This window comes from Chroicocephalus ridibundus, chromosome Z (genome assembly GCF_963924245.1).
Source record: "Chroicocephalus ridibundus chromosome Z, bChrRid1.1, whole genome shotgun sequence".
Taxonomy (NCBI): Eukaryota; Metazoa; Chordata; class Aves; order Charadriiformes; family Laridae; genus Chroicocephalus; species Chroicocephalus ridibundus.
Genome location: NC_086316.1, coordinates 73,028,792 through 73,317,149, shown reverse-complemented (window position 1 = coordinate 73,317,149; position 288,358 = coordinate 73,028,792). Strand labels below are relative to the sequence as shown.

The 288,358-nt window shown below is 40.7% G+C and overlaps 6 protein-coding genes and 1 long non-coding RNA gene across 15 annotated transcripts; 3 read left to right on the top strand and 4 right to left on the bottom strand.

Moving 5' to 3' along the window:
- The first annotated feature begins 25,216 nt into the window (after positions 1-25,216).
- Positions 25,217-43,595, top strand: IL7R (interleukin 7 receptor). Its single transcript, XM_063320264.1, has 8 exons — positions 25,217-25,389; positions 30,996-31,134; positions 32,466-32,620; positions 35,307-35,461; positions 36,535-36,712; positions 37,551-37,641; positions 39,217-39,292; positions 40,702-43,595. The coding sequence occupies exons 1-8, from the start codon at positions 25,290-25,292 to the stop codon at positions 41,203-41,205; spliced, it is 1,398 nt and encodes a 465-aa protein (XP_063176334.1). The 5' UTR covers positions 25,217-25,289; the 3' UTR covers positions 41,206-43,595.
- A 2,513-nt stretch (positions 43,596-46,108) lies between these two features.
- Positions 46,109-60,356, bottom strand: CAPSL (calcyphosine like). Of its 5 annotated transcripts, XR_010069079.1 has the most exons (6): positions 60,044-60,356; positions 56,160-56,296; positions 55,122-55,299; positions 54,005-54,214; positions 46,355-46,522; positions 46,109-46,227 (listed from the first exon to the last, which is right to left on the bottom strand). XR_010069079.1 is itself a non-coding variant. In XM_063320267.1 (5 exons), the coding sequence occupies exons 2-5, from the start codon at positions 56,294-56,296 to the stop codon at positions 46,421-46,423; spliced, it is 627 nt and encodes a 208-aa protein (XP_063176337.1). In that variant the 5' UTR covers positions 60,044-60,356; the 3' UTR covers positions 46,241-46,420. The 5 variants fall into 5 exon arrangements, 4 of the variants coding, with proteins under 4 accessions (XP_063176337.1, XP_063176338.1, XP_063176336.1 ...); XM_063320267.1 differs by lacking the exon at positions 46,109-46,227 and having other exon boundaries at positions 46,241-46,522; XM_063320268.1 differs by lacking the exons at positions 46,109-46,227; positions 46,355-46,522 and adding an exon at positions 47,102-50,138.
- A 12,642-nt stretch (positions 60,357-72,998) lies between these two features.
- Positions 72,999-76,830, top strand: LOC134509051 (uncharacterized). The gene is made up of 3 exons (XR_010069229.1): positions 72,999-73,032; positions 76,367-76,451; positions 76,687-76,830. It is a non-coding gene; the product is annotated as an uncharacterized LOC134509051 (long non-coding RNA).
- A 5,464-nt stretch (positions 76,831-82,294) lies between these two features.
- LMBRD2 (LMBR1 domain containing 2) lies at positions 82,295-116,339 on the bottom strand. Of its 2 annotated transcripts, none has more exons than XM_063319808.1 (18): positions 116,030-116,339; positions 108,176-108,405; positions 107,643-107,722; positions 105,706-105,801; positions 104,785-104,952; positions 103,810-104,020; positions 100,717-100,791; positions 100,258-100,371; positions 99,480-99,663; positions 98,441-98,622; positions 97,537-97,670; positions 97,231-97,336; positions 96,382-96,479; positions 94,522-94,625; positions 92,901-92,947; positions 91,024-91,126; positions 89,637-89,766; positions 82,295-87,725 (listed from the first exon to the last, which is right to left on the bottom strand). In XM_063319808.1, the coding sequence occupies exons 2-18, from the start codon at positions 108,347-108,349 to the stop codon at positions 87,665-87,667; spliced, it is 2,067 nt and encodes a 688-aa protein (XP_063175878.1). In that variant the 5' UTR covers positions 108,350-108,405; positions 116,030-116,339; the 3' UTR covers positions 82,295-87,664. The 2 variants fall into 2 exon arrangements, with proteins under 2 accessions (XP_063175878.1, XP_063175876.1); XM_063319806.1 differs by having other exon boundaries at positions 116,106-116,339.
- Positions 116,340-116,420: 81 nt separating this feature from the next.
- On the top strand, positions 116,421-129,791 carry SKP2 (S-phase kinase associated protein 2). Its single transcript, XM_063321026.1, has 10 exons — positions 116,421-116,482; positions 116,984-117,246; positions 118,836-118,947; positions 119,225-119,368; positions 120,646-120,780; positions 122,094-122,192; positions 123,684-123,811; positions 125,425-125,476; positions 126,433-126,540; positions 127,738-129,791. Exons 1-10 carry the CDS (start codon positions 116,475-116,477, stop codon positions 127,949-127,951), a joined length of 1,263 nt encoding a protein of 420 aa, XP_063177096.1. The 5' UTR covers positions 116,421-116,474; the 3' UTR covers positions 127,952-129,791.
- A 412-nt stretch (positions 129,792-130,203) lies between these two features.
- On the bottom strand, positions 130,204-161,380 carry NADK2 (NAD kinase 2, mitochondrial). Of its 2 annotated transcripts, none has more exons than XM_063320224.1 (12): positions 160,861-161,380; positions 146,328-146,416; positions 145,878-145,966; positions 144,287-144,368; positions 142,858-142,941; positions 140,239-140,375; positions 139,148-139,226; positions 136,787-136,930; positions 134,542-134,597; positions 134,405-134,458; positions 133,818-133,941; positions 130,204-133,055 (listed from the first exon to the last, which is right to left on the bottom strand). In XM_063320224.1, exons 1-12 carry the CDS (start codon positions 161,224-161,226, stop codon positions 132,917-132,919), a joined length of 1,443 nt encoding a protein of 480 aa, XP_063176294.1. In that variant the 5' UTR covers positions 161,227-161,380; the 3' UTR covers positions 130,204-132,916. The 2 variants fall into 2 exon arrangements, with proteins under 2 accessions (XP_063176294.1, XP_063176295.1); XM_063320225.1 differs by having other exon boundaries at positions 136,787-136,882.
- A 4,766-nt stretch (positions 161,381-166,146) lies between these two features.
- On the bottom strand, positions 166,147-206,307 carry RANBP3L (RAN binding protein 3 like). 3 transcript variants are annotated; one of them, XM_063320990.1, is made up of 15 exons: positions 205,750-206,307; positions 197,793-197,851; positions 197,444-197,480; positions 196,766-196,843; positions 195,626-195,694; positions 194,425-194,499; positions 193,605-193,729; positions 193,007-193,110; positions 187,722-187,842; positions 186,594-186,693; positions 185,316-185,446; positions 184,267-184,387; positions 177,381-177,523; positions 174,550-174,742; positions 166,147-168,612 (listed from the first exon to the last, which is right to left on the bottom strand). In XM_063320990.1, the coding sequence occupies exons 1-15, from the start codon at positions 206,036-206,038 to the stop codon at positions 168,569-168,571; spliced, it is 1,689 nt and encodes a 562-aa protein (XP_063177060.1). In that variant the 5' UTR covers positions 206,039-206,307; the 3' UTR covers positions 166,147-168,568. The 3 variants fall into 3 exon arrangements, with proteins under 3 accessions (XP_063177060.1, XP_063177061.1, XP_063177062.1); XM_063320991.1 differs by having other exon boundaries at positions 187,758-187,842; XM_063320992.1 differs by lacking the exon at positions 194,425-194,499.
- Positions 206,308-288,358: the final 82,051 nt, after the last annotated feature.

Genomic DNA, 288,358 nt, shown 5'->3' with positions numbered 1-288,358 from the left:
TGACACCCACCCTTTAAGTATTTATAAGCGTTGATAAGATGCTCCCTCAGTCGTCTTTTTTCCAGACTGAAGAGACCCAAATCCCTCAGCCTTTCTTCATAAGAGAAGTTATGAAGAAGGCAGTTCTCTGCCTTTTGCATGTTTAGGAATCTTTAAATTTATGCTTTTGTTCCATATTTAGTTTCTTTAATAAAAGCCAGCTTTCATTACTAAGTATTACATTCTGACTTTGCATACTGGAGTTCTCCATGCAAAAATAAAAAGGTATTATTTTCTGAAATGCTTGCTTACAGTCCACAAACCTGAATGAGGTAAAAGGGAACTTCAGCTACTGAAATTCACAAATTGCTATTTAGGTAAGGTTCTTCAGGTGTTACTCCTTTGTCATGCACTGTGTATATACTTTACCTACGGCCTACAATGGAACATAAAATCATTGCTGATAAAGTTTGAAAATAAGTGCAAATTGTGGAACAATTTCAAATAACAGAAAGTGAACTGGATTGCATGGTGAAGTGTTAAACAGTACATATTTATCTCTGGCAAAAGAAAACGCATAATCTAAAAAGCAAAGAATGTATGCCCTGACAACAGCAACTTGCTTTTTGTTAACAGTTGCTATTTGAGTGTGACTGAGTATCACAGTACTTATTCAATAGACTTGGAGTTCCCAGCATTAACGCTGGGGCCCAGACGTAATAAAAGAGGACCTTGTATTATGAAGGGGGAATGCTGACTAGATTTGCATTCAGATTTGGCAGTGGATTTGCAGTCATATCATGTTCAGTTTTCATACCTACGCTTCAAGCAGGATGTTGAAAACTGGAAAGTGTTCAGAGAAGAACCACAAGGATGATGGGAAATCATGTCTTACACCAGAAAATTCAAGGAAGCCGGTCTTCTTACTTCATTAAAGGAAAACTTAGTGGGGCTTCAGATACCGGTTTACAAGAATCCATGTAGGGCGTCTTCATTCTTGTAGACAAAGTCAAGCAAGATTCGACGGCTGGAATCGGAGGTTTCAAAGTAACATGCAGATTTTTAACTGGGAAGTAGATCAACTCTTGGAACAGTTTACTAGATGTTGCGGCTATTTCCTCATCACAGAGTTATAAAATCAAGATAATTCTTTTCAATCTAATTTATGATGAGAACTGAAACAAGAAATAACTGCACTTTTGATATTAAAATACATAATTCAAAACAAAACCTGAAAAATAAGTTTGGCTTTCAGTTAATGGCATGCGACATGTTTGATCCTGTTTTCACAGTGTGCTATCTTTTAATGTTATATTTCCTCTACTCCTTAACTTCACTTATTTCAGGTATTCTTGTCTATGCTGCATAGAAAATGCCTTGGATAGTTTGCCATAGAAAAGGTGCAAGGAGTTTATATTAACAATATTCTTATAATAACTAAAATTGCTTGTATTCCATCCCTGCAAAAATGTTCTTTTTAAAAACCCAACCAACAAAAAAGTACTGTTGAGTTTGGATGTTTCCCACTACTTTTATTGACTCGTATAAAATCTCTCTGCATAAATCAAGCTCAACATTTCTTTCTGTAACGAATTCAGGATCCATACTAATTTGTTTCAGGGGTGTGATCCATTCCTTTACATAAGTAGAATCCCTCCTGGCACACCCCTCAGGAAGCAGAATCTGGTACAGGAAGATTCAAAAATTTACAAGTAACAAGAACACTTTTAAAGACAGTATTTTTTTTTTTTTCTTTAAAATGTGGCTATGTGATGTCACGTTGTCGCCATAATAGCAAGAGAAGTTCCTCAATCTGCTCTGTGGTCCATACCTCAGAATTTCCACTGAGCATGAGGTTCAGCCATGGTTTCTTTTTGTACTCTTCGTAAGTGAAGCAAGCTGTTTTGTGAAAAGCCTCTTAGCTATGCTGAATTTTCATAATGCATGAAGACTGCTACAGAGAAGTTCTCCAAACCATTGAAAGAAGCATAGAATGATAGATACAATCTGAAAATCAAGCATGCTGCACAAACTTATTTGCACTATTATAGTTATGAAATTAAAACAACAGCAATCAGAAAATTTCAAAAGATGTAATATTTTTTGCTTTATCAGTACGAAGTACTTGCTTTGGTACTGCTTTTGTTACCTCTGACAGATTCTATAATAAATATGGTCATTTGTAAGTAGAAAAGCAATTTTATTTCATTCCCAGTTTTACAAAATTTCCTTGACAGTGGGAAAATTTTTTTTTTTTATTTTAAGTATTGTGTGCAATGAAGATTCTGCAGTTTGACATCTCATCATCAGACATCCCTGCAAATTCAAGAAGGACAGGTGCAAAAGGCTGCCCCTTTGAAAGGAGTAACCTCTTGCAATGATAAACACTGGGCGAGCTGGGGAGCACCTCTGCTGAAAAAGACCTGGGGCCTTTGGTGGACAACAAGCTGAACGTGAGCCAGCAGTGTGCCCTGGCAGCAAAGACCAACAACATGTTGGCATGTATTAACAGGAACATAGCTAGTAGATTGAGAAAAGTCATTATCCTCCAGCAATGAGCACTTACTATGTCTAGGTGTGTCCAGTTTTGGGCCTTACAATACCAGAAAGACCTCGAGAAACGGCAGTGGGTTCAGTGAAGGGCCACCACGAGGGCTGGGGGCGTGAGCACTTACCAGGAGATGAAACAGTGAAGGAACTGGGTTTGTTCAGCGTGGAGGACAGCAGGCTTTGGAGGAATCTAACAGTAGTTTTACAACACTTGTGACACAATTATCAAGAAGACGGAGTCAGATTCTTTACTGTGGTGCACGGCAGGATGACAAGAGACAATGGGCGCCATTTGAAACACGGCTGGTTCTGAGCAGATGTAAGAGAAACTTTTTTCCCCATGAGAACAATCCAGCAGTGGAACAGGTTACCCAGAGGGGCTGCGCAGTCTGTGTCCTTGGTGGTTTTCAAGATCTGACTGTGTAAAGCCCTGAGCAAACTGCTCTGACCTCACGTTGATGCTACTCGAGCAAGAGGTTGAAATAGATGACCTCTGGATATTCCTTCATGAATTATTCTATGATCTTAAATTTATTATTTTTGGTTGTACCATGCAAAATCATTGACTTCATTGATGTCACACAAGCATAACTAAATGGCTCCTAATAACCAGTTCTCCTGAAGATGAAAATGGGTGAGAATGCTATCCAGTGTCTTTGCTTATTTTATGAGCACCATGATGACAGGAATGAAAAACTGAACACCCTTTCATTACTGAGATCAAAAGGTATGACTTTGGCTATCTCCAGGCAGCACCGTTGTTAAGCAGAAATTACATCTTCCACTGTCACTTTTAAATGTGTGCTAGATTTCACCCTTAGGTTTGCCCTATATTCATTATGCACTTTATCATTAATTTATATACAGAAATTGATTCAATAGTTATAATAAGGAAAATAGAAATAAAACATCACTATCTTCATTTAGTTTGGAAGCATTCATATAGTAAAGTAAATGTAGGGGGAATTTCCTGACCTTTGAATAGTCTATTCTTCATTTAAAGATTCTCTGAAACGTTTTGAATTTCATTTCCTTTATCTTTTGTAGTCACTTTACATTCAAGATTTCTCACTGTCGTGGCTTCAGTAGCAATGTCTGTAGATGTCCTTACACTCTAGAATAGCAGAGCTGTGGCTTAATAGCACAGGGCTTGACAAGCTTCTAGCTCATGGCCTTGCTACATTAACATAACGCAAGTGGTTGTCTGCACTTTGAGAAAAAAACTGTACTTATCTCACACTGTGAATATCATACCTGTTAATTAAAAAGTAGTAACAGTACCTGCCCATAACAAAGAATGTGCCCATGCCCACTTCGTAGTTCAACTTAGGCAAAGACTTCATTTTTCCTCTCTTATTTTTCTCATAACAGTGGTTCATCTTTTCTTTGTTTCCACTATGTGTATATATATGTGTATACAGGGAAAGCTAGAACTTTTCTTGCCTAATTATAGATAGGATATTTTCATCTTCATATTTTCATATGAAGAATTTTAATTACATCCTGGTTAACCGTGATATTTTTTTTCTATTACTTACAGCATTATAACTGTTGAACTCATAATCTGATCCACCGCAGAACTTCACAGATATCACAGATATCATAAGGTAGGTTCAGGAGCAGGTCTCAATCCTCGTTGGTCCTGTGGAAATGTTGCCACTTCTAAAGAAATAACATTTAATTACGTCAATGTAGGATTTTTGTTGGGAATTTTTAATTTTTTAACAGAAAAAAACAGTACATACAAAAATAAAATAATTGTTGCTAATATTTTAAAAATTAGATGTGCTGAAGTCACCTGGAATTCAAGTGCCTGTGTACTCAGGGCTAGACTAAACACAAAACAAAAATTTGTGGTACCATGAGAGCTGAAGTTCAGATAGTATATGTTGCAATTGATTTAGCAGCATGTTTTCCTTTTTAGCCTCAAAATGATTAATAGTCACACAATGAAACCAGTGGTTTTTTAAACTGGGCATGCCATTCACATTATTTCTGGGAGGAAGCCTAAAAGGGAAGAAGGATGGTCTTGTGGTTAGGGTTCTGCAATAGGATATGTCTCTTTGTCAAGTGAAATGTAATATAGAAGCTGGCTGCAAGTAAGTTAATTAGCTAGTTCAGGCACTGGAGTCGTGTTAAAACAGAGGCTGATAGTTGTAGTGCTATGGCTAAACTCAGAGCACCTGAACTTCATACTACATTCTGCAGCACGCATGCATGCATTCTTAGGAGACAAAAACCAGTTTTCTGAAAAATGCCTCTTATGTTCTCCGTTCTTCCATTGACAAAGGGAGCAGGAAATCAAAGGTTTCATCTTTGTTATGTGTCAGTGGGATCTCGAAGAAACCATAGAAGCTATTTTTCCTTATTTTTTGAGATGATCATTAATCTTTTCAGGTTTTTTGCTTAATGCTTTTCGCAACAATTAACTTGTACTTTAAAATAAATATGTTTTCAGTACCTCAGCGTATTTGGCTTTTTTTTCTCCCTCACCACTTCCTTTAAAATTTGTTGAATTAGATGAGCCCTCTGAAGCTTAGCCCATGGCATATTTTCACCTCTCATTACTGAAATACATAGGCTAGTCGATAATCAGCACAGCTTGATCTTTCCCCCAAGCAAACTATCCTAGTTTGAATCGATCTTTCTTCAAGCTGGTGGTAAAGACAAAGAGAAAAATCTCTCTCTTGCTTTGTTCTTCTCATGCTCGATTGTAAGCCTGAGTAGTTAAAATGCGAGACTCCTTAAAAGATCCAAACCTGAGCAAAGGAAGGGCTAGGGTGGCTTCTCAGAAACAGATGAATTAGAAGTAAGAAACAGATTTCCTTTTCTCTACCACTACCCACATCTGAACATACAAACAACAAAAACAATGGTAAGGTAAGGAACAAAATGAGGACAAACTCAAAAAAAAAAAAAAAGAAAAAAAGAGCTGGTACTCAGATAAAATCAAAGATTGTTTCCTACCATCAGTTTGTTTTGGAGCATTTATATTCATAGGGTGAATTTTTGTCTCTACCAAAATCAGTGGACTCTTTGTTACTGATTTCAAACTAAACCAAGATTTCACCTGGAGATTTTACATTTGATCGCAAGAAACTTCATCCTAAAGTTCCCATCAAAAAGCCTAGTAATTCTTCTTGATGGTTTTTAGAAAAGTGTCCAGTTATGAATGCAAAATATCAGGTGAAAGAGAGTTCAGAATGTCGGACACCAATTTATTCTAACCATTATTCTCATTTCTAAAAATGTGCACCTCTTGTTCAGATTGAATTCTAACCTCACGGTCCAGGACTTTTTTATGCTTTGTGTTCTAAGCTGAAAAGCCTTCTTTCTTTTGGAAGCTAGACAAAATGACCAAAAGTTTTCTTAATCTTTCTTTTATAGGGAAAAAATAAAGTTGAGTTCTGATGTCTTTCCCTGTATGTCTGGATGGATTTTCCTCTATATTACTGAGTTCACGTTCTGGAATCAAGCATCCCAGGTATTTGGTCAGATTTTACAGTTTAATTTATGTTAAGCCTATCTAGAAATCAGGTGTTATTTTAATATTCACTATTCTCCCACCTTGTATCTCCTCAATAAATCGCTAACAAAGATTTCTGACCTGTTTTTAAAGTAGAAGAGGCCAGATATAAACAAATATGTTACAAAGGTTTAAAACTTAACACCCTCTCAGAAAATTAGTGAGCCCCATATTACTGCGGACTATGGATGCACTTTTCTTTAAAATGTGCTTTTCACAGCAGCTATGCTCTTCTTGGGCTTGGGGGGCATTTGGGGATGTGCTATTTTGGGTATTCATGTTATGCCGTATGTTCCTTTATGCAGCTTAATTCCACTGATTCCCTATACAGATTTTTGATGCTGACACACACATGAAGGCACACTATCTAATGAGCAAAAGCATTTAATTCATTGCCAGTGGGTATTACAGCTGATCTTGATCACATCAGGGCTTTTGGAGGCTTAGTGATGAAACACTGAGCTCACCTCTGGGTTAGTTTTATATATGCATTTAAGTGGTCTAAGCATTCCCAGAGTTAGAGAGAGGCTAAGCTGATAAATGGACTGAGGCGTTGTAAATCATGTTTTCAGATCTGCATTATTCATTTGTCTTTTTTAATCTGCAGACAAGTGTTGATACCAGAAGTGAACACTCATTCACCTGCTCTATATTTACAAATGCAAACTCAATCTCACATAACAAGGGTTTGCAAATTTTTGCATTAGATGAAGTCAAAATAGATTTGTTTGACGTGAGTTGCACAATATTTTGAAAAATATTATACCAGAGATTTTCAAGGTAACATTGTTATGATGTTCTGTTAATGGAGCTGACTGTGTTAAACCATTGCTCTTGAAAAGGCTTTTAGCTCAGAGGAGCGTAGCATACACAAAACTGAAGCCAAGACAGGTTTTCGGTAAGGCTGGCTAAAACTTTTGTTAGTTTATATTACAGGCATAAAAGCTTTTGCAAATAAATAATGTGCCTCAGCGCAAGGAATGCCTCATGTTTTCTGTAGAGAAGTGCCAAGACCTCATCATGCACTTGTGTATTTATAAGCTAAAAGCCTTGTATGTGTCAGCATCAAAAGTCTGCATAGGGAATTACTGGAGTTAAGCTGCAGCTGCAAGATACTAAATCAATCTTATTCTAGTAGTATTGTATTATTAGAGAGATGTCAATCAATAAAGGAACATAGGGTATAACATAAATACCCAATAAGCATAGCTTAAACACAGATGGTTTAGGGAAACAAAAGCATCCTGTTTAAGGGCTTAGTAAGCGAAGAAGCTGTTTACCTAAAAGGAAGGTACCAATGTATGTTATCATATTGCTTCTCCTTACCCAAAGAATGCATGAGCATGAAAAATCAATGCTTAGAAAGACTGGAATACTTTTGTAAAATTAAAGATGAAGACAGTGCCAGTTTCATATCGCTGTTTCCCCTGTGCAAGCAGAGAATATATTGTAGAATTCTCTTGATGATTTTCATCTGGCTGATTAATCAATTATATTCACCAGGCATACAACGGAAATAAGCAGGTAAATGGTATTGGAGGAGGATATACATAATTACAGCGCCTAAGGAAAGGTATGTTGCCGGTATGTTTTCTCACTGCCATTTATAAGTGTCAAACGTCGGTACGCTGGTCTGAAACAGACGATGGTGTACTCCCAAGTTCTCCTGTCTTGCTCAGTTCTTGTTTCAACAGATTTTGCGTGTCCTGTTCAAGAGGCATATTTCAATAAGCAGGACACTGCGAGCTGACCTAATTTGATCTGAGTAGGATACACTTCTAGCACACTCACAAATACAAGCTGACCTAATTTAGATCATCATGCGTTACTGTGGTTAATAGGTCTTTGCATTAAATTGATTGTCATGCTTATAGAAAAGTGAAGGGCTCTGGAAACTTTTCAGACAGCCAAAACAAATGAAACTAATGTCTTAGTAATTGCTGTAGCAGCAGCGACTCAGACATAATCATTTACATATTTGAGTTTAACCTATGTTTTAAACATTCGAAACATCCTCAGGAAATTCCATATCAGGTCAGGGGTTTTTTCCTACTATCTGAGAAGATGGCAAAGACATCTTTGTCAGACTGCTGCAGTTGTGGGGACATCTTCAGCCTCTTTTACATAAAGTTGTGTGGTTTTCAAACGCAGAGTCAATAACATTAATTAAGGACTTATTTTTTTCTGCATACATTCTTGCCTTCATGCAGTCAGAAAGGACAAGTATGTATTTCTTCAGAGGGTCTGTAAACGACTCTGGAGGACTATAATGGACATGAAGTTAGGTCCAGTAACCTCTTCTGTTAAAAAGGTTATTTTAGATGGTGGTGGTGGCATTGTAGTAGGAAGCTCTGGTTTATTCCCTCCTCATCTGTGCTGTTCAGTTCTTTTATGGCTCAACTACCATTTTGGACAAAACTAATGAGTAGTGATCCGGAGGGGCATCACTGAGAGAGGAAGGAGGGAAAGGACAGAAGCAGAAGCTGAGAGATCCCAGAGACTGCACTGAAGGAGGTGGAAGGGAAAGGGAGGAGCGGCAGAAAGATGGAAGGAGATGATTAAGGATGTCACTCAAGGTATTTAGCGAACACCGGGACCTACTCTCGGGCAGCAGAAAGGTACCCAGGCTATGTCTACATTACTAAATAAAAAATGGTAAAAGTCTATCCTGCCCTGATGCTAAACCCAGGCTGGCTGGCATCCAAACTGCGTAGGATTAACCTCTCCAGAGCATAATGGTTGCACCAACACTATGAGGGAAGGGGAGGGAAGGGGAGGGGAGGGGAGGGGAGGGGAGGGGAGGGGAGGGGAGGGGAGGGGAGGGAAGAGAAGAGAAAGTGGGACTTTGCATCTTGACAGCCATTAGATTTTTCCATTTTCACCTGTGAGCAGTGAAACTTCTTCAAAGGACAGAGATTTGTCTTATGCAATTAAGTAAGTGTAGAGTGCTGATCTATGAGAAACGTGCAGACCACAATCATTCATTCCCAATGCACACAACCAGCAGCAGGTTGCCTGCGTGCTAGTGGCTCACTAGATAAAACTGTTCTAGCACATAAACCACAGGCAAAAGTGTCACGTCGCACCCACACCTAAATGAACCACTTGTACATCTTCAGGGTAAATTAAAAATCCACATTTGTCAATGTTTTTTCATAAGTACCTTTGTTTACTTTTACAAAACAAAACAGCCTATTTGGTAATGAGCTTAAAAGAAGACACGAAAGAAAACTTGCTAGCAGGAATTTCTGTATCTCTTTGAAGACAGAAAACCAGGTGTAAGAGCTGAGTTTTAATAAAAATAATCAACTAGAGCTTGTCATCTCAAATAACTGTCGCAGACTCTTTCAGATGTAGTAAATTCTTGCAGCTGATTTGAAGGCATGAGATTTTTGTTGTTTTAAAGCAGATAAAAGGCTTTCAGAGTAAATTGCATCATTAACAGAGCTGCCAAATCCATCACTATATGTAGTTACTGAAATTATCGTTATAAAATAATTTTTAAAACTAATTTTGCCTCTTTCATCTTTGCCAGACATTCACAAACTGATCCAAAGATGTGGCAAGGTATTTGTGATTCATAAACTTCATTTTGATTTTGGATTAAGAATTTTCAGTTTGTACCTATCAGTCCTATGCATTTTTAGTAATTTGCATGAATAATGCAAATTACTATGGCATTCCCCTTTATACGAGGTGATAAAATGGGAAGGAAATGAGCAACAGGTATTCTGGTTCACACTTTAATGATAATTGTCCCTTTCACATCCAAGTACAGATGTTTGTGGCAACTAAACTAAAAAGCAATTTTCAAATGATTATATAAAACTAATATTACTCCTGCAGCTATTTGTTAGCAACATATGAAGAGAGGTAGAAAACTAAATGGAACAGCTTCTGGGAGCTACCTTTGCCTCACTGATGTCTATGACAAAATCCCGCTGGCGCGGGAAGCCCCTCTCTTGCTGCCCTGTTCCCCTGAGCATAGGAAGCAACACTTATGGACCTTGGTCACCACCAACAAATCAGTTATCAAATCTGCTTCTTTCCAAAATCTCTGTTCTGAGGCTTTCTAGCCCAGCTAAATAACCAGTTCAAAACAGCTAAAGTGGTTTAAGTCTCCACAGTCACTAATGCTGGTATCTTCTCTGTTGTGAGCTGTCGTTGAACCCCCTGTTTCGTCAGCTTCGTACTCTTACCTTGGAACAGAAAATTTCAGGTGTTCAGTGCACATGAAGTGTTGGTAATTTTTGTATTAGTAAGAACATTTTAATAATATTGAGGACTATAATAAACTTTTCAAGCTATAAGTATTGGCTCCGCTACGTAAACAGGAAAACAAAGTTTTTTGATAGCTTCCTATCTGAACACCATTTTCTCGTTTGTACGTGCATATGAGGCAATTGTCAGGAAACTTCAAGATTCTGCAAGTGTTTGTTAAAATATCACTTCTGTGACAGCGTAAACCACTGTTAGATAGCAAAGGTGCCTGGGACAGATTCAGCATACCTGTAGGACCCAAAGCTGCATATTTGTGGCAGAGACAGAACATGCCTGCGTGCTGTTCTGATTCACAGTGCATTTCCCACCCTGCATCCCTTGCTGCTGTTCTCAGCTACTTCGTTAAACCCACAGTTCACATTATGGCTTTACACGAGTGGACACTTTTAGAGAAAATAAAGCAAAGATGACATAAAAGTGCAAATCATAATTTCTCAGGATTAAGAAGCCGCCTTTTTTTTTTGGTACAGCCTTTCTGTGGTTTCAATAGGGAGCAGAAATGAAATGTTTTGTTACTGTTATTGTTATTACTTTCTATGTAATGTTAAATCATGGTTCATGATGTAGCATTGTGGTTGGTTAAAATCCTGACTTTCCCAAACTTAGTTTGGCAGCTACCATGGCTCCACTAGAAATGCATAGTCATTCATTTAGTGCCTTCAGCTACTAATTACTGCTAATAAGGCTGCTTTCATTAAGTCTCCAGTAGGGCAGAAGTACAAAGTACTCCGAACCATGCAGCCCTGTTAAAATGTTGTTGCTCTTTCCAATCTGCTTTCCTCTTCCAACAGTGTTCAATTCCACTTCCAAATTTCTGATCCTCTTCAGGTATTTGAATTTGATGGACAAGTGAACAAAAAAGGCTGCTAAAGGATCAGGATGCTGCCGGGATTCATAGTTCACATTGCAGAGTGGGTTTCCTCTCTGTGAAATGAAGCTAATATTTACTTATCTTAAAAATTAAGGTTTTGTGGCTTTTGTTATCAATAGCCCCAAATCAGTGTGCTGTAAATAGCTTGATTCCACTTTGCTTTTACAAAGCGTGTTTGTGATGTTGTCTACATCCTCTTTGCCGTGGGGCTGAAGGTAACTGCAACAGACACAGGACCTGTGCAGCCAACCTGCCCTGGGAAGGGGGGATGACTGCAACCCCTGCACGCCTTTAAAACTGTACTTAGCAATGCTACCACTTCAAATGAACGTCCCTTTCTATCTATTGCAAATCCTTTCCTGAATTCTTCGTAGAAGGAAATCAGTACTCCTTGTACATAGTCTAAATGCTGAATTAGTCAACATAAAACCACTCCCAGTTCTGGGCATTTCTGCAAAATGTTATACATACATTTTCCCATAACTGCTGAATGACAATACACAGTAATCAATAAAACTGCCCTATGTAGCCCTATAGTTAGACAAAGGGGCTGCAAAGTGGAATGAAAATTGTCTGGAGCAAGTGCCTTGGAAATACTATTCTGCAGAAGAAACTATGAACAGTACTTTCCCAAATAGTTCAGTAAAGTCAGCGATCCATTTTAACTTACTCAAACACATAGTCAAATATTTAGAGGTAATGACCAACTTCTAACAGATCAATCTAGGGTGTTGAGCAGCTGTGAAAGTCAGGACAAATATTAGGTAACTAAAGGCTTATCATGGTATTTTCAAAAGCTTTCCAGTGACTGAGAAGCACAAATCCCACTGAAAATATTTTTTCCCTCTCTTTCACTTTATTACTTTGAAAATCTTTTCCTAGAATGGGAGGTAAACTGGAAATTTATTTGAAATCTATTTTCTCTGCAATAATCAGAATGCTGAGAAATTTAAATATCACAGCCGAGGAAGTGCAACGCTATGATTTCAGTACCATTTGCAACGCAACTCCCTTGTCCCTGCAAAGTTCACTTCACATAAGCATACCCAAACACCAAGTGCTTTAGCACGCTAAAGAAGTTGTTAGTGGGAGAAGCAAATAAGCAAAGGATCACCAAGCACTAAAAAAATCTTCACTGCTGTTATAAGGGTGATAAAATTCGCATAAGGAATTATAACATTACACTGTACACATTAACATAATGATCTCGAACCACTAAGTGGTGTATCTGCCTATCTGTGGTTGTGGAGGATCTCACCATACACTCCTGTTTCTCAGTAGGTACACCATCCAGCAGCTAAAACTTCTCCTGGCTTTCCTTCAAGTGTAGCTGAGTGTGTGGAGGAAATGTTAGTAATATCTACTGGGTCTGAGACTGGAAGGGAAGCTAAACATTCAGGGACTGGAAACATTCAAGGAAGGAAATGCAAATGCTGAGGATGAAGGTGTGGCCACACAGCACGGTTTCTGGGAACAAGGGATAGCATATGTCATGACGTGGGAATGTTTGAACACTGATGTTGCACTTCAGTGAGTTTATCCTACTGTTTAGAGCATAGTAATAACCTTACTGGAGCAGCTTGCAGGCAAGGGATCGGACGCGCATGACTTCTGGCTAGCCTTGTGCCAGGCAGCAACGCCAGCTGGGCAGAAGGCCTGTTGTCTCAGTGTTCCTGTGTCCACTTCAGCCCGTGGCCTTTCCCGCTCTCCTTCGATGCCCCAATGGGGGTGGTTTCCCTCACTGCGCCAGCGTGGCTCCTCCAGCCAGCTGTGCTGTGGCAAGTGGAAAGCAGAGATCCCAGACCATCAGCTCTCCCCTGGTTTTCACCACTGTCTGCTTGCGAAAAGAAGTAGGCACTTCTGAATTCCCTTCCTACTTCATGGCAGGGAGAATTAGCGGACACTAACAGCACCACTGCCCCATCCAGAAGTCCATGGCCAGAGCCATCCTTTTGTTTTCTGTTGTACTTAGTACCTTACTGATCCACTTTCCTAGCTCAATCTCAGGTTGTAACAAATGTGCATTTCAGCAGCTGGTGTCTGTTGTGGTTTGTTTTTTCTCTTCAGCTGCTCGATATTCAAATTTTTGTTTCCCTCCCTGTTTTTTCTTCCCTTTCTTCTTTTTTCTTTTCCAAGGCGAGGCGATTTGGTGCAGGCTTACGGAACGTTCTGGTTGTGAACACCAACACCTTGTCGCTGGTGGCTGCCCTGGCAGTTGCACTCGGGCTGCGCCGAGGCTGGGCTTGCAGCGTTTGCCTTTAAAAGTGAAACTAGGGGAGGTTATGCCTGTTTTCATGTTTTGTTACAAACTCCACCTCGGGCCAAGGTCACTGAAAGGTTGGGCAGCCTTTAAGCAATAAGGCCTTTACAGCCTTAAGCTTAACCTGCCAGCGATCCGTGTTTACTGTTTTTCACCAGCGTTGCTTCACCTTCACTTTCGTATAAGGCCTTGGCACAGGTTCATACGGCTGGGAGCAATTTCTGACTCGGCTTTGACGCTTTCCTTGACTCTTAAGGCAACACTCCTTGCATATAACCCACCGTGGGGTGAAAGCTAAGTTAAAAATGGTATCTTATGTACAAAACTCAGGGCCATCCCCACAAGTGCAGACAGCAGTATGTGATGTTAATCCATACACATGGTGTACAGTAAGAGCCAGCACATACTGACCTTTCCCACTTGCATTTTAGTGGAGAGAAATCAGCTTTGTGTGGTGGTAGAAAAGGATGGCTGATGCTGTGCGAGACAGTGTGCACGAAGGGAGGTGCTGCGGGAGCCGGGGAGGAAAGGGAACCCCCTGACCTCTGGACTCCTCTGGCAGCGCATGGACCTCTGCCGACTGCGAAGAGCTCTTGCCAGTGGAGCTTAAATTGTTCAGTGAGGTGAATAGAGAACAGAAAGCTCCTTCTTGGTCTATGCTGCACCCACAGCAAGGGAAAAGCCCTGTAATACCATAGGTGCTGTCAGCCCTGAAATTACAAGGAGGCATAACCTCAGGGTGGTATGTTCTGCACCATGCCTGTGTGCAGAGACCCAAAACCCAGTCAGGCTTTTGCCTTCATAGAATCATAGATTCATCATAGAGTCATAGAATGGCTCAGGTTGGAAGGGACCTAAAGATCACCTAGTTCCAACCCCCCTGCCACAGGCAGGGACACCTCCTACTAGACCAGGCTGCTCAAAGCCCCATCCAGCCTGGCCTTGAACACCTCCAGGGATGGCTCCTGTTCTTGTGATGTTGACATTGCACAGATCCTGGCAAACTTCTCCACAAGCACCACGCTGGTCATTCAGGAGAGCATAAAAAGGGTGAGCCCTCTCACTGCAGGTCACCTTGTCCCGCTTGCGCTGCCCCTGCGGGCACCGAGACCTGCCTTTCCACCGCTCCCCGTGCACTATGATTTCCGCCCCTCCTTTTATTTTGGTTCTTCCACTCCCTCCTTGTAGGCAACATCTCTCTTAAGCCGTAGTGCTGAAATTGGGAAGAATAATGACCCTTGCTTTGTTCATCGGAACCACTTTGGGTAACGTATTCCCTAATAAGACTTATCTCTTTTTAACTGAGATGACGGCCCTTCAGCCTATGGTGGGCCGCCCAGTGAGGCTGACCAAGCAGCTGCAAGGTTTGACTGCAGCTTGTAGGGAAGGCATGTGAGCAAGGCATGTAATAACCCCACGAAGTTAAGCAATTAGAGTCCCAAGTGGACCTGACTGAAGCAGGTGCCCTCAACGGCAGCGTCACATTCCCAGAGGTCAACTTTTGTATATCATATGGTCAGTGTTTGCACTCTCTCATCGCTTTTATTGGATAAAGATCTGAGTTCAGGGAAGTAATGGTTCCAAAATGAAGTCAGACAAGCCTGTGTCCATGTGACTTAGCAGGCGATACCAGTAGACGCAGCAGTTAAAACAACCTTTGTGATCCAGAATGTGCGAGCACCGGGATGTGGCGAACTGCAATGATGATGATATCCCTCCCCGCACACAGGGATTAGTGAGGCTGTTATGAGAGTATTGTGCGTGGCTCTGAGCGCTTCAGGAAAAAGCTGAAGGAAAATTTGGTGTCAGGAAGACCTGCCTTACTGAGTGAGAAGTTTAAAGCCCTAGATTTAGTTTACTTGTTCAAAAACATGACAAAGTTATAATTTCATGGTTGACTACAATTATCTGCATGGGAAAGGATTTCTGATAATTCACGTTTGTAAACAAAAGCAGACAAGATCTGCTCACTGGCAGTGGGATTTAGACAAGCTTACATGTACAACTTGAACGATAACGACAGCTAATTTTCGGGGGCAGAGTTGTTCCTCCACTTCAAGCCAAACGTAATTAACTCAGGCATCACAAATAAAAGTGATAAAGGGTTGAGAAAGTGATATTCTTTGGACAGTGTTGTGCTGCAGAGCAGATCACATCATCATGACAGTCTGTTCTGCCTTATAAAACCTCAGGTTATGTCCACGGTGCCCCGTGCAGCATGGCCTGGAGACACCTCGTCTGGACCTAAGAGTGAACTGCAGTGGTGATATGGTTGTGCTGATTCAGAATCCATCTAATCTCACTTCCCATTACAGTAAATTAGGTGAATCAGAACTGTACGCTAATAATGCTATATAGCATCCAGCTTTTGTATCTACAGCTTTATGGCATTTGAGGCTGTGCCTGAACCTCTAATCTTCGTTGGACTGTAAACTGAGAGTATTGCTGGGCCAGAGGGTTCAGTTTCCACATTACACTGAAAGGTCGGCATATTTGGGAGCAATTTTTTTGGCTGTACCCTGCAGTCAGTCGCCCACTTCAGCTAGGATGAAATTCTCACTGAATCAGATTGTTTTCTTTCTTTCATTTCCTCCGTATTGCTATGATGAAATTCCCTTTTTCTTTGGTCTTTTTGCTGATGTGCCTTGGTGTAAAGTGAAGGAGAGATGGAAACGCTTGTTATTCCCATGCCGCTACACATTAGACACTACAGTGACACAGCAATCCCTCGAAAAGAATTGCCATTTACAAAATAATGATAATGATAAATAATAATAATGATAACAACAACAACAACAATAATCATCATCATCATCATCTGTCAAACAGTATTCTGCTGCACCCTGTAGACCTGCTGGACTCCACTCCTGAATCATTCAATTGAGCAGACACCATGCTTTAGATTTCAGTCCTATGTCACCTTTCTTATTTTTACATTGTTGATGAAGACCAATTTAATCCTCTAGAGGAAGAATGGCAAATCGTATTCAGTTTGGGTTTTTAGTCTGCTTTGATCATCATGGATAAGGAGCCTTTTAAAAACGAAACAAAAAATACGAAGCAGATAAGAAACTTTCCCTTGGGGTGACGGAGGTGGCCAGCAGGTCTGAATTATTTCGGTAGCTCATCTCTTATATTTTGGTGGCTGAAGAGCATTCTTTGTGCTCTGCCCTGGCAGGAGCAGGGCGAAGCATTGGCTGTTTGACTTGCGGTGATGGCTGTGGCACCCTGCCTGGGGCAGCCGGCGGGGAAGAGCAGCTCTGCCTCCGAGCTACTCCTGGCCAAAGGGAAAGGTGGAGCATGAGGAGCAGGGAGAGATGGCAGGAATGGGAGCAAGCCAGCGAATGGGGACTTTGGAGCAGGAATGTAGGAAGTGAAAGCAGACAGCAGCAGGCCTTTGCAGAGACGGAAAGAAAGAGACTTTCTGAAGGACTTGGAGGGAAGAGTGGAGCCTGTTGCCCGTAGCTGGGCTGAGAGAAAGTCTGGAGAATGGGTCCTGTGGTACGCTGAGCAGCGTTTGAAATGTGGCGGAGTTTCTCCATTTCCAAGTGTGAAAAATGTGAAACCATCCCTGGGTGGCTTTTAAATGCTTACTAATGACCGGATGATCACAAACCCGCATGCCAGCTCTGCCACAATCACAGCTCGCATATGTCCCTTTGCAATTAGTGTCTTATCCTCACATTTATTTTCCTCCTGCCTAATCAGGCACAATGAACAGGGAGAAAATGTGTAATTATTTTTCCCCACCCCTACATTCATATTTAAAATGGAGGATAATCTTTCAGGTTGATCACATATATTTTCCTGTGTTTTTTCTGGCATGAAGTGTCTCAATTTAGTATCTTGAACATTACTCCTATTTAATTCATGTGACATAAAAGTAATCAATTTTAACCAGGTAAACATCTCTGTGCACAAAATTTGTGCCAAACCAAATCACGTGAATTATATATCTCCTTGTTACCTTTAATAATAGCTAATTACAATACGTTTTTTTCAGTTGCAATTTCATTTTCTTGTGTGTTTTTCTCAGTTCCTCTACCTCTAGGTAGGTTTCATACCAGGAAAGAGATTTTAAAATATATTTAAATGTAAATACATTTAAATTACTCTCTTTTGTGACCTTTTGTGATCTCATGTTTATCTAGTCCTCATTCACTTAAGCATTCTAAATGTTTTTTAAAAAACAGTCTTTAAGAGTATTTTAATGAGTTCAGCCTTACTGATGAAGCTACAGTCAACCATGCTAATTTTAAATTCCATTATCCCTGTGGCTAACAGTAGGTATGTCTGTGGCTGGCCTTTCAATGCTACTGGTTAAGCCACTGGAAGACCGATACATACTGAGATGTGCAAGAAGAAGAAAAGGGAATCTATGCTGATATTCAAGGTTTCCTTCAGCAGACCCATCAACCCAAGCTGCCACCCAAGTCCACTTTGCATCCACCCAAATAGCACAAATCCTGGTTTAGAAACCCAAAACCTTGGTTTAGAAACCTAAAAGCCCATCTCTTGAGGAGAGGACTTGCGTCTCCCCAAGGGCTCGTCCCTCTCTCTGAGTGCAGGACTGATGGACCCAGCCACGGTGGGGTCAGCGTTCAAGGGCTGCAGCACAAAACCCATGGACATGGCATGAGGCGACAAACATTGGCAGGGACAGCCCACCAGCAGGACACTCAGCATGGCAGCTATGGTCCTTTCCAACCCACCTTACCCCAGCTCCTTTGGGACCACATTCATCCCAGCTTTGACCCACCACCTGTGCTCAACACCGGCTTTTTTCCCTGAAGTTTCAGCTTCCACTTTTGTCCACCTTCATAAGAAGCCCTTACCAAAGGTTCTGGCAGTACTTGCCTACTGCAGTGTGCCCAGGCAGATGTGGATCCTGTGCCTGCCCAAGTGGGAGGGAAGGGGAGAAGTAAGGGCATGCTTGACACCCTGACGCCAGCACTGCCTGCTGGGTGCACACCTTCCTTCCCTCCCTCCCTCCCTTCCTGACACTTGGCTGGTGGTGGCGAAGCCCCACATCCAGAGAACATTAAATGTAAACATTACAAATGCTATTTCAGGTTCCTCATCCTCTTTTGCACATGCTACCAGCCTCAACTCCCTCAAGATGGTTTCTGTCCATCTGTTCAATTTTACAGGGACATGTCATCATGTTGCCTCTGTTCACTCCTTCCCTTTGTCCTGTTTGCTGAGGTATCTGCTTGCTTTTCATCTGGGGCTTACAAAAGAGTCCAGGTCTTTGTCATGGACCAGTCATACATTGAAATGGAGCCTCCTACCTCCCTTTGGCTTTAGTTTCTGCAATGGGGTTTGCATGCAGGAACACAATGGCTAAATATTAAATATGCAAAAGCAGCTGTTGTGAACGGATTCTTAAAGAATGTATTCAGCTGAAACCAAATCAGTTTTTACAATTCAGGTTTTTAAACTAAAGGAAACTCTAAAACCAAATTCATTACAAAGAAAGAAAATTCAAACATGTTTAATTTTGAAAGTTGCTGGAGTCAGATTAAAATACATTCACAAAATGCTTCATTGTCACCAAAATGTCAGGGTTTTGGCCCAGCATTGTGCTTGAAAAACATTGTTCCGCAAGTACAGTGGTCTTACGGCAAGTGCTCTCCTGCCAGATCTCGTAAGTGAGTCTTGCAGTTTATATGTTTCTTTAAGAAAGACCTAAAAAAAGTAATGTGAAGACAATCTAAGCTTTCATTTCTTTAATTATGCTTCAACTAAAGTGATTGCAGAGAATAGCTGAAAATGTTATCGTGAGCACTCTAAAGGCTTAGAAATTAGCAAGCAAACAAAAGAAATCCAGAATTATTAATATTAATATGACTGTTCTTGTTACTGCTTTTGCTGTATTTATTACTTAGGGGGAAAAAAAAAATCACCTTTTTTAGCCTCTCCTGTAGTTTTGGAGTCTGAGCTCATAATATTTGAATGCCCAACAAAAGCGCACACCAGTCCCTCCTGCTTCATTCTTTACCCAGTAATGTTTTTCCAACTTTTCTATGTTCTTCCCTCAGTATAATGGGTCTTATTGTTAATATGGTGCCAATTAGTGAGTCCTGGAGGAGGAATTTCAAAGCAGTAATTTTAAGTGTCAAAACCTCAAAGTAAGTTCAAATCAACAGCCAAAAACTTCTGCTCTCTGTTACACACAGCTTTCCTTTCTTCAGGACAATGTGGTGACAAACTATGCACCTTCCACCCTGCACTGCTCTCATACTCTGCCGACCAATGTGATTTGGTGATAAGGGAAGCACAATAACTTCCACAGTAAATCCATTTAATCTCAGGGTTTCAGTCTTTCCAACACTCTTACCAGAGTTGGTTTCTCAGCTGAGTAGCAGCAGAGTCTACGCTCTGTCTCCCTCCCTCTCTCTCTCCACCCAACGCTTCTAGTTTTGTCCATGGCAATGTTGCCTTAAGCAACACTGACTCCCACATGATCCTGCTCTTGGGACAGCAAAACACTTCTTAAAGCAGCCTGAGGCTAACAGGAAGTCCTTCAGCTGAGGAGATGGGGTCTCCAAAAGGGAAAAGATACATGGAACCAAGTTTTCAAAGCAGGTCAGAGCAAGAAATGTCAGAAAGTAACAAAAAAGAAGATTCTGAACCCCTTTTTTATGTAGAAGTCCTCCTCCTCACAGATGAAGCTGGCCAGGAGATTTCTGCTTCCTGGCATATCTGGTTAAAAAAAATAATCTAAGTATGAAGTCTTTTTGTGTATATTTTTATACATGTTCTAATGAGATTCTGGTTTATTACTTGCCTTAACTTTACCAAACTCTTTGCTAACAACAACAATAAAAAGTAATAATGACCGTGGTAATAATCACATTTTTTAGTCTTAGGCACCAAACTGTAACTTACCAATATGGGTATTAACATCTTGATCTCAAGGGTTTCCTGAATTTCATAAATTCTGTTTCAGAGTTGCATGAATGCCCCAGTTTGTCTTTCTGGCAATAATCTAAAGAAATCCTATGGCAGATTTTTTTAAAATGGTGTTTAGGATATTTTTTTCTTGAAGCTTTAATTTAATGAGATTCAGAAGCATGTTAAAGTTATACACAAATAAAATATTGTATTGAAGGAGGACTGACCTAAACAGGTGTTAAAAAGCCATCTTGAATCAGCAACCATGGCCCATAGAAGGGAAGGGAACTGTGCCTCTCCTCCAGCTCCTCACATCTTTGAGGAGCAGTGCAGAGCAGGTCAGGTCAGATCAGGCAGAGGGATCAGCACCTTTGTTCTGCGATGCAATGAGATAATTTATTAACAGCTCAAGGAAGAGAAAAACACCCATGCCATAGAGAGGGCCAAGAAGTCCAACAGCTCTTGCCAAATTTTCTCAGCATGAGAAAAGTTCCCTCCCAGTCCCAAGCTGGGCCATGTGTTTACCCATGGAGATCTGACTAGGGCGCACCAACCGAGCTCCTCAAACACAAGGATGCCTATATCTTTCAACCATCGGTGTCTGCATGACCTGTTTCCAGTGCTGCACACCGGGATGTGTCTGCAGGACCTCCTTCACTCAGCTCCCACAGATGCTCTGGGATCTCCCAGAACTGGAATGTCTGAAAAGTGGAGCTGGTAGAAGGATGGGATCTACTAACTTCATCTTTCTAAGCAGACTTAAATCTAGCACGTATGCAGAATCCTTTTGCATTTTTTGGAGCCAAATTAGAATCAAAACAGACTTTTGTGTCCTCAGGAGAATAAAAAAGAAGTGAACAAACAGTATAAGAAGCAAACAGAAACGCTAACTTGTAGGTGATTTGCTTGGTTAGTTATTTTCAATAGATGCAACACAAGTGATAACCCAAGAAGGCACTGGATTGTATGGAGTGGTCAGCAGGAAGTGCTGAGGAGCTGATACAACACACGGACAGCACATATTTGGGAACCATAGAGCACTGAAAAAATTGCTTTCCCCAGTCATAGGGGTTCTAACCTGGACTTTGTTAATGGCCAAAAATGTAAGAAGGTCTAGGGTGACTCAGAAGTTCTAAAGCAGAGTGTTGGGACCCAAAGAAAGCTGGCAGACCAATGAAATACCGGTACATTTTTGCTGGACCATCAAAAGTCTTTCCTGTTTAAACAGTTTTTTCATTTGTGTGTGTGTGTAACCCTGAATTAGGAGGCAGAAGCAGTGTGAGGCAAATGAAAAGTAATCCAGTATTCTTTCAGCCTCTCCTGGTTACTAACACTTCAGCTGCCCTAAGATTTAGACTCACAGATTTGATTTCCTATCTCCAGGGCATTAGAGGAAGGCAACAAGGTGAGACTGATGGACTCAAATCAAGCAACTTTTGAAGCAGAAACCCAGAAGTAAAACAAAATGTACTTTTCGTTCAGGGTTTTTCTCTATACTAGTTTTTTTTCTTTTCATTGTGGTCCCTCGTTTCCCCACCCAGACAAAATGCAGCTATGACAACATGGAAATCCCCTGAGCGGCACAGCTCTGATAATAAGATTGTTCAGATTCAACCAAAATATTATGTCTGAAAAGTCTTTTTCTTTTAGTTTGCTACAGCTGAAACAGGAAAAAAGAAAAAAAAAAAAAGATCAAAGTGATAGCCCACTCAATTATAAACAAGACAAATTTAAAGTGAGAAGGTGTCATTTCCGGGTAGCAATCAGTTTGCACAGGAGAGCCCTCCTTTATTGATATTTCTGGCTGAAAATGAGGTAGAAATTAGCCTGAGCGTTTCTAGAATAATATGATACTGAATATTATTAAACCAGGTCCTAAAATACTTAAATAAACTCTTCTAAAGCAAGCTAGGAGTAGGCCTTAGGGATGTGAAGTCACCAGGACCCAGTCTCATTGATTCAAGCTTGGCTTCAATGAATTTGTGTTGATGATAGGAAACTCAGGAGGGAGCAATGATGACTCATAAAGTCCCACCAGCTGACTCCAGCCTCTGAAAGAGTGTATTTTTGAAGGGATATCATGTGAATGGGGCAGTGACCCCCTTCTTGGGGGTGTTGGTTGATGAGAAGCTCAACATGAGCCAACCATATCCTGGGCTGCATCAATAGAAGTGTGGTCAGCAGGTCGAGGGAAGTGATTCTGCCCCTCTACTCCGCTCTGGTGAGACCCCACCTTGAGTATCGCATTCAGCTCTGGAGTCCTCAGCACAAGAAGGACGTGGACTGTTGGAGCAAATCCAGAGGAGGGCCATGAAGATGATCAGAGGGCTGGAGCACCTCACCTGTGAAGACAGGCTGAGAGAGTTGGGGTGGTTCAGCCTGGAGAAGAGAAGGCTCTGGGGAAACCTTACTGTGGCCTTTCAGTATCTGAAGGGGGCCTACAAGAAAGTTGGAGAGGGACTTTTTACAAGGGCATGTAGTGATAGGACGAGGGGTAATGGCTTCAAACTGGAAGAGAGTAGATTTAGATTAGATATTAGGAAGCAATTTTTCACTGCGGGGTGGTGAGACACTGGCACAGGTTGTCCAGCGAAGTCCATCCCCATCCCTGAAGGTGTTCAAGACCAGGCTGGATGGGGCTTTGAGCAACATGATCTAGTGGGAGATGTCTCTGCCAACGGCAGGGGGGTTGGAACTAGATGATCTTTAAGGTCCCTTCCGACCTAAACCATTCTGTGATTCTATGATGAAATAATTCTGTAAGTGGACTCATGCTCTTGAACGAGGGTCGGTCAGGCCATGGTGCTGCCGTCTTCAGTGGTTCCTTGGCCCTGCTGCCATGTCCAGCTCCTGCCCTCCTTTGTATGGGTGGTTGCTGTGGCCTGGCAGGTCCCCCTTCTGTTTGTAAGTGAGAGGCATTGTAGAGTTCTGCCAAGCAGACATCTACCCCCACCTCACCTTGGTCTCTCTTTGAATTCAATAGAGAGAAATAAATGTAATTAGGAGTTTAGATTTCATCTTTTGAATGTATATGTTAGGATGACATGAATCATGCTCTTCACTGGCTAAGTGGGAGCAAGGCGTGAAATGCTCTGACATAGGAGTACATACTATAAATACCTACGTATTGACCAATGAATCCAAATCCATTTTTCTGTATCTACATAGGCTTTGTGCACCTTCAGGGAATGTTTTGATGGGGACCCTCAGGGTCCTACCACAACAAGGGACTCGACACAGGTATGGGAGATATTCATCTTCCTGGCAGCCTTGCTGACCTTTTGTAGAAAGGGAGGCATGTCTTCACATTAAAACAGAGCAGGGAAACCCAGAAACACCCCCTTGTCTACCCTGCTCAGGGCAACAAGTGACACTGGAGGAGAGTCCCTGACGTCCTGGCAAGCAGGACACTTTTCTAGATATGAGGGCTGAAATTTCATGATTTTGGTGAGTGGTTTAAATTATTTCCTTGCAAATGTAAAAGCTTCTGTGGCTTCCATATTGAGTTTCCTTATTATAGTGTCATCATTTTTCTGTTTACTTGGGCATTTTTACCAACTTTGCCCTCGGCTTCCTTTACGCCTCTGGCATGAAGCTTTTTTGGTGCAGCCAGGGCTGTGCCAAGCTTGCTCTTCTCTTTCAGGTCTTCAGCTCACTTGTAGTTAGCCACATCAGTCAGCCGTGTACCTGGCCCTGCATTACGCTCTAGGGTGCGTTGGTGTATACAGCCACAGAAAGTGTGTAAAGGAAACATTTAACACCTCTTTATCTTCTGCTTTCTGACTCTGCTTTGTCCAAAGCCTGAAAAAATGAGAGAGGTACCACTTTGTTCTCAGGATCTAGATTTTGCAGGATTAGTATTTTAAATCACAGCTTTTCTGGGGCAGCATTGCCTTATTTGGGACTTCATAGAATCACAAACTGGTTTGGGTTGGAAGGGACCTTTAAAGATCGTCTAGTTCCAACCCCCCTGTTGTGGCCAGGGACACCTCCCACTAGACCAGGCTGCTCAAAGCCCCATCCGGCCTGGCCTTGAACACCTCCAGGGATGGGGCAGCCACAACTTCCCTGGGCAGCCTGTTCTAGTGTCTCACCACCCACACAGAAAAAATTTCTTGCCTATGTCCAATTTATATCTACCCTCCTTTAGTGTAAAACTGTTGGCACTTGTCCTGTCACTACAGGCCACAGTAAAATGTGTCTCTATATCTTTCTTGTAAGCCCCCTTTATATATTGAAAGGCCACAATAAGGTCTATTCTCCAGGCTGAACAACCCCAACTCTCTCAGCCTGTCTTCCTAGGACAGGTGCTCCAGCCCTCTGACCATCTTCGTGAACCTCCTCTCAACTCAATCCAACAGGTCCATGATCTTCTTATGTTGGGGGCTCCAGAGCTGGATGCAGTACTCCAGGTGGGGTCCCACCAGAGTGGAGTAGAAGGGCAGAATCACCTCCCTTGACCTGCTGGCCATGCTTCTTTTGATGCCAACACTTAAAGAATAAATAACAGCAATCATGCTTCATGTTTCATAGCTGGAAGATTTTTCTCCCTTGGACCTGTGTACCTCCATAGAGAGAGAGGACTAAATCGTGCTCTCAGAGATATCAGCAGCAAAAAATCCCACTGGCCAAGCCACGACCGCTGTCCGTGAAGTGTCCTCCCAACCCACTGGACTTGATCAGATTTGGCCCAATGGGCCTGATCCAGGAGGTCCTTAGTTTTGAAGTGGGAAGCATGTTTCAAAGTAAAAGCTCTGCAAATATCTTCACGCTGGCTTCCTGCTCTCTGCCACTAGTCATCCTTGTCGGCATGTTTACATTTCCCCTTGCCTGCGGTCTCTTTATCAGGCAATGGGTTTGTTCTGCGTCTGGTATAAAGGAAGTGAGCGCGGGTTTCGCACACACACGTACTGCACACATGCAGCATGCTCAGGATGACACAGACGAGTACAGTATTGAGCATTTTCGCCTTGTTTCTTCATACCACTTTTGGGGAAAGTGGTTGCACCTCAGCAGATGGTGATGGTGAGTCATTTCATCTTCATCTTTCCACTCATGTATGATCTTGAAAAACCTGAGTTAAGAGCTCCAAAATGCAACTGCTGGGTTAAATGTGTTAGCGTTTTAGCCTCCACTGTCTTTCTTTTAGTGTCAGTACTTGAGGCAGATGCAGACCTTGAGGATACTTGTTTAATTTAATTCCCAAGTCTGCTGTCCTTGTAACATCCAAATTCGTATGAAATGAGGGGGACCATAGCTGTATGCACAGGGCACGCGAGAACAGACCTGTTAATCCTCTCTCATTGTACCTGGTGTTCATGTGAGGAGTTACGCCTGGGAGCAGGGAACCACTTCACTCTTCTGCAGTCCACGGTCACTCTGAGCTGCCATCCGAAAGGCATGAAGTTCTGGCTTCTCTTGCTCTTGGCAGTTTCCTCCAAAAAAAATGTTTCAATGTACCTCAAACTTAGCCCAAACTGTTCCACCTCAAAAGCCAAGCTTTTTTCTCTTTTTCTTGAAGCTATTGCATCAGGTATATCTGGGGGATAGTCCTGATCTCCCTCGTAGTACGGCTGAAGCAGTAGCTCAGCCAGGGCGTTCTCACAGCCCATAACTAAAAGCATTCATCCCTTACGCAGCAAAAAGTTATAAATTAATTCAACAGTTTAAATTTCAGCTTATTGCAGATTTCATTGTCTTATTTAGAGAAGTGAAAATTGTTTAGCATCATCAAAATCAAAAATCAAAACAAGAGCAGCAATAAAACCACTGTTTAAGTCTGCTGTCCCTTTTCTCAAAAGGGAGCTGAAAAATTGGATTTACACATCCAGTCCCAGATCTCTTAAACTCTTACTTGCCTAATACTAAACAAACGGCAGCGACAGAGCTTGTTGCACTGTCCCTGAAGGACATGGGGACTCGGTTACTGGTAGTTTTAAGGCTCCGTTCTGTGGGAGCAAAAGAGGTTTTGGTTTTTAGGAAGACAACGTCTGTGTTCCTATGCTATCTCACAGATAGTGAATCTCACTTTTCCCTGGGTGTCATGTATTATAACATGTATGTATGTACACATATGTACATACATACATATATACATAGATAGGATATGCATGTTAAGCTTTTTAATTAGAAGAAAATAGGGAGTGACTCAGAACTCTGTCTAACAATCTTGGTTTTATTTTTTTCTATTTGCCTTTTATTTATACAATCTGCAGCTGTTTAGAACCAGCTTTGGCCAGCAGCTACACGGTGAATGGTCAATCCTAGTGATTTATCACTGGTGTTACTGGGGCTTCCCAAAAGTAGATATGACGGGGCCTTTCCTTGCTTTGTCACTAATCTCCAGTAAAGCATAATTTGCTTAGAATTAAAAACAAACAGATTCAGAAAATCCCCACTGAGCAATTAGCAGCTTTTATGATTTCTTTATGGGTCTCATGGGTTTGGCCAACAAATTAAACAATCCAGGGTAAAATCACCTGTGATGGATGTTTGCCTTTCACTTCGCATCTCCAACTCGCCCTGCTTCCTGGCAAAGTGCCACCAGCCAACGCAGGCATAAGCTCACCCTTTCTTATGGGCAGAAGAGGGAAAAGCTCATGGCTGCGCTTGCCTTCATCTCCTCCTCCCTTCTAAGAGGTAGACCGCTTCCCAAGAGCTGTCCTCCAGCCTGGCAGGGGTGGTGGAGATCCCCAAAAGCCCTAAGAGAGCTACAAGTAGAGCTCAAAAGGGGCATGGGTCGGGGGAGCAGGAGGCAGTAGGCTGTGGGGTTTCATCGGCAGGACGGCTGGCTTCAGTGGTCCTCCTACCCAGACTCGTATGGTTTGTCCAACCCACATCAAAACTGTTGTGATTAAAACAAGCTCTGCCTGAAACAGACCATCACTAGAGATTTCACGTTACTCTGTCCAGGGAGATAGTCACTTATCTCACTTTGGAAATTCTGTCACTGATCCTGCAGGTGCTTAGCAGTGCCTTTGGTTTCACACATTGGTACTCCTTCTGGTGGCTTCAGAGCTTAAAGCTGAAGCATGTCCGTAGCTTTGATATCACTCTTCTCTTGGTAAAGGCTCATGAGATTCCTGCTGTGATCTGAACCATCCAGCCAGGTGTTGTCCAAACCCAAGAGACAACCATCCCTGTGAAGTACCTGCCATGGCTATAGCTATGAGAGCAGTTTTTCTCCCAGTAGAATTCCCCTATCAGGCCCTGCCTTGATTTCAGCAGAGCCAGACTCAAGGGTCTCCCTGGTCCGGGCTTCTCAAGGAAAAAAATTATAATCTTGTAAACTTTTAATTGTGTAAAGAGTCCTTAGCAGTGTGAGTCATGTTGGAGTCATCAAAACCATTTACGTAGGGGACATTTGTGTGTGGTGTTTCTGAGGTTTAGGGAAGAAGTGTAACTGAGGCACATTTACATCAGACAGAAAAATTACTGTCAGCCCGTTGAGGAACCATACCAGATAAAGCATTTCAAATTGCTTGCTTAACAACATTCATGGGGTTTAATTACCATATATTCAATGGTTAGGATGTTATTTCCATGAACAAGGAACCACTTAATCACAATGTGAAAGTTCAATGTCAAAGGGGTAAAGTCAACTTTCCTTCCAGTGTGGCACCAAAAGTGCACTACGCTGGTTAAATATTAAATGGTTGTTTGAGCTGCAAGACAAAACCTTTTACTCTCTTTTCATTTTGCAGTTAGCCTGCTGGAGAATGAAGTAAAATTTCTGTCACTTTTCATTATGCAAAGCATTAATGGACAGCTGAATAACTTTTTCTGATAAGCTATTTATTAATATGGTGATTATCTGTTCTGTGCATTTATGCAAAATCTGGTATGTGTAGTTTGCATATACAGAGAGCACCAAGCGGTCTCTCTGTTATATAAAGGAAGACTAGTCATCCTAATTCATAAGTTTTAATGTTGTCTTGAGGTAGCTATGCGTATAAATAAGGCAGTCTCCTGGTAGTTGCAAGTAAAGTCATAGAGAGGCATCAAATGTGACATATCTGCGCCTGTGGCCTTTGGGTGTATCTATATAAAATATGTGGGGTTTCCATTTTATGTAGATTCATTTCATCTTACTTGTTATCCCCTGAATTTCGAATAGACTTATATCTATATGCATACACTTTTACCCACCAACATGTAACTTCGTGTAATATACATTTCTGTACATGCATGTATGCCCCGATGGCTCAGGGCTGCGTCGGTCAAGACTCTCACCTGTGTGAAACTGCTGCGGGGCTTGTTCTAGGGCTGCTCTGATCTCTGCATCTCTCTCTTGAACGTCGTGGTCAAGTAGAGCAGCTTGTACGGCACCTGCTTTGTCCATGTCTGCGCTGCACAGGTTATCCCCTCACAGCATTTCATTGTCCCTGCCAGAGCCGTGGTGAGAAGGTAGGGCCAGTAATCACTTAGCACCAGTTGCTCGTGGTGGCAAATGGCCACTGTATCTCAGCTCGGGGGATAGGTCTGCCCCTGTGTTCTGGATTGATGCAACATCAGATGGTCTCCCATCCCTCCTACTGCCCACTATGGGTGCTGGTGGCAGTAGTCCCCTTCCTACCCCTGCCCGCACAGCTTTTGCATTTTTCTCTGCATTCCTGATTGACTTATTTCTAATTTAATTTCTTCTCTTATTCGAAACCTGACTCCAGATGCACCTCAGCTCTGAGGCCAGGAGAAAGTACTGCTGACAGTGACCCTGTGGGGTCATGCTCTTGTATTTTAAAGCAATCGAAAAACTCTCCCCTTCTTTCTCACTGCTGTCAAACCAAGACCATTTTAGATCTTTGATGTGCTCCCATGTCAGACAAGTTCTGGGTCTCCCTGTATGCTGGCAGGATTGGTCAGGGATCATAGGACATCACCGGCAGAACTATGCATCACGGTATCCAAGCAGCTGGTCACCCCTCTGTGATCCAATTCACCTCGGTGACAGCAGACAAGACCATTATTTTTTCTGGGAGACATTTTCCATTTGAAATCTTTGCTCAGGCATTTCCCCACACCATTTGTGAGTGTGAATCACTGATACCCCCCAAGCAGCAGAGGTCTCATTCTCCCTGCGGCAGGTGTCCCGTGTGGCAATGGCACATCTGAGGAGTGGGTAGGAGAGGACCAAGAAGGGGACCAGGAATAGTCCCTGGACACAGGGAAGAGGGTTACATATCGCCACAGCTACCCTTAACCACCAGTAAAAGGAGACAGGGGCATTCCTGCCCCGAGGATCTGCTGAAGGGGTCATGGCAATGACCCTTTCGCTCTCCGCTCGGCTACTGTGGGTGAGGTTCATGAAATGAGGCTGAATTGGCAGTTTCCGCTGGAGAGGACTCCTCTCAGACGCATCGGTTTTTGCTTCACTGACCTCATACCTGCTAAGTGTAGGACTTGAGATATATGCTTTTACTCAAATCGCAATTGTTTTATTAGTCATCGAAGCAAATTTGCAGGAAGCCACACATTCTGTCAGAAAGTCAGAGCTTTCCCTCCTGAGCCCAAATTTGTGACATGTCAGAAAACTTCGCAAGTACAACCAAAATGGGGCTTAATTGCTCCATGACACCAAAATACTCTTGGTTTCCTAAAACCATCCATACCATTTTCCAGTATTCACAGGAACCTGGTGGTAGGCCAGACATTCCCAGCACGGGCAGAGGCCAGGCAGGGACAGGGGGACGCTGCCCAGCTGCTCTCAGCTGTCTGCAATGCGGCTGGTCCTCACGCAGGGGCAGCAACGGCAACAGCCGAGCCTGCATCCTTGGCTGTGGGTCTGCCTCTTGGGAGCTACAAGGCGTTTGATGTACTTACAGGCTGTCCTGAGCTGAAATTCCTGTACAAATAACTCCTATTGAAACTAACCCTTGCTCTTGAGTAGGTGTGAGCCTCGAGCACCAGCCCCAGATACCTCTGTCAGTGAACATGCGGATATATCCCCCAGTGCATATTTCTGTTCCCTTTATTGTCAAGAGTGTTTTGGTTCTGGACTTGAATATCCTGCCTTCAATAGGCATCAGGAACACAGGTAGCTCACAAGGGTACCAGCATTTTGTGGTTCCTAATAGGAAAACCTGTTTCAGAAAGTTCTGAGATAATTTTCACATGGAGTAGGTCCTGCTTTTATCCTGGTATAATGTTTATGCGTAACTTTTAAAAAAGAATACCCTGTCCCTGTCTCAAACTTAGGAGGAATTAAACTGCAGAGCGGACAATATATTTTCTCTGTTTTACGCTTGACACTGGGACTTTTTCACAGAGGTTTCCAGGTTGACATCAGCACTCCTCTTTGCCCGTGTTTAGTAGAAAAAGAACAGACATAGGGTGTCTCATCTGACCAAGCCATCTGCAACACAGTGTCTTTTTATAGTTCACAGGTCGATGATGCAGAATGTACCTTTATGCGTGGTAAGTGTGTGGGCTTCACTGGCGTGCAGGGAGAGCAACCTTGAAAGGTGCAAGTGGCTTTTAATTTCATTTTGAACAAGCTTTCTTTGCTTCTTACAAAACAGGTGGGTTGATCCTTTCAGGCAACTACGTAAAGAAACAGCCTCCTATGCAGTGGAGCTGCAAATCGAATGCACTTACAGGTTTGCTTCAGTAACATCCTGCGAATCTCTCCTTAGGGACTTTTGGAGATGACGAGCCAGACAACTTTGACATCAACTGCTTCAGCCAGCTGGAGTTTAAGGATTCCTACAGCAGCCTGACCTGCAATTTTACCGAGCTGCCTCCTCACAACACTAACTATACCTTGGCCCTGTGGTAAGCACTGTCACTCCGTCCTTTGGTAAACTTCTGGGAAGAGAAATGCTAAGCACCAGTGCGTCGTGTTACCGTATGCTGGGAAAAAGGAGCAGGCAAAATTCTGTTTCAGAGTGTTTACCAAGTTTGAATACTATATTCAGCAAAGAAGAAGGGTTTACGGAAACAGAACATAACTCCCTAATAAGGAGCTGGGAGGGTCTGTAAAGGGCATTGTAACGTCTCCAATAGTCCTGATTTTGCCTCTGTTGCACTCAAATACCTGTAATTATGGAAGTAGCCCAGCATGAACCGAGAGCATTTTATCTTTAAATTAAATGTTTTTAAAAGGCCGAACTTAAGCCTTTATCAAGTGAAAAGTAAAAATGTTTTTGAAGAGGCAGATCCTTTCCACAGAACATTCTTTGGCAAGATGGCTGATTTTCCACTGCGGGGAAAATGCCTTTATCTAGGTCAAGACAAAAATTAAGCAATTGTCTTTGCACACACAGACATGTAAAAAACATGCTAGAATGAGCATACAAAACCCCAACAGTTACCAAACACATCAGTCATCTCCACTTCTTGTCGAGGCCTTGAAACTCTTTTCCACCTTTTTTTAACTGATGCAGCTAGCTGAGGAAGCTCGGATTTTATTTCTTTAGCATACTTCTGCTTTTCCTTTTGCCTGTTTTTCCTGAAACTGAAAGTTCTGTGGCAGCCAGCAGAAGTGGATTTTTAATTTTTTTTAATCTTGCTATTCTAATCACTACTTAATTTTTTTCCATCTAGTTTATTAGAATTTTTCTATTTTCGCGGGATTTATTCTGGATTTTGATTGAAATTTTATGGCAGACCTCAAACATGGGAGTCACACAGATTGAGGAACACCCAGATATATTTCCATGTCTGAAACAGTGCCATATGACTCCTTTCATGGCTTGGCTGACTATTTACCCTCTATTTGCCACACTTCAGCCAATAAGAAATTTCTCTTTATCTTCAGTGAGCATCCAAATCTATTGCCCTATACATAAAAATGGCAGAAGTAAGATAATTTTTAAAGATACAAAGGTTTTTAAGACATACATCTCCAATTTAATAATTGCATTTTTTTTCATTTGAGAGCTCAAGGGCTCTAACTGTGATTCGTGTCACTGGATTATTGTGCTAAAAGACCATGAGGGAAAACACTATCAATCTTTTAAACTCCTTATTTGCATGGCATTATTTCTTATTTCACATGGAGTGTCACTTCACTCAATGCTAAATGAACAACAGGGATTTGTCCCTTACTATATAGTTATAGTAACACTGATATGAAATTAACGTTGTGTCACTTCGGTCAACAGTACCAAGGAAGACAGCAATTATGTGTGCTTCAACATGGAGAAACAGGAAGATGTGTATTTCTTACAATTCACTGATATACTCTCAAATAAAGACATTTGTATGAGCTCTGAGATGAAGAGAATGGCCTGCAGGAGTCTGGTTGTAACTGACATTGGTAAGACACTTAACATTTTGGGCATTTTTAAGATATAGGTGTTACTGGGGAAAAAAATAGCCAGGCGCAAAGTCTAGTCATCAATCTGGATGACACAGAGGCACAGTAAAACAGTGCCCTAGCAGGACACATAGCCTCAGATTGGGGTGTTCCCTTTGCTTCAAAGCCAAACATGATTAACCTCCATTCAAAATGCACAGCAGAATTCTGCCTTATTATAACACTCTGCCCAGACCTGGACATAGACCAAATCATGCACATGGGCGAAGCAGCTGTTCCTGAGCGTGGATGAACTCTCAAGCAGAGGTGTTATGTTCATCTCTTGCTAGTGATTGTGCAGTTTCAGGACTGATCACCCCAAGTCTAGCATGAGCACGGTAGCACAGGGACTGCAAGGTTGCAAGATCTCACTTTTTCACACCTAGCTCCTTGGTGGAGCCTGTTGTATGAATGAGGTGCTCAGGCATCCTGCAATGTGGAAGGACCACCAAGAACCTGTGAATGGGCTCATCAAAGCCACATTAGGGACCTGCCTGAGCAAAGAAACATGGAACTAGGGAGAAGAGGAGCTCCTTAGGACTTATTTCTCTTGGGAACAGGTCTCATTTGAGGGTTGCAGAGAAGCCCGTGTAGAGCAGCTCCATTCTGCTCTGGTGCCACATTGCTTTGCCTTCCTTTGGCAATAGGTACTGCGTCATCCCTCTCTTATGAAACATTTCTGCCCCAGTCCAATAGTTTTGTAATAATCTTACAATGCAGCTTATGGTCCTGCCTGGACCATCTCTGGTGGTCACAGAATCACAGAATGGTTCGGGTTGGAAGGGACCTTAAAGATCATCTAGTTCCAACCCCCCTGCCATGGGCAGGGACACCTCCCACTAGACCAGGCTGCTCAAAGCCTCATCCAGCCTGGCCTTGAACACTTCCAGGGATGGGGCATCCGCAACTTCCCTGGGCAACCTGTGCCAGTGCCTCACCAACCTTACTGTAAAGAATTTTTTCCTGATATCCAATCTAAATCTACCCTCTTTCAGCTTGAGACCATTACCCCATGTCCTATCATTACAATCCCTGATAAAGAGTCCCTCCACATCCTTTCTGTAGGCCCCCTTTAGGTACTAGAAGGCTGCTATAAGGTCCCCTCGGAGCCTTCTCTTCTCCAGGCTGAACAACCCCAACTGTCTCAGCCTGTCTTCATAGGCGAGGTGCTCCAGCCCTCTGATCATCTTCATGGCCCTCCTCTGGACCTGTTCCAACAGGTCCATGTCCTTCTTGTGCTGAGGGCTCCAGAGCCGGCTGCAGTACTCCAGGTGGGGTCTCACCAGAGCGGAGCAGAGGGGCAGAATCACCTCCCTCAACCTGCTGACCACGCTGCTTTTGATGCAGCCCAGGATGTGGGTGGCTGCCTGGGCTGCAAGCACACATTGCTGGCTCATGTCCAGCTTTTCATCCACCAGTACCCCCAAGTCCTTTTCCGCAGGGCTGCTCTCTATCACATCATCCCCCAGCCTGTACTGATAATGAGGATTGTCCCGACCCAAGCGTAGGACCTTGCACTTGGCCTGGTTGAACTTCATGAGTTTCGCACAGGCCCACCCTCTATTTCATCCAGGTCCCTCTGGATGGCATCCCTTCCCTCCATCGTGTCGACCGTGCCACACAGCTTGGTGTCGTCGACAGACTTGCTGAGGGTGCACTCAGTCTCACCGTCCATGTCACCAACAAAGATGTTAAACAGCACTGACCCCTGAGGAATGCCACTCATCATCGGTTTCCATGTAGACATTGAGCCATTGACTGCAACCCTTTGAGTGTGGCCATCTAGCCAGTTGCTTATCCACTGAGTGGTCCATCCATCAAATCCATGTTTTTCCAATTTAGAGACCAGGTCTCTCATCTGGAAACTGCAGGCTTTGCATGGAAGAATTAAGTATTTAGGGGTTGCCAAAGGAGTGGGCATAATTTCTGGCTATATGCATTTTCCTGAGAGGAAAGAGGTGTGGGGTCTCTGTTCCTGTGAGAGCTGATGTACCTTACGTGGTGCATTCAGGAAGCCCTCAGTGGCACAGACACAGGTCCCTGCAGGTCTCAGGCACAGACTCCAGCATTTTGGACTTGAGATACTTGCCCGGGTGGTCATTTGACACAGTCTCCTGCAGACCAGGTCAGGTGTGTGTTCATAGTGAGGGCCTGGAGACACAGCCCCCTCTGCTATATCTAACACTGTTATATATTGTCCCTTCTCTGTCCCTTTGCCCTGATGGCCACCAACACTTGTACCCATACGCTCCTCATAGCAGCAGTTTTGCCATGGGGTCTCTGTCTCAGAGCACTAGTTAGAAGGACTGAATTTCAAGTCTTCAAGCAACGCTACCACAGGGGTGGGCATGCTCAGGAATTGCTTTCAAAGGCTAACTGTCACATTCCTAGGAAGTGCCATCCCTGCTGGTCACACTGCTGCTCCAGCAGGTCAAACCCAAGCCCCTCTCAGGACCATGGTGTAAGGACGAGCTGGGGCTCAGCACGAGGCTCACCCAGCTCAGGCCAGCCCTCGCTCAAGATAGGTCACCCTGCAGGGCCTCCAACTTGAAGTGGACTTTTTTCTTTTTTTACTTTTCAAAACCTGTTCATTTTGTAGTAACATTATTCTACTCCTGATATGTTCCTGGTTTGTTATCATTTGCAGTTAAACCTGAAGTACCATTCGATATAAACATCACATACCAAAAGGAGGCAAATGAGTATCTTATTCATTATAGCACACCACACTCATGGAAGAAGTACTTAAAGGACAAATTAATACACCAAATAGCCTATCGGCAGGAAGAAAGTACTTGGAAGGTAAGTGATGATGGATTGGTGATCTTACACTAATATCCAAAATTAAACATTATCAGAAATACCAGTATGAGGTTAAAACCTTAAAGTCTGCATTTCTACTGTTCTCCATCTGAAAGCTTGGAAAGGTGCAATATTTGGCACCTCGAAATTTCATCAGTCAAAATGATTCCAGACCAACAGCACCCATGTCTATTAGACACTTCTCTGGGCTAACGAAGTTTCATTCATTTGTACTTTGCAGTGGGAAGAGAAGACATAATGTAATGAACCATTCTAAGTGTTTGGATGTCTTGCCCTTTGCTGCAGTGGTTTTGCTCTTATTTTCTGTGCTCATGAGTCAGTAAATCATACGACCCCTTTTCTTATTTAGCAACAGCTTATTTGTGTCCCTTTTTCACTGAGCCTCTCCAGGCTTTGGGTGCAGCCCTGCAGCTCTCCCACCCTCTGACCATCTTTCGGGCTGTAGCTGCCTGTGAATTGGATCTGGTTTGGGCTGAGGAGCTGCTGGTGCCTCTGTGTCCCCTGTCACAAGAGCAGCTGTGCAAACACCCATCCAGATGGGAGGTGGTTGAAAGAGTGGACTATACCAGGTTTTTACAGAGGGAACACAGGAGAAGCATAACTAGAAAAAGAAAAGGATTCAGGCAACCAAATACATTCAAATGAAGTGCACTAGAGCAGCACTGCAGAATTTCATCTTCTTTTCTGCAGCTGCTCTTTCAGGATTGTCTTTTTATGCCGCACGAAAGTAGTTTTTCCCCTCTCTCTTCTGAGCCTTCCCAGGGAAGTGTATTTTTCCCACTGCAATGTTGGCAGTAGCAAAGCACAGTTAATACCTCCAGCTGTTTTCCAGAGAGCTTTTACATTAGTCTCTCTTCTCAAAACTGCCTGGACTACCTTGCTATTAAGCTAGACTGATGCTGTGATGACCACCGGTATAATAACCAAAGACACGGAGCAAAGGGCACAGTACTGCAGGGATGCACCTGATCTTGCACATTTTGCTGAAGCTCAAATATACTTCTCCTGTGTCTTCTAGAAAAATAATTGGCATTTTTTTTGTGTGTGTTTAGACAATCAAATCACCATACCTTCAGGTGAAGTTACTGGGGAAAAACCTCAAAAATGACGCATCGTATGAGGTGAAAGTACGTTCGCAGCCCAATGGAGATTATTTTAAGGGCATGTGGAGCGAATGGAGCACTTCCAAAAGCTTCAGGACCGCAAAGGAGCAGCACTCCACAAAGAGCAGTAAGGGCAGAAACCACTTTGGTCCACCTGGAAGAAAGCAGAGCTAGGGGTCCCCGGCTCCCTGGCCAGCCCTGGTGGCAGCAGTGACGAGAGCATGGGGAGGGAAGAGCTCACGGCCACAGCAGGGTCAGCCCTCACAGCACCCCAAGGAAAGGCGACTGTATCGCTCTGGTCTGGGACTGACTCTTCACGTGAAGCTAAATCCTAAATCTCCCCACAAGATCAGATGAAGTGCTGCTGTAAGGGCACGAGGGGGGCAAAGGGAGGTGAAGCCTGACTCACTGCTGCTTGCTGACTGCTGGTGTGCAGGGAGAAGGACCAGCTTGCACTGAGCGTTTTAGAGCACAAAGAGTGGTGGAACATGACCCATTTCAGGGCCCTGGATTTGTGTGTGAACATGGCACGTTAATAACCAATACGATACGGCATAAAACCTCATCATTGCACTTGTAAACATGAATAATCCTTCTGGTCTTTGAGGTCCCTTCAGTCCCCAGGGGCACCTCAGCATTACGTGTGTTTGGAGTTGTGTCAGTGCTGCTGTAAGGATGTGGTGAGCGGTGGGCTTCAACACGCTGGAGGTGACAGCAGACTTTGAGCTGCTTTAATCCAGCCTGAGAACCAGTTTAGAGCTCGGTGAAGTGCTGATGCTCTGAGAGTCTACCTCTGCCCTCCTTCAGCGAGGCAGGAGAAACGCACCACTGAACCAGTCTAATGATAGACAAGTGCAATGATTGGCATTAATTCCTAATTTGTTGCCTGAAGAGACAGTACAGTTACGTTGGCTTAACAGTGAGACATTTACATGCATTGGCCGGTGTTCTTTGTTTTTCTTTAGATAGCAGTGTGGTCGTGGTTATACTCTCCATCCTGGGATTCATGCTGTCCATTGTCATGATTTTCCTGGTCATAACTTTCTGGGAAAATAGGTAAGCTAAGTCTCTTTGTATCAGAAAAAGTGTTGGACGCCAATCCTGTTCTGAAAGTCTTATTGCTTTCCCTGTTATACTTGTGAACTATTCTCTTTCCATCTCTGGACCTGTATATCAAGCCGAAAGCAGGCAAAGAGTAGAAGTGGGCATTACAAGGGAGAGCGTTGGCAGGCAGAAGATGACCTGCCACTTTGAGCAGACTTCAGTCTTGGGCTTGAAACACTGGGACTTTTGGGGAGCTAAAGTCACCACAGAACACTTACAGAGTCAGTGTCTCACTGGAGGCAAATTTGACTCAAAAGCTTCAAAAAAGATCCAGAAAAGAAAGCGACCTGCGGGTTTTAGTAAAGTCCCAAGAGGTGTGGAAACGGTATATGGGGGAGATTGCCTCTTTCCCTTTCACAGGCTGAGTCAGTGGGGTGTTCGCTCTGCAGCGCTTTCAGAAGCAGCTGGGCAGAGCTCTCTGCGACAAGGGCTTGATGGCATCTGCCACAACCACAGCTGGGTCCACATCCAGCCATGTGGTGAAACCAGGCTCCACGTCCCCCACCGAAGCGGTCACAGCAGAAGTGGGACTGGATATACATTCAATATGTGGGCAGTCCTTTGTCTGCATTGGTGGGTTTTTTTCATATATTGACTACACAGCAGTAGATAGATAGATAGATAGATAGATAGATAGATAGATAGATAGATAGATAGATAGATTTTTGAATATAGAATATGTAGGTGACAAATATAAGAAAATTAACAGATACATAGATAATCTGCTGAAACCAGAATGTGAAGTGAAAATGTCCCACGTTTAACCTTAGGAGATGAACTGCTGAAAAAACAGGCTTTTAGACTTTTTGAACACAGACTTTTCCCTTTTAAAAAGAGGAAGCTTTACGACATGTGTGTATATATTCCCACATATACAGACACATATATGAAAAAAAATATATTCATATACATCTATAGCTACATTTACATCACTGCAACTTTGAATGTCGGTTGGGCTATATTCTCTAGATGCATCAGAGCTGAGGGTTTCCAGCAGCACAACACGAGAACTTTGCTAATCAAGGCAGTAAAAATTAGACCTGTGGGACCTTGTGGGACAAGGCTACAATACAGATATCCGAAGCACAGATAGCTGGCCAAAGAGTGGGACAATATGTGGTTCTTTGACTTATGTAAACATGCAAAGGCAAATATCAGCAAATTTGTGCTTTAACCACAGACTTTTTTTCACTTGCAGCAATTGGTTTCACCATGCAAAACCCTGTTAACACAGCTAGATGCAAATGAGCTCTTTGCCAGCATAATTGGCTGCTTTTCCAGTACTTGGTGAAGTGTCTTCCTTGAACTGTGACAATTTGCGCACACAAAAGAATAATGACTATTCAGTGACCTTTATAACTCCTCTTCTCCTGTCTTTGTTTTATTCTGAGGCCTCTCTGTCATTTTTCTGGGTAATGCAAGCCAGCCCGAAGGCTTTGTGAGAATTAGTACAAATGTGAACCTCTGATTCTCAACATGTCCCTCTTTTGCTGCTGTTGAACTCCTTTTTGTCTACTGTTGTTCCAGGATCAAGCCTGCTGTGTGGCCAAACCTTCCTGATCATAAAAAAACTCTGGAGCAACTATGCAAGAAGCCAAAAAATGTATGTACATGCACTGTTGTTTTCACCTAAGTATAGACTAATGGTTACAAAACTAACACTCATGAGAGACAGAACATGCATTTGCTGCATGAACTGAGACATCTTTCAGAAATTACTTCTCCATTTCACTGAAGAGAGACCACATTTGCACAGGCAGATGCTAGTCATGGGTATGGAAACAACAGAAAATTCAATTAGTGCCTGAGCTTTGGCTTGTGCAAAGTAACTACATAGGGATAGAGAACTTTCTATATGAAGAAAGGTTGAAGGAATTGAGCTTGTTTATAGAAAAGAGGAAGCTCTTTTCTATAAATAGAATTGTGATTAGTAGTCACAAACTAATCACAAACTTCCAATATCTAAAGTTTAGGCAGAGAGATGGTGGAGCTGCTCTTGCCACAAGGCTGCATGGTGACAGGACTAGAGGCGACATGCACATGTTGCTTCAGGGCAAACTTCATCTGGGTATAAGAACAAAATTCTTTCTCTCTGGGAACAATTAAACATTGTGTAGGTTGCCCAGAGAAGAGGTAGGTTCTCCTTTGCTGGAAATGTTCAAGGCTTGGCTTGATAGGGCTTTGGATAACCCAATCCAGGTCCTGCTTCTGGCAGAAGGTTGGACCAGTTGGACTCCAGAGGTCCTTTCCAACCAAGATGCTTCGGTGATTCTATGAAACTGTGATCATGGGGCTGGATGAGGACCCTTTGCAAACATCTCTGGTGATGCCCATGTACCCTTACACAGCCAGCAGAATTGCTCATACGCCATGCAGTACATGAACTGCTTTGCCAGATAAAAGCCAGATGGACAAATGATACAAACCGTAAAGTGTGGGATTAACCCATTGCTTTAAAACTATAGTGCGTTATTTTACTATGGAACTCATCGCCTCTATTCTCTCCACTTGGTACATTATTAGCATGTTCTTAATTTAATAAGAGGTCTAAGATGGCTCTCCCACCCGCTGTGCTCCGCAGCACAGGGATTCATAATGTGTGTCAGGAAGCTGTGGCAAACTTTTGCTTCCCTCACTGCTAAATTAGGAAGGTAAAACTGAAAGGAACTGCCTTGGTCGGCAGACTTATTCCTGTGAAACGGCAGGCATGCAACAGATGCGTGGCTCGGGAAAGTCTCTGAAACACCAGTTCCCACCATGTTGCATAGAGCATAAAACGCTCTCCAGTGGTGAAGCCTGCAGGAGGCCACTCAATAGATTCAGATTAAAATGGAAAAGGATTTTAATCCATGTGATAGTTTATTCTCTGCTAATGTATTGTTCAGCTCAGGGTTACTTTCAGAGTTAAAGAAATAATAAATACCCTCTAAAGTCAAATGAATTATCTAAGTATCTTTTCTCTTAAGCTAGTAGCCACTGTTAACTGACCGTGCTGTTCCCTTTGCCATGCAGAATTTTGATATAAGCTTTAATGCAGAGAGTTTTGGTTACGTTCATATCCATAAAGTGGATGGCATTCGAGCAAAAGCTGAACTGGAAAATTTCCTGCAGCCATCAACTGCCCCAGAGACAAACCTTCCAGAAAAATTTAGGAGCGGATCAGACCTGAAGCTGATCCCCGCGATGACAGACAAAAGCAACCTGAACCTGTCTGTGACTTATGGAGGAATCTGGCCAGCTGACGCCCTGCACAGACTCCTGGGCACCAGCCAGCCTGCGGTCACCGAAGGAAACGAAGGCTCCAGCACATACGAGGTGTGCCGCAGCAACAGGGTGCCCCTGTGCGATGATGGTTTCAACCCTTCCTCTGCTCCTCTCCCAGATCCCTCTGGCCAGTCTGGACCAGAGCCCCTCAATGGTGACACTGTGTCCCAGATGCTGCCTACCAGTGAAACGAGGTCACCAAACAACGAGGAAGCCTATGTCACAATGTCTAGCTTCTACAAAATTCAGTAAAACCTTACAGGAATGACAGTGTACCGTTTTTTCCCTAACAAGCAGGACAGTGAAGATTTCTGGTTTGTTTTCATGCACGCTGTAAATTCCCACCTCCGCCACGCAGCCTACTCGCAGTGCAATGGTATACCTGCAAGGAAGTGGGTTCTCACACATTTCAGTTACAAGTGGCCTAAACTTACCTCTCAGCATGTCGGTAGCAATCTCCACTGCAGCAGAAACTAAATTTAATTCAAACTCACTTTAATCCTCAAATTTGATTAATCCAGAGCAATGACACTGCAGTCCTAGCAGAGGATCACAGCATTTCTCGTGAAACTTAATGAACTCTTCTGCACAGCATGTCTCATACAACTTAATGAACTCTTCGTTAATCTCTTGGTTGCAGAGTTAAGCTCTTACTAATGCCTAAGCAATAAATACAGCAACAAATTCAAGTTAAATGGAATCCAATCTCTTTTAAACAGTGGTAGGTCAAGAGTAACCCCTCTGCAGCCAGTGGAAGTCCATGAGTTTGCAAAACACCAGTAACCCAGACTTGCTATCAAGAATTAGTTGCCTGGGGACAAGGCTCTTTGCTGAGTCCCCAGGAAAAAGGGCACATGGACTCACTTTAGGAAAATGTTTTCTCAGACTGATTTTTTTTCTTTTCAAGAGAGACAGATTAAAACAAAGCAAAATCCTACATTCCACTACTTTTTGTTGTTGGTAAAGATCTGCTCAAGCCAATTTTAGGATCCACAGGTACTTCTGTTAGTGCTATATATTAAAGAGTTTCAGTATTTCATGTACTAGCAATGTTTATCTAAGAAAACAGAACAAAACCAATGAAAAGCAAAGGCCCATCTCTTCCTATAAACTGAATTGGGGCTGTAAAAGGCAAGATGCTGTCTTTCTCTGTGGCTCTTCTGCAAGCATTAGCGCAGAATTTAAGTACTTTCCAGGACAAAAGGGCTCAGTGACCTTGTTTGCTTACAAGCATTATTCCCAATAGCTGTGGCTGCATGACAGTACTTTGAATTTGGCCGGGCAATGTTCTCATGCAACCTCTGATTTAGGAAGATGGATGGAGTGTCACGGATCCTGAGAGTGATCAGAAGACCTATGTTTTTTTAAAAATACTTTGTAAATTTGCCTGGAGTAAAAAAGTGCATTTTCTACTTTTTTTATTTTATTATATTTTATTTTATTTTATTTTGCATTATGATAGGGGAGGGCATCCTGTCCCTTTCCATTCACTTTTCTCTGGACTGTCTGTCCAGGTCTAAGGGGATCCCCACGTGCTGCCACGCAGAGATGGCTGAGCCACTTCACCGTCCCTCTGGGATGCTGGGCATGGAGCACACGCTTGGAGATAAAGCTGCTAGAGTCACACGGTTGCATGACAGCCAAGCAGTGTGGCCAAGGGAAATCCAAGCCACTTTGCTGTGCTCTGGGACCAGGGTTCACCTCACTGTGCAGTCTCAGTTCCTCAAGCTGCTTGAAATTCTCCTTTACTGAAAAATACATTCACAGAGCCAAAGCCGAAGAGAGTCCTCTCATCCTCAGAGCTGCTGGAGTTTGTTCTGACTGGTGATAATCACTGAGGTGTCGCTATATTTAGTGTAGCCTGCTGGAGGAGAACAGCACTCCCAAGACAGCACTCCACCTTCTCCGCCTCCATCTGACACCAGGGAAAACTTACCGTCCCGGCGTGCAAAGGGGACGAGGATTTGGCTCAAGGCATTCAAGTGACATTTTACAGAATTGTTTTTATTGCTGATTCTCACTGGATGAAACACTGATTAATGCAGTAGAAAAAGACGGAAGCCCTGGACATTAATTTGCTTTATGATGCTTGTATTTCTTTTTTAAAAGAGCTGCTGGTAATGCTCACACTGTGCTGGCTTGCACAGTGTGATTGTGGATGCAGACAGAGTGTGCTGGAAAGACATCCTCTTCCAGTAACACAGCAACAAGCAAAAAGGGAACAGAAGAAGAAGCAAAAGCGCATTGGATATATCCTGTACAGTATGTGCTATGCTTGTTTTAAACTCATACATGCATTTTTAAGGATTAAAAGGGACGTCACAAATAACAAAGGTCTATTTGCACTATTTAAGTAGCACGATATCCATGTGTGATACTCTTTCTGTTTGTCCAGAAAGGTATACTGCTCTTTAATAAAGGAAAAGTAGTGGAAACCTCCTATTTGCTCTTTAGTACTGGAAAAGTAGCAAAAATCCAATGTTTATTTACTTTAATCACTCTGAAATAGTTATATTTTTCCTATGTAGTACTCATATTTTTCCAGAGCTGCTAATGTTTAAACATTCATTCTGTTCTCTATGTCTTATTATCTTATTTAATCAGATAACATGTAACCTTGGTTTTATAATGTTTTTACCATATTAAAGGGACATGGCTATTTGCATGACCAATTTATACTGCTGTAATTCAGTCTTCTAATATACATCTATTCGGATAGGACTTACTCTGCCCTCACTAAACTTAGGATAACTCCATGGGCTCTACCTAGCTTCAGGCAGGATAAATCCCAAATAAAGCCAGACAGCTCAGAGGCCTGAAAGCACTGTAGGATGGCAGCAAGCATCACCCTCCCTTCATCGCCACCACCACCTTGTGAGCCAGGGAAGCCTCTCTACAATTCCCGTCCCTATGTTTTGGACCGGGCATGCCTTTGTTCACCCTGGCTCTGATTGCCATCCAGCCCTTCTTACCCAGAAAAGAGAGCGGTAACAGCTCTGGGAATCAGGTGAGTGAAGCCGATCTCCTGCCAATGGCTCGCGCTCGCTCAGGTGGGACAGAAGCTTTGCCCAAGCCCCCCGTGTGCAGCTCTGAGTCCAGACCACGAGCACCAGAAAAGAAGAAAACCCCTTAGGCTTGTGATAGCGTAGGTGTGGGTACAGCAAGGCAGAGTCCCACATAGGCTGTGTCCTCAGGGATGTTTCTTCATTAATACACTGCTGTGCAATATGCAACTGATAGAAAACAAAGCAGCCTTTCATTAATTACGTTCATCCCAATGTAGCTGTTCTTATTGGAGGATATAGGTGAACCCACGCCAGGCACAGGGGTTGCTTTGTTCCAGGCATGCACCTGGGTATATGATGAAGCCTGTCCACAAGAGTATCTTTCCAGGAGAGCAGCAGCAAGCACCGACAAATCCAGGGTTGTTAAAGTTTGGCATTACTGTTTCTAAAGGGCCCTGGCTCACAGAAAGGGCCATGGAAGCTGTCAATTGAACCACATCCAATTGCTATCAAGCCAATGCCAATGACTGAATCATTACGGCAGTGCTAAGTCCTGTCAGGCTGAACTTTCATGAGTGCTAATCTCCTCTGAGATAACTCTGTTTGGGGATTAGGCTGCTCTGAAGCATGCAGAGGCTAGCATTCTCCTTTGACAATCTGGCCTGAACGGTGGGAGCTAAATCTTTTGGAAAAATTGATCCCGGACTATTTTGCAGGTGCTGAGTACCAATATTTGAGTAGTCTTATTATCGGCATCCCTGAACATCATATGTGGTTTTAGAGACATCAGCGTAAATTTGATGGGTACATGCAGATTTAAAAACTTTCATCTTTTTGGAAAAAAAGAAACCCAAATATGCATCAAAGCCAGATGCACCGCAGGCACTTCTGGTCCATGGCTAGCTTTTAGATGCATAGTATGTATATGAAGATACAGGCACAGCTACGTTTTGACACTTCACCATGTCAGGACCGTGTAGTTTCCTTTTTCTACAAGACAGATTTTCCCCCATATCTGTTCACAAATTCCCTTCTGACTCAGCATCCGCACAGGGGTATAACTCATCTTTTCACATACTCCATGCACCTACTTTACTTCAGCATAACCTTTCTCCTCCACACTTTCTGCCTCCTGTGCTCATACTCAGCCACACAAACGAAAAGATCCCGGTGACCCTGGTTTCTATGGAGCTGGAGCCACCTCCTCCTCTCTCTGCACATAGCCATCAGGCTCCGCCATCTCTTCTGTGCTCATGGTGCATCACAGCCCCTCTCCCGTCTTCATTTCTCCCTTCATCTATGCGCTGCTCATTTGCACCATGCAAACATCTCCTAGTGGCACGCAAATGCTAATCCATGAAATAAAATAAGTCTTTTGTCAGTTATAACACTGAGTCACAGTCTAACTTTAATGATGCCGAAAAACATTAATTACCTCCCAAGGCAATACTTGTCCCCTCCTGAATTTATTAGCTTGTTTACCAGATCTTGTCCTCTTGTGCATGTTCATTAGAAAGGCTGATAAAACACACAGAAATGCTGTGTGTGTCAGTGGGGTGGTAGAAGACCAGGCAAGCGTGGGGAGGCAGGGAAATTGTTTAGGCCAGGGCAAAGGGATGTTTAAATACATGTGATGTGCAGTGAAGTCTGGGCCATGAAATAAACAGTGAAGTGCTGGCCCGGCCAACGCTGCTGCGGGGACACGTGGCTGAATTCGGGGAAGTTTTAGGCAGGCACAAGCTGACCATGAAGCCACCCCTTCTGGCAGCAAGGGACCTGGGGATGCTGGCAAGGTATTTCTGCAGGGCAGGAGTTCAGCCCCTTCTAGGCTTCCCAGCAACAGTGTTCACTGACTCAACGGCCTGTATTTATACAGCAATACTGCAGTGCTGCAGCCCAGGGAAAAACGGCAGCAGGTTTTTAGTCAATATGCTTTTGGCTTTAGCTGGGTATCTCTTTGGTTGTGGGCTTCTGAAGCTATCCTTCAGAAGCAGCTAAAATGCAACATAAAGGACATTTGCCATCTCTGTGAAGCATTATTTTAAGGTCAAACTGTTCCTTATTACTGTGATCATGAAGCCTCCCACATTAGTAGTCCTGTGTGTAACAGGTCATTGGCAAAACAAATCTAATGTACAGACACGCAAGAAAACAACTGATGATGCCGGGAAACGCAATTGCTAATTTTTAGCAACTGCCTCATCCCTCTGCTCACTCGGCAGCTCCGCGTTTCAGTAAGGCTGGCGATTCCTTGGCTTTTAAGCGCCACCTGTTGAAACATGAAGCCACATGTCAGAGTCCAGCACTGGGACACTTGCTGGTGTCATCAAATCACACAGCTCTGAAAACGCTGCTCAGACGGGAACTGGGGAAAAAAAATCAAACCCGCAACAAACTAGGCTGTGTTTCGCTTCTTTATAGTCTCTGGTGCCGAAGAAGTTGGGGGCAAATGAAAGCAAAAGTCAGAGTTTCCAGGATTTCTTCATCATCAAAATGAAGTAGGCATCGTTGTCCACAGAAGCACTGACTCCAGAGTAGTAGTTCAAAAATTCATCTTTTGTAACCTAAGAATGAGAAAAACAGTGTTTACAATGTGTGATGGCTATACTGCGGCCCAAAGCAAGGTGTTTATGTAACATGAACCCTCCTTTGCATCTCCCAGGTAAGTCTGATTTGTAGATCAGACTGTCCATCATCTGACATTAGGATGTGTTGCTGCAGCAAGCTCTCTCACATCATTTGGTCCAATGACGCTGAGGTCAAGGGACTGAGTGTTTTGAGTTAGGAGACACAGCTGTCTCTATGTCCTGGAAAAATGAATATAAGAAAAGTTATTCAGGTTATTGGTAGATATTGATGGAAATTAAACAATTAAATTAAATTAAATTATTCCAACACGGGCACCATCACCAAATGAATGCAAAAAGCCCCAAAAGTTAGTCAAGCAATAAAAAACGAGAAACAATGTAGAAATATATTGGTGGAAATGTCTAAAGGAATAAATCTATGTCACAAATTCAGAAATTTTTCTAAAGTAATCTGCTACCTTTTTTTTTCCAGAAAATGTATATAAGCTAAAAAAAACAAAAAAACAAAAAAACAAACCAATAAATTTTGAATGCTGAAAGTAAAAAAAAAAAAAAAAAAAATCATTTTTTTCCATGAAAAAAGAAGAGATTTATCTCTGGAAAATAAACATTGCTCACATTTTACCACAATCTCTGCTTTTCCACAGAAAATCAGGCTTGAATTAACTTTCACAAAACATTGCTCTTCCTTTTATTCTCATTTTTCTTGCTTGCCAAGGCTTTCAATAAAGTCTGGACCCCATCCCCACTCTCCAGCTGCAGCTCCCGTTGGGATCAGTGGCAACGCTGCGAGCCAGCAGGAGTGTGGGTCCAGGTTTCGGCAGAGATGGGTCTGCCATACCTGGGGTTGGGTACAAACCAGCTTTTGCATCTGACAGTGCTCCTGCCTCCTGTAGCCTCTGCTGGGGAGCCAAAACCAATGCTTGCTTTGAAATCACGGAGAAAACCAGTATGGCCAGGGGCTGCTTCAAGTACCGAGGCTTCTCTCAGCCACCTGAGGACTTGGCGTTAAGTCCAGCCCACTAGGAAACTTGCTTTCTGCTCACCCCTTCCTCCTGAGCTGGCTACGAGAGAGGGTTTCTAGAGAAACACTATGATCACAGCGAAAGTCATAGAAAGTGGGCAGCTGCCAAGGGTGGCAGGTTGCTGTCGGCGTTATCTGTTTCACCAGGGGAAGCGGAGCATGCAGCTGGTGATGATGATGATGTGGAGGACAGGAGCTGGGAGAGCAAAAAAAATCACTGGTCTCGCTCCTTCTGCCAGCCAGTGACAGCGGAGGCCACGAGCCCAGCTCTGGGATGGCAAAGCTCTGCTCTGCCCACGCGGCTGCAGAGGTTTGAGGCAGTACCAGGTAAAAGCTGTTACACAAAGGCAAAAGTCGGCTCTTACCCAGCAATGTGCGCAGGTGGTTTCGTCTGCAAAAACCTCAGCTGCCTCCATCTGCCTCTGCCAAGACAGCTTTGTGCCAGGAGACCAACAAAATGAAGCCGATCACTGAATACACCTTCTGGTCTAACTACAAGAATATATGCCAGTGAGTGGGGCTTGCATCAAAACTCAGTTGCTTGAACCAGGAATTTATGCTGCAGGAGAAAGCATGAGCGAAACAACAATTCTGGACCGTACCAAGCCAGAAATTTACCCTCCAGGACAAAAACATGAAGCGACACAAAGGGCAAAATGAAAAGGCAGTTTAGGGTGCTGCAGGAGTGCCACCTTTCCCTGGGGAAGACACCGGAGGGAGAGGCTGTCCCCTGCCTTCCCACCCCCGTGCCTTCTGCTCTCCCAGTTGGGGGTGTCACAGAGATGCTCTGATGGCCTGGGTAGAGGTGGGGAGGGCGGGCAGAGTTTTGGGGGAGGTGTAAGGGAGCCTTTTCCCTCTGTGAGGGACCACAGGGCTCCACCAGCCTTTTTGGAGCAAGGCAGGGTGCTGCCCGGCGGAGAGGGCAGAGCTCAGCCCTGACAAGGGTGGGCTGGAGCTCAAGGTGCAGGGGAAACCTTCGCCTCTGGTGTTGGCCCACAGCCCTGCAGACTCAGATGTTCCTATGGTTTGTGCCATCCTGTTTAGCGTCTGTTGCACAATCAGAAAGAAGAAATAGTGCTTCGAACACGAAGCACCAACCAAGATCTGACGATCTTGATGCCAGCGCCAGATATGATCGCGTGCATTGCCACCTATCTCCCGGTATCTGCCATGTGCGCTCTGCAACCACAGGCTGGCAGGACAGCCTGCAGCACCATCTATCTCCAGCATCTGCTGGGCCTGTAACCAGCACTCGGCAGCCTGCAGCTGAACACGGGCACTTGAGCTTCATGTTTGGCTCTCCCAGATGGCAGCCCAGCAGCCCCCGCCGACGGGGAAGCTGAAGCGGCAAAGGGCAACCCTGGGCACCCACTGTTAGCCCTGACATTCCTTCGTGTCTGGTTCAAATCCCTTTGACTTGCCTTTAACCTCTGCAAAGGGCTCCCGCTCAGTCTCAGGAGTGTGCCCAGTGTGTCATTATGGCCGTGTGTCTCCTAGGAGACATTTTCCTACCTACCAGTCAATGCAATGCCTGCGTTTGTTCCATGAATTTGCACACATGTTAATCAAGTTAATAAAAAAAACCCCACAGATTCCAATTTCTGTTCTACAGCATCTGATTACAAGTGAAAAATCACGTGTTACTCTTTCCCAGACCATCTCTTTTTCCTGAAAGCGGTGTACCTTTTCTGCAGCTGCCAGTTTTCACTCAGATTGCTCCAGGAGCAGCTCTGCTCCCACGGAAGTGAAAGGAAACTTTGCCACTGACTTCGAAGGAATCTGAAACCTGCCCTGGGAAACGCGCTCCACACCTATTTTGACCGTTGTGGAAAATGTCCTCCCGATGCTGAGAAACACACCCAGCGAGTGAGGAGGTCCGCACGCAGGCAGACACGAGGAGCTGGGAGCTGCTCCAGGGGTGCCAGCGGGGCCTCGGCTGCGGCTCTCGCCCGCAGGGTGGGCTCTTCTGGCTCGTGTCCTTCGGGTTCCCCCCACGCAACCCCGTCAGTCAAGCTCAGTGCAGAAACCTCACCCTGGATCTCTGAGCTTTGCCCAGAGGCCGGTGTCGAAGCTTCTGCCAGTAGCAATGCTCCCTTCGGAAAAGGTACGTTGCATTTGGGATTAAGTAAAATTGGAAAGGGTGAGCACTGAAAAGGCAAACTGGTTGCAGTTATTCAGATTAAAACTTCCACTGCACTTGATTAAATGTCAGCAGAACAGATCACTGTGGGGTCTGAAGACATGAGATAGCGTGTCAGAAGGAAATTGTTTTTTCATTTTGTGACTGCCACAGTCCATTCACAAAACTTTCTTTTTATTTGAAACACAGAAGACAGATAACATGACACCCTGTTGTGGAGCCAATTAATAAATGAGAAAGAAATACACTATATGCAAGCTGCCAAGACAAGTATAGCCTCTATTTGATAATAAGTTTGTTCTTCTTGTAAGGTATGTTGGCACTTCTGTAGCATCGCAGTAAGTAAAGGCTCCTCTTACGACGGCTGGCAGTCACAGAGATTCTTTCCACCAGTTTCCAGTGTCAGCCAGCATGTAAATTTCTGGAGGCTTACAGAACAAAGAAAATAATTGAGTTCGCACAGCCCTCACTAAGGAATTGCAAGCACCTGTTGCTTGTACTGAGATCATGGCTGGACAATACGGAAGGGGAGTTTGCGCAGGACCAGAGCAGCAAGCACTCAGGACTTCGGTGTTTGAACTGTTAGCAGCCCAGGCTAAGAGCAAGCTGAGACTTCATCGGTCGAGCTCTTTTGAAAGCCCAGTCTATAAGCCCGCACTGTTTTAGCCGGCTGCCAGCCTGAACTGGAGCAAATGCTGCCATACACAAGCCATTTACGCTGCTACAGCAGCAGCATCTCAGTCTGGGAGAGCAGCAAAATGATGCGGGAGAAGCAGAAAGAAGACAACAAAAAGAAAAGGAACCAAGGCAGGGATAATTAGACAGCACACACACACAACCAATTCTTTTTTCTTTTTTTCCTTTTTTTTTTTTCAGTTCCCTTTGTACACCATTTCCCCACTCTCCGTACGGGGAAAGAACGGAAGATCTCAGAACAAAGACAGCCTCATTGGTGTGCCCAGGAGGGCAGGTTCCCATCCTTTTTTCAGCATCAGAAACAGAAAATGACAAGACAAGAAAGTTACAAGTTCTTGAGTTTCCAGAAAGTTCCCTTAAGTCATAGCTTGGTCATAAACCAGTACAAATAAAAAGCATTAGTAAGCAACTTTCGGTGTAGCTGTGTACAGACAACAGCTACCAGACAAATAAATGTTCCAGGAACAGTAAGAAGAAAATACTGTAACACATGTATGCCCTTTAAAGAAAAATATTACTGAGATGATCTCACAGTACAAAGAGAAAGAAATCAAAAAGGGAAAAAAGCTACAAGCAGGCCCACAGAGGTTTGAAAGAAGTCACGCACAGGAAAGATGCCTGTATGCTGAGTTGTAAGCCGGGGAGAAAACAGGGCTCTAAAGAGCATTTTGCATTTATTCTGATCGGTGCCTTCCCTTCTTGAATTGTTTCTCCCTCCAGCCTCTCAGCATTGGGAACTCATGTGCTCCCAGCACAGAGCTGAGCAGCTGCTCCATCCCACAAGTGAGACCCAAGAAGCCAAGGAGCTGCAGTGCTACAGGTGAGAGGGCTGTGAGATCCTCCTGGGACAGGCTTCCTCATGTTTGTAACAGTCTGCCCCAGACCACCACCCTTCCAGAGCATTTCAGTTTCCTCCTCTTGCATCCTCTGTCGAACAGAGCTGTATCTAACGCTGGAGGAGGGGATACGTTCAGGAGCCACAGGGACCTACTGCAGATGTCTGAGAAAAAAGGAGCAGCTCGTCTCAGAAAAGAAGAGACGTGTCAGGGATGCAGGGAGAAAAGGGACAGATCTGCTGAGTGGCTGGGTGCCAGATATGCTCTCTCATTATGCTCCGATCCCCTGAGGCTGAGCCTACCGAAGCATCCGGGAATCAATTCTGCAGATTGACTGTAACTGGCACAGTTACTGGAAGCTCTTATTATGGAAAGCGAGAGTTTTGTTGTGCATACACTTAATCATGGGAACCTACAAAAGGGGGAAGTAAACTCTTGCTCCTTTAATGATATGATCAGAGTTTCCACGCATTCTTCATCATGATGATAAAATAGACATCTGTGTCTATTGAAGCGCTGACTCCTGCATAGTAGTTCATGAATTCTTCTGTTGTGACCTGAGACAGAAGGATTTAAAATAGCAAAATGAATCTTTATTTTTTTAATGCCATGGTAAGTCAAAATCACAGATTGAGAAAAACTGTAGGTGAAACTTAACACCTGCTATTTCACCTTGTTGCTAGCGAAAAGGAATCCAACAGGAAGAATGAAGACACTGAAAATTTGCACAAGTTCATTTCTTTGCTAGAAATAAGAGCTCTTGTTGTCCAGGAACACTTGGATGGAAATGAAACTTGCAGAGTTAAAAAAACCTTACCAGGAACTGAAGTTAAAATCAGTGCTTCTCAAGACGACAAATGTTTTAATGCATTTTTTTCCAGAGATGCTATAACCTGGTTCTTTGTATTATCATTAATAAAAGTGGATGGGGTTTCTAGTGCAGCCTAGAGACAGCTACAAGCTTTATATCCATCCACTAGAGAGAAAATATCATTGCTCTAAACAGGTCTCATTTAAAGAAGTAAACATTCTTTCAACTACCTAACAGTTTTTAATATCTTTCATGGGTGTTTTGAGGTTGACTTGGTTTTAAAATGACCATTAAAAAAACAGTAATCAGATGAGCAGATACAAGCAGTACATGTCTCTTGGGAAGCCTTAACTCGAGTCGTACATGTCATTCTTTGAATAAACGTGACGCAGAAAAATATTTGCTCCTACTGCATTGTGCATTTGCGAGCTAAGTACAATGAGACGAGGGGAAGTGAACCCTGTAGCCTGTCCTACCATCAGGAACTGATTACAAGTTTTGTTGACCCTGCCTATTTCAGAGCCACTCGGCATGACCACAGCGAAGAGGACCTTTCTGATGACCTTGAGGCATTTCTGCTAAAAACACTTTAGGTCTTCAGCTCATATCGGTGTCATTAGTGACCTCTGATTCAGGCACAGGAAAATCACAGTCAGTTCTCAGAAGAAACTGCAATTGGGTGGGCTAATGCTAGGATTGCTGAACAAGAGCTAGGTGCTCAGAATAACTTTTCTATAAGCTCAAACACTGCAGCGTTTGTGGGGTACAAGGCCCTGAGCTTGCCAGGGATCATTCTGGGGACTTGATTTATTTGTTCATGTATGACCTCAGCACAAAAAGCAGGAACATTTTGCTTGAGTTTGCTAGACATCACCACTGGTGCAGAGAAGGAAGGGGACAACTCACACAACTGGTACCTCTGAGGATGACACAACAGAAAAAGGGATGAAATGCAGATCTACCAAGCACAAAGTCATGCCCAAGGGAAATAAAAATTATTATCTCCCTACAAACTGAGAGCCTTCCTGTTGGAAACAAAACAAGTGGAGGATTTGTATTAGCCACCCATTAGACAAGTAGGAGTCAGGAGTGTAGAGCTGCCATGAAAACCCGGATGCAACCTCAGAAGTGCCAAGTTCCACAAAGCGCTGATGAAGCCTTACATGATTTGTTGTTATTAGCAGCTTGGACTGAGAATATCACCATGTGAACAGTGGAGATCCACAATTGCTCTCAGTTGGTCAGACATGTGTAAGTTCAGACCAAAGAAGTTTGCAGACATGTAGCAAGGGGAAGCAAAGCATGCTTGACTCAGAGATGGTTACAAAGCAGATGCATAAGAAGTCCATCACAGAGGGTGTCCACTTGCACCAGAGAGAGGAGACGGAGGGCAGGAAGGGGGTCCTTAAGGCACACAGCTGGTGGCAGCTCCCCTGAACCCCTCCCTCCCTCCAGCTTTCTGTGGATAAATCTGTCTCTATTATGGAGTGACTTCCAAATCAAGTGTCTCAGTAATTACACATACTGGAGAGCACTAACTGCAAAGTATTTCACATATTAGGAAACCTGCTTTTGAACTGGATACTGGTATTTGTTCTCCAAAGAAGTGAAAAATCCTCCAATTTAAGTGGCCCCAGAAAATCAGCAGTCGTGTGGGTTAGTCTGAAGATAAACTCGGAGTAACCTACGAAAGCAGAGCACTAAGGCTACAAGCCTGTAAATGCAACCTCACGTCTACCGTTGCACATCCTGCAGAGCCCCATTGCCTCCCAGTGCGTAAGGAAGCTGGGCTCACAGTTGTAGGCAGAGAGTTATGCATCTCTTTTACTGTCCCCCATAAATGTGCCACAAATGCATGTTTGGTACTGCGATCACTCTCGCATTTAAGAATTTAAGTCAAATGCTAAGTCACACGGGGATTTCAAGGCTTGACATCAGGTGTTTCACTTACCTTCCCGTCTTTGTCATAGGGCGAATCAAAATTATCCAGAAAGGCCCTAAAAACTTGATCTTCTGTCCAGTCTCCATTTTGGTATTTGGGGTGGTGCTTTGCATTATACACCCCCCGTAAGTCTTCAATTGTTATGACACCATCTCCAGTCTTATCTAACTTCCTAAATGCCTGCATGATAATTTCTTTTCTTGCCTTCGACATTGGAGGCTGTAAAGAAATATTAACGGAATCATTGTATTTCTGCCAACTACTTGCCCAGTTCTAAATCTAAGTAACTGCTATTGTTAATAGTAAACCTATTTGAAGGCATATCACATCACCGAAAAAGCTGGGTGATCAAGGCTATTAGGTATCAATACGATAGTAAATGGACATTAAGAAAGAAAACGCTACCTAGAACACTTTTTTATTCTACTAATTTTAAATAATTCTAACAAGAAATTACTAATTACTGTAAGCACTAGCTATTGTCTTTCTTAAAAGAGGCTCCAAACAAAATCAGTAACACCGTGGTTCATTAGGGAAAGCCACCACTGGATTAGTTTATATTATAAGGAGGAGTGTCATAAAATGATGGACAAAGACATGAGTTTAATGGACTGAATCATGTAGGTAGCTGGATTGCAATATAGGAATTTAGGTACCTAAATCAAGGCAGCAATTCATATAACAAAAACCCCAAACTCAAACCCATTTATTTGCTTCTATTCTATTCTATTCTATTCTATTCTATTCTATTCTATTCTATTCTATTCTATTCTATTCTATTCTATTCTATTCTATTCTATTCTATTCTATTCTATTCTATTCTATTCTATTCTATTCTATTCTATTCTAAATTGCAAGGAGCCTTATGCCTTGCCAATAAATTGCAGAGACAAGTTGGCTTCTGACCTTTCTTATCCACAGAGGTGATAGGTTTAGGGTGATTTTCCCCTTTAGAATGTTTAGATGGAAATAGATTATTTTAACTTCTCAGGAGTTACTGACCCTTTTTTTGCTAATTTTGCTATTTACTAAGGTGAAAAACAGTGCTGTGTTTCATGTTCAGCTAATGATGAATCAAGGCTTTTTCTACATTTAATGCAGTAATGACATAAATTCCCAGACTTACTCTCAGTGTAACAAGAAATTCATCAAAATCAATTGTTCCGCTGCCATCTTTATCAAAAATCCGGAATATCTCTTGTGCTTCTTCCTTGTCTATCATCATAGCATAATCATTTAATCCTTTCACAAACTCCTTGAAATCAAGGGTCCTGCTGTTGTCGTCATCCATAATCCGAAATACCCTGTGAAAAATATGCAATTTGAGGAGAATGCACAGGAAACCCTCGAGAATGCTGCAGTGGTTTAGCACAGTGCTGGAGCACAGGTTCACCTTACTGAGATAACAATTCCCACTTGCAGTCTTCTGCGAAAAAAAGCAAAAGAAGGAGGGGGAAAAAAACCAACCGAACAAAAAAAACCTCAAACCAAACCCACACTTATTGACAGCAGTGATGACTTGCTTAAACTGTGTGGCTGAATATTACACAGCTGAAGTTAAATGAGGTGAAGGGTACCTTAACTGAAGGGTTCTTCCTATTCATTATACATCCAGCCATCTCAAAATCGGGTATGTAGATGAAGTTCCAGCTGGTCACCTAGGATCCCTCTGTGGTTTACAAGGACCAGGAGGGGTTTCAATCTGTGGTCCAGCTCCCCTTTCCTGGGGATGGGGTGACCCACACTCTCAGGGTGGTGACTGCAGAAAGAGTCTAGACGCCACCCATAGACTAGACAGATAGATCATGACACACAAGGGAATCACACCCCAAAGGAACGAAAGCACAAAATCCCTAGGATTGAGATACTTAATTATAGAAAATACCAAGAGGAGAGATATGTTTTATGTTCTCCCTCTCTCCCTGGCAGGAGTCGTTCAGGGCCCCAAGGAAGCACCTTCCTCTGAGGGATTCATGGTCTTCAGTCCTTCACCAGGAGAGCAGGTAAGTCCTGTCTCCCAAAACACAGGAGCCTCAAGCCCAGGCTCTGTGGGTTGTGGCATTTGCATTGGAACTAGGAAACTCAAGTTCTACTCCCTGCTTAGCTTGTGAGCTTCCTGCAGCTAAAACTATCAGGCTGAATGATGGATTTGGCTTAGACTCACCTGCCAAGTCCTTTGATGCCTGCAGATCCCCTTGCTAAACACTGCAGGCGAAGTCTTTCCACGGGGTCAGTGGTTTTGGACAGGTTTCTTTTGGCTTGGATTGCCATCTCTCGGTCATGCCTTGCTGTGCCCGGCATCTGGAAGACCAAAGCACTCATACGGCATGGATTCACATCCACAAGGCAGAGTGCTGAAACCTGCCTTAGTATACTAAGCATCCCAAATCCCCCGCCTTGCTAGGTGCTGGCAACTCTCTCATGAGGACTCATTTTGACTCTCTGTTTCCTTTTCCTTATATCCTTCTATCAGAAGGGGACATTGCCCATATGGGCCACCTGAAAGGAGAGCTCAGCCATCCGTCAGCCTCTGCACGCCCAGCAGCCCTGCCGAGCCTCCTCAGCCTGTCCATGTTTGCAGTGAGCATTCCCCACAGGTAGAGCTGTGAGAGTAAAGATTGTCCTGAGTGAGGACCTTTTCCTTATGTTTGCTTTTCTTCCACTGTAGTCCCAATTATCCAGAGCAGGGAGATGCCATCGCACATCTAAGCAACGGTGATCGACACAAGAGCTGACCTCATGTATGGATGACAACTTGTGCTATTTTAACAGAACCAGAGAACAAATTAATTTAGCATTTAGCATCCCAGGATTTCAGGACCCTGCCAACAGGCACACAAGCCTTCCAGCTTCCCTCAGAGGAAGACAGTGAAATTAAAAGTAGGAAAACCAGCCCATGGACTTGCAGCACTGCAATAGCACCACCAAGAGCAGCACACATGGGCTGGCAGAGGGTCACTCCCTCTCACAGAGAATATTTATGCCTGGTGCTAAGAGCAGCAGGGCTGCCCATGGCCATATTGATGTTTTAGGGGCACACCAAATCCTGGCCCTTGGGCACCCGCTCAGGGACGGGACTGCTGCTCCCTATCCTGGCTGCTGGGTCTGCAGATCACAAAGGCCCCCAAAATATCTTCCAGCCTTTAAAGCACGACAGGACCAGGCCACAGTGCATATGGAAGGGCTGGGCTGAGTTACAGCAGAGCCCTGACTCGGAGGGGACTTGGTGAGGGTGCTGAGGGATGGGGAGATGAAGAAGATGGGCAGCTCTGTGAGGAGGCATCATCAATGCATGTTGCAGTTCCAATGCTGTTACCATTGCACATGCAGCTGTGTGAATTGAAACAGTCAGAGAAAACTTCTGGAAAATGTGGAATTAAATTGTTTCATCTTAGCTGCTCTGCTCCAGCCTACAGAACGTTGGCTATGGCAGGCGGTAACATCACCTGTGCTGACTTTTGCAACCCCTTCAGACAATACCAGCTGGGATTGGAAAAACAGAAAAATAAAATGGTTTTGTCCCCCAAAATTGTTTCAGTACTGGCATATTGCAGAAGTCCAGCATGGTAGAAAAGAGACCATTTCAGCTTTTGCTTCAGCCGGAACAAGCAACGTTCTTTTGGGAACTCATTAACGACTGACCAGAAAGACCTTACAGCTATGTGAGATCAGCAGTCAAAAATGTTTTAGGCAAACAATGACCTGTCCTTAAGGGGAGACGTTTAGCTGGCAAGAATATAAAATACTATGAGGTTACATAAACACAGTGCAAATTATATTTACATTATATAATTATGTGCTATAGCTTATATATATAATGCCTATGTGTTTACATACAGAGTGCATATCGCATGCATAGCACTGTGCAGTATGTCTCTATACTATGTTATGTATTTATATAGGTCTACAAGTACCATGCAAACATAACCTGAGCCCAATGATGACATAACTCACCTCCACTGCACCCTACAAAAATCCACACCAACACACACCACGCAAAGAGGACGGGAGCTCTTTGCCTCAGGCTCATTTCCAGTATACCGCAACGGGCACCAAATAATTGCTTCAGCGAGATTCATGAATTGAGGCTGGAGAGGGATCATCTGATACGACATCTATTATGATCTCCGGTGCCTCAATAAAAGCCACTGAAAATGGCCAGTCCTCAGTTATCTCTGCAGTAAGTACACAGTTCGCTTCTGCACCTCAAACCATTTCCAGCCAAGAACTCACCATCTCTAGCTAAGTTGTTCCTGTATTCAATCTTTTTCTTTTTAAAATATGTTCTTTGTTCCTAGAGTGATCTTCCCCCATCTTTAGATGCTGTTTTACTTTCTTTTACCAGATGAAAGACTGTAGGCCCCCTTTAAATGCTCTTTGGCTACGTAATTAGGCAGATCTTAGGACTCTCACTAAAGAATGAGTTTCCAGATGTTAGATAATTCTGCTGTTGTTCCTGAACTTTTCTGATTTTTTCCAGTATTCCTTCTGAGGTGGGACAGAGCTCTCCAAGAATCTCATCAATACCACAGGCAAAGATAATGTCATTTTTTCACCGTGCATCATGGTTGAAAACACTAACAGTAAATATTTCTGATTCTCCTTGCAAATCTACATTCTCTAAAGTGTTCAACAACAAAATTACCATCACCATGGTGTTACATAAAACTGAGCAATTATAGTCTGTTCATAAAGAGATTGCACTTAAATGACATATTCCACTAAAACATGACCTGGCTTCCTGTGTCACACAGCAGTGCACATTTGAGAATCCTTTCTATACATTCAATAAATACAGAAAACCAATTAAATATAAGCCCTAGTACACATAAGTCTGGTCCATAATAACATTTCTACCACCTCTATATTTCTGTTGGCTGCTAGGTTAAGCTAGAGATAAACCCTTCCCAGGCTATTGAAAGACTGTACTGTACTGTGATAAAAAAACAGATCCTGAATCACAGCAATGATGGAGGATTCGCAGGGATTCATCTACTGTCTTCTCTCTCCTTTCATTTTGCTTTTGCCTCTTTTTGGGTAACGTGAAGTAACTAGACATACAGTCAGGATTTGCTGAATATAACAGTTCTCTGCTATATTCATAACAAAGTTGCTATGTATTAATAATCATTAGTAAAACAAGGAGAGATCCTAACTATAATTTTGCATGTTTTTAATTCTTCTGTCTCTTCCAAGATCATCAGATGTCTCCCACAGTGAAATGGAAAAGGGTCTGGTTAATTTAATTCTGGACACTAGAGGGTTTTGTTTTGCATAAGAGCCTGGGCTATGAGCAATTCCACCACCCCACGTTCTCAGCATTGTTTGTTTCTATGGGCAATGTTGTGTTGTGCAGGCTGAACAGAAATGATTGCATTTCTTCTTAACAAACACGAAACCTGAAATTTTGGGTTGGGTTTTTCCAGGAAAAACCTTAGGCTGTTCAGCAAAACGATCCCTTTATATCCCTTTAAGCCTGAAGCTTAAACCTGGAAAGAGCCAGATTTAATCTAAGATACGTTACTGCTCAGCACCATTCGTTTGGACACTATCCTTCAGCTGAGCCCAAAAGCCCCCCTTGAAAACGCTGAAAAACACCCCGATGTGGCTGATAGAAACCCACACTAGCCTCTGGATTACCGCAGGCTGCTGAAAACCCCTGTCCCGGCCAAACGCACAAGTCATCCACCACCCTTGAGAGGAAGATCTGAGAGCCTGGGAACTGATTAAGTGGCCTAAACCAATTGCACACCGTTGGGTTTTTTTCCTAATAACTCCATTAAATTATTAAAAGCACAAAAACTGAGTCAGTATTTGGCAACCATCTAAATGCCTCCCTAAAAATCTGGCTTCCCAACCACACTGACCCCTCCGTAGCCACCCGCAGCCTCCCCTCTGCCTACATATGCCTGCATATACATATATTTTGCAAAATATATATGTAATGCTATATGTATATTAAGAAAACCCTACTCTTGGCTGAGCTGCAGGCTCAACTGGTCGGAGAAGCTCACTGCGAGCTAGCAAACAAGAGAGAAAATGCTTTACCTGCAATGCTATCCTGCGCCTGGGGTTTCCACCCAGGACCTGGGAGGTGTCAGGGGGCTGGGACGGCGTCGTGCCCCCCCTGCCTCCCCGCTCCCGGCCTCTGGTCAGGCTCGGGCGGCAAGCGGAGGGGATGCAGGGCCGTGGGCTCACTGCAGAGCTTCCTGGTCCATCTCGTTTTACTTGTTTACACACCCGGCTGCCTCGTCCCCCCCCTTTTTTGGGAGGCCTGCAGTTTACCAGCCCGTCTCCACGGTGACACTGGTGGCTGCGGCTGGCCCAACCTGCGATTACGCTGCTTCCCCCAAGCGATCGCCGCCGGGTGACAAGAGTCCTTTTATTTAACCTCTTTCTAAACCAACGCCTGCTCCTCCTCCCTGCCCAGGCGGGCTGCCCCGGGGAGGTGGGGGACACCGAGATGCCCGGGGATGCCTGCAGGAGGGAGCAGCAGCATCACATCCTCGTTGGGCATGGCTACCTTTTGATAGCACGTTTCTCTGCTCCCTAGTTGGTAGGGTGGAAAAAGCTTCCTGGTTCAATCTTTTCCTCAAAACACAATAGGAGAAAATAAGTAACAGCCTGTCGGTTGTGTTTCACAAAAAACGAGATGCTGGTGTATGTTTTTTCCCCGCTGATTAACTGCAGTTTTGAAGACCTGCTGGTGGTGAGGACCTCCGGGGAGACACTGAGATTGTGTTTATTTGCAGCAAGAAGAAAACTGAAAGGGTTAAACACCCATATGATGAAGAAAAATTGCTGTCTGTCTAGACACTGCTATTAAAAACTCTGCCTGTGGAAGGTTGCAAACATTACCAGTGACACACTGTAACACTTGGAGAAGGAATCAGTGTATTGATAGATTCCTTAGGGGTAAAAAATAGCCTGTGCTACGCTCCCTGGCCCTCTCGGGCGGCTGAACACGCAGGATCAGGGCTGATGGCAATGGCACCTCGTACAAGTCAGTGTGAGAGCGCATGGGAAGTTTAGAGGGAGACCAGTTCTGCCCATGGATAAAACGCCGAGCAAGAACGAATAAGTGCATCATTTCCTGACAAGAGCAGAAACTTATTTTAGGCAATTACTAGAGTAATAACATTTGCATCCTGGCGGGCTGCTTATCTTTCATCGACAGGTACTTCCTGGTACTAAACTGTAGCTTGTGCAAGAGTTTGTATACGCTTTATGTCTCCCACCTGGCAATGGATTGTACGTTAATGCACAAGCAGGAAACAATGCTTATTTAATCATTCAGGGATTCAAAAACATTGACTTTGTGACGATGTAACATCCCCCCGTCCGCTATCTTTGCTTTGTGAATTGATCTCCAGAGGCCTCCTGGGAATCCAGACGAGATAAGGGGCTCCGAATGTGACCCGGGCTGCGGGTGCAGGAGGAGCAGCCCCTGCTGTCTGCCAGCACTCACTGCAAAGGCAAAACGGAGACACCGAGGCTGGGGAAATAAATAATTCTCGCTGAACAACAACTTGGTCCTGGAAATTCAGCATCCCACCTGAGTAAGGCAATTCTTCAGATGCAGAATTTGCATTGGCTTTCAGAGGGGTGCATGTAGATCGGAACAGCGAGGACAGGCTCTTGAAAGTGAAAGAATAAGTTAATTTAACATCTGGATAGTTGGCTGCCTTCTGCTGCGCTTCCTGCGCTCTGCCAGTGAGCCTGGCCTGGCCGTACACCCACACACGTGGATGGATGGTCTGTCCACCTTTAGCAACCTCCTCTGAAAAATGGACTGCACCGTGTCTGAGCTGGTTAATGAGTTATGAATCTGAACAATTATTAATCTGCTTTCAGGTGTCTCAGATTGCATCGGGCTGTGATTAACTTTATTTGATCGTACCTGCTCTGTTACTGTGCACAAAGCTGTGAGTGAATTCAGAATTTACCAGAATGGAGACAGAGATTTCATGAGAACTTTGGAATTCTTACTCTCCGTTTTCTACCTAGCTCTGAATACATACGTGTTTGATTTTTCGTTTTGTTCAGTCTGAACTGTCTGTTCGTGGTTCAGCACTGGACTGAATCTACTAAGAAAAAGAAATCTGTGACACCTAACATGATCTATACGCTCATGACAGAGACTGAGATTTTGTCAATTTCAGTTTGTAAAAATTCAGATTTCTTGTTAGGTAGGAGTGAAGGTTTAAGAAAGGCACCATGCCTCAAATAGAAGAGAAGCCACTGGGTATTTTGGCATAGTTTACATGCACTAGCATTGTTTCTTAATGTGCTACCTGTCACCATCACTGTCGAAAAATTCTTCAGCAGTGAGAAGTGCAGGTATGAACACATACACTCGAATGTTTAATTTTCAAATACCATTAAATTAGTAGGTTAAAAACAAACAAACAAAAAGCACGAAGTATCAGAACACTATACACCAAAGAAGGCTGATTTCACAGGATAAACATTTGGGGATTTTACTGCCATTAAAATTGAGAAAGTTCCACATACACCAAAAAAGAAACCCCCACAGTAAGTAATATTGTCAAGGGAAAAGTATTCCCATTTTAAACTGAACTATAATCCAATTAAATTGAACTCCCAATCCTAATAAAATGCTTTTACATCCAAAAATGCTGTCTCCCTGTGTGGCTTGTAGTTACCCGGCTGAAACTAATTGTGCTCATGATTGTTCTCCAGAGCCAAGACCAGCTGGCGCAGGGCAAACCATGACCATACTCTGAACTCTTCCAATGAGGGTGGTCACATCCAACCTGCCTGCTGGGGACAGTCACCTGTCCTGCTCATAACAGGGACGCAGCCCAGTGTCCCCACGTGGGTCTGGCCCCACCGCAGTGACCCCGGCTCATCCCTCCACCTTGAGAAGCCTTTCCAGCCCAGAAAGTCCTCAATGCCAACAGCATCTGCCCCATGGATCCCTCTGCTCGTCTACGCACCTTCAGCATTCCTTACCTTTACCTTGTCTTACTTTACCTTTTACTCTTACTTTACCTTTGCTCTGCAGAAGCACAAACAGATTTATTTATTTATAACACTATGTCTGCTGTTAAAGGCATGTGTTGCTTGACAAGTGTTTTAAGGTGATTTGAGATGAGGAGTATTCCAGAAAAGGGTGTAGTTATTTGAAAATAATTTTTCTTGCAAATCTACCACAAACTTGGTTTCAGTTGGAGAATGAAAAGTGAAAACACTAGATACTTCAGCATTTTAAGAAGTTCAGAAATAAATATTTATCAAAAATAAATTATTTTTCATGCACCTTGAAAAAAAAAACTTTAAGTTTAAAAGATTTCATGCAGAGTGGAAAAAACTTAATGTAGTGTTTTTTATTTTAATTCTCTCACATTGTTAAAAAATATCAATGGGCTTCTGTCAACCACAGTCAAACAACTCACAGTGCATGGGAAACTTCTGTTCTCCCCTCCTTCTCTCTCTTTCCTACAGAGAAGAAAACAGCTAAATGGACTTAGCCTTGCTAGAACGCAAGGGGGTTTATTTTCTGGCAAAACCGCTTTGCCCCTTTCACACAACAGAAATTTGGTGTAGTTGGCAGGATTGCCATGAATAAGCTGCTGCAAAAATATGATTGCGCCCCTTCCCAAGCGGGAAAGGAGTAGGCCCAAAAATTTTGGAAGGATGAAGAGAAAGTGGCAGAACGTATTGAAGAGAGTTGAGCTTCACTAAAGCTCAGAGTGGGAAAAGGCAAGGGTGTGATCTGTGCGGTGTTAGGCACCTGTTTATCTTGTGCACAAAGTGAAGCTAGGGAAACCTCTGCTCCTAATCTGATTTCTGCTGTAGAATATGCAACTCTGAAATCAGAAAATGAGGTGTTGAAGATATCATTAACTTTTCAGAAGGAGACAGGAGAAAAACTAAGAACTCAAGTTTATAAGCTTCTGAGTGAAAATGAAAGTTTAGGAAACAGGAATGCTCGATTTGGGAGTGAAGATATCCAACTTAAAATGTTAATGGAAAGGGTGACTGGGCTCTTAGATAAAATGCAGCCTTTGGCCCAGGCCCAACAAATTTGTAAGTTAATGTGTCGTCCAAATTCTGGAACCCAGACTGGAGATTTTTGGTCTAAGAGTGAGGATGATGTAGAAGATGAGGCGGAAGGGACTTTTACTTTGAAATCCCAAGTCTTTCCTTTACGACCTCTGGTTAAAACTGAGACCGCAGTTGATGATGATGATGAAGTCCACACCACTGTGTGTACTGTTCCGTGGACGTGGACACCAACAGAGTTGGCAAAAATAAGGCAGAAATATTCAAGGTGGCCAGGAGAGTCGGCTGTTGAGTATGTGTGGCGAGTTTTTTCTGAAGGAGGAGATAGAATTATGGAGTGAGGAAGAAGCAGGAGACTCTTGGGCACCAGAAGTGTTTTTAACTACTATGCCCGAAGATCACAATTATTCTGCTCGGGCAGCCTGTTGGGCAGGTGGTATGGATCTGCGAGAGAGGGAGGAGCCATTAGAGATTAGAGCTATGGGCCACTCTGATCTGTGTGCAGCAGTACAGAAAGCAGCTTGTCTGCAAGCCATGTATGACAGAGAAAATTTTGGAAATCCCCAATGTCAGCCCCAATCGACCCTGATCAATTAGCCCCTCTCATCTGTGGTCTTCCCAATTGCCTGAAACCGTTTGTTGTCAGCACTCAAGATCACACACAAGATGTTTGGGGTACTCATAGGTGCGGGTGGCGTCACTACATACCCACCTGGAATGAATATGTACAAGAAATAAACCCATACTGGCGCTGAATGGGCTGGGCCAGCCTAACTAGAGAAAAATCCTCCAATGACCCCCGAAAGGTTCGCCAAGTCTGAACTCGTGCTCAAAACCCTAAATTGGATGGAGGGTTTAAGCCTGATAAGGACTGAAACGAGTTCTGGTGTAAAGCCCTAGAACTGGGGGCAACCCGACAATTCTTGCACGGTGTCCCTACAGGAGATCTCCGTACACTGGTCCAATCTCTAACTAGAAAGAATAATTCAGCTGGGGAGAAAAGTCTAACCAGAGAGTCCCCACGTCATGAGAAAATTGTGCCTTCTGCACCGGAGCATAACTTGATTGATTTGTCAGGGTTCCAGCCAAAAAACTCCTGTCCCTGGGGAGGGCAGTGAGCCACCCTGCCCGGTGGGTACTAGCGATTCAATGGCTCTCTCATAAAGACTCCAAACCTGTTATTGCCATTCCTGTTGGACCCTGGAAGATGTCAGTAAACTTTACTATTGATACCAGAGCCCAAATGTCTGCAATCACTAAGGAAATGGCACAACTTCTGGGTATAAATCCCACCCAACGCAGAGTGAACTTCACAGGAATTGATGGTGTGGTAAAAACATGCCCCACCGCAAAAATTAACCTCTGGTTGCCAGGGGAACAGCGGCTGATCAGGACAGAAGTGTTGGTGGGTGCCTCGCGTACTAACCTCCTAGGATTTGATGTGCTGCGTGGGTGAATGTGGAAATTTCCAGATGGAACTGTGTGGAGTTTTGCAGCACGTAAAAAAGGATTAGACACAGTGAAACTGAGTCTATTGGAAACTTCCATACATGTACCTCCCTCTAAAATCACCAACGATCGGCAATATCCACTGCCTGCAGCTGCACTTGCAGGAGCTGATGGGGTGGTATTAGATTTGGAAAAAAGAGGCATCATTAAAAGAACTCATTCGCCTTATAATTCACGGGTGTGGCCAGTAAAGAAACCAACCGGGCAATGGTGTTTCACAGTAGATTACCAAAAGTCAAACGCCAATACTGCACCCCTGACCGCTGCAGTTCCAAATATCGCTGAAATTGTGACAATGAAACAAGGAGCTGCCCATCCTTGGATGGCTGCCTTAGATGTTAAAGACATGTTTTTTATGATTCCCCTCCTTGAGCAGGACAAAGCACGGTTCACATTCACATGGAAAGGAATCCAATACACTTTTAACCGACTTCCACAAGGATACAAACATTCCCCCACTATTGCTCACAATGCTTTAGCTAAAGTCCTATCAGAGATTCCTGTTCCACAGGAATGTAAGGTAGACCAATATATTGATGACATCCTAATAGGGGGAAAGAACCAAGAAAGTTAAAAGACATGACGGAAAACATCCGAGAAACATTACTTGATTTAGGATTGGAAATTCCAGACTCAAAGTGACGGGGACCTGCACAGGAAGCTAAATTCCTGGGGGTCTGGTGGATTAAAGGAGCTGCTTCCGTCCCTCAGGATACCCTGAAAAAAAACCAAACATGGGCAGAATCCATCCAGCGTGAAGGAGTTACAGCAAGCTCTGGGAACTTTAAGTTATTGGCGTAAACACATCCCTGGCTTTTCCATCATTGCTCATCCCCTTTATAATTTGCTCAAAAAGGGTAAATCCTGGGAATGGACTGACCAGCATACTAATGCCCTGGAATTGCTAATAAAGGAGCTAAGGTTATTACAACAACTTGGTCCTATACATCCAACTGACCCTGTCCATGTAGAATGGGGGTTCAGTAAAGACGGTTCTCATTGCAACTTATGGCAGAAGGGACCAGCAGGAAAGACCACTGGAATTTAGCTCTCACTCCTTTAATCTTACTGAGAGCACATATTCAGACCTTGAGAACGGTTTACTGTCCCTAGTGCAAGCATTGCAATGAGCAGAGCAAATAAGGAGAGAACAGAGTGCGATCGTTCAGGGACCTTTCTGCCTCCTAGATGTGGTCCGTAAAGGAAGAGCACCACCAGCCGGCATTGCCCAGAAACCCAGAGTTTGAAAGTGGTATGCTTATTTAAAAGGGATTAATGAAATAATGCCAATCTCTGAAGGTAGTGTCAAAGTATCCAAGCTGCAAAAGGATATAGATGGTGCCCTGCTGTTCCAATCTCTGCCAAACAGACCATCTCTGATCCAAGAAGCACCTCCTCTGAAGGAAGGCAGTGATCTGTCTTATAGGGCTGTGGTTTACTGATACATCATCTCACCGTGAGAACAATAAGTGGAAATAGAAGGCCATAGCACTGGAAGGAGCCGCGGGAGAAAGAGCAACTGAAACAGGATAAGGTAGTGCACAAGTAGGGGAACTCAGAGCTGTCCTATTAGCTGCAAAACATGGGGCTAGTTACATTTACACTGACTCATATGCTGTTTTTAAAGGAGCCACTGAATGGATAGGTTACTGAGCAGCCAATGATTGGCAGGTGAACAGAGTCCCAATTTGGGAAACCAATAATTGGAAGCAACTGTTAGAAATAGGAGGACAGAGAACATTGCACATTGGTTGGGTAAAAGGCCATGATCCTTCAAACTCAATCACTGCTCAGTTCAACCAACAGGTAGATAGCCTCACGTGGCTGCAGCGAGTTGATATTGTAGATGATGGTCGGCAATGGGAACGCTTACTCTAATGGTTACATGTTAAGCGTGGCCACGCTGTCCATGCTGACCTATATCAGGAAGGTCTAGCCCGAGGGTGGCCTGTATCGGTTAAGCTGTGCACACAAGTAGTAACTGCCTGTTCACAATGTCGCCTACGACTCAGTAAAGATCATCCAAGTAAGGCGCCTCCCTTACACATTCGGGACAAGAAGACATTGTGGCATTCCTGGCAGATCGATTATATTGGGCCCTTGAGATCATCAGGTGAAAAAGATATGTCCTGGTAGGAGTGGAGATGATGTCTAGCCTCACTATGGCCACTAGCTTCAAATCAGCTACCGGGGACAACACAGTGAAAGGCCTAAAAGGGTGGTTCAGCACACTTCCCCTTTCCGAGGAAATCCAAAGTGATAACGGTTCACACTTTACTGCTACAGCGGTACAAGATTGGGCCAAGGAAGAAGGGATTCGGTGGGTATTTCACGCTCCCTGTTATCCTCAGGCTAATGGCATTGTTGAATGCATCAATGTGTTGGTTAAGCGTTTTGCAAGAACTCGTGAACCTGGTTGGCATTTGCTATTGGATGATGCCATCTATCAATTGAATAACAGATGGGGTGGAAATGGCTGTCCTAAAATGAAAGCTTTCTGTGTATCTGCTAATATCATCTCTCCAAAAGTTCCCAATGAACTGGGAAAGTACCTAGGAAGATTTCACCCTGGGCAACCTGTGCTAGTGAAAATGTCTCAAATTGGAACGGTACCAATGGTGCTAGCTACTGCCAAAAATCTCCATGCATGGGAAGCCAAAGATTGTTCAGGAAAGCTATACCAGATTAGTACCCGGTGGATCTCACCCTCTTTCTAACCCCATCGGTCAAATAAGACCGATCAGATTTTCTTTTCTTTTGTGTCTTACAGGAACCTTAAATGAACAGTACGTGGACAGACGGATCGGCCTACGCTAACCTTGAGTGCCTCCAGGGAACCCTGACATTGATCCTGGAAGTAATATTATTTTTATTGTGTATGGCTATTTGAAGGCCCAAATTCTAAAATGAAAAATTGGCAGATAAAATTGATGTTATTCGGTTTTACCTTTTTATTCCCTATTATTTGTAGTCAAAAAGTGGCCATGGTCTCAAGCTTTTATTAAACAAAATGTGATGGCAGGAACAAGAAAAGGAAGACACCATTGTGAACAAGTCAAGGAGGACTCCATCACAACTGCCTTTGACTTCTGGGACCAGCCGACGAGCCTTTCTTCCCCCACATAGGGACGCCTTTTGGGTAAGACTTAGACTATACCGAGTGCTTTCTCGGGAAACTTAGAAATCTCTCTAAAGAATCTCTTTCCTACATTTATAGCCAGGCTGTATTGTTTATAACTTTGTCACACGTTTTGTATATTTAAAAATACTTTTATTTGCACGTGCTTTGCAGATAGTGTATTTATCACTGGCAATCGTTAAGAACCTATCTATCTGTTGTTTAAATAAACTGCACTGTTTAAGTAGCTAGTCGTTTTGGTTTCTCACTGAACGTGACCAAAGACTCGAGAGTGGCCGTGCTGGTTCATGAGCATGACTAGACTGAAGGTGCAGTCCACTATTAGTGTATCCAAATCGTAACAGTTTAATACATATTAAACGCGACTGGACTGATAGTGCTGAATTGGGCATCACTCAGAATTTAAACCTAGCCACACCTAGCCTCCCACCTCGGTGAGGAGTGTTGGAACGCAAGGGGGTTTATTTTCTGCCAAATCCACTTTGCCCCTTTCACGCAACAAGCCTTTAGTAGGATCAAATACCTTTTGACGCTGAAGAGCTGCGCCAGATCACTGCAGAGAGCAGGAGTTAAGGAAGAACACAGAAGCAGCCTGCAGCTTGCTGCAATGAAAACCAGAACAATCTGTCCTCAGTGAAGAGGGCAAAGAGAAGGGAGCCAAAACCAGAGAGGAGATTTTGGTTAGCTGCTCCTCCAAGAGGTGTCCCTAAAGACTATCATAACAAAGTGGTGGAACAGGCTGGGAAAGAGGAGTGGTTGTGAAGTCTCTGCTCTTGGCACAGGCACATGTCAAGAGGGGAAGTCTTGATCATTTTTTGATGTCCCAGTCCTCTGAAATGTGGATTTTTACAGGTATATGGGATCATGAAGGCACAGTTTGCCAGGAGGAACAAAGATGCTGAGGAAGCAATGCTGGTAGTTGTGGAGGGAAGGGCAGAGGCTCGTTCTTCTAGGACTTGGGCAAAGCTTTGGCTTGCAGAAATAGCTGGAGGCTGTGGGAAGGAGAAGCTGTATTAGCTGCCAGCAAGGGGAATATTTCACTTGTCAGCCCATGGAGCCTGTCTGACTGCAGCTATTACTTCAGTCTGTGTGGTACCATTTATAAAATAACCACAAATAGGACACATTTTTTGTTGTTCTCGGGAGCTTCCTCTCCATATTACATGCGGCTGTTTTGGTTCCTGTCTCCAGAAACTTGCTGATGACATGTGAGTCAGATGCTTTTCTCTTGATGCTTTTCTCTTTTCCAGATGCTTTTCCCATGCTTGACATGGCAGCACAATTCAGCACAAGCCTACCTACCCCAGCCAACACTTTCTCATTAGCTCTACTTATAAACATGCTGGTGGTACACCATGGGACTAGAGAGCTTAGTGGTATCCCAAATTCCCTTCCCTCCATGGCCTGTTCATTTCAGAACTGACTTTTGTCACCCAGAAGGATTAGCAGGCTCCTCTGCACATGTGGATCCCTGAGGTGGTGCCACCTTGGCACATGAGATGCTGTTGCACCCACAAAGATCTTGTTTCTCTTGCTGCAAAGAGCAGATTCGTATGGGGATGTCAGCAGACTAAAGACCCAGGGCCAGATCTCAAAACAGATTAATGCCAAGTACTGGCATTTACCCTCTCTTAATGCTGCAGTGCCCAAAAACCTTGTGTCTTGTGACCACCAGAACCTGAACAACTTCAACTCCTTCAAAAGTACCACTGTTCAAAGAGGGCCCTCCTCCAATTCTGACCTGGTCCCAGAAACAGCAAGAGCCCAAATGTATGTAAACTGGGCCATTTTAGCTGCCAAGGACACCCCGGGTATTTGCCCAGACATGGTTTTCTGAGGATGCTACTTTTTAGCCTTGGTGGAATTAAATGTGCTTAGCACCTGGTGCACCTTCAAAAGTCTCTAAATTTTAGGTCCCCAGGAAAGCGTTTCTCTTAAAATAAGTGCATGCATTCCCTACCTAAACAGTAGACATGCATAGGTGCCTTTGCCACCCTCCAAGCAAGCCCAAGGGAGTTCGGTGTCCGTTTTCCCCAAAGCTTCCAAGAGAGTGAGGCTCTCAGAGACTCTCATAACACTCAGCAGAGATACAGGGGATCTGCCATCACAGCCTGGAGTCCTGATCTGAGCCCACAGCTCTCACAGGGCACGTATACAGGATAAAGATGAAGACAGATTCCTTCTCCACCATCTCCTGGCTCCTGATAGTTTGGCTTTTGGATTGTTTTTTCCAGTATCATCCTCCAGCATCCAGTCTGTGTATGGTCTTCATTACTGGAGGAAACAAACCACTAAGACAGGAGATTCCAGCTACAGTTTGTGAACTTTTGTGGTTTTGTAAATGCTGAGTAGGAGAAACTGCCAAATCCCACTTTCTCTGGGGTTTGGCAGCAAAACTAGTGCTTTTCAGATATCAGCGAGTCCTAAATAACAGGCGCAGATGCTGCAGCCCTTGTACCTTGGAGTTCATTTCCATTTTAGCAAAAATCACATCCTTACAACTCTTTCACTTCGAGGTGATGGGGGAAGCAAGTCTGCTGCCAGGTGAGGAGGAGGAGAAGCATATCATGGACTTTCCCTTTCAAAGGCAATCCTGTGTTTGCTTTGCACTGCAAATTAAGGCAAAAACACATTTGAAATTTCTGGTGAAAAAGCTTTCTGCAGCACAGTTTCAGGTAAATCATGTTCACTTCTGATAAACCCAAAGTGCTTTGGCTCTGGCATAGATTTTACTGCACATCGTCAGCCGTCCATCCTTGAAACAATGAAGCACCAAGATGCTTCTCGTTCCTCTCTGGCTTTTGATATGCAAAATTAAAAACAAAACAAAACACCTACCTAGTTTTAAAATGCTGGGGTTTTTTCATGCTTATTAACATGGAATGAAATACAGAGAATTCCTTTCAGTAGCTGCACACAATCTCAATTCTACAAGCTCCTTTCTCCCACATGCCAGTTTCAGAAATCAAATTAGAGTTGTCTTTCTGTATTGTTCTGTCTCTTTCTATTACAATGGCATTAAAGGCTTCAGCCAAACGAATCTTACTTTAAAATTCCTTTTTTTTAAAGGAATCGCATGAAGGAGTGCATGTAAAACAAGTTCCATCTGTTTACTACCTCTTGTGTATTACAAACCACTGAAAGGAAAAAATCGTGGTGCTGAGAGGATCACCTTACAAGCAAGATTTTCTCATGCCTTTGACGCAAATGATTCTTTGTCAGCATAGTAGCAATGGTAGGAAAGGTCCTGAAATATGTGTTTGTGCACAGAAAGCTTAATTTGACACAGGATGATATAGGAAGTTAAAAAAACCCAAGATCTTCATAATCTCTCTCACTGGTGAACACTCAACCAGAGAGGTATGGACTTGCAGAAGATGGACTGCATCATAAAAATTTATAGAAGGAGTGAACACAACAGCATGCCTTATTCCCTGAGGGGCAGGCAAGAAATGCTGGGAAGTGCACTGGTGTAGCCCGGTAACCTGGCTTCCCTTTATTTTCTCCTGTGACAGCAATTTCTCTGACCAGCTGCCTACGTATAATGAGATGTTTATGACTAACACAATGCAGGGTTGAGAAATACAGGTACAATTGCAGAGGCCTGGAGAAGAGGAGACACAGGATGCAGCATAGAGTAGCACAGCCATGAAAATATAAAAACTGGGGCACAGGTTTGGCACTGGAGACCCCACAGCTCCTCACCAATGGACAGTTAGAGAAATGCAGAATTGTAGCTGAACAAAACTGAGTTTAGGGGTAGCAAAGAGAGAAAAGAAGGAACCTCTAACATATGTGAAATACACTACATACAGTAAATTCATCCGTAACAAGGAGCTGCAGACCAGTGAAAAAAATATAAAAGTGTAAATAGTCAGACAAATGACCTCAAGTAAATCCTAGAGCATCAGTGTGATATTATTCCCAACAAAGGACACCAGAAGCTGAAGATTTACAGTGTTAAGTCATTCTGCAAGCTTAAGATGCTGACTTTAAGATCCAGAGGAACAATTGAAGGGAAGAACATAATCCCCAGAAAATGAATAAAAAATAGGAGTTATGTGTTATATTTTTATTGTTGTATTATTGACACTTTTCCCTGTATTGAAGTATTTTAACTGCATTATTATTATTCTTCCTTTTTCTAAAACAATTAGATTTGGACTGGCAATAATAGACTCTTCAGATTTCAATTAACAATAAATTCTTGGCTTTACTTACATGTGAGGTGTTCTTTGTTTTTGCCCATAGGCAAGACCTTGAGCATAACGGAAGAGAGGAAAGATCAGCATAGGGGCTTCTTCAGCTCCTAGCAAGGGGCCAAAAGGCACTCTGTAACATCTCTCCTGATCTTCCCAAGGTACGTTATGCATGCCGCCACCTGCGACCTGCATTAACGGGAGGTTTTACTGTTATGTTTTTTGTATTATTTTCACATCCATGGAGTTGAGGTCTGTCACAGCAGTGAGACTGCTTTGTCCCTTTCCGAGTATTTCCCTTGGAATGGGACGGTGTTTTTTTCTGAGCTGGGAGGTTAGGCATGTGACGTCTCCCTCCATACTGGCTACAGGGTCATGTTGACTTTTTCTTTGTGTACGCCACTAACTTGACCCTTGATCCTTGTTTAGCATATAATCAAGAACAAATTTATATAGAGGTGAAAGCATGTGTTGGTTATGCCCAGCAGATTTGGCATTAGTTATTCAGAACTTCCAGCAAAGATCCTTCTGTTCAACTTGTGAGGAAATATGCCCCAGCTGTGAACATGCTGTTTTCTTCACACCTGTAAGCTTTGATCTCCTGCCTGCCTTCTAGTTTAACAACTGATGGGGGAAAAAAAATATAAAAAACCACCTACGTTAAACTCCCCCAAAATGCACACCAGCTTTTCTTCCATAACCCAGGTGCTCTTGTCCAGCTGCAGGTTAGGTGGGAGAGCCACCAGCAGTAGGAGACCACAGCTCCCAGGCAATCATTCATGACCCCACCTTGCACAGTGCAGTAGAGATTTTACGTGGCTTGTGTAGGAAGGGACCAAGGAGCATTGTATGGCGGCACAGTCCAGCGGGCACATGCTGGAGAGGGCATCCAACGGGCAAATGCAGAGAAGCAGGCCAATACAATGCTTAAGAAACGGTAGCAGGATTACCAAAACTTTTCTAGCTCCACAGGCTACAATGAGTTGCAGACCCTCCTTTGCTTCAAGACTTTCTCCTCCAGGCAAGTCGTGATTTCACTCCCTAGCAGAGGTCCTGCTGATTTTAGAAGTATGGCATCTAACACGTGCACTTACGCCTGATGCAATAGAGACGAAGCGTCCAGTATCCACACTTCTCCCTGGAGTTAGTCACCTGGGCCATGACCATTTCCACTAGCTAATGTTCTCACTCTGTGTCTCACTGTGTAGCTCCACAGCGGACACCGATGTTGGTGGGGACCCTGCCACAGTACAAACCGCTAGCAGGAACCGGAAGCAGTCATCTACACAGCATCAAGTCTAGGATTAAATGCTGCCATAAGTCAGCATTTAAATGTTTGTAAACCATTTTTTCTGTCTGAAGACTTGTCCTTTTCAAAACCAAGTTGATCAAATTGTCTCAAATGGATTTATGCTAGTGAAAAATGCAGCTCAGTCATACGAACAAGCAACCAGACTACAAATACTGCCATGTTTCTGATACACCATTCCTGCATTTGAGGACAGATAATGCTAACAAGAATATGTTAACATTATCTACCCAGAAATTGCATAATCTGTCATGTTTGTTATCTATGGGAGGAAGTCACTATCTTCTGATGGATGAAAACTCACAAGTTTTTGTACAGTCGTACGATCCGGATGTCGCCAAAGATGGCTGTTCTGATGATGCCAAGGAAAAAAAACAAAAAAAACCCTCCCCAAAATCACATAGTAACAACAAAAAAGTAATTAAACATTTCTCAGACTAGAATATTACAAGAATAATGTAGATCCCAATTATACTACTACTGTAAATACCATGTAAGCTCTGACAACGGTGCAGTTAGCCCGCCATCAGTTGCCCCTGAGGAGGACAGAGGCTGCAGTCCACACATGTCACTCACCGCAGTGTCCCTGAGTGTGAGGGGCTCTCTGGACCATGCCGGTCCAGCTCTTCCTCTGACCTTGCCTGGTGTCACCGCCCGGCCTGGCACAGCCCCGTCCTGCCATCACCAACCAACCAACCACGCAGCATCAAGAAAGAAGGTGGCCGCAGAGCCCAGAGACTGCTTTGGCTGCTTTCAGCAGTGTTTTACAACAAACGGCAAGTAAACACACTCCTAACTGCACTGTCACCCAGTGCCTGGTTGCCCATGAGGAACCAGAGCTCCTCTAGCCAAAAGGAAAACAGAGGGCCCTGGGTCTTTGGAAAATTCATGACTCCAAGCTTACCATGGAGGATTTGTGATTACACATCACAAATTGGGGCCTGTTTCTTAGTTAGGGACAAAGTGGGTAAATTGAGAGGATAAGGACAGGGAGACTCCCGAGAGATTTGGTGCCCGACATCTAGCTCTTCTCTGTCATTGTCACAACTGGGATACAAATCAGCATAAAATGTGAACTCTTTGCCTCCTTTTGCCCCAGAGCTGTGAAAAAGCAAGTGTTACTCAGTCCTCATTTTTGAGAAAAAGGTTAATTTTAGCATCTTAAGAGTCCAAATTGGAAATATCATGTGGGTTAAAACAGGAGAAGCCCAATCCCTACCAAGCACTCTGGTGGCCAGGACTGCACTGATTAGTACAAAAAAGGGTTTGCCGCTAACACTGGCAGCTCTGTGGAGGGCAGGTACGCAGTCTTAGCGATTTCTGTGTAAATTCCTTAAGCAGCTTTGATTACCTGCAAAGCCCATCAGCATTCCTCAGTCCCAGACAGTGGCTTCTTACATACTAGGCTTTAAATAATGAAGTAAGGCTGCAAAAGTCATCCAGTGAACAGTGCCTCTCCCTTCCCCATGCACGTACAGCTCTTTACCAAGTTATTCCTAGGCAAAGCGAATGCTGCAGGATAAAACAGACTTTAGAATTCACATTCATAGAATTAAGTCCTGCAGTTTCGACTCCAGGGATTTCCCTGGTGGATCTTCTGCTTTGAATGAAACACAAAATGTTCCTAGGCATGAACTTCAGGTCAGTGTAGCTCTCAGTTTATCACCAAGACTTCACCGTAGGGCTGTTACCCAAACTGAGGCGTGCGGAAATGAAAGGAAGCACAAAACAAGATGCATCTCTTATTTAGGCAGTGTGTCATTTGCTCTCAAGGATTTGGATTTTTGGTTGGGACATCCCTAGTCACCGGTGTCAGAAATCTTCTGTGGGTGGCGTGGGTAAGGCATCAATCCCCTACGTTAATGTGTAATTCAGCCTGGAGGAACTCTTGGGTGGTACACAGTTTCCTTTGCAAAGTTTACAAAGCACTTGAATTCATCGACTCTCTAGCCCAGGGACTTTCCCAGTAGAAAAGTTTCCTGGAAAGAGATAATGTGTTACGTCAGGGCTTCCTGACATCTGGAACTTCTGAACTGTCACAACTCGGATCCAAACCAGAACCAACACTGAACTTCTTCTGCCTGTGCTAAGAGCTCAGTCCAGTCGTTCACTGTTGCCAGGTAAGGGGAGAAGGAGGGAATCCTCATGACGAATTCTGCCCTAGTCTTATCCAAATCTTGTTCCAGAGTCAGTGTAAAACCTTGGAGACTACTCTGGGGACAGGCTTTTCAACTGATGAGTAAGAAGAAAGGATCGTTGCACTGCGCTCAGGTGAGTTTGGAGCTATGATGAAGAACAAGCTTCTCACTAAGTGGCTGGTGAGGACAGCTAGCGAGTTATATACACAGATAGATACTTAAATAGATTTTGCCTACCAGCATAATCTGCTGTCTAGAATTTTCTGAGACTGCCCATGTTTTCCTGGGAGGCAGGACTTTGCTTCAATTGAATACTGAGGCTATTTCAGGAGCCGTGATGTTCATCTTAACTCTGGTCTCCTGAAAAGCAACCCATGGTTTCCTGCCCTCACCAACAAAGCCGTCCAGAAGAGTGTGCTGAGGTGCAGGATGGGAAGCGGCAGCTTTTGAGTAGGACAGTCACACATATACATGACGAGGAGGCTGCTGAAACAAGGAACATGCTCCTGTTTAAGCAGACACGCTCTGGAAGTAAGTTAATCTTACAAGTATGAATTTCGGTGGTAACAAGCATCAAGGATATTTTTTTTAATCCAGAGGTATTACTGCATGGGGCTTCTAATACACTTTATCATTCTTTCTCAGCAGGATTATTTGAAAAGTTAACAAAATTTGTTAACTTCTAAACTATTAAAATTTAAAGAATTCACAGTTTATAGATTAGGCGAGGAAGTAGCAATTAAAATGCTCGAAAACAACCACACCCAGTTAAAGAGACTTGCTTTTTTCCCCATACAAATAGATGTTCAGTATTTGCCTAAGTTTTATGAATCAACTGGCATACCGCTATTATACTCAAAGACGTCAGTTCCTCAACGAAGTTTGGCACAACACGCTTGCTGCTTTTAATCCTTCCTGCTCTGCTGCAGAAAAATTAAGGTGTGCTCTGTGGCAGAATTATCTGTGGACTCCTGGAGTCATGTGAGGAAGAGCTTTGTGCCTCTCTGATCAGTAATAGCAGAAATTTGGCAACAGATCAAATTTGAAAATATCAGCAAAGAAGGAAAAATCAAATCCAGTGCAAATCTGACTTTATTTATTTATTTGTTTGTTTATTTTTTTAAAAGGGCATTAAACATTCTCTGAATCTAAGCAGGGTAACACTTACCGCTCTGTCCTTCCTGATTATGTGGCAGAAGTCAAATAGCAGAGACTCTTGGAGGCTCTTGTTTTCAAAGTAATTAGAGATATGAAAAATATCCCAAGAGTGTACATATCCAAGAAAATAACTTGAATCCAGCATTGGTACCATTAGAACCGAAGAGCTGTTTTTTGCTGACTGTCATGGAATCATAGAATGGTTGGAGTTGGAAGGGACCTTAAAGATCACCCAGTTCCAACCCCCCCTCCATGGACAGGGACACCTCCCACTAGACCAGGCTGCTCAAAAGTTTTATTGCAAAGACTTCATAGCAAAAATCAAAAGCTCATGTTTATTTTAATTGTGACATTGGGCCAGTTAATGTCAGCCTTGTTGCTGAGCATGCTCTTCTGGAGGAATACTAGTTTGGCCTACCTAGCCCAAAGTAAAAGGAAGTGTCACCTTGCCCTGTGGCTGATGAGCTCAAATTGACACAATGTGAAAATTACAGCTTGGATCCTTGAGAGGAATGACTACCTATGCACTCCAATAGCTGGAATATATAGCTAGTCTAAAGATTGGTTTCATATTTGTTTTTTATTCAAATATACTAGTGTATTCAGACAATCTCTGTAACAGTTCCCAGAGAAATAACCACATAAGACGTGGTCTGGTACTGCTGGTGGCAAAGGCCTTCTTCGTTTCAACGAGAGTAGAATCAGTCTCTGAACTCCTAAGGCTCAACAGTAATTATTACTCCTGATAAATGGTGACTGAACTTCTGATTATATTGCTGCAGCATTTTAACAGATGTCTGCTTGAATAGTAAGCAAGTCCATCACATTTGCTGGTTATTAAGTGTCCTGGTTTGAGGTAAAACAGAACCAATTTTCTGTTCAGTAATATTACTTCTTAGCTAGGCGTCTTCTGACTCTCTGAAATTAACAGCATGTTGTGCTGAAAATGGTTTGTTCTCAGAGTGATATGACCACTGTTTACAGTTTGTGCCAAGGAATGGTATGCACAGAGGCTCTTGATTATACTTATTGCTACAACAACCAAGGTCAGCTAATTTTGTTATTTGCCCTGTTGGAGGGTGGGAAGCGGAAAAGCGTAGAGAGGTCCCACCTTTGGGAGGAGCGGACGGGACAGATGACCCAAAACTGACCAACAGGGGTATTCCATCCCATCTGCCCCATGCTCAGTATAAAAGCTGAGGGATCAAAGGGTCAGGTCTCTCTTTCTTTAATGGACGACATCCGAGGACCCTGTCTGTTCATCTGCCTTTGACCCCGATCCGTGTGTCCCTGACTCCAGCTGTGGAATCCAGTTCCCGCCCGTCGCTGAGTTCAGTCTGGGACTTCCCCAGTGCCTGCCGGTGACGTCATCCTGGGAGCTTAATATGGTTTTGTATATACTGTATCTATTTCATTATTTCCTCTTTATTTTATTATTAATATTCCATTAAAGTAGTTTAGTTTCTTCTAAACTCGTAAATCTCTTTATCTCTCCTCCTCCTCTCCATGTATGAGAGCCTGGGGGAGAGCATCTGTCACCGACCATTGGCCAATTTGGCCAAAACCACAACATTAAGGCTTCTAGCTCTAAATTTGTTCCAAATCACTCAGATCTGACAAGAGGGGACACTGACCAAAGTTCATGCTGTTGCCCCCTTTAGCAAGGGGCTCCCACCTCCATGGGTCCCTGGGATGGATCCTGCCCACGCACCCGCTCCCCCGAGCCTGCAGATCCCAGTCCCGGCGTTCCGCACCAGCTCGGCTGCCGCTGTACAACAGATCAGCGTTCCAGCCCACAGTCACAGCCTCTGCAATGTTTATCACTCAGAGCCAGCAAGTTTCTGGTGATTTGTAAAAATCTTTTAAGCACTAGTCCGGAAAACCTGATTCCAACTGTCTGCGCCTTCCCAACTCACCACTGAAGTGCCTGAGAGGCAGTAACATGAGGTAAGTCTTTATTTTATTTTGGTGGTCTGAATTTCACTGTGCTTGCTCGCACTCTCAATCTCTCCCCCAATTCACTCCCTCCTTTTCCCGCTGTCAGGGTATTCTGAACTTCAAGCCGTGAGTTGTGCTCGGGTTAGGTACCTGAAATAAGAGAGGCAAAAGCTACAGGGTGTTTGCGCAGTGCTGAGCCCAACGCAGGCGTTTATCGCTGCTCTGCAGTCAAGGATACATATTCTTAGACCTCGGGGGCCAGCTGTCAGCATGTTGCTATCAGATTTCCTACAGAAAATTCGAGGTAAGGCTGTGAGCAGCAAACGGTGTAAACTTGCCCCAGGAGCAGGCAAGAGATCACACCTCCCTCGTCGCCACCACTCAAATGACTCTCCCACGCTTTGCTTCGCCTCTCAACCCACTTCCTTCGTCCTGTCTCTCTCTCTCTCTCTCTCTGCCCTGGGTTTGCTTTGCCTCATTCCTTTCCACGCGCTGTGCGACACGCACAAGCCAACCTCTGTGCACGCTGGAGTGGGTTACACGCCGTGTGACACACCAGCTGCCACGACTGCCAGCCCCTTGCAATAGACTCGCTAGTTATCTGTGAAACCTGGCCTTGAAAGCTGTTGCTTGGCCACTGAAACATGTCAGAGCAGTGCACCGCTTTTGCATCTTCTTCTTGATTCACATGGATTTATAAAAAGCAACATCTTCCCCAACAAAAAAGCATGATGTTTTTACAGGAGCACTTGTGCTTACGGAAGGAGCCAGCCTCCAGGGGGACAAGAGAACACAGAACACACGAGAAAAATTCCCACCACCATCCGGCCTTTGTGAAGTTTACCTGGAATAGATGACCTTCCCCAGCTTTGGAAATGATTTTGTTTGAGAGTGAATTATTTAGCTACGAGTGTTCACTTGGATGTACACAGCACCTTAGCAGGTGTCCACAGAGCACGTCTAGGCGCTGCCTCCGTTACACCGTTGCTTTGATGTCGACTGAGCGACTCAAAACACACACCTTTAACCAGATAAGCTGTTTCTGTGGAAGGAACCTGAAAGCTTGTTGTGTGTTTGTGCACAACCCACATTCATAAACAACTCCAATACCTGGCCTCTGTTTATGAGCTGTATCTTTCTTTGCAGCTCAGGTCACGTTCCCTGAGAAGGGAAGAAAAACTCTGTCTTCTGTCCAAGTCAGACCCTGACCAACTTCAGCTTCTCGATAAAGATCTCAAAAAATCCTGAAGGCAATGGTGCGCAATGAACCAACACATAACATGACACGATGCAAAAGATAGGACGTTTATGAAGAGGAAGGGTCAAGATCTTTATCACAGTACACAGAGCAGAGACCAGGAGGAACAAGCATGGCGTTGCAGCAGGCGCACCATGGCCCTGCGCGGGCACCGCAAGGTTAACACACAACCCCGACCATCCACAGGCAGCCAAATGCGCTTTCGGAAGACTTAAAATTCACTGAGCACACAGGGTAGTTTCAATAGCAGCTGCTGACGATTAATCAACAGGATTTGTATTGCTCTCTGGGCAAATAAAAATCTGACAGTGAATAATGGAAAGTTAGTATTTAATACAGGACAACTCCCACCCTCAGAACTACATATGGCCTGGACTACAGTAGCTGCTTACACAGTACGCCCGGAGGGAGAGCGTGGCTGGTTATCTGTGCTGAGAGTTATTCAGTTCAACATCCAAACCGGTTCTGGAAAAAAATTAAAAACACACACAGATCATTCTGCTACTCCTACCTCTTCTCCCGTGAGCAGAGAGAAAATGCCATTTGCTGCATTATGGCAGATGGCTCAGTACTGATCTTTCCTAACATCTGTGCGCATCACTCATTTACTACATTTTTCTGAACCCACATGTATTAAAAAGATGCAGAAAGGACTCTTGGTAGTGCAGCAGAACAGGGACAGGTGACAGTCCCAGAAGGGGTGTGACAGGAGAAGTCTTTCCTAACAGTGCCAAGACATTCCTACTGCAGTGATGGCACAGACTGCTCTCGGGTGTGCAAAATGTTTCCTGCAACTCACTTAGAAAAGCGGTTGCAGATTAAGCATAGGAGACAACAGATAATCAAACACAGGAATCAGCAAGAATTTAGCATATTCTCATGTGCTAAAAAGATGAATTATTACTTGCTCCAGGGTATGGCTTTTCAATTTATGACATCCAGAAGATACTTCTGTACCTCTCAAGAAAAAAAACACTTTATCAGAATGAAAAAAGAAACCTAAAAATGTACCCTGCCACTGTAGCTGTAGAGAGAGAATAAAGTATTTAATTTTTTTAAAAAAATTCTCTCTCTTATTCCTTCACTTTTTTTTTTTTTCTTTCAGGTAGGGAAGACAGAAGTGATAAATATGCAAGTAGGGAAAGAAGGGATAGCCCTAACTCCTCCTTCACTTTGCCCTCCTCACAGCTGTAGAGGAGTCTCTTGCCTCTATTCTCACCAATGGCCAGGGACATCTAGAAGGAATTATGTCCAAGTCGGACCGCTTACAGAACAGAGCGAGCAGTGCCTTCCCAGCCCTACCTTATGCCCCACCAAAACACCCAGTGCCCAGCCAGCCCCAGGGGCACACGGGGTGCTCACAGCTTCCTCCATGCGAGGAGCTGGGTCCAAGACTCACCCCACTCTGACGACGACACGTCCAGCTACGTAAGCTGCTTCTCAGTTTCCCTTTTTAATCTGCTTTAAAGAAGGTGCAAAAAGGTGACCAAAATAAGGCTGAATTTTCCTCTAAAATAAACTTAATTTCTACCTGGAAAAAAGAAATAGGTTGAATTTCTCTAAAAGACCACTACCAAAAACACTTCAGAGAAGTAAGGATATCTGAAATACACCAGGGAAAATGTATTGCAGAAATGATTTATTTCATGCCAACTTAACTCTTTGACTAGATATTTTAACACACATTTCAAAAAATATATCCAGTACAACAATAATTTAGAACACTACAGAGAAAAAATTATAACTCAGTGAATTTCAAAGCAAGGTATTATGCATACGTACTTTGTATCATAAGGCAAAAGAAGATAGTCTATCCATAAGCAGCACTCCTACAGCATCTTGATATACACTGGAGAATGAAGATCTTCTATTACTAAACCTATACTTATAAATGAATTCCCTTATCTTCCAGATATCTCTATAGAAATATAAGGTATTTCTATAGAAAATAATTAATCTCTACAGTGATAGCTAAGCTACCACTCTGAAACTATTATTATTCACAGGAGTATGTCAAATATAGCAACATTATCCTGAAGAAAACTGAAGTTGCATATTATTATTGCCTGCCAATTACAACTAAAACACACACACGCACACAAAAGCATGCTGAGGAATACAGTCCAGTGCATTTTAACAGAAACAAAGAATAAACCTGATCAGGCTTACCAAATGACTGAAACAGAAGATACCACATATAATGCAACATAATCAATGACAACATTTAATGTATTAGAAAGGGATCTAGTTCAAGGTGCTTTTTTTACTACGAATGCTGAGTTTCTGTTCACATAATCCAATGGTGTAGGAGTGTCTCAGCTTCAGACTAGACTACTTAATTAGAGGCACAGCTAGTATCAGAGAACTGCCGTGAAGCAGCACATATTCCTGCAGAGCCCATTAGGGAAAAGGAACGTGAAAGTTTCAGAAAGTTTAAAAGATTCACAAGTTAAGTCACTCTGGAAAAAAAATAAACATTTTCTGAACTTTAGAGAAAAATTAAAAGCTATGAGACAACATACACCTGAAGTAGTGTTTTCGTTAATAATAAAGATGCACACATTTTTCTGTAATGAACAGGTCAGATTTCTTTAAGAAGGCTCATAAAAAGTTTTCCTTCATAAAATGATGTCTATTTGGTACGTAAATACCCCTCAGATTGCAAGTAACTACAGCAATAATGAAAATCTGAACGAAATATTGTATTTTTCACATAACATTTACAGTATTCCAAGATAAATTTAATAAAATACAAATCATAATTACAGAAAATCAGAGTAATCACTTTTTTAATACTTCTTTTGCAAAAATCATTGTCATGGTTATGTTTTAAAATAGCAAGAATAAATATTGAAAATACAGCAGCTTTCCGCCATCCCCATTAATACTGTTAATGACTATTTACAAATGCTTGATTGCAAAATAAAGGCAGATTATATACCAAGATTCTTCCAGTAGTGTAAGTTACAGTAGTATTACTTTTGCTGTTTCTTAACACGTTATTGTACTTAAATAATAAAACATATCCTAGCTTGCCCAAAGTGTCACTATTAGCACAGACAAGAAGTTGCGTATCTTTTACCTTCCCTCATAAAAAGACTCCCTCTCTTCACTGCTAAGGGATGCACCTTTCTTAAGTGGAGCACAGAGCATTCATTTCCCAAAACAGGTATCAGAATATGTATATTTTTAAATGCCTGAAAATACAGAACTATGAATCTAGCAGGAGAAGTAAGTTTGACTAGAGCTTTTTGCTATCCGTACTTTTTAAGAAATCCAGCACTGACACAGTATTAAAGTACCTACTGCTTTCACTCCCGCTTTTCAAAGTTCATTACAATTTGCTTGTATTCTTTTCCCTGGTTTAAATCTTTGATGTGAAGACATTCAAATATTTGTACTGAACTTGGGTGGATTTTTTTGTGTTTTGGGCATTTTTTGGTGTTCACAGATGAAGAGGAAACTGTGGAAAGGATGATGAAATGGAAGTATAACCTAACTGCTCAGGAATTCAGAAAGTGAAATAATAAAGAAATACATAATTGACTTTTTTTAGCTGTAAACAATCACAACTGTATGCTGACAGAATAAACACGGCAACATTCAGTTCCCAACAGCAGAGTTTGCATGGCAGTTATATTTTAAATCACCTAATCCAGAGCATCAAATGAGATGCAAGAAAAACATTAGCCTACAGAACACTCACTGCTTACAACTTACCAAAGATATTTTTAACTTTTTCTAGCTGTGGTATTGTTAGGACTAGAGCTACAGTAGCGCAGAACACATCAAAAGCTGCCACAATCTGTCTGGGAATCATCATAGAATAGTTTGGGTTGGAAGAGACCTTTAAAGGTCAACTAGTCCAACCCCCCTGCAGTGAGCAGGGACATCTTCAACCGGATCAGGTTGCTCAGAGCCCCATCCAACCTGACCTTGCGTATTTCCAGGGATGGGGCATCTACCACCTCTCTGCAGTGGGGTAAATCCTTCGGCACGTAGCACCCCCAAGCCAAGTTCTGCATTATTCGTAGTAGCAGTAACCAAACTAGTTTAAAACTAGCTCAAGTACAGAGCAAATGCTGTGCAGGCATATCCCTTATTTCTACAATGTTCTTTTATAGTTGTACTCTGCATTTCTTTATTGAAAGTCTTCCAGATTTGGTCCTATGAGCTCATAATTACTTTTCAAAACACACTTTAGATTAACTGGCCTAAAATTGCACATAATCAGAGCAAGAGTAACTCTTGGTCAGCAGTGAACGCTATGGATAACATCTGACTTCACTTAACTTATTTAAACACAGCATCCAGGGAGCATGTGACACTAGGGATCTCCAAGTGCTATCCAGAAGAGAACTCTTGAGAGATTTTCAGAGCTCTATTTCCCATGCTTTCAAAAAGCAGCCACTGGTTACTCCATTACTCCACTGCAACATCAAAAAAAGGTCAGTGGATTCCCACCTCAATGAGCTCAGAACTTCTATGTTAACAACTGAAATCCTGCTGCCATTAATTTACAATGTCAACTCCTCAAATTATTGTACCCAACAAAAACTGAACATTGGGCTTACACCAGGGATTAGTTAGCTTTTGTATATAAAATCCTGACCAAGTTTCTACTGAAAATTCTGTTCGCAGCCATCCCACTGATTTCTGAGAGGGGAAAACCATCCCCCGAGAAGGTTTGATCTAACTCTCTGAAGTCAGCAAGGTAAGAATACTACAAGCATTCAGAAAAACCAATGTTCCTTCTATAATTTTTCCATTAGCACTGAATTAGATCCCTTTGTAGTGACATTTCAGGTGTTAAACAAAGAACTTGAACCTTTATTTACAAATAAACGTTTGGGCAATTAAATGAGATACGAATTTTAAAAATAGAAATATCAAGTCTAAGAACATTCATGTGTATGGATGTCCAAGAACATATACAACCCCTTTCATATAAGTCTGAATTCAGGATAGCATTTCTAAATAGATCTAAAATAAATTAAATAGGTACAAACATAAAGCTGCTAAAGAAAAACCTGAATTAAAAAGTCTCATTTTCTCAACTTCCAGTTCCTGATACAACCATAAGATTTTGATCATGTTTTTACAATACACAAAATACCCAAAATAAAAAAGTGCCCTCTTAAAGGTAGTCTGGAAATTGCATGAGCTTGAATACATGTCGGCACAGCTGTCATTCAGCGAATTCAGCTAAGAACAGAACTGATGATTATTTTATGTTTGCCAATTTATTAATATAATTATTTCTATACAAATAGAGTATTTTTTCTCCTTCATAGTAACAATTCAGTGTTTTAAAACAGGCAGATCAATATATTACAAATACAACTACTGTTAGAACACATGATGTACTAAATCACAGGAGGTAGTCAGATCCCCATTAACAATTACTACAGAAAACAAAGACTATTTTTAACAATTAGTAGAACACCTCATTCATGGAATCTTACTTTTCAGAATAACTCATTCTTAGCTGCTTTACAGAAAGCAAAGACTATTTTTAAAAACTAGCAGAAGACCTCATTCAGGTGTTCAGAATAACTCATTCCTAGCTGCTTTAAGGGATGTCTGTTTTTTAAGCATGACAAGGAATTTATGATGAAACATTTTTTCTTTTGTTTTTCAACATGACTTTGCAATAAGCACATAAGAAAACTTCCAAGTGGTAAAGACTTAAGACAACTGCAATAAACCAACATTTTAAATTAATCAAATTTCCGAAGATATTAATTTGACCACATCTTTTACCTTATGATTACATTTAAAAAAATCATTCAACTAACTACAGTTTAAAAATATATCTACACCAATGAAATTAACGTGAAGCTTTTTCACACTGTTAATAATTGGCATTTTTGAATGGCATTCAAATGGACAAGCATTATTCTTTTTGCAAAAACTGACTGCAAAATACAGGCACCTTCAAAACAGACACATAATGCAACGAGGGAATTTGGGACACTAAAAGTGTTTACCATTATCTATTCATGCTATGTATTTCCCTTCTTTTAAAGAAATACTTATTTGAAGGTCTGTGCAAATTATAATATTTCAGCATTTAACTCATTTTTCACATTATATTTTTTTACAGTGACAAAAACATTACTGTGCCAAGATTTTCAACTGTTACAACTGTAAAAATCTTTAGCAGACATCATATCTTCGATAATGTATTCTTGCTATTGCACATAGGCTCGTATGACAGTGAAACTCTGGTCCATATTCAATTTCAACTATTTACACATGCTAAAATCATTTATCTGCATACAATGTTGGAAAAGGAATAAAAATATAGCCTTTCTTGACCAATACACCTTGCTTGAAAATTTATGCCACCAAGTTTCATAGAATCATAGAATACCAGGTTGGAAGGGCAGCCACCCTTCAACTACTGGAAAATGTATGTTATTTTATGATTATATGAAGAACAGCCTGTCATTCGATCTTTCTGCTTATACAGAGTCTGATTCAAAGACCACTGAAGAAGCTACAATTTAATTCAGTAGATTCTGGACTAGGCATGAAGTTCAAATAGAAAAAACAGAAAGTGTTTACTATAGTAATTGATATAACTGCACTTTGGATGCATTAAGATGCTCTCACAGCACCTGCTAAAATACAAAAAAGTTCCTTCCAAAATATCCCCTTCTTAAAACTTATAATGTTACAGTTCATGTTGAGCCCTAGATATACTTATGAAGTTTATCCTCTATTAACTTAATTAATAGTTTTCTCCTTTTGGTCATGACACAAAAGCCCACACTGATGCACAACAATATCTACAAAAGAAGAAGTGTATTCTTGTCATAAGTAGTGAAGTTATCATATGGGTGCATTTTCAAATTAGTCGTTCCTTCATATTCTTTTTTTAAACAAAAACGGTTTTTCCTGGTTTAGTGATGTATCACGAATGCAGTATTTTCCATGCAATAAGTAGGAAATAAATTTCCACTCAATTTTCTTCAGCTTTGAGGACTTCAGACATCATCAAATATTTCGCTTTGAGACATTGACAAGTATCTTCCACCAGGCTGATACCTGCAGAATCAATTTTAAATACGAAAAGTATCACAGGAAATAGAAAAATAAAGACTCATGAAATCATATAACTCTCACTGCACTCTTACTCCTTAACTCCCACTGAATTACAGGACCTGAAGTTCTACTGCATTACTGTTTCCATGAGAATCCATGAAATCAGTCATTAAATTAAATCTCATGTGACCAAGAAACACAGTGATATGAATACTGGGAGTCTTAAATAACTTTGTTTCCTGACACAAAGGAAAGAAGTTGAATGTTTTTGTGGAACGTAACTTTTCCTTTTTTAAAAAAACAAACAAACAAACAAACAAACCAAACACAAAACAACAGCATCCAAAAGTAGTTTGGATGATTAACAGAACAACTCATTGGGTACTCCTATGAGAAATACAGTATCAAAGACAATGAAAACAAATGGCTGCACACTTAGTGGGCAAAAAGAAGCTTCACAAATTGTGAAGCATTTTAAATGCACAAATAAGTTCCAATGCAAGCACAATGTACTTCATCTCCGCAGAGCTTCCCAGAACTTGAACAGACACGAAGCCAGAACCTAGTGCCCTTAGTGCTCTTACTGTCCTAGAATGCTCGTAACTATTGCAGGAGCCACAGTTTCACAAGCTATTTTTAAGTGAACTGAAATTTCATAGGCAATTACTCTTGACTTGTATGAAACGAAATGTAGGTTACTATAGGGAAGATCAACTAAGCACTGGGGATCCAGATTTTCTTTTTACAGATGAAGTTCAGAATGTTCCACTCTGCAAAGTCCATATAGGTGCCAGAAGACTTCAGATACTGTACTTGAAAATTATTTGCTCCAAAAGATTTCTATATGCATATTCCTATTTTTCTAGACTATCGTCCCTTTCACACCCTATAGAAGTCAACAGCTGACAGAACTGCTAGGCTAGTTCCCCTTTAAACTCTCGTGCTTAAGAAGAATCAACTTTTGAAATGTGGTGACATTACACTAGACTAGTTAGTTGTTGATACAAACTAACATTGGTAAACCAATCTGTAAACCCGGCAGTGCCACTTAGCAGCATTCTTTGCATGTTTTTGAACTAGCATTTATTTGTTGACATTATAGATATGTCAACTGAAAGCATTTGTGATTTTTTTTACTGGATGCGTATGCTAGTTTTAGCTAAAAAATGATGTAAACTATAGCCTTGTATAACGGAATTTAAAATTATTTGTCACTAAGTTGTTCTACATTATAATCATCTAGATAAAAAAAGAGCAACCATAAAATGTAGTACTTGTTTCTTAAATATGAGCAGAGATTAGCAGTTATATAAAATACTCTATTTCACAACTGAGGAAATTTGGTGTTGCAGTCACACCCACAGAATCACAGAATTCTCTGTTAGAGAGAGAGCTACGCTGTGCAGTCTGGGACTTTTTTTTGAGTAAGTTCAGATTTTAATTTACTCCAGTCGTTCCAAGATCTGATCCCTAGGTGTATTCCTGCAACTACTGGTCCTCCAATAGCCAGCTTTCCTTCTTGCAGCCCTTTATGATGATTTTCATATAGAGAAATCAAGTAGGCTTTCTAAAGTCTTGTAGCAAATTAGTCAAAACCTTATATTGTACGTATGCAGGTCATTCTCGAGTTTTCTGGGTTTATATGGAGTATTTTTCAGATTATGCCAATATAGAAAATTATATTCAACTCAAATCTTACTCAGACATTTCTAAAAAACTGAAAAACCTTCAGGTTTCAACTGGTTATAAAATATATCCTGTATCACAGGGGAAAAGGAAGAAAGGAAAACAGCTAGGCAAGATGATAATTTTTTTTTACCAAACTATTACTATGAAACCATCTGATACAGCTGTCATAGGTCAGAAAACATTAGCATCATCCTTTAAGTGTAAGTAACACAGAAGATTCCTCACCTTCCCGAGTCCAATTCAAGAGGGTCATCATTAATTAAGTCCGCGTTAAAATCCAACGGTTCTGCATCCTGGAGGAGTTCTATTCTATCTCTTTCAGTCCTACCGTTTGATCGGGTATACTTTGATAGTGCTGAACAGGTAAAAGGAAGGAAAGACACTCATTTACTCTATGAACACCTTGGAGCGTGTGAAAACATCAAAGTTAAAATATCAGAATAATAATTTCTACTATCTCAACCAAAGTGTAAGTGTGATGATTTAGAGTAGATTCAATATTAAACCACATCTGTCTACATGCTCACATTTGTAGTATTACATCTGTGTATCTCCATAGCAATGTAACTACAACTTTTCTTTTGCCACTCAAGTAGGATGAGATCTACTTTGCAAAGAATCAAAGAAAATTGGAAATTACATGCAGACTTCACTTTTAAATCAATTGACCAACCACCCATTCATCTTCTCAACTTCCCACTTTAACTACGCTAGCTGGATGCTTTTTTGGTTTGGTTTTGTTTGTTTTAAAGAGGCGATCTCATGAATTAAAGAAATACAGCTGTTTTGCAGTTCACTCTGACACCTTCACTAGGCCAGTACCTACGGCTTGTTTTGGTATTGGAATGCTACATATTCTTATGGTTAACATAAAAATATAATTTCATACAATTTCAGTTAGTCTACCACTGAAAATCTGGGTTTCCAACTTGGTTACAAGGAGGGGGAAATCTACCAGAGTTGTCTCAAAAGCATGTTCTAAGCTTCCCTCCTCCTCCCCTTTTTTCCTTTTTTCAGTGTCATTTGGCACTTGTTAGTTCAGAACGGTGCATAAAATACACAAAAAACATTAACACTGTGACAAACAAACTTTTTTTGAAGTTTAGCACATCCATAAAAAAGTTTTTTGCCTACAGACGTTATTAAATGAACACATATACAGTAGTGTGATATCCTGCTGGCTTTACATCTGTTGGTCATTTATTTGATTAATCCATTATTCTAGTCTGAGAGAGTTCGTTTGCAACTATAAGAGGTAAATTTTAAGTTTTAGAACTCCCAACTTCAAGACACATCCTAAATAAAGTCTCTTTGTTGACAACCGCTACTCTAACTGCAAACATTCTATGTCCCATAAGAAGACCAAGTAATTGAGACTAGCCAGAATCTCCAACCTCAACTAGTTGAAGTATTGAACATGGGAGGAAATACAGCACTTTTCAGGTGTCTTTAATAGGCAAGATGGCACTGTGTCACAGAAGGGAGTGTATCAGCACACCATCTAAGACAAAGACGAATCTATTTGAAGCTACTTACACAGCCAGTGCTGCATAGACAAGATATTAAAAAACAAAACAAAGTTTTGGGTCCCTCCAAAACCCAAAAAGCTTACGTCTATTGATATTGGTCTCTGAGAAACTGGATTCTTTTTGGTCTGTGTGGACAACTCTGTTTCTAGTGGAATCATCTCTATTTCCATACCGCTCCTTCCATTCCTGGAAAAAAGACAAAAAAGGAAAACACAAGCTGTGAGAAAAGAATAACACAACAAAAGCATACATAGGATCAAAAAATATTGCAGCTAATTCATCAATCACATCAGACTACGAAAGTAATACTTTGAAAATGTTCCTGTTCAGTATCTTGATACAGGAATAATTTTTGTTTTGCTTTAAACTCAAGAGATGTCCCTTCACTAAAGCAATTACCATAACTGTTCTTCAGAAAAAAAGACTTGCAGAAAACAAACTACATGTTAAATCTACACTCAAATTTCACTCACCTGCTTTAAATTACCGTAGGAATGTCGCTTTTTTTGATTTCTACTTCCATCTAGTGGTAGAATGGTGAAATAACTGGATGCAGACGGCACAAAAGCCCATTTGCATGGGCCATGTATACTAAACTCTTTGTTCTGTTGTGTTTCCATTCCACCATGTTTTCGTATGTAAAAATTTAAGTATGAAGTAGAGCGAAATATTGAAGAAGAAAATGTCTCATGCTTTTATTAGGAGACAATTTCATAGTCTCAACAGAAACTTTTCCAATTGACCCAATAACTACTACGTTTCAGATTCTTACCAAAATTCCAGATTATGGACTGGTAGGAACTGGTATACTAAAAGTTACTGTGGTAATTTATGCCGTATGTTACAGTTCTAAGCTGCAGAAGAATCAAGCATTTAATCAACGATCCAGTAGAAGATAACACTCTCAAAAGCCACAAAAGTTTCAGGAATGAATGTGCTACAGTATTTAATGCAAACTCAAAAACCAGGTAACATCTAAAATTGAACTTGCTGCTGAACTAAAATAGTTGCTTAATGTGTAGATCATTTCAGTGTATATTAAATGCATAATGCATTTGCTACTTTTTGGTTTCACTGTAAGTTTTAAAATTATGTGATGGTGGCAAGAGGATCAGAAGGTCTATGCAGTGTCGGCTGTCATCCAGAAATGAAGTAACCCTGAGCTTGAAAAGCTGAACCATTTTAGTCCCAGTGTTATCTTGCCTTTCTGCAGAAAATACTTTTCCCATCCTTTAGTCAGTTCACCTTTTGAATGCATCCTTTCAGTTTCTCTCTTTGATTATGACTTTCTATACTCAATTCCAAATGCTATAAATTAATGAAAAACTAAAGCTATAGTTAACTGAAGTTCCTTAAAATGAAGGTGCTTGAATTATTTTTTATTCAGATTGACTGCCTTCACAAATCTTTCATTTCAGTATGCAAAGTACAATTTGAATCAAACATTGTGTTTGTTACTCAGTGGTAACAGTATTAATTCTGTCTTAAGTTAATTCCCTCCTCTGAAAAAAAAATAATAATCCATGCCAATTACTTTCCAATGAGCACACAAAGCAACGGGTTAAGTCTGGGAGAAGCGTACAGCCCCCATTTCAGTGAATATGACGACACTGCAACTGCAGTTATTTCAAGCAGAACAGTATCAACATAAGCGACTGATAATAAGCCATTTCAGATTGTTCTGCATCCCAGAAATCAGGAGCCTTTTTAAAGCTTGTTACACCTGTTGGCATACACCGTTCTCACAGCACACCGAGTAGTGTGACCCTTTTATCCTTTAAAATTAAAATGTAAATTATTCCCTCCCCCAGCCAAGACTATTCTGCAGTTTTAAATATTCCATCAATTATTGCAGTCTTATTTTTTTATGAAATAGATCATGCTGAATTAAATAGCAAAGGCAAAGCCTATCAGATATTGCAGTATATTAAGATTATAGTTAGCCAAAACAATCTCATACCCTTCTTCTGTTTTCACCTTCTTCCTGCCTTTGTCGTTTTCTTTTTTCTACAAATTAAAAAAAAAAAAAAATTGTCTGAGCTCCATACAAGAAAAATCATTACCGATTTTTTTTAAACAAACAATGAAGATCCAAAGTTAACTAACATTCTTGTTGAAATACATGGCTTGTACAACTAAACAAAATAAACAACAAAGCTGTTTGCCTATCATTGTGGAGTTTCCCATTAAAATGAATTCATCATGATGATATCCTGGGTCAAAGCATATCATATCCAAGGCATTTGGATACCAGCTAGTAAAGAAAAAACCAAAACAAACCTCTAAGAAATAGTTGGGAAAAGTATGATCTTAAGAAGAAACTTGAGCACGACTGAATGAGAACCTTGCTGAAGTTTGGCAAGGCCCAAAATATGACCCAAATAGTTTATGTCCTTATCTGCTATTAACCTGGAAGTGTAACATCACAGTAACAAAGAAATGGTAACCTTGTATTTAAGGGAATGAGAGACGTTTCTTTCTCCAAAAAAAGAAATACTCCTACTCTTAAGTAAATCCAGGTTTTGTTTTTCATAAACTAGGAAAGGAGAATGAAAATATTCCATAATGTAACACTGTCTCCAGAGATTTTAGTTTTAAACATTTACTTAAGAACCACAACAGCTTTTAACAGCTTTCAAGAAACACTTTCAATAAAAATTAACATTAAAAAATTAAAAACTCTCCAAAACAGCAGATGATTACTGCTCTACAGAACAACATGCTTTGTGTGATAAAACAATTACTTGAAACAACAAAAAATCTTAAAGAAAATGAAAGAATTTGGGCAGCTCAATCAACACACTGACACAAAGAGAGATGAAAATGAGTTTGTTCATGATAAAGACAAATTAAGTGCTAACTATCCTTTATGACAGATTACACAAATAACTGCTTGTTTATTATTATATCAGTAATGACTTCAGAGGAGGACCACTTACCTGAACTGTAAAACATTCAGAAATATTCATAGAATCACAGAATGTGTTGGGTTGGAAGGGACCTTTAAAGGTCACCTAGTCCAACCAGCGGCATCTTTAACTAGATCAGGTTGCTGAGAGCCTCATCCAGCCTGGCCTTGAATGTCTCCAGGGATGGGGCCTCCACCACCTCTCTGGGCAACCTGTGCCAGTGTCTCACCACCCTCATTATAAAGAACTTCTGCCTAATGTCTAATCTAAACCCACCCTGCCCTAGTTTAAAGCCATTGCCCCTCGTCCTATCGCTACATGCCCTCGCAAACAGCCCCTCCCCAGCTTTCTTGTAGGCCCCCTTCAGGTACTGGAAGGCCACTGTAAGGTCTCCCCAGAGCCTTCCAAATTCAGATACTGGATGAGTAAAGCTGCTACTTTATTTCAGCAGTCAATTGGTCCTCAATTGGTCCTCAATTGGTCCAAACCAATTGTGATTTGTATAGTGCCACAATGTTGTAAGTCTATTGCATTTTGTGCAGTAGACTGCCTCAGTACAGTTTTCCAAATATTGACAAGCTATGTGCATTTTTTTGGGTAACATTTCAGGCAAGTTTAACACAACAACATATTATACTTTGCAGGAAGACGAGGATAGAAGACCTAACTTACCTCTTTTGATTAGCTCTTTTCCTTCATCAATTAAATCAGAGGTCATTTCACTATCCCCCATGAACTGCTGGAATCCCAACAGATTCAAACAACGCGTTCCTAAACTGTTAAAAGCAAAAGGAGAAGCAATTTTCTTTGATAATTTACAATTAATAGTTTAGATTTATTATACTGCAAAATGTGAAACAACTTGTTCAGAAATTTACGGACAATTCAAGTGAAAAAGCAATATAGAAGACAGATTATTATACTAGCTGAGAAATCAGAAAATTCAGAACAGTGACATGTTCCGAAATCCAATTAAAACTGATGGAATAACCCTATTCAAAAAGAGAGATAAAACTAGTCTGAGAGTAGTACAAATGATTTAAGATAAGGTAACTGCTTGAAATGTTCTCAGATATAAGAGAATTTCTATCTATGATATCTCATTGAATCTTCTTTGCCAGAGGACCATTATTATAAAAATTATGCCTATTGTGATTTCTGTGGTTTTGAAACAGTTACAACATAGGAAAGCCACCTTCATCTCAGGTTTTAGTCAGGAAAAATGTGTGGCATACTCTTAAGCGGTAGGGATGCTGGCTGCCATTTTGGATATCCATCAGGCAGCAGTCAGATAATAAGTTTGCTCCATCTTTTTAAACTAGTCCTGGAACTAGATATCACAAAACCACTTTCACCTTTTCAACTTCACACCAAAGAACACAGCTGCTGTTTCTGCTATTGTTTTCCACTCTCCAAACTGGAGCATCAATATTATGTTCAAAGTTATCTTCATTGTATACTTATACTGAAAAGTTTTTTTCCTATACTACCTGAACTTTAAGACTGCTGGGTTAAACAAGAGAGACAGCTTTCCTTGATAGATTTTAATTAAGCATTCTTTTTTTTTGCATATATTTGAATTATTAGAGGGCATTAAAGTTCAAGCAAAGCAACTTCATCTCCTTTAGTTTCTTTTCCTCCTTTTCACTATGGCATTCAAGACCCAGGATCATCACGGACAAGTAGTCACACAAACTATTTTCTTGTCATTGGCTTTTCTTGCCTCCACCACCAATTTTGTCACCTAACCTAAAGGTAAGCAGGGAAAACCTAGGAATGGATCCTTCTTGTCTTACTATCTATGGGTGTGCATAGGGCACTGATGGACATTCAAGGCATTTAACTACATTCTACTTGACTCAAAACATACACGTTGCTTCTGACTGAATGGTAACACAAAATAGAAGAAGTCAACATAAATATAGCCAAGCAATGTTAGACTTGAAGTATCTCATCCCTTACAGTGATCAAAAGCAGACATTTCGAAATGTAAGGATAAAGCAACCATATAACAGTATTTTCTGCAATTACCCTCCCAGCCTCCAACAAACTGTGGCTTAGGGAAACAAGATCAAATTATTTAAACAACTGTGCTTCCAATCTGAAGTCTGGTGATGGATCAGAAACTTGTTACGAATCTGTTAGAAAGTTCATTATGTAAAATTTCAGCTAATCCTTCTTACTTTATCAGAAAAACCTTGCTGAAAACATAGCTTTCTTATGGTAATTTTAATATCAGAAGCAGAATCTAAGTATTTGTGGGCTCCAAAGTTTGAACAGATCAGACCTCAAAATCTAGGAGTGAAGTTTAATGGAGAAAAAAAACCCACAAGTTACTTACAAGTTAATACAATCAATATTCTTAAAATGTACACATTTCACATATCTAAACAGCAATTTATTCTTTTAGTTTTTGCATCTTTACTAATAGTTCACAACTCAACTGCTAGAAGAGGAGAAGTGAATCTCTTCCTGACTGATGAAATTATTAATGTAAAGAAACATGGAGGATCTGAATTGCAAATCACTTACCTGAAGTATGTGGCAATACACAGAATGACAACAAGCATTGGGTAATATATATAGAATCCATCTGCAATGAAGGTCAGCACTCTCATGGATCCCATTATCTAGAAAAAAAAATCCACACGAATAAGCTCTTATCAGATATATTCTATGTATATCCACAAAGACTGCGCCATCTCACTGTTTTCAGTCCACAACACACAAACACACAATCCTTTACAGTTACTGAAACATAGGTAAGTATTACCACCACAGGTCTGATTCAGAGAGTTGATCGTGAACGCCCAGATATAAAGGCCACCTCTAACGGTGTATCTCCTTTGAGGTTTCTAAGATGCTAGATCTTGTTTTCTCACCCAATCCAGAACCAGTTCAAATCTGGGGGATCTTTTCATCTGCTGTGAAAAGAGTCTCTGGACAACACAAAGAATCTACTTGCTAACGACAAAGATGTGAGGTGTAACTTGCTGTCCTACAGAACTGGTTGTGCAGTAAAACCAAACTCAATGGTTTTCAGTGGCAAGTTAGGTTTGCTTCTTGTCTATAAAAACGTCCCATACACTGAAGTCAGTGGAAGCTAAAGCTATTAGGAACTAAAGAACAGTCTGAACTCTTCAGCCTCATACCTTACTTTCTTAGGCTAAAGAGACCAAAACAGAAAAACTGAACTATTGATGGCTGCTGTGTAGCTAGCAGTCATTACCAAACTCCTGGTATATAAGTAAGTATTTCCACCCTGTTTAATACTAGTGAAAAGATTTGAATGTCTGAATCTTAATATAAGGAGTATTTAAAAATATTCTGCTTATTCGACAAACCATATAGAAGCCTCAAAATCTCATTTTCTATACTTACAGATGTGTACGCCGTTGGCTGAGTGTTTCTGTGAGAGATTGTTGCATCCATATGCGTCAAGCCCAAAAAGTTCAAGCATAATGGTGGAGTAAGACGGCAAAATAACCTGCACCAATGCAAGAGGCAACAGCATTTAAAACAATTTCTTGCACTAAAAATATTAAGAAATCATAACTGGATATATCACAGAATCATGATGTGCAGCTCATTAGGATTTACACCCATATGATTATAAATGAAAGTTTCATGGACATTTTAAATTGAGTATTTGACAGAAAACCTGTAGAATATATGCCACATACTCACATGCCACTGAAAAGGAGACTGTATGCATCTGTCTGATGATGTGAAGCTAAGTAATAATAGTTAAATACACGGATCCTGAAGACAGTAGAGTAAACACAGATACTTAGGAAAAAGATGGTAAGAAAACAGGCCATCTGGAGAGAAAAAAAATAGTTGTTTGAATGTAGAACTCTACTAAAGGTTTTAATGCATTCAGCACATAGTAGTCTGTGCATGCAAGGTTCACTGTAGTTTAATTTTTCATTTTTAAGGTGGGACAGTAACACCAGGTCTGAGAAGAGTTTCAGGTGTTTTTTCAACTAATTTTAATTGAGAATGATAGTAGCAATGTTCTGCATTTCATACAAGCTAACACAACTAACTCTAGGAACGTTTTATTCTACTTCTTTTTATTAAGTAAATGAAATTGCTGTAATTGCCTTGATATTACCATGACTAATTTGATATTTATTCCTACAAAAAGTGATAAAAACAAGTGTTTTCAATTCAACTTATTTTGTTAGTATATTGGAATTTTTCAGCTCAGTTCCTTTACTGATAAACTTGTGCATGCCTATGCTAGCCACACCTGTGACTGGATTTCTGATCAGCAGAAAATTCCTGTTCAGGAAAGAGAGGTCACACACATGGTTGATCAGACACAAAGTCTAAAGACCTACGCTAACGTTTCACAAATTACACATGATATTCAGGTCAACTGGGTCACATCTTTAGCCCATATTGGACAGTTGTAAGAAGTGCCAAAAGGCAGACTCTCTCCACAGAAACAAAGTTTGGTATTATACATTTTAGAGACCTTCTGAAAGATTATTTAGAGACTGATTTTTCAATCAATCTGGTCTCCTAATATTGCAATAACAATCTATCTGAAAACATTTTTCTTGAGTCATTATCTCAAACTTACCTCTATGTATATATAATTATATGTCTTTTCTGCCAGCTGTATGAAAACTGCAAATAGCGATAAAACCGGTTTTGTGCTGAAAAATGTGCACTCTGACCACACAACAATTACAGAGAATGTGGCCAGAACAACTGCAAGCACCCTGTAAAACCACGGTCGTAGCAGACACTCCCAATACCACTCTGGAAAAAACAAACACACACACATCCAGAAAGGGTTAATGAAAATTACACAACCAGAAATGGAACTCCCTTACAGAAACTATGAACTTCTTGCATGCACACCCTTAAAGTCAAGACTAGAATCTGTGGTGTCACACACTTAATTTCAAGGCTTTTCCAATGCCTACAGATCTGGCTCAGCTGTGAGTAATCATAGGCACAACCGAGGAAAACAGAGTGGGATTTGTAAGGCAAACTTTGCAAATTGCCTGGGCAGGTGGGAGTGTAGAACACAACTCTTCAACTTTTGGCCCAGATACTACAGGCGATCCACTTTTTCTTTGTTCCTCTGTTACTCTCTCAGAAACAACACTTAGGCTGTAAAATTATATTGTCCTATTACCTGGAAAAAACTCATCGCTAGTGCACAACAAATTAGAAGTTAAAACATGATTAAGAGAAGACACTTTCTAAAAAGACGCACAAGCAGCCACATAACCTAAAGTTTGGTACATGACAGATGAAGAGTCATTTCCTCTTTGCTTTACTGAAGAGCAGTGCCACCTCAATCATATCCCACAAATGTAGAAGGTAGACATGATCAAAAAATTAAAATTGCTATTTTCTTTCTTCTTCTAAGGTTTCAAAGTTTGCTATTGCTATTAGAACATGTAACTGCTATTAAATTTGTAAAAAAATTTAAGCTTATGGTCAAGAACATAAATCAATACCTGATGGCTATTCCAGTACATAAATGCATTAAGATGCACACTTGCTTCCCTTTACTGTAACTGAATTTTTTACATAAAACAATCAGTTATTACCAAACAGTACCAATTACTCCTTTATGTATACAAAATCTGCATGACAGCACTTACCAACAGTTGGTGTGTAGAAATACTGAATAATTTTATTCTCTGGTTCCTGGGAACGAAAGGTATGAACAAACTGTCGAGTTGCACTGGTTTCATTTTTTGCCACATCTTCCAGGTAAAACGCTTGTTCTAAAAGGATTTGCCACTGGACCTGTGTACGACGATGTCTCTGTACTGAATAGATTACCTATAATAAATTCCAAGAAACTATGGTTACAATGTATTTGTTTCAAGAAATGAGAGAAACGCTTTGCAAAATCCTTTAAAAATGCCTACATTAGAGAATTGGAAAGATTAATTCTGCATACTCACAAAAGCAGGCAGTTAATTCTCTAAATATACAAATCGTAAGAGGACCACATACATGACTCCTACGTTTTGCAGTTCTTTCATCACAATCTATCTGTAGCAATAAGAGCCTACTTTTTCCAACATTCCCCTTTTCTTGCATCTTAGTGAATACCAAGCTTTTACTACAACTTCTGTTTTAGAATGCATTGTCAATCAACCATTACAAGGCTTACTCACAGACAGTTAAAACACTATCAAGTTATAACGCAACAAGAAGACCTTTTACATATCCAGAAATTGGATCTGGGGATCACTTGGGATATTAAACTTCTATGTTTTCTTCCACTGAGAGAAGTCTCTGTTAAGTAGCAATCCCAAAATCCACTACACTCAGCAATTCAGGTAAAGTGCACTGAAAATCCTTCCTTTGACTAGTATTTATTCTAATTACATTAGCATAAGTGAGGCGTTCTCTCATTTATTAATATACCTGCTTGTGAAGTTTGACCAAACTTTTTTCACTGGGATAACTGTTCTGTCTTTCATCAAAATCTTCATAATCATCCATGTTCCTACCCATTCTTTCCTGGTACTCAGTAGGACACTAGAAGGAAAAGGCAAATTAAGTGGAAGATGAAGGAGTAGCACGTGCTCTTTGTAAATTATTCGTAAATGTTTGGGGCATTTCATGCAACTGAAAAGCTCACTTTAACTGTAGATTTTTCTAAAATACTACATATGTTAAAATACAGCAGATAATTACATACACCATAAGAAAGCATTCCACAATGAATTTCAACTCAAAGTCTGGTCAGAAACTCACAAGATGCTAATCAGAGATTTTATGTTAAGGGGAAAAGAAAATAATGTACAAGTAAGTATTCAGTAGCTGCAGGAAGCACCCCCTCCCAAATTGAACAATTATGGCTGAAGATGAGCAATTTGTTACCTTTTTCAGTATTGTATCAACACATTTTCTTAAAGGGTGGTTATACTTGATACTCTCACTTACTTTACGGACTTCCTGTTGAGGAAAAAAAAAAGTTGTTGTTTCATTATGTTAAATAGATTTAAAAATTCTACAGGGTCAGATAGGAGTTTCATCCCTCACAATGGAAAAAATAACCATGAGATCTTAAAAACAAATAACTTCCTAAAAGGCACAGCTTTACTAGACATCTAAAAAAAGATAACTGAAGGAGTATTTATAAAGAACATATACGTATTGTTTTAAAAAAACCCATGATGTCAAGTGTGCAAACATTACTCTGTGAATGTGTGGAGGCTTGGTTTCTATCCATGAATATTGAAATGGAAAATGCTTACTTGTTTTAGTTGTAGGTAAAAAGGAGGAATTTCTATCTTACCTGGTTTAGTTTCACTTTTATTACTTTGAGAAGCTTGATGAATATCATTTTACACTACTTCCTTTTATATCTTCCTCACATTTATCTTCACATAGCTCACTTCTGACACCATCTGGCGTTCATCAGTAATAAAACGATGCTACCTAACAGCTAGGTAAGTTGTGTCAGAACTGGCTCTAGCAGTTTATCAGGCTTAGTGAGAACTAGATTTTATTCTTTATCCTGCTGGCAATGCAGAGATAAGATTTTGATGATTTCTTGTTGTTACTAACAGCAGTTTAAAAAAAAAGATATAAGTTATAGAGTCTGGAAGACAGAAATAATTGTAAAGGCTTAGAAATCCTGTCAAATAGGATGATTAGCAGACAGAAAAATTGTATTTGTTTAGTGTGACATGGGAGGCTAAATGGATATACAGTCCTTAGGCATATACAAAAGGCTGTTCCAACAGATGACTGTCAGAATTTCTGGATACCCTCTGAAATCTCCTGAGGGAACGATGACAAGAGACCTGATTAGTCTGTGGCAAAGAATTTTTCATCATGTTGTGGGATTATTGTTATAGAAACATAGAATGGTTAGAGTTGGAAGGGACCTTAAAGATCATCTAGTTCCAATGCCCCTGCCATGGGCAGGGACATCTTCCACTATGTCCAATCTGGCCTTTATCAGGGAGTGTAGCAATAGGATGAGGGGTAACAATTTTAAACTGAAAAAGGGAAGATTTAGATTAGATATTAGGAAGAAATTTTCACTGTGAGGGTGGTGAGATACTGTAACAGGTTGTCCACAGAAGTTGTGGATGCCCCTTCCCTGTAAGTGTTCAAGACCAGGCTGCAAGCGCACATGGCCAGCTCATGTTGAGCTTCTCATCAAAGGACCCCAAAGTCCTTCTCAGGGCTGCTCCCAATCCATTCTCCGCCCAGCCTGTATCTGTGCTTGGGACTGCCCGGACCCACACGCATAACCTTGCACTTGGCCTTGTTGAACTTCAGGAGTTTTGAACTTCACTTCATGAGGTCCAAATGTCTCTTCAGTACTGACAGGCTTAGAGCATTGACCAGCTCTCTAGGACACCTGTTCTAGTGTTTGAACACCGTCTTGGTGAAGAAATGCTTCCTAATGTCCAGTCTAAATGTCCCCTGCACAGCTTTGAACCATTCCGTGTGCCCTGTCACTGGAGCTCAGCATCTCCCCCTCCAGGCATGTTGACAATGCTCTTAATATTTTCCTTTAAGTTTTGGTCAGCCCTGAAGCGGTCAGGCAGTCAGACTAGATGACTGTCGTAGGTCTCTTCAAACTGAAATACTCTATTCTGTTCTATTCTAAGTGCTAGCCTGGTAAACAAAGTTTTTGTTGCGCATTTTATAGTAAGTTATGTAGTTATGTCCCACACAGATGTTTTTAGCAATTTCTTCAAAGTGCTATTATCGAAGAACGAAGATTCTACTGTTATTTTTTGTTGACATATCACAGAAGAAGTTACCACCCTACCTTACAACTCTTCAGAAGTATTCTTTTCAAGCCATGGTAGCAAAGCAGTAGAACAGGGAACAGCTTTTCAATGGGTTGCATTTCCATTCTATTCTTGAACTACATTAGAGCCTGTTGCTCACTCACAAAGAACAATAAATACAGTCTCAAAAAACACTCTTTGAAAAAAACAATGATCTATATATTCTCTTCTCAAAAGGCACATAGCACGGTCCTGCAAATCCAAATTGAAAAGTCTTCTCAAGATTCCAGAAATATACTGGGAGCAGCACATAAAAGCAGATAAACACAATTTTCATGAACACCAGTCAAACATCTGGACGCTATACTTTCAGGCAAAGAGTAAAGTCAAGACTCTGAAAAAGAAATCTTTTACAGTGATGTCGTGGTTTGGGGTGAAGCAGATTCAACTTTCTGTTCAGTGAGAGAGGCTCTTGCTCACACTTGTTGCTGGGGCAACCGGTGTCATCTGACTCGGTTGTTTACCCTGTGGAAGGCTTACACTGGTGGATAGGTCAGGTGACCCCAACCGACCTGTCCACAGGGCATTCCATCCCACCTGCCACGCTCAGTATAAAAGCTGAGGGATCAGGCTGGCTCCTCTCCAAGGGCTCCTATTCTTCGGATCTTCTCCAGTGGGCTCTTCTTCAATGGCTCTCTTTCTTCAGTGACTGACCTCTGAGGAGGACTCCATCAGCTCATCTGTCTTTTGATCCACGACAAGTGAGGGTGGTGAAACATTGGCACAGGTTGCCCAGAGAGGTGGCAGATGCCCCACCCCTGGAAGCATTCAAGGTCAGATTGGATGGGGCTCTGAGCAAGCTGATCTAGTGGAAGGTGTCCCCCGCCCATTGCAGGGGACATTGGACTAGATGACCTTTAGGGTCCCTTCCAACCCAAACTATTCTATGATTTTCAAGTTCATTCTGGAATGTTATTTGCTAGCAATCAATATTATTCCAAACGGGTCAACAAAAGAATAAAACCAACAATAATGGCTATCAACTTGCACTTCAGGGACTATTTCTCTTTTGATTTTTACCCAGGATCAAGCATCATCCAGTGGCACACAGTAGCTTCATGCTACTTGAGTTTTCTCGCCACAAGTGCCCAACATCAGGAAATTCAGAGATGATTAACAGCAGCCTTCACTTATTTCATAACAAAAGCTAGTTACTTACCTCCATAATATCCTCTAAATTCTCCTCTGCATCTGCTTTTTCGGTCATCAGTTTGGCAGCCTTGAAATAGGTCTTCATGAGTAGATAACCCCTCTTGGCCCCATTCCAGTGAGAACGGGGAATTTCCACCAAACCATAACCCAAAAGCAACACAAGAAGAAAGAGACCCCATGTGTTTGCAGCGGCTATCCCAATAGTCTGAAGTTGGTTCCTAAGGAAAAAACGAATATCACAAACAAAAAAGAAAAAAAGAAACAAACAACATCCTCCTACCCTACTCGCAAGAAAGTAACCTTGAAGTATCTATGCACAAATATGACTTTCAAGTTTACAGGAACAGACTTAGCATCACCTGTAATTCTTGCCAAGGGCCAGTCTGCTTCTTGGCCATACTTATAGTTGCCACAATTTTTCTGTATCTCCCCATGTGTTTTCCCCCTCTGGAGGAAGACAAAAATCTTTGTTTTCAAATGAGTATGTTCCTTTAGGAAGCATGAACTTCAAAAATCTATCAAAAGTGAGGTACATGACTGTTTACTACTGTATCTAGTATGGAAGACCATTAGCAATGTTATAAATGCTGATTATTTTAACTTACCTTATGACCTGTAAATATAATCTAGTAGACAGAAGCACTACACAGGAAATACTGACTTTTAAAAAGATGTTATTCTGAAAACACTGGGAAAGCTTCTGCCGTAATTTGCAATGCATTTGTAGGGAAGAAAAAAAAACATTGCAAATATAAAAGGATTCTTCTGCCATACATATCAAAATCAGAAAATCAAAAGACAAATCTCTATAAATAGTCAAAAAATCCCTTTCCATAAAAACATTAACAGAACTTTTCAACTGCCTAGCAAAAATCAGATCAATTAAAACTGTTTCTTAAAAAAGACTCATTTCATCTACAGAAAAGATTACCTGTGACAATTTCGTAAAAACTCATGCAAGTGCTTACAACATTATTCTTACCATTGTAAATTGAAGTTTGGGTTTACAGCCACATATATTAAAAATGCTCCAAAAATCAGCAAGTAAGTGCCGTAATAGATTGCATTCTCAATCAATGCAGTTTTAATCTTTCCAGTAATGGAGAACCCTCCTGATCTAGCATATGACTGCATGAAAGGTAGCAGAATCCTAGGAGGAAAGCAAACAAAAACAAACCAAACCATATCAGCCAACCAAAAAAAAGTATTTTAGCAGTGGCAGGATACTGAGATCAGGGTGTTTAAGCTAAAGACTCCGAAGCTTTTAACAAAATTAGCTAGTTATATATTTTTATTCTAGATGTACTGGTCTGATGGCTAACATTAAACAAACTGCAGATAAAAACAATACAGTTAGCTTTACTATGAAAAATGTGTGTTAATCGAGAACTCAATACCAACCTTGATATTCTTCAGCTACAAAAATCATTATTTGATGATAGGTTGGACAGAGACCACACATCAATATAACCCAAAAGCACACACAACCTGTTTGCTGTAGCTATATCTATAGCTTTATATAGTATAAAGCCAAATAATTTACAATATTACTCAAAAAGAACCCAACTTATTCCTGGAATTATTTTGGTGTGCTTTTGCCTAAAACCCACTTTTTTCAGACAATCTATCGATAAACACATGTATGAATAAATTGCTCAGTTTCAACTATAAAAATGAACCAAGAGTAAATTGTTGCCACCTGAAAAAGGAATAAAAGAAAAAGTATGCTCAATTTAGTACAGTAATTATTAGAGAAATTTCACTGCTAGCAAATAATACCTGATTAGACAGCTCTATGGAATAGTGATATATAGTCTTAAAAGAGTATGCTGTGACTGTTAAGATGTTGCACTTAGAAATTATACCTATAACATAGTCTGTCATATTCTTGTGCCTTACTTACCATGTTAAAAACTGCGATGTCCAATATACAACACGCCAGAAAATTGGCATAATACCACTAGGAATATAACTCCATGGTTTGAAACATTTTTGCTTGCTGTAACAATGTAAATAAGTTGATTGTTAGTTGTAGGGCCAGGAGCATAAAAAAAAATTTCTATAAATTCCCCTACCTAGAAAGGTCTTTGAAAATAGCATAGAAGTAATACACTACTATTTGACTAAGTAGTCAACTGTCAAATATCTCAGAAGAAAATAGACTGAATCACCACTTAGAAATATTTATCGTTCTCCTCACTGCAAAAAAATATCTGGACAAGACAGCTTTCTTCGAGAAAAAAAAAAAAAAAAAAAAGAGTAGCTCAAAGACTAAAGAGAAATAAGCAATTAAGCAATTTAAGGTTACAATTTTTCTTTTTGGGTAGGAATTACTTTCTTCATGCAAAAAAACCCCAAAACATTTCTGTAGACAGAAGACCATTCAACTTTAGTTAGCGCAATAGGTTTTTAAAAACTACCTAGGGACCCCATCACCTAGCTGTACTATGTAGAGCATTTAGTTGTTAAAAGCGTATTAGTCATTTTTTCTGTCACCCAGATGGATTCAGTCAGGTTTGTATACACTTTGACTTGTCGACCCAATACTATTCTGACAGGTAGCATTTGCTCCAGAAGATCAGAAAAGCCATGAGAGTCTTTAAGTAAAAAAAGAGCAAAAGGCAAAGTGCCCATCCACACTAAGACACTTCGGGGGTTTTTTCCCCCCACACCTGTCTGGGTAATGAAGCCATGGTGAGTCAAGGGGCAATGCAGTCAATTTAATAGGAGTATCTATTGAGAAATAATTGGTGTTTCCCAGGGTCAAACTAGTTAAGCCTGAGCTGTGAGTTTCTATGTACACCGCCTAAATATTTTCAAAACTATCAAATTACCACAGAATGACAGGTAGTGTGACTAAAGGTTTCAAACAAAGTTTTCAGATCTGAGCTGCACCAACACAGTATCTGCTCAATTACTACTTAAGTTGATAATTCTATTTGAACACTCAAGTCATATACTGTAGTACAACATCCATCAGCATGTTCTGAAACTATAGCTAAATTTAAATAGTTTTCAAATTGGGTATTTATCTGTGTTTAACTAACATAGACTTAAATAAAGGGTAAAATGTTGTGCCATTAAGTCTGGCATTTTACTGTTCTTCCACGGATGTACAACATTCAGATAGTCTCTGCTTTGGGGAAACAAAAATGGCGATACATTGCATGGATGTATTAAGTAACACCTTAAATGCTCTTACAGATAACTACACTGCACACATCTAAAGAACAAGCAGCCATGGAAAGAGCCCACATTCCTCATGTTTTAGAGGTCACTTCCTTCCTGACAGAAGATGGTGAGCAGGCTATCGTTACTTTGGTAGAATATAGTAAATTTCAGATAACTTCCATTACTATATATTTGCAATTATAATAAGCAATTAGATATGCTACTTATATATAAGACAAGCCTCCTAATTTCATTCATAAGGTATATAAATACCTTATAAAACCAGATTTTCCAGTCAAAAGTCTTTAAAATTGTGAAGAAAAGATAAGCATTCACCAAGGTCTCTCTTCACAGATAACCGAGGTTGCTTGAAAAGCTTAGTTCCATTGCTTTAACAACAAAACAGAAGAAATCTATCATGACACTTAAGAAAGAGGAATGTTTACATAATCAGTTAGAACTACTGTATAAATTACTACCAAGAGATGCAGATGCACTTTTCTTCACTTCTTCCCTCACCCTCCTGTGTGATTATAATCTTTAAATATCATATCACACAGGTAGCATTTGCTTATTAGTCTTCAAAACACACTGCTATAATTTAAAAAAGAGAAAAACATAAAATACTTCTTTAAAAACAGTCTAATAAAGAAAACACATAGCTTATACCTTGGAGCAAGAGTAACGTAGGAGCCATTACTTTCTGCAGGGCTGGAGTTAACTGCAAGTTTGCACCGATTATAAATAGTCTAAAAGACAATTATATTTATATCAGTGACTAGGAAAAGGTACAATATTTATTTAAAAATAATAATTCCCATTTTTAAAGAAATTTCCTGTACTCCAGGTTTACATTTGGGAGCAATTACACTAATAGAGCCTCAAAACAGCAAGCAATCTGCAGGATAAGTAAGTAAAAAACTGAAAGTGTTTTTATGTTGACTAAGCAGATAAAAAATTGCTATAAACAAATAATGTAATTTTAAAATATTTGAAATAGATTTGTTCTCTGATGAGATTAACAAAAATAAAATTATTTGTAAACACACATTGTCATGCAAAAAGATAACAAGTGTTTAGTTTAATAAGATACTATTTGGAAAATTAATTTGCTGTTTAAGATACTGTCTTCTGAAATTATGATTAAAAAAATACCATATACATTTTACACAACTAAGCAGAAAGTCTCACAAGTTTCTTACCGTACTGACATCCAGAGGCAGTATAAATACAATGAGAAAGCAAAGATACCAAGCCAATAATGTTGCTATGATCACCAGCCTATGCTGTTTCTTGAAGTCTCCATATCGATGAAGTAGGAATAAGGCCAGAAAAAAGACAAATACTATCTCAAGGCCCAACGCTGCACCACTCATTATTGAATGTTCACTCCAGCCGTACAGCGCAGCTCACTTAAGAAAGCAGATCACAACTGGAAGACAGAAAGACATTTAATTAGATTAAAATATCCAGAGGATATTTACGCAGAAAAAGTTGATTAACAGACATTTAAAAACATATTAATAGACTTTTCTCATTTCATGACAAGAACTCTAATCAGATGAAGAACAAGATTTTCATGAAGGTGCTTTAAAGTCCTCGGCACAAATCAAAGTAATGTGTCATTCTAATTTCGTCATTTCTAGCAACATATTAGGATAACTCCTTTTCATCTTCTTGATATACAATAGATCCAAAAGTCAAATCTCTGTGCTTGACTAAGATTATAAGCCTGGCTTTTAAGTCCACTATAAATTTCAAAAGAAAATCTATTCTGCTTTTATTTTTCTTTCAGAAGAAATCTGCTAATTTGGACAAAGGGTTAAATGTTCAAATTAAATGTTTCTGGAAAGCTTGTTAATGGACTGTTCCTCAACTATGCATTTAAATTCTGTACTCAGAGTTAACAGAGCATAAAAATGCAGCAAAGTATATGTTAGTCTATTTGTGATGTACCTCTTTTAGGTTTGAAATTTCATGTAATAAGAGGCAACGTGGTAGCTAATTCACCTTCCTAGCCCTCTTCTGTTCTTCACACAAACAAAAGTCTCGGTTCATTTGTTATTTGTCTTGCTGTGATATATATTTTTGCTTTGCTCATCCTTCTGGGTTTACTTACTCTGTGTTACAGTCAGGACTGCTAGAAATGCCAAGAAAGTTCATGCATCTTGATACAGGCATGCTATTACGCAAAGGGCCAGTAAGCTGCACAAATTTCACTGACTTGTTACATAGGTAGTTAAAACTGCTTCTAACCATTTTAATAAGCATTATTATACCACAGGCACTTCACACATTAAAAAAAAAAAGTTTATTAAACTGTTCAGGTTAACTTGCTTCTCTGTCAAGACTACCATCTTAGATAGTTTGATCTAACTAAAATAGCCTTTGCTTCCCCACTATTGTATTCTCGCTGCTTTAACTTTTCACTGGAACTTTACAGATAAATGAAATACTACTACTAAATTTTTCCTCAATTTACTTTTAAATCCCTTCATAATTTGTTCAAGTGAACCATCTCCTTTGCTAATCTCTCAGTATATTGCTTAAGCAGATGTGTTATGTGTGAGGGCACTAACCAGTGAAAATTGTCTTATTTCCACTAAAAATTTCTAAAGATTGTTATACCAGTACTTCCTTGAGGGCACACAGAATAATCATTCCATGATTTTTCACCAAAGATGGTTCCCCTCATTTTTCTACTTTCATATTTAAATTCCAAATAGTGAGAGCAGTCAGTTTACTCCGTATCAGCTGTTAGACACAGAGCAGCCCATACGCTGAAAATAGCTCAAGTTACCTTGCTGTTTCTTATCAAAGATGCATACACTTACTTTTTATATTCTGCCTTTCATTTAACGCATTTCTCATATCATCAGCATTCCTGTTAGGTCAAAGTATCCCCTTCATCTGTTTGTACTACATTTTGTGTAGATCATTTGTAAATGCTGAATGCAGAATACCTAACCTATTTCTCAATCACTTATTCTAAGCAAGTCCTTGTCTATTCTATTGTACTACTCTTTTTTCCTCAGAAAACAGAGTCTTTTATACTGATAGTATAGTAGCAAATTCCCACCCCCCAAAAAAAAAAAAAGGAAAAGAAATACTATGTATTGACTTTATTAAGGCAGCACTTACTGACATACATAGCTTTGGTTGTCCATTATAGCCACACCTTATGCTATGTAAACAAAAAAATTATACAGCATGCCCTCCATTAATCACACCTATACAATTTTATTTTTTTTTTACTATAGTCACAGCTAAAATGCTGCTATCAAAACAGAAGGTGAAAAGTGTTTGTGCAAGATGCTGTGCTCAGCTCAGTTACTACCATGAGGGAATTACAAAAAGATTATTAACGTGTACTGAATATGCTAAAATAGACAGGGAATTGAGTCCTACCACAACTTAACTCACTCTCAAAGCCAAGAGCAACTTTGCAGTTATCAAAGTAAACTACATTTTTCTGTTCTTCACCTGGTTCCTATTTCAGTCTGAAAATACAAAAGAGAAGGCCTATTTTTTATGAGACTGCAACTGATGACAAATAGAGTTGTTTTGAAATAATGTATATACATTTTCAAAATGACAGTTCAAAATTTTTGGACAGAAACAACTTAAAACTAGTTCTCAGCACAAAAAGCTTAAATGGAAAAAAATCCACAAAGTGAGAAATGCAATGCTTGAGAGGAACTCTTACTGTGTGCTAAATCCTGCCTAAGAATACAGCCCTGTTTGGGACCCATGCTACTAGAATTATTCATCTCAGACCTTGAAATAAATTACAGCAGGCTGTAAAGCCATGCCTTCCTGTGGCAAGCAGCATTTGCCTCTGAAGCTGGTTGTTAACTCAAAGAAAGCCAAGTTCCTTATCCATAATTATGCTTCTTCATTTTATTTAGACAGGCTTCTCACTATTAACACATGGCTCCCTAGTATCAGCTGGCTGAAATTCCTGAACCCCTAAAGAACATCCTCCTGAGATCAATGAACTACTTCAGAGAGTTCTCTTGTACTACACAACCTTTAACTGCTTAGAAGATGCTCCTATTAAGCAATGAAAAAAAAAGTAATGACATTCCTAACTCTAAAGGGAAGAGTATATATTGGCATACTCCCTTTCTGGACAGCTACGGATTAATACAAACAAGATCAAAGCTGAAACACTGGCGCTGGGAGTGCAACTTAACCAATAAAAGACAAGGACATGCTCTTGTGTAGGCTTTGGATTTTCTTGCTTTGTTTCAGATGTGGACAAAATCAGTAAGTTTTTAATGTTGTGAATGAAAGAGTTTGGTTACCACCATACAGGACATACATTTCAAAATTCTGACATGAAATCTTCTGGAGTCCAAACACATCTAGTAAGTCCTTGCAAGCACAATAAAGGGCTCAGTTCACACTTAATTCCCTTGGAGACTCCCTATTATCAAAAGTATTAAATTACCTTGCCAACCTCAAGACTAACCACACTCATGACCATCTACATTACAAATGAACTAACTACCCTACCTGGTACAGAAATACTCGAGTTACTAAATGAAACAGCAGAGAATGAAAAAACCCACACTTGCTTAGAGCTTTTAACAGCACCAATTTTAACAAGAAAGACACTCCAATATTATAATCTTAAAGAAGGGCTAAAAAGAGCAGAGCTTATCTGTGAGGAAAGTACCTTGGTCTCACTAAAATGGACTCAAGTACCCCTTTAATCATAAAGCTCAGATCAGACTGTACAACAGTTTTATTCTCTTCAAACTTTGTGGGAAAGAGTTTTACCAGCATATTGTTCATTCTGCAAACTAATGTAATGGTGCTTCAACCCTTTCCAGTCAGTCTAACATGACACTTCCTGAAGATTTCTCATTGCTGCCCTTGACGCTCTCCCCATCTTACCTTCATCCTTCTGCCCTGAGCTGGAATCCAGGCAGTATCCCAGGTAATGCCTGAGAAGGCCTGAACAGAGAGTAAACATTGCTTTACATACCTTACCAAAATGTATACATAGAAGTACAACCTGCATGATGCTCCATTCACATTTTCAGCCTATTATGCCCTCCAAATTCTTTCCATCCAAGAAACACAACACTCTTCTCTATCCTGTATTTGTGTAGTTGATTGTTCCTGCTTAAGCTCAGACACAGAACTCTACTCATTTGTACCTTTTCCCCTCCCACAGGCTTCTGAATCTTCAAGGCATTTTGATTTCCACTACCACACTCAGAAAGGTCTGCAATTCCTCTTAGCATCGTGCCTTCTTAAGTTTTAATAATAACATTATTTAATTTTGGAAACTTTTTGTGCAAATACTGAAGAGAAGTTGACAAGGAACTGTCCTCCTTAATGGCAACTGTAGCTGTTCCTAACTGTTCTTCCCCAGCAAAAACATCCTGAGAAACAGAATCAAAAGTGCCATTAAAGACCAAATATAAGACGTCAACTGATCTTCTTGTATACAGTAGGCCTATCTGTGGCATAAGTTAGATTACTTCAACAGCTGTCCTTGACAAAGTGACGGTTTTACTCTGCTATTATATTCTACAGGCTTACAAATAGCTTTTTGTAAGAGATATTAGTTGTTTAGCTTAAATAAGTAAGCTTTAATTATAATTAATTACTTAGGGTTATAATATGGTGTGATGTACACTGCCTAGCTTTACTTAGCATAAGTAGACTTGCTGGAGCCTTTAGGTTGCAATAGAGTCATTTTTCTTAGTAGTTTTCCTAGCAGCTCGTACGATGCTGTATTTAGTCTTTTAGTATCAGAAGATGTGGGTAACACACTAATGTTTTGGCAGTGTTTTCCCGAAGTCTGTGACTTTTCAGTTCCCCACGCTCTGCCAGCGAGTGCAGGTGCACAAGAAGCCTAAACCAGAAGTTAAGGAGGCGACAACCATCAGCAGAGACTGCACATCAACAAGGTAAGGACAGTCAACGGCCAGCCTGCCTGGGCACAGAAAAAGACTCCAACAAGGTGCTGGAAGACCCCAGATCAAAAATCACCATTGGACTAAAAGGCACGTGAAGAGCGGATAAGGGGCAGATGTATAGACTGCAAGAGTATAATTGCCCAGAGATTTCTTTGTTCAATGTCCTTCTCAGGAGGCACCCAGCCTGGGCTCACACTGCTGCTGTACCTTTCAATTAAATTACTTAGTTTTATAAAACCTGATGCCAGCTTGAGCCTGAAGAAGGATGGACCACGCCTGACAGTAAGTGTGTGTGAGTCTAAAGAGGAACCAGTTGGCCCACTGGGGTCACCTGCTGCAAAGGGACCCTGGTCCAAGCAGTGACAGACACAGGTCGTGTGTGTGACTCCTTGAATGGTGTGTGAATGCTCAGGCAGCAGCTTCTGCTTTAACAATTTGTTCCAGATTTTTTTTCAAGAATTCAAAAGGAAGCAGACTAGTCTGCTGAGCTGTAGTTCTCCCTGTTCCTTCAAAAATTAGCAATAAAGACAGCCACCATGCTTCTGTTTTTTGTACCTTTGGTAGCTCAGTCATTTTTAGACTACTACATTCTTTCATTGTTGTTGTTCTTGAAGTATTCTAGGGTAAAGATCATCAAACAGATTTGGAAAAGTTGCATTTTTAGAAATCTTGCATATTTCAGTTAAAACACTTGAAGAATGAAGCAGCTAGAGATTTCCTTGCCTTACCCTATTTTAAACACCATAATTATATCTGGGAAAAAAACACAACATCACCTGATGTTGAGGTATCAAAGACAGTAATGGATAAAAGTGAGTGAGAGCCACAGCATACTGAAAAAAACAGCTGTGTGACAGCCTCTCCCACCTCAAGCTGAATTCACAACTCGGCAGCAAGTATAAACTGAAAGCTGCCATCTCCAGCAAAATATCAATGGCCAGTTCAATGATGACCTTTTGCCCTTCTGTCAGGGAATAGTTTGCTAGTTCATTTGGAATTTGTTCCAGTACATTTCACTTGGCCAAAGAGAAACACCACCTGTGGCAGGTTTCTCAAGCCTGCTGTACTCTGCAAAACTATGCTGTTAAGAAACCTGAAGTAAGACTTCACTTTACAGGCATCATTAGACCTTTTGGACTGATAGAACTGCCCAAAACTAAGAGCTCTTGTTACTTCATCTTTAGACAACAAAATGGGATAACTTCACATTTTAGAAATCTTAAAAAGAGAACAAGAGGTGTAGTAACAATAAAAATAATCCCTTCAGGCAGTTTCATATCTAAGTCTGCTTAGTGTGCTGTCAGGAGTTTCTTCTTTTGTTTAGTTTTAGAGTTTTTGTTGTTTTTTGGTGTTGGTTGGGGTTTTTTTACTTCCTTATTACACATTGACCCTTGCGGCTTGGAGCAACAGTAAGTATTTATAAGCAGATAACAAGAGCTGCTTAATCTCAGCATAGTGAGAATACTACCTAAAGAAAGAAAATAGCCATGAACTGCCCAAGAAAACTGACAAGAGAAGTTATCCGATTGCACTGTCTGGGAGAAATAACCTCTGAAATGAATCAAGGAAACACAATTTGCACAGCTTTGTTTTTCTAAGAAACATTACTCAGTCTATGTACTGATTGATATTTTATTAGTACCTGTTATTTCAGCTATCTTGCAATGATGAAAACATTTTAAATTGATTAAACACTTAATTGCTTATATATCAGTATTTAGCGAATGCTAATGACAAGAAAAAAACTATAAAATAATATGCTAACTCCACACAAAATAGCAGTATTCTCCAATTTAGTGGGAGACTAAGTTCTCCAACAAAGTATTAAATAGAAAACAAAAGCTTTACCAAGGCATATAGAGATTTTTGTGTTCAAAAGCAAGCAGGGACCATCAGCACAAAACGACAGGAAGTTTATTTGCTTTACACAGTGCTGCCTTATCCTCTAATAAAGGATATTAAGTATCACAGAGCCTAACGTCTTCATAGGGTTTAGAGGAATGCTCTGGAAATAACACATTGAAGAGAACAACTTGCTTGGAGGAAAAAGCTGTACAGTTGCAACAGGAATTTAAAAAAAGAATAGAAATTGCCATCTTGGCTGCCAGACTAATACATTCACACAAAAAAAGTGTCAGTAAGGCAGTCAATCACATGATTACACCACCAACATTGCAATAAGACCAACTAATTAAAAAATAATTTTATTTTGCTTCTTTCAACAAATTCTTCTTTCAAATTCCCATGCATTAATAGGGAAAAATGAAAAGAGTGACAAAAATAACAGAGGTTGCTGAACAGTTTAAACATAATCAGCTTATTTTTTAAAACTAAAAAATCACCTCTCATTTGATTATCGACTTAACCTTTAAAAAACTGTGCCATGACTTTAGTTAAAACTGGAAATGGCTAACAAATTCTTTTTTAAGATTATATGAATGCCGATTTGAGTCTCATCATTGTTTGTATCTGACTTAATAGTTGTGTACGATTTGCCATGGCTTCCATTACCATCTTCAATTTTATAGGCACATCTCTCCATCATTACGCAACAGACAAAGGACAGCATTTACAAGCAACCGCTGACTAAGACTGGAGTTGTAGGTGTGTTCAGAATTCGTTTTCCATCCCCACCAATTTCAAAACAAGTAGTCTGGAGAGAAAGCACGAAGAACTGCATTACTGAAGGAAAGCCTGGCACACAGCTGAAACACGGTGTGAAAAGATTGCAGAATTTAAACCAGCCTGATTAGGGACAGGCCCAGAATACATCCTCAGTCCCTCAATTTTAGGCCTTCATGGCAAAAGCTTTTCCAAACGCTTTCACGGTAAAACGTCACTATCAGCACGATTCTGGTTTTCCACACCAGATACTGCCACTGCAGATCAAAGCCGTTAAAGCTGATGGCCTGTAAGGAGCACACAATCAAAGTCTGCAGGCGCTTAACAAACATCAACGTACACGCCTTAACCCTACGTCCCTCCCGCCCCCCTCGGACACCCCCAGACACGCCCTCTCCTCTCCCTCCTCTCCAGGTCCCCCTCAAAGGCAGCCCGGGACTGCTCAGGCCCCAGGGCCACACACCCGGCTCGGAGCGAGCGGGACACAGCTGCACCCACCCCTCCCAGAGGCTCCAGCACCTCTGCGGCCTCCCCGCGGTGCCCGACGGTGCCCTGGGCCGCGCCGCTCCCTCACCACAGAGCCCCCCGCCGTGCTCAGCAGCCGGTCCCTCGCGGAGCACCGCCGCCCGCCATCCTGCCTGTCGCCGCGTCTACCAAACGAGAGCTCAGATCGCGACGCAGAAAACAACAGCGGCCGCGCCCGCCTCCTTCCGCCTCAGGGCGACCGTGGCCGCCGCCGCCATTCGCCCCTCGCCAAGCGCTGACGTCCTCACGGCCGCCGCAAAGCATTGTGGGTACGGGGAGGTGGAGGAGGCACCCCCCCACACCCCTCCGTCTCGCGGACTACAACTCCCGGCAGGCGTTGCGGCGCCACGCCCCCGACTTCCGGTCGGCGGGACGGCGCGGCGCTGAAGAGCGCGGAGCTCCCGCCGGCGCGGTCGCCATGCACAGGTAGGGGAGAGGCGGGCGGGCTCGGCGCCGAGGGAGAGTTGCCTCCTAGAATGGCTGGCGTGGGGGTGGATGGGTGTCCCCCAGATTGCTTCTCTGCCTCCCAGGCGCTGAGGTGCGCGGCTGGCGCCCAACGGCCGTTCGGCCGTTGGGCGCCAGCCGCGCACCTCAGCGCCTGGAACGGCGCCGCCTGCGTGAGGGATTCCCGCTGCCTCCTCCGTCGTCTTCGTCCACTAGTTTCCCCCTCCTCGGTTCGCCCCCTCGCTCCATCCAGGGTGCCCTTAATTCCCCAGAGGGTTTTTTAGTGTAAGTTGTGCCGGAGCGAGCACATGGCCGCCGCTGCGGCCGCGGCTTCTGCTTGCAAGTTTCTGTCGAGTTCCTGCCCCGCGTGGGGATGCGTGGCTGTGGGTGATGTGTCCACATCCGTCCCAGGATGATCATCTTGGCGCTCGGTATCAGTCTGGCCGTAAGCTTCAGAGCCTGCGGGTTTTGCTGTCTCTGTAGGAAACACCTCCAAGAGATCCCATCGTCCAGCAGCAATGTTTCCACCGGTTTCACCTGGGACTGGGAATCCAGCAAGACCTCGGAGATTCTCTCGGGTATGGGAGTGTCTGTCCTTAAGAAGGACAAGCTGGGCAATGAAAACACGCCACAGGACCTGCTGGTGTCGTCGCCCTGTCCTCCTCAGAAACGACAGAAGGTGAAGGAGAAGGAAAAGGATTTTGTCATTGTGCGCCGGCCTCGGTTGCTTCGAGAGACAGAGTCAGGTACTGTCACCACGGTCTAGGTTTTGTTTGCCCTTCTGTAGAGATGGAGAGTGGGCATCGCGAGACATCAGTGCTATATTCTTTGCTTTTTTTTTTGCTCTTTCTAAGCAGAATATCACTTCTAGAGCTAGTGGCTTTCGAGCTTGGGCTGATATGTCCTGTTTTATGTAAGCCTTTAAGCAGAGGCGGTGTGTCTGCCTCCAGAACTGGGGCCCTCATAAGCCATGGTTGGCTTCTGCCAAGCCCCACCAGCCCCTGTCTGTGTGCCAAGGGTTTGTACTGGGTGTCCCTGTGTCTGTCTGCTCTTGCTGCTTAGGACTTGGGTGGCACCTTGGCCCAGCTGGGTCTTGGACTGCATCTCTTGCTCTGCAAGCATCCAGGTGATGTTTTGCCACATACCAAGAAGGGCCAGACTTGTCAAAATATACAGCTGTGGCTGGCAGATGAATATGGGCTATTGGCGCTGCCGTCCCCAGTATAATTTTGAAACCCAAGGTGGGGCTTGTTTTGGTTTTTTTGGTGTTTTTTTTTTTTCTTTTAACTTAAGCATCTAAGAAGTAAGATACTTGGTCCTCAAGACCAAAGGGATGCAGATCCACATCTCTCCCATTGCAGGCTGAGATATGCCAGAGGGGCAGCATCTGAGCTCCTGTTGGAGCTGAACTGTGAGCAACGCAAGGGACCCTGCTAGAGAGCTATAGGGAAGACACATCAAAGGGTGTAAGACTCCTGGGCTCCTGGAAAGGGAGTGCTAGGGAAAGAGCAGGGCTGTAACCTGAAAACCGGGGGCACTTGAAGAAGGGGTTACAGGGTACTGAGTTGCTTTCCCTCATATCAAAATGTGTTTTCAGTGTGCAGGGACTACTAAATGCAAAATAAAGAAACAGCTCTTGCCAGACATTAGGCTGTCATACGAAAGGTGGGAATGCCCTCAGACAAGCCTACTTTTAATTAAGATGGAGTGCTGGGTTATAGGCAACTGTTTTTGAGCTCCCCCACCCAGAAATCTCCTGTGTGAATGGCAACACCTTGCAGAGCTCTGGAGCATAGTCCTGAGAAGTTGAGATCACACCACATTCTTCCAGATAATTCTTGGGGAATGATAGTTAGCGTGCGTGTTTTAAGGAGCAGTTTGCAGTACCTGCTTTTCTCTGTGTAACATGTAAAAACATAGCTTACCTTGGGCTCCCTTCTGTGAGCAAGACACGTATAGGAAGGATTTCAGCAGGGAAAAAAAAAAGGAGGACTGTACAATCCTTAGAATACAAAGGAAGTATCTTAGATGCTTTTGTTTCCAAATGAGTATGTGAATAAAGACTCTTGTAATTTTTTCAGGGAAATTGTTTTAATATGTATAGTAAGTTGATGTTATGGAAAGCTTTGCCTTTGCCAGTCATACCTAGGCAAAGATGGTGATAACATCCACCTATAATGAAGAGCTGAAAAGGGGGATAAGTAATGGGTTGGTGTGTGTGTAGCCTAGAGAGAGACTGTAGAGGTGGTTTTAACAACCAAGCCAAACAAGGCATCTGATCAGCAGACAAAAATGAACCATCTTTAACTAGAATATGTTTGCTCTTTCCCTAAAGGTGTTTCTTGGGATGCACTTCCAGATGAATTGCTTTTGGCAATTTTTGCATATTTGCCCCTAAATGACTTGCTAAAAGTTTCCCAGATTTGCAAGAGATGGCATCGTCTTTCGTAAGTACTACTTCTCATCATTTAGTACTAAGAAAACCTTTGCTTCCATAGACTGTTAAATGATCTCATGTTGTTTATTCTTGTATAATTCAATTTATGCTGTATGTAGGTTATATGTATTTATAATCAAAAGATGGTTCACATATTTTAACATTAGTAAATTCTATTAGATAGCTTTGCCTCCTCTCAGTCTTTTGTGACACTGAAAACTTTCTGTAGTTGTACTTATAGTTCTGACCCTTTCTAACTCCCTGACAAGTAAAATTCTGTGCCTTAGGTTTGATGAATCTCTCTGGCAGACTCTGGATCTGACTGGTAGAAATCTGCTGCCAGGAGTGATTGGACAGTTGCTGCCTGCAGGTGTTACTGTATTCCGCTGCCCAAGATCTTGTATTGGGAATCCGTTGTTTAAAACAAGCAAGTAAGGCTTTTCCTGCATCCTCTTGATCCTGAAAACATGTCTGAAATATTCACGGTTTCTCTGTGTATTTTTGGTTTTAAGGTCTACACCAGTAGTAGCGTATGCGCTGTCTCTGGAGTGTGGAAGAGCTGAGAAATGGTTAGGCATGTGTTGAAATAAGAGGATCTGCATTCACCTGTCAGTTATTTAAACCAAGTTAATAGGATTTTTGAAAGTATCAAGCACCATCATCCACTTGCATTTTATATCTTGTAGAACCAAGAATTGTCAGCATCTCCAGCATTTTTATATTGGAAGTTCAAAAAAAAATATTTAACCCCAGCAGGATAGACTTTCAGGTGTTAAGATGTTGTGGTTTTGGCCAATGGCCGGTGACAGGTGCTCCCCGCCCCCACAAACTCTTGTACACAGAGGCAAGGAGGAGAGATAAAGAGATTTACGAGTTTAGAAGAAACTAAACTACTTTAATGGAATATTAATAATAAAATAAAAATGAAATAATAAAATAGATACAGTATATACAAAACCATATTAAGCTCCCAGGATGATGTCACCGGCAGGCACTGGGGAAGTCCCAGACTGAACTCAGCGACGGGCGGGAACTGGATTCCACAGCTGGAGTCAGGGACACACGGATGGGGGTCAAAGGCAGATGAACAGACAGGGTCCTCCTCAGACATTGGAGACCTGACCCTTTGATCCCTCAGCTCTTATACTGAGCATGGGGCAGATGGGATGGAATACCCCTGTTGGTCAGTTTTGGGTCATCTGTCCTGTCTGCTCCTCCCCGCAGGGGGGACCCCTCTACGCTTTTCTGTTTCTGACCCTCCAACAGGGCAAATAACAAAACTAGCTGACTTTGGTTATTACGACAATAAGTGTAATCAGGAGCCTCTCTGCATACCATTCCGTGGCACAAACCGTCTTATCACTCCGAACGAACCATTTTAGACGCAACGTGCTGTAAATTTCAGAGAATTAGAAGACACCTAGCTAAGAAATAAAATTACTGAACAGAAAGTTGGTTCTGTTTTACCTCAAACAAGGACATAAGACTAATGCTGTAAATGCCTTGAAGAGTTCCACAGTTCTGGCTGGTAGCTTAGCAGTAGGCCCAGTGGGCTTAGTAGTATGTCCAATGTGCAGCTGAATGCAACAGTATAATTCTTTTCTGCAAGCTTTGCATGATTTTAGTGTATGGAGTATATTTATGGTACAGGGAATTTGTGGATCAGGTTTTAATAGAATTTTAGTAACCTCCCTTTCTCCTCTTTTAGGCCTCTCAGAGTTCAACATATGGATCTGTCGAACTGTACAGTGTCTGTTGCAGACCTCCAGAGCATTCTTTGTCTGTGTGAAAAGCTGCAGAACCTCAGCCTGGAGGGACTAGTGCTTTCTGACGACATCATCAAGTGAGTGACATGTCTGGGAATATTCAGTAAATACATTTTGTTTGGGGCTGTCATTTTTTGCAGACAAGCGAAAAAAATGCAGTTGAGAGTTGTCCATTGTGGGAATCCTTTGAAATGGCCATTTTTAGGCACCTAACAGTAAGCTGGCAGGCTAGATGAGCTCCCTCTTTCCTTTCTATCCTCCAAGAGATGAGATGAGGAGGAAACACACCTCTGCAAGAGTGTTTCTTGGTGGCTTTTTTTTTTTTTTCATTCCCCGAGTAGAAGGAGCCTGGAGATACTGCTCATCTCCCAAGGGTTTATGTGTCCATTGGCTGTTCCTGCAGCCAAGCTGTACAGCAGAGCTACTTTTATTTTCCCATTTCTGTGCTCCCAAGAGAACTTTGTGTTTGGCTTACAGGTTCTTTTCTGTTTTAAGGGGTCTCAGCAGCTCTCCCACTAGATGCTCATTGTTGTTCTGCACTATTTCTCACTTCTTTGTAGAACTTCATTCTGAGTGCCTGGAAAACTAGATTCTGTCAGGCAGATGAACTGTTGTTTAGCTAAACTTGAAAGACAAAAATGGGTATGCAGTTAAGTTCAATCACATCAGGTGATTGTGGAGGTGCCAGGGACCATAGGTCAGATGGCAGAGACTCTGAGTGTCCTGCTTTCTGCTTTGAGCTTTCTGATGCCTTCTTTATACCAGTGGGGAAGGTGGGCTAAACAGAGCGCAAATAAACCAGTATAGTTTGGCTTTTGGTAACAGATAAAAAGTATCTGAAAATTGGGTACTAGTTAGGCACTAATGATGGAATTTTGTTGCCCTTGTGTACAGATGTAGATGCTGGGTGTAAGGGGTTTTCCAGGTTTTGCCAACTGCATGTCTGCTCTAGTCTTGCAAACAAATGTGTTTAGGGGGATGTTGTTTGGATATGTGTTTTGTTCTGGAGTAGCCTCCATCTTGCAGAGGGGTGACTTCAGAAAAGGGATGAGTATAGTCATCACTAGTAAGCCATGGTGTGTCTTTAATGGCATACAACAGGAGAGAGTGAAAATTGTTCCCTTTTAAACTTATCAGTTTATAAATATGCAGACTTGTCAGGAATGCCAGGTAAATAGGCAAGTATTGCTTTGAAGTTGTGCCGTGATGCACCGAGTTGAGATCACTGAGTGACTCTTAGGTTGGTCAGTTTACTGAAGATGCAGTGCTGCCTGTTTAACGAAAAATTCCATGCCCAGGATCTTAGCTCTTAAAAATAATCACACATTCTGGCAATGCAGGCAATGTTCTAACATTGCAATTTTATCAGACTTTTATTTTTTGTTTACAGGAGCGTTGCTAAGAATCCCAGTTTGATGCGATTAAATCTGTGTGGGTGCTCAGGGTTTTCTGCAGAAGCCTTGGAGCTGATGTTGAGCAGCTGTTCTCTGTAAGTCAAAAATAGTTTTTGCTATTCCTGCTTACTGCTGTTCCTGAGAAAAAGGACCCTTTTTAGTTGCATCCCAGTTGTTCTTGTTTGTAATATCTTTTTATGAGCCTGTTTCTATTTCTACATGACTAGCAGTGGATTATTAACTGAATGATTAGATAGTTTCTTCCCTCAAGCTATTTTCTTCTTTAATAGCAAAGATGTACTTCAGTAGTCTTTCATGAGTTTCCTTAATCATCCTTAAAGGAAGTCGTCTTGGTGCATAAATGCCATTTATGTTCCTTTGATTATCATGTAAATTTCCTTTTCATAATGAAAGCAGTATGTGATCCTCACAAAGTGAAAGTGTGTGTTTTGAAACTGAAAAGTGGAGTCCCAGAGCTCCCTTTGCAATCAGAGTACAGCATGAATGGCAGAAAACATTGTGCCTTTCTATCCATGATAGACTAATCCTTCAGTAACCTTTGACTTAATGAAGCAGTGTGTTCAGATTGACAGCTGCAGTGGTTAAACTGTCTGCTGGCAGGAAGTCACTGAACCGAGCCCCAGTCAAGCTGGCGTGTATATCCTGATCTTCCTGCTGATTTCCTGTGAGATGCTGGACAATCTACTTAATCTTTGCTTCTGCAAAAGCGTGTTTTTAATCAAATTGCAAGTTAGTGGACAGACAAAGCCTTAATCTTTCTCTGTCTCTCATGGATTTATAATGCTTTATATTGCTTGGTCTGATTACTAGGATCGTGAGCTCTTTAGAGAATGGCAGTCTGTACTGTGCACAGTGAATAGCAGATGGCAAACCTGATCTGAGGAATGCTGGTGACAATTTAACTGTTTTTTCATTTACATAGAGATTGCCAGCGAAAAGCTCTAGTTGTGCTATTCAGTGTCTTTGTCCTCTGGTTACATCTACCACACTTGCACACAAAACAAGTACTTTGTCCCAGCCTGGAATGATGATAGGCTCTAGGTAATAAAGCACGTAAAGAAAGTTAAGGTCACGGATCTTAGGCCCAATATATATAAGGCCCAATGCTTATATAAAACTATGAAGTATTTTATCCTAATTAGGATTAATTGGTCATCTGACCAATACGAATAATGGATAGCCTTTTTTCCTCTCAATGTGAACATCTGTTCAGTAGTAACAGCTTCAGGTCACAAATCCCAGAAGCAAGATGAAAAGAGAGTGTCTCCCCATGGCAGTCCCTGTAGAACCATTTAACTTCCTAAGATATTATTGAATCATTCCATTCATGAGGACTTTTTCTGGTTGGATCTTGAAAATCTCCAAAGACAGATTCCACAGCCTCACTGGGCAACCTGCTCCAGTGCTTAATTATTGTTATAGTGAAATTTGTAGTCATGAATACAGGAAGTTGGTAGTAAGTGTGTTACAGGTTTTTGCCTTAAAACTCAACTGTAATAGACAATATCAGTACTCAAACTGTATTTCAGTCCTTCTTACAAACAACTCTGTTCATTTGTGTGTAGGTTGGAGGAGCTGAACTTGTCCTGGTGTGACTTCACAGCCACCCATGTCAAAGCTGCAGTCAATCATGTTACTTCAAAAGTAACCAAATTAAATTTAAGTGGATACAGACAGAATCTACAAATAACAGGTAAATAGCAGCATGGCAAACCTTTATTCCACTATGGGATAAAGCAGCAGGCTTTGTATTTTCTTCTGGTTGGCATCTGCTGTGTATATAGAAAGATCATGCACTAACACTGATTTTATGCTCTGTATAGCTTGATGTTCTCGCTCTCAGAGAATCTTATTTATGTTTGTGACTCAGCCGTGAGGGGTGAGGTGATTTGTCTTCTGAACTTAAAAATAGTCAGCTGATTTAATCTGCAGCTGAAAGGTATAGTCCCTACTTCTGTAGTAAGTTCTGGAAGCAGGATACACTGGATCCCCTCTTCCACTGTGAATTAGCCTTCCAGATTACTGTTCTTGGAGCCTTCTTAAGGTTTCTGCCATTGTGCCTGCTGAAGGCATCTTCCAAAAGAGAACAATCGTAGTAGCTACTTGAGTTTCGGCCTCTCATGATGTTCTCAGATACCAGTTTATTTGGAAGGCAAATAATCTCACTAATCATCATTAACTATTTACTTGCTAGTAGTTCTAGGACGGAAAGTTGGGTAAGGTTGCAGGATAATAGTGCAGAGGAATCTAGATTTGGGAAGAGGACACAACAGAATGGACGAGCATAGATAAAGGGTGAAATGGCTTTGGTGGTAAAGAGAAATTAATTTTTCCAATGAGAAAATGCGACAATAGGGCATTGGCTGACAAGCAGGCAGGTGACACACAGGCTGTGACATCTGTTTTTTTTCTGTTTAAATGTCACACTGACCTTGGCATGCATTCTCTTGTGGGGAAATACACGTCTTCGTTTTATCTGAGCCCAAAACCCATAAACAAACATGCTACATAATCTCCTCCAAATCAGGAATTTGAACCTTCTGTTGATCTGACCATTAGAGACAGTGTGCAAAGCTCTTCTGTTTGGAAACCACTTTATATGAGTAAAATTACTCTGTTTCAATGCAATTTATAAGGCATAGTTCACTAATCATCATAATTTAGGTGTTGTTTTCTTCAGTTTTTGCACGTGATTTATGAAGTACCAAAATCCTCTTGCATGTTGATTAGTACCTTGCTAATAATAGTGGCCTTTTACATGATATCTGAGCCACAGGTGATTTTATGCTATTTGCAGACAATGTAAAGATGGTCTTAAGAATTTACAGTTTAAATCAGGAAAACCATAACTTTCTGTCATGAGGAAAGAACTTTCTATGGGTAAAAATGGAGATGCCTAAAGAACTTGATGTTCGGAAAGGGTACTTGATGTGTGGAAAATTTTTGGTAGTTTTTCCACTACGCGTAAGAATTTCAGGCATCTCACTATTACTGTGTCTCAGTGGATTTCTACAGCAACAACACTTGAATTACTCACTTGCTAAGTTGCTGGCACAGTTGTCTTTTAGGGATGCTTCTTTGGACTAAATGGATTTGTTTTGTTGAAGAAAAAAGTCCCTGTAAGGTATCTCACTACACAGACTGTACTGTAAGTTTTAAGTGTGTATCTTTTTAACAAAGAGTTGTGTTGAAGCTGGGTTACAGTAGAGAAGATATAAATGAACGTATGTGGCAGTGAGTAAGCTGTATAAAGCGTGTTCATCTTGTTACTGAAACGTGGACTGACTCTCTGTGACCTCTTTTCAGATGTTAAAACACTGGTGGAAAGATGTCCTTTTCTCGTCCATTTAGATCTGAGGTAAGGAGGCCTGTGCAGCGAGTCATAAATCCTTATGGTTCAGGGGAGTGCCAGTTCTATTGTGGTGTAGTTATAGTATACCAATAATGCACAATTGTGTAGGATTGCACAACCAGAAAATACTTTCTACAAAAGATTTGCTGTCTGGCATGACCTAATCTGGAGCAGGTAACTAACCTGAGAATTTTTTTGTAATCTCAACATAAATGTTACATACATATTTGTTATCTAACAAGTGATTGTAGTCGATAGGTAGAGTGGAAGGAAGCATTTAGATGCATACTGCAGGTTGCATACACAGCTTTCATTTTACTCTGTGCCAAGGTGGAGCTGAAAGATGTTTCTTCACCAAAAGGGACGTAAAGCATTGGAACAGGCTGCCCAGGGAAATGTCGGAGTCACCATCCCTGGAGGTATTTAAAAGACATGTAGATGTGGTGCTTAGGGACATGGTTTAGTGGTGGACCTGGCAGTGTTAGGTTAACAGTGGGACTCAATGATCTTGCAGGTCTTTTCCAACCTAAATGATTCTATGATTCTATACAGTTTGTGAGCCTAGCATCCTAGAGAGGGTTTAGTTCAGCTCTGATATGAATTTTTTACTTGGCTATAGAACTGTATTGTAAAAAAAAAAGTGTATGTTGGTTTTGACCTAGTCAATTAAAAGACTTTGAAATCTCAATGTGTAAAGTAATTGCGTTTTCATGGCATGAGTTCGGCTCCAGAATATCTGGCTGCAGAGAAGCTTCTGCTTCACTTGCTCTTCAGTGAAAATCAAAATCCATCGCCTATAACACATACACTAGAAATGGGTTACTTCCATATTGAGCAAAAAAAAACTTCAGTGGTAGAAAACAAAGTTAATATTCATTAAATTTCTCAGCTTGAACTTTGGAAATGCCAAAATTACTGCTGCCTTATACTTAAACCTGTATCTCATGTGCTCTCATGTACAGTGACAGCGTGATGTTGAAGCCTGAGTGCTTCCAGTATTTTCATCAACTTATCTTTCTACAACATCTGTGTCTTAGCCGCTGTTACCAGATATCACCTGCTGCCTTAGTGTAAGTAATCTCTAAATGGCTTTGGTTTGCTATTCATAGAGAGGATGTTACTTTAAACTTGCCTCTAAACTTTAAACTTACCTAAACTTTTAGGTTTAGAATTGCAAATACTGTTTTGAAAAACTTAGTGGTATGAGGAATTAGGAATAAGGAACTGAGATAAAATAACCAGATTGCTAGAGGTTTGCTACCTTTGACAACCCCGACTGGAACCAAAGTATCTTGAGATAATCTTTCTGTGATGTCAGTCTGTACTCGGGGAACTTGCTGCTCAGTGCATGCACCATGGCTTCCCTTAATGGCATTATACTACTGGTACTCATTACTGAGGTACATCGGGAGGTTCCAGTCCCGCCATCAACATTAGGCTTCCAGTTATGCAGCAAGGAAGGTGTAGTCCTTTGGAAAAGTTAGCAGAGTTGACAGCACTTGCTGACTAGCTAATCTGATTATATTCCTTTGCTTTTGTGTGCACCTGTATCAGTTATTGATAGTTATTGAAACTCAGTTTAGAGTTACTTGCTTGTGCTTTTTTCCTACCTTTTATTAGGATAGCAGCTACCCATTTTAATCCTCTCAGGAAGGATGTCAGTCCTAATGACATGAAATGAGCAACAAAAAGGTTGTGAGAGGAACAGGACTATCAAAATGGGTATCTGAAGAACCTTTTCTGTAGCAGCGTGTGCTGCCATGATGATAGCTTGTGTGCGTCTGCCTTTCGATTTGTGTCCGATACTTGTTTATAGATACACAGTTCACATGATGACTGGCCAAATGACTGAAGCAATCAAGAAGCCAGGGCTGGCGGCTAACAAAAACGTCACAACAAATTGGGAGACTGATAGTACCTAGAGGCTTGTTGAGCCACATCCTGAAACTTCATCTGGGCCAATTCCTTCCACTTGTGCTAAACATTTAAGTCCAGAGAAATGAAAGGGGAGGAATCAATTTGTTTTCACTCTGTGTGAGATAGAACAGCAAGAAGCAATTTATTCAGATGGTTTCCTGAATTATTAGTATAGGGAACTGGTTTCAATTAAATATGTGCTTTTATAAGTAGGAAGGGGAATTTAGCTTAAGTAGTCACCTTACTTCTAAAAAATCAGTAGAAATGCAGTTAATCTAATTTGGGTACAGACTGGGGGGAAAAAAAAAGTTTTCAGGTTCATGATTAATTTTCTATTTTTCTCTTTCTAGAGAACTTGGTGAAATTCCAACTTTAAAGACTCTTCAGGTATTTGGAATAGTGACTGATAGCTCCCTACAGCTCCTCAAGGAAACGCTTCCTGACATGAAGATCAATTGTTCACACTTTACAAGTATCGCAAGGCCAACTGTTGGCAGTAAAAAGAACCACGAGATTTGGGGCATCAAATGCAGACTGACGCTGAGAAATCCTAGCGACTTATGATCATGTACAATGTACCGGATGCGATGGACACACTGCGTGTAGTGAAGCTCCTTAAGAAGCAGAGTGCTGGAGCACCTTTAATCATAGTACTGTTACTGTAAAAAGCATTCTAACTTGGTCTTATGCCTTAATGTAGTTTCAGAAATATTTTTACAATATCTTTTTTTACTTCAAGTCTTTAGAAATTGGATGATCTGTAAGCATTTGTAGACTTTTTCTTCAATTCTTTTTAAAAAATATTATGAAACAATTATTGTAATTAAACAATGTCAGCCTGCAGCAACTGTTGCAGGTTCTGATGCAGCTTTTGTTGCTCTGAGGTATTCTAAAGGTGCTTTTGGTTAGCTCTTCCAGGAGCTCTTGAAGAGTTCAGCTCCTGAAATGGCTTGTAGAGGTGCTAGATATCTTAATAAGGCTTATTAAGGAATTGTATTTGAATTTGCAGAACTCGAATAATGGTATTTAACCTATTCAAATCCTTAACTGAGCAAGATGTATAATAAGATGAGAAGCTACCCACTGTTTGTGAGAGGGACAGAGGACTCAGTCTGAATTCACCAAACCTGAAAACAGTAAGAAGGAGAAGGATGTCTACAGAAAAACAGCTGAGACAGCTCAATACTGTACAAGTTAAGAAGCACTATAAAGGAGCTACAGTGGAGTTTTTCTTTTGCAGGCCACAAAGTAACATCTGTTTTAGTATTCTTGATTACTTGCAAAATATAGACTGAAAAGCCCATTCAGGATAAGCATCTGTAAAAGTAGATGCTGATTATCATTTTTTTCATGCTGTGGTGCTGTTTTCTGATTAAGTATTACAGAACTTTAATGTAGCTTCTGTGAGCCTGATCTCAGATAAAATTTCTTAAAGCTGTTCTCTTAATTCCTTTAAAGAGTAAGAAAGATCTTTCAACTGCAACTGATAAATTGGCAGAAGTCATGCAGGAGGAGGTCTCAAATGGTTCTAGATCTCAGACCAAAACCTGGGACTGCAGCACAAGAATGCTGAAAGGAAGAGATGCTTTGGTGCTATTAAGAAACATCAATTTCTCTTTTATAATAGCTTATATTTGTAATATTTCACTTCTTGTATCTGTAACACTAACCACTACTCTCTACTGTTAATTTTTTTTAAAGTCCTATGAAAAGCTGAGTAACTGTCCAAAAAAAACCCACCCAGACAACCCAACAAACCTCCAGGATAGGGACAGATAATGACTTTAAAAAAAAAAAATGTAGATCTGGGTTTATCATCAGGGTCCTTGTGCATAAGCCTGGAATGTTCCAAAAGGTGTGTTAGTTGAGAAGTCCTAAGGTCAAACTTGGACCCTGTGTGGTGCATGAACATGCTGCTGCTGTTCCTGTGACTGCAGTAAGCAAGCCAGTGGTGAATTTATTCATGGATATGGTTTAAGATTAGCCTACAGCAATACTGCAGGGCTGTTGCATAGTGTTTCCCATCTCAATCTGAAGAAAAGTGTTCAGAAATATATACCTGGTAGTAGAGAATAGATTAATTACTGTGGAAAGATTGTATGAGTACTAGAATTTGATACCTGACCTTCTATAGTATAGCAAATACAGCATTGTCTTGTTAATCTGTTCTAAGCGACTTGAGTCACTAAAGGGCTTGTGCCCCTTACAAGGGGGCAACATACCATCTCATGTTGGATGGAAGGTTGGAGGATACTGGATATTCTGCTGCTTCACAGCTTGCAGCCTTAGGTTTATGCCTTAAATTACTTCAAGAAAGAAAGTAAATCTTTGCAGCACAGCACTAGTGTAAATTCTTCTCCCTGTGCACAATGTAACCCCATACAATTTCTCTTGCATTTAATAAAGATCTAAGTAATTGCTATATTGTGTAAAATGACTGATGGATGGGAGAACACTTTCTCTGACTTGCCACCAACTTTGTGTCATGGGTTAAAAAGAAAAAAAGGAAAAATTTGTCAAAGCAAGTCTGAACATGGTTTTTTTAACTAGCAGGTTCAGTGCTGGGAGAGGACAAACATTTCTGTTGCAGGTCTACTGGTTATGATACAATGGAAGTCTTCTGGGTAAGGTCTCATTGAGGTTATTCGGTAGCTCCAAGCAATCCATACCAAAAACTGCTATATAGATACATTTCTGCATTTTACCTAAAGCACGAAGGCTTAGAAACCAGTTTTTAAAACAAACTGCATAGTAAGAAGAAGCTGAGCACATGAAACACTTCTGAAAGTTGAAAGGTGGCACAGGACAACGTCATGTATCTATTTAATTTTTATTACATAATGTATAAACACCACTTTTTTTAAAAAAGCAAAGAATGACAGGTCTAGTTTAGCAGAACACAGTGTGGACTGGCACTAAATGAAAAGACCATGGATTTGATTCAGCAGGTAGAAGAGGTGCAGAGTTCACTGCCAGTCCAGGTAGATTAAATCAGTGTTAAACCAACACTCGGTCCTGTCACAGAATACTGTCTACCAGGTAAGTTGTCTGTACTGCAATCCTTTGTAATAAAGGATCCTTAAAAAGGATTCTACAATTCTTTAATAAAAAAAGGTAGCTGCTTACTGTTATCTATTATAGATCTCTGAATCACCCTAGTTACGTAAATAAAGCATTCACCAGTAAATGCTTCAACAGAAGTGCAATTAAATATAACCAAAACCAGTAGAGGCCACTCATGAGTAGGTCAGGTTTCCATTTTGCTAAGTTAGGAATTTGACGGTGAAATCTCTCTCTAAGCCCTAAACCAGATCATACTTGGCATCTGTAGGGCCTGAAAACATCGCCTTTTAGTCTCAGCGTTCATATTAAGGAATGACAGGCATCTTTAAGAGGTATGCACCCTGATCAGACTAATTAGTATCCATTAAAACATTACAGCACACAGAGTAGGGGACAGGGTTTCTGCTGTAAATTTGTATATGCAGGTATTCAAGGACACTTTCAATACCTAAATCTCTGATCTAACACAGTGGTAAAGTCCTAGGAAGTCATAAATTAGTGTTAATGGCATCGGTGGGTTGTGGGGTTGTTTGGGTTTTTTTGAATCTTAACAGCATATTGACTAGTGTACTAGACAGAGGCACATAAACCATCCTTAACTGGTTACAGATGGATTAAGAATAATTAAAACACCCCACTTCCTGTGCAGCCAACTTTCTAAAGAAAGATTAGTCTTTTGCATCTTTACCTCTAGAGCAATTTTGAAGATTATTTTAGACATGAAGAGCTTTACTCCGATAGTTCCAGAACTTGCCAAGTTTAGAAAGAGTATTTGGATACTTCGATCTTCCCCCTCTGGTCTGTAATCCTGATAACTCAAGAAGATAGCGTAAATAACTCAATCTGCAGCATACTTAAAAGGTGAAATGTACAGAGTGATAGCTTATTCAAAAAGCTCCACCAGTATCACATTTTCCTAGAACTGAATGGTCTGGTCAAATCAACGTCCCCTAAATTCTGGTTTAGAGTGAATACAAACACTTAACTAGTAGAAGGAAAAAAATCCCTTATCCCCTTCCTCCACTTATAAAGATCAGTTTACATTTGTGATTGGCAATAAATACACTGATTGGCCACAGTGGAGAACATTTCCATTAGACCTGAGAACATCTGGTACAGAAGTCTCTTCTTTCAAAAGTAGTTTGAGGAAAACTCACTTTTGGAAATAGATCTGTAGTAGACAGGACAAAACACATTTGTTTCAAGTCATGTAGCAGAAGAGTTCCTGCTGTAGGAATCTTCATTTTTTCAAATTCTGCCCTCTCATCTATGCAGTCATCAGCACAGACTTTCAAAGGCAGTCAAAGTTCACAGTTTTTATAAAATATTATCTAGAAAGTCATTTCCTCTTCTACAATCGGAGCTTTTTTGCTGTTACCAACTTCCTTATCTAACACATGATCAGAGGCATGTAAAATTAAAATTAATTTGTTGCCAATTAAATATCAGTAGAATTCCAATAGGACTGGAAATTTAGACTTTCTGGGGAAGCTAAAAACACATACTTGGAAAACTGGGAGACGTATAGGTATTGACTTGTACTCCAACTAATAGCACCCAGGACACCTCATTCTTCCTCAATTATAAAGAAACCCAGAACCTAAAATTCCAAACTATTCAACTTAATAAGGCCAAATACCTTTCTTAATGGTAGCCACCTACATACACACTACTGTGACTGAACACCTGCTAGCCAGCTAACCCATTCACTGAAGGAGTATATCTTAGTTCAACATGTTTCCTGTAATCTCTATATTGCCGTTAAAGGGCTCAAGAAAACCCTTGGGTTTCACATCCCTCTCTAGCTAAAGAGAACAGGAAAGAGCTATCTCATTGAAGATGTGATTAAACCAGCCTTTTACTTCTGATGTAAATCTACAAAGTAGAAAAAATACTGGAAGAAAAAAAAAATTGTGACAATTTGTATGAAACTACGAAGTTGTAAAATTTTTGAAAAACATAAAAAAGGTTTGTATTTCCATTTCTATTACATCAACATCAGGATTTACCAAAATCTATATATCCTTGCATGAAATTGCTAGATTGACAGTCAACGTTTCTACAAAACTATATGCATGAAGGTGTTTAGTTTCATCAGTCCCAGACCCTTACTAAAAAACTGTACATCTGAATATTTAATGCTACTGACTTAATACTTGAACCCATCTACCTGTGTTTAAAAAGATGTTCTTTCATGTTTGCCTTGCAGGTTAAAATGTAAATTTTCACTGAAGTTAGAGGTAACACTTCAGATATGGTTCTTTTACACTAGACGCAAAAAGAGCTTAAATATCAGACTAAGGTTTCCCCAACCCAAAGGAATGAAAAGCATCTCAAGCTTCCGCCAATTGCTCTTGCATCCAAAAAGGCCAACTTCCAAAATAATGCAGCATTGTGATGTGCTGTCTATCCCCAGGAGTTCCCTCTCTGGATCCAGAATTGTTTCAGCAGAAGACACTAGGTCCTTCATTCTTCCAGCAGAACAGTGCACAGTGCATCCTCTGCATCGATCATTATTGAAGCTATCGCCCCATCGTTGAACTCAAAAGATGTTCCTCCATCTACAACCATGCATGCATCCCAACAACGGGAACGGACACAGACTCTGCAAAAAAAAAACAAACCAAAAAGTTTTCACAAAATAGCTTAAAAAACTCAAGTCTTACCTGAACAATAGGACTGGTTCTTGGACATTCCTTTGTGTGGGTCAGTATACACTTAATCACATGGGAGCATACTTGGAGAAGAATTTAGCAGGGTACTTGGATGCACATATCCAAATACAGCGATAGCACAATCTCCGGGCAACCTGTTCTACTGCCTGACCATTCTTACTGTATAAATTTTTTTCCTATTTTTATCAGGATCTTACATCCTATAAAATCATGGCTGTTGCCTCACGTTTTGCTCTGAAAAGAGTTTAACTCAGTCTCCTTTGTAACCATCTATTGGCAGCTGATTGGCAACTGGATCCACCCTGCTTAGTCTTGTCTCCTCCAGGCTAAATAAATGCACCACTTGAGGCTCCCCTTGATACACCACCTGTTTTGGCCCCCTAATTATCTCAGTGGCCCTTTCCTGAATTCACTACAGTTTGTCAATGCCTGTGTCTCATACTGAGGGACATGCCCAAAACAAGGCACAGTGAGATTCTTTTATTCTGTAAGATTGTGCATGGATCAAACATTAAAAAGGCGTAATACAACTTGGAAACATTTTCTTCCTGTTGTTATGAGAACAATACTCAAGCCCCTCAAAACACAACCTGGATATTGAAACACTTCAGGGGAAACTCCTGGATTACTCCTAATTTGACAAATTCACAGAATAAAATAACTCTTCAGTGACTGCTACAGCTAACACTTACTTTGAAGAGAAGCCACGCTGACGGCTACTTGAGAAAACTCTGTTTACAATAGGTTCCCGAATACTGAAAAACATCTTTGGTTCCTCTGGACTGTAGAGCAGGGACTCATTGTAATCATTTGTTACTGTAAATAGAGAAATCAGCAATTAGTTTTTCCAGAGAAAATTAGTTATTTTCAGAAACACACATTCCTCCAGAAAAGAGCAGCTTCCCTACCAAGAGGGAATGGAGCCTTGCCAGATGTTTAATAGCCTTCACCTGCAAAAAAAATAATTTTACAGAAGAGTCCTTTCAGTTCTATTGCATGACAAACACTCAACAGCTCTCTTCAGTTGAATAAATATTAAGTGTCTCTAATCTTAGGAGAACTGAAATTCTCCTGAAGACCTATGCATATGAAAGTTTAATTAAGTGCTTTCATATTAAGTCAGAGTTTTTTCACCACATGTGCCTAAATAATGTTTGTAAGAAAGACTAACATTCCAAGAGTGCTAAATACTGAAAGCAGTGCTGAGTATTAAGGGTACAAACAAAATGAACTGGTCAAAGTTAAGATACCTTGAAGAAATCTTGTCTTTTTCACTAACCTTTTTGTATTAGTTCCATGTTCAATGGCATATTCAAACTTCCATGCTTTTTAGCTGTTGAGCCAAGAGATAGAGCCCCAGTTAGAAAGGTGTATCTTTATATAAACTTGGCCAGTAATGCCACACTGTTCACTCACCGATCTTAAGGATCTCTTCAACAGCTTGATGTGTTACCTTGTTAATATTATAGGACCTAGACAGAGAAGTAGAAGTCTTGTTTGCTAAGCAATACAACTTGAGAGAAAAAAAAAATAAAAAAATCTTGCATGCAGATTAAGAACTATGTCCAACATCAGGAATTAAAAAAAAAATGGTATGCTATTAAGTGTGAGCTGACATCAGTTTCTTCCAAAAAAAGGTCTTTAAATTAACTCTTGGTTTGACGTCTACCTGTGGTTTTGTAAACCTTAATAATTAAGTGAACCCTTCAGGAAAGATAAGCATGATACACAGTATGTAGTCTCCTTATCAATAACCCTCCTGCCTTTAAACCCCAATAATTACTTAAGTCTGCATTAAAAAAACTGAAGCACAACAGTCCTACAGATTGTGTGTGTTCTTATCCCTTCCGTCCACCTCTTGCTAATTAATTCCTTCTGTTAGCTCTCATTTATGGGACTCAAGGCTTCTTTACAAGTATTATGCCTCTTTGTCTGTACCCTAAAGTTTGCGCTTGAATCTCACCAGAATCAATATAAACAGAAAAGGAAGAGTCTGATCAGACACTTTTGCTTTTGCCACATTTGGATGCATGACAAGTCACCATAAAGCCTCCATCTGAACCAAGTCTAATTCCACTAAAAGTCTCCCTCCTGTGCCCAGGCTCAAAAGGGATTAGGTACTAATCACAGCCCCCGTGCAGCAGTACTGAGAACATCTCAGTTGCCCAGGTCTCAATACAGCTTAAAATCCTCAGTCCAGCACTTCCGTCGTGGCAGTAAAACACCTAAGACTGCAACAGACATCCACTATACATCTAATATACTACAGAGATGCTGAGGGTGGTTGTCCAAGGCTCTTTCTCTTACTGCCTACCTGCAAGACTGAGCAGATGCTAGCAAGAAACTGAGACACACAGTTTGAAATTGTTCTCCCTCTCAACTAGATATCCTTTTATGCAAGTTTTGGCAGCTGAAGAAAGCACTTGCACATTTAAATGCCTCTCAGTCCAAGGAGGTCTGAGATCCCAGGAGAGGCCCTGAACCGCAGGCTAAGGAAGTTCACTCCACTGAGGCTTGGCCTCAGTTTAAAGAAGTCCAGCAGTACACACTGATTAAAGCAAAGGAGATGGGCAATCCTGGAGTTTGGTCCCTGGTTCTGGGATTGCTCAGTACAGAGTGTATAAGCAAATGAAACGCATAAGAACAACTTTGAACTAAGACTGTACATTCCCAAGGTACTAAACACTAGGAAAGTTCCCCTAGCAGTCTGCCAATTTCATCCTTGGCAGCCTCCAGGACCAAGTTATGCTGACTGAATACAAAATTCTGAATTACAATGAAGAGTAAAACCCCATAACCATGGTTACAGCGTGAATATTCATTTTTGAATCTCATGAAAAGCTTCACTTTTAATTCATCTTAGCCTGCCACATGAATCCAAGGCCTGTTGTAAAACTTTTAAACCATAAGCACAGACAGATTTCCAAATGAAAGAGGCTCACGCTGTACATGCGTCTCTCATCTCAAAACTAAATTGATTAGACTTACAGGCAGTACTGCAGCTTGTTTAAACTGAAGTTAAGAGAATTTACCCCTTTGATTAAGCTAGCACAGCTCTGCTTAGATATGCCCATCTTTGTTTAAGGGGAATATTTTGGCAAAGGGACTGTACCCTTTCAATTAAATTTGAAAGAGGGAAGAGGTTTGGAAGGAGAATGGACAGTACATGTGCCAGAGAAACTTAACACTGTTTCCAAGTACGTTTTCCCATTCTATTTAGAGCCTAGATTTTTCTAAATTTTCTGAGGTACTTCATCTAAGCATTTTAATTTTAGCCAACAAGTAGTTCAGAGATCCTCCAATATGCTCTGCAAGTCAGAGCAGAATCTCCTTCCCTCACCTCCAACCATTCATCTCCACATGGGCCATGCAACCTCTTTCACTAAAATTACACCTAAGGTAAACTTTTGTCTCAATGCCTCAGCTCTTCACCCTTTCACCTCCTCTCCCCATACCTACAAGTGAGGGGTGCTCTGCTCTTCTCATATACCCGAGACCGCTTTGAACCATACTGACAGGGAGAATGCCTGCACATAACTGATGTGCACTGACTCACCCACAGCCCAAGAGAGTCTCAGTATGGACAAAATGTTCAAATAAAATAGGTCCATCTAGCTCATCTGAAGCGATATTTTATATCAAAGCCGCAACATGTACTTACCATGCTTTTGATCCTGTTCCAGTACACACATTAAGCCCTGAACTCTTCTGTTTTTCCCAAGGACCATCATCAACTGATATCTCATAATAGGAGGCCCTATGAAGCGAGAATTTAAAACTGGGTTGGCAGGACTTAAAGTTCTCCCTGAATAAGACAGAACACACAGCCTTATCAGGCACATAAAAATTTAGAGCAGCCAGTTTCAAATCTGGATTACAATTTCACAGGCTTTGCACAGCACTTCTGATTTGGCAGACACTTTTGATTCACTGTCTTATAGCATTTTATAATGGACAAAAGTGATCTGCAGCATGGAATTTTAGGTATTTTTTCTGCAGCCACTTTTCATAATAAATTATGCACAAAGAACTCCGTGGTTCATCTGGGAATAGCTTCGTATACAAGCAGGGTTTCCTGGACTTAGAAATTAAACTACTAATACATTACCTTCCTTGCATAATTGTTGAACTACCAAAAAACTGTGTTCACGCTGTGATTTGGTCTCATAAAATTGTATCAGGGAACACTAAGAGGTAAGGCACTCCAATGTCAGTAATTGCATGGCTTCAAGCTGAATTTTTGATCACTTCAGTGAACAAAAATCCACTGTAATTCTTCACAAACGGCTTTAGTTTTACAACAGTCAGCAGGCTTATGTTTCTCTCTAGGGCAAATTCCTCCTAAAACTCAAACGTAGTAACTTTTGGGGCATGATCATCATTCTGCATGGTATTATTAATGTATCAGAGGATACCTAATGTTAGGCCTAGAGTGACCAAACAGTCTCTCTCTGTAAGCTTCAGAACATACAGGTGTATATTTATGAACTAAAGTTGTTGATGTTCATAGTGCGTAATTCAAACACATAGTCTTCAGATTAAAAGATACCCTCTTAGAAAAACACCGCATTCACAGTGTTCAGCATGACTGAGTTTCACCTTTCTTAGTAAAAGGAGCTTACTGAGCTGTTTCAGCTGATGAATGTTTCAGCCTGAATCGACTAGGAATACACATTGTGAGCATTTGGCGACGAACAGTTTAGGCTCCTACTGAGGGCATTTTGTGCATTCACTCTTGAGAAGATAGGAAGACAAAAGAACTGGAAGCAAATTAAGAACACAGGTGTACAGCTTGATTAAGATAATTTTTGCAAGCTGGATATGAAAGGGTGGGTTTTTCCCTTCATTTTCCACGTCTTCTTAACTGACACGCAGAATAAGACCTTGGAAGAAGTACCTAGGTACTCATGTATTTGAATCTCACAGAAAACTCATCTGTGTGACATCATTATTTAAGTCTTCAAGTGTAAGGCCCTATTAACACAGTATTTATTACTGGAGATTTGTTCCTACAGGCACTGTGTTCCTCAATGCTTCTGAAATATATTGGAACCAAAGAGCACAATGTATTTGTGACACTCGGAAGTAGGGGGCTATTATAAAGCATTGGAAAGCAGCTATATGTTGCTCTATCACTGTATGTTAAAGAGACTTTTTAGAATCCTGATAAAATTAGGTTTGTTTTAGTAATGAGCAAAATTTGTATCTCTTTGAGACTAATTCCTTCTGCCAGCCTAAAGCTGCAGTCTAGGTGGAAGATAAAGCACTCACGGAACATTTATACTGTTTCCAGCAGCAATCACAGTGTCCCAAGCACTGTACAAACACCAGAAGATGTTACGGTGTTTTGCTTTGGTTGTTTTGTGGTGGTTGTTTTTTTCTAAAGATACAGAATAAAGGGAAAAGAGATATAAAATACAAATTAAAGTTCAGCTTTCCAAAGTTCGGCTAGGATTTGATACAAACTCATTTCTTAAAACAAGGAAATAAGTGTTTTCCCATAATAACAAAGCTTCTGCCAAAGGCAGGCTGATACCTTTGCCTCTAATGACGGAGAGGCAGTGAAAGGAGTAATTGCTCATGCTAAATGTGATTTCTGCTTGGTCATGCTAAAAGCTTATGAAAAGATATTTAAGAAGAGATGCAGAGAAGAGACAGTTTAAGGACAGATATTTAAATCTTCGATCTACTGTAAAGCTAGTAACTGAAGCCATTTGGTTACGTAAGAACTAATCAGGAAAGGAGTAAAACAATGAAGAGGAAAGAAAACAACCAGGAGTAATGAAAAATGAAAGAACAGTGTCAGACAGGAAGGTGGAAAAACAGAATTTAACATCACTGCACTTACATCTCTGAAAACACACTTTGTAATCAACAACAATACAATCACTGTTATACATTCATGGACTAGAACTGAAATTTGACAGCAAATACATCCCATTACTGATTGTTCATTGCAATGTCATAAAATGAAATTAAGTCAATTGTGCCATGCTGTGCAACAACAAACAATTAAACATACCTGGATGAAAGAGATTCCCCAATGAAGACTTCATTGAGTGCTCTCACTGGTAAAAGACGTGGACCAGAAATGTCAGATCCTGCAGATATTGAATGTAACAGTTTTGACATCATGAACTCTAGAACTCAAGTTTTCAAAACCAATTCACAACTCATTGGAGGGCACACTGCTGCCTGGGCTTGCATTCTAGACCTAGTGCTCCATTTTCTTCAAGACTCAATTTTTCACTGATTTAGTCTTTAGCCAGTCACTGTCCTTTACTGGAGACTACAAATATTTCAACCAAGGTCGACCAGCAATGACACTTATGTTCAGACATTGCTTTCCCTGAAAACTCATGAGCAAACAGACAGATTGAAGTCTTCTCTTTGGTCAGTCACTCTTCCAGACTAGTTACATTTACTGAAAGTAACTTAAGAGACATTTCTGATTAATTTCAAAGAATTAGACTTTATCCACAGGGTAATTAAGAGGGATTAACAAATTGTTCATGTTGCCTAAGGACTTCTCAGTGAGGAAATGCAGTGCTAGACACAGGTTAAGGACAGAATCACACAACTTCAATACATCATAAAGAAAACAGTCAAAGGTGTCTGATGACCAAAGAATTACCCAGGGAGACACTCTCACTTCTAACTTCTCATTTGCTTGCCAGAAGTCTGTGACCACCTTTCTGAATTGTGAAGTAACCTACTCCTAATTTAGTACACACACGTGCATGCAGTATGGAGCAGCTAAACACATGGGAAAATGTTCATGTGGTAACCCCAAGCATCTACAGTAACTCTAGGACACAGCATTTTAAAAAAGCTCAGGTATTTTGCCAGCAGATAATACTATTTAAAAACATCTGTAAATTTACTGTTAATACTGAGAACTGGTTCTAAGTGTACAGTCCAGAATAAACACATAGAAACAAAAAATACTGCCTTCTAAAAAACCTTAATCTGTGTCTTCAGCTAATGAGAGCTGTCTCTCCCTGCCTCTCAAATACAGCAACCAAACTTCACATGCTTCAGCTCTTACAAATCCTTATCTCCTATTCCAAGTTATCGTAGCAAAGTGATTATATTCATCAGATTTTAACTTACTTTGATCCTGGAATCTTTCATTTATGTGAGCCCTGCTATGTTGCTCTTGGCTTAGCTGCTGTTCATGTAAATCTACAGGGGCTGGGTTAATACCAGTTCCTTCAAGATACAGTCGGATTCTTTGCCGCCACTGCCACCTTAGAGAGGAGAAAGAAGTTGGTATCAGTAGCTGAAATATTCATTACCGAATTAGATAGGATCAGAGAGTCTTCACTCTCAAAGCAGAGCATCTCAAGATTAAAAGTTAAATATATTCAAAGTCACATTTCAAGTTTTATAGCTTCCACTATAATTTCTAAATTTAGAAAGTAAATCATACCAAAATGTAAATACTTTACATATACCAATTTGCTACTTAATGTTTTTTTTCACAGATAAAATAAGAGAACACTGGCCAAAAGTAGTCTACAAACTTTATAGATAACAACACATCTTTTTAGGCATACAATCCTAAGTTAGGAGTTCATCACTGATGCAACGATTCAAAGAACAACAAGCTCTCAGGAATTTACACAGCAATACATGCTGTATTTTTACCACCTTTTGTTTGTATGTGTAGATGTTCAGAAAAGCAGCTGTCAACCCCTTTATATGTAAGTGCCACAAGCATCCTCATTTTAAGATACTCTCCTCACCTAGGAACTTTAGAATGCTTATGTGGAATTCAAATGAAGAAAGAAAAGGCTATAAAAGGCCTTCTTCCTTAAACTGTTACAATATTTACATTTTTTATTTTTTCCGAGAGGAGGTATCAATTCCTTTTTCCTCTTACAGTTTAGAGATTACATAAAACGAAACAGTAATAGTATTTTTGATTAAGAAAGCAAAGCAAATCACAAGGGAGTGTTATGGCACATCTTTTCCCCATTCATACTGTCAATATCGGGGTGGCAGTAACCAGCTTACATTTTTCCTGAAATTACAGCAAGGAAGACTTACACTTATATGACTACCATTATTAGTTTTTCCTTGTTATCATCCTCGTAGACCCTCATTCAACACATTCTCAGTATAATTACCTATCTGCTCTTAAATTGCAAGTATGGTTTCAGGTAGTCAGGCAGACAACATGAAATGAGTATCGTTATGTTAGTCTCCTTATATTACTCATACCAGAACATGTCAAAACCCCTACAAAATCAGAAAATGGGAGTGTACCCCTATTCTGAGATCCTGTTACATCGTTGACCATCAAAAAAAGAAACACAGGTAGTCCGATGTAGTTTGTCCTTTATAATCAATAATGTTGGTTGTTTCATGGGACTGCCTACAAGGCTAGTGCTTACACAGACTGCTGCACTAAAGCAGCTGACACTTCAAGGATAAGGAGAAAAGACAACCCCTCTTCCAGTCTCCGGCACCTCACTGTCCTTATGCAATTCTGAGCCACCAGAAACTCTTCCACTTGGGCTGATCCAGTTACCCACCTACTTTCAAGCTTTCTTAGGGCCAAATATATTTAAGAACTGCCAAGTGAAACACCTGCTCAGATCCTTGCTCAGGAATATAAGTTCCTATTATTCTGGAAAAATAACTAGGCAGATCCTTCCTGTTTCACTCTGGTGAAGCTTCAGCTCCATAATGAGCAACAACAGGAATGTCAGCAACAAAAATATAACATAGCCATCAAAACAATATTAGAAGTGCCTAGATTATCAAGGGAGGCTACCTGCATTCGCACTACTAGCTTTACTTAAGCAACTTAGCATGATGGAGACTTAAAAGCTACTGTTTTATAAGTTTTGGAATGTGTGAGTTGAAATACGTGACTTTTCATTTACCCATACCTACTGAAACCTCTTCAGTTATTTATAATCAATCCTAATGACCATATTCACTTCATTTCACAACTTTTCTATGGCACAAATACACTTACACTTCACACTACAAAATAAATATGCTAGCAGTATAAACAAAAGCCAATTGTGATATATTTGCACATGAACGACATATTTGTGTTTGATGGTTTGTCATCAACATTCTGGAATGTTAATACATCATTGAACAATGTCTCTTTTTAAATAGCTATTTAAAAACTCCCTAGTCTGTCCTTTAAAATTCAGCTTGCTTCCTCCTTAATTCAAGTGAGATTCCTCTATTTTAAGAATATCTAGTATTGAAAACATCAAGCTATCTTCAGCATAAAGAAAAGCTTTGCCTTACCCTAATCTCTTAACAAAATTTAAGCCACTCTACTTTAGTCACCAAACCCTCACATGCAACTCATTGACCATAACTATGTATGTTTCAATAACTTCTATTAGTATGGCCCGTCATTGTACTAAATATGCTTTTGCATGTTAGAATATGTAAACTAATATACCCTTTACAACAATGCAGATCCTCATTTATGAACTTGCTAAGTGAGAAAAGAAGATAAATTACTGAAGGTCATAACAGAATTCTTTTTCTTGGAACGTGCAGTCAAATTTATCCTTTGTATTCCAGTCTCACTCTTGACCACAAACCCATTTTTCAACATGGTAAATATCTACACAGAATTCATGATTTGAGGCATTAAGATTTTACTAAGCATCAGCTGCTTCTCAGGAATTGCACATCATTAAGTATTTTCCAATCATAATATGTTTTGGAAAACCAAAGATCAGTGAATCCTACCTGAACTCACCACGATAAAGCTTCTGCAGTGCTTCAGGAAACGAGTGTGTATATCTCACAGGCAAGCACAAGTGACCCTCTGATCTGGCACCAAAAAAGGACAATGAAAATGACAGTATAACTTTTAAGATTTAGTACCTTTAAAAAGCAAAACAAAACGAACATCTCTTTCTGCTACACAAAGCAAAGCTACACTTTGACCTTTATGAACATATACTATTCTTACAAAATAGCACATCAGCAACAACACACCTCTTTCAGTTGCTGGGGTGTGCGTGTATGAGACATAGGATATTGCTGTCACATTCCCCCTAAAAACCATCTCATCAGCTAGTAATCCTGCAGGAATATGTAGGTACTAATTTAATTCCTGTCACCACAGTTCCAGGCAAGCAATTCAAGCTTAAGAAACCTTGCAAGTTAGAAAAAAAAATTTCCTCCATTAACACACAAGTTAGCGATATGACACAGGTAAGCAACATGCCAAAGATCAAAAGAATCTCATGTCAAAGCCAGAAGACTAAACGCTGTTCCCCTTTCATGAGTGATATTTGATAACTTGAAGGCACTTGTTATTTGAACCCTGCTATTCAGGCTTGATACTCTAGAACATCTATTCACAGCATTTGAAAAGTTTTGGAAGAGGAGTAAGGTATGGAAGGAATTAAGGCTTTCTGGCTGCCGCTTTCTTATCTACTAAGATTAAAATAACTGGTAATATCAAAAGCAGAAACCTAAATCTGGAAATCTCAGCAGACAAGGGCCTTGGGGAATTCTGAGTTTTACTGGCCATTCATTTGAAGGTTATACCAACCAGGCAGCACTAATACACTGCACCCACCTGCCCAAATCAATCTTACGGCTAGGTGGATGCAACTTGTTTGGAGTCTATAATAGGACAACTAAATGCCATTAATTGGCTGAGGAGACTGCGTCCTCTGAGATATGACATGGTTTACATGAAGAAACCAGAACAAACATCTTGATCTGAGTCCCTATCGGATTTCCAATAGGACTCACCTTCTTCATACAGAAACCAAGTTCCTGTGTGTTCAGGCACCACACTTAGTTGCTTTTGTTACGTCCCTTTTCCTGTCTCTGTTCTATACTGCCATCTCTAGCCTCAAACTTCTGGTTAGTAACACAAGTTAACTAGCTGCAAGTGATGTTACACTGGTGTGTGAAAACAGCTGTGGCAGTTTAACACAGCCATGCTTACCCAATACTACTTATTGTCCTCTCAGATGAGACAGCATAACTCATTGTGGAAATTTTTCTAGTAAAACAACAGGTTCACTTGGTATCTACAATCCACTAGAACAGACATTTACACTGCCAAATGCTACAGGCATGCCTCATGCATCACGAAAACAGATGCATATTGTGCCTGATACTAAATAACGCATTGCTTTCCCAAATGTGTTTTTACCTTTCAGGATCAGTATTTACTCCAATAACTGGTTTAAACTTATCAAAGACCTTACTGGCTGCCAACAACATTGTGCCATCACCTACAGAAAAAGTTAAAAAAAAAAGTTAGTTTCACTTCATATTGTAGTATCCCAAATAAAATAATCTCACATGTACTGCAACATTACCTCTACTTACTTTTTTTATCAACAACCAATTAGGTAAGCTGCACAAAAATAAAATGGGACCAAAAAGCTACTGACACCTTTCAAAGCAGAGTAGTGACAATTGAATTAAAGATGTCAAATGTGATTGGAAAAAGTACGACTTACCTGACAACTATATATGTTGAGGCAACTGAATTTGGCAGAAACAAGTTTTAAAAGAAATTTAAGGAAATTTCTGTACGTTTATGAGCTGGTAAGAGAAATTCTTTAAGAAAATAAATTTAGAAAGTATTACTAATGAAAACCATAGGAGACAGGAAACAATACCAAATTTTACTGTGAATCACATGAAAACAATGACTTTAGTTCGAACTCCTAGAAGACACAATTTAAAGGTCATACTTGGCCTTAAATAGGCATGCTTGGAAAAGAAGTCTTAGATAAAACTATTGAAGTAGAAATCTTTAAGTATCACTGGCTTCTTCAGATAGTGATGTTCTTTCCTGTCTGTTAAATAGAAGGAAAACAACAACCTGGATCAGTCTTCACACCAAGATATAAGCTCTGAAAACCTTGGATGATATATCACTTCCCAGACGCTTGCCTCATAACCATGACAAGTGTTGCCACAGCCAAACTGGCACTTTAATCTCTAGCTTAGAGGAGTTCCTTGGAATCTACAGGAGTATATTAGGATGCTTCAGGAACGTACACGCATCTCTTTCTGCCCATTCTGCAACAGTGGTTAAGGGCAAAGTGGACCAGCGGGGAGCAGAGAAAGGCAGAGCAGTGGTCAAGTCTAACTGCTAACTATGTCAGAGCCCAGCAACACACTGCAGTATTTGCAGCAAATCACAAAATAACAGGGAATGAACTGCTGCAATCCAATGTTAAAAAGAAACAATCAGGTTAAGTTGCTCTGTTGCTTCATTTTAAAAACTCTAATCAGTGGCACAAGCTGCTCAGAAGTTGCATACTTTTACCTGTACCATCCAACTAGATACTCCAGTCACTGGACTTAAGTGTCAGAGCAAGAAAGACAGTTTGAGCATGGGGAGGAAAAAGTAGTATGTTAGTCTCCACATCACATACCAAAAACCAGTGTAGGGTTTAGGGCTATGTATAATCACATGACAGCAAGCATTTTATCCTCTTTAGTTGAAAACTATAGCAAATTCCACAGTTTATACTGTTTTACACAAGACAAATATCTCCAAAGTGGTCATGCATCAGGATTCACTTCCTAGTGCTACAATTTTAGATACCAGAGGTAGAGAGGATGGTCACAAGCATTGCATTTTGTCATATTTTCTGACAATTATCTAATTGTTCAGTTTCCAAAATGTGCATACATCCAGATGCTTCACACACTGCATAAGATTTTTGAAAAATGTATCTATGAAAACATACTGAAACAAATACTTCCCTTCCATTAAGTCGTACCTCCTGCTGATATAATAGCATCTGCCCACCGAACTGTCTCTTCATTATATTCTCGACGTTTAACAAGACGAACTTCTATCCTCTCGTTCCTATAAAGTGCAGAAAAAGCCTGAATGTGTCCTATATTGTTCCTTGTCACATCCTTCTGAAAAACTGACATGTAATTAAGAACTAATTACAGTGGTATTTGGCTTATAAGAGTTTGACACTCACACAAATCTTTTATATCTTTTTCATTTGTTTTCAAGGCAATAACACAGTGTGTTAGTTAAACTGAACTGAGCTACTCCACATTACGGTTGTTTCAGGAATAACTGTTAATCTGCACCATCCTGTTTTCAATATTCCTATTTTATTACAGCTTGTAACACAAAACTTCCTTTCGTTCTTTCACACACTCCATGGATATTTGCACTGTGTCTGAAGTTCTAAACAGGCACACATTCTTACCGTAAACTGTCTACAACATGCTCCACGTTTTTTGTATGAATGCGATGCCGCTCCAGCAGACCAGCATAGTTAGATCCCTTCAAGGCAAGCTGTAAGACACAAATTGATTTTGTGCAAGATAATCACTACAGCAAGTGCTCTGAGTAATATAAATAGAAGCTATAAAAAAAAGTATGTCTTTTATCTCAGTAGAAGCATGCACTTTTATAAGCATTCAATTAATTACATCTCTAGATACACAGCAGTCAGATTACTTTGACTAGTTCATTAAATGACTTACATGGCCACAGCAGCCAAGAATCACAGACCTTTTAAGGGCTCTACACAAATATGCAAACACGTACACTACGCTGACTTCTATGCCACTTCAGACACTTTGCTTTCCCTGAATCTGATAAGTAATTTAAACTCTAGGTAAAACTACATAAAATAGTTATGCTAACTATACTCCTGTCATGTGCTAAAAGCACCCCAAACAGTTAGCTAATTATTTTAAGAGTTATAAACATTGTGCTACAGACAAAGAGGATCACAGAAAAAGCAACAGGAATGATAACTAAGAAAACAGGAATCTTTGAAATGCCTACAGCACTAACCTTCAAATTGTATTTGAGCTAAAATGGAAGACTGCCAAGTGCTGACAAAGGTGACCTTTCCCCCGCATCAAAAAAAGCTTAAGGACAATCTACCAACTACCTTTGATACTGTCCCCTGGATTACAGACCAGATTTTTCAAACAAATACGCATTGATAACAGGACAAACAGTATTTAGCAGTTGCATTCTAGCATCATTCTTCTTGGAAACTGGAGAATTTAAATACTTAATCTTGACATACTCTTTAGACCATGGAAAATATTTTGCAGTTCATACAGATAGACTCTTACGAGCAGGCAGGTGAGACTGCTGGCTGAAGATTAGATTTTTTTTTTTTGCAACAGGTTTCTGTGCAACTAATTCAGTCACCATCTCTATGCATTCATTCTTTACTTCCCTTAGTGTCCTCACCTGGGGCTGGTACTGCCCAATACATGTTTGCATGGAGATTAAGCAAGTAGAAGAAAGAGGGTGAGAAGGATGTTACGCAAAAGGGGTTTATAAATACATTCATAATGAAAGTGATCCTGCTTTGAGCAGCAGGCTAGACTAGATGACCTCCTGAGGCTCCTTCTAGCCTGAATTATTCTACAATTGTACTGTCATTGCTTCCTTTTCCTGGATCAGTTAAAACCAATTTACCAGGACAGAGACAGAACTTCTTCTGGAGTTTGTGTAGAGGAATTAATCTGTTCCAGAAGCTTTGAACAGGAACTTCCAGCGATTTATTCAAGTGCTTTACTCAAAGTTGCACGCCCTTCCAAGAGACAGTGCTGCCAGACAGCCACATCTAATCCCATTTCCATAGAGACTCCCACACGACAGAACTCGAGAGCAAAGGGGAGAGGACTGGCAGGATACAACAATTACAGTTAACTGCAATCCAATACCCAACAAATGCAATCGTCCTTCATCTGACACACGCTGATGTCAAGAAATCCAAACATGAGCCAAGCACAAAAACAGACTTGGTGCTGAAGAAATTACAGAAAATAATGGAATTGGTCGCTCTGGAACTGCATCAGTGTCCTGCTCAGTGTGTTTACAATCTGCAATTAACTTGCAGGAATTAAATCTTCAGGTGGTCTTAGAGCTGGGACCAGGAAACCACCTCCAACAGAGGGGCTCCTAGACTTCGCCTGGATGCCACCAACAGCACTACAGGCAGGCAGCAGGAGTAGCTGCCAGCTGCGCTTAGTCACACACACAGATAAGCATGCTGGTGATCAGAAAACATCCAGCTTTCAGGTGTTATTTACAAAGGTTGTTAGTACTGGGTTTACTGGGATACGAGGTATTATGTTGCATTAATTGCCTCACACACTTAAACACGTTGTTTCTACTCCCCAGCTACAATACTTGTGCACTCCCATACACCTCTTGCTCCTCCAGAGCCCATGGTGTTGCCCTGGGAACTTGAATGGGGAAGGACAGAGTACACAAAGCTATGGCCGGTTACAGCACTGCCCATTGCTGGGTCTGCTGTCAGCCTCTCATGATCCATTTGGAGCAGAAAGGAGAAACTGTAGGAGGAAAGGCGGCGGCATTTGCCTCCCACAGACAACATCTGCTGCTGAGCACCAAAGGTCTAATTTGCTAGAAAACAGATTTTTCAATTGCACGTTTGAAGCACAAATTGACCTTGCTTTACCACCAGGAAGAACAAGAAATCCACAGCAAATAACGACAAAAAAACCCAACTGTGTTACTAAAATCAGGGTTCTCATTCATGCTTCCTCTAGAAATATCTGCTGTGAATGAAACATGAGTACCTGACAAGCAAACTGCTGCTGCAGCACACGTTTTTCAGGCTGCTATTTCCATAGGCTATTACACACACAACAGAAACTGCTAACTCCATCCTGCAATTTTATGTACCTCATTTATTTGGCTAGTTTATCAGCATGCAATCTTTCAACTTGGTCGAAGACAGCCTTTATCTCAGAACAATGACAGTGTAATAAATCTCTGTATGATCATCTGCAGGCTTTTGAGCCACCATCAGTGGTAAGCCTATAGCTAACATTTCACTGGCATTACTAGCAAGAAGAGTACAGGTAGCGTCAATGCTGTGGACCACTGTCTGTTCTGCAACTTACATTTGCCTTAGGTGTGTTAAATTATTTCACCAACAGCTTCAGAACTCAAAAGCTTCATCAACCGCATCCCGGGCTGCATCAAAAGAACCATGGCCAGCAGGTCGAGGGAGGTGATTCTGCCCCTCTACTCCACTCTGGTGAGATTCCACCTGGAGTACTGCGTCCAGCTCTGGAGTCCTCAGCACAAAAAGGGCATGGACCTGTTGGAACAGGTCCAGAGGAGGGCCACAAAGATGATCAAAGGGCCGGAGCACCTCACCTGTGAAGACAGGCTGAGGGAGTTGGGGTTGTTCATCCTGGAGAATAGGAGGCTCCAAGGAGACCTTATAGCAGCCTAAAGGGGGCCTACAGGAGAGATGGGGAGGGACTCCTTATGAGGGAGTGTGGCAATAGGACGAGGGGTAATGGCTTTAAACCGAAAGAGGGAAGATTCAGATTGGATATCAGGAAAAAAATTTTTTTTGTGAGGGGGTGAGGCACTGGCACAGGCTGCCCAGAGAAGCTGTGGATGCCCCATCATCCCTGGAGGTGTTCAAGGCCAGGCCAGATGGGGCTTTGAGCAGCCTGGTCTAGTGGGGGGTGTCCCTGCCCATGGCAGGGGGGGTTAGAACTAGATCATCTTTAAGGTCCCTTCTATCCCGAACCATTCTATGATTCCGAAAGCAGAAGAGGATGTTCAGCAAATAAGTCACCAATATCCTGATGACTGGCTGAATAATTTCTGTGGATACTTCTACTCTTGCCAAGAGCAGCACTACAGAACAGGTACCTAATGCGTAGATGTCTCCTCTTTGAATTTAGCTGTAGAACAAGTAAGCAGGTATCACTAGGCAACAAGATAAATGAAAAGTTAGGGCCTTGAGTTTAAATGGCTAAGCTACATCTACGGAGTTAATTAAACGTCCTAATTTGGAAAAGGCTCCAGAGATTAAATTAAAACAGTCTGCCCACCTCTAGCCTCATCCCTCTAGATCAGAGATAAATAACTCACAAGTTCCTTCATCTAAGAACTCACAGAGGGTCAGCCTCCCTAATTATAGTCAAGAATATCAAACAGGAATGCTAATCATCAGCTGCTTTCCATATAACTACTCCAAAGAATCAGAGAAGTGCCTACAGCCCTCGTGGTCAGAGGCCACAGAATAAGAGAGTAGTTGAGGTGGGAAAGGAGGTCCTCTGGAGGTCATCCGGTGCAACCACCCTGCTCAAGCAGGACCATCTGGAGCTGCTTGCCCAGGACCATGTCCAGACAGCTTTAGAAGATCTTCACAGGTGGAGCCTCCGACACCTCTCTGGGCAACCTGTCCCTGTGCTCAGTCACCCTCACAGTGAAAAAGTGAAAATGTTCAGACAGACCTCCCTGTGTTTCAGTTTGTGCCCACTGCCTCTGATCCTGCCTTATATCCAGGACCTGAATACCATACTAGAACTATGTCAAACACTACCTCTTAAAAGAGGTCTGCACTGAGGATAAAGACAAACCGATACCACCTCCTTTTTACTTTAGAAGAGCTTAAGGAAAAGATCAGACACTCCAGTTGCTGTGTGCATGACCACCTCCCCAAAGAGAAACTTGTGCTGTAGAGACAACCCTAGACTGCAGGACAGCCTGGCTCCCGAGCCCACTGACCAGACAGGACCACAAACCTAGGCCAGGCTTGGGTCTTCCCAATCGACCTGTCCAAAAGGCCCATAGGCTTTTTCACTTCTGCATGAAGAGAACTTGCAAATTCTTCTTCCTTCAGAGGATGCTCTGATTTACAATTGTCACGGTTGTCCTTCCAAAAGAAAAGGGTTTGACAGGCCACTCTCCACTTTCAACATCGAAGAAGTCTGACAGTCTTACAGAGCAGACATCTTTATACCAAGTATTGACACTCTCGGCTAAAAAGTGAAAAAATGACCATGAAAAAATGGTCATGACTACTATGGCCATCGCATGTTGAGTTTATTTGGTATTTCAAGCTGTATGGAGTAGCAATTTGATCCGAGTATCAAGTCTGCCTCAAGAAAAATAGAGTTATACCAAACACCCACTAAAATTTATGCAAGTAATTTTGCATAAGGTAGTTTCTTCAGGTTTTCTTTTTTAAATCAGGACTTAAATGAAGTAAAACAACAGAGCTCTGATGTTTTACAGGAAAAAGTTATCATCCAAAGTAATTCTTCTACTTCATTTCACCACTAACCTTTTTACGAAAAGTCACTTCCTTCCATGGAATAAGTGGCTATGTTTGGCCTGTGAAACTGAAGAAAACCTCACAAAATTGAAAAACCTAAACTAAGTGTCACGGGGTAATAGCATATACTCCTGAAAAACTTACCCATACTAACATAAAAAAACTAAAAAATCACAAAGAACATTAAGAAGTGTGCCAGTACAGTGTAAGGAGTATACTGCAACAGAGAACATTTAAACTTAGTGATATTCTTCCAGAAATTGTCAGGCTGCAGACTGACTTTCTAGACAGCTAGAAAATAAAAACAATGTTCCTACAGAGCTCAGGATCTTCAAAGTGGAGCACACTTATTTCTTGGTGTTGAAGTTGTAAAAGCCTACATAAAGGGCCACACAGGTCTGGAGCCCTGCACTGCAGGTTAAGTAATTTCTTCCAGCAGTTATCTGGAAAGATCAGCAAGAGTACATGAAACTGAAAAGTACTGATGAATAGAATTTATCGGCTATGAGTTTATAAACACAAAGGGAACACAACGTTTGCTTAGTCCCACTTGCTAAGGTTCCTGGAACAGGAAAAAATATGGGTAAAACATACAGGAAATGTTGCATCAGAGCCCAAGGGTGGTCAGCTACAGGTGGCATTAGCGGAAGTACCCAAAAGCCAAAGTATTCATGGAGAGTGGAAAGAAACAAGTACAACTGTAAGCCTGTTAATCGGACCTCAATAGCATACAGGATTGTAAAATAAAATGCAAGAATATATACATGAGAGCTATTCTAGATAAAAGTGCATTAGCATATGAGAACAGGGACAAACTGGCCAAAAATACATTCAGGCATAGGTTCAGTAGCATTCTTAAACCTTACAGCAGAGATGCAATGCAAAGCAGGCTTCCAGAAGAGCCTGCATTGCAAAACACACTCAGGTGAGCAGAACATGTTCTATGATGGAGTTATTTTTCCTGAGGAGCCTGAAAGAGATAAGGTATAGACCACATGCCTAAAAAAAGCTCTTCCTGTATCTTCTGGCCTGATCCTTTTTCAATGAAAGGATAATTTTTCACAGGGCTTTAATGGTCATTTAGGCGAGAGATATTTGCTTGACCGCCTTCCTTTTGGAGTCTTAGCACTCACTTCTGGCAAGTGTCACCCCACTCAGTTTGAACTGTGGGTCTGCTGTCCTTGAGTAATGGTGGCCCTCCAGGAACAATGTTGTGCAACAAGGACATGGCCTGTAGCCACAAATACAGAAGCAACACAAAGCCAAGAAACATCATACCCACTGCTGTCTATGTATGTGGATTATGATCCTTGATTTAGAAATTTGAATTTTAATCTGTAGAGGAAAATACTATGACCACTTTAGGTATAATCATCTAACCATTTCTCAGCAGAATACAGTAGTACTAGAAGTCCTATATTTTCAGAAATTGCCTCTCTAGATTAACCACATCTTCCAACTAGACAAAGTTAGTGCTCTCGGATTTGCTCTCAGTTTTAAAAGAAACAAGCATTTATTTTGACAGGAATATAGAAAAAAAAATTTTTCCATAAGTGTTAAGTTTTGAACTAGAAACAGCTTTGAATGTAGCATGTGCTTCAAATAGCCTCCTCTTAGCTTCCATAGCAAATAAGGAACACTGAGTCAAAATTTGCTTAAGTACCAAAGACTGGCCATCTATAGTTGTATGCAGGTGACTCTCCTATGCTCTGGCGTTAACTACTAGTTATGTTAAATCTTCATCCGTCATGCTAAAAACAAATCCAGTTTTCCTCACAGGTCAGGCAGACACTGATTTCTGATTTCTTAAGAGCTCAATTATATACTAAGCTTTCCTATTTCACAATGTATAATTAATCCACATACAAATAAGTGGGATTAAAGCACGACTGAGCTTCTGAATCTTAGATAATAAAGTGCAGAACACAAAAGAGAAAAATAAACTGAGCAGTTAGTCATGGCAGAACTGGCCCAGTAGAAATCTGCACCTTGGAGACACTTTTCAAATGTTCCACAGAAAAGGGTCTGCTAGAAGGACACCCACAGCAACCTTGAGCAACCACCCTGAACCTTCAACGAGTTTTCCAGCAACAGCTGGAACTGATGGGGGAGTTGAATTTGGTGGTTGTATACAACTGATGGACAGGTTTAGATATGACACCAACTTTCACAGTAAGTATACGTCAGCATGCCTATCCTCACCTGCTTCTAACTAGAGAGTTATCAAGACAAGCATCACTTATGAGCTTTGATTGCTGTACTCATACTAATAACAGCAAGTTTGTGGATGACACCAAGCTGAGCAGTGTGGCTGATACTCTAGAGAGAAGGGATGCCATTCAGAGGAACCCAGACAGGCTTGAGAGGTGGGCCCGTGCAAACCTAATGAGATAGAACAAGGCCAAATGCAAAGTTCTGCACCTGGGTTGAGGCAATCCCTGGGATCAATACAGGCTGGGGGATGAAGGGATTGAGAGCAGCCCTGAGGAGAAGGACTTGGGGGTGCTGGTGGATGAGAAGCTTCACATGAGCCAGCAACGCACGCCTGCAGCTCAGAAAGACAACCGCACACTGGGCTGCATCAAAAGCAGCATGGCCAGCAGGTCAAGGGAGGTGATTCTGCCCCTCTACTCTGCTCTGGTGAGACCCCACCTGGAGTACTGCGTCCAGCTCTGGAGTCCTCAGCACAAGGGGGACACAGACCTGTTGGAGCAGGTCCAGAGAAGAGCCACAAAGATGATCGGGGTGCTGGAACATCTCTGCTATGAGGACATGCTGAGAGAGCTGGGGCTGTTCATCCTGGAGAACAGAAGGCTCCTGGGAGACCTTATAGCAGCCTTCCAGTACCTAAAGTTAGGTTAGGTAAAGGAAAAGCTATAGTGTGTGCGGTATTAGCGGCAGCACTGACTGCAGCCCAATAAAACAGATACTTGACCAGGAAAACAGAAGGAGAGAAAATAAAATCCTTGCAAGAGCAAATTGAAATTTTGCAAAGCCAATTAGCCACTGAGCGTAACACCACTCAGCGACTCCACACAGCTCTGTCGGATGCCCTGGACCAAGAAAAAAACCTTATGGTCCAAACTAAGGGAGAGTAAATGAGAAACCCATGACTAGATGGGTCTTAACCCCTTCCTGGATAATGAACCGGGATTCGCAAGTCCAGCAAAATTGGCCGATAGACCTTTGTATCTGATGAAGGAGTTAGAGATGGGCTGGAAAATTTTTTACCCCCAAAATGACAAGGCAACACTAAGACTGAGACTACTGATAACGGTCAGGCAGGGGCGGGCCCACAAGTTACCACCCGAACGACACCACATTCGGCAACCAAACTATCAAAAATCCAGGAAAAATATACTAGACTAGCTCAAGAGACTGAATATGTATGGAGGGTATCACTGACTGGCGGAGATCGAATTTTATTGTCACAAGACGAGGCATCGGGGTATTATGGGCCTGGTGTATTTTTGACCACCGAAGAGAACCGTGGTCCTTAACCCAACTTGTTGCATATTGGGCAGGGGTGTTAGATCCCATGGAACAAGGTGACCCTGGGTGTACTGAGACCCCGACTATAAACCACTTAAACAAAAGTCTGAAAAAGATTGCCTGTCTCCAGTTAAGGCATGACAGACATTTAGTTCCCCAACAACCGTTTCCAATGTTACTAAACGCAAACCCTGATAGAATGACTCCCCTGATCCAAGGCTTGCCAGACTCTAAATACGCGGTCCAACTCCAGGACCGTTTGCAGGACGCATTAGCCCCGAGGGGGTGGGAGAAAGAATCAGCAGGGGAGAGCTATGACCCGGGTGGAGGTGGCATAAGAACTGATTAGATATGGTTGAAGGATGGGCCTTATAGGGGAATCGGGTAAATCTAAACCCACTGTGCATAGAGTAGAACAACAGGAGGATTGCACACCCCCCACAAAATCTGGGGGCAAAGAGAAATCAATTGTGGACTGAAGGAGTTAAAGAGGGAATTCCCCGGGATGTAATGGATGGCCTACCCACTGCAGCTCTAGAGAAGCTCGTTGAAGCCTGGAAAGATCAAAGGAAATTATCTTCCAGGACAGATGGACCCTCCCAGGGAAAATGCGAGGCAGAAATGAAATATGGCGAGATGGTGCTAACTGTCGGTCAGACACCAACTGCCCCTGAGGAGGACTTGATTGATCTCTAGTCAGGAAACTGGATGCGCTGTTCCCATTAAGTCAGCCAGGGGACAGCCAGTGCATTCACGTAAGAAGGCTCATGGATAATAGTAAGGGAGACTTCTTAATTACCTTTCCCCTTGGCCCTTTTAAAACTCCAGTTACATTTTTAGTGGACACCGGTGCTCAGGTCTCAGCACTCCGAGCGGATGTTGCTGAGCGCAATGGCATAGTTGTTGATAAAAAACAGATTCGGGTTACAGATGTTTTTGGAAACTCTAAGCCACAGCCAACAGCTCAGGTTAAGTGCTGGTTACCTGGAAATGAAACTGCAATACAGGCACTCATGATTTTGGGAACTTTCCCCACAAATATCTTGGGACTCGATCTGGGTGGATTCAAGAAGAAGGGAATGGAAGTTTGGGCTCCCTACTGTCTCTGTGACTTTTACAGCAAGCACCTGCATTTTCACTCTCCAAAACTGTTAACGTAAAACCCTACGCCCTGCCCCTGGGAGCAAGGGAAGGGATTACTCCAGCGATAGCTGAACTACGACAGCAAGGGGTAATTATCCCCACACACTCACCCCATAATTCCCTGGTATGGCCAGTCCATATGCCCAATAGGAAGTGGCAATTCACAATTGATTACCAGCATCTGAATGCCATCGCAGGCCTCTTGACAGCTACAGTGCCTAACATAGCTGAAAGAATCATACAGCAACAAGAACCGATCATTCTACAACTACCCTTTAAGGTCTTGAAACCTGTGCTGACTGGAGCCCCTCCCCTATGAGGGCGGCACAGCAAGAAACAGTGAGGAAGTGATGATATACACAAATGGGTCACTATTGCCACACACAGCAGATAGAGGAGGGAACCCTCAAAGTGCTCATAAAACTTGCTCCTCCATTTGAACCCCACCTGAACAATGTATGGTTTAGGAATCTGTTGCTGGCTGAATGAATTGAGAAGCTTATTTGAGCATGGAAAAAACAAAACACATTACCCCTCAGGAAATATAGCAAGATGGCAGTAATCTAACAGCAGTCCAGGAAAAAAAAAAAAGTGTGTGTGGGGAATCAGAAAAAAAAAAAACAAACCAAAACCCCACAACTGTGTCTCCTGCTGCCTCCTATTGTATGAATCCCTTTGCTCCTTTTTTGTGGACCTCTTAGAGACACTCCACAGAATGACTTAACTCTTGCCTTCTTAACCCTTTCATCACTGTTATTATGATTGTTCTTTATTTTTAAAAGGATATAAACCCTGAAGACTCCCATCAACATATATGCATGGGTAGTCACTGATGCTCACAGGAAGGACCATCAGATCCACACTAGGTGGATCACACCACCTTTTTAATTATTTTCTGCTCTATATATGTTTTACAGGTTATAAACAACCACCGTGGGACTTATATTTTTGATTGTTAAGTGCATTATTCCTTGCTTGTACTTTACTAGGGAAAGATGGTGTGGGAGAAATTGTATTCTTACTTAGTGTATGTACAGTCTTGTCTCAGTCAATTGTAAATTTGAATCCCAGTTTGGCATGGGAGTCGATACAAAGGTTTATGCATACTTGGAACCATACAGACTAGGGGATGTGCATCACCCTCCCTGGTTCTGCACCAGAAAAGTCCAAATTTACAATGGTTAGTCTAAATCTTACAAAAATATTGAAAATAAGTTAAGTCCCCTTTTTCTTGACCAGAAAGAGGGCCGACCATGGAAAAGTAATAGGGTGTGGATTTTGACACTCGAGGGCTTTGTATCAACTTCCGAGCAACTCTATTTGAGAGTATTTATGGAACAAAATTTGTTATCAGTCCTTAACCCATAGTTCTAGTAAACTGTGTTCCCAGTTAAATATGTCTTAGATATGCTTTTGGAGAATTAAACCCACAGGTCCAACAAGTCTCCAAGATGACGCTCCAAAACCAATTAGCATTGAACATGCTGTTGCTTAAAGGACAAGGATTGCATGGCATGCTAAATTTGACTGAAGAAGAATGCTGTATTACCATTCACAACGCCAGTACCTCACAGAAGAAGCCCATGCAAGGATGATGGAAGTTATGGATAAGACCAGAGAATTGTTCCAATCACTCTAACTGAAGGACTGGTTTGATGGACTGAGATCTGTATCATGGATCACTTCTCTTCTGCAAACCTGGGGACTCATGGGGTGGGAAAAGTGGCTAGCACAAATTGGAATAGCTTTGTTAAGTGGATTTATATTCTTAATGGTAGGGATTGCTATGATATGAGGTATGACTACCTGTTTGTTCTTTTTACTCCTACTATGGTCATGTTCCATCTTGGAATCCTTAGGAGTGATGGGGTGAGGAAAATGCCTTGTAAATATCGCCCTTACGATATTGTGGGATTCCATGCTAGGCCTTACAGCAGTTATACGTACGATCTCTCTTTCTGTCATCTCTACACACTACATTCAGATCACAGCAGTCGAAGAAAATCTTGGAGTGTTTGAGTCACGGGGTGGTGTAAGAGACAGACCGTAAATTCCTTGATAAGGGGCAGAAGGCCGTCCAAGCCTTCAGTGGAATGCCTCAAACACAAGGAAATAAATAATGCAGGCCTGGCCTTCGAAGAACTGATAAGGCTAACACTTCTGGCCCTGAAAGTGTGGTGAGCTGGCCAGTTCTCAGTTCTTAAGGCCATTGTGTCTGCTGAGTGACCTTTGCTTCATTATTATTGCCTCCAATATTGCCTTGACATTGAATTTTGGTATTTCAGACAGCCGGTGCCTGGACATCCAAAGATCCATGACAGATGACAGCAGCACTGTGCTCCTCCGTAGGAATGCTGACACACCACAAGCCAGCTCTGGGGTCACCTGAGCTTGAGTCCCTGAAACGTAACACAGTTCCCACCACCACTATCCCCCTGTCCGGGTTAGCTAACACCTTACAGCATCCGGTGAGCCAAACCTTTCCTACTTGCTTTTGCTTTCACTCTTTGACACTACCCCACCAGGCTTTCATGTGATCCTCGACTCCGGCCTGACCTCTGGGCGCCTGCTCGGATGACTGAGCACCCACTTCAAAGCACAACCTTCAGAATAAACTGAGCATCACCCTTGGTTAGCAGCAGGAGGGACTCGTTGCACGTTCAAGAGTAGCATCTGGTCTCATTTCTCAGAGACCAGCTTCTGAAATCTCCCAAGAAGAAGGGGGGAACACAGGGAGCACAGAGTGCAGCTAACCTCAGGAAGCAAAACACATCATGCTCCAAAGCTGCCCAGAAAGGACAGGGCACAGAGGGAGAAGGACATTTTGCAGCAATCACTCTGCTAAGAAGTGATCTCTGTCCACAACAGAGGGGAAGAGTCTCCCGAACGTTACCCTAACACAGTTACTGAAGCTGCCATTCACTCAGAAAGTTAGAGGAAAAAAAATCTGAGACCAGAGTCACAGCAGAATGGAAATACAGTATTTTTTACTAAAAAACTTGAGAAACAGGCAGTAAGGAGAACTCCTTCAGTCTCTAATTTCCTATTTCAAAAATGTAACTCTGGAAGAGCTTTCCATTGTGTTCTTATAAAAATCTTTGTATTCCCACCCACACAGCAAGAGCCTAACTTAATATTGCTAGGCACATAGTCAGGCAAGTTAGGCTTTGTCTAACTTTGTAACACTGTGAGGTTTTTTGCTGCGATTCCTCACGCGGAGGTATTTTCAGGGGAAAGCTAGATTTAAAAAAGCACCAGTCCTAGAATAAAAATTCCAGAATTCTCCCAGATATGGAGAATTACCTTATATCTCTAAGTTTCTCCAAAAGGACAAACTCTAAGGTGTTTCTACAAGGACTACGATCAGAAACTATGAATTCACAGTTATATTTTTTAAAATGCTTCTTCAGACTGATACAGGTTACCCGTCATGCAAAATATGCATTCTTATGAGAACAAAAAGTGCAGCTATCACTACATTCAATCAAGAGCACCTTTAGGTATGTGCAACACTAAAGACACAGCTCACTAGCTGATTCCCTGTCTCAGTCCTGCCTGAACACAAGCAGTTAGGGAAAGGTGGCCAAACACACCGTTTTGTTTTTCTTGGTTTTAGCTGCACACTGAAGACACCTGATTTTCTACCCTTAACAGCAAGAAATGCTTCCTAAAGAGAATCCTAAACAAAGACAGCCAGCCAGTCTTACAGATGAGCTGAGAGAGACATTGCTTTTCCGCAGCCACCACGTGAAAGGAAGTACGGGAACAACTCAGCAACAGGAACCCACACGGGGGGGTGGGGCTGAGAATAGGAACACAGACTGATGTTTCCACACTAAACTTGGTGCCATGTGAAATTTGACGAGAGAGCTTTACAACAATATGGAAAAATGTTTGGACAGGAATTACACAGGATGTGGATGACCAACCAAAGTACACAGAAAAATGTAAGAACCATCTTGCTTTAGATAATGTACTTTTTATCCTAGTGCTTTACAAAGCAAGGCTATGCAACCACAGCATTTGTCACTGCTACGTAAGTTATGCACATTTGCAAGAGTAATCCAAAAGTTGCAAACGAATCGAAAGCCAAAATATTTCCGGTTATAAGAGACCAAAGACTAGACGTGATCCTCTTGACAATAAAGACAATAATACGAGCTCATGACCTGGACTGCACAGACTGCTGACAACCAAATTAACTCCAGCAGGTACCATCCTCTCGCCCAGGGTGGCAGATGAGCACTGGAAAGAAACAGTCGCAGGCTACATGGAGGACAGGATGGGGTCACTGAGCATGGTGGAGATGAAGACACTGGGTGCATGTATCAACTCAGAGATACCTGCTTTCCTTAGTATACCTTCATTAATGGAACAGCCACCTGTTTTTGTACTGAATGGTTCTTAAAGACAAAAGAAAAAGACTTTTCTAAAAATCACAGCAAGACAGATGGATGTGAAAGAGATTTGGCTGTTTAGCCAGAGGAGTTGCTAGAAAAAATCCTGAAGGCTGAAGTCAGGAAGCCAGGCAAGGATACGGAGCAAAGGAGTAGGAGGAAAAAAGAATGAGTCCTCTCTAGGTCCCAGGTGGGATTTTCACAACACAGTGCCTTCCTCTGCACGCACTTCCCTAAATACAGTCTATGTATTACACACTGCAGGAGAAAACCTGCAGCCTGCTGAAGCCTGCAAATCACTCCGAGGATAAAACCCAAACACGCTTACTACACAAATCCCTCGCTAATTTGCAGAAGATGAATGAAGGGCGGTTCAGCGGCGCTGCCCATAACCTCTCTCCCAGGCTACAGGTCGGAATGGGCACCACCGGGGAGGCGACGGGACGGGCACCCCCTCAGCCGTCGGCACCGGGGCGAGGGGAAGCCCTCGGCCCACTCCGGACACGCCGGCCCGGCGGGGTCCTCCCGGAGCCCAGCCACCGCCTTGGTAACTCCTCAAACCTCCCGCGCCCGGCCCCGGCCCCACAGCCCGGGGAAGGCCGGGATCGCCGCGTCCCTCTGCTCACCAGCTGCTTGAGGTCCTCCTCGGAGAGCCCGGCGTAGCGGTACCGCTGCTGCTCGAACTCGTACCGCGTCGTCTTCACCACCACCGCCACCCGCGACGGCCGGAACCCGCCGCCCACCGCCCCCATCCCGCCGTAGCCCCGCCGCCGCGGCCCGCACGGCCCGGCCCTCGTCGCCGCCGCCGCCGCCTCTCGCTCCGCTGCGGGGCTCGGCCCGCGGAGGGCGCGGCGGGCATCGCCGAGCAGCGGCAGCCCCAGCAGGGCGGAGGACGCCGCCTCCGCCCGCTGGCAGAGCAGCAGCGAACGGCGGGCGGCCGCCCGGCCGGCGAGGCAGAAGTAGCCGTAGAGGAAGCCCGGGGCGGAGGACATGTCCCGGGCTGGGTCGCTGACCCCGCGGGGGGCGGCAGGCGGCGGGGAGGGGAGGGCGCGGCGCTGCCCGGCAGCGGCTGCGCCCGCTCTGAGGCGGCCTCCGCGCGCGGGCAGCGCTCGGCACACATGGCACGGCCGCGCCGCCGCGCCCCGCCCCGCCCCGCGCGCGCAGGCGCCGCCTCCACCAATGGGGAAGGGTGCCGCGAGACACCCACCCTTGGCGGGGGGCGGGGCAAGGAGCGGCGGAGGAGGGGGGTCACGCCCCGGCGGCGGCCCGGCGCCGTGCGCGCATGCGCCCTGCGGTACGAACGGCGCCGAGGACGGGAAGGCGGGGACGGCGCGTGGGCCTCCCGCGCCCTGGGGGCGCCAACTGCGCATGCGCCGGGCGCGAGACTCCTCTGCCGCCCTACACCCGGCCCCACGCCCCTCGCGCCTCCTCGCGGCCCCCGCCGGGCGGGACGGGGCTGGAAGCACGTAGGCCGGCGCGCGCGGCCAGGGCGTCGCCCGCCGCCGTGAGGGGCCGGGTCCCCTCAGCCCAGAGGGACCCCAACGGGAGACCTCCTGGCCCAGGCTGCCTCCCGCTCAGCTGCCTTCCACCCTGGCTGTTCGTAAAATAAAGCAAGCGGCGTCCCCGGTGTTGGCTGGTGGAGGCAGGAGCCGGTACTGAGCGGGCTGTGTGTGGACCTCGATGCGGTGCCTGGCTGGGAAGCTGGCTTTGCGTCCTTGTTAAACTTGTCTGAGGGAAAGGACTTTGGAAGGTAGAAAAACACAATAGGGTCTGTGTTTGAAAAGGACTAAATACTGCATCTTGTGAGGATCTGGTGAGAAGCGTGTAGTTTTGAGAAGTCAATCTCTTATTCATGCCTATTCTGATCTTTGTTACGTTTATCACAGTATCTGAGGAAACGCAGAAAAAGGCAACATGGCGCAACCAGCAGGCTTGGGAAAAGACCTGTGCAGCAGCGGTGTGAGTGCGTGTGAGTGTGCATATTGCAAGTCCAGGTAAAAAAAATAAAATAATCGATCCTGAGTTACATTTTAATATTGTGAGCAAGCTATCTAGAAATCCTGTGGGGTTTTTACATCATTATTAGTAACTGCCTTCTCAGGCATTGACTTTCACAGACAGTACTTCTGCAGCGAAAGCCTCGTTTGCGCACGTTTTTCTCATTACTCACCTCGTACCTGTTCTTTCCCTGGGGGAAGTCACAGCTTCTCACTGTGGGGAGGGATGGAAGGCAGCACCTTTTGCTTGTCAGTGCAGCACCCTTCTACAGTGCTTTGCTAAAGCAGCCTTAGGAAATGAGAGTAGCTAAAGCCATTCAGCCCTCCCTGCTCTTGTGTAGCAATAGAAAAGCTCCACCCAGTCTTTACTGACGGCTAGGAGGATTTTCTATGTACTGATTAGCTCAGCCTTGAAGGAAAATACTACAAGCCACGTTACCAAGAGAGTAATTAAATATAACTAATTCCCTTGCTAACCAGAAAATGCCTCATTCTGTATAACTATTAACTTTTGGATTGTACAAAGCAGCAGGTAACACAAGATCCTGGAGACCAAAAGGATATAAGAGGTTTTGAAAATTTACAGCTCTGTTCTGAATGGTATCTATTTTATAACTTATTTGAACATTGGGCTGCTTCTCTAGGATTCTGTGCTTCATGTATTACCTATTTATACTGAACTGGTTTGATCTGTGAAAAACAAATTGGCTTCAACCACTAAGGCAAGCTTAAATATGGAACAGTATTTTACTCTGAGGCCATGGAATTAGCATGTTATGATCTTTTGAATTAAGGGCCATGGCAAGCATTATAAGAGTAAAATATGAAATACTTATTTTAAAATGTAAATTCAAAACAGATGATATCTTAATGTTCTGGAAACGGAGCAGAAGGGTACGCAGATTGTCTCATGCCCCATTGTCTTTGTGGAAAAAGGTTTAAACTTTTTATAACACACAAAATAGAGTTCGTGGAATTTTACTTACAGTTTGCATGTTACTTTGTGAGATGCATTACTTACAAAACGTTCGATAGACACTACTTAACCTCTCCCTTACTTCACCTTTTGATTTGAACATACACCTGCTACGCAGAACAAGACACAAGTATCTGTCAAATGACACTTATTTTGGCATACATTCACAGTTTGTGATATATGATGTCTTCATGCCCCATCTTCAGTGACTTCAGGGCAATATACCCAGTGCACTAAGGGACTGGTTTGTTCATACAGTATTAATAAGAACAGGCATTTCAGCCTGTTATTCTCAGAGTATACGAGTATGAAGCAGGGGTGAATTCCCACTGTAATAACTTTTTAAACACTTGGATAACCACAAACAACTTTGTTTTGGGCACAGAGTACTTAATTCCTCATGGAAATGGACACCTCAGTACTGCCTGCAGTAAGGAAAATGCTTCAGAGTAATGTCCATTTTAGACAACAAGGAATTATACATGAGGTAAATTTCAAGACACAAATCCATAGCAAACCAGGCATCCTTAGCTCTATATTCTTCAAGTTATATAGTGGACTTTAAAAAACCCCTATGTAATAAAATTAAAATAATCTATTCTGTGTTACAAAACAATGTAACTGGAAAAGTTTCTATGTAAACACTAAATTATCCCTAAGTGGTTACAGTAGCTGCAAAGCTGGCAATGCACGACTTTACCATCAGTTTTACATAAGAAGGTCTCCAAATGTAGCCTTTTTTCGGCTAAAAGAATGTACATATTGCTGCTAGTACAGTTACAATCTAGGACAACTGTTCATTTCTATTCCTTATTGAGGTCTGTGATCATCTAATTAATAACTAGTTATATAATTAACTAATCCAATCATTTACATTCTCTAGACTTTATTCATATGCCCCTAAGTACTACTGGTCCCTGAAAAAGATAGTGCTATCTTTGTGTTGAAAATGATAATGCTATCAGTGTTAGTTGCATTCAGAGAAGAGGTAAACAGGCCATCATGGTAACGTTTCACAAAACCGAGTGCTTACATTCTGAGTCCAGCTGACCACAGCTGTTAATTCTGATTAATCAGAGGAAAACTCCAGACTAATGCTTAAAGAACACCTCACTTGTGCGACATGTCAGAGCCTTACAAAGCAGGTAGATGAACACATTAGCAGGTGTAGTCTGATTGAATTTCTGATCCCAGATTCTGCCCATGCGTGCTTGCATTTTGCTTGCAACATACGTACCCCCATCAGGAAATTCTGCCTGAACATGAGGAAAAAATGGTTTACTTTGAGGGTGCCAGGGCACTGGAACAGGCTGCCCAGAGAGGTTGTGGAGTGTCCTTCCCTGGAGATACTCAAAACCCGCCTGGACACATTCCTGTCCAGCCTGCGCTAGGTAACCTTGCTTTGGCAGGGGAGTTGGACCAGATAATCTCCGAAGGTCCATTCCGACCCCTGCCATTCTGTGATTGCATAGTTGAGTAATATAATTTGCTTCATAACTTCCAAAATAGAGGAGGATGCTTCAGAAAAAGCAAAATAAATGCAGTTATTCTTCTGAATGCAAATTATTGAACATTTTTCACACAAAAAAAATGAGAAGTGGCAAGCTTTCTTGTCCACACTTTCATTTGAACATGTTTTAATTAACAGAAATTTACTTTTCTGCTTTTCTTTCCAGTCTTTGTTTATGCAAACCAAACTACACCGTCCCTGAAGTAGACTAACACAACTGACTTCAACATTTCAGATGAAATTTGAATGTGCTCAAACAGCTGCAGACACGTTGTTTTATAAGAATAACTTTTAGTGTTTGTAAAGACAACTCAGGAATCTGAAGTCCACTTTTTAGACAGACAAGTGTCGCAGGACACGCAATGTAAACTGCTTCTAGATTATCCTGACAGCATGCCCCAGTGGTAGGTCCTCTAAAACCCAGCTAAGGAAAAGAGGATGCTCTTTCCCTCCCTGCCCGTGTTGTACAGGCTGTCAGTAGCACTGAAAGCAGTATCAAATCTGCTAAAGGTTTTTCCTGTATTCATACATTTAGAGAAATGACCAAATGTTAAACTTCTTACAGTTTGCCAGAATTAATTCAGCAGTCACTAACCATCGTGACATAAAAACCTGAGTGAAGATTCAGGAAGAGATACAAACATCTCCAGAACATAAAATAAGCCACTTAGGCTATCCTATCCAAGAAAATTTTGCTAGAAACTCATAATCTTAGTGGCAGGTGTCTGCATATTTATCTTTCTATTAGGAATTGTTAGTTTACCCTACTTTTGAAAATTACTACTGCTCTAATACATAAGAGCTTCTAGCTCTGCATCCCTTATGTATATAAATTAATCACTGGGATTTGTTAGAAATAAATAAGTATCATTCAATTAATCTGAAAAAGAAAATAAACACAGAACAGGTTGCTCCACAAACAGCAAAATTAGTGATGTCTAGTTGCATAAGGATTTGGGTCACGTCCCTACACCCTTATTCAGGCCATAATAGTGTCAGATATCCATCCTTCTACGGTTTTCCTTTCTCCTCCCTCATAAATGCTACAGTGTGTTCAGAAGCAGGGATGTGCTGCTCAGCCCCACAAGCCTCACAGAAAATACCAAGTTTACCATGAAACTTTTTCCTCAAAGAATACCTTCCTCTGAGTTCTGTCACTCAACAACTGCCAATTTTCACAAAGAACTTAAGCTGTCTTTGAGCTGTCTACCTTGCATCCAATTTATCTTAAACTGAACCGTTGGGCTCGAAGTGGGTCTGACAGATAGATGTCAGACCCACAACAGTTTAAATCTTGCTTCCTTAGGAAAACAGACTTGAAGTTCTGCGGCATGGAAGGAACAGTCTGCAGGAAGCTCTAACTGGGACACAATATAAGGCAACTAGTTAGACGGAAATTGAAGCAGTAAGAAAATTTTTTATTGTTCAGACATAGAAATTGTTGTTCCAACTGTCATAAAATGACAAACTTTACATTTTTAAAACTAAGTTAATATATTACATATTAGCATACCTTCAGTCTTGAGAAACAATAATTTTTAGTGCAATGAAACTAAATAGAATAAATAATTAGGATCTCAAGAGTAAAACTTCATACCTTAAATACATCTGCACATACATGTATTTATATGTCCTCGATTACCACAGTATCCAAACTCTTCAAAATAGTTAAACAACTCTTTTCCTCTTCATCTTTTAGGAGACGTAGCTTCATGTTTAAGAGCGTGTGTGTGCACATGAGCGTGTGTGTTTGTGTGTATACTTATGTATGTATGTAACAATCTTGGGAAGAGGAAGATCAAAAGAGTTTGTTTATTTGTGAAAGATCATAAGCCTTGTTCCTCAAGCTGTGGGAGCAAATGACAAATTAAGTCCTGTGTCTGCAGAAGTTCTGTTTTGCCTGCTCTGGAACACTCCTTCATTTGCCAAGGATTTTACTGCTCAGGTAGAATTTAGAGGGATATCATGACACCCAGGTGCTTACATCCTATTTCACGGAAGACTGTGATTATCAGGACAGACTTTGAAATCAAACTCTGCATTCAGTGCACAGTCAGCTGAACTCCAGGGCAAAGTTATCACCATGACCTGTTGCTAAATACATAGGGCTGTGGTGTTTTACAACTGCTGAAGTTTTTATAACATAGAGCTTTGTTCCTGAGTGTGAGTTGCAGCAATGAAATATGAAGGTCAGTGATGCAAATATTGTTGTAGTCAGGAGTGAGGCTGACAGAAAAGGACACAATGTACAATGTCTTCTTTCCAGTTATGGAAAGAACATTTTTGTTATTGGTAAGCTGAAGAGTCAAAGAGAATCCCAGTGTTTCACTATTTGACATAGGTGCTCTGTGGTGAAGCAGTCCCTTTTCCTGAAGGCAAAAATCCAGTCCCACTTAAGCTTACTGTCATCCAGATGCTAAATCAATGTCAGATAAGTGCTAATTTTGGCAGCAATTTAGGATCCATCACAATCCAGATGCTAGTTCAGTTTGACCTGGATGCTAATCTTGACAGGGCACTCAGAATTCAGGAAGAAGATGGTATTCTTCCAACTTCATAAATACGTTCAGACAGGAAAACTAAATTGTGATTTGACTCTTCAGGTGTGATACACCTGAAGAAATCGTACAATTACCTTAATTGTACGATTAATTAATTAAAAGGACTTTGGATATTTCAGAACATAGTTTCAGCTCTGAACATGACAAAGAAATAGTATTTGGTAATCAACAATATACAAAGCAGCAGGTATTCCCAGGTGGCATTACAATTGATTTTTCTAACCCCTTATGAGAATGGTTAGCTAGAAAGCAGAAGTTTGTGGAAATCATTTTTCCAGAGTGACTGGGTCTTTGGCAGTGTTGAGATTTTTGCACATTAGGATGCGTAACATATTCATCTGTTTCAAGGACTGATGCTGTTTAGGGATAGCTACAGCTAAAGCAGAAATAATCTCAGATAATCTCACACAATTAAGAGAATTTTTTATGCAGATATCCAATTATACTGTGCATGCATTTATTTGTGTATATCAAATAGAGAATTAACAGTGCAAGTGCTTGTTTTGTGAAAAGGTATTAATGAGTGCAAGCAGATACACGTTTAGATCTTAAAGCTCATACGTCCCTAGAATTGGCTTGTAGATCAGCTAGATTGGCTTCGTGGTGAATTCTGGTGCTTATGGCTATAAAGGCTGATTGTGGTTCTTTGCCCTGTAACAAAATTCTACAACCAGTATAAAACTTGAGATATTTTCAAAACAAACAGGGAAAAAAACTTGTTATGAAGGTTGGTTTCCATAGGCCTTGGTCATGCTAAACTGCCAGTCACAATTCTGCTTGTATGTACTTACAAATATATTGCTGAATGTTACCACACAATTTTAAAAAAATGTTTTCAGTGAAGCCCAATTTAAAGCTTTCCAAATGTATCTTTCAAATAACAGATGAAAAGTAACAAATATTTCTTCATGTATATTATTAGTTCATGGTTATGTGGTTTTATCCATCAATATGATGAATAAACATTTATTCCCTTACTTTACTCCTTACTTTAATTATGTATCTAAATATATTTAATTGTAAAATCCAAAGCTTTTGTAACAGTCCTTGAATATTGGAAGCCATTGTTGCATTCCTATCTCAGTGCAAAGCAGGCCGACTGGAATCCTCCGAACTGCATCTCAAGTTATTTCTCAGTGTATTAAACTTAAGTTGTCCCTAAAATTAATGTTTGATTAAAAGTCATAAAGCAAAATGCATCTGATTTCCTCCCTCCAGGGACTGATGAGTCAGCTTAGACATTTTGGGAAGATGAGTTCCCAGCTGCGCTGTTTTAACTTCTGGTAGGTGTCATGAGCAGACTACAGACTGCCTGCGGTTCCATCTAGAATGATCTGAAAAAGAATTTTAACAAATCTTACTTATTTGAGCATATTCATGTTTTGAAACAATCTGGCATTTCATAATACCAAAGCAGTGGGTTAAAGTCTGGATATGATCAGTTCCTGGTTTAGGTAAATATCTAACTAGATAACACAGGATTATTCGCAAATATTTGAGCATGTGAGTAGTGAATGAAGCCTGTGACCCCCCATGTCAATAAAGACAAGCACATAACACTAAGGATTCAGGTGTCTTGATACGACAATGTGTCTGGGATGCAAATTGCTCTGTCAGGGGAACACTGTTTTAACGCTTCATAACAGATGCTCAGTAAACTGTGAGAAATCCAACATATCTTCAAATAAGTCATTGGTCGTGATAAAGTACCCAGGGCTGTTTTTGCTGTGCAATCCCTACAACTATGACTAATCTGGAAAAAGTAGATAAAGCTGACTGATGCCAGACACGTAATATCACTATTGCAGTATCTGCTTTAAAATTGCTGCTACCATTTGTCCACCACTAAATACTTACTAAAAGTTCTAAACCTCTTATAAGTGAAATGAAAGGCCTTGAGTTTGTAAGAATATTAGATCTAATTTCTTCCCCTCTCCTTCCTGATATGTCAGCATTTAAAGCCAATCAGAGAGTTGTCTTATTTTCTCTGCTTTAGACGTTACTGATATCTGCTGAAAAGAATACAGAAAATTGGACTCCAACAAAGAAGTTAAGAATTAACTTTTCCTCAGTTTTAATCACTATTAGGTAGTATGTATGTGTGTGTTATATATATGATTTGGAATCCTTAACAACTGGCAAGAATTTAAATTAAATTGACAAGAAACATCAAACAAAGATAGCAGGTTTTCAGGAGCTCCTATGCTGTTGCTGAACAGTAGTTCCTTTAAGATCTTAAAAATAAAATAAGCTTTTGTAACATTTTAAATGTTGACAAACACCAGCAGATGACAAGAGTCCTAACGAGGCCAATATTGGAGGTATGTGTACAGTGGGATAGAAAGCATCTCTAAAATAAAACAAAGGTTGCACTTCTGTGATATGCTACTGTCCCGCTCTCAACACCAGTAGTCTCCGAAACCCATGCAATTCTTGGTGGACTGATATGGGACACACCATGGCTTCACACACTGTGACTTCATCTTAAGGCCTGTGGCTACGTATAGAGAGACGTCTTGGGACTTACCTAGTCCTAGACCCTGGCATCTTTGAGTTCACCCTAATAGCTTCTAAAAGAAAATTGTATGCCAGGAAAGAGAGGGCATCTCAATTAAAAGAGAAGATCCCTCAATCAGGAGGAAATTAGGAGAAGATTTAAGAGAGTTATTGGTGAGGTGCAGTATAAGAAATAATGCATAAAACATTTCTTGCCTAGTGATACTGTCATCCTTGTCCCTCACATGTGCTTTTCCATCTTCTCTCTTCCCCCTCAAGGATAAAAATAAAATAATTCCTGCAAAGTCAGAAAAGGGAAAAGGATGGAAATCATAGGAACCATCCTACCTGTAGCGCTGTGCTACTCTACTACTATGACTTGACATTTCATACTCCCTTGTGAAAGAAATGCCTTTTGCCTCTACGAAGAACAGCTCTTTCTAAATACTGACAGGGTTACAACACTTAAAGGACCTTGTGCTATTTCTGATGACCATGATGGAAACAGCACCTGCTTCTAAATGTAAACACAATGCATTCTTTTGGAGCAAGGACAGAATTTCCTGATGGCTATGAAGAAAACATGGAAAAATCTCTTGAATCATCAGAAGCAAGGAATAATAGTTTCAGAGATATCTAAGTAGTGACTTCAGATCACCTGCTAGCAATGGCAAGCTTAGGTGTTGGGGCTCCAACAGATCCATGTTCTGTCAGGGTGACTTTTTGAGCCTGAAATAGGTACCGTGTTTGTTTGTGCCACCAGTGGAAAGAGGTGGGCACCCTGCAAGAGCTGCATAGTGTCTACGTTAGAGAACTGTCTGCCCAATAACTACATATGGAATTTATGCATATTAGCAGTGCAACTCAGTACTCCCACATGCGGAATTTGTAACTGCCTGTAGTCAAGGTGGTTAAAAAACAGGAGTCAGAAGACTTTGTCTGCACAGATACCTGATGCAGATGTGCCAACATACAGGAAAGCCCCAAACTGATGGTTGAGATCCACTAGCAAAGCAGGAGGTGGTAGTGGCAACAGTTTGACATGATGTTACTCATTGCAGAACATGCCCGTGATACAGACCTACAGGGTGCTAGGTCCTCTTTACCTACATGGCTCAGGTACAACTTGTTGCCTACCAGGAGGCCATGCTCCCTTACTAGGGTATGATATGTGCCTGGCTAAGGGGAATTCTCTTTTCTATTTGTTGAAGCAGATCTACGACACAGCAAAGAATCTAAGGTTTACAAGTCCAAAGAGAAGAAAATGAAAAGGGGAGAGTCATGCAACTGTCTGAGGCCAATGGCATTTCCTTCAGAGGGAGCACTCTTGGTCTGATCATTCACACATTGCCTTTTCAGCATTTTTAATTGTTTTGTTAAATTATTTAGTAAGAAGATTTTTCATATGCATAATAAAGAATTCTGCTGATCTTTCCCCCACTGGATATTACAAAGACAACTGGAGGCAAACATAGTTACAACGCTTAGCAGAGACATTAATTAGCAATGAAAGAAATGGAAGAAGATATTTGCTTGACTTTGGTCAGCCTAGAAGTTTGCTCTCTATTCTAAACTAATCTCCTCAGATCACTCTGTAGTCAGTGGGAAAAGGTCAATACTTCCCAGAGATTTATTGATCCCATCCACTCTCAAAATCTGTTTAAACATGAATTGTTCTGTTTCTCTCCACTTAGATTTACAGAGCAATTTGTTGGTAAAAATATCCAAGCTATAACTGGTGAAATATGGTCTGGTAAAAATATCAGGTACAGCATCTTATTCTTTATGGACTTTATGACATTAATATCTCTACTTGAAAGTAAAGCAATTCAATTAAAAGTTTAAAAAATATCAGAATAAATGTCTATACTGAATTTGTAAAATGATAGAAATATACCTACTACCTTATACACTGTTCTTATACAGCATTAACGTCCCATGGAGGTTACAGTGAAGAATTCTGTGTAAAACTTTCTTACAAAAATGTTTTGCAAACAGAGGATCGCTTTAATGTTCATGACACTTCACTTAGTAGGTATATCATATTTGCTTTCTTCTTCAGTATCTAGCATTAAAGATAATTCTCATATATTTTTTCATGTCTTTTACAGTGTCATGAAATATCTAGCATAATCTAGGGAACTGTGTTAGTTCAGTTTAACAAGAAGGAAATTGCCTATATTAAAAAAAGAAAGAACTACTGTTCTCTTTGAGACAAAACAGGTAGAATGGAATAAAAAAAATAAAAAAAATGCAGGCATACTTGCTATTTCTTGTACTGAAACAGTCACTGAGCATTAAGAAACAATGCTCTTAACATTTACAGTAGTCATAAGGATGGGTAATCTCTGAAACTGAGTTGCAACACTACAACTGAGTTACAACAATAAAAATAAGACGGCTTATTCACACACATCCTTCAATGAAAACGAAAGCTTTAAACAAATGCCCTTAAATATGCAGGATCTGATCTCTTGCATCCAGATGGACATTTCTATGCTGATATTTAAAACTGACGTCACCCTTGTAATAAATAGAATCATGTTTGTTAATCAAATCAGGCTTTCTTAAAGGCTGGTGAAAACTTACACTGTTTTGACTCTTCACATACTTAAATCGCAGGCATCCAGCATGCTATCTGGTGCACTTTGATACCTCAAGGCCTAAATCACAGGCATCCAGTGTGCTGTCTGGGGCACTTTGACACCTCAAGGCCTAAATCACAGGCATCTGGTGTGTTTTAACACTTCAAAGGGAAGAGCTAAGTTGTGAGATAAGCTGAAAAGAGTCTCCCCAAGGACACTGATAAAGATGAGGAGCCTTCAGCCCCACGACCATCAGGAGGCGGGACAAGACCGACCCCCTAGCAACACGTCGCTCAGACACAGAATATACCAGGATTGACACATATACGGGAACCAGAAGAGTATATAATCAACTACTTTCGGGAAGTGGGTGCGCGCCGTTGGCGGAGCAAAGACTCCCCGGCCGCCCAGCGCTGTTTTGCTTGCTGCCGCTTGCTTAATAAACTAATTTGATTAATTGGACTGGTTCCTGTCAATTATTGGGCCACAATCTATAACACCCTGTTCAAAACCCATGAGGTATATTTTTCTTCCAGTTTTGGAAATGGGAGTTCAGGGACAGGCATGTGTAAGATGTGAATGTTTGCTTGTAAAGTGAGACTTGGATACCAGTAACTGAAATCTAAGGAAAATTAAAACATCATGGCTCTGAGAATAATAGAAGAGATTAAAATAAGGAGGAGATACCAGAAGTCATCGAAAAGCACTTGAAAGGGACTGTTAGAACTGCTGTTAGTAACTGGACATAAATGAAAGACAGATGCTTACACCAAAAGGTCAAGAAAAAACAGCACCTGACTCCCATATCTCAGAATCTGTTTACTGGCTGCCATCTGAATATCTGTATCAGAAGTCTCTGCAAATCAAATATTTAATTTGTAAATCTGTGCTCCTACACTACTTTGGCATTCCCTTTCCCCTCTTTCCTTCCTCCCCCCCCCCCCCCCCAAAAGAACAAAGAGTTCTTATCAGCAATAATTCTGGAAAGGAATCAAGCTCCATCCAGAGTTCTCAAGTTACCAGAAACTCTTTGTAAAGTCAATAGAGACTATTTAGAATTACAGAGGGAATGTTTGATTATCTGGGAGCAATCCAGGGAGTTCTCAGGGCTAACAATTTTCCCATTTCCTAAACAGAAAAAAGGTGTATGTGAGAAAATGTTGTATAAGAGCATCATGCTTTGTTTAGAGCACTGAATGCTACTGAAATGTAGTTAAACAACAATTAATAACAGGAACAAGCACTGTAAACTGCAACCTATTTGCCTAAAGGGGAAAAAAGACGTTTCCTTAAGCAGTCACTCATACATGAGCCGTTACTCGTACATGACTTGATTCTTGTTGAATAGTTGTTAAAAGGAAGAATTTATAATATAAGGACAGTATGTTGCTCAGTTGATGAGGGAAACTAATGCTATGATCAGCAACTCAAACATGTCTGCTCTAGTTCTATTAGAAAATCAAACGTAATTGGTCAGCTCCTGTATCCACTGTAGCAGTTTGGCACAAGCAAGTGAATTTGCCCCAGAAATGTGACTTGTCTTTTGCTAAGATAGAAGAGCTTTTAAGTCTGACAGCTGTTTCTGCCTTGCTTTCTGAGTAGGATTAAGTCAGCAGCTTGCCCCTTATACCTTGTTTTAGTTGCACGCTTCACTTTGAGGAGCCTACATTTTTGTTATGTTGAAGAAAGCTGGCAAAACTGGTGTGCAAATCTTGACCTGTAAATTTCCTAGTGAGGTAGTTACAGCTGATCAATAACCCGTGTTTTAAATTAACCACTGCCTAATGAATATCCTATGAAACACATTATGCTTAACATTATTATGTGAATGGTCTCAACTTTCACTTACTCAAGTAACAACTAATATCTCAATACCTATAGTCATTTCTACTTAAATATACTGAAGAAAGATTTAGGTAAAATATTAAAATTTCTTAACCCTTAGCCTTTTTTTCAAAAGAATATTCCACTGCTATTAAGATATGTAGATGCTTCATCTGGCAAAACCTTGCATTTTAACATTAATAAGTTAAAATAGTAAAAAGGAATTACCCTCTTTTACCTCAAAAGGTGTATCTGTAACAGATGGAAGTTACAGTCAGCATGAAAAGAAAAAAAAGTACAATATTCATTGCTTACAAGAAAATACCCTGAAAGGATTACAGCATTCGCAGGAAAACTTCTGCTTACCAGACCCACTGCTGCTCACTTGACATAATTCTCCATCATCTTCGTCATCGCTATCACAGTTCAATGGTTGAAAAGCTATTTCCGTCTCTGTGTCTACTTGATTAGCATCTGGCTCTTGCTCAGCAAAGCTTCGCAATGCCACAAGGCGGTGATGTATTGCTGCATACAGGTAACCAGTGTCTTTTGAGCTTGCCTGCAGAACATAAAATGCATACAGTCCAATCTAACTCATAAAAAAATATCTATTTTTTACAGAGAATCTGACTGAGAGATTTTCAAAAGTAATGGAAGAGCTGTATGTTGTCCTTCTTAATCAAAACAATCCATTGAAGATTCACACTTAAAGAAATACACATAATGTCAAGTTTCTTAAAGTGTTCTTCTGAGTTCTATAATATGTCATTATAAAATGTAAAGACACCATGAATTCTTCTGCTATTGTAGAACAGAAGATGAGCATCATCAAGAAAGGTATTGAGAACTAGACAAGGCAGCATTTTGCTAGTACACAAAACCTTCAAGCAGCCATGTCCCGATTACTGTGTTCTGTTCCGGTCACCACATCTCAAGGATATAGCAGAATTAAGGAAGGTAAAGAGAAGAGCAGAAAAAATGATCAAGGGTGTGGTGCAGCTCCCTGGGAAGAGCTGTGACTCTTCAAGTCTGAAGAGAAGGATGAGAAAGGGCTATAACTAAGGTTTTCAAAATTATAAAAGTGGTGGATAAACTGAATAGCGTACACAATAAATGCACTAAGGTACACTTAATGAAAGTGGTAGAGGATCAGCGTAAAAGAAAATGCCTCATTGCACAGTGAGTAAGAACTTCTAGAATTTCTGCCTCAAGAGAGAGGGGGTCAGACAGTATAACCTAAAAACAGGTCAAAAAATATAGTAATAAAAGTTTAAAAAAATAATTAGAAAAATTCAGGAACAATTATTTCATAAAATAGATAGCAAAGGAAACAAGTCGGGGTACATGACCTCACATGCCTAATACAACACTTAGGGATACTGGGGGTCAATGAGGTGAACAGACCGTACAATATGGCCATGCTTGCTTGTGCTTCCTAAAATCACTGCGTTTGGGCACTGTCAGAAGTGCCAGTAGAGTACTTCCCATGTTCTTATGAAGCAAATTGTCCACCAGAGGGTAACTGCATGCTCATGGTCTTATGTAGCCCAATTCGCTACTTCTGTGCATGATGTGGAATAATTTCTATTTGTATCACTTGGCAACAGGAAGGACTATGTCTTGTTTGGATTGGAATGTCACATTTCATTGTGTACAGGTGGAAAAGCTATGGGAATTGGGATCAGCAGCAGATCAGGGTTGCCTCCTGTGCTACCCAGACTTGCAGCAGCAAACAATTCTGTCCCTACAGCCAGGCAAAGAAGAAAGCAATTCAGAGTTGTTCAGGTGTCTCAACTACAAATGCAATTCTTAGTGGACAAATCCAAGCTCTCAACATGGCTTTTCACAAAATGTAGGGTCATAAATATGAAAAAGGAAGCTATTCAGTCCGATCATTTCTATCTGTAGCTTTCTACTTATTCATTCAAAAGCTGGAGTTCCTCTGTCATTTTAATCTAATAGGAACTCCAGCTTCTACCAAGAGGGGTGGACTCACCTCCATACATCCTCTGACTCCTCATTTTACCCTCTCGGTTGTGCCAGTACCACCATTAGGGCGTTCACCGGTGAATAAAATCAAGTGAAAAAACTAGCTCAGCAAAACCAAACAAAACTATGCAGATCAGTTCTCTGACCTGCCTCACTCATAGCTGTATTAATTCCAATGCCACCAAAAAGCGAGGAGGGAGAAAGAAACATGAGGATAGGGGGCAGGGTCAGCCCTTTGTGCAAACCTGGGTGAGTACTACAGGACCCACCTAACGGAGCCCTGTGGACTGCCTCCTTTGTAGTCATCATCCTATGACTCCTCTCCCTGACTCATGTGAAGCTCTTTGGATAATATAATGTTTACATGTATATATGCTAGAAAAACTGCAGCACATCTGGAAATCTACGACATTTCTAATTCTCACATGCAGACCAGCTGTGCAGCACAGCCATTGTTAAGCCAATCACTGTTTGGAAGTGATAGACTTACAATGCTTGCATATCCAGTGCATGGTATGACGTGACACTTCCTGGAAGTGGTGATTCATTTTTCTTGCCCAGGAGGCTGAACCCTCCCCAGAAAGGTCTATGGGGGAGACCAGAGACATCCTTAAACTCACGTGGATGGTCTCACTTCCCAACCCAGGACATATGTGCTATTTATTTGCAAATAAGTCCACCACATTTCCATTGTCAACTTATCAGCCCCTGCTAGAGAAAACCAGGATTCCCAAGACTATTGTCTTACATAAGGTGACATTGCTAAATCAGTGTTCTCCTCAACTAGGAAATGGAGGTCCTACACTGGATGGCCTATTGCAAGCACTGTGCCAAGAACCATGGCAGAAAGCTGATGCTTTTTACCGAAGTAACTTATGAATATGTAACTACCTGTGTAGAAATTCTTACAGTGTTTCTTCTGTGAGAAAGAGTAATTGCTGGATATGACTCTGGAACGACATCCATTCTATCAGTGGAATGAGAAACAGTCTGGAAATGTCTGTGGTAAGGCCATATCCCATCTTCACACCTTTTTTTTTGAAATACCAAGGGACAGCACTTCTAACTCATTTCCTAATAAAATAACAGCTAAGCTAAGCATAGCCTGGCAAAGCATAAAAGGCCATGTGCTAAAACCAAAGCCTCAGCAAGTCTTCAGCATCTTAGATGAAATGGGGATTTGGGTGGGGTCTTTAACTTTTGCTTACCTGAATTAGAAATACTTGAACGGAGTGATCCTCTTGGTCTGTTGCAGTGAAGCACAGGCTTTTGATGTTTGCTCTTTTTATAACCATTTGATCCCAGAGTCGGGTGTTGAGAATCAGTCTCAAGCTGCCTTGATTTCGCATAACTAAAATAAGAAGGCTTATATGATAAATTATTAGAACTATCTTCATTTTTACTGCAACATTTTTCTCTACCACTTGCATACAACTAATATTTTCATTAATTACTCTTTTACATTTGGTCTAAACGTGGTGAGATTTTTTTTTATTAATTTTTTAAATAGCAAAATATATTTGTTTCTTTCAATACATCTGGCATACAAAGCAAATAATCTGCTGAAACTGTGCAGTACAGTACAAAAAATGACAACAGGGCGTGGAGGTGTGCTCTTCCCTTTTTCCTCTTTTCCCCCTTCTCCCCACCCCCCCGCCCTGGGCCCAGCTCCTGCTCAAGCCATGGCCATCAGTGGGAGTTGTTATGAGTTGCGCTTGAACTTTGGGGGATGGCTGGCAACACAGTCAAAACACTGTCTGGAGTGGGGACCTGGATATTTCGTTCTCTTGCGAACACTGGTGAAACTGAAACCAAGTACTCGTGGCAAGTATGCTTAAGTGGTGGCAACCGAATAATGTCAAGGATTGACAGGATGAAGCCAGTGGCTACCGGGGTCCAGGATTTTTCTTAAATTTAGGACCTGACCCGACAGATACACCCCATTCTATCACCAGCCGAGTAGCTTATTGGGTGGGAGGAATTGACACCATGGGGGTGAGCCCTCCATAATCCCCATTAAATCCCTAAGTGAGTTATCCACAGCCATCACAAAAGCCGCTTGCATACAAGCCATGCACGAACGAGGACACCACGATGTCCCACTATCTGCTACAGTATATTTTGCAGCATTGAAACCACTGATCAGAAGAGCCCCAGCAATTCTTAAACCTCACCTAGTTGCAGAATAGGATGAGATTAGAAGACATACCAAATTTAATACACAGGGCAATCATCCTCCCAGGCAAATCCCTACCCGATGGGAGGTGGCACTTAACAGTCGATTACCACCGTCTAAATGCTAATACAGCCCCCCTAACGGCCGCTGTATCAAACACTGCAACTTCAACAGCTACTCTGCAAGCAGCTGCCCACCCATGGATGGCGGCATTAGATGTAAAAGATATGTTCTTTATGGCTCCCTTGAAGGAGGAGGATAAAGAGATCTTCGCTTTCACTTGGGAGGGAATACAATATACCTTTAACAGACTCCCACAGGGGTATAAACATTCACCCACAGTTGCCCATGCTGCGCTTGCTGAAGTTTTACAGGCAGTCTCACTCTGCCAACCTGTGAAACTGTACCAATATATAGATGATATTCTGATTGGAGGAACTTCTCCTGAGACACTGGGGGAAGCAGCAGCAGCAGCGTGGCCAGCACTAAATAAAGCAGAAATTGAGGTTCCACCTGGAAAATGTCAGGCACCAAGTAAAGAAGTAAATTTTTTAGGTACTTGCTGGATAGCAGGCAGTGCCCTGATTCCTCTGGATACCTTAAGAAAAATTGAAAAGCTGCAAATGCCCCAATCAAGGAAGGAGTTACAACAACTAATGAGAACTTTAGGATATTGGAGGAAGCATGTGCCTGGATTTTCTATAATTTCCCATCCATTATACTCACTTTTACGGAAAGGCAAATCCTGGGAGTGGAGATCAGAGCACAACGAGGCAGTAAACACTCTAATCGAAGAATTAAAAACATACCAGTCACTGGGACTGGTACACCCCCGCAACCCTATCATAGCCCAGTGGGGTTTCGCAGAACGTGCTACTTATTGTAATCTGTTCCAAACTGGCCCTGGTGGATCATTGTTTAGCTCAACTGTATTTAAAGAAACAGAACAACTGTGCTCTGAATGGGAAAAGGGATTTTGTCTTTAGTCCCAGCAGTTAAACAAGTTGAGAAAATACATCAGGGACAACATGTGCAAACTAGAGGACCCTTTAATTTACTAGAAGCAATCCTTAAGGGGACTGCTCCCCCAGAAGCAGTCGCACAGAAACCCACTACCAGAAAATGGTATGCCTTCCTAACAGGAGTAGCAGAAAATATGCAATTAACTGAGGGACACACTAAGGTTTCCAAATTACAGATGCCAGTAAACACAGACCCTTTAGCCTTACAACAACCTTTTAAACCTTCATCCATTCTGGATGCACCACCCCTTACTGAGAATACTCTGACGGAAAACATTTGGTTTACAGATGCTTCTGCAAAAAGAGTAAATGGTAAATGGCACTATAAAGCTGTTGCATTAGATATTACCTCTGGCAGACAAGTAGTAAAGGAAGGTGAAGGTAGTGCACAAGTAGGAGAAATAAGAGCAGTTTTTTGGCTGCGCAGAATGGAGCAAAAATTCCGTATGTAGACTGTTCTGCTGTATGGGCCGGTGCCACACAATGGCTCTGTCAATGGGAAACCTTAAACTGGGAAGTTAAATGGATCCCCGGTTTGGAGAAAGAAAGCCTGGCAACTATTGCTGGATATAGCCAGGAAAACACCTTTTAGGACTGGACGGGTTAAAGCCCATGCTAAGGATAATCAACCTGCTGCAAAGTGGAATCAAAAGGTAGATGAGCTAACCAAAATTAGGAAAATCACCTTAGATTTGGAGTAGTATCAATTGTGAGAATGGTTACATCAAAACTCAGGCCACACAGGCAAAGAAGCACTTTGCTGCACAGAGTAAAGGCTGGCCTATAAACCACAAAACTTGTGAAACTATTCTTACAGAATGCCCCCAGTGTAGACTGAGATTGCAGGCAGATCATCCTGCTAAAGCACCACCTCTACGTATCAACGAAGGGAAAACGTTATGGCCTACATGGCAAATTGATTATATTGGACCATTCAAATCCTCTGCAAGATATCGATATATCCTCACAGGAGTGGAGGTCGTCTCCAGCTTACTCGTGGCCACTAAATGTTGATGAGACGATGGAAAAAATACAGTCCTAGGACTATTGTTCTGGTTCTCAAATCTACTTACTCCTGATGTGATCCACAGTGATAATGACTCATATTTTTCATGTAAAGAAGTACAAAATTGGGCAAAACAAGAGGGAATTAAATGGGTATTCCATACTGCATACTACCCTCAATCAAATGGGATGGTAGAAAGAGCTAATGGCTTACTGAAAAAGAATCTCAAACCACACAAGGCTCAACGGGATAGGAGACTTTCCAAAGTAGTCCATCAATTAAATAATCGATATGGGCCCACTGGAAGCCCTGTAAGCCGAGCATTCCTTGTAAAAACTGAGCTCAGCGTCCCATCCACCGAGCAAAAATGAATATCCAACAACATTACAGCCAGGACAGCCTGTGATGGTCAATTTACCAGCCATAGGTATTGCGCCCATGACCTTAACTAAACCTCGTGGCCCACATGCCTGGGAAGCTACCAATAGCAGTGGTGCAAAACACAGAATTAGTGCACAATGGATTTTTCCTTCTTTTTAATGGGGTAGCCTGTTTGGACTCTCCCCACCAAAATAAGTCTTTGTTTTCTCTTACAGCACCCTGCAGGATGGCAAACGGAATTGCTGTGTTCGTATTAATACTCCAAACCTCAGCAATGCTGCTTCTAACCTGTGCTCGAAGAACTCTAGAGTGGCCATGGTCTCAAGCTTGTGTCAAGTATACCAAGAGTATGGGAATACCCTCTAGGAAGGGAGATTTAAATCTTTCCACTGTGGTCATGCATGGAAGCAAAGTGTACTTAGAAAATGAATGGATCTGGGATACAGACGGAACTAATAGATTTCTCTGACTTCAGGGAATGCCAGGGAAAAGAATTCACATAGGGTGTCAGATGACCAATGGGTCTACCCATGAGAAAGCATCTCAGATTTCACTGTCCAGCACTGTATCTAACTCAGTAATCAATGGTACGAAACATTGCACCTCTGAAAAATTGGACTGCTGGTACAATTTTACCTTAGTACAACCTGTTTCTGTAGTCTGTCTCTAGGTTCGCAATTGTGTGGGACTTTTAAATCCAAAATTGACATCACCGAGCCTCATACAACAACATCTACACCGATTGTAAAGAATGAGAAAACTCTATCCCCACAAATTTCTGAAATTGGACCATATGTGATCAAAAAAACAGGCCAACAACGAGTGTTATTTAATCCATCATGGTCCCTTAAACAAGTAGAATTAGTGATGCAAATTAACATCTCTACCATCAAACCAACATGTTCGTCATTCCTGAGTACATCCTATGCGGGGTGGTTAGCACAGTTACATGGGCGAACATTCACCTCTCCAAGACAAACAAGGAGAGATGTGACCGGTATCATAGGGATAGGATTAGGAGTCTTAAATAGTATAGACGCTGAAGTACTTGCAAATAAACTGAGCACAACAATAAGTGATTTAAACAAATTGGAACACCCATTGAGATCTTCCCTATTTAGCACTGGGAACTAACCAATGGCTCTTATCTGATGTATTGCCTCAGTGGGAAAGAATTAATAAGACGGATCACCAATTGATTGTGGATGCACTTGGTGTAGCCCAAACCAATGTTTCTCTAGCTCTTAGTTGTATCCAAGCTCAGCTGTGGATGCAATCTACAGCAACAGCAATTGTACGAGAAGGTGAAGAAGGTACCTTACCCACTGAAATTCGAAAAGTAATCTGGGATAATGCAACTGAATTTGAAAGGGAATTTCAATCCTGGTGGTATTTAGTCAGTTTTGTTTATAACCCCATCAACAAAAAGGCTACAGCTTTGGTCCTAACAATACGCAATGCTTCGGTATACACCATATACCCAATCATTGCACTAGGATTAAATCACAATGGAACTATACCCTATCCGTCAGAACACAGAGTGTGAGCCCAATGGAATGGGAACAAATGGCAGACTGTTGATGTTAATGCATGCATTGTACGAGAAGAACAAGGATTGATTTGTGAGAGTAACACCATCAAAGCCCAAGACGTTTGTCTTGACACTGGACAGAATGTTTGTCATTTTGAAATACACCTCAATGAAAATCCTGAAACTGCACTTATATATATTGGAAAAGGATGTGTTTGTATGAGAACCCTTTGTAATTCTATATTCGTAGATAATGTTACTGTAGATACAAGTAATCACTCAAATGTTTGTTTGTAACTTGACTAAAATTATGGGATGTGACTTCAATTATTCAGCTCCTGTTACATCTTATCAATTGCTACAATCTAATTATACATTGAATCAAGATTTGTTGCCTACCCCTATCAGAATGAATCTTACATTGCTGAAGAAACTACTACAACATGATGACCTATGTCAGCTGCTAGAACAAATCCAAAATAATGGACACAAAACTCTTATCACTGTTCAGCATGATACAGAAGAGATACACCGTGTCTTTGAAAGAGTGAAGGAGGATGAAGAACACCATTGGTGGGAAATTCTTCTTGGATGGTCACCAACAGCAACAGGACTGTTTAATCATATGCTTCACCCAGTTGTGATCTTGATAGTTCTAATTTTAGTATGTTTGTTGCTTATAGTTATGTTGTATATAAAAGTTTGGTACTTGACTAAACAAATAACCCAACTTCAACCACCCAAAACATACAAATTAACACATAACAAACAGCAGTGCTTTACTGTCTACTTACTGTGAATTTCTAGGCACACAAACTATTAGTATACTATTTATGGCACAGAGGCAAGAGGTGACTGTACCACCACTCTGTGAAGGTCAGATGAATTGACCACAGTCACGGGGTGGAGTGTGGTGGTGTGCTCTCCCCTTTTTCCCCTTCTCCCCAGCCCCGGCTCCTGCTCAAGCCATGGCCATCAGTGGGAGTTGCTACCAGTTGCACGTGAACTTTGGGGGATGGCTGGCAACATAGTCAAAACACTGTCTGGAGCGGGGACCTAGATATTTTGTTCCCTTGCGAATCTGCCTGTAAGTCAATTCTCTTACTCTATAAATAGGGAACAGCCCAAGAGCCCTTTGAGCTCTCCTGCACCACAGCGGGCTGCACGCCAGGGTCTCCCCTTGAGTGGGGACACTGGCTTAAGGTTCTACTCCTACAGGCTGAGAGATTCTTTGCCACAACAGATTCTTGGTAAGTGACCAATAGCATGCTAAACTTTGAAACCTTAGCTAAGTGATATACGGATTGATTGCGCATATATAATCCTTTAGACACAAACCATTGACCAAGTCTGGGACTCGGATTGGATCCAGCCGCACCTAGGCTCCTCTCTGAGAAGGAGTTTAGAAAGGAAGGGGGTCCTTTCTGAACCTCGTGACTCAACGGGAGTGTCTCTCCGACAGCTTGTCTGACCCCGGCCTCTATGCAGTAATCAAGTGTACCTTTCCATCGAATCTCGTACAACACTGTCGCATTCACTACTAACTTTGTTAAATCACTGTTTTATGTTACTAAATATTTCACTGTTTCTCTCTTACAAGTGAAGTTAATCACTCCACCTGCGACACAGAGTAAAACAACATTCCGGAAATTACTTGAAATAGCGCCCCTGGAAAAGCAAAATCAACAAAGAGCAAACTGTCGGACTGGTGTCTGAGCTAAAGACACACTGCAGTAGAAATACAGAGACACTAACAACATATGCAAGCATGAGTGTACAAACTGAGTGAAAAATGCCCAGTGCCTCAGTCCGTAATGCAGCTAACTCCTTCAGACAATGTTAAAAAGCTTCTCATCAACTTGACGTAAATAAAACTAGCTACTCAGTTTTAAATGTTCTGAATAAACTTATTCTGGACAGCAATAGTACAAGTTATTTAGTGTTTTGTGTATGTGTTACTTGGTTATTTAATTCTTACTTAGCCTTGACTGCAACATTCCACATTTATTGCTAGAAGTGTCATTAAGCCTCAGGGATCCTCTGCCTCTTTCAATCCAGGTTAAAGAAAGCTTATTAAATACAAAGAGCTTGCAGTTGATCTGAAAGAAAAATACATGATGGAAATTGCCAGCAAATGTAAATGTTATTGGTTCTAAAACTTTATGTTTTTATACCTTTCGATACGGCTTTTAATACATCCGTATGCATGTATACAAAGATAGATACATAGATATATCACCATTATTACATAAAATGAAATGGCTCCCAGATCTGTACGAAATTTTCTGCTAGTCATGGAAAACATTCAGCATGAATCTCAGTTTACTTTTTCAATTATTTCATATTCATTAACTCTTCATCTGTGATATCCACTAACACAGATGAATTTGTTACAAGTGTTCCACAACCTAATTCCACCACACATTAGAAACATTATGCATCCAAGTACCACTACTAGGAGAGTACTACTGCAAAGACAATAAAACTTCCATGTTCTGACCAGACAGAAGATTTAATCAATGATAATGTAACTTTCAATGTTAAGATTTTTAAAATCATATGCATCATTGCTATTTTCTGAGAAAACAACAGTTTGAAGATCAAGAACAGCAAGATTCATCCTGATAGGCCAGAAAGATAATTGATATTTTAGATGAACTATAAAACTAATTACTTTGGCAACACATTGCTTTTTCCCTAAGAAAGTTTTGTCATAAAAAAATCTTTACTCAAATCATTTCCAATTTTAAAGTTTTAGTTGCTGCTGGTGTACTGTGTAGATGCTTATAAAATACAATGAAGTTCTGAAGCCGTCACTTACTGAAAGGGACTATAAAATGAACCAATATAATATAAAAAAGAAAATATCAGCCTACAGAAAAATGGGTTAGCAGAGACATGTCTTTAAAAAGTGAAAATTTAAAATATAAACTGAAGTAATTTTCAGATTGCTGCAACCTGTAATAAATATAGATGTTCTTTTCAACAACAAAGCTGCTCACCATCAAGGCTTTATGAAATACACACCTGTAATACATTGTGTTCTGCTTCTTCTCCAGTTATAACTTCAACTTTATCTAACAGAAATTTCTCCACTGGCTTGGAAATACAAGCAGCTGCTGACTCAATTAGTGTTGCATTCCTCAACAAAGCTGTTTCTGTAGGAAAAAAAGAAAAAAAAAAAAGGGAAATCTTTTCTGTACAGGGAATATTTTCAGGATAACAAAACTAGCACATAGGATGGCCTCAGTAATCCCTGTGGTGTCTGATGTTATTTAGTATTATTACTAAGGTTTTGGCCGAAGCAGTAAATAGAAGAGAAAAAGAAAAAGGCTGGGATACCGCAAAACGCCTCACCTGTTCAGGCTCACTTTGAATTGAGCAGGGCTCTCTGCAGTTGCAGTGGTTTGACCCAAGGGACAACTTGCAGAAACAAGCCCTGTGTCATTAGAAGTTGATTTTCCAAATGAAACCAGTCTGTCATATTGCTGTGCAGACTAATAAGTAATGAGAAACACATGTCCCAGTATTCATAATAGTAACACATATACAAGGAATAGTTGACAGGAACACGGAAGGACAAGATTTGAAAGAAAAAACATTGTTAAAAAATTTTGAATATTTGCATAATCTATATGTGTTTTTCACAGGCTTTAATTTTTTGTGGTTTTTTTTTTATTTGTAAGAATGTTCACACAAAGTAAGAGGATCTGATACATCCATTGTAAAGAGGAGTGCAAAATTTGGCAAGAGAGCTCAAAATAGGGGCCTACTTGGGATGCCCTCACAGCCTAAGTTTACATGGCTTGCCTAGTAGAAAGGTTCATACCAGGGTCACAAACAACCCCTGAAATCTGTCTGTATAGAAGTTTCAATCCTACAATTAGGACACAAATATGGCAAAGTAATTTATATGAGCAGTCACAAAATACAAGCAGCCAACAGCTTAAAATTGTAGTTCACAAATGTGGTCTAAAAGGCATTCACAAAGTTCACTGCATTTTTTTCAAATAATAAATCATAATAATATGTAATAAATAATAATAATCTGTAAAACGCTATCCTTTCCTGAGTAACTGAGATAATTTATTCTGAAGTTAGTCCAGTTCAGATGTCATAAACCAAACTGTAGCTGCTTTCTGAACACAGAATTTGGCACACACTACAGGAGTGTACTACCACGCTACGAGTGACTGGATAACTTGAGAACAGATATTATTGACCACCACTCATTTGACATCCTCTAAGATACAGCGAAACATATAATAATAAAGCTGACTGTATTTATTTGCTGAGTATGCTTACTTCTTTGTGGACTGACATGAAAAGATTCCATGTACATGGATGTTATTTCTCCTTTGTATGAATCAGCTTCATTACATGACTTGGGATGCTTTTCAGGACTCTAGAAAAAAACAGGGGAAATAAGAATTCCTATTTAAATAAAATGACTATGCTACTTCATATCAAACACAGCAGTGAATTATTTAATGCATGCTAGGCTGAAGATTAGCAATTGTAATCTCTTAAGAGTAAAAACTGACACAGATAATACAATTTCAGTCTCTAGTGGAATCAATTTTATTACCATAAAGTCAGTACATCATTCTTTCCCCAAGAAGAATGGCCTCTTTGTATGGATCCTGGAATAGGATTTAAATCCACTGAAAGATTTAGATGTTTAAGTACCAGTTAATTTTCAGTTTAAGCACTTAAGCCTCAGAAAAATAGTTTAAAATTCCCAGTCATCAGAAAGTTAACCTCAGAGAAATTAAAAACTTCCATGACCTTCAGTTTTTGCAGATCAAGTTTCATAGGCATGTCTAAATAAACGCTTCTGGCTCCTGACAATGCTCAGTGGCTCATCTCCTACCGCATAAGTAAATCCTGGTCAGAAGTCATAACCCAGACCTATGGTTGCCAAGCTTTTCCAGTGACAGGTATGTGTACTATTTTCATTCCACTTGTACGAAAAACCAAATTTCAATTCCATTTTAAATGGTGCAGTCCCTTCAGGACTGGATCCATTACGCTGTCTCACAGCTTGCTCAGTACAGTTCAACATGGACACTATCTAGGATGGAGTTTCTGTTTTCCCCTCATACTAATTTCTCCCATGTCTTGACAGTTATGATGGAAACTATTAGAGCACTGGGGACCACATTCTTTTATTTCATATCCACTTTACATGGATTATATAAAACCCCCTTTTTCAGGTCAAAAAATGAACAAAAGAGAAGTGCATAATGGTATGGGTTAGTAATTAGAGTACTTATCTAGGATGGGGAAGATAGTGATGCCTACCACTCCTGCAGCAAATATTTAGATATTTTTCCCCTCAACAGTTATTGGAATCATATTTAGTCATAACTTTAAAAGAACAAGAGGAGCTAAAAAGAATCTATCTCTAAAAAAAAATGTAAGTACATTAACCTTGATGAAAAGACTGCCAGCATTTACAGATCTTACCAAAACTCTCTCAACCATATTTTCTCCAAACACAAAATCAGAATTGGTGCTGTTTTGTACACTTCTGTCTTCAAGTGACTGAATTCTGTATGAACAAAGTAACACAAGAATGTGATTTAGAACTATTTAGAACCTTCTAGAGAATATGAATAAGTTCATGCATTTACTTTACCACAACTTACATTAAAGACAAACAAAAAATGACCAAGTAGTCAGCCAAATTCTTTAAGAGAATACGAGAATATTCTCTACATAACATTTCACAAAAGCAACAGAGAGTATCACATTGTATTTCATGAAGATTATTCAGGATGTTCCTTAAAAGCACAGAACAAGAAGCAAAACAACATGCTTACTCCTCAGGGAAGTGTCTTACTGCAGAAATTTTAATGAGTTAGATTTGTTTCTGTGATGGTGTGCTGCCCCCCTCCCCAACCTGACCTTTATCTCCTGTAACCTTGCCCGAACGATAACCACTCATGGTGGTCATAATGGGTGTGTCTGGTCGTGATGGCTGTGCCCACCCAACCACAGTACTGGTTCTCAAACCAAATTTGGAAGAAACTAACATCTGTGATCGGTATACAAGTATGACTGGAAGAAAATAATATATGTCTGCAAATATGACTGTAAGTCAATCATGTTACCCCAAAAAACAGCCCAAGAGCTCTTTGAGCTCTCCTGCACTGCAGCAGTCTGCATGCCAGTGTCTCCCCGTGGGTAGGGACACCTCTGAAGGTTACTTCTCAAGGTTGAGAGATTCCTTGCTGCAACAAATTCTTGGTAAGTGGTTTATAGCTTGCTAAATTTTGAAGTTTCACTAACATTATATCTTAGATTGATTGTGCATATATAATCTTTAGACATAAACCGTTGACCAAGTCTGGGACTAGGATTGGATCCAGCCACCCCTAGACTCCTCTCTGAGAAGGAGTTTAGAAAGGAAGGGGGTCCTTTCTGAACCTCGTGACTCAATGGGAGGGTCTCCCTGACAGCTCTGCCTGACCCTGCCCCCTATGCAGTAAATAATCAAGTGCGCCTTGCCATCGAATCTTGTTAAAACACTGTTGGATTTACTATCAAACTTTGTTAAATAGCTGTTTTATATCAATAAATATATTGCTGCATCGCTTCATCTGCAACAGTTTCCCTGTTTCCTTTTGCTCCACCAAAAGACTACCAAAAATAAACAATTATCCCTTCATGCTGGTGCAGCTCTTGTACCCTTCAGAATAACATCCTCCCCAGTGCCTTACAGGCACTCCTTGGTCAACCACCTAACGTCTTGGAAAGCCAGAAAGGCAGCGTATTCTAATGCACACACTTTAAATTCACACAAATATTGCAAAAATGTAAAGGTACGATAGCAGATGGCTTATAATAAGGCATAACTAAAACAGGAAAGAAAGATCTTTGTTCCATTTTTCAATGACCTGTGCAATAGATACACTTAAAATGATAAGTGGAGAAAATTAATACTTGCAATCCTTTGCTACTGGCCAACTATAGTTTGGGAATATAGATTTGGGAAAAAATTTCATACAGTAGGAAAATCACTTTACATTTGGGATCTGGAGTGTGACTGGTTTGGGCAGAAGCTACATTAAAACAACACTTGTCCTTCTTCTCATCTGTCCCCTTTTCCTTCTTAGTGTCCCGGGTTTTACAGGTAAAAACCATTAATTTATTTTTTGACACGCTGAGTTTAACTTCTGTCACTTAGCTTCTTGCCTCTTAGGAGGTTTTAAGATAAGAAGGTGAACGTGGTTTCAAATAGTGAGATAGTCACAAGTTGTAAAATGTACATGATGTGTGAATTACATTCCAGAATATTCTGATATAAGTAGAGTTGCGATTCGACCTGCTAATTATACAGCCACTTTAAATTAACAGGATCCATTTTTTATACAAGTCACTAGAAAAGGCCTTGTAAACTTCCTTGTATGGAAGTTGTTCCTGCTGCTAGTTTTTTGTGTTTTTTTTACAAAAGGCTTATAGATTGTTCATGTTTTCTGTAGGGCTTAATCACTGCATCTCTTGCTGGCAAAGGCAAAACCATCAACATTCTTGTCTCTTTCTGTTCCAGAAGGACAACTTGGCAGGAAGATGATCTGATGTTCTGTCACAAACTGCATACTCCAGCATCACTTATCTGCTCTTCCAGATCATTTATCACCCTTGGGAGAGCTTAATAGCACATATGTCATGCAGAGGATATTCCTGCTAACAAGCTGGGTTTGTTGCCAGAACTTTAATGATTGGCTCTAAAACTTAGTTTCTGTGTTCACAACTACAGTGTGCTTGAAATCCCTTCACATAGGATGAAGGAATTCCCAAATACAAGCTATCTCCATTTTACACTTAAGGAAAAAAAATATTCCTTAACATTCTCATGCTTGATTGTGTTGCTAAGATTAAGAGCAAATAAAAAAGAAAAGTCAGAAGATCCATCTCTTTATCAGCCTTGAAGCCTTTCATACATGTTTTGGGCCATGAGCAGGCAATCTGAAGTGTGTTTAAACTAATGAATTGTCCTTAACTGAAATTCACTGAATTGTGAGCAATTTCCATCCTGAAATTTCATCTGCTACTTCTAGGCTACTCCAGCAGCTACTAGTAAGGATAGCACTTCAGAAGAGATAAAAAACAGAAAGTAGACAGTTGTCTCAAAGAAATAATGTGGGAAATTGCTTTTGATTATTTTCAGAAATGTAAGGAAAAAGGAATCAGTGCAGAATCTTTCTTTTCTCAGACCCTTAACTGGAAGTGCCAGCCTTAAAGTCTTATTAAAAACTCAATACCCTTTTGTTGCTGCAGGACAAGAACAAAGTGTGCCAGGGATGACATTGCCATGGAGATGCAAAGAAGAGGCACTGAACTCAGAGAATGACCACTAACGAGGAAGAATGGGAGAAGAAGCAATGTGGATCAAATACTGGAAAGGGACAATGGACAGGGAGTAGATCCAGGTACTGTCCTTCTCTGAGTGACCAGAAGTGTCTGAGTGGCTGCCAGTTCCAGTGCTGGCCTTGAAGCCTTGCAGTTTTTCAAGCAAATCCTTATGCAAAGCTGAATACGTGACCAGAAGCCAGCGTTTTCCCAGCATTATATTTATGTTACTTAGGATTCAATCTCCTTTCCAAGCTTCTAATCAGACTCAAGAAACTGCAAATGTCTCCTTCTCCGTTCATTACTACAGCCAGTTCAGGAAATGGAACTGTTGGTGATTTCCTGGGAGATGGACAGCTGCAGCAACTACAGAGGGCTAATGAACCAGCTTCATTCATCTCTATACACAACTGTATCACATAGAGAAGAAGTCGAAGAGGAGGACATTTGCAGGCAGCAGTAATCCCTGCTGTTGGGTCTCTCTGCGTTTTAGTTTTTGTACATAAACGCCAATAGTTACACCTTGATTGATAATTAAAACCAAATCTTAAAAAATATTTTCTTAGCTATGAGCAGGCCTGGCTGCAATGTTCACCATTGTTTAGAATGTATATGGAGTTTCTTAAAGTTGTTTGAATACTTGTTATCAAGTTATCTATGAGAAAACAACCATGTCAAAAAGATTTTACTTGAGTATTTTAAAGCATCAGTCACTTAATATGGATCAGAGGAATGGCACTCACAGTCCCCTACAATCTCAGAAGAGCAGTAGGTACCTAGTTGTATTTAAATTAGTTTTCAACTTGTCAAATAAATCAACATTTACCACAATTGTGATATACAGAATTAATGAGGCACAAATACTCCAAGCAGATGAACAATTCCTCTTTTACAAAGGAAAAGGAAAAGGTAAAGAAATACCATAGGCACTTTTAAGGCTTGTAAATTGTCAGCACTGGAACACTGCATTGCATTTGTCTATCCATTTACTTCACAAGAGAAAGCCACTCACTGATCTTTGCCTAGATATTGTGCAGGTGACAGAAGGTGAATAGACTTGGGAGTATTGATACCAACTGATTTTGAAGTCATCGTCTCCCCTTTAGCTTTTCCAGTATGTGCATTACCATCATCCTGAATCTGCTAAAAATCCAGAGTACTGTGTGGCTCCACATTGTCCTCACAGGGCATCATTACAGTATTAATTGTGGTAGAAAAGGACAGGCTGGCTCTTCCAAAATCACAGTGACCATCTGCCCTCTAATGATGCTCTTCTTGTGGGATAAGGATTAAGAATCAAAGTTGTCTGTGCATCTCAAAATCCCTTATCTCCTCAGAACCCCAGCACTGTATGTCCCAAATGTGTGCAGAAACTTTTATCTGTGGCATATCCAGCCCTGAAGAAGACAGGAATAAACTCCTATGCAGTTAACATGTTCTCTGCTCTCTTTGGGTGGGAGGGGGAAAGGAGGCAGCATCACAAATGTATTATCTGTGGCCCTTGCCATTTTGAAATGTCATTCTCTCATCATAACTGATCTCAGGTGTATTCCTGATGCTCACAGCTTCCAGGTAAATAACCCTCATCAAACATCAGCAGCAGTATTAATACCCACAAGATAACCTGCTGGCTTACCATAGACCTAACATTCTTGTGAGCCAGTCTCCAGAGAGAGGTTGCACTAGTATGAGCTCTTTCAGTCATAGGCAGAGGCAAGGGCATGGGGCAACGACCTAGTCCAAGGAAGTCAGCTTCCTCATGCAGAAATTCTGAAGTCTGTGCTGGTCAACCCAAAGATGCCACCCTATCACAATCATTACAGCTAGTTGTTCATGCTAGAAATTCTGGTGTGTGCATGGAAGTAGAGCATCAGTTGCAGCATTCACCTTGTCTTCCAAATCAGTCCTGTAAGGTTTTCTTCTTGTCTTCTGGGTCCAACATGCTGACATATTATAGTAATTCCTGAGTTCTGCTGCATCTGTTTATGAGATACAGCAGCTATGCAATCAGAAGAGAGTTGTCCAAAGGGACACAAAGATGACTGTAAACATTCAAAACTGGGACATATTTTGAAATGCCAAAGCTGCATGAGATAGCAAACCAAAATAGTTTCTAGATGGGGGGTTGCTAATGAGAACAAATTGTTCCACAGAGATTAATTTCTTGCAGAAGTCCATTTCTTAGGGCGTACGGAGCTCATGTCAGTACCCACAAATCCTGGCACCACACACAAACACCAGTGAGCACTGTGTGGGTGTAGATAGCATGGACTTAGTACCATGTAAGACATGTAGGACAAAAGGATATGCCACAAGGCAAGTGACAAAATGGCGTAGAAATAGAATAAATAAAAACTTACTGTGTTGTTTTAGAGCTAGAAGGATTCATGGTAGTAGATAACCTCTCTGCTGTTTTGGAATTTACTGAATTCTCTGCCGAGGAATAAGAGCTGTCTTCAGATACCTAGGAATAATAAAACCAGACGAATTAATTAGACCAAGCTTTCTTTCTACTACAAACTGATCTGCTAGAAGTAAAGTCACGGTGGGGTGTGTGTGTGTATGTATATATATCTGTATGTGGTAGTTGGCAGAGCCTCCTCCAGCTGTGTACTAAGCTAGAACCCTTAATCAAAATGCTAAAATTTTACTTCCTATAATAACCAAAATAACAACAGACCCCCAAAGCTGATTTGCCCACAGAACCTTTGTATCTGAAAGTTGAGACAGCCTGCACAGAAGAGATGTTTTTTCAAAGACAGTCAGCATGAGTTTAACAATTCACACCATGTCAGCGATCCATAGATTCCGCTGAAACTTATATGGGAACTTTCATGCAGTGAAACTACATCATACCACATCATGCAGTGGTATAATTAACTGCTTTAAAACAGCACTGTTTATTTTTAATTTGAGCTGCAAACATATATTAGCCAGTAAAATTACTTTTATCTTTACCTGAACGTGGGCTTCTTTCTTAGTTTCTGGAGACACTACAGGAATTTCAAGACAGGTCAGGGCTTGTGGGGGTTGTAAAATGGCAGGTCTAATGACATTCCACAATTGACTTTGTGACAAGGATCCTTGCAAAATACAAAGATAAAAATAAATACATAAATACAAAGATTTAAAAAAAGATTTAAACAGAGACTTTTTCTTCACATCTAATTCATATCTGTGTCTTGCCTCTTTAACTGAACTCTTCAAAGCATATTTAAATAACATTTATTGTTGTTGAATTGCTACACATTCTAAAAAATTGTAATCCCTTCTAAAAACCACAACTCTGCAGTGACACCAACCCCTGTTATCCTATCAGAATAAAAAGGTGATGTGTTATATACAAAAATAGATATATTTATACTTCTAAGATATATTTATACTTATGTAATTAAATATATCTTTATATTTACATCTACTGCTTTCTGTTAGATCTGTCTTCTGACATTTCAAATTTAATCTTGCACCAGCAGACACCAAGAGGGCTCTTTCCCTTCTCATTGCCTTCTCCAGGAGCAGAGTTATTCAGTTAGAAATGTGGCATTTCACTATTCAAGGTTATATTCAGTCCACTCAGGAATTAAGTAGTCACAGCAGAAGCTAAGAACAGGATACAGGTCACAGGATATTTGCACTGTCAAACAAATAACTTATGAACCTCATAATGATACTTAGCTTATCACTGAGCGTAGAAAAGAGCTGTCATTTTTACGTCTTCTGTGCCTGTTAAGAATGTCTTTGTGGAACTACAGTGAACAAATATTGCAATGAAAGTTACCTTCTTTTGTGCTTTTGATCAAGTCAGGGTTTCTTTGAAGAAGAGCTGAGCTCATGAATATGTTATTCTTCTTTACTACAGAACAAGGAATTTAAACTTAAATAATGAGTAATAGCAAATTTTAATTATTAATTTATTACTATTTTGGTAGTACCTGAGCAATATTCCAACCTATCCATCTAAACAAGATCTCTGAGATAACTGTTACTGTCTCCATTTTACAGGTGGGTAGACTTTGGCACAGAAAGGACCATGGTTTTTCTGGTTATGTCAGAGACAGAAGTCTTTTGGATATTAACAGATGTTTTAAACTGATAAAATCCTTCTTCATCTTTGAAAACCAGGTGCACAGGTGCTGCTGGTTTGCAAAAGTTATTGAAATGACAATGCTATCTAGTCCAGTCTTAGGCATTTTTAAGATAAGTAAATGAGGCCCAAGAACACGGGAGTAAATAAATGTGCCCTGCCCTGTTTCTTAACTTATTATAATGACGGCAGTGCACCACTCATGCTTTCACTTTAATAATGATACCAAACATCAGCCAGAATGTAATGGCAACAATGGACTACATCCTGTAAAATGACATGACCAATAACTCTACACTCAATCACTAGTTATTCATTGCAGAAAGCGTGTAGTTTGTTCCTGTAACAATGCTGTGTTCTCTTAAGATTGTTTAGAAATCCTTTATGCCAATGTCTGTCATGGACCTGTTTCTGGTAAGAGATATAGGCTAGGATTTAAGACCACTCCATCACTCCCATTAGTGGTAAGTGGGAGAATAATCCCAGGGTCACTGGTTAGGTGGAAGACAGGCTCCTAGGATAGAAAATTATATTCCTACAGAAACCATTACCAGTAAATTGCAAGCAAACTAATGCATGTAATTACTTTAACTCCATTCTGTTCTTTCAAGTATAGTTTGTACCACGCTGTGTAAATGCCTATCTGCAAATTACTGAAAGATTCCTCCCCAGCACTGCAGGATTCCCTAACAAAAAATGCAAAAAAAAATTTTTCTATTGAACTGCCAGTCCTCCCTCTAAAACATTCCTTTCTCCTGTCGAAATACCAGCCTAGTCCAATGCACTGCAGCTCTGTCCTGCAGAAATTGCATTTCTGCACACCTCTGTTTTAGCTAGTACCTGCTTTTGTACATAAATATTTACTGGTTTTGTTCTTTTTTTTTTTTTTAATTACCTGGCTGGGAGGGAGGGAAGGTGGGAAGGACAGTAAAGGAAGATGATCTCCCTCTTTTCTGAGCGAGAGCTGTATTTGAAAGGATAAGAGACTGAAATTATCACTTGTTTGGAGAAAAAAAAAAGGTTAATTTTAAGATTACACAATTTGATATCATGCCTTCATTATCAGTAGAATAAATTATTATCTGCCAACTACCATCTCTCTGAAGTAGACTGTTAGGTTATGCCTATACTGCTGAATCGGAGAGGTCTCCGAGGCCAAGTGGCACAGCCTGGTTCAGGCCCACTGCTTATGGCTAGTCCACTTGGTAACAGTTCTGTCTTGGAGACTGACAATTGGAGAGGTTTAAAATAGAGCTAGGGAGTGAGTTATCAGTCAAGCAGTGTGGACAATCAAGGGGCAAAACACCCAAGCTTCCTCCTGCACCATGCTTTATTTTTTGGTATAGGCATACCCTAAAATTTCTACCATGTCTATGATTTTCTGTAAATGATGTCTGTATAATTTTCAGATTAAATCAAACTTAGCTTATGTTAAATCCTCTTAGCTACATTCCGGTGTGTCACGGGACTAGATAAAACAAAATATAGTGTACACATATTAATGCCTGAATCCAGAAATAATTTTCTGGTCCCATCCGTATGTTAAATAAACACTGTAAAAAACAGATCAGTCCTTCTGCACAGAAGGCTCAGTGACTTGCATGCATTTCCCATGGAAGCAATACACTTAAAGGGCTTTCCATGTCAGCTGTCAGCTGGACGGAAGGAGGGGCCCTTCTGGATATTGCTTCACATTTTCAGGGATTGGCCAGGGAACACTGATCTCTTCCACAACCGAGGCAAACCAGACCTCCTCCTCCCTTGTGCAAAGCAATTCAAGGAAATGCTATGAAATACACATATCTTTCACTACTGTATGTAATATTATGAAAGTATGGAATATTAATATATTTTTACTTAGAAGGGGATTTATTGGAAATTACCAGCAAATTTATATCAATGTTTAAGTTTTCATGACTTGCAGCATTTCTACAGTGCAGAAACATTTCTTAGACAGGAAAATTCCCTCTCTTCTTTACCAGACGAGAATACAGAACTATAGTAATTAAAACATGACTGGAGTTAAACGCCATACCTTTGTTAGACTGAGAGTCAGACTTCTGGAAAGTAAAAGATGACGATCTTGCACGCTTTCTGGAACAACTAATGAAATCTAGAGAAAAGTAAATATAATGTTCTGCAGGGAGCGACTGGCAGATTTCAGCACAATGTTCTCATATGGAATTAAAAACGTAACACAATAAACTCTAGGAATGACTTACAGGAACAGCTTTAAGGCAATACTTAAAAGCACAAGGGCTTTGGAATCTCGGTCAACACCTGGCACAAAGCCCTATGGAGCCTTCTTTATTTCTACTAAGTTCAAGGAACCTAAATCAATCAAACAGTTAGAATCAGTTAAGAGCTCACAGGCTCAGAAGACATTAAGAATGCGAAGTTACATTATAATGTACCCTAAAAAATAGAAAAGGGCAGCTAGGAGCTCATACAGCTGATGAAAATCGTTGCCATTTTTCAGGGCTTCTCGAGTTTGGCTTTCTGCTAAATATAAGAGGTAAGATGGAAGAATTCTTGAGGTAAGACAGGGACATATATATCAGGACATAGTAGGTGGCTCTACAACACACATAGCCTTAGTCTACTAACAGGGATTTGTCCCTGTCCATACAAAGTAAGGGTCCAAACACTATTTTCACAGGCAACAGTCAGACCTATGAATAACCCAATACTGCTTCAATGACGTGGTTATTACCATTTTCAGCTTTGCAAACTGGGTCTTCTGCAGGTCGCTGGAAAAAAATACAAGCATGGAAAGGTCAATAGAACTTTAGAATAGAATAGAATAGAATAGAATAGAATAGAATAGAATAGAATAGCCCAGCCCAGCCCAGCCCAGCCCAGCCCAGCCCAGCATATCAATCCAGCATATATGCATTAAAAGCAGTCTTGTTTCTAGTTTCTGCTTTTCCTTGTTCTATTTTGAGACCATTTATTACAAGTCATAAACTGGGCTAAATCTTTTATTACTGCTAGCATGTCTATAGAATCCTCATTTCTCAGCATTTTTTTATCAATTATGAAAAAAAAAAAAAGCTTTTTACCTTCAAAGGACGATCCTTCTTTTTAAAAACAAATATTGGCTGGGCAAGCACTGATCCCTCTGTAAAAGAAAAGAGATCACTTTTATTAACAATTCTGTTACACCACTTCTCAACCACATTTCTAAAAGTGCTGAGCAATGGCAAACCAGACTTTATCCTTTTGTTACAAAGGAAGAAAATAGAGAGTTACAGTGATGTACTGCACACTCTGTAAATTAAAAAAAAAACCCCAAACTTAGAGTCTACAAAGCCCAGTGTGAGTTTTGCCATGAGGATTTGGCCTCATATTTTTTTACACCTTTTTTTAGTTAAAAAAGAACAAAAAAGTGCTCTTAGCTTTGCTGTTTGCAACATCTGTCATCCTTTAAGAACAGGGTTGAAGTGCAGCTTTGGTTCTCAGAAAAGTGCAAGGATGTGAAATGCAAAATGATCCCAAAAGAAAAGCAAGGAAATGCGTTACAGTTGGTCTCTCAGCTACATTAACATTTTCCGTTCTTTAGGCTTCAGGTATATGAATATCTAGTGTCAGTTTTAATGTGTTTTCACCAGCACCACCAATTAATGATGTGTTTTTTATGACAACAAATGGCACGATTACAGAGCAAAGTAGCACACAAATAGATTTTTTTAGACCACCACATAGAGTATTCAACTCATGCTAGCTTGAGATCTCTGTAACATGCAGTCAACAGAAACAATTGGCTTCTGAGCATAAGCATATTTTAGTTGTGTACATTAGGAGATGAATGGAGACCTAAATGCATGTATTTCTCTCCATGGGTGATACGAACAGATTAGGGTGACTAGTGAGCTGTATGACTGGTCTTTGGCCAGAGAAATCTCACACTTGATATCTTGTTAACTGACATTTGACAGAATATTTATCACGTACACACCATTTTTTGTAATACTGGCTCCCTCTGGTTTATATTAGAATATTTACCTGTTCAACAAAACTGTCCATGTGAAAATATATGGACTGATATTTTTATCTTGGCTTGCACACCCATCTGTGACCAAACCACTCTAGCATTAGCATCAATTACTTAAAGGTTTAATAAAGCAAATATCAACGTATCATGGAGGGTTTAAAATTACTAAATAAATTTATATTCAACAACGAAGAAAAAAGTAAACATTGTTAAAATAAATGCTGTGTGCATGTAAACTGGGGATAAATCCAGTTATATACAGACATAGCAGTCAAGTTTTGTTTTTGTTGAAGTTAATTTTGTATTACTTGGTCATTATGTGCGTGCAAAGGACTGAATTTAGCAAACTTGACATGCTTTGCAATGAAGGTCGGGTTTGTCCTTAATAGAAAAAGCAGAAAAAAGTTCACGTTGCTCAACTCCAAAAAAGATAATTCTCTGTCATTGAAAATTGAAGAAAATTTCCATAATCCGGTTGCAGCTGGGGGTCCATGGCATGGCATGAGATGGAGCAATTCCACTTCTATTCACTAGAGGGGAGTGGCACACATAAACAATAATACTTCACTGAAATATATTTTATTCAATATAATGGGCTTTTTTCCTGTCTCCCTTTAAAAAAAAAAGTCTTGTATTCTCATGGAATGAAGGAAAAATATTAAAATAGAAGCATGACTACGGAAACCCTTATATTCTCCACAGTACCTCTCAAAGCTCAGAAGCTAGCAATATTTTTAAAAGTACATTTACTACTCCAAAGCATGGAATTATCAAAGAGTGAATTACTGTAAAAAAAGGAACTGGCCTTCTATCGCTTCTGCTGGAGCTAAAAGGCTGTAGGTAGTTTGAAGGAATTAGGAATGTTCACTACAATTTAAACAACAAAATTCCAGTGACAGTTTAAAACCCAGAAGTTTCTGAAGAAAAATTCGTAACTATTTAATTATCAACAGAAACACGTGAAGCTAGGGTACGATGGTACCTCTTAAAGATAAATATGCATATTTTGATATTGCAGGAAATATAAAAGATATATCACATCAACAGCTTTTGAGCCAAAAAGGAAAAGTTTCTTGCCATCAGTATATCTAGTCAGAGGTTGCTGATGCTGTCACGGTTAGTTATCATTTTTACAGTTCTGCATTGCTTCTATCCAAATCAAGAAAACCGTTTTGTAATCCCTCACCAGTAAGATCTTCACTCCTCAATCAGGCCATTCATAACAGAGTTTAAAAAATGTATTTGTGTTAACTATATATGTATCCTATGCATCAATTTCCAGTTACATTTTAAACTTCTCAGATATTCAAGCACAAAATAGCTGCAGCTGATCTCCACAGAAAAAACAATGCAGAATTACCTGTGGATGTAACACAAGGCCATCAAGGAGTTACCACAATTGTGTCAACGTGCTAATTTTAACACTGGTGAGCAACTTTGCATTTCTCTCCTTCATTTTCTGCACAAAGGCTGCCGCTGCCAGGGCGGATGGATGTGTGCTGGGAGGAGAAGCCCTTCTGCACGCTCCTCTCCCATTAGCAGAGGGATGCACCAAGCCAGCAGTGCCCGGTTGTGCTGGGGAAGAGGCAGCAGCAGCAGCCAAGGCTGGGTCCCGGGATAAGAACAGGGTGGGCTGGAGCCCCCCCGACTCCTCAGCACCAACAGGACCCAGAGAGACACAGGCTGGCTAGTGACTGGTTAAGACTGGGCCGCTCCAGTCCTCAGCAGCTTGGCACTTGTGGATAAAAGAGGCTGTTGGAAAAGTTATCAGAAAAACCTGCCAAATGGTCTGCCTCTGGCTGCAGGGACTGGAATAACCCACCATCCTCAGCCAAGAGTCCAGACACAGAACCTGTCTGCCTGCCCATGAGTAATCACCACAGATCAGGCTCTGCTTTCCTCACTACAGTTCCCCTGAAGCCACTGAATTAGAAAGGTCTGGGCCTAATGTTCGCTACATTTGCAGTTCAAAATGAGAAATGTCCAGTTCCCTTGTCTTACCTGCACAGCCTCCTGGCTGCAGACTTCTGTCCTGTGCAGGAGCACTATCAAACCTGCTCTGTGCCCAGCTCAGAAGGCAGATGTGTCTCCAGTCTGGCACCTGCTTTGCTCTGCTCCACACCCCCAGCATGGGCATCCCGGCTCCATCACTCTGCTCGGCGCCGCCTAGCACCCTATGTGCAGGCAACTGGCAAATCATGGTCACTTATGTTCCCCGAAGGAGACTGCACTTACAGAGTTCCATTTGAAAGAAAATGCAGAGGTGCAATTGGGGAAAAATAATTGTTGGTTGCTGCCTAAGCTGGGGAAGCACTAGTCAGGATTACATGCAAGAAACTATGTAAAATTGCTTTCACCAACTTTGCTTGTATCCCAAAAGCCGATGCTGTCCATGAGGTGCATGGATTTTCAGCCTTTGCTGTGGTGGCAGGATTCTCAGGTCCCTGTTTTTCCTTTCAACAGTTTCAAGCAGAGAACTTCTTTAAAGGCCTAACGGCAATCCACTGGATTTTGCCTGAGCTTTTATTATTCCCAGAACTTTATATGTTATTTGCATAGCTCTTCGCAAGTAACTACCAATCCTGCAATCAGACTGGCTTAGCTACAAAACTGAATTCTTCACACAGAACCTGAAAAAACCTCACCCAGTAGTTCATAACTGCCAACAGAGATGTAACACTGATAACAAAAGCTGACTTGTAAAAAATAACATTTTTCTCATAATTCCTTAAAGTAAAATAACAACATGTACCTCTTTGGTTTTACTAGCAATCCCAGTTGCACTTCATAGGAAAACTTTTAATGCTGAAGTAGGAACTACAATTTTTACTTTCCACAGGAAAGAAAAAGAAAATAACTTCTTAATCAAAGATCATTTTCTGAAATAGAATAACATTCTGGAAAACTGTATAATCTCCAAATAATGTCACTGACTTACAAAACCTTTAACGGCATGCAGCTTTCCCTCACAACATCCTAATAAGCGTTACACAACACACAAAAACCACCACACGAAAATTTATAATCAGATATAATTTATAATTTTATCCTATCAAAAGATAAGGCTATAACATAGCATTAGCAAGTTTCTGCCCTCTGATACACAATAGCATTCATTTCACTAGCTTTGTATATTACTGCTATAATTTGCAAAAATAAAACCAGAAACACTTCTGCATTTTGATGCTACGGCTTAGATTGCTGGTTCCCAAGTCACAGAACTCAATCCAAATAAAGTTAAGCAATAACAACAAATTCTTGCACACAACATTGCCATTTTGTTTGTTTCACATACAAATTAGCTCAACAGCAACGTGTAATTGGGGAAGATGTTCAGCCGAAAAGTAGATTTACTGTGACTTTAGTTGCCTAAACATCCCTAGAGGTAGTTTTGCATTATTAAAATACTAAGGGGAAAAAAAAAAAAAAACTGAGAGAGAGCTTTGCCACTGCCATTTATGAATATATGCCTTTTACAGCTATTACTTGAAAAAGACGCTGAGACAAAATATTGTGCCTAGTATTTTGTGGCAATATACGTGAAGTAAAAGAAAGCAACAATGGACTAGCATGTAAGTGGGAGATATAGATACAGAAATTCGTAGAGTTCCATTCAAAAAAAGGAATTATTTTGACGATGCTAGCTGATGATGTGTTCATTAACATGTTGTCTCAAGGAGCATCAGAGTTAAACTATGTACTAATACAACCAATTTTTGCTCAATATACTGCAAAAACACAGTAGAACACCTATATTTCGGGTAATAAAACTGCAATAATAGGCAGAAGAGAAATACATATAGTGAAAATATGCAGCAGGATAAATTAACAAAATACTTTGCTATCCAAGCTTGGACTCATGTTTAAACTGTTTCTGGTCTTAGATACAAAAAGACATCCGTCAGTATTTCCAGAGATGGATTATTTTCATCTAAAAAGAGGTGAACAAGTAGTAAAAACCATCTAGCTAAGAACCAGGTTTGTCAAACCTGCAGTAGAACCACGGTTTTGGTTTTATAAATACTCCCTGAACTTTCTAACATAAAATAGAGTCAGTTCACAGCCAAGTGAGAGAGCAACAAGGCTGCCAGCCAACATCTCAGGTCCCTCAGTGACCTCACTATGTAAGCCAGGCTTTCCTCTGCCAAAACTTAAATGAGGAAGGTGACACAAGGCAAAATGGGAATGTCTTAGAACAGTACTTTAGACACACAACTTAATAAAATTGACTGATTTTAAGACATACAGAAAAAGCTTTTAAAAATTTTGCATTGCTGATCCTGAGCCACAGGTCTGTTTCTGGAAACGCTGAGCAGTTGGGAACTCCAGTGGAATTCACACATGCAGCTGGCTGCTCAGCACCTTTTAAAAATCAGGTCACTGATTTAAGACTCTAAACATGGACCTGGAAACCAACTTTCAGCTTCTCATTTATTGTCCTTCACACTTTTGATTTCTGCTTATGCAACATTTTCAGAACTCTCTAGGACAACTCCCTTAAAAATTAAGACCAGTTTTAATACCAAGATAGCAAGATTTGCCAAGTAAATTTACATTTTTTTAAATAAGATATTGTGAGACAAGATTGATTAATTTATTTGCATCTGAATCCATTATATGTATATGGTGGGGTTTTTTTTAATCAGTAAGCACTAAAAACAAAATGGGAAAATAAAACAGGGTCATAAATCTAGTTAAATTCTAATCCGGTCAAATATCCAATGCTAATCAGACTTTTCTATATGCAGAGGTAACAGAGACACATGTTGCTATACTGGCAACAAATTTTCCAGTTCAGTATCTTAGTCATACTTCCAGACTTGTAAGATAACTGAATTTTTTCTTTTAGAATACTCTTCTGTTGAAGAGTGTCAGTGATTCAATAAATTTGCCACAAGTTCTCACGCATCCTGATTTTCCAAAAATTTTCAATACACATTGTTTTAAATAATTGGTCCAAAATCATGCTGAAATGTTTTATGAGCAGAAATAGTTTCACCATTGTTAAAATAAAGTACTTAAAACATATTAAGATTAAATTTTGGACAAAGCCTTTCATTTTTTGGAAAACAGCATTGTTGAGAATTTTATTTCTAGAGAATTTAAACATATACAACAGACATTTGGCCACCTGGCTCTGCTTGATATAGAAGTGACTGTACTTCAGTGGCCCTTGGAGAGACTGATGAATACAGCACTGCATGCTGTTCTAACACTCTGTGTTAAATACAAAGCTTATGCTGCTTATCTTGGGTTCAGATCGCATCTTGTAAATACTGTTTGAGGAACGGATAACTAACTTCATACCTCCCTGTTTGGATCAACAGGGAATACATCATCAAAGAAGTGAGTTTCCATTTCATTGTACTCAGAAAGACAAAAGGCAAAGTTCACCCAACTGACTATTGCAATATAAAACTTCTGGAAGAATTTGTCCTGGGACAGCTTTACTGTACTGTTAAAAGACTCCAGTCTTGTACATTCTTTGTCATACAAATAGTTCATAACTCGCATAAATAATTTCACTGTCATCATTGAGACCAATTATGAGAGCAAGGATTCTTCATCCAGGCACAGTTGTGCAGAATCAGGCCCTAACTTCTTAAGGCATCTTCCCCCTCTTTTCAGTGACTCTTCTCAATGCTACAGATTCTAAATACAGTTTTCTTGATCAGTGTGGAAAGGGTTCTTTTACCCAAACAATTCCATTTACTACTCCTAGCTTCCACTGTGGAAGCATGCCATATGAGATCTAAAAATTAACATACTTCTCTTTAGCCATGGAAACTCAGCTGACAGCCTGCAAAAGTGTTTAAAAATACAGCATATGTCACACTCATTCATCTTTGTAGAGCACAGTCCTCATCTTTATATGAGGAAGATATAAAGAGGCATTAAAACAACAAAAAATCCCCTACCCTAGCAACACTTTAACACAATTTATGAGAAAAATTAAGCTCTGTTGTCTTTATTTCAAACTTTAGAGTGAAGAAAATATTTTTGAGAGTCTCGTCACTACAATGTAATTCTAGCAGTGACGCAATGACAGCAGCAACTGTGTCACTAGACCAGCAGGACTGTGCCAAAGTATGTAACTAAAAATTCGTAAACACTGAAACTTCCAATACACCAGTGCTCAGCATTTTTAGTCATAAAATCCTGTAAAATACTCAGTGCAAGGGCACTGAGTATGTAAAATTCATAGGCATATAAAGCTTTACCGGTTTTAGGGCATTGTACCAATATTAAATTTCATAAATCCCTACAAAGTAGCATGGAAGTAACACTCCGGTTTTTTATGTCGAAATTGAACTATACAGGTAATAAGGCCATGATCCAATAACATTCACATATCCTTAAATTTTAGGCATGTAAGTTAATTGGACTATGTATGCTCAACACTAAGCACAAACCGAAAGGCTGATTGACTCGTAAATTAGCCCGAGCACTCTCAACTACGTCAGCCACAGCATCAGGTTTAGATCTTGAAAGTGCATGCTTCCATTTGCTGTTTTGGGTTCATTCATCAACCTGCCTGGTAAGAAATGGTTAGCGGCATCATCTGCAAAACGGCCTTAATATTAGCTCTTGTTTCTTTATGCACCCTCTTAAAAAATACTGTTACAATTGCATATGAATCATTCTCAATTCTTGGCCCTCCTCACTACCTTGACGACACAGGATTTTGCTGTCCGCCTCTATAGTCGAGCATCTCGCTGAGGAGCTAGACTGGCCCCGTTGTGCTGTCAGCGCAAGGCAGGAATGGCCGGGAAAGCCAGTGCTGTTCCTGAGTGCTGTCAGGAACAGCATCTCACTAAGCCGCAGAAAGTTTAAATGACAGGGGAGTAAACACTCTTAGAAACACGGAGAGACAGATTACCACTAAAAATTTGCAATAAAGAAACTACAGCCCACCAAGCTCTTGCTTTGTATCACCCACAACATGTTACCCACTGGGCACATTCTTTTTGTTTGTCCCATTCCCCAGAAACCTCCTTGCAGGGGGAGACATGCAAAAGACCTACCTGTACAGCATTCCTCCCGGGGATTTAACTTGCCGCCACCGGTGCCGGGACACGGCCTGTGGGCCCTCTGTTCTGGCAGGCCACTGGCGCAGGGGTCACCAGGACAGCCTCTTCTTTTGGGGAGGTCCGGTGTAGCCTTCACACCCTGCCTGGACCCGACTGGAACGTTGTAGCCTGCACAGCAGCACTGTATACCTGTACATGAAACGTTCCCTTTGCGAGCAGGAATTGGCTGGTTCCTCATTATGAGGTCCTCAGAAGTACCTTTATCTATATATGTATGTATCATATGTGTATATATGCCGTAGTTGGGTCTAGCACTTTGGATTTAGGCTCATTAGCGGTTCCCGAGGCCAGATCCCCCTCGAAAAGAGTCAGGCGAGACCCCGCGACCAGACGGGCGGTAACGGTCGCGCCGTAAGGGCCAACGGCCGGGCGCTGCGGGGCGCGGGCCGGGCTGCAGCCGAGCGGGCGGCGGCGGCGGCGTCCGGCGGGGGAGTGCGGGCGGGCCGGTGCCACAGTGACAGCTCGGGGCCCGCTCTTCGCGGGGCTGGCCGCGGGGAGGGGACATGTAAAGCCGGGCGGATTAACATAAGAGGGCGGGCGGGGAAGCGGACGGTGCGCGGGGTTTACCGGCAACGGCTGAGGGAAGGCGGGGCGGGGGGGGCGGGATTCGGTGGCGGATGGGCGCAGCAGGGAGGGCCGGGGCCGCCCCCAGGGCTAGGCCGCCCGCAGGCCGTGGCGACGGAAGGGAAGTGCTGCAGGGGCGGGCTCGGTTCCCGTCGGGGTGGACCAGCGCCTCCAGGCCGGGAAACGGCGGCGGAAGGCCGGCAGCAGCCTTTGCTGGCCTGTCGCGGCGTGGGCCGGAGAAGCCGCAGCCGGCGGCTCGCAGGCGGCCCGGCGGGCAGAGGCCTGTGCGGGGCTGGGGCCGGCCGGGACACAGCCCATGGTAAAACTGAGCCATTTCAGGCCATTGCGTATTGCAAGCCTGGTGTTAAACTGCCTCTAATCCTAACAGTTCAAGACAAAAAGATAGGAATTTGCTACAAGTTCATCAGAACCATGCTACTAGTCTAATCTAGTGTCTCTGCACAGCCAGTATCGGATGTTGCGCACAAAAAGATGCAAGTCCAACAGCAGGGAGATGTTGAGTAACTTTCCTTTCTTAGAATGTCAGTGTATGTTGGCATAAATCCTGAAGTGTGCTGTTTTACCCCTGCTGCAGTAGAATCATAGAATCATTAAGATCATTGAGTCCAACCATTAACCTAACACTGCCAAAACCACCACTAAACCATGTCCCTAAGAGCCACATCTACACATCTTTTAAATACCTCCAGGGATGGTGACTTCACCATTTCCGCAGGCAGCTTCCAAGGCCAGTCTTGACAACATTTTCAGTGAAGAAATTTTTCCAAATATCCATCCTAAACTTCCCCTCGTACAATTTGAGGCCGTTTCCTCTTGTTCCATCACTTGTTACTTGGGAGAAGAGACCAACATCCACCTCTGCACCCTCCTTTCAGGCAGCTGTAGAGAGCAATAAGGTCTCCCCTCAGCCCCCTTTTGTCCAGGCTGCACAACCCCAGCTCCCTCAGCTGCTCCTCATCAGACTTGTGCTCCAGACCCCTCACCAGCTTCGTTACTCTTTTCTGGACCCGCTCCAGCATCTCAATATCTTTCTTGTCGTGAGGTGCCCAAAACTGGACACAGTATTCGAGATGCGGAACCCTCAGCCTTATATGTTAGTACCAGGTGTTTTTGTGAACACCAATTAAATGTGCAGCCTATATCTGAAGCTTACTAAACCCTTGACTTCATGGGTGCATCATGTCAGCAAGTTCCATAGTCATTGTATTCTGAGAAGAACTGTTTGCTGGTTTTGATTTTGCAAATTTTCAGTTTAATTTGAACAGTGCCCTGTTACTGGTATATGCAACAGTCCTGTTTGACCTTCTGAACACATTTTCATTGTTTTATACTTCTATAGCATAGTCTATTAACCTTCTGAGATAAACTGTTCAAAACTTTTCAGTCATTCTCCCTCTGAGAACTGCTTCAACTTCTGTTGCAGCTTTCGAGCTTTGGATTCCAGAACACCCTTCTTCAGACTGAGGCAACCCATGGTCACCATTGCGGAAAAGGCAATGGCACAGAGCTATGCCTGATTTCTCCAAACTTATTTTTTGTTCTCTTCCACATGTTTCCTAACATCTCAGTCATTTTTCTGACATAGTGCAGACTGAGCTGAGCTGTTATCACACTGTTTGGGGTAATGCCCGATTCCATTTTTTTGAGATTATCAAAGAGTTAATTTAGAATCCCATAACATGTATTTATAAAGGATTTTTTCTTCAAGACAGTAGTTTACCATTAGTATTATGTCAGTAGTCATAGTATTTGCCATTTTAGTGACTATTCACTTAGTAGGGTGTGTGAGCCAATGCAGGCAGGATGCAGGAACAACCACACAACCACACACCACGGATGAAAGGCAAAGAACAAATTTAATCTCGATACCTCACAGGCCGGGGAGTCTCTGAAGCAACACCCAGGTAGAGGCACACAAGCAGGGACCACAGGCACCGCGGAGTGAGAGTTCTTGTTAGCAAGAGTCCTTGGCAGCGAGAGAGTCCTTGTTAGCAAGAGCGGGCGCACCTTCCCTGTTCTTGCTGGTATTTAAAGGGTTCAAACAGGCATAGTTTTCCCACTGTGCTTTGTTCTTCTTCAACAATAGGCCAGGATTCTCAAGCGGCTAGATATGGTGTCCCTGAGCCCATCACAGACTTACGTTATCTAAGTGCAAGTGTTTTCCTTGCAAGCACCCGAGAGTGAATAACAATTAGTGTGATATATGTGTTTTCCAGCACCCCAGGTGCGAGTCACTTGAGCGTATTTACAGTCCTCCTCGCCGATCCTCCATTGCTTTCTCACATAGGGAAGAAGACTTCTCAACTTCTTCAAGGTCTTCTCTCAACTGACTGACAAATACCTCATTTGCAAATGCTGCTGCTGGGCTGTTGGACCCTTTCCAATTCATCTGTACTACAGGCCTTAATATGAAATCTGGTTTTCATCTCCACTCGATAAAACTAAACTCGATAAAACTAAACTCGATAAAACATTTCTTTCTACTTTCTCTCCCTATCTCTTCAGTACTTCTGAGTTATGCTAATACTTAGTCTGATCCCAAGAGTATTTAGTTGTGGGCTAACTTTAGACTTACAAATGCCTAAAGAATTGACATAGCTGCTTTTTTTTTTAATCTACTACATATTGATTTCTGCCAAATAAATGAATTCTTAGAAATTGAATGCTAATAAATGGGTGATACATTTTTTTCTGTGTATTTGTACATAGTGATCTACAGATTTTCTAGGTGTTCAGAGATTTTAATTGTGCTTAAATATACATACCATACCATATAGTCTTACTGTGTACTCTACTACAGGATCAAGACCCTTATGCTTTTGGTGAAAAATCTGAATAATATGGCGAATAAAGACATAAATCAACAGACCATTTGCATGTTGGAAGATGCTGAGTGCTTTCTGTTCCTGATTTATGTGTCTAATATAGCTTAAAAAGGCAAGGTTTCATATGTTGTATTTCTAACTTGGCTCAGTTGAAAATCTTAACCCTATGGATCAATTTTAGAAGGTCAATTCTAAACAATGGTAATCTAATTTATTTTGAGGAAAGTGATTTTCAGGGCATCTTTCTTGGTCTTTTTGAGCAAGCTGCTTCTGAATTCAGCTTGAGTTGCAGTTGCTTAGTACATCTGAAAATTAGGACATTGTAATTTGACACCAAAATTATTGTCTTTTAAAAAACTAGTGTAAATAACTGATCTTACTCTAAAGCTGAGGGGACTGATACCTGTTTACATTCAAAATCCATAAAGGTCATAGAGTTCAAGAGAACTTGCAGAAGTCTGAAAATGAGTTGAGACCGACCTAATGGTTCTGAAGATTCTGTTCATGTTGGGCATTGCTTTGGGTTCTGTTGTGATCACTGTGTAATCAGCCATCCCCATGGCAACTTATTATTGTAAAACCCATTTAAAATACTGTAAATAAATTTATTTAAACACCAAGTGTGTCCAAGTAAAATGAAAGTCTAAGTTTAGAGTTTATGAACCTCTGCCCAGGAAAGTGGTTGAGTCACCGTCCCTGGAGTTATTTAAAAGACGGGTAGACATAGTGCTTGGAGATATGGTTTAGCGATGGTTCTTGTCAGTGTTATGTTGATGGTTGGACTAGACAATCTGAAAGGTCCCTTCCAACCTAGGCACTTCTATGATTCTATGAAATTAAATTTGATTGTTTATGTCAAACATGACCTTGATTTGTAATCTAAAGCCCTAGTATCCCAGAACATTTGGCAAACTTGGATCCAGAGGCAGATTGTGGTCTCAGCTTTGCACATGGGCCCTATTCCCCATTGAGAGAATGCTTTCTTCATATATGATCTTTGTTGGGTCACATTAAATTTTTATATTTAGATCTGAAAAATCTAAACAATTTAATGGCTGAATTCACAGATATTTTGCTGACCTCCATTTTATCAACTTAATTTAGAAATTATGCATTGCTGCAGCTTAGCTTAACTTTTGTCCCACACTTGTTCAAAATAATTACAAATATTGGAATGCATTGGTTGAGCTTAGATGAGTTTAAAATGTTGTAAAATTGCAGAAGAGGCAAGATTTACATGGTGTTACGTTTCATTGTTGATATGTTGGTTTATGTATCTCCAGGTAGTGATCCCAAAAAGCTCAGGATATTTCAAAACTTAAAATAATAAAACATATGGTAGTAAAAAGAATGCCCAACAAATCTAATATTTAAGTTTCTTCCTTAGAATCACAAAATGACAAACATGCAACCATAATATTATAAGAGCAAATGTGATGAGAAATACTCCAGTTCCTTCAAAAACAAGCTCTGGATTTTTCCACTTCATTTGTTTTTCATGTTTCTATAGGTTTGATGTGAATTATGCTTTGATGCTTTTCACAATGTGAAGAGTCGTAATTAATTTTTCTTCACACTGTAGCTTTTCTTCTTTACTCAGTAAAGCTTGATTTGGCCATGCCCTTCAAACACCTACATTTTGTTTGAAAGTGCAACAATTATCGATCTCCATGTCTCACTGTGATTCTGAATGTCTGCCGTGGTTTAACCCCAGCCAGCAACCAAGGACCTCGCTGCTTCTCACTCTCCTCCAGTGGGATGGGGCAGAGAATCAGAAGAGTAAAAGTGAGAAAACTCGTGGGTTGAGATAAAGATAGTTTAATAAGTAAAGCAAAAGCCACACACACAAGCAAAAAAAATAAGGAATTAATTCACCACTTCCCATTGGCAGAATTCAACCATTTCCAGGAAAGCAGGGCTTCACCATGCATAACAGTTACTTGGGAAGACAAGCGCCATAACTCTGAACATCATCCCCCTTCCTTCTTTTTACCCCAGCTTTATACACTGAACATGACGTCATATGGTATGGAATATCCCCTTGGTCAGTTGGGGTCAGCTGTGTCACCTCCCAGCTTTTTGTCACCCCCCAGCCTGCTCACTGTCTGGGTGGTGTGAGGAGCAGAAAAGATCTTGACTGCTTCACAACAACCAAAACCTAGTGTGCTACCAATATTAATCTCATCCCAAATCCAAACCACAGCACTGTATCAGCTGCTAGGAAGAAAGTCAACTCCATCCCAGCTGAAACCATGACAATGTCTTGTTCCACTGTGGTAGAAGAATGCATTATTTCTAGAGGTCTTATTTTTGTCAGTTAAATCAAACATTCGGAAGAAAAATGCTAAGGGCCAGAGTCCTTCTCCCTGCCAAGTGATATGGTAGGTGCAGAGAACGGAAGCAGAGCAAAGCATGCCCAGCCTGCGCTGCTGTCCCACGCTGCGTGCTGCTGTCGCTGCTGTGCCGACCCTGGCAGTGCTGGTTGGACTGACATGGAACCTGTGGCCTGTTTTGTGTCAGTGACAGGAATCCCTCCAAAAGCAGCAGGTTTGAATGGTCACAAAGAATACATGATTCTTCACCTGTTTTATGCATGCACTCATTGCTATCTAGGGACACCTTTGAAATAAAACATAGAAAGAATGGCTGCGTCAGCCGTATGATTATTGGGCACACTGAGATCAACCTGCAGAAAGCACCAGCCCTGACTGCAACAGAAAGTCTGCAGTGAAGCCAGCTGCATCGGCTGACAATCAACAGACGTAAATGTATATAGGTGTTTAAAATGAATCCCTGTGACAGATTTTATAGAATCCTTTGGGATCATTAGATGTCTCTCACTACAACTGCTGGAGAAGGAGTGAGTATTCTGGGGAAGCATCACATCAGCTCGTCCACTTCTCAACTTCAGCATCCATTGCTGGCCACTGCTGAAGACAGGATACTGTGACCCAACCCAGCATCACTGTTCTGGTATTCTTGTGCTAATACTGAATTAATTTTCCTTGCAGAGCCCCTTCAAATAATAAAATCTTTAATACACTGTGACAGCCGAGTGAGTGCACAACATCATCAGAAAACATGAACTGAAAGTAAAAAAAGGCAAAATAATTTGTTTGGAAATCATAACACACACATCCTATGCTTTTTATATTTCATTTATGAAAATGTAAATTAACCAACAGTTTGCTTCTCCTTAAGTAATTTTTCATCAAATCATGATTAAATTCATTTTGTATTAAGTGAAAGAGAAACATAAAAAGCAGAGAGGTTAGCTGTGCTGTAGTCTTAGCTAGGTCACAAGATAAATTCCTTATTTCTTCAAGCATCCAAATGGTGCAAGGTTCTTTTATAGACACAGTAACTATGAACTGTAGACCAAAGACATTATCATCTAATTACGAGTCTAACAGTTTTGTGAACACTCAATTACAACAAACAAACCCAAGTGTTTCCAATTAGTGTTCAGTCGAAGTCCTGAGAATGCCTGCATGTGTCCTGCTGTCATTGCCTGGGCTGGCACTCTCCCCTGCAGATCTGTTCCTCTCATTAAACAGAACCTCCAAGAACATCACAGATTTTGTGAATGTCAGCATGATGCACTCACATAACTCCTATTTATCCAGGGGTAGCCTTTGAGAATTCCTTATTTAACACAAATAAAGCAAGCACAATACATTATTTTTAATTTTCACATATATTTATCACTCAATCAACTGCACCTATCCCATGCTCTGAGCACTCTCCACTTATTTAAAATTTAGGAGGGAATATCATTCATATCACAGCATCTGTCACCTTGCCCCCCAACCTCATGAAGAAATACAGTCCCTAATGGCACCCTGCAGCTTCGACATTTCTGTTCTCCACATCTAAACAACAAAAGAATGGACATGAGATTTTGGTAACAGCTGACATCTAGTTTCAAGCAATAAATACTCAAAAAGCGGTTTTCATAGAATCATAGAATGAGTTGGGTTGGAAGGGACCTTAAAGAACATGTAGTTCCAACCCCCCTGCCATGGGCAGGGACACCTCCCACTGGACCAGGTTGCTCAAAGCCCAATCCAACATGCCCCTGAACACCTTCAGGGATGGGGCATACACAACATCTCCAGGCAACCTGTGCCACTGTCTCACCACCCTCAGAACAAAGAATTTCTTCCTAATATCTAATCTAAATCTACCCTCTTTCAATTTAAAGTCATTACCCCTCATCCAATCGCTACACTCCTGATAGAGTGCCTCTCCATCTTTCCTATAGGCCCCCTTGAAGTACTGGAAGGCTGCTATAAAGTCTCCCCAGAGCCTTCTCTTCTCCAGGCTCAAGAACGCCAGCTCCCTCAGCCTGTCTTCATAGCAGAGGTGCTCCAGCCCTCTAATCATCTTCACGGCCCTCCTCTGGACCCTTTCCAACAGGCCCATGTCTTTCTTGTGCTGAGGACTCCAGAGCTGCAAGCAGTACTCCAGGTGGAATGTCACCAGAGTGGAGTAGAGGGGCAGAATCACCTCCCTTGACCTGCTGGCCACGCTTCTTTTGATGCAGCCTAGGATGCGGTTGGTTTTCTGGGCTGTGAGCACATGTTACTGGCTCATGTCCAGCTTCTCGTTCACCAACACCCTCAAGCCCTTCTCCTCAGGGCCGCTCACAATCCATTCTCTGCCCAACCTGTATTTGTGCTTGGGATTGCCCTGATCCATGTGCAGGACCTTGCACTTGGCCTTGTTGAACTTCATGAGATTTCCATGGGCTAACATTTCAAGCCTGTCCAGGTCCAATGATGGCATCCTCTCCCTCAGGTGTGTCAACCACTTGACACAGCTTGGTGTCATCAGCAAACTTCCTGAGGGTGGACTCGATCCCACGGTCTATGTCATCAACGAAGATGTTAAACAGTACTTCTCCCAACATAGACCATTGAGAGACATCACTTATCACTGTTCTCCACTTGGACATTGAGCTGTTGAACGCAAGTCTTTCTTTGAGTGCGACCATTGTTTGTATTTTTTTACTTTTTAGCTGGGCCTCTTCTAACTGACTAAACTCTGAAATTAACAACATATTGTTCAGAAACTGTTCACTCTCAGAGTGCTAAGACCTGGTTATGCCAAGGAATGGTAAGCAGAGAGGCTCTTGCTTATACTTATTGCTATAACAACCAAGGTCAGCTAACTTCGCTATTTGCCCCTTAGAGGGTTGAAAGCGGAAAAGCATAGAGGGGTCCCACCTGCAGGGAGGAACAGACAGGACAGGTGACCCAAAACTGACCAACAGGGTATTCCATCCCATCTGCATCACGCTCAGTATAAAAGCTAATGGATCAAAAGGTCAATTCGCTTTCTTTGATGGCCAACGTCTGAGGAGGACCCTGTCTGTTCGTCTGCCTTTGGTCCTGATCTAAGTATTCCTGACTCCAGATCCGGAATTCAGCTCCTGTCTGTCGCTGACTCCAGTCTGGGACTTTCCCTGTGCCTGCTGGTGACACAATTGTCATCCTGGGAGCTGGATACGGTTTTTCATGTATTGTATACCTTTTTTTTCTATTATTATTATTATTCTATTATTATTTACTATTTCCTTATTTATTATTATTTTCATTACAGTAGTTTAGTTCTTTTTTCTAAACTCGTAACTCTCCTTATCTCTTCATCTCCTCTCTTTGGAGAGAGGGGGGGGGAGGGCCATTTGTCATTCTGATTGGCCAATCCAGCCAAACCATGACAACCATCCAGCCAATTCCTTATGCACCAAGGGGTCCATCCATCAAATCCATGTCTCTCTAATATAGAGACAAGCATGTCATGTGGGACAGCGTCAAATGCTTTGCACAAGTCCAGGTACTTGACATGAGGTGTTCTTCCCTTATCCATCAAATTTGTCAGGCAAAATTTGCCCTTAGTGAAGCCATGCTGGCTGTCACCAATCCCCTCCTTATTTGCCATGTGCCTTAGCATAGTTTCCAGGAGGATCTGCTCCATGATCTTGCTGGACATAGAGGCACAGAGGTGGTTCCCTGGTTCTTCCTTTTTTCCCTTTTTAAATACGGGGGTTATATTTCCTATTTTCCAGTCAGTGGGAACTTCACCTGACTGCCACAACTTCTCAAATATGATGGATAGTGGCTTAGCAACTTCATCCACCAGTTCCCTCAGGACCCTCAGGATGCATCTCATTGGGTCCCATGGATTTGTGTACCTTCAGGTTCCTTAAGTGGTCTTGAACCTGGTCATCTTCTACATTGGGCAGTTCTTCATCCTCCCAGTCTGTTGAAACTAGAGAGGGATGTGTTTGGCAGTAAGTTCCTACTTAAATTTCCATTGTAGTATTCCAGAACAAACACGCAGTGCAAAACAAGAATATTGTGGGGCCATGTGGTGTTCTGCTAACCAACAGTTCAGGAAAATGAACAGTCTTCCCAGGCATATTGCTCATTCAGGATGTATGCATTCATTTTTTATCCCCCAGAGCTCCCAAATCAAACTCATTAAAGACTAAGAGACACCAGCCAGTTCAGAATTAACTCTGTGTTTGGTATATCAACCTCCAAGTACTTTGAAGTCCAAAATGAAAGACATTATAAAAATAAAGTGTACTATTACTAGTAGTTCTGTGTAAGATTTGTGTGGATGCACTTTATGAAAAGGGCACATTTTCCACAGATGTATGTCTGTGTGAATGTGCATGTCCAGTGCTTCCCGTGTACTTATTTGTGAAGGCAGTATGTGCACTACTGAGTCTATTTATAGTACGCATTTTGTACTAAAGAACTGGAACTATATATGTGTCTATATAAATAATTTTTTTTCAGTTTTTAAATCATTGGCTTGGATTTTTTAATTTCTTTTGTGTTTCCACATCAAAAATTATGTATCAAAATAATGGAATAACAGAATGATTCAGATTGGAAAAGATCTAGTACAACCTCCTGCTCAAAGCAGGGTGGACACTGAAATCAGAGGAGATTGCTCAGGGCTTTATTCAGTTGAGTCTTGAAAACCTCCATGAACAGAGATTTCACAGCTTCTCTGGACAACCTGTTCTTTTTGCTTTATATTCAGTAAGATCCTCCCCCATTTCAATTCATGAACACTGTGTTCTTTTGCTGTTCACCTCAGTGAAGGGTCTGGTTCCATCTTCTTAATAAGCTCTTCTAAGGTTTTGGAAGGCTGCTACAAGATCCTTTTGAAGCTGTTTCTCCCGGCTGAACGAGCCCAACTCCCTCAGACCCTCATCACAGGGCAAGTGCTCCAGGCCCTGATCACCTTCCTGGCCCTGTGCTGAACCAGTTTATCAATGTCTTTCTTGTACTGTGGGGCCCCAACCTGAATGCAATATTCTACATGCAGTCTAACAAGTGCTGAGTGAGGGGCAATAATCATCTACATTGCTTATGCCATTCATCTTCTTCTGCTTCATGTGCTATGAATATATAAAATATTGTAGCATGAAATAAAATGCACTACCCAGTATCTGGTCAACCATATTTTATAAAGAAATAGAAGTACTTCTTTAGCCTGCAACACCTGTTAGCTTGTTTTACAATGTCTTGTAAAAAAACCTGCAAGCTTAAAACTGTTTTCTGAGCAGTTCTGTTACATTTATGTTGCGGTACCAAGAGCATTTCCCAACTCAAGTTGCTGTGTCTATGTTCTGGCTGCATGCTGACTTCCAGTCTTGATAAAACCTGGAAAATCACTGTTGTCTTTACCTTTTTTCCCCCCTTATTCTTAGAATAGAATAGAATAGAATAGAATAGAATAGAATAGAATAGAATAGAATAGAATAGAATAGAATAGAATAGAATAGAATATTTCCAGTTGGAAAGGACCTACAACAATCATCTAGTCCCACTGCCTGAGCACTTCAAAAGTTAAAGCGTGTTATTAAGGACATTGTCCAAATGCCTCTGAAACACTGGCAGTCTTGCAGTCTTGCAGACCAGCTCTCTAGGAAGCCTGTTCCGGTGTGTGACCACCCTCTCGGTAAAGAAAACCTTCCTAACATCCAGCCTAAACCTCCCCTGACACAGCTTTGAACCATTCCCACGTGTCCTGTCACTGGATCCCAGGGAGAAGAGCTCAGCACCTCCCACTCCATGTCCCCTCCTCAGGAACCTGTAGAGAGCAGTGAGGACACATCTCGGCCTCCTTTTCTCCAAACCGGACAAGCCCAAAGTCCTCAGCTGCTCCTTGTAGGACATTCCTTCCACCCCTTTCAGTAAAGAAATGTTTCTTAATATCTAGTCTGAACATCCCCTGATGCAGCTTTGAACTACTCTATGCATCCTCTCACTAGATATGAGGGAGATCAGCACCTCCCTCTCTACATCCCCTCCTCAAAAAAGCCTCCTTTTCTCCAAATTAGACAAACCCAAAGTCCTCAGCCACTCCGCACAGGGCATTCCTTCCAGCCCTCTCACCACCTTTGTTGCCCTCCTCTGGATGCATTCAAGTCCCTTCACACCCTTCTTAAATGGTGGGGCCCAGAACTGCACACAGCGCTCCAGGTGAGGTGGCACCAATGCTGAATACAGCGGGACAGTCCCCTCTTTTCACCAGCTGGTTGTGCCGGGCTTGATGCACCCCGGGATGCAGTTTGCCCTCTTGGCTGCCAGGGCTCAGTGCTGGCTCACATGGAGCCTCTGCCCACCAGCACCCCCAGATCCCTTTCTGCAGGGCTACTCTCCAGATGCTCCTCTCCCAGTCTATATTTATGCCAGCATTGCTGGTGCAGAATCTGGCATTTAGACTTGTTAAATTTTATCCTGTTAATCATTGCCCAGTGCTCCAATCTAAATCCCTCTGCAAGGCCTCTTGTCCCTCAAGAGAGTCACCAGCACCTCCCAGTCTGGTGTCACCAACAAACTTGCTAATGGTGCATTCAACTCCTTCATCCAGATCGTTGATAAATACATTGAACAGAACTGGCCCTAGAATTGAACCCTAAGGAGCGCCACTCGTGTCAGGTCGCCAGCCAGACGTAGCCCCATTCACTACAAGCCTTTGAGCCCTGTCACTTCACATTACAAATGTCTTGGTTTAACAGGTTTTAGGTGTTACTATCAGGTTATTGTTAAAATTAGTGTTGGATGCTTAGTTTCAGGAATGTTTATTTTAAAGGTTTGTCTCATGTCAGAGTCTGCCTCCTACAGTGGTTCCAAAGCAGCTGCTGGGGGAAGACTCAATGAGAGGAGGCGTACCTTCTGCTTGGGCATTCTCCAGCTAAGCATTTTCTGAGCCAAAAGCTGCGGAGCTTCACCAGTGCTCACTGGATTCACTGCATTTTGTCACTTGTGACTACCACAACACTTTACAGCCAGTTCTTCACCCAGCACACCATGAACCTGCACATCACACAGTCGGACAACTTGTCCAGGAGGATGCTATGAGGGACAATATCAAAAGGCTTACTAAAATCCAGAAAAACTACATCCACTGCCTTCCCTACATCAATTAGGCAGGTGACCTTATCATAGAATGATATAAAATTAATTGAACAGGATTTTCCCTTTGTTAACCCATATTGACTGTGCCTGATGATTGCATTGTTCTTTGTGTCTTTCTTCCCACTATCTACCCCAATGTGCTCTGCTTTCATACCAAGAAAATCTAAGCAGACGTAGACCTGTAGCTCCCTCCAGCACATCCTCTGAACATGCAGGGCAGGAGAGCAGGACTGCTTTAACACCACATTACAAGTGCACCCTGTGTGACCTCTACTCCTCACAGAGTTAGGGCTGTTCACAGTACATTTCCCCACTCTGTGCAGACGCACACATTCCCACTGCTAGACTTTTAACTTTTAACTTTAACTGCCCCTTCCATGGAAATGTTCAAGGCCAGGCTGGATGGGGCTTTGAGCAGCCTGGTCTAGTGGGAGGTGTCCCTGCCCAGGGCAGGGGAGTTGGAACTAGATGATCTTCAAGGTCCCATTCAAACCAAACCATTCTGTGATTCTATGATTCTATGATATTTTGCCATATTAAAGCATTCTTTCTTTAAATAGGCCCAAGTTACTAAGCCATCTAGACAACCCCCTCCAAAATCATTCTGCCATCCATACACTGTTGATGTAAATGTAGAACAGCTGTAGGCTTCCAGTCTCTAGAAAAACCTGCACATGTTCACTGGTCATTCCCCAAAGGTAGCTACTTTTTGAGCAACACCAGACAATTTTTAATTCATTTTACATGTGCTCTATTTATGTTGTAGAGTACAAGCTTTTAATTAGGACATGATGCAGTACTAAATCAAAAGTCTTGCAAAATTTTAGTTGAAGAAATATAAGGGCCATATCATTAATCTAAACACAGATGTATGAAACAACTTTTACTCCAGAGCCTAAATTGATGATTAAAGTCTAAATATTTGGACCTTTATTTTAAATCACCCATGATAATTTGCAAGGCAACAATACTTACTTTGATCTAACATTTTAGAGTACATCATGAGTAAGTATCCAACAAAGCATTCAATACAGTAGAAAGCCTAGCAAAATACTCCCAACATTTCTGGGTTTCAAACAGGAATCAAGAAAATAATTGTTAACAAATATTGTGAGAGCTGTTAATGCCTTGTAATTACTCAAGGAAAACACATTCCAGTTCTGTGTATCCAAAGCACATCTAATTAGGAACTTAAGTAAGGCATCTAAATTAAGATCCTCATTGCTACACTTCTACGTTGTACCTCAGAGGGGGTGATTTATTCCTGTGATCTGAACTGCCTCTGGACAGACACCTTCCCTCCACTGCAATGCCTGTAAAAGAAACCAAGGGTCATTGCCCCAGATGTAGATGCCCTCCAACTGCAGTTAGGTTGAATCGATCCCATCCTCAACGTGAAAATTTCACTACAAAGAACACATTTCAAAATCAGTTTAAGAAACTGATTACCAAGTGTTATCACCAGGGCTTGTTAATGAAAATCAGGCCAACGTCCTTGGTTTCTAAACTTGAGAAAATTTCATTGTAATGTCAAGAAGAACAACAAGCTCACTTGGAAAAGTATTTTAATTAAGGTACAAGGAGAATGTGTGCATCAGGTTTCTCTTGAAAAATAATTCTGAAGCTAGCAGGAGACTTTCTCTGCAAAGATTGTCCTCTTTGTGTCCTCTTTGGCTAGTATGGAGTAAATTATGCAAATCGTGAAAACCATCACTATCTTGAATAGTCCACGCTTAGGGAACTGTCCCTCTGAAGTCTCTGGAACGTTTTGCCATAGCTTATGCATAAACATAAATACATGAAAAGCCAAGAGTTTTAAGTATTTGTGGAACCATACCTACATTTTATGTGCATTAAAATCCTTACCATCACTTCTTATTATGAAATGAGATAGATTACAATAGACCGGCCTTCTTCTTAAGGTTTTATTTTATTTGCTAGTCATTTACCACTGGAATATCTTTGTGTGCAAAGATAAGTTTTCTTGTTATTCTTCATCTGCCTAACTCATCCAACTAATTTATTTTATACTATGTTAACAGCATCATGGCATTACAAGGTGTAATATCAGACTGTCTGATACTGTGCTGCATTGTCGCTATTACAATACTGTATGTTCTGCTCTAGGTCACATGACAAAATTAGCTCCATTCAATGCCCTGGCAACTTCCCAGTGTTTCTGTAATAGATATTCTAGGACATTGTTAACATTACTTAATGCTATGTACAACAGGCTTGGTTTTAATTAACCTGCCTCCAGTAATTATTGAAAGAAAATTGAAGGAGATACAGGAGAAAAAACTCCTGCTGTGCTCAGTGGGAGAGGAACAGAACATGGGCTGTCTTGTTTGCTCTTCCAGAGAAGGAGAGGACTTGAAAAGGTCCTCTGTCTGCTCTATCAGCTGACCTCAAGCCATGTTAACAGCCAAATTTCTGTAGAAGCTAGTCCGGAGAAGAAAGCAATGAAGAAGAAACGTTTAGGAAACCAAGAAAAGTTAAATGAATTATGTCATAAACCTAGTAGTGAACAGAAGCTTAAGTCCTTGAAACTGATTATAAAAGACTGTGCTTTTAGTTAGGAATATCTGGTTTTTCTCTTGCTGTTAAAAAGCACTGAGTTCTCTGTCGGTATCTGAGTCTGCTTAATGCACCCCTCTTTCACTGAATTTTCATTCTCTTCTCTGTTTGTATTGTACTCTCTCTCCTCCTGGGATAGGAAATGGGCTCATTACCATCAGATCTCTAATCAAATACAGATGCTACAAGACTCACATGTAAGTCTCATTTTTATGCTGTAATTTATATAATATTTGAGATCTCTGTAAAGTCTTGAATTTTATGTAAAGTTGCTTTCGAGTAGCAGAAATTTTGTTAATTTAACAGGCCACGTATGCTTAATAATGAATCTTATGAAGAATGTGTCTGAAAGTGAAACTATAACAATGTTTGTAATAGATTTGTGTCTTCACTTCTTGTCCAGATAATAATTTTGGAGGCTTTGGCAGATGATGTGCAAATGAAACAATACTAAAGGCCAGGACTGAAATTCTTAAGTCTTTGAACAAGCTATTCTCTTTTTTTTTGCCTTTTTTTTAAATTTTGAATTAAAATAAATTTTTTCCTATGAAAAACAATTCACTTATGTCCCCTTACTCTAGTCCAGAAAATTTGAACTCCTTCAGAGTGAAAATTCCTATAGCTTCTCCCTTGATGCTCTTAGTACACTACCTCTTTAAAGCCAAAAACAGGTGAGGAAATTGTGTTCTGAAACAAAGCGTTCGCTCCAGGTTATCCACCTTCCTTAGGCATCCTGGAAAACAGAAATGAGATGCTGAGCAAACAAATATTTAGTTCTATTAAACTGAGGAAGTTTCTATCTTCAAAGAATCATAGAATCATAGAATTGTTTGGGTTGGACATTTAAAGGTCATCTAGTCCAATCCCCCTGCAATTAGCAAGGAAATCTTCAGCGAGATCAGGTTGCTCAAAGCCCCGTCCAACTTGATCTTGAATGTTTCCAGGGCTGGGGCGTCTACCAGCTCTCTGGGCAACCTCTGCCAGTGCCTCACCACTCTCATTGTAAAAAAAATCTTCCTTTTATCTAGTCTCAATCTACCTTCATTTAGTTTAAAACCATTACCTCTTGTCCTATCACAACAGGCCCTAATAAAAGGTTTGTCCCCATCTTTCTTATAAGCCCCCTTTAAGTACTAAAGGTCACAGTGAGGTCTCCCCAGAGCCTTCTCTTCTCCAGGCTGAACAACCCCAACTCTCTCAGCTTGTCTTCAAAGGAGACGTGCTCCAGACCTCATTTTTCTGGCCCTCCGGTAGACCCGCTCCAACAGGTCCCTGTCTTTCTTGTGCTGAGGACTCCAGAGCTGGATGCAGTACTCCATGTGGGGTCTCACCGGAGTAGAGTAGAGGGGCAGAATCACCTCCTTCAACATGCTGGCCACGCTGCTTTTGGTGCAGCACAGGGTATGGTTGACCTCCTGGACTGTGAGAGCACATTACTGGCTCATGTTGAGCTTCTCATCAACCAACACCCCCAACTCCATCTCCTCAGGGGTGCTCTCAATCCAAATGTCAGAAGAGCAATTTCCCAAGAAAACCCTGCCCATCAACTGAAAGATGGTTACACCCTTCATATTTTCTGAAAAAAAGAAAGGCTAGAGCACTCTATGGTCCTGGAAGGGTTTCCATATGGCAATTTAGCTACCAAGAGCCATCAGCAGATTATCACGCAGTAGAATAGAGACTTTTGATGATTACTTCAGACTTCATGCAAAAATAGATTTTATTATCAGTTGGTTTCTCTTTCAAACATTTGCAAATTAAATGACTGAATTGTAAGAATCATTCGATTACTTTGTGGTGCTGTAGTATTGCATTTTTATGTGCTTTCTTTTGGTTCTTTGCAAGTACAAAGTGACTTCCTGGGTCACGGGGCAAGAATAATTAAATTCCCTGCCTGCACTATGCAGAAGGTCATGAAATGTTCAGAATGATCCCTTTTAGCAATATAACCTATTAATCTGTAAATCAATGAATAGCAAAAGCTGCTCCATCTTTCAGGACTCCTTAGTTTTTTAGCATGTGCAGAACAAGCCCTTCTCACTTCCTCTGCTTCTGGAAACATTCAGAGGAAATTCCTTAGTCCTTTTCTTAGTACAAAAGCTGTATTACTTTAACTATTCAAATATGCTACAAGTAGTACTGCTCCCCTGGTGGGAAGGCAGATGTATTCTTCAGTTCAATTCTCATTTACTTTTGTATAGGAAGAGGAATAGTCCATAAAGTCCCTTTCTACTCATGCAATTAAGTGAAACTTGGATATGATCAAACCAACAACATGTAGTGCCCTGGACAAAACCTGATGCTGTATTTCGAAACCTGAGTATAAACAGAGCCTTAATTCTACAATGCCACAAAGTAGACAAGTAAAAGAAACAGTATTTCTCTAAGCGTGTTGGCAAACACCGCCCCACTTCAAAGGCAATTCCTTAGTTATTTTTTAAAAGCACAAGAATTGTCTTCTCAGTAACACAGTACATTGAATCAGCTAGTTAGCCATGGTCAATAGCTGGTGCTTCACAGGAATTTAGACTTGGACCTTAGGCACCTAAGAGCCAGAACCATATAAGTTCTATTTAAGTCAAGGAAACACTTTTGATTTCAACAAGAGCCAGTGCAAACCCTTATTAAATTGTATTAAACTTATTACATTACTGCCTTGCAGCAGGTAATGAGCCTACTTTGTGATGTGAAACATGAGGTTTCATTTATATCCCTTTTTTACCTTGCTTAAATAGAGTTTAATTACCTAGTCCTTTAAAAATAAAACATATATACTCAAACCAGACACTGGTTTTGATGACTTCCTGCAACATGAAGTTCCCCAGGTTTACCCTGTGGACTAGACTTCCTTGTATGGAATTCATATTTCCATGGTTTTGGAGTCGAACCCTTTAGAGTTTATTTGAAGCTGATACTCAAAGTAAAACTTGGGCTATTTAAGACTAAACCAAGTGAAATTCTACAAACAGCCTGAACAAGCCCTGTGGAATATGAGTGTCGTATTTCACACATCTCTCATAAATACTGATGTCCCCCGTTTTCTTCCTGTTTTGCGGTAATTTCAAGGGTGTGTTGTATGCTACCGTAGTGTGTACAGTGAACGAATGGGCAGGTACCAGACAAAGGAAACTGAATTTCAGTCACTGCTGTATTACATTGGCAGTGACTAAACAGGAGACGGCCTCATTCCTCTGCAGCCCCCGTCATGCAAGTCCAGATGTTCTGCAGGACTGGCAAGTTTTAAGCTCAGCTCCTCTGCCTGTCTGTGAAGGGTTCTTAATGTTCAGCATAGAGGAGAGAAAGAAGGTCACTTCTCACATCTTACAGTGGCTGATGGACCTTGCCGAAACAGAGACATGGCAAGGCTGCATTTTGCTGCTCTGATCTTCCTCTTAATAAGCTAACTCTTACTGGGCAGAGAAACTTCATCAAGCCCCACAGAAATTACTGTGCTGATATAATCTCCCCATCAATGCGTAATTTGTTTTGGTTTTGGTTTCAGTGTCAACCTCTTTATATTACTTTACCTTTGTTTGTACTGGTACATAGTTGACCAAGTAGCTAACTACTCAGAGTTGACAGTTCTATGAACTGTATTTTAGAGTAAACAAGACACCAAAGGAAGTAGTTCTGCATGAATATGTTTTTATGTGATAGCTTGTCGTACAGTACATTAAAATCACTACAATTAATGTTGCTTCAGTGGAAACTATTAACTTATTATCAGGTTAGTTTTTCATCATTAAACACAAACAGAAACCAAGTTACAAATGCTGGCTTTGTATTATCCTTTATTCCAGGAAAATCAGAGAGCCAAACAGGCTAATATGCAGAGTTAGGGCTGAAAACAAAAGCTGCCGCTCAAGGTTAGAGTAAATACAAATGCTGAAAGCCTGAATTGAGTCACTGGGACTGACGGTAAATGTGGGGACTGAGAGATTGTTTGGGATTTTGTATAAGAGATGAGCAAGTTAAAAAAAAATCAGGGAGAAAGACAGAAGCCTTTATGTTCTTTTGAGAGGAAATAAGGCAGAACAAGTTCAGCATGGAAAGGCAAGTAGTTTTGTCTCTCTTTGCCACAGACACTTTATCCATTTCCTCCTTGGTTAAATGAAGATAATAAGAATAGTGGATAATGACAGATTTCACTATAGTCCAGAAAAATTTAATTCATTAATAGTGATCACAGTGCTCCTCAGTATGACTGGAGATAAATTGCCAAAAAAATGCAAATGATAGAAGATGCATTTACTGAGGATAAATAAAAAGACAGCATTGTAAAATACGTAATTGTGGGCTTTTTTTCCCTAGGAAATGTAATGACAGACATCTCCCTTTGTGTTTGGCATGTAAAATAGAATGTGTTTTCATACTGTCAAAGCACAAGTAATTACATGCCTTTGCTTCCCTGTAGCTGGACTTAACTTCATTGAAAACAATGAAGGAGATAATTTACTTGTGTGAAGCTAGTGAAGAAGGAGAACTGGCCAGTGTTATACCTATTGTGCAACTACATTAAAGCGGTTCAACCAATCAGTTGACTATTCAACCAAAGGCAAAAATGACCTGAGTTGGAAGAGTAGCTACCTCGATGTATGATACAGAGCTGAGTGTTCCTGCACCAAGCCCCGCTCAGGTAACAGCTGCTCATCCTGAAACTGCACAATAGAAAACTTCAAACTGAGAAAAAATGTTCTTTACAGAACAGACGAACAGAACTCTCTGCCAAAAGACATATTTTTAGCAATGTATTAATAAGAGTGTAAAAGTTACTCTATAGAAGAATAACACATTATATAGACTGATAGATGAGTAAGGGATAAATTCTCATGACCCAAGGCATATGCCACACATGCATTTACAAGAGGTGGGAAGAAATTCCCCATTGAGGTATTATGGGACTGCACCTTCCTCTGAAGTTCACTCAAGCTACTTTCATAGACAGAATAACAAGCCATTTATCTCATATGTGTCTAAAAATAACAGCCTTAAAACAGGATCTCGTTTCTTTAAAGTCCTGCATTTAGACTTGTGTGAAGCATTTTATGGAACATTGGACTTCTTTTGGTTTGAAAAGCTGTGTAACTTCCCTTCGGGATGTTACGAACTGTAACGTTAGTCACACAATGTCTTTCCTCATAAAGAAACTGTTTCTGCTTCCTATCAAAACATGGATTCTCTGATACTATGATTTTGTTACTATTTATTTCCTGACTTCATTTATCAGGTAACTTTTACTGAAGACCTGAGCACACTCTGATAATAATTAGGTAAAAGGATAAAATAGCAAGGTGGATTGGCAAGAGGTGGGGGAGACTAAACAACTGCTGAAACCACCTGCACAAACGTTCCTCCTCGGAAGTGATTCACCCATGAGAGCAGGGGAAAGGCAAGAGGGTGCTGAAATAAAGGAAGGATTTTGAGGAAGAAAGAAAAACAATTCAAGACATGAAAAATGAATGAAAAATAGATGTTTACAAGTAAAGGAACCAGGTCAGGGGTAGGGATGGAAATCCAGCTACTGGGGACCACTGCTTCAGCCTACTTTCAGTCCAATGGAGAACAATGTCACATAATGTAAAAGCCCTGAATTTGTACCGCACCAACTGACAAGACTTCCACAGAAATAAATGGGACTTTAAGATTCCCAAAGGTTTTGTTGGAATTTTGTTGGAAAGGGATTTGCTTGGGTATCTCTAGAGAGTGTCTAGTTCATACAGGTAAAACCTGTGTCTATATTTCCTTTCCTATCAGTACTAATGATCCAAAACTGTCCATGGCAAGAGAAGCCCTTCCTTTCAAATGTGTTCTCATTCAAAATTGCTGTAATATCATCGACCACTATCTTGTTTCCATTGAAAAGGAATTGCCTATGAATAAAAATGATGCAGTTTTTGTCCTAACACAAATATCTGGACAGTCAAAAGCACAAGAAAAAGCAAAAAAAATGGGCAATTTCTGAGACAGTCAATATACTAGCATAGCCTGTATCTTCCCCCCAGTTGGTGTGAGCCAGGGAAGTCCAACTAGTATTGCCAGCTCCCATGGCCTAAAAAAAATGACTCTTCAAATATTCTGAGATTTTAAAATTTAAATTTTTAAATTTTTAAAAAGACTATTCAGGATCCTTTCTCTTTAACATTTGATTTTTAGCTTTAAAGACATCATCATGCCCCTGTAGGTCCAAACGGGAAGGAGAAGAGTAAATCTCGAAAGGTGGTCTTGACTTATGGTGTGATGGAAGTATATTGCAGCCTCCCAGAAGTACATACAGCCTTTTCAGGAGATTATTTAGCACTGTACAACAGCAGAGTGCTGTTCACAGGAGACCAGAGGTTCTGCTGTACAACCTAGTCAGAGCAGAATTTCAGCAGAAGAGTTGACTCTGTGGTTGGAAGTTTTGTCTGGCTTTGCTCTTTTCTGAATTAATTTAGTTTAGTTCAAGTTAAGGAGCTTTGATAAGGAGAGAAAAAAATATTTATTCAGTTTTATTCTGTATTTTATAATCTCTGCTGGCCTCGTTGCTGAAAGACCAGGAAAGATTTATTTGAATTTTGTGTAGCATTGTGCATTTTGTTTTATTTATTTGTTGTGTCAAAAGATTTCAAACTGTTTTCACATGGATGCTTTTAAGGGTAGCTGGGAGAGCTCCTTGTTGTCTTCAAGTAACTTCTTAGCTCCCCAGTAAAATATTAAAAAGAATTAGATTTATTACTCTTGCAGGTTTAATAGGAAACTTACTGTTGGTGAACAATAAATATTTTGTGTTTGTAAATCTTCCGGGAACAAATCTTCTACTGTAACAAAGAGGCCTGCTGTTTCTACTTTTCAGGACATACTCAAATTTCTCGTAGGAATTCCTGAGGGATTGAAGACGCTTTGAAATCCATTGGGTGATGAGCACTTCACTGGCTTAGGATCCTTTGAAATCCTAGCCTTGTGTTCTGAAACACTGACTAGAACTGCTCTTTGCAGAAATAATTAACTGCTGTATCTAGTGCGCCGTCTCGGTGTCTACAGTGAGCTGATACACAAAAGCCTAAGGTAGACCTAAGATGAAAACATATTTATTGGTAATTAAAACTGTGAGCTTTATGAGTTTTGTTATTCTCAGGAGTTCCCTAGTATTGAATTCAGACACACTTATTTGATTTTACAATAACTTGTTTTATATTTGGCTTGTATTTCACTTTTAAGAAACAGAAGCGAGACTATGCTTATCCCAGTACAGGGTATACATGCATGAAACATCTTTCCTCTAGAGTTTTTAAAGCAATCAATAGTCTGTATTCCTGAAACTCTACACAAAGCTGTCCATTTTCATGTAAACATCATAAAATAAAATCTAAAAAGTACTTTTCTTGAAGTCTTGGTCCTAAATCAAGATCTATTACCTAATCAAATGACAAATGCTGAATGTCCAGCAGATTTGTATTAGGACTTTACCTCAGAAAAGACAAAAATGAGTAAAAGCTGGGAAGAGACTTCAAAAATTTGCAAAGGATTTGTTTACCCAGACAACAGACCAGTAGACTCAATTGAAAAAAAAACAAATAAGCTAACAAAGAGGCTACGTGTGTAGAAATACAGTTTTAAAAAGGTCTCAGTGATCCAGAGCTGAATGTGTTACATATCCTCTGAAAACTGAAAAAGCTGTTTCGATTCTTTTCTCATTATTTACATAAATAAATATTTACATAAAGAAATATGAAATATAAAAAGCTATACACACATAATAATGCAGTATCTATATCCATACCAGTTATAATTATGCATCGTATGAATTCTTAATATATGGCAATTTTATGTATTTGACAGACCAACCATGTTTATACCAGTTATACTGAATGAAGGAATAATAATACGGAAAACAGCTAAAATTATAAATGACAGGATAAATAAAAGAAAACAATGTAAAAGGAATATAAGTAATAAAGGGATGAGGTAATGAGAAGCTGTCAGTCAGCAGAAGTGTAAATCATCTTGCATGTTTATTCAGACATGGTTAGGTGAAAGTATCCACTGTTTCCCAGGTTGCCCTGGAAACAGACATGTCCTGTGTGACAGTGAAGCTGGAGGGGGGATAATAAACTCGGGCAGAAGGTGCTGTGTGAATACCTGTCATTCTCCTGCTCATGTTGCATGCCAGGCCACCGCTCCTCTTTGGTGCTCTCAGAAGTAACACTTCAGCCTTGCAGCCAGTGGTGTCAGGATCTACATTCACTACAGATGCCTCCAAAGGTGCTTGTAAGACTAACAAATCTCTATCTCACCTCATGCCCAGGTTCCTTTCTCTACCTATTGTGTTTTATTTGTAAACAGTCAGCGACCATCTCTGAGTCTTCCCTTCACCCCATACGTGGACCCTATTAGGCTATCTTCTTCAAGAGACCCTTGCCTGTGCCTCAGTGGCCTGTATCTTCCCAAAGCACAGAACAAAAGAACTGAGAATGACACAATGCTGAGAGATTTTCGTGGTCCTGTGAGGAACCTGGGAGCTGTGTCTTTCCTAAACAAGGTCAGTTGTAATGTTAAGGCTTGTGGATGACTGAAATGAATGATGGAAAACTTCTCTGTAGACCCAATTTGACAGTCACTAAAATCTTTTAATATGTTAACTGATTATGGAGATGGACCACGAGTTCTGGGTAAGGGAGGGAGCCAAGCAAAAATCCCTGGTCTAGTAGGCTTTTTTTTTTTTCTTTGTAATTTTTCTTATAGAGACTGGTTGCACTGTTTTCTCCAAACTAGGCTGCTTTCAGACAGACTGTTTTCTTGCTCTGGAGGCCAACTTCAAGTGAGAGCATTGGAAATGTTCACTTTGATTCCTGTTTTACATGTTTTGGGGCTCCATTCTGCTCTCACAGTAGCCACTGATGGGAGGAAAACAAAGATCTTTTGTCCTTTATAACAATCACACTTTTGAGTTCTCACCAACAAAGTGTGTGTTCTTAGATAACAGAGGTTTTCTCTCCAAAAGTTGTGTCCTACCCTATGTGGGCTACCATCACAGAAAAGATTGGGATGGAAGCAGACTGTAGAAGGCTGATTTCTGGGATGAGCCAGCCCTTCTGCTCTTTGCTATATCAGTCAGGTAGATGAATAGAGTGAGATTGCATCCTTTATATATGAATTTATGAAGTTCAACAAGGGCAAGTGTAAGGTCTTGCGCCTGGGAAAACATAATCCATGAGTGCAGCACAGACTGATATCTACACAGCTGGGGAGCACCTCTGAAGAAAGGGACCTGGGGGTCCTGGTGGACAACAAGCTCAATATGAATGAACAGTGTACCTCTGTAGCAAAGATAACTAACAGGATACTGGGTTGCAACAAGGGCATCACCAGCAGAGATAAACAAGTCTCAGAGGCGCGGAGAATGAAGAACTGTTCGCTACAGGAGAAGACCAGGTTCGAGACCATCTAAAGCACCTGAAGTGCACAAACCCATGGGACCTGATAAGATGCATCTGCAAATCCGAGGGAACTGGCAAATGAAATTGCCAAGCCACTATCCATCATATTTGAGAAGTTGTGGCAGTCAGGTGAAGTTCCCACAGACTGGAAAATAGGAAATATAACCCCCATATTTTAAAAGGAAAAAAAGGAAGACCCAGGGAACTACAGGTTGGTCAGTCTCGCCTCTGTGCCTCTATGTCCAGCAAGACCATGGAGCAGATCCTCCTGGAAACCCTGCAAAGGCACATGGAAAATAAGGAGAATGTCCTGAAAAAGGACATTTCTGGGTAACATAAAAATAGCTTCTCAAATTTGCTTCTGAAGAATGAGCGATAAAGCTGAATGGAAGGACATCAGTTGAGGTATACTCTTCTTGGCAGATACAGTATGGTGTATAGACACATCTTCCCCTCCTTACTGAATCTTGGTGTAGTTGGGGTTTTCATTTAACCCAATAGTTGATTTTCCTGAGTAGAGTTGACAAGTTGTGCAGCCTTACAGGAAAAAAGAATACGGAGGGGGAAGGAAAGATAGAGAATTGAAGAGGCGTAAAGGAGCGTCCTGGTTTTGCCTGGGGTAGAGTTGATTTTCTTCATAGTAACTCGTATGGGTCTATATTTTGGATTTGTGCTGGAAACAGTGTTGATAATTCAGGCATGGTTTAGTTACTGCTGAGCGGTGCTTAGAGTCAACGCCTTTTCTGCTTCTTATACCGCCCTGCCAGTGAGTAGGCTGGGAGTGCCCCACAAGAATTTGGGACAGCTGACCCCTAGTGACCAAAGAGACATTCCATACCATATGATGTCATGCTCAGCAAAAAACTAGGGGAAGGTTGGCCAGGGTGAGGCTGCTGATCTGGGCTGGGCACTGCTTAGTCCATGGTGAGCCATTGTTTTCATTTGCATCACTTGTCTTTCTTGGGTTTTATTTCTCTGTCTCCTTTATTTTTTTATTATTATTATTATTATTATTATTATTATTATTATTATTATTATTATTATTATTATTATTATTATTATTATTATTATTGTTGTTGTTGTTGTTGTTGTTGTTGTTGTTGTTGCTGCTGCTACTGCTGCTGCTGCTGCTATCATTACTATCATTATTATCATTATCATTATCATTATTTTATTTTAATTATTAAACTGTTCTTAACTCAACCCATGAGTTTTCTCACTATTACCCTTCCAATTCTCTTCCCCACACCCGGCTGGGGGTGGGGAGTGAGCGAGCGGCTGTGTGGTGCTTAGTTGCCGGCTGGGATTAAGCCACAAAAAGGAGGGATGTTTTTGTTTGTTTGCTCACTCCCATGGAGTGAGATCTCTGCATAGAATTAAAAAAAAAAACAAAAAAAACCCAAAACAAAACAACAACCCTCTGACATCAACAGGCACCACAATTTATCCATTAATTGTAAAATTGTAAAATACCACTATTTAGGTTCTCTGATAAAACTCTAGAACCTAGGTATATACATACATTTAGAAAATCTCAGTCATTAAAAATATCCCTCCATTTTCCCTTTTATTGTTTTTTAATGTGAAAGATGAGAACAGATTTCATATACACCTCTCCTACTATTACTGTTTCACTAGTTTTACATTTGTAGTTCCTTTACTGTACTGTTTTTTTCCAATCCACTTAATCATTCCTCTGTCATACACATTTAATCAGATTTATTGTGTTTAAAATGTTACCTGTCCATTTAGGTTCTTCAATAGCAACTACCAGAGACATATCCAATCACTTTAAGATACATACTTCTTCTCTCTTATGCTTCCTTTCTAAAGGGAGTCAGTGTTATCTGTGAGTATTGCCCAAGTTTCACTCAAGGCTGAATGTACATTCTCATTGTCAATCATAACCTTACCGGGAACATCTCAGGCTTCTTTGATGAAAGACATTTCAGTTTTGGAGTGCTTAATAAATGTGAATAATATATATTCCTTAATCATATCAGTAGTTCCAGTGTCTTTGTATATTCCAGAGCATGTCAGATATAGAGATCCAAGGTAAGGTCTTCAATGTTTTCCTGTTTCCTCTGAGCTACTGCTTATTTTTCAAATATAAATACTTGAATGACTGAGAGAAATTGATGACAGATTTACTTTCTTCTGCTTCTTGTAAATCTTGCTTGAATTCAGGATGGTCCACTGTTTCACAATAAGATTATTGCATAACTTTGGGTACATGATCTCCCTACACATTTAACTCAAAAAGCATCTTTTTTAATAATGTTCTTTTACTACTTTTCTATTGCTAAGAATTGGTTGTTAGCAGCCTCAGTTCGTGTTCTAGCTGCTACTAGCTTAATGCATTGATTAGTGACCTCCCACTGCCCAGGGTCCCAGGTATCTGTAACACCATGTTTTCCTTTATGAGTTGTGTTCTCAAATGAAAGACACAGAAACAAAGAAATACAAGACTGTTGATACAGGAATATTGTGGCAAAATATACATTACTAAGAACAGTGGATTATTTGTGCTGCTTCAAATACTGAAATATATAGATCCATGTGATTAAGACTAACAAGGCACAACATAAATTACATCCAGTGTACTCATTCAAAGTAAAAGTTCTGTGACAGTTGTTCTTGTTCAAACACATACACAAATGTAATCTGTTAACAAAAAGCTCACAAACAAGCGTTGCTTTGTAATGGACCATGGGATTGTCTTTATAAAACTGACGGGATCCCCGATTTAACCTAGTTATTTTAGTGGTCAAACTTGTGAAGACAAGTACTTGGGTACTTTTTCTTTTTTCTTTCTTTCTTTTTTTTTTTCCCCCAGTCAAAAAAGCTAGTTTACAAATCTTTTGGACCGTATTGACACTTCTAAATCAAATGGTTGTAAAATGATGTGAGGCATTGCTTTCCAGAAGCTGACAGAAAAGTATATTTTGCTTCCTGAAATAAATGTATTTTAAGCTAGGTAGCTTGAAAGATAGCCCTCATACAAAGGAAAAAATGTATTTCATTGCAATGACACTTTGCTGAAGGACCTGACACTCCTAAATGTAAGATCCCAATCTCCAAATCCCAGAGAGAATTCTGCAACATGAAAGACAGTTTTTCATGGAAGAAATTTTATATAAATATTTCCCCCTTTTTTAATTCATTTTACTCTGTAAAGGCTCTAAAGTGCCTCTTTAAAGAGCCTCTGTAAGGCTCTAAAGTGTAATCAGAATTGTATAAAACCCTGTAACATGGAACATGTGGCTATGTGAAGCCATAAATTCTGTTTATTAAAAAGAATATTTTATTTAATCCACACAGTTGTTCCTGACTATGTTTACTATGTAAGACAAACAGTCCACATTTAGAAGTGTGCAGGAATCCCTGAGAATTGCTAAGCAGATCAAAGGAGCAATATACAATTTAAATTGATTAGCTGATTGTTTGTCTTCCTAACTATGGAGGTCAGAAGTTGCCAAGTATTAGCTTATTCAAGCTTATTGGTGAAGTCAGCATATATATCAAATGGTTAGTACATATTATTACAGCATCTAAATAAATAATCAACTCAATGACTTTGCAGTTGCAAATCTGGAATTTGATCTACTTAACATTATTCCAAAATCTATTATTAAAGTTTAAGTAACTACACTAGTTTTACCTGATCTGACCTATTTTGTGCATTTCCAATATGCTTATGATTGTGTTACCTGCATGCCGTGCTGAAGACATCATGGTAAGTTGTGTGTGTGTTTGGCACTCCCACGTGAAATCTTAGCATCTTGCAAACTGCTCAGCGTCATGATCTTTGAAGACTTTTTCCTCATTTGGTTTCTTTAGAAAAATGGCATCTGCTTCAGCACTTCATTCTGCGCACTGAAGTCTTCACGTGTCTCCAGGGCTAAAAGAACAAGAGCCAGGACTAAGTGGAAATAGAGTCTTATACCGCCAGGACTAAGTGGAAATAGAGTCTTATACCGCTATTAACAGTTACAAACAATGTTTCCATGTAGGTTTCTTCAAAAGAGAAATAAACAGAGAGGATGTGTATGATGCAGACAAAAAATAATTCACAACCCATGTATTTAAAATAGTAATATATAGCTTAAAATGCAATCTTGGCTGATCTACCTTCTTTACATAATATCATAGTCAAATGCCATATTAAGAAAGGGTGGAAAGTCTTTGTTAGCTTCACAGAACCATAATGCTTACAGTATGATTATAATAATATAGCCAGGCATGCTGTGTAATGGTCATAAAAATTATTATGGCCCCTGCTAATTTCTGCACCAAAGCTTTAACATTTGCTTAGGCTATACAAGAGCAATAGAAATATGCCCAGTTCTGACTAAAAGTTAAAAGCAATTAAAGAAATCGATGATTAATTTTGTAACAATTTTATTATTTATATGTTCAAGCTCCTCATGTGCACTGGTTCTGTTACTCTTCAACCTGCCCTAGACATGTTTCCCATACCAACACAGTCGTTACTTGTGAATAATACAGAAGGCACTAGGGATTCCAGGACACATAGATAATTCAAATGTATGCCATTCTACTGTGTACTGTTAAACTGACAAAGCATTTCTAAACCCTCTCTTTTTCTATATGACTTCTGTATGGCTTCTTTTTATATGGAACCTCTCTGTGGGTTGGGCCTGAGAAACTTGAGAAACTTCCTTGTTGCAAAATAACAGGATTCTCTGATTGATTCTAGCGTCTACTGCATAGCATACAGCAGAAAAAGATAAAGGTGTGAAGCCTATCTTGGGCTCATTTATTTACACTCTGCCATTAACTAACTAAATAGTCATACTCATCAATAAGGCTAAATTGACTGAGATGCTGGGAAGCTGTGAAGGAAATATCATTTACCAATGGCTAATGGCAACTTCTGATAAGAAGTGAGGCTAACTGATAGTTCCCTTTTTTCCCATAGTGGACCTGCATAACGTATGATAGGATAGGTTTATGTGGAAAGCACCTGATCAGTACCAACTTAATGACTTTGATTTTCCAGTGGCTTTACCCTAACTGTACCCATGTGTTTGCAAAGTTTGAAATGCCACAAGTGTACATCCCGGCAGTTCTTTAGCTCTTTTAACATCTTCAGATTAGCAATCAAGTCGGCAAATCCATGCAGCTAATAGGGGCCATATTTTGAAATGGTGTCTGTCATATTAAGGATGGTTAAAAGAATAAGATTATCTTGTCATGTTAATTCATCTACTTTGGGGCTCAAATCAACACCAAAGACAGCTGACAAAGTTATCTCCATCTTCAGTTTGGCCCATTCCTGGTACAATGGTGGCTGAACTGTTCATGAAACAGCTGTTTCATAAAACAGCTGACTTAAATGTCATTGGAGTGCTCTACAACAAACTAAAATCAATGATGGCTTTACCTTAATGTGTGGCAGATAACTGCAGAGGGATTTACTGGCTATGGTTAACATCTCCTTCTAGCTGCCCAGGCCTCCTGTAGGAAGCCACAAATTGGTATTAGAAAATAGCAACCACAGTCTAGAGCTCATGTATGACTGCAAAATTGAGTCAGTGATAGTCTGTGTTAATACAGTGGCCTATGGACTGATGCGGATAAGAAACAAATAAAATAGTTTCATTCAGCAACAAACAACAGTCCGGCTACTGAGGCAGTGGTTTCTGGTGGCCCAGTAAAGCAGAACTGACAACTCCTATCACTTCAGCTGCCAGATCTGAGTTTGGCTGTGACTGTTGTTGGAAGCCTGGAGCTGCTCTGTTTGTGCTGGTACTACCTTCCCTTGTATAGAAACTATCTTCCAGAAACAAGTCCCCAACTTCTCGGCACTACGGCTAACCAAACCACTCAACAACCTAGTGAACCATGAAAGATCTCATGTGCCCTTACTGATGAAGGCCTAGCAATGGTAAATGGAATGAGCCAGTAACTGTTCCACAGAACGGTTGTGTTAGCCACTGGTGACTTGTGCTGGTTTGAGCTCTTGGCCACTTCACCCCACAGTAAACAGCCAACTGGAGTTGAAAGAAGAGATAGGATTTCTAGGTGAATGGATTTAAGGCAGGGACAAAACTCACATTCTGATTCCATTGAACTTTGCAGTGAAGATAAACCCTCTGAGACAACATGTCACTCAAGAAAATATCTACTGGGATTTAATTCTGAAAATAATGGAGACCATGATGATATGAAAAATTTTCCCTCGAGGATCCCCATTTGTTCAATATTAGTGAACCATAGAGACTAATAGACCTGAGGTATCTCACCAGGTGGAATCTACACGTTTTGGAACATGGGGCAGGCTCCATATGACAAATGGAGCAACATAACAGGGAAGGGACTGTAGTGCTGGGGTAGGATGGTGAAACGGAGCCCTGCTCGGAGGCACTCTCCTTGGCTTCAGTATAGCATTACAATGCTTCCTGCTCTGTGGTTCTGTCAGCCCATGAATCACAGATTAAGGCAAACACCTGAGCCTAACAATTGGTCTTAGAAAGGGAGAGGAGCGTGTACCCTCATCTGAATAAGCCAATGCATTAACAGGATGGGTCTTTTAAGCATTTAGACTACATAGTCACAGTAATGTACCACAGAGGTCAGCCATGCCCTGACCTTACCCTGTGACATTTGTCCAAAAGTTTTTTCTCTATGTCTCAACTGTTTTAGAGGGTCCAAACACTAGATCATAGAGGGGAATGAAAGGTGAACGCACAATAACCTCATCATCTTCTCCTTGCACAAAAATTAACAAAACATTGTTTGCTGAGGTCTACCATGTAGTTGTGCTGTAGCTACAAGCTTTTATGAAAAACAGTCTCATTTCTAATTTATTTCATGTATTTCTGGTCTTTTTCTACACTTCAATTCTGTAAGAGGGGGCTGGAATACCTGGAAAGCTGGTGCCGGTTACAGGCACACATGGTGACAGGTAAATGATTACTTTTTCTCTATCCCCACCTCTGAGCTGGGGATTTTCCACTACAGTGTCTTTACTTAGGGAAAGTTTTAAAATGGCAGCAGAGTCTCAAGTTGTCTGATTTTAGTGCTGATAGAATGGTACTTGATTTGCTTGACTAAGGAAGCTGCTGGCAAAAAATGTTACAATTGGCAATTTACTTGTCTCCATGCATATTTTGACTCCATATCAACTTTCTGAAGTTTTTTTCCAAAGTGCAGAATAATTACCACATCTGCAATGCAGCCAAATGTAAAGTTGATGAAAATATTTTATTTATACAGTCTAATGCAAAAATGTAGTTTGATATGTTCTAAATGTCAATTCTCATATTACTAATTAAAGCTATAATCTCATTGCAAAATAAAAAGATTTTTCTCATTTACTGGGACAGTGTTTTTTTTAAATCCAGGTTTAGGGTTTACAGGATCAGAAACCTTTCTCACACAAACAATACTAAACACAAGACATTTTATAGGAGTAAATATTTGAGGCTTATTCCCCTTCTCACCCTCAAATATATAACTTTACATGATCTATTAACATTATAAAAAGTCATAGCTCTAAAAAAGATTTGTCAATGCCTTCATAAAATGTCTTCTGACCACAGATCAAGAAAATGAAAGATGGAAGTAGTCTACATTACCGAATTATTTCAGTTCAGTTGCCCAATATTTATGCTTCTATGGGCATTCTCTTTTTTTCCTAAAAAACCAAAAAATATATATTCTTACTCCATATGCAATAGATTTATATTACTTACCATTTTGCATAGGTTGTACAGGGGTTTTTTGAAAGACAACTATAGAATGCATTTTGCTAAATATACTGCAGTCTTAAGCCACACAAAAATATTTCTAGCCTAGACAGACTTTTTATTTTTTGTCTAAAATATGTAAAATAAATAACACAGGAAAGACACTATTCAGTGCAAGCAAAGATCCTAAATCTTATTGCTAGCAGACTGCTGGAAAAATTAACCCATCCTAAAAATAATTTCTAACATGTAAGTCAGAAAAAATATAATTTAAATGAAAATTTGGAAAACATTAGAAAAAATTCTGATTTAGTTCCAGTTCAACAAATCAACCCTATGCAACAAAGATTTTAAATGCATACGTATCTATATACACAACATAAGCTCATCCTAAGGTCTCATTTATTTGAACAAGGCATAAGCATATGCTTAAGTTTTTTGCTAAATTACAGCCCTAAAGTATCTGATTTGTAAAGCCAAGATCTAGAGTGATATAAAGTAATTGGCATTATAACTGCAGCTTTCCTCATCAATTTGAGCTTCCAAAATTCATCTTTAAAGGTCACTCAGGAATCTCTAATTTTCTGCTGACATTTGTGACTAAGTTGTAACAGGGTTTATTGCTAAGAGCAATATAAAGATTAATGACATAAGGATAAAAAAAGTTGACATCTCTAACTGATTAAAAAGCTTCATAAAATGACAAACCATGAGATCCTGACAGGACAGAAATATAATCTCTTTCTGTCAAATCCTCAACATTAGTTGAGAATTTTAAATCAAAGTTTCTTTGGAGTACTTCTTATTTTCTGCTACAATGTGCAAGACAGACAGTAATGGTTTGCAGGTTTTTTTTGATCCAGATAAATTTTTAGGTTTTCATACCTCACATATGCTGTATGTTTCTAGGAGAATTTCCCTGCAAATTAGTGAAGTCACATCCATTTATCCACATAAAAATTTAGCTTCTTGTTTATTATAATACCCAGCTAAATTCACATATGTAGAAAGATCAAAGGTAACAATACACATGCATAATTATGTTCTAAATGTCTTCTTTATGTGTAACTGCTAAGTGCATTTTTTCTACTTTGATTTTTCAGGATTGTGATTTTACTTCAACACTTTTTTAAGGCTTTTGATTCCATTGTTTCGATTCACCTAAGTTCTTCCTTTAGGGGATCTGAAAATAAATGATACAAAAAAGCAAGAACCGTTATGTCCCCTTAAACAGACAAGAATCTGAAATAAAGGAAAACTTACATACTCACATTCACATAGAAAATTTAAGAAAAGATTTTCAAAAAATTTACTTGCTGAAAATCTAATGCCACAATGTGGTTTAATTGTTTATTTTGATCTTTTACGGCCTGTTGTATTTGATATTTAAAATTCCAAGGTGAAGTTGCATTTGTTAGGTTGAATATTTCCCATCCGCTCTTAACTCAATCCTTTTTTAAATGGAATTTTTATTAAAATCACACGAATATTCAGACAGCCACTGTGAAGTATTCACTCTTGAGGTCAGTGTTTGCACCAGGAGTATGCTGCATGTGGTTCAGTCCAGTTTGACTTCCTTTAAAATCACAAGTAGTGGGTTAAAACCTGCCTGAGAGTGTCAGGTCCTACCTGTGTTCCCGTCATAAGGGCTTTCTTCCGGACTAGATGATATTTCTGGGACAATATGACTCCCGCTTCCTGCCTCCCTTTATATAAAACGTAGCTAACCTTGTACATATAATACTACTATGGGGCTTCAAATATATTAGCTTTTGAGCCTGCAGCAGTTTTGAGAGATTCAGTTTGTCTTTGCTGTGTTTCATGGACATTTTAAACAATTTTCTTTAGTTTTCTTCACTCTATTTGGAGTACACTTTATGTCTGATTTTTCAAGGTCAAAAGGTGCAAGTTATACCACAAAGGAAAAGCAGTTATCAAAAATACTACTACACTACATATTAGTAAGCTTTAGCACATATGAAAAAAGCTTAATTGCTTAAGTTTTAATTGCTGGTGAATGGTTTCCTTGCAAAATGTTCATAAAAAAACAAAAATCTAGATAAGCAGGTAATCTTTGATCTTTCAATCCTTAAATAGGTTTCTTCTCCACTTCCAATACACTTATGTCAGAAGTTTCAACTTCAGCTCATGTCGAACACTGCCAGCCGTCAGAAATAAGTGTGTTCAGTTTTCATTTTGCAGTTTTTCGTTTGCACAGATTTCAAAACACACTATCGGCTCCAGCAATAGTTGTGAAGTAATTTTCGTTGCCTACACAGTTGAAAATAACAGCTCAATACTTAGTTATTTTTAAGTATTTGACTAAAGTCCCGCTCAGACAGAAATAACATTTGAACAGTTTGATCCCTGCTTGGATGAAAATCAGCCTCTACTTTCCTAACCCTGCATGAGGAGTACTCAGGGGTGGTTTTGGATAGACTGAAGGAATTGGAAAGGAGAAGAGAAAGTTAAAAGCATTTGGGCAGACATCACCATGTAGATAATTAAACAAAGAGAAGACAATGGCATAACCCAGAGCCCCTGATTACAGGAAGTTCACGGTCACTGAGCAGCGGACAATAAAATTACAACAGGGGAAAGAAAAGACTTCAGGATGCAGTTGTGGTTGCCAGAACAACTCCTGAACCATAGACAGACACAGAGAGAGGGTACAACTGAGCACACAACCAAGGTGGACAACAGATCTAATCGGGAGATGATGCCAGAAGCAAGAAGAATGTGATGAAGATCAGCTGCACATTTATGCAGAAGGGAAGGGAGAGCCTTTCTGCAGTAATTATTACAAACACAGAAATCTCGACATGGCTTTGTAAAAAACTTCTTTGCTGCCTTTCTTCCACAGAGCTCTGAAAGGAGAAAAGCAGGTAATATAAGGCCAATGTTCGTTAAGACAACCATCGCTTGATACCTGTGGGGACAATTTCTAATAAAGTAAGAAGGAACAAGAATAAGGAATGAAGCCAACTTTGCATCAGAATCACAGTTTTTAAGTAAATACCTCCTCATTGAGCACCTCCAGATGAAACCACACATCCTGAAATTTGTCACACTGAATATTGTGCCATTTTACAGACTTTTCACCTGAAAATGCTGTAAATATTACAAGAGTTTTAGGATTCCTGTGGCTTTTAAGTTTTTTCCTGCTGACTTAAAGCTTATTAAACAGCTTTTGGTTAACTATCTTTCTAAAATGGCATGTAATTAGTAATTCTACTTGTATTTTTTTTAATAGACTTGTTGAGAAGATGGGCCTTTTAAAATTCCCTTGCAAGAAGGAAGTTTTATTTTACTGAACATCATATTAATTTATAAATTACTCCTTATGCCTCTGTCACTTTTGCAGTCTTTTGTCTCACTAAAAGACTAAATCTATCAATATAAACATACTCATATCATGTAATAAATTATATACAATCTTAATGTATACCTTTATGTATAGTGACATCCATCCCTAATTACAAATTTTGTTTTTAAAAGACTTAAAAATGATAAATTTTGAGACCAGATATGGAACATTTCCTTTACAAATTACTTAAAGCCTTAAAAAAAAAATTAGACTTTTGTAATTATTACAGGATTTTTAAATCCTTTCTAATTATAATCATTTTCTCCGTCTGATTTTCCTTGTTCATCTGACCATAATCTTGTCCTTTAAAATCTAGACAACTGTAGACTTCTCTCTTTACAGAAAGATTGGTTTTAACAGTATTCTTTTAATCAGGTGTTGTTCTTACTTCCACATATATATTTTAAAATTTACAGATGAGTTAGATTATGATTAGTTATAAATTATAAACTGGCCAGGAAAATCATGAGTAAAGTGAAGAACTGACTGGATTTTTAACTGCTCAATGACAGAAACTGGTTTATTTTACTGTTAACAGTTTCCAGAAAGGATAAAGTGTTTCTGGGCTTCATTGAAACACGGCGTCACACATCTTTTACTTAACATTAAGAATTAGCATGCTCTTGGTGAAAAACATCCTGCCTTTCCCATTCAGTTTTCCTTCAGGAAGTTGAGTAGGAAGTGGTTTATAAATGGAACACTCTCTTCATCTCTGATTTTTGGACATTTTAGTAATTTACATGAAAACTTTTTTAATAATGAACAACTTGTCTGCTATACATTTTGCTACTGTATCACCACATTGGAGCTTTTCGAATCAGCCTTAACAATAATTTATTTGTGAAACCCAAAAGAGATTGGTATCTCCACCTTCAGCATCCAGAGACCTCCAACCTGAGAAAAAGGCATCACAACCACTCTGTAACTGCTACTTTAATTCCTTTAAAATTTTTCTTCTACTGGTATAAGGGAAAGAAGAGGAAATTCAGATAAGTAAGCAGTAGATTTTGTATCTGATGATTAACCGCTGCAACTGCACACAGAGGAACATGTTATAAAAAGTCTGAGCAGTGGAAAATTGTGCTGAAAGATGCCAGGATAATATATTTAATTTTTAGTTTAAAGATATCTATTATGTTCTCACTGAAGTCAGTGGCAATTTGGACTGTGACATCAATTGGAGCAGGCAGGGTAGGTATTCTGTATTGCTCCTACACATGTCTTTATGAAGGTGATAATGATTTTTCTGACATTTTGAAACACACAGCTTTTTTAAGGCTCTGGTTTACCAAACCCAAAGAAGCCTGAATCATAATAATATGGTTTTGTATATGTAGAAAGAAGCTGTATGCAAGGTATGCTTCCAGATTTCCACATTGTTTCATCCCCGGTAGATGTAAATTTGTATTTGAGAATGCAAGAAAGCACATGACAAAGAACCCTATACTGCTCCAAGAACTGACAAAAAGTTCCAATTAATGTTGCTTCTCTTTGGATGCTACTATATTTTTTACCTCGTTTACAAATTATATCTTTACATTTCCTCCATCGTACATGGATTAGCTTGAGATGATTGATCGTACTGTCTCAGAGATTGCTGAATTCAGTGATCTTATATGCACCCCATTTGCTGTAATAAATGAAACTCTTTGCACTGAAATCTAAAGACACATACTTCAACTTAAGCTCTTCACCAATTTAAAGTTGTGGTACTAAGGAGTTGAAGGAAGCTGATAGTCCCTTCTCTATTCTTTTGCACAGCCAGATGAATTCACTCTTAGAAAATTTAATACTATGATTCTGTTTCCTACAGATCAAATTAAGAGTGGATATGGGACTGAAGAATCTCCACCGTGGTACCATGAGGGTGTTCAAGCAGTCCCAGTTTTCAAAGGAAAAGGCAACTATATTTTCAAAGCTGCCAAATTTTCTAAATTAATACAATTCAATCGGATTCATCTGTTTTCCTTACAACTTGCATTTTGGCTTTACATCTGTGACTAGGAAAACATGACTCTAAACCTGGACCAAGGTGTGAATAATTTTTATGTCAAATTTGGATTCTTAGTGGAAGTCGTCAAGAATATTTGCTTTGAGGTTTCTATCAAAACCACTGTGCTTTTAGCTGGGTTTCCTCTTACATTTTTGTTTGAATTCTCAGTGTATGCAAACCTTATGCAAACTGCAGCCAGAACAAAGTCAGAACTCTTGCCAACAAAAACTGCTGAGTTTCACACAGCTTTAAATATTTTACAAGGTCTGAAGCTTTGTTTGCTCTCATTTGAAAGAACTGTTAGGATACTGCCCACAGTTTGCCTGACCTCAGCCTGTAATTTGGAAGGTTTACTTTCAGGCATACCTGTAACTTTCCACTTCACACTCAGTCTCAACTATTTCGGAAGAATCGAGTGGGCAGAAAAAGGAAGGAGAGTCTCAGTCTATGTCAAAAACGGCATTACTTGTTTCCAAGTCACTGAGAAGTTAGAAAAAAAGTTCTTGCAAGCTTGCAGATCAATGTCCTAAAGGGTAAACAAAGCAATATATTGTGTGGAGCTTGATACCTATCACACTAGTGAACATGATGATCATCACTGAAAGAACCAGTCTTTAATGTGTAGGCTAGAAAGCTGCATTATCACAGGTGACTTCAATCTGAGAAAAATATAAATAATGTCATGAAGTCTAAATGCAGGTAATGGAGTATTCCCACTCCTAGTGTGAACAGAATGTATACATGTTTATTTTTCCAACTTTTTAATATCTAAGTATCACTAATGAAATAGTGATATTAATAACATTATAGCAATAATTATCGGTACAAATTTTGTACCTCTAAAGGCACTGCACAGACAAAGTAGACCTGGACACTGAAAGAAAAAGTAGCAGTAGTTAAGTGGTAAGAAACTGTAAGTTGAGCAGATTTCCATCGGTGAACAGAAGAAAACTGAAGCTACTAATACAAGTACGTGTATTTATACATCTGTCAGCATTTTTAAAAGGCTAATTGTGTATTGCTAAAAATCAGTGAATCAGCTGCCTGTGAGAAAAATGTGAATGGTAGTGGAAAACATTTTAAGGATATCAAGAAATGTTTGAAAAACAAAGAAATTTTCAGATAAATGTGACAGCAGCAAGGATCTGTATGTATGTCTGGATCTATATAAAAAAATATATACACAAATGGAAGAAGCACAAAACTGTTAGCAAGAAAATAAACTAAAATCTGTGAACTTCAGAAAACTGGTAAAGAAATCAACAGCTCTAAAGAGAAATCTAAGGTCCATAGGGGTAAGGACGATAACAAGATTTTCCATACATTAGGAGCAATGAATAGGTTCCTAATACTGGATATAGACCATTGCCACATAGATACAGTAGAATGTTAGAAAAAGGCAGCATACAATTATTTCTGGTCTGTATGTGTACAAGAAAAAAACAGATGCTTTATGTATTCCAGGAAGATAATTATACAATTCCCATGTGAAAATTAAGCAAGGATATCATACAAACACTAGGAAAAAAAAAAATTAAGTCAGCAGGTCAATGTAATTTGCATTTAGAAGTTTTAAGGAGCTAGAGATTTCAGAGTTATCTGAACCATAAATGTTGATCTTCAGTAACTGTTGGAACACTTCTGTTTCCAGAAAACTGGAAACAAAGCTAATGCTGAACATGTATTTAAAAGATAAGCAGTCCAGATAATTTCATATTTATCAATTTAAGATTGATTCTAACAAAATGAATCAATGACACAGCTAAATTAATACAGAATCTTTAAAAGATAGTAAAAATATGTCCCGTCAATAGAAACATAATGAAAATAGAGCCTGACAACTCAACTGACCGTTTTTTTTGCTGACTCCAAGATTGGAGTACTCTTTCTGACACTTCTGTATGACAACCGACACTGTACTGTGCAACGTTTTGGCTAACACAAAACTAGAAGTATTACAAAGGTTAAGAACTGGTTAATTTGAACAATGTGATGTTTAACACGAATAAGATCAATTCTTTCTCTAATGACTGTTTACTACTATTATCAGTTATCTGGAAGAAAAGGTGAAATTATCATTGCTAAGAACTGTAGATGACACAGTTTGGAGGACTGGTAAGCAATGATAAAGATGAGTCACTAGTACAGTATGGGGTCACTTAATAAAATGGATATACTCAAACAGTATGCAATTTAAGACAGCCAATCATGAAGCTGCATATCAGACTACATTACCACAATGGGCACTTTCTTATCTTACAACCTATAAATTAAACCATCTAGTGAAACTCATCCTTTCAGCTGCTGGGCATGGGAAATCCAATCAGCACGAGTCAGATTCTAGCCACAGCATTGGATTCCAATTTTGGTATTATGCCATCTGACAGCTAATAAAAAAAGCTGCAGATAGTAACACAGACTTGCAACTCCATTGCAACCTGATAGTAACGACAATACATAGGTAGTCCGCTTATCCTCAGTATACCCAAAAAGGACAGGAACAATCTTCCCAGGTTCAGAGTCTTTGCAACATCTGAGAGGCAAATACATGGGTCATACAATTCCTTCTGCTGAAAGTTGTTCCTGACATTGGGAAATAGGGAAATCTCTTCATGCTAGGGAAAACAAACAAAACAAAAAAGATGCATTGTAAGAAGTTACGAAGGACAAGAAGCTTGACTCTAATGAGATGGCAGATGGAAAGTTTGCAAAGATGGGAAGACCGTGTTCAAACAGAGAGACAGCAATATGGCTTTCAGTGCCAGCATTTTTAAAGGATCAGCTCAAGAAAAAGTTATCGCAGTAGGCAATGCAGAGTGTAACTGAGGCTTACTCTAAAGATATACAACTGAGAACCGTAAGAAAAAAGGATGCTAAACCAGTAGAAGCACAATAAATGGCCTTAATATGTGAGACAAGGAAAAAAAAATATAAATCTCCCAGTTTGCACAAAAAATAGAAAAGCTGAAGTGTAGAAGGCTTACAAAGTTCAACCAAAATCGAGACCATATTTCCAGCAAAACTGCAGATGTTTTCAAATACCAAGCACTGAATGCCTCACACTGGGCAGAAACATAATACTATTACTACTGTTCAAGTAAAAGGAAGACAAATTGGTTACATGAGGAGGATGCAGCTTACAAATCTTTGTTAAGCCTTCATACCTTAGATTTGAACTAAATTAATCCTGCTATCAAAGAGTCTCAGGGAAAAAGACTCTCGTCTGGGAACAGTAAGGCCCTGCATTACCACCCTTGCCACCTTCTCCTGTCTCCCTTACTATTCTTTGCATCCATGCAGCACAGTAAAGGAAGGCAGCAGGAGAAGCCACAGGAGAAGACACAGTCAAAACCACCACATGAAAACTTTTCAAAATGGGGTGGGAGGTAAGCTTAGCTGGCCCAGGAGTTTTCTTAGCAAAACAGTAGAGAAAAAAGCAAACAAGGAGAAGGAATCATGGGAATTGTTTTTTCTTCACAGAATCACAGAATGGTAGGGGTTGGAAGGGACCTCTGGAGATCATCTAGTCCAGCCCCCTGCCAGAGCAGGGTCACCTAGACCAGGCTGCACAGGAACGCGTCCAGGCGGGTTTTGAATGTCTCCAGACACAGAGACTCCACCACCTCTCTGGGCAGCCTGTCCCAGTGCTCTGCCACCCTCAAAGTAAAGAGATTCCTCCTCATGTTTAGGTGGAACTTCCTATGCTCAAGTTTGTGCCCATTACCTCTTGTCCTGTCGCTGGGCACCACTGAAAAGAGCCTGGCCCCATCCTCCTGACACCCACCTTTTAAGTATTTATAAGTGTTGATAAGATCCCCCCATCAGTTGTCTTTTTTCCAGACTGAAGAGACCCAAATCCCTCAGCCTTTCTTCATAAGAGAGGTGTTCGAATCCCCTAATCATCTTTGTAGCCCTTTGCTGTACCCCTCCAGCAGTTCCCTGTCCTTCTTCATCTGGGGAGCCCAGAACTGGACACAGTACTCCAGGTGCGGCCTCACCAGGGCAGAGTAGAGGGGGAGGATGACCTCCCTCAACCTGCTGGTCACATTCTTCTTGATGCACCCCAGGATGCCATTGGCCTTCTTGGCCACAAGGGCACATTGCTGGCTCATGGTCAACCAGTTTTCTATCCACCTTACTTTCCATTCATCTAACCCACACTTCCTAAGATCCCTATGAGGATGCTGTGGGAGACCATGTCAAACACCTTGCTGGAGTCCTTAGCAACTCCAGGAGACTCTTGTTTTCCTTACCTTTCTGATTTCTATTTCTTCTGTTTTCTTCTCCCTCAAAATCTTGACTTAAAAACCATTTTCCTAGAAATGCTTTCTCCTCTTTTTGTCTTTCTATTTCTCCTTACCTCTTCTGTGCCCATCTGCTATGTTCTTTTAATCCTATCTGCTTTAAATAATAACCCTTCAAGGGCAAGAAAATGATCATACTCGGTGCTTCACAAATGCACGTTTAGGCTTATGGGCATGCATTTAGGTGGCAGTACTGAGCTGCGCAGGAATAAAACAGGCCCATCAAACGCAGCAACAGAGCTGGCCTCTGTTCACAAAGTGTCCTGCTAATCATCATGCTCTGAATGGAAATGATTTGCTGTGAATGAAACAAAAAACTTATTACATATTAACAAATAATAAATATTAAAAACTAAAAATACTAATATTTGCCATACATATAACTACTAATTTTATCTATAAAAATGCTGACCTACATAAAATTATTTCAATATAAAACAAATATTTATTTGGTAAGATTGCTGCTCATTATTCAAATTATTGTATCTACATATTTCTCACTAGAACTGTAAAAAGGGATTTTTTTGATTAAACAAAAAAGATTAGACTAGATTTAAAAAAGCAGATTGGTTATCTTTAGTAAAGTAAAGGTTACACATTTCAGCTACCATAAAGAATTGCAAAACTTCAGTATGTGTAGGGTTAAAGGGTGGAAATGTGCTGTAACTTGCAGTGGAAATTTCCACTGCGTGCTTTATTGGCAGAGGAATGAGCCATACCCACGGTAAGGCGGGTGTGCGTGTGTGGTCTCTTCATAAACAGATTGGAATGCTGTGTCACATTATTTTTCCTTCCAGCCTTCTGACCAGTTTTTGTTTTTGATCTTCCCGAGTTTTCTGGGCTCACAATGCACACAGATCCACCGAACGTTGTGGGACATTTGCCTAAGAACAAGCTGCAGGACTCTTTGTTCACTGCTCTACTGTTTTCTCATATTGACACATTGTACTCTCTGCAGTATTCTCCAGTCTTTGTCACCCATGCAGTCATCCTTTTTTATTATTGAATGTAACTGTTTGCCTTTTTTTTTAATTCTGTACAGCCAACACTTAATTATGGATATGGGAAACTGTATGGTTCTGGGGACAAGGACTGTTCTTCTGTCTGTAAAAGAGCAGTTCCTATGCTTCCAAGCTGGTAATTCGTTACAGGATACATGAAGAAAGTTAGGAATGTTTGGAGAAAAGTTACATAGAAAGTCCCAAGAAGTTCAGTACTGGAATCTGAGGTATTCAATTTATTTATCAATTAATTGGAAAAGGCTTTGTGTAGCAAAGCAACAATATGTGCTGCACTGTTATTCACAATAGTGAAGAGTAAAGCTGGCTGCAAAGGAACTGCAAAAATACATGTTTGTGTAATGAAATGACAATCACAAGACAAGAAAGGGTTAACAGGAGAGAAAAAAAAATCCCTAAGTATATGAAAAATATAGGTTTGATTGAGGTTTTGGCACGCAGGGAATAAAAATCTTAGTCAATGTGGATAGTTTTCTGAAAGCATTAATTCAGTGGGAATCAGAACATAACGTGACGTTAGGGAAGAAATAAAGCAAACATAGATGGCTATGCCTCTTTATAAATTAATTTTATGGGTTAATGAATCCTGAATACTGCTTACAGTTCTATCATCGCTGCTAAAGAGAATATTCTGGAAACAGAAAAGGCATAAAGAACTAAGTGACAAGGATGGTGGGAAATTATACAGTTTCCACATGAAGAGAGCCTGAGCAGAGTAGAATTTTTCATCTTAAAAAAGAAATATCTCAGACATGACACAAAATCATTATTTGAGTGAAAGTAAATAGAAAAGACGCAAAATCATTATTTGAGTGAAAGTAAATAGAAAATACTTATTAAATATTTATCTCGATTTAAATACTAGAGGGCACCAAGGAAACCACCCATCAGCAGATTGGATAATCTCAGGAGAAAGTATTTTTTTCAGTTTAACACGGTTCACTAAGGAATTTCTTGCTGTAAAGTGTTGTAGTAGTCACAATTGACAAAATGCAGTGAATCCAGTGAGCACTGGTGAAGCTCCGCAGCTTTTGGCTCAGAAAATACTTAGCTGGAGAATGCCCAAGCAGAAGGTACGCCTCCTCTCATTGAGTCTTCCCCCAGCAGCTGCTTTGGAACCACTGTAGGAGGCAGACTCTGACATGAGACAAATAAATGTTCCTGAAACTAAGCATACAACACTAATTTTAACAATAACTTGATAGTAACACCTAAAACCTGTTAAACCAAGACATTTGTAATGTGAAGTGACAGGGCTCAAAGGCTTGTAGTGAATGGGGCTACGTCTGGCTGGCGACGTGACACGAGTGGCGCTCCTTAGGGTTCAATTCTAGGGCCAGTTCTGTTCAATGTATTTATCAATGATCTGGATGAAGGAGTTGAATGCACCATTAGCAAGTTTGTTGGTGACACCAGACTGGGAGGTGCTGGTGACTCTCTTGAGGGACAAGAGGCCTTGCAGAGGGATTTAGATAGATTGGAGCATTGGGCAACCATCAACAGCATGAAATTTAACAAGAACAAACACTGCATTCTGCATCTGGGATGGAATAATGCCAGACATACGTACCGATTGAGAGAGGTGTGTCTGGAGAGTAGCCCTGCAGAAAGGGATCTGGGGGTGCTGGTGGGCAGAGGCTCCATGTGAGCCAGCAGTAAGCCCTAGTAGCCATGAGGGCAAACTGCATCCCGGGGTGCATCAAGCCCGGCACAACCAGCTGGTGAAAAGAGGGGACTGTCCCACTGTATTCAGCGTTGGTGCCACCTCCCCTGGAGCGCTGTGTGCAGTTCTGTTTAAGAAGGATGTGAAGGGACTTGAATGCATCCAGAGGAGGGCAACAAAGGTTGTGAGAGGGCTGGAAGGAATGTCCTGTGAGGAGTGGCTGAGGACTTTGGGCTTGCCAAGTTTGGAGAAAAGGAGGCTGAGGGAAGACCTCATTGCTCTCTACAGATCCCTGAGGAGGTGACATGGAGAGGGAGTGCTGAGCTCTTCTCCCTGGGACCCAGGGGTGGTCTAGAGTGGGCATTGGGAAGCATTTCTTTACCAAGGCAGTGGTCACATACTGGAACAGACTTTTTAGAGAGGTGGTCGATGTCCCAAGGCTGTCAGTGTTTCAGAGGCATTTGGACAATGCCCTTAATATCATGCTTTAACTTTTGGTCAGTCCTGAAGTGGTCAGGCAGTTGGATGATCTTTGGAAGTCCCTTCTAACTGAAATACTTCCATTCTGTTCCATTCCGTTCCGTTCCGTTCCATTCCATTCCATTTCATTCCATTCCATTCCGTCACAGACTGAGAATTCCCGAAGAAATGCTAATAGTGCAAAATATGCAAAATGAGACAGATTTTTAAAATATTTAATATTGATCTAGCACTATTCATCTTGCATCAAAAAGATTTTACCAACGGTATCAGTAAGAGCACAGTTAAGTGGATGCTGAGTGACTGATTTTAGAACTCCCATCTGAGCTGTCTGTGTCACCTTATGGTTAGTAATGGTTAATAATTATCTCTTTGGTTGTTTCTGTGCCTAACCAGGTGTACACAAGTGTATAAAGAAACACCTTTGTGTATTCTGAAAGGAAACATGAATGAAAATACTGCTACCTATCAAGGAGTGTAAATGATAAAGTACTTAGGCTCAGACTATATATAAGTTAAACGTAATATATTTGTATTTTTTGAAGTTGTTTTTTTTCTCCTTGTAATATTTCATTTTATGTAAGTTCTATGGTCTGTGATTTAATAAAATCAGTCTACAGGATTAAGAATCCAAGAAATTACTCTGGCAGGGTCACAGCCAGAGCACATGGCTTAAAGTGCAACAGTTAACTAGTGTTGTAGATTGTTTCTAGTTACTGTTGGTAAGCTTTCAAAAGCCCTTTGAAAACCAACTTTTTTCACCTACCAACAAAAAAATCATATTTTATATGGGTATTATAGTGATTTTGAGTCCAGGGTGAATGGCCAAGGGACAGGTTGTGTAGCAAAATTGTGCAACTTATGAATATGATAACTGTTATACAAATTGACATTTTTGATCCTCTACCTTGAAAATAACATAATAGAACTAGGCAATTTTGGCATATTCAACACAGATGATGAGACATTTACAATAGAATTAGAGATTAAATAGGTGATGAAACTTGGAAATGTGACAGCTAAGATGAGGGGTATGATTAAGGGCTATGAAATTATGAATGCTATTTGGAAGGTTAACATGGAATGTATTCAAAATTTCTTCTTTTACTAAAAAAAAATTGGGAATCAAATTAAATTATCAGACAGAAATATTTACACAGACAAAATTTTCCATACAATGAATAATTAAATAACAGAACTCACTGCCACAGGATTCTCTGAACATAAACACTATAAATGTAATTTAAAAAGAAATTAGACTAAAAAATGGAGGAAAAAAATCAAGCAAAAGCCTCTAAACACAAAGATACATTGATAAATCGCATTCACAAGTCACATGTTGCCTAAAGCTAGAAGGGCACATCAAAGAAAACACCAGTATATTCCTGTCTTGCTTGCAAACTCTTTCCCTAAACAGCTGGTTTTGGCCATTGGCAAGGACAGGATCCTGGGCTAGACGGACTACTACAATACAAAGATCATTATTTCAGATCTGCGTGCAACATTTGGCCGTGGAGTTTACAGAATGAACATTAACTCAATATGAGCAAGTTCATTTCTGAAGATGAAACAGGAAAACCAAAAATAATTAACAATACCTGCATCTCTAATTAGCTCTCAGGAAATATATTAATACATTTTAGGCAAAAGAAATTACAAGATGTCAAATGGGCAACATGGCTTGCTTTAATAAAAAAACAAGGTTTGATTTTTTTCTTAGAAAGCTTTTCAATATTCTTTAAATGTGAGACATAATGTGTGCCAGTGAAAACTTTTGTTTTTCTTCTTTAAGGAGGTAAGTCAAGCAGAATGCAGCAATCCATGCTATATTTCCTTGTGATTTCTTCTCTGATGTCAGAATTTCTTGCATGTTTGTTAACTTAGGATAAATAACAAGTGGCTCCAACTTGTCAGTTATGATTTTTCTGTTTTCTCATGTCTTGGGATATATTTTTAATAAAAAATGTTCTAAAATTAAAGAAGTTATTTAGAGGCATTTGCTGGCATCCTGTGATAAGCTTGCTTTGAATTAATCACCATCTGTCACAAAGAGAGTTGCATCTTTCCTTAGGAATGATCAACAATCCCTGTTACTGCCTATTGTGGTTTGTGAGTCCATTTTCTATTGTTGATTTACAAAGCTATCCAAGCTATCCTTCAGAAAGGGAAATAGTGGTTGATGTGCACTGCTTCAGTTTGGACATCTCTGATGAAACTTATCTCGGAGTATTTACAGTAATTTCCAGCTCTAAGAAACTATGGTATGAATTTGTTATTACCGTGTACCTTACTATGCAGTGTGTGAATTACTTATTCCTTTTTATAATGATCAAGTATTCTTAGGTGAAGATATAAAGAAAAAGTAATGTTTGGTTACTATCTGTTTCAGCCAGTTCCTACCTTGCTTTGTTTTGCTGTTTTGTGGACTCTTAATCTTTATAGAATATAGAGGTAGCTCTTTATTCTATATGTGGCTTCATTTAGCTGAAGACACACAGAGCTCAAAAACTCTGTTTCACAGGAAATTTTGAATTTGGCCTAAATGTATTGTAACTATTTTTACATCTCCCTTTAAAAGAGTTAATTTGGAAAAAATGTTCTGAACAGAGGTTTTCAAAATGAAAGTCCACCCTCTAACTTTAAACACAGCTGAAATAAACTGTCAAACTTGTCAGATTAATTCCGCAAATTGCCAGAAATAGGTCAAGAATATCAGACCTTCCAAACACCTTTCGAATAGAAAAGGGAACTACAGCTATAACTGCGCTTCACAGCAGCTGGTATCCTTAGAATACTGACTTGAGACAGGATTCACAGGTTTTAAATCGACTTTGCCATAGAGCTTTCATCCTCCAGCACAACCCTTCCACCTGGGATATAGAAAGTTATGGAACACAGGCCCAACCATTAGTATTGTTGTAAAATGAGAGAGAATTTATTACTCTGCAAAAATACGAAGAAGCAAAGTCAACAGCTACATCATATCCTCTTGAAAAAAAATCCAGTTTGGTCATAGAAGCAAGGTCAGTGATAGCTAAAGCAATAACTCAGGATGTGAAGTAATATCAAGCATGTAAGTCCCCAAGGATCGGTTTGAGAGGGAGGTGTCGTCTAGGCATCACTGATTCCCTATGTTACATAGAGATGCCTAAGATGTTAAAAGGAGCTATAAATCTCATTTATTTTAAGATTTAAAAAATCTAATGGAATGGTGACAAATATTTTATATTATCTTTGTGTCAGTAGCAACAAATTATGATGTCTTGATCAACATGCCAAAATTATAAGCCAAGCAGAAATGCCTAGACCAGTGTTAAAAGAACTGGCTCCTTGGAGCAAGGCAAGCAGGGACATGCATTTAAACAACTTGTACTAATTTCTGTCCAAATTACTTTGAGTGCCATTTAAGCAGATGTATTGAAGCTACTGATGGCTACCGAAAACAACATTAAAATGATAGATACACTACTCATTAATGATGAAGAGTCAGACCTTTATCCATCCTTAGTATTGTTAAATCAATGACAGCACTAATGAAAACTGGTTTGTCACCTTTCAGTTTAAATGAAGGCTAAGAAACAGAAAGCTTGCTATAATCAAAGCAGGATTCAAAAGCAAAAGTATACAAAATCGCAACACCATATGGGACCATGAAGCTGCCAAGGCTGAATGAATGAAAGATCATGCTTCCTGGGGCAGAAATTAAAATGGTCACAGAGAGTGGTGTTCCTTGTATGATCTCACGTGTCCCTGATGTGACCTGTCATCCCAGATGATGCACATCTGTATGTGAAGAAAAGCAAAGACACAGGATACCTACCTATAATTTGGCCTGGAAGAAATTAAAATTATGCAACAATCACACCTATGGCACACAGTCAGGACATAAACATACCAAATGACCTCTCCACTGCAATGAAATTTCAAAAGAAATTGGCCAGATAATTACCTAACTTGAAAAAGGTGTAAATCTTCTGCTTGGCTTTAGTTCTGTGAATAGGAGATAGGGGAGCATATTGTCTAACAGAATTGGTAGTAAGCTTGGCTAGCCATGTGGTAAGGAATAAATTGCCATAATGAAGAAGTAAAGCGGCAGGTAAAGGGCAGGTTCTAAGTGCTGGTACTCCACAGCTCATGCAAGTCCTTCCTCTTGGAACTGCTGCATCATATAGTGCCACACTACATGCTTTCACAAACAGAACTATCCATACACAGCAAGGTTTCTGCTGAGAAACAACAATGCCACCATCAGATTTCTTAAGAAAACTGTGTACCTGTGGCTCATCAGGAGTTTAGCAAACATTTCCATGCTTCTACTAATGAGATTTCAACCCTTGTTCAGGTCACATACAATTCAGTCATGTCAAGAAAAATAGGGCAGAAATGTATTCAGAACTATGTTTTAATGATGAATCCTACTACTAAATCATAAAAACATTTCTAAACTGATGAAAACAGAGGTCAGAAGACAACATTGGATTTCACATCATATTTCTGATGTCAGGAAAGATTGGGCTTATTTTAAAAAATAACATTGTTGATATGGTAAGTTACATTCACCTAAAATTGACACTTCAATGTCTTGGAAATTGAGACAACAACAAAGAATTTGTTGAGTTGCTGGTGTTTGGAAGCCTTAGACCCATTGCAGCTTTCACCTCAAATGTGAATGTGAAGCCTTCAGTCCTTTAAAATATATTCTTCTAAACTGGTAAGATTTTTTAAAAACAGCTCTTACAGTAATAAATATAACTGAAATCATGGCAAATAACTTTTAAGGAAAGATGAAATTAACAGTCCGAAAAAAGGTCCCGCTCAGAAAAAGCTTTAAATTAGTTGTAAAAATTCAGATCTTAACAGATGTGCAGTGACAGATTCTAGTTCACGCTGACGTTTTTATCAAAAGGCCAGAGGCAGGCAGGGTATCTGGAGCTAAGGCACATTAGAAGTGCTATCCTACTTGTGGTAATAAGAAAAAGTTATATCCAGTGGATACACCTGGAAATGACGAATATGGTTACTTTGGATGGAATATTTTAGAGACTTAAAATAAGTTATTACAAATGTGCCTTCAAAGGTTACACGTGAGATTCACTGTTTTTTAAAGGATGCAAGCATCTGATTTACCTGAAACAATTACAAAAGGTGCTTAAATACCTTAGAATCTGACCCTGTCCTCACTGTAGTGATTGTCCAAGGTTTGTATCAGTAGCATTGATATTCTTCATTTCTGATCTGATCACACACATCCTTAAATCAAACGTGTTCTAATCCGTTCTATAAAAGAAAGGCAGTCAGCTAGTGTCATATTTTTATTAATTTGATACATGCTGTGACTATAACCATCTCTCCCGTATTACTCACCTTGCGTGTTTTATGGTTTACTACACAACTGGAGGGCTTGGTGGATGAGGTGGGTTGAGATGAGGTGGATGAGAGCAGTGAGTCGTGTTTATGTAAATTTCAGTAAGACCTCTGACACTGTCTCCAAAAACATCCTCAAAGACAAACTGATGAAGTACAGACTACACAAGGAGGCAGAGAGATAGGCAGAAAAACTGGATGAGCTGCCAGGCTCAAACGGATGTCGTAAGTAGCACAAATCCAGCTGGCAGACAGTCATTTTGATACGGTATCTGGTGATACGGTAGCTTTGAACAGCACAAAACACTCGGGTGGAAGGCCACTCAGGCCTTACTGATACCGAGTTAAAAAGAAAATATGGTTCCCTCCTTACTGGAATAATGTGGCTAAGTTTGAAATACTTTGTAAGCAGATGGGTTAAATATCTGCTAGGTTTAGTTTGATAAAAGGAAGCCTTGAGACATTGTATTCTTGGGTAGAATAGATAGGGAGAAATGCTAGAATAAGCTAGTTTTGCAAAAACAAGAGTTGCAAACTAGGCCAAAAGACGAACTGAGTATGCACGAAGACCAAGTTCAGCCAGTGGACATGGTGAGGAAGACTATCGATGACCAGCAGAGGACCCTGGAAGACCACCAATGGACATGGATGCACATGCATCAAGGACATTTACATATATTGAGTTCTAGGTGATAATATGAATATGTTAATCATTTCTGGGAAATGTAATGAATATGTATATTCTGATTGCTTATAACCTTTGTAGTACAGCAACTCGGCGTGCACACTAGGCGGAGTGATCCCCTGTGCGCCCAGCACTGCAATAAAGAATGCCTGCCTTTCTAACACTCCAAAATTGAGTCTTAGAGAGTCCTTAATCACTGGCTTACAGTATCAATTTGACCCTAGGGGTCAGTACTGGCATCAATACTGGAGCGAGTCCACTGAGGGGCCAGGAAGACAAGTTGGAGTGTCTGAATACAAGGAGAAGCTGAGAGAGCAGGGACCGTTCAGCCTGGAGAAGAGAACGCTCAGGGGGATGTTATCAATATATATAAATACATGGGGGTGGGAGGGCGGGGATGACAGACTACAGAAGATGGAGTCAAGACTCTTCTCAGTGCTGCCCAGAGACAGGACAAGAGGCAAAGGGAAGAAAATAAAATAGAGGAAATATTGTTTAAACAGAAGAAAAAAAATTTTTACTGTAAGGGTGATTGGACACCAAAACAGGTTGCCCAGAGAGGATGTGGAATCCCCATGAAAACCCAAATGGACCCAGTCCTGGGCAGCCTGCCCCAGCTGACTCTGCTCTGAGCAGGGAGGTTGGACAAGACAATCTCTAGAGGTCACATCCAACCTCAACTATGCAATGATTCTATCATCTAATTCGCATCAAAGATTGCTCTAAACAGGCACCTTACTGTCCTGTATGTTAATAAAGCATAATGTGACAATCTACAGAAAATTCCAATGACTGATTCAATTACACTCTGAAGGCTAGAGGCTGTCTGCCATGTTTCCCTAGCGGGACACTTGGAAAAGGAGAGTCTTGTATTTTCTCTGGTATGCTTTTTTTCAATTATTACCACCTGCAAAATATTAACTGAATAAACAACACCCAATAATTTAAAACATCTGCTTTTTGTGAGCAAATCTGAAAAAACCAAACTGAAGGCTTTCTAATAAAAATACTGTCTTATCAGCATAATCTTGAAGAAGTCTGACAAGTCGCCCAGTTCTTCCAAGGCTGGTGCCTTTTAAAACTACTCCCTGTTGTGCAGCAGTTTCTTCAGTTCCTGAAGTCTGTTTTGTCTTGCCAGCATTACTCTCCTTGCTCACAGTTCAAAGACATGCCATGCAAAGCACAGCATTTTTATGACATTAACAATTACCATTGTTTATTATTTTATCTTGCCCTGAATGCACCAGATATTTCTCAGAAAATGTACCACAGAACACATGGGCCTGCCTTTACCTCATTGATACTCTTCATGCCGAATATGGCACATTTCCATTTTGCCATGTTGGTTATTTGGTGGTACAGAAATAGCAGCTTCTCGTGTTCATGAAATCACTTCCCGTATCATCTAGAAAACTCAGGACCCGCACAGCCTTCTCTCATAAGTAATTGCCATCTGAGCTGAGCTACAGACTGGGACAATATAATGAACAGTCATTTTGCTCTTTCCCTGGGATGGAACAAGATAAGACATTGATTCATTCCTCTCTCTCTAGCCCCTGGCTGGTGGCAAGTTCAGTAAACCTGAATTACTAAGTAACCTGGGCATCCCCTTGGACTCAGACTTTGTTCAAGAAGGTTCCACAGTCTTACACTAAGGCTATGTTTGATTGCCACCAGTTTTTTTTCTGAAAAGCAGAAATCCCTATTCACTTGTTTAGCAAAACTCTTCAAGCTTTATTACCACATTTCTGCTAGGGCTCTTCTGCCTTTGACAGACGATATGCTCATATGTATGAAGAAGAAAACTTTTTTAACTTGTTATTTTGGCCCTGATACAATGTTCTGGGCAGTTTTTCACTGACGGTTTTTCTCTTCTTTAGAAAATATAAGCCACTGTCCTCTTTTGCCATCTCTGATTCATTTGGGGCCACAGCCCTATCTACCATTTCCCATTTTTACTGAGATATTGACTTCAGTATTCCATCAGCTACCTTGTCCTGAAATATCCCTGGTGCTTATAAGCAACACTCTAAACTAGACTGCCTAGAAAAGCGTGATAATTCAGTTTGTGGTTTGCTTATCATACTGACCCTCAGTTTCTCAATGTCCTCTTGTATTTGTCTGATGGTAACTAATGTCACTTGTTTTATATTGTTAGATTTTTGACCAAAAAGAATTACAGGGTGCACTCCGGGTTCATGAATGAGGCTTACTGGCATTAAAGTAATGCTGTTATTACTGTATGAGATAACGTGAGTCATTAGGTAATAATGGTCATTACAACTATATTATTATTAAGTCATCATCATCGAGACATTTCTTTAGCTGTTTATCTTGCTGCAGTGTAAAAACTGACAATATTATAGAGTAATACATTCAAATACAGACTTTTAGTAACAAACAAATGGGATCTCCTCTGTCTCTATAAACCCTGAGAAATACTACCTTTTACCAGGAGGTGGTGCTTATGTGCTACTAAATAAAAACGACGACACGGTTCTCCAATTTCAGGCAAGTTCCCACACAGCAGAACAAAAAATAAAACAATCATTTATGATTTCTGTGCTTTGTTTTGAAAAGATTCACTGAACTGTCAAGATAAGGAAACAATTATTCTACAGGAGATGACTTTTCAAAGTTTTTTAAACTGGCCTTTCATCTCATTTTACGTGCAGACTGACAGTGAAATAGGCTTTTAGTGCTGTCAAGTATTAGTCCATGCACAAACCAATGAGAAATAATTTATAATTTTTTTTTTAAAGAAAAGAACATGTAAGGTATTGTAAGTATGGATTATTTATGTTTGTACTACATAAATACTCGATGAGAAGGTGCAGTTTTGATACCTGCTTTTTACTATTTTGGATTAAGAAAATGTTTCTTAAAGCTGAAAAGTGAAGATAAAAATGTATTCTCAAAAATTACCTCAAAAGGGGCTCTTTAGAATTACGTCGTGAGGTGTCTCGGTGTAAAAAGAAACCAATTTCATTTAAAAAACAACATTTTCATTTATGCAGGATCTTTCATCCCACAGGAATACAGAAATTGTTTTCTAGGCTTTGGTACCTAATATTTAGAACTTCAAAAGTTCTATTTAGAAAGCTATTTTGGAGAGGTGAGGATTATATGCTCTCCTTCTTGTAAGTTCTTAAAAACTACCTGTCTTGGTCTGAAAATTTACTTAGTCTGTCTTAAACAAATGGTCTCATTCACCGATTTCAGATACAGGAGACTGAAGGCAGAAGATACCAGAAGTTGCTCTTCTGTTATGTCTGTGCTTCCATAGATTCGCTGCTAGCCCAGAGCACAGCATCTCCCCAGGTACCTTATAGTGGCCTACCAATATCTTAAGGGGGCCTACGAGAAAGCTGGTGAGGGACTTTTTAGGATGTCAGGTAACAGTAGGACTAGAGCGAATGGACTAAAACTACCGATGGGATGATTCAGATTGGACGTTAGGAAGAAGTTCTTCACCATGAGGGTGGTGAGACACTGGAACAGGTTGCCCAGAGAGATGGTGGAAGCCCCATCCCTGGAGGTTTTTAAGGCCAGGCTGGATGGGGCTCTGAGCAACCTGATCTAGTGGGAGGTGTCCCTGCCCATGGCAGGGGGGTTGGAACTAGATGATCTTTAAGGTCCCTTCCAACCCTGGCAATTCTATGATTCTATGATTCTGTGATGCATAGCAGTGCTATGGTTACCACAGTTTTTCCTGAACATACACCCTGGTTCTTGCTCTGTAAGCAGATAGCCTTCACTGCAGACCTCTGTGTCTTGCTCAAGTTTTCTACTGAGTAAGCATTTAGTTGAGTTTACAGACTGGATGGAAACTCTGTAATGAATCAGGCAGATACCTCTCCAGTCTCAGTAGGGTAGTGTCTGTCTGTATCTTTTTCTCCAGAAAAAAAAAAAGGTAATTACAACTAAAGGGAAGCAGGCAATCCAGTATAATTTCAGTATTCAGATTTGGATGTTTGTTACACTACCTACCTGCTTTCTTGACAGAGCCTATCATTTTCACACTACTACGTTATTGTCACACTACTGGGCTGAAAAGTTAGCCAAAATTCAGGGCCTTGGTGGGTTGTTTCCGTTAGGATCAGGAATGGGGAATCTGAGTCAGGTAGTCTCCAGACCTATTTACAGAAATATGCAGTTGAGGTTCTGTTTTCTTGAAGATACTAAAAGCAGTAATAGGTAGATTTGTCTGTTAGAAGGTGCCTAATGCGTTACCCTTGGAAGTTTTTTGTTCAGGTTCACATTTACAACTATTTTGCCTCGAATTTAAGTAAATTCTATGCCTATTCTGAAAGTTTTGCCATTAGAAGTTACTTTGACTTGCTGCTGAATATGACCATTAGCCAGAGATAGTAAATCCTGCCCTAGACCCAGGGAAAAGCGGGGAGGTCCCAATGGACTGGAGGTTAGCAAATGTGATGCCCATCTACAAGAAGGGCTACAAGGAGGATTCAGAGAATTACAGGCCTGTCAGTCTGACCTCGGTGCTGGGGAAGGTTATGAAGGAGATCGTCTTGACCACCATCATGCAGCACATAAAGGACAACCAGGTGATCAGGCCCAGCCAGCATGGGTTTATGAAAGGCAGGTCCTGCTTGACTAACCTGAACTCCTTCTATGACAAGGTGATCCACTTAGTGGATGAGGTGAAGGCTGTGGATGTTGTTTACCTGGGCTTTAGTAGAGCCTTTGATAATGTTTCCCACAGCACTGTTCTGGAGAAACTGTCTACTCATGGCTTGGATGGGCGTATGCTTTGCTGGGTGAAAAACTGGCTGGAAGGCCAGGCCCAGAGAGTTGTGGTGCATGGAGTTAAATCCAGTTGGCGGCCGGTCACAAGTGGTGTTCCCAAGAGCTTAGTACTGGGGCCTGTTCTCTTTAATATCTTTATCAATGACCTGGATGAAGGGATTGAGTGCACCCTGAGTATATTTGCAGATGACAACAGGTTGGGCAGGAGTGTTGATCTGCTTGCGGGTAGGGTGGCTCTACAGAGGGACCTGGACAAGCTGAATTGATGGGCCAAGGCCAGTGGTGTGAGGTTCAACAAGGCCAAGTTCCAGGTCCTGCACTTGGGTCACAACAACCCCATGCAATTCTACAGGCTTGGGGAAGAACGTCTGGAAAGCTGCCCAGTAGAAAAGGACCTGGTGGTGTTGGTCGACAGTTGGCTGAATATGAGCCAGCAGCATGCCCAGGTGCCCAAGAAGGCCAATAGCATCCTGGCTTGTATCAGAAGTAGAGTGGCCAGCAGGACTAGGGAATTGTACTCAGCAATGGCAAAGCTGCATCTCAAGTACTGTGTTCAGTTTTGGGCCCCTTACTACAGGAGGGACATTGATGTGCAGAAGTGTGTTCAGAGAAGGGCAAAAAAGATGGTGAGAACTCTGGAAAACAAGTCTTGTGAGGAGTGGCTAAGGGAACTGGGGTTGTTTAGCCTTGAGAAAAAGAGGCTGAGGGGAGACCCATAAGTCCATGGGCCCTGACGAGATGCACCCATGAGTCCTGAGAGAGCTGGCAGATGTTATTGCTTGGCCACTCTCCATCATCTTTGAAAGGTCATGGAGAACAGGAGAGGTGTCTGAGGACTGGAGGAAGGCCAATATCTCTCCAGTCTTCAAAAAGAGCAAGAAGGAGCACCCAGGGAACTACAGACCAGTCAGTCTCACCTCCATCCCTGGGAAGGTAATGGAGCGATTCGTTCTGGATGTCATATCCAAGCACGTTCAGGAGCAAGAACTTATTGGAAGTGGTCAACATGGATTTTCCAAGGATAAATCATGCTTGACCAATCTGATAGCTTTCTATGAGGTTATAACTGTTTGGCTGGATGACAGCAGAGGAAACTACTGGAGAGACTCCAGCATAGGGCAAAAAAGATGATTGAGGGATTGGAGCATCTGCCTTATGAGGAAAGGCTGAGAGAGCTGGGACTCTTTAGCCTGAAGAAGAGCAGGCTGAGGGGAGACCTTATTAATATTTACAAGTATCTAAAGGGTGGGTTTAAGGAGGATGGAGCCAGACTCTTTCCAGTCGTTCCCAGTAACAGGTTGAGGAGTAACAGGCACAAGCTGGAACATCAGAAGTTCTGATCAAATATGAGAAAAAACTTCTTTAAGGTGAGGGTGACAGAGCACTGGAACAGGCTGCCCAGGGAGGTTGTGGGGTCCCCTTCTCCAGAGACTTTCAAGACCTGCCTGGATGCAGTCCTGAGTAATGTGCTCCAGGAAATCCTCCTTTTGCAGGGGAGTTGGAGTAGATGATCTCTAGAGGTTCCTTCCAACTCTGAAATTCCGTGATTACGTGATTCCGTGACCTTATCGCTTTCTACAACTACCTGAAAGGAGGTTGTAGCAAGGCTGGGGTCAGTCACTTCTCCCCGGTAACAGGCAGTAGGACAAGAGGAAATGCCCTCAAGTTGTGCCAGAGGAGATTTAGATTGGATATTAGGAAAAATTTCTTCACTGAAAGGGTTGCCAAGCATTGTAACAGGCTGTCCAGGGAAGTGGTGGAGTCACCATCCCTGGAGATATTTAAAACATATGTAGATGTGGTGCTGAGGAACATGGTTTAGTGGCAACTTAGCAGTGTTAGGTTAACAGTTGGACTTGATGATCTTAAAGGTCTCTTCCAACCAAAACTATTCTATCATTATGATTCTATGATCACCCCTATTTCCTCTACCTGCCTCAACATGCACATCCAATGAGTGTGGATACAGTACTTTTACCCAGGGTATAAGCAGCTGGACTACATTTTGTCCTTTACAGAAAAAAATAAGAAAAGAAAAATATCCTCAAACAACTCAAATGTGCTATCTCAATCTGTCATAGGGCAGCAGAAAACTACAGAGATAGACAGCACTGTTTTGCTTCTTATCCTCACTCACTGCTTGGTTACCAGCTGAGCAGGCACTGATACCGTTGAGAGGAACTGGGCATTATATGGCAGTGGACTCTGAGCTTGAAAAAGAGTGTCTGCAAAATAAACAGCATTTCTAGCCCTGTATTATTTGTTGTATATGCACTAGCAATATGGGAGTTATTTTCAAACACTTTGGTAGAAGGCCAAAGGGCAAAAGGAACGGGCTACACGAGGAAGAAAAATTACATCTACCAGAGTTGTCCTCACTTTAGTTTGTTTCCTGGAACCAACTCTTCTTCTTTTGGTAGAGCCTAAATGATTTAAAGACTGACTGACATCTACCTTGACCTTGCCCGTTCCTTGTTAGGAAATTCTTTTCCTTCTCCTTCACCTCTTCACTATGGAGCTCAGAAACATGGTGTCTTGCACTGCTGCAGCTGTGCAGTGTTTGCCCCCTTTGAAAGAATGGTATGAGGCTCCCTATAGAAGCAGCCAATCTCAACAGCTGCTCCAGATTTTGGACTGATTTCTTGAGGAAACCAGACTCACAAGAGATCACACTCTTTATACAAGTCCTTGTGAGCTAAGGATTGTCCTCTGTTTAGGCTCTCCACTATCTCACACAATGCAAATTTCAATTTTCCCACACCACAGATATTCCTAGTATTTTTCTCTCATTTTCTGATGTCTGATAACGGCTGAGCTGAAAACATGATTCAGTAAAATGGTTACACAACCAGTGCATACAGGAAAACAGGCTTCACTAGGTCCAGCACTCACTGAAATACTTCTTGTTTCACAGAGTCACCCCAGTTACCTCTGGTAGGGATGTGGCACTGCCTCTCATCACCCCTTTCCACCTCTTGCCCTCAAGTCCTTCAGTAACAGACAGTAGGTATTTCTTTCCCAGAGTTTCTCAGGAAGGGTGGCCTGCACAGTCACTGCCCTCTCCTCACAGCTACTTGATCTACCAACAAAATGGGATTGTAGCATTTGTTCCTCTTTAAAAACTGGCAGAAATGCACTTTTTATTCAAGGGTTCTTAGGGGAGCTTCTGCTTAGCCACACTTCAGCCAGCAGAGCTGAAACCTCTGGCCAAGAGGTTGGCATAAGGTATTGTGGGGTGGTTATTGCAGAATTGTTAAATGCAACAAGAGCAAAGGCATGTCTATACTGGATGTGGAGTTATTCGCCCCACACCGAGCTGAGGACTTGCTGCCTCATACGTGGAGGCATATTGGGGTACTTTCTTAGGAAAGATCTGAACTGCAGATTTTGTTTTTTGCCAGTGTACACACAGACTGCTGACTAAACCAAAATCACAGCCTCCCCCTTAAATAAAATGCAGTATTTTATAAAATAAGGGCTTTCCCATCCTAAAGTACCCTAAGTAGACAAAATAGCTTAAAACATCAATATACATCCTGTTCTTTAACTGTAAATCTTTTGAAGGATTCTTTTATCAGCAGTTCTGAGAGGCTTCATAACACTATACATGATGCAGCAGCAATATGAAGGTTACAAGAGTACCCTGTGTTGGACAGTTCTGGATCCCAGTTTGCCAAACACCTACTTCATATGTTTACATGAAGGTTTATACATTTTTTGCTGACTTCTGACTTCTAGTAACACTACATTTGCCTAGTACTCTTATGGTTCTTTTTCATCTTCAAGAACTCCGCACACATTAACTAACATAATCCTTTTAATCCTCTTAATTAATCACTTCCATAATTCTTGTTATTTTTTTTCCTCTCCAGAAACGTTAAGGACCAACCTGAAGAGTTGGTGCTACAGCATTAACTCCGTGTCTTAAAGAAATTGGCACAAACCTCACCAACATGCATGTAAAACACTTGATTCTATTGCAGAAACATTTGAGGTTTTGCATGAAAGCAGTGGAAATTTGCAGTACACTAAAAAGAAATTTTAGTGCATATAAGATAATGAAAGAGTTTTCAATAAAAGGTTGTCATTGCAAAGGAGTTAGAGGAATTCAAGAAAAAAATCTCTAAGAGAAAGTAATACTCATGAAACACTGGTGACATACACACACATGTAATTAAAATATCATTGTTGTATGTGCTTCAGATTTTACACAATATTTAAGTATTGAAAAGCACTTCATATTGAAGAAATAGGTTCATTCTCTAACCTAATACATAAGACGTTTTCTTCAGAGGTAACAAAGATGAACATGGAGTTAAAAGGAGAAAGGACTGGTTAATGAGGACAGGCAAAGTTACAGGGTTTTCTGAAATTATAACTTGAGCTCAGACAAAATGCATTAGCCTTTTAAAAACATACAGAATGTTTGATGCAGGAGACTTCTTTGAGGAGAAAAGGATTTTCAGAGAAGTCACATGCTTGGGGAGAAAATAAAACAAAGCTAATTCTAAGAAAAGTTTGAAAGCTTAGAAAAGAAAACCTGCCTATTCTAATAATGTTAAGTGCTGTCAGTGGGAATGTTAGCTTTCCTTTGGTTATAACATTTGGATCAGACTGGAAAATAAAGTGCTTGAATTTTAAAGACTGAGACAATCTTTAGAATATTTTCTGCAATTATGCTCTGCCTGTAATTCTTTCTTGAACTTTATCCCAAGTAATTTTCACATGCGTGCATTGCATTCTAAGTCATTAAGGGTTTTTTTTCCACCTTGTTTTGAATGGATCAAGGACCTGCTCCAATAGAGCAACTGCTGTACTCTAAATCAGTAGTTCTTGAACTATTGTTTGCAGTCATCCACAGAGAGCTGGGTTGTCACATGGTGCTGGCTGTAATGTTGTAAACAGAAATAAAAGACACTAAAAAGATGTATTAAATACTTTCCCATGACACGGTCTTAGCAAATAAAACTGAAGTGACCATGCAGTGCTCTAAGAGAATTGGGAGTGTTCTTTGACAAATCTTGGATGCTGGATGTGATTTTGTGCACTTCTAAACATTCAGAGCCTTCCACTTCTTCCCTGGAGTATCAGAACTACTTACCACAGAGGAATCTGTTATAAGAGTAACAGTAAAGAGCAGTGAAACCAAAGAAAGGAAGGCAAAATAAAAACAATAAACTTCAGGAAGGTAGAGTCCGGTAAACTCAGGGAACATTAGTTAAGAATTTATCGCAGGCAAGTTCATGGGGAAAAGGAGTTAAAGAGACCTGGCAATTCCTCAAAGAAATGGTATTGAGGCACAAGCACAAACTGGCCCAATGCAGAGGAAGGATGGAAAATGTAGAAAGAGACCAATCTGGCTAAGTCGTGAGCTTGTTATTAACCCCAAACACAGGAAGAGAGCACAGAGAAAGTGGAAATTAGGTTAGACTGCCAGGGACAAATATTTTTCAGAAGACACAAAACTCAGGCCAAGGTACAAACAGCTGCAATTAGCAAGGAAGACTAAGAGTAACAAGAAATAAATGTATAACAAATAATTACATTAGTAATAATAATAAGAGTAAGGATAATAGAACTTTGCTCCATAGGAGAGATGAAAAGTTACAGGGCTTCAGAATTCACCAAAGAGATAATTTGTGAACAAGAAGCTAACACACTTAATTGAGTGATATAACATATGACTTTAGCTTAAAATAAGGAAAGAACAAGGTAGGCAATTTTTAAACATGTTATAAATAAAGCATCTTAAAATAATTTTCACATTAGTTTGATCCACTATCAAAATACCTGATACAAGCTCGGGGCAAAAGCAGTCCTCTGAGTAAATTTGGTAGAAAACTGAGAGATGAGAAGACTCTACAGAGGGAAAATGCAATATACAACTTTAACAGGAGAGGAAGGAGATGGAAAGAAGAATTACATTTTCAATTACTGGAAAAACCCAACTAACAAATAAACAACTTGCAAACATTGTCAAGCATAATATTTTAGGTAGTCCTGTGAGGAGCAGGGGGTTGGACTACATGATCCTTATGGGTCCCTTCCAACACGAGACATCCTATGACTCTGTGGAATCATGTCAAGTCTTTTACTAGAAAGTAACAGAATTTGCAACTGAAGATACAGCAGACAATGCCATGTTTCCAGACACTAATAAGGCTTTTGACAACTGTCCCATATGACATCCTCATGAACAACTTAAGGAAGCTTTTTCTTGACTCTTCTAACATAGAGTGGGTGCATAATTTGTTGGAAAATCATACCCAGAATGTACTTATTTCTGTTTAGCTGTCAAAATGGAAGGAAGTATTGAGTGGTGCCATGATTTGATTGAAGCTCAGCAGGCATGCATAAAAGTACTATATGAAAGCAGCAGTAATCAACCAGATACCAGACATGGAACAGCTGGCTAAGGAGAAACTAGGGGTAAATCACGGAACATGACCCAGGACTGGCTTGCGGTTACAGAAGAAGCAAAGCTCAGACTAGGTTGTGTAAACAGAATATAGACCACAAAACAAGTGAAGTAATCCATCTAGTCTGATCAGCATTGATAAAACCACTGGGTATGGAGAATAGGGTATCCAGTTTAGGGCACTGCCCTTCAAGAAAGGCTTAAATTCACCGAGCAGACTCTAACAGAGAGCAACAGGATTTTCAGACATCTAGAACAGGATTTTCAGACATCTAGAAAACATAACCTATATAAAACATAACCAAAGAATGAGATAATAGCCAATAATATAACTATTACTATAAAGGGAAAGTGATGTTTTTCTCTATACCTGCATGCAACGGCCATCAGTTGATGGACCAATTTTTCTATGTAAGTATACCTATTTCCAAATATTAGGCACACTCCTATGCTTCCCATCAGGCATTAAAAAAGTACTGTAGAAAGCAAACTGATGTTGTGTTTGTGCTTTCATTACTGTAATGAAAATATCTTACTATATACCACTCATACCATCATACTCAGCTCCAACTCAGAACTGTCACGTTCCTCAGCCCAGGCAAAGTGTAATACATATACAAATATTGCTACCAAATTCTTCATATTTATTTAATGCTTCTTCACTTTCCTTTTAAGGCAACATATCACCCCAAACTTAGTAATGCTGTTCCTTCTAGCTTCCTTTCGTGTTCCTCTCTCCCGTGCCAGTGGCCATGAAAAATGTTAGCTAGGTACCTTTAATAACCTCTCTTACACATACGTGGAAAGCTCTTTTAAAAAATCTTTGAATAAAATAAGAGTGCTGCTTACTCTGATAGATCTGCTTTCACAGTTAAGTTTGTGCAACCAAAACAGAACAGAAAAAATGGGGAACATTCACAGCAGACCAACTATGAAAATTCTCATGCTTAAATTTCACCTTAGAATGTGATTGATTGTGATAATGGAAAATTTGTAGCTATCTCAAATTCTAGTTTTTTAAGATCAGGTTTATTCACTGGCTAAAGACACTGAACACTCAGGTTTTATGCAAATATAAAGCCCTTTACAGTATAAAATGAGCTGCTTTTACAACACACTTTTCTTCAGTTCTTCTCAAGGTGTTTTACAAGGCATTAAATTAACTACAACAGAACACAAAGTCAAGTAGCTCACCTGTGCAAAACAAAACACATCTTAAGGTTGAAGGCCAAGCCCACTTTTGTATCTCAGTGTACAAATCCCATTGAATTTTGTGTTAGGGATAATTCTTAGTGTTGGGTTTTTGTTTTTTTTTCACAAAGGAATGAGAGAGAAATCCAGATCCAAGAGACATCACTCTTGCAACGGTGAGACCTAAATTACTTTAATTTCCAAAACAGCTAGACTGACAAAGACATTGTCATTGATACATTACACAGTGGATGCACAGAAAGAATTCTTGGAAAGAAACTAAGATTCATGACAACTTTGAAATACTTGAAATAGTCAGAAATGGTTCCTATTTCATAAATTCAACAAGAGAATTAATACAGAATAACTCATACTGTGTTTTGCCTATTCAGGCTAACATCTTTGCTCTTTAAAATCACAATCTGAAACCAAGAAGAAGAATAGTAGAAGAATTATTTTTTTTTTTAAACTGTTACTCATTTAATGTCCTGATAAGAAACGAAGATTCTCAGATCTCCTCTGCTACTGCATTTTGAAGCATTAGTTAACAGATATGCAACCAGGTGCTACAGAATTTGAGATTTCAATATAAACTACTACTTTTTCTGCTGTCACCAGCAGGTAGCAAAAATTCAGCATCTCACAACACATAAGTGCAAGAGCACATATAAGGGCACGCACACATGAGTGCAATCATACAGGTACAAGAGCACAATAGAGCTCTGCTTATTGCATGAGTGATTATTGTTGTGTTCTTGAAAACAAGGGGCTTTAAATACTTACTAACAATGCCTAAATAACAAGCAAATGAGTTAGATGCAGTAGTTCTATATTTAGGAAATAGCTATGAAAACTTGACTAACATTGCAAAATTCAAGAACTGAAGAATTAGGAAATCCCCTCTGCAACCTTAGCTTTTACAACTTCACAGTATTTTCACAATGAATATCCTCACAGACATCCTGCTCCAACAAATGGCATGTTCCTGACCCAATAGGCTTTGAGCTTTTGTAATAGGATGTGAGGAAAAGATACATTCTTGTAGTGTCATTTTGGCAACAGCTGAGATGACAGTCCTACAAGAAATTCCAGACCAAGACTCTTAGAGTTGGGAAAAATTCTGAGCATTGAAAAAGAAGATTTTTTTAAGTTTTAACAGAAATGTGAGGTAAATTTGTTTATAACAATTATGTAACACACACACAGCTGCAGGCACAGACAGACACAACTTTTCCAGGTTGGCAGTAATAGGAGAGAAACTTTGTGCCATTCTGGCAGTTACAATACTACTGAAATAGACAAAGGTATCTTTTGTAATTTAAAAAATATTAATGAAGTATCCCTAACATAAACTTGTTCTGTAGGTAACATCCAGGCAACTTGATTTTTGTGGTGACACTTAAATTCTGATTGCATATGATAAATACATTTTTTCAATTTAGACCAGTGTTACCTATATCACGCAGCGATCTGTGTAATACAGTATTCATATTTTTTTTTTTCATTTCTATGTGCTTCCTTTCTCAAGGCTTTGTTCTCTTTTTCATGGTGAATCACTTACAAGTACCCTGGCAGTGCTACATCTTGCAACTTAGGGAAAAAAAGAGGATCTATGGCCTCTGGAAGGAAGGGCAGGCCACTCAAGACGACTACAAAGAGGTAGTTAAGCTATGTAGGAAAAAAATCAGGAGGGCCAAAGCCCAGCTGGAGCTAAACCTGGCTTCTGTTGTCAAGGACAACAAAAAAGCTTCTATAAATATATTAGCAATAGGAAGAGGACTAAGGATTGTCTCTGTCCTCTAGTAGATAGGGCCGGCAACATAGTGACCAAGGATGAGGAAAAGGCTGAGGTACTTAATGAAGTCTTTGCCTCAGTCTTCAGCAGTAGGACCAGTTGTTCCCTGAGCACCCAGACCCCTGAACTGGAAGACAGGGATGGGGAGCAGAATGAAGCCCCTCTAATCCAAAGGGAAATGGTGAGGGACCTGCTTCAGCACCTGGAGGTGCACAAATCTATGGGGCCGGATGGGATCCACCCAAGGGTATTGAAAGAGCTGGCGGAGGTGCTCGCCAGGCCACTTGGTATCATTTATGAGCAGTCCTGGACAAGCGGGGAGGTCCCAGCTGACTGGAGGTTAGCAAATGTGACACCCATCCACAAGAAGGGCCGGAAGGAGGATCCGGGGAACTACAGGCCAGTCAGTCTGACCTCGGTGCCTGGGAAGGTCATGGAACAGATCCTCCTCAGTGCCATTACACGGCACATGCAGGAGAACAGGGTGATCAGGCCCAGTCAGCATGGGTTTGTGAAGGGCAGGTCATGCCTATCAAACCTAATATCCTTCTATGATAAGGTGACCCACTTAGTGGATGTGGGAAAAGCTGTGGATGTTATCTACCTGGATTTTTGCAAAGCTTTTGACACTGTTTCCCACAGCATTCTCCTGGAGAAACTGGCTGCTCATGGCCTGGACAGGTGTACTCTTCGCTGGGTAAAAAAGTGGCTGGATGGCCGTGCCCAGAGAGTGGTGGTAAATGGAGTTAAATCCAGTTGGTGTCCAGTCACAAGTGGTGTCCCCCAGGGTTCGGTGCTGGGGCCGGTTCTCTTTAATATCTTTATCAATTATCTGGATGAAGGGATTGAATGCACCCTCAGTAAGTTCGCAGATGACACTAAACTGGGCGGGCGTGTTGATCTGCTTGAGGGTAGGTTGGCTCTGCAGAGGCATCTGGACAGGCTGGACCGATGGGCTGAGACCAATGGTATGAGGTTCAACAAGGCCAAGTGCCGGGTCCTGCACTTGGGTCACAACAACCCCATGCAGTGCTACAGGATTGGGGCAGAATGGCTTGAAAGCAGCTCGACAGAAAAGGACTTGGGAGTGTTGGTTGACAGCCGGCTGAATATGAGCCAGCAGTGTGCCCAGGTGGCCAAGAAGGCCAACAGCATCCTAGCCTGTATCAGGAATAGTGTGGTGAGCCGGACTAGGGAAGTGATCATGCCCCTGTACTCGGCACTGGTGAGGCCCCACCTCGAGTACTGCGTTCAGTTTTGGGCCCCTCGCTACAGGAGGGACATTGAGGTGTTGGAGCGTGTCCAGAGAAGGGCTACAAAGCTGGTGAGGGGCCTGGAGGACAAACCTTATGAAGAACGACTGAGGGAGCTGGGGTTGTTTAGCCTGGAGAAGAGGAGGCTGAGGGGAGACCTTATCACCCTCTACAACTACCTGAAAGGAGGTTGTAGAGAGATGGGGGCTGACCTCTTCTCCCTGGTGACAAGTGATAGGACGAGGGGAAACAGGTTCAAGTTACGTCAGGGGAGGTTTAGATTAGATATTAGGAGACATTTTTTCACTGAAAGGGTTATTAAACATTGGAATAGGCTGCCCAGGGAGGTGGTGGATTCACCATCCCTGGAGGTGTTTAAAAAAAGGGTAGATGGGGCACTTAGGGACATGGTTTAGAAGTGGCTCTTGTCAGGGTAGGCTGAAGGTTGGACTCGATGATCTTAAAGGTCCCTTCCAACCTCAACAATTCTATGATTCTATGATTCTAAATAATCGGAAGGCTTACGCTCTGTCCCTTGTTTTGAGGGTCTGTAATTTGTGTCTGGTGCAAAAAGGATGACAGTTACTTTATGTTCAACTGATTTTTTTAAGGACGGATTTACCGATTGTCTAAGAAAAAGGTAAAAACACATACCTGCTACTAAGCAGGTCCTGATAAAATAAGGTCTTGTTCTCCTTCAGACACGAGAACAAGCTGTAGCCATTTCTAGTCAACAGTAATTTAAGAGAATAGCAGGGCTCATTTGAAGTTTAATCCAGGAGGATCACAGTAACAGCACTAGTTCCAGTGTGCTGGTCATGTTTCTGTCCTCAGAGTGACCCTACAGGGCTCCTGTTCCCTGTCTCAGCATCAATGCAGGTGGTCCCCTGAGGATGGACACTCCCTGATCCACCTTCGGGAGGCTAGAAGGATTAAATAATAGATGCAAGATTTATTTACAGGTAACTGGGATGCTGCAGTGTTACATTTCTGTCCCACATGGTTCAAAAGGTCTTACATCAGATGATAAGGCTGGCAATGAAAGGAGGCAATTCAAGTAATTTATGTAAAAAGGAAGGAAATAGGTTTTCTGAGGTCAAGTCACAGTTCCTGCAACACAAATTGATTCGGTGTGACCAGCTATTCACTCTGGTAAGGTAACTTTAGTTGTTTGTAAAAGTAGCTCTAGTGCGCATTTACAGATTAAGTAAATACAATTGAAGTTCATATCCTAATATTTAGAGTTTTCCCATTGTTTTGGTGAATGAATACACACACTATTCCACTATTCCTTTAGACCTCAGGTCTTATTTTACTTACTAAGGACATTTTTGAGGAAACGAAACACTTCATTTTAGCAACAGAATTCTTATATACTAATATTTCTCTTCAACTGTAGTCATGACACGAGAACAGGCACAGCAAGTCTCTGAGCTGGAAAGAACTGAGTGATTGTTAAGGGCACATTTGGCTTCTCTTTCCATTCTCCTGGCTTTCATTTATGACAACTGCTGGAGACAAGAGTTGGATGGACGCTTTTGGTGTGGCACAGAATGGCCATTCCGATATTCTGATGTGGCCCTCCTTCCCTTCAGTAACAAAGAGCAACTGCTGTGATTAGGTGCAGTTTAGCAGACGGAAACTGCAGTGCAATATGCTAATCTTTGGTTCAGTTCAGACATTTGATGTTGCCTTAGCTGTGTTAATTTACACTAGTCTCAAATCCTGGTCTGTAAAAATGCAGGTTATATATCTGGGAGGCTTAAATCAATTCATGACATTATCATAAAAACAGAGGTCCAGCTAGTGGTTGCTTCTGCTGTAATTCCACCTGTCAAACCTAACTTGCTATGGGAACATGGGTTTATGTCTGTCTACACAACTTAGAGGTAAAAATGTCTGTGCTACACAGAGGAGTGTTGATTTATTGTACTGCTCCTAGTGGTGTCATTTTAGTAACATACTTTTACTGTACAACTGAGCATAATGTAGAAGAATAACTATAATTAAAGACGAGAGAATGAAAATTAATCCTAAGTAAAAAGATCTGAAAAGTTTCTGAACACATGGCTTACATAACCACCTTTTTCTAAAGAGACTTCTGAGATATTCACTCTGTACATCCACATAGTCATTGGAATAAAGTTAAGATGCATGTTTAGACATAAAAAGTTATCCGCAAGAATATGTTAAACACTGTCCAAATCAGGTACTTTTAATAAAAGTAAATTAAAGAGCATAACGTTGGAAATGGAAGACTATTGGAAGCTTTAGAAAAGTACATATTGTGAAAGGAATATAGTCACAATGCCTTGATTACTGGTCGTTTTAGGAAAATGTTTCGCAGTGCAAAAGGAGCGCGATGTTCCATCTCCTGCCTAGCATGCCTAAAACTTCCAACTTCCAAGCAATAAGAGGAAATATCTGAAGGGTCCTACAGAAGCACAGATCCGCAGTCTTTGTTTGTCTTGCATCTCTAGTGTGAGACTTTTATCATTTATTTGAATGAAGTATTTGAATTGCTTTTATTGAAAGCATTTGCTGCCCTTAAGAGTCGACAGCTCAGTTCCCATAGCGCTGTGTACTTTCTTAAAAGATGTTTCATACATACAGTATCACATTTCTGTGGTTGCTATGGTAATGAAAGTACTTGTCTTTTACAAAACTGCAGAGTGAAATACAGGGATATAAACCACAAAGACTAAAGAGCCGAGTTTTAAGATAATTTCTGAGGGGCGTTGGCTAATTTGATAACTGATGTATCAGTGGACTATACTTTTTTTCCGTTTAATATTAACATGAAACTGAAGTAATATAATGAAAATAACTCCTTTATCTAGACAACAGTAGTTCTGTCTGTTTGGTTCATGGATTATTTGCACAAATGCGTACTTGAATGTGTATGTTTGTTAAAAATGTCTCAATAACTAGTCAAAAAACAAGTATCTCATTATTTCTGCATTTGCCTGTACAATATACTCATCCCATTACTTTCTAATGCATATCTTTATTAGTGTGTTTACTGAACAATGGCGATGCAGATATTTGTGTCCAAAGCTAGAACAGAAAGCAATTCCTGCACTATAAAACTAATACTGTGAAGCTTAAATACTCCACCCAGTCTCATGTAAAGAGGGGAGCACAGTGCCCCTCATCAAAGGTTACTAACCTACAGAGGAAGAGAACCAACTGGGATACTGTATTTTGCAAGAAATCCAAATATCAAAGGTGGTAAGGAAGCAAAGGACAGGGAGGCTGACAAACCAGAAGTATAAATACAAAATAACAAAATAAGATCTATTTGGGGAAAATAAATGCGAATCCATGGAAGTGATTCAGCAGCTCACACCCACACATTGTTATATACCTTCTATAGAAACACACAGAAACACATGTAATCATAGTCCTATACACACAACGTATAAATGCAGCATATACCTAAAAAGGAATGAGAAAAAGTGGCAATACAGCCAAATCAGATAACAGATAGGAAATAAGCTATGAGTGTGCAAAGAGATACAGCTAAAAAACTAACACTTTTTGAAGTGCTTATACCAAAGTAAGCTGACATTAAGCAAAAAAGGACTATTTACACTCTGTACAGTTCTATTGCAACCAAGCCTGTAATACCGGATTCACCACATTTGGCTGTGCAGCACACTAAATCCTTTTTCATCTGTTGGAAACAGCTTTGTCCTAGAAAAGTTTTCAACAATCTAGAAATACATTACCTTACACTTCATACTATCACATTTCTATTACTCCGGTCTCAAGGCCACCCAATATCTTTGTGTATGACCATAATTAACATCAGATGTCTCCATCTTATGGCAGTGCACACAGGCATTACAGAGGTTCTTGCCTTGGCTTTATGGCCTGAAATTATTATGTAAAAGAGAAATTATATGAGAAACTAGATGAAAACTAAGGCCACTGAGTCTATGTGAGTTAACTATAGTGTCATACAGCATGTCTGTAACTAAGCCAAGACGTGACCCCAGATCACCAGGGTCTCACTGCAAAACACTGCTTTGTGGGTAGGAATAATGCTAAGCCAACAGGTCCCTAACACCATCACTGGCATGACAAACTTGGTATTTTTTTCTTCCTCTTGATGATATCAATGGTAACAATTTTATTTGCAATAAATATTTGTTACATATAGGCATTATCTTGCATTGTTTACAAATCACAAACATTTTTTCTGCTCATTGAAATAATAACGGAAATGTTGCTTACTTAGTAGTAGTTCTAGAAATCATTCAGCACACACTACCAAAATCCTGTCTGGCAACAGGAATTATTACTTTCCTTGTGTCTTTTTCTCTGGCATTTATTAATATAATATCTAAGCTGTTAATTCTTGTTAATTTAACTTTTATGACACTTATGTGAAATGAAGGGGGGATGTATCACTTTACAAATACAATATAGTGGTTCAGTAGATATTTACTAATTTTAGGCAATTACTCTGAGGCATGCATTATTTCAGGCTTTCCCTGAAAGCAAATAAGAAACAACAAATAAACAACAAAAAGCCCCCCACGGTTTCATCATGGGGGTTCTCTTTTTCTTTTTCTTCTTTCCTCTTTTTTTTTTTTTTGTCAGTTTGTTCTTCTACAATTTTTAAACCAGGAGAACAAGAATTTTAGACTTAATGGCACAGCAACTGTGCTAAAGGAGTAACTCACATCATTAGCAATTGCTGTCCTTAATAAGTCCCTGAGAAGTACCAAGACAACCTGCTACTTGATGAGATACATATGTATTTGTTGAGAGAGAAACAGTGAAACACAGAAAACGTGGACATGAAAGTTCGTTGATATACTTTTTTTCACATTTTCTCCTGTTGTCTCCATATTGCACTATGCTAAAGGCTGCTAAATGAATGCTATGAAGAACGTCAGGTATTCATACTCACAGGCCTTCCAAAAACTGTTAATCAATCTATATTGCATCCACCCTTTGGAGGTAAACAGTTCTAACGATATACTGATATTTTCTTAATTTCAGTCCCATTGCCCTTTCCTTACCCAGTCTATCAAAAACTGAATGGTTTATCTTTTGTTCTCCCCTTTTCATTTCCTCCATGTTTTGACTTATGGTCCCTAAGTATACAGTGATAAAATCAAAAAGGAAGTGAATTCACACTGGTAATTCACCATTACCAGCAAAATACCTAAGTATCAGTCAAATCCCATTGCCTTCTTAGACCTTAACATTTGTTGTTTTGTTCCAGTCAAACTTGCTTCCATACTAAATCTGCTGAGATTTCTCTCCCTTGACCTGCAGCCCATGCCCCCACCATTACCCATACCTTTGATCAGCCATTTCCAGACACCCAACAATTCCCTTTGTGAACTAAGTTCCACAAAATACACTGAAAAAACTGCCACAAAAAGGGAGATTTTCTCAATGACTGCACTTTATTATCCTCCCCTCTGTGCTACGGACTCCATCCTCCTTCCACTTACTTTATATTGGAATTGGCAATTGTTGGACCCCTTGAATGGTCACTTTAGTCTCCTAAAGTTGCTTAAGAAAAACTGAATAGGAAAAGCTGGGTAGGTTTCTGCTGAAAGGCAGCTAACAGTAGCATCATCAGTGTTAAGGCAAGGAACAGCATGATGTACAGAATGCAAGAAGGGGAAGGGGGGACAGCAGGAGGGGAGTGGGAATTAAGGGATGTGGCACAGATGATCTCAGTCTTGGTTTGCTCACTCTCGAAAGGAACTGCAGCCTAGATATAGTTTGTAACTGTCTACCTCAGTCTTATTTCTTATCAGTTTCCTGCCCATAATGTTGTGTCATGTGAGTGTCCCACTCCCACCCCCAATTCAGTATTCCATTACCCTTGCCCACCTGCCCCTCAAAAGTCAACACTCAGCTCCCCACACTGCCCCTGGTTCAATCCTTGCCTCCACTGCAGTCCAGCCAGCTGTCTCCTGCCCCTGCACTGTCTGCGCAACCGAGTGCAGGATAGACCCCACTGCTCCCAGCATTTGCTTGCCTGGAAAGTAGCTGGCCCACGAGCAGATGGGAGGAACTATGCCAAGAGAAGTTTTGTGCCTTGGCTACTACACAGCATGCACAGCTGTGTTTTTGGAGTGATGTGTACAGGCTGGCCAGCATCAAGAACTGAGGTCGTCTCCATCAATCTTCAGATTAAGGTGCTGAACTCTTAAGAAGTCCTGGAGCATGTTCCAAGTGAGGCAATTCAAAGTATATCTTGGCTATGTGTGGGTGGAGCTCCATGGGAATAGTTATATGCACACTCTGCTAAACTGCAAATACCGTAGTAAAGAGATGGCAGTGCTTTTCAAAGAAAAGGTTGATAGATATATTTTTTAATTTGAAGAAGTTTCTTCTGTCTGAATAGAAGCATTACATACAAAAACATTTCCTCAAATATTCAATTTATGTCTGAATATGTCAGTAATGCCTTATGTGTGAAATGTGAGTAAAAGCTTGAAAAAGATACAAGCAACCAAAGGCTGATTCTTAATAAAAACGTCAGTCAGCTTTCATAAATGAAAGTGCTACCAGCCCTACCTATAATTACAGTTGTATACGTTACAGCTATGTGGTTGTGTGTTTTCTTGCAAGCTTATACAAGTTACCGCCTCTTTCTTGCAAGTTCAAGGAAGTGGGTCTCATGGAATTATCTGATAAGAGAAAATAATTTTACAGGAATTAGTTTAGGCAGAGCATTCACACAAATTTAAAAAAAAAAATATACCACCAACTGTGATGTTTTAAGAAACAGTCAAATCCACAGTAGAAGTCAAGACCATCAGCATTTGTAATGGGGCAATATGATATAAGTCTGTGCAGACAAACAGGGAGTTTTCATAATTATGCAATTATGAAGGACCTGAAATGCATGGACAAGAACTGTAGATGATGGGCAGAAGTTAGATGATGATGTTATTCCAAAAGATAAGTAATGTCGACAGACAGTGAACTAGAAATATTTCATTAATTGCTTTGAAAGCTGTAAAGGGTTATAGTGTATGTACTCACAAGGCTTGTTTTACTACTAAAGTAGTCTAGCTTAGAGCAATTTACAAAGCATACTAAGACAGCATTTTACATTTAAATTTTACATTTAGACCTCCTTAAAACCAGACTTTCCTCCAATTTTTAATAGCTGACCTTCAATATGACCTGGAAAACCAGCCTACCTATGTGAAAGGTTACCTCTCTTTTAGACTTGTTGCTAATAAAGTTTGTTCATCTTCATAGATGGAATTTATGGGAACTAGACACCAATGACAATATTCTTGGTATCGGCATAAATTAAGGGAGGATTCCACTGACAGATGTCTAAAGCTTTGGATGACACAAGTGGAAGCAAGGTAAGCTAAGGCCAATATTGACTGATTTTGAAAATCTTTGCCAGATTGTTTACACTCCTGGAATTTTTATTCCTTTACCAGCCTGGCAGAGCTTTACACCAACATAGCATAAAGTCAATCTGTAGAACTGAGTGAACAACTCATACTTTGGTTCACTGGACAAACAGAAAAGAGACCATTTTGGATGTATCGAAACGATTTGTTGGCTAAAATAAAATGCTTTCAAGTGTTTTACCTTTTTTCAATTAAATGTAGAGAAGTGAGGCATTTCAAAACAATAACAGAAATAGGAAATATACTTATAAAAATCTGTATTCCGTTTTCAAAATCCTTGAAATGACTTGCTGAGTCAGACAAGTTTCACCTGAGATTAGTATTTCAGATGACACTTTACTTTCTAATTTTTCCCCAGCTGTATCCATTTGTTGGCTTCTGTTTTAAGTCTTGATTAAGCTGATTGATTGTGATTATTTGAAAAATCACAGATTTAAATAAATTCTATTTGGAAAAATGCAAAGTGGAGACTTCTTTTGCAGCTTTAAGAATTTTGTTCACCTGTAAGCTGTGATAGATGTAGTGGAAGGAGTACAAAAGAAGAAAATTCCCAAATATAACAAATTACTTTTAAAATTTTTGTTACATTGATTGTCTGTGTTCTGCATTTCTCTAAAGAAATGTATGATGAATGAGGAAAGCTAACAAAGATCAATAGCAGCAGGCATTGGTTATGAAAAGTAGCCAGCACTCTACGACTGAACGAGAATCTTTTTTTGTGACAAAACCAAAAGCTGTATAGTTGTAATGCTGTTGGTCATGAACTTGATCAAAAAACAAAATGTGACCTAAGATGCTCCAATCTTTTTCTTGTGAAAGTAACAGAAGTATTCATGTGTACGACACTCCATTAACAGAGAAAATACTATCATCCATTGTGGCCAGGGTATACACGCAGTCTGGATTCTTTTGAATTCCTATTGAAAAAAAAAAAACAAACCAAAACATGATGGAATGAGATACTTGTAATGTTGCTGTGGGTTTTTTTAGTTTTTATTTATTTTAAATAGAGTTTATGAGAAGTCTCATTTTGTTGAATGTGGTAAGATCAAACTACATCAAGCAATTCCTTGCTCTCGAGTCCAAGATTATCTCTTCTGACAGCACGCAGAAAGAAATCTCTTATGCTTTCTGCTTGCTTGTATCACAGTATGTGTATGTTTCCACCATCCCTCTGCTCTTTAGATATTTTTAATACATACACACACCTTCATCCTCACCTTCCCTTTCACAGATATTGTATGAGACACAGCAAGTACCCAAAATCTCAGCGATCTACAAACAACTTAGCCTGAGGGCACTCAGTCATCATCCTTCATCTGCCCAATTAATCGCTCACATTGTAAAACTCAGCATCACTGAGAAACAGCAAGAGAAGCTGGAGTCCGTATCGCACATTAGCAGCATTTATGCTTCAAAAATTTCTGGCAAACTTTTCTTTCTTAAGTGGGGAAAACAGAGTGGCCTTGTTTACAGATGAATCCAAATCATCCCACAGGTTTTGTGTTTGGATGATGTCTCTCTCTGTTTCAGCCATCAGTCAGAGAACAATAAATGTAATACTTGTTTCCACATTTTGACTGAGTGGGTGGCAGCTAACATACCTATCAGTTTGACTGAAGTCTGAAACTTCCCTAGATCAAAAATGCACTTAAAAACAACAGTTCAACATCTAGCATAACACATTATATTTTTTCGCTAATGAGCTACAAGCAAAATTCCATCTGCATATTTGTCTGTATTGGAAAAGATGAAAGTCATGGGAAATACCTGACAAAAATGCAAACTCAAGCTGATCGAAGTAATTAAACTGCTTGCCCAGCCAAAAGAACTTGCTGCAAGACAGGAAGACCCAGAGTTGCACAGAACATCTGGGGAGAAAATGAATCATAGAATCATTTAGGTTGGAAAAGACCCTTGGGATCATCGAGTCCAACCATCAAACCCACTCCACAAAGTTCTCCCTTACACCATATCCCTTAACACGACATCTAAATGACTTGTTCTATCACTAATTACCTGTGAGAAGAGACCAGCACCAACCTCTCTACAATGGCCTTTCAAGTAGTTGTAGGGAGTGATGAGGTCTGCCCTCAGCCTCCTCTTCCTCAAACTAACAGTCCCAGCTCCTCCAATTGCTCCTCATAAGATTTATTCTCCAGGCCCTTCACCAGCTTCGTTGCCCTCCTCTGCACTTGCTCAATACGACAGATATTGAGGTGCCCAAAACTAGACACAAGGTGTGGCCTCACCAGTGTTGAGTACAGGGGGACAATCACCTCCCTACTTCTGCTGGTCACACTATTTCTAATACAAGCCAGGATGCCATTGGCTTTCTTGGCCACTTGGGCACACTGCTGGCTCATGTTCAGCCGCTTGTCAATCAGAACTTCCAGGTCCTTTTCTGCCAGGCAGCTCTCCAGCCACACTTCCCCAAGCCTGTAGCGATGCATGGGGTTGTTGTGGCCCAAGTGCAGGACCCGGCACTTGGCCTTGTTGAAGCTCATTCCATTAGCGTTGGCCCATCGGTCCAATCTATCCAAGCCTCTCTGTAGAGCCTCCCTATCCTCATGCAGATCAACACTCCCGCTTAACTTGGTGTCACCTGCAAACTTACTGATGATACACTCTATGTCCTTATCAAGGTCATCAATAAAGATGTTAAACAGAAATGGTCCCAACACCGAGCCCTGAGGAACACCACTTGTGACCGGCCGCCAGCTGGATTTAACTCCATTGACCACCACTCTTTGGGACCGTCCAGCCAGCCAGTGCTTGATCCAGCAGATCGTATGCTCATCCAGGCCATGAGCAGCCAGTTTTTCCATGAGAATTCTATGGGGAACAGTGTCAAATGCTTTTCAAAAGTCTAGGTAGACAATTTCTACAGCCTTTCCCTCATCCAATAATTGGGTCATCTTGTCATAGAAGGAGATCAGGTTCATCAGGCAGGACCTGCCTTTCATAAACCCACACTGACTAGGCCTGATCCCCTGGTTGTCCATTAAATGACTTGTAATGGCACTCAAGAGGATCTGCTCCATGACCACTGAAACAGAAGCACCAGTCTGTTCGAGTTTGAGACCAAAATGATGCTTGAGACTGAATGGACATTGTGGAGACTGAATACCATCACACATTCAGCCACAGACATGTTGAATGTTAACAAGTGCCACAACTTGCCTTCTGTGCAGCAGCCATGACACTGCCTGGGAGAGAAGCTGGGCTGGTCAGTGTAATGGTTTCTCACACGACCTCCCTGTCCTTCAGCAGGGCACAGCACGATCCAGGAGGAAAGTCCAAGCGGGCCCATGCTGTCAGTGCGCACGAACGGGATGGGGCTGCAGCGTCGCCCCTGCCACCATTAGCCCTCAGGGGTCTCTGCTGAGTCACCCCAGCAACCACAGACGGGGCGGAGAATGCCTGGTTCTGATTGGCTGGAATTCCCACCTTGCCTGCCCATTGGCTGTTGCCATCCTCACAGCCTGCCCTTCTGGAAGGTTCTCCACACATCAGCAAGGCCACAGCAGAGGGCAGCCTAGGTAGAGGGGGTGATCTGAGTGATGGTGGGGGACCACGGTTTGTACATTTTTGTTCACAGGCTTCATTTAAGGAGGGTGGACCCTCCGCGACACGGAGGGTACATTCACGGGTTTGGGTTACCTTAGCAAATTACTGCCCGCTGTCTGACCCAGGGTGACTGACGGCTACGTTTCAAGCTGTTGTATAACTGCTCTATTACTAATTACCACAATTTAAAAAAACTAATAACTGTGTTAAGGTATGCAGTGTATTATGGACGAGATAGCCTGAGACCCACCTGAATGCTCATCTGCTTGAACACCTTTTTCCATATTTGAGTCATATTCAATAATGCTGTTACATTTTTTAGATAATATTCAATATTTGGTATATGTTATGAACATCCTTGTTTTCAGCTGTAGAAAATACAACACACAAACAGTCTGAACTCTATTCATCCTTTTCGTTTGCGGTGTTACTGTGTAACGTATGAAAATCTTTCAAACTAAGCTACAAAATAGCGGGTAATAAATTGCAATTCCTGCCATAGGAAGGTGAACAGAAAGCTCTCGGACCAAGACTCAAAGCCAGACACTGTACTTCCTGTCTTTTAGATCTTCTAACATGTAAATCGACCGTTACAAAGAGGATTAACTACTAGAAGTGTACGACTGAAGCCCAACATTCAGCCCCGCTCTTTATTCACCGCCAGAGCAGACCAGGTGTCCAGAATCCTAATGCTTAGCTCTGCAGTTGGGGTTTATATGATCTGCATACTAAACACAAGTCGCCATTGTTTTCAGGCTTTAATTTATTGGTGGCCTTAACAACTGGCTATTTTACTGCTAATTGTACTTTAAATTGCTAGTACAAAATCAAACAGCAACTGGGACTCTAAACACACACTTTCATGAAGTACAGTTATTTTAAAAAACATTTTTTTTTTAATCAGAGAATCAGATTTATCGTCAGAACCCTCAGGCTTTTTCACAGAAAATTACCTTGTGGTATTTTAGTTATGTTAATGGCTTAAGCTTATCATTATTTTCTTAGGAAAGCTTTATAGTATGTACTAGAAATGGGGTGATGGTGTAAGAAAGCGTTTTCAAAAGTCGCAATAATTTAATCACAGGCATATCTGTGTCATTGCAAAATGAAGCCTCGGGCATTTGTGAATCTCTTAGCACTTCTTGCAAAAACAGGCCCAACTATTCTGACAAATTATATTTTGGAAAATCTCTTATTTTCCAAAAGTCACTGCATGGCTTCAGTTTGTAGTTTTAAGTATATCTTGTCCTGGTGGCTGTGGGAGCCGAGGGTTTGCAGGGAACATGAAGTCCACCATGTCTGACTGCAGATATGGATGTTATTCTGGTACAGTCTAGTCCATATCTTCTAAAAAGCAACTTCCACTTGGAGGAAGTGAATTTAAACTACATGGCTTGCCAAGTATTTTGGGATCTGTTGTGCTGAAAGACACAATTAAATAATAGGTAGCTTCTCTCCCTGGTGCTCAGAGCATTTTACAGGTCTAGAAAGAGATGACTCTTATTAGTCCATTTTTGTAGATGAAAAAAGCCTTAGGTTTAAAGATTGTAAGTAAGTTATCCTGTGTCACGATAAGCACCCGTTGCAAAGCTGGAGGAAGACACTCGATCTCTCATTTCTATCCTGTGCTCCAATAACAAGACCATCATTTTCCAGTGAAAACTGAGGGTCATCTTGACCTACCAACGTTGGCACATAACTCAGAAAAAAGATCCACACTACAAAGTGCAAGACTGCATGCCTACTCTTCCAGGGCCTGACTTCATTTTTCCAATTAAAAATACTGTCCAGACAGAGTTGACAGACTCTTTGTATTTCTCTATGTTTACTAGATGTGCAGTTGCCCATGATGAAAGTATAATTTATAATGTTATGGGACTACAAGATCAGAAAAATACAGCGACAACTACGGCAGCCACGTAGTCAACTCTTGGTTATATGTGAATAGTTCCCTGGGTTGATCTGTACTCAAACCTTGCCAAGCAAGCCTGAGTCCTTCTGCTATCAGAATGTCACACAGTTGTTCTTTCCATCCTGTGAAATATCATCCTCATGTTGCAAGCCATGGAGTAGCCTGTGATGCTTCTAACAGCAGTGAAGCCGTTTAAAGTGCTTGGTATGAAAGAATGAAGAAAATGAGACTATAAACATGAAATTTAACACTGAGAAAAAAAAAAATAAACCCAAATTGTGTATCAAACATCAAAAAAGTAAAATCCTGGTTGCAAGTACCACTTGTAAAATTACAAATTCATTACAAAATATTTCAGAAGGATATTTTAATGAAGTTCTTAAAAACATCAAACCTCGCTTGAAGTCTGTAAAGATTTGATGGATTTTAATATGTGATAAGCAGCAGATTTAAAATTCTCTATGGAATGTGTAAGCTTGAGTATGGCCTGCTGCTTAGCTCCCAGAACTGAAATCCTCCCCAAACAGATTGGAATCTCTGTAATGTACTTGAATGAACGCACCCACTGATGAAATGCAGACCTCCCTCCTCAGCCCCTGCCCCGTGAAGAGGTGCGCAGTGAAGAGTGGGAAAAAATTGTACAGTTACTTCAACAGATAGTAACCAGGCTGGATTTTCTTTTCTTTTTCTTTTTTTTCCTTTTAACCTTGGTTAAGACACAAAGGTAATAACCATACTTTTATGAATAGTGCTGTAAATATTTTAATCATTCAGATGAGGGAATGGTCTTGATTTCATACTTCATTCCAGTGGTACCAGCAGCTAGCATGCTATAACATTGCTGAGACTGTATGTAAGACAATATCTAGCACAGAGAAACTGCTACAAGCTGAAATGCTAACATGGTAGCCACAGCAGCAACACTTTTTCCAAGTTATGATGTCTGGCTATTGAACCTATCAGAATAATTTGACTGACTGACAGAATAGATTACAGACTGACATAGGATTTGGTTAGCCTATGTAACACCTGTAGCATTTTCTCCAATGAGAAAGGGTTGAGCAGCTGCAAGGTGACACTTTAAAAAACAATGTTAGGCTTGAAAAAAGTTATTAATCATTCTTGCTGCTATTCCACTTTCAGAGCAAGAAGAATTAAACCATCATTATTTATAAACCCTGACAAATGTAAACAGAGTACTGAAAGTTTACTGAACTTAAGTTTTCAAGATTCTTGGTTATTTGTCTTTAGAAATTTGATACTGTCGCGTGACAGAGGCTTGGCAGAGCTCTACTTTGTTCACAGTCATTCTTTTGTTGGTATCTAGAGCTGAATTAAGTTGTAAGCACCAACCTGTGATTCTTTCCCATATGTTTAAAGTGTGTTGTGTGTAAACAGAAATGAGGAGAAGAAGCCTGGAACAGGGATACAGTGATTCAACCTGCTAAGATTGAAAGATACACTTATTTTATGACAGCTTAATTTTAAAGGTCAAGAATTTATTTTCAATGTCAAGAATTGTACCCTTTTTCAGCCAGGGAAAAAAAGGTTAGATTGTCACTCTGGCAGATATATATATTTATATTTTGACTTTGTTGTCACTTTTCCTGTTCTGTGTTCCTTACTTTCTCTCTGAAAACCTTAGAGGTAACTCAGCTACTGTTCAGGTTACTTGCTGATAATTCATGTGTCTAAATTATGTGGAAGAGATTTCTGTCTTTATAATCTGGAGTAATACACATTCATGTGGCACTTCCCACTGGAGGAGAACTAAGTGCTTTTCAAAGATTTGTGATCTGAGGTGAGGAAGTTTTTTTTTATTTTTGTTAAGGAACAATGCACAGAAAGACTGTATTTCAAAACTTTCCCAAATAGCTGTGAATGGTTCATTTTTCAGAAAAATCACATGAAATATTTATAGGGAGAACCTGAAGCTCAGCCTCTATCTCATTGCTTTGTTTGAATGGTAGCTGCAGATACTCAGTCCTGTTGAAAATTAAAGAAACAGCACTGTCAAATGATCTATAAAAACGGTGGGCACTTTTGAAAGTTTTGAGCTACATGGTATCTCAAAAAATACACAGGAGTTCTGTGAAATATTCAGGATCAGAACATAGCTCTTCTGAGTATGATTCCAGCTCCAGAATTCTCCTATACTGCCTCATTATTGCGCTCAAAGAGCTTTTAAATTTCCTCTGTGGTGGTCAGCAAAAGGTACAATGCACTTGACGTATGCAACCCAGCTGCTTTAACAGAAGGAGTCGCCCCTTTCCATTATGATGTTGGCATTTTACTGCTGAACAGACTGAGTGAAGGGCCTTCTCATGAAAAGCTATTTAGTTTAAGGAGTCAAACAGGAGAACAGAAAATGTCTTTTTCTGAATCTATAAACACACTTTTGAAGTTCTAGTTCTTACCAGTCATTTACTAAAGGATAATCTTTCACATCCCCTTTTTCAAGTCCAGTGATAAAGCCAAGTCAGTGAATATGGTAATTTTAACAGCACGTATGAAAGTGGTCTGAAATAACAGGAGAACATCTGTCTCCTATTTATGTTAGTAAAGAGATACATATGCATGCCCCAAGTGATTTATATGGTTGGGGTTTGTCCATATCTTGTAGAAAGAACTAGAAAGATTATCGTTGAGTAAGAGAATTTTACAAAGGGAAATTTACTCTCTAGCTTACCCAACCAACACTGGTAGATTTCAGTGGGAGTCACGCATTCATGCACACATGGAAAAGAAAGAAATAGAGAAGAAGCCCAGAAACATAAACACTG

Coding starts and splice junctions, on each gene's coding strand:
- IL7R (XM_063320264.1), top strand. CDS start 25,290: ATGCTCAGGATGACACAGACGAGTACAGTATTGAGCATTTTCGCCTTG. Junction 25,390..30,995: donor CACCTCAGCAGATGGTGATG/GTGAGTCATTTC, acceptor ATCTCTCCTTAG/GGACTTTTGGAGATGACGAG. Junction 36,713..37,550: donor GCAGCACTCCACAAAGAGCA/GTAAGGGCAGAA, acceptor GTTTTTCTTTAG/ATAGCAGTGTGGTCGTGGTT.
- CAPSL (XM_063320266.1), bottom strand. CDS start 56,317: ATGAGTGCTTTGGTCTTCCAGATGCCGGGCACAGCAAGGCATGACCGA. Junction 55,300..56,159: donor GGCATCAAAGGACTTGGCAG/GTGAGTCTAAGC, acceptor TATTTTTCACAG/GGTATTTCGGATTATGGATG. Junction 51,800..54,004: donor CCTATGACAAAGACGGGAAG/GTAAGTGAAACA, acceptor CTTCTGTCTCAG/GTCACAACAGAAGAATTCAT.
- LMBRD2 (XM_063319808.1), bottom strand. CDS start 108,349: ATGAGTGGTGCAGCGTTGGGCCTTGAGATAGTATTTGTCTTTTTTCTG. Junction 105,802..107,642: donor TACGTTACTCTTGCTCCAAG/GTATAAGCTATG, acceptor ACATTGTTACAG/CAAGCAAAAATGTTTCAAAC. Junction 100,792..103,809: donor ATTTAGAGGATATTATGGAG/GTAAGTAACTAG, acceptor TTTCCTCAACAG/GAAGTCCGTAAAGTAAGTGA.
- SKP2 (XM_063321026.1), top strand. Junction 117,247..118,835: donor GCTTCGAGAGACAGAGTCAG/GTACTGTCACCA, acceptor CTTTCCCTAAAG/GTGTTTCTTGGGATGCACTT. Junction 125,477..126,432: donor CTCGTCCATTTAGATCTGAG/GTAAGGAGGCCT, acceptor TCTCATGTACAG/TGACAGCGTGATGTTGAAGC.
- NADK2 (XM_063320224.1), bottom strand. CDS start 161,226: ATGTCCTCCGCCCCGGGCTTCCTCTACGGCTACTTCTGCCTCGCCGGC. Junction 139,227..140,238: donor TGAAAGATTCCAGGATCAAA/GTAAGTTAAAAT, acceptor CAATATCTGCAG/GATCTGACATTTCTGGTCCA. Junction 133,942..134,404: donor CATGGAACTAATACAAAAAG/GTTAGTGAAAAA, acceptor CTCTATTTACAG/TAACAAATGATTACAATGAG.
- RANBP3L (XM_063320990.1), bottom strand. CDS start 206,038: ATGATACATACATATATAGATAAAGGTACTTCTGAGGACCTCATAATG. Junction 194,500..195,625: donor CTTCCCTCCCTCCCAGCCAG/GTAATTAAAAAA, acceptor CTTGTTCTGTAG/TAAAGAAGAATAACATATTC. Junction 177,524..184,266: donor AATGTTGCAGTCAAGGCTAA/GTAAGAATTAAA, acceptor TTCTTATTTTAG/TTATGCGAAATCAAGGCAGC.